Source organism: Manacus candei, unplaced genomic scaffold, assembly GCF_025592945.1.
Source record: "Manacus candei isolate 608988 ecotype Guabito, Panama unplaced genomic scaffold, ASM2559294v1 h1tg000049l, whole genome shotgun sequence".
Classification (NCBI taxonomy): domain Eukaryota; kingdom Metazoa; phylum Chordata; class Aves; order Passeriformes; family Pipridae; genus Manacus; species Manacus candei.
The window spans coordinates 13,486,963-13,697,394 of NW_026138097.1; the positions used below are offsets into that span (position 1 = coordinate 13,486,963).

Consider the following 210,432-nt stretch of genomic DNA (forward strand, 5'->3'; position numbering starts at 1 on the left):
CCTGTGCTTGGTTAAACTTTCAGGGACCGGTCATTACTCTTAGCAATAGAGCTGCTTAAATCATGTTGATTCATAATCCTTAGCAAGAGAAAAATCAATGCTGGAGTGCTTTGCTTGTGTAACAACATATATTAGTGAACCTGGAGTGCCTCTTCAATGAGATAATACCAAGCCGTTAAAGTATGTAGAGAAAGCCTCCTGAATTCATTATGAATCGATTTTTATCCTTTTAATATTCTTGCTTACAAAGGAGTTCCTGTGTAACACACTGGCCTATTTCTCTGGCAGTTCATCTCCTTCAGACTTGTTCCTTGGTGTTCTCCCAGTACAGGCTGGAGAAGGGAATTATAGCAGGAACAGCCTGTTGATGAGCTCCGCATAAACTGAGTCATATAAACTCAACACTAAGATAGCCACAGTTAGAGAAGAAGAAGAAAGCAGAAGGAAATGGCTAGTAGCCCTTGCAATGGTGAAAATAAGAACTTCTTTATCAGTCTACCCCTTCCTTCTCCACGGCTTCAGGTGGCCTGGCCTGCGTGAACAGTAGTTGGCTTCTCCCCAGCCTGTGGACATGCTTATTACAGGTCCTCTGCGGTTTCCCAGATAGTTTTCTGGGGATGAAGTAATTTGATAGGATTTGGTGAAACAAATAATTTCCCTTGCTACCTTGCAAGACATAAGGAGTTAAGGAATGAGTGCTGATGAGTCATGGTCTCTCTTCAAAGGGTTAACCACATAATTTGGGCCATAGCAGAATGTGTTAGGTCTCCTCAGTCTGTACTATCTTTAGAAAAGGCTTTTAGCAGGGCACAATTATTTTCTTTCGCCTTATCTCAGCAGATAAACCTATACCTGTAGGCTGAGTCCATGCTCTACAGCTATATCCACTCCAGGTAATTTTTCTAGTGTAGATGCATCGTTCGCCAGCAATATCTCCTTGCAAACTCTGTCTTTCACAATTCCATCAGGAAAAATAAGCAACATGGGCCTAATTTCCTGTTCTGCTTTTCATAGGCCACTGTAACTGTACTCTGCCTCAGCCCAATTTCCTACTAACCAGGCTTAGGAAGCATTCTGCTCAATTTTTTTTGACAAATTGAGTGTGTGCTGAAAATTAGTATCTGGTGTACACATGGCTTGCATGTGTACTCTCTGACTATGTGTAAGTTTGCTTATTTATAGATGATTAAATACAAAAATAGATTAAAGCATTTGTGTGCAACAAAATATGTTTGTATGGGGTGATAAGCATATTTTCATATGTTACTTTAATAGCAGTAAAATATCTAGAGATATGCAAAAACCAAGGTTTCCAGTGGAAAATGTTTCAACAACAGATGATGAATAAAGCAGGTTTATGCTTAAAATCATAATTAAAATTATTTTAAGAAAAGCTGTGAATATACTGGCAAAGCCACTATCCTTCCCTGAGACTTCCAGATGTTTTAGTGCCACTTGAACTGCAATAGTGTCTCTTATTTTGATAAATACTTTGTTGTATTTTCTCCTATTCTCCGACTCCCCTCTTTACATCCAGCCATATCCTCTCTTTCCTTGACCTGGGCTATCAGCTTGAAGCTTTGCATTTGCATTTGCACAGAAACACCCCTCACTCCGAGTGGAATTGCTGAGAGTCCTACCAAAGGCTCTGCTTCTTCTCAGATGGAAACTGCTGCAGAGACAGGCATCCATCAATGTGCTGTCATAAGCAATGGTGTTAGATAAAGTTTCCAGCTGGAGAGGGAGGAATGCTTCTTTTCCCATCAGAAAATGCCTACCCACTCCAGGGGCTAAATTGTATCTAAGGCCCATTTCTGCTGATGTTTTCTACCATATCAGTGCTCTCTCAGGATGCAGGCGGAGGAAGCCTGTTGAGGTTTGGGGCTGTCCTACACTCACAGACAATTTTTGGAAAAGAATCCAATTGGAAATTATACATGTGCTCCTCAAAGCATGAGGTTTGATCCAGCATCAGTTCTTTGCACGGGAACTCTCCTTTTCTCACTTAATTTAATGCAGCAGAAGTGATGACAACTTCTGCAAGCAATCTTCCTGGCACATGGGATTTTTTTCTAAATAAGATATAGAGATGCATCTTTTGGGCCTCTGTTTTTTGGAAACTGCTCATGTACTCCATCCTTAATGAGCAGGCTAGGGAGGTTGTCCTCACCTATATCTCGACATAAAGAAAATGTTTAAAACAGCCTTTTTGTTCCCAGCAATCCATAAAGAAACATATTTGCAAATTCATGCCCTTGTCAGATTATTTTTATCATTACAATTGTTCTCCCCATGGAATTCGTTAACATGTTGTTGGCTATTTTCGTCCTCCACATGAAAACGTAGCTATCAGGTATCACAGAGCTTAGTTATTATGAGGGTTTTTTGATGAAAGACTTAAATTGCTTCTGAGAAATATGAATTACATGGCCTAATGTCCCCCCAGAGATTTTAATTTAATACACAAAAGAAGCCTATCACTCCGTATTGAGGTTATTACACAGAAATATTTTTTCTAGCGAACAGAGTAATAGGGACCACTGGAGCTTGTCTCCTCCTCCCCCCTCAAGAAAAGGGATGAGTCAATTTTAGTTGCCTCTGAAGGTTCATAAATTTTGTGAGTGATCATGCCTAAGATGAATTTTGTCGTTGTTTCTATAAGGACCAAGAAACTTGTGAGAGCCCCTACTCATACACAGGCATTGTTTGAGATAGTGGCCTGTCCTCTCACCATTACATGGCACTGCAGTACCCAAACCATGGTGCCAACCCCCTCTCCCTTCACCATGAAACCCCTTTGGAATGCAAAATAACCCTCAGAAAATGTAGTGGGTCAGTGAGAAGGAGAGAGTATCCCAAGAGGTTGGCCATGTCCTAGGTGCCTGAAATGGTTCGTGGCCAAGGTAGCCTCTGGGCAACATTATGGAGCCAATCCTGCCCATCTGCTTTTCCATTGGGACTGCTCTGTAGGAATCTGAGCTTTAGGGCTAGGCAGTCTAAGGCAGATTCAGCAAAGTCCCCATATACTCATTTAATTCCAGGATAAACAAACGTGCTGAGGTCACCCCAAGTTATGGTAGCGTGGGAGTCAGAGGGATGTTGGCAGGTCAGGCTGTGGGGTCAGGGAAGATGATCCCACTGCAGTCCCCAGTACAGTCCCATTACAGTCCCATTAACCTCAGCAACTCATGGGTGGTTAAAATTTAAACCCTTGCATAAGTGGTTTGCTGAACTGGTGCCAGAGAGATCAGTGTCTTTCAGGACTGAACCCATTAATTCTCACTCTCTGAGAAGTAGCGGGGGGAACAGATGAGCCAGAAAACTAAACAGCTTTGGACTGTTTGATCCAACAAGAAGGGCAAATTCCAAAGTCGAGGAAACCTCACATGCTTTGTAAGGAAAAAAAAGACAAAGGGAGTTCAGGGTTTCCATGCCACAACCATGCTCGGGGCTGTGGTAACCATGACTTTGCAAGGATGGAGGATATTTTTGCACAGCGAAAAAAGCCAAGACGTTATTCATCATGCCTATTTGTAGGCACAAATTACATGTATTACTAGTGTGAAATTCAGCCTCTTATTTCTAACTTGGGAAAAACTTCCCTAACACTCATTTTTTTCTTAATCTCCTATTGCAGAACAAAGCACTCAGGAGAACAGGCAGCCAGGAGACACACTCAATCCCTGAATGCCACTAAACTTCTTTAACACATACAGATGATAACAAGTATACTAAAAACAAGAGTAAAAATATGACTCAAACAAAAGCAATATACTTCCAAAACAAGGCTCTCAACCACACAGGTTTCTCCCAGTGGGGAGAGGCTGAGAGAACAAACAGGCGACACTTTTTTAGTCACGTCACTTAAACACACTCCTGGAAAGCACTCAGATCTGCTGATGATGGGGATGACACCATAAGACCCTATGCAGAACATAAACACTGTGCTTCAGTAAAGGCTTTCACAATGGTGTAGATGGAACCATTATTTTCCCCCAGGGTTTTAGGCACTGAATTCTTTCAGAAGCCATTTAATTATTTCATTTTATCCAATCTATATAGGAAAGCATAGTAAAAGGACTGTTCATTTTGACATGGTTCCTCAGGGAAACCTCAAGACAAAATAGCAGTAATTTCTTCCCCATATAACTCACCAAGAAAAATAGCAGTGGAAATAAAGGGGTAATAACAGAAAATGGAGGATTATCTTTTAAAAGCAATTGCTTGATACCAATACACAGCGAATGTATTTAATATCATAAACATAGGTTTACTTAGGGAAGATATGAGGACATGTCAGGAGCAAAGAGACTTACAGTTAAAATGAAATTAAGACTCGCAAGTGTAAAAGGAGAGTGGAGGGAGGAGGAAAGAGAATCCCATTAGTGAGGTTCCCATGGTCCTGATGAAGTCTTGATAGCTGTATCCCAGCTGTGTGTTTCTTGCTGGCTGGGCTGTCAAAGCACCTGCTAAACTGGTAGCCTTACTGGCTTTCTTTTTCCTTGTAGGAAGACAGATGAGGCAGAGATCTGTACAGATAAATACACATATGTCTCTGGTGTGAACTTGCTTACAGGACAAGTTATAAAGTCCTGCTTCCCTGAACATGTGAGGGCTTTATTTCCTCTGCTCTAAAACTTGCAAGGTTGCTGACCCCCAAGCCCTTGACCCAATCAGCCCTACCTTTCTTCCATCCTCTGGCTATGCTCTGATGACACCTGCTTTCTTCCAGGCACAAGGACACAGGCATTTCATGGTTCTACCTGCCACCAGTGCTCCCCTTCTCACAAGACTGTCCCCATGCCCCAGCTGAGAGCTTGGTGTTGCTGCCTGGGGGACCTCAGCTGGGGCTTCTGCCAAGCCTGGGAGATGCTACTTTACACTGGTGAACAGGAAACCCCATCCAGCAGTTATCAGTATCTTTTCTGACAGTAGATCTTTCCTTACACCTCCAGCACAAAGGTATAATCTGTGTTTTTAAACTGATTAAGAGACCACAGTTCCCATGACTGCAAAAAAAGGCTCAGTGGTATTTTCTTGTCTGTACTTGTTCTGAGCCTTTTGGGCCCTGGAACTTCAAAGACTCACTCATGTTGCTGAATTTTAGTCTTAGAAGCAATGAGTTACCCCTTTGACTGGATATACACCTGATTTTATGGTTTGCGATTGATGCGGTGACCATTCCCCCAGTGTCTCTAAGGCACTGCTTACAACGTGGCAGTACATAAATCATGGCACAATTCAGGCTTGGACTTTTCTCCCCTAGAAAATGTGTTGAAAATACTCAGTCAGGTCCAGCTCTCAGCTGAGGATACTGGTGACATTGAGTGCCTTGAGAGCAGTCATGGCTCAGTGTCCAGCACATATCCCTGAAGGTGATATGTCCTTCCCCCACACCGGGCAACCAGCCAGGCAATGGGACCTTAAAAGCAAACTCCATCCCCATAAATTCTTATGCTCATAAATTTTACAGCCATGGGGAGCACTAGGGCTCTCTATGCTATCTTTTGTTTAATATGAGCCAAAGAGACTCATTCAACAAATTCTGTGTCAAGCTCAGATGTTCTGATTGAGCCATGCAGAAAGTTATCCAAATATTGACGAAAGGCTGAAAGGAATGGGGAACATCCCATATTAAACTGTTCTCATTTTGGATATATCCTCATTTGTCTTCTCTCTTTGTAACAACTCACATGTCTCACTTAAGCTTCCAGTTTTAGGTCTTTGCTGCTTCTTTATTTGCCAACTTGAACAGCCCTTTCCTTCTTCCCACCCTAAAAAAAAAAATAATTATTAAATCACAGAGTTGGAATTACTTAGAGTAAATGCTGATCCCAGAGTTATACTGTACTGGACTACAGGAGCTGTGTTTGGGCATTCAGGCATTAGATCTTCCTTATTTGATATTAATTCTCTTCATAGGGTTGTTCTTTCTAATATTTTTCAAGGTAGAACTCTTGGGGAAGGAGAAAGAGAAAGTAATTATGAGAGAGCTATATACTATACAAAAAGGCAGAGAATAAAAGCCTGGAGCATGATTACTTTTACAACAGGCAGATGCAGGATCCCATACATAGGCAATAGCAATACGAAGCTCCCTTTCTTGTGATGCAGCAGGTGTGGTTAGCAAAGAGTTTTAGGAAGACTCAGAAACTTGGGGGTATAAAACAGCCCTGGGGATGTTTTTTATAGTTGTTGTGGCCATCTCCCTCAGGCTCAGGCTCATGCTGGGTCAAGTACACACAAATTTCTGCTGGATGGAAGAGAGACAAGCAGGAGGAAAGAGAGAAACCAGGAGGAGCTTGCCTTCCCCACCTCAATACAAACACTGCATGAGAGAGGCCCATTTTAGAAGTATAGGAAAAGGGATACTGATAGTAAATGGGAACAAGAAGTTAGGAGATAGTGCTCTCTTAGCAGGAGAGAGTCCTTGACAAAGTAAATTCAAATCAGGCAACTGTCACCTCCCAAAGCACCCATAATCCTGGACCTGCCTGTCATCACTTTGCTCAAGTGGTGTCCAGGCATGGACAACTCTCTGTGAACCCAAACTGAATCAGATTGATAGTACCACTTCTAGTGCTCAAATCACTAGCACAAGAATTAGAGATCTGACTTGATAATTATCACAAATAGCTATTAAATGGAAAATGAGTGTAAATCAAGCAGCTAAAATCAGACTGAGCACAAGAAGAATTCTCGCTATACATTGTGGCAAAAAATCTGCTCACTTACGTAAGCCTCTGTCCTTCTCCTTCCTCTGAGAGAGCACTGTGCTACTGAAAGGTTCCTCCATCCAGAGCAGGCTGCATTCTTGCTCCCCTCTCTCCCTTCCATACTCTGCCTCCCTGCTTAATAGCTCATCTCACAACCCACATAGTTCCTGGTCTCTAAGTCCAGTTTATATCTGATTTCCAGTCTATAAGCGTTTTCACACTGACAGGCATCTTCTCCAGGCTTCTTGCCCCTCCCAGGCCCTCAACCCATCAACACTCGGGCAATTCCTCACCATGCTCTTCACACCTCCCATATGAGTAACTGCAAGCTCTTCTCAGGGATCAGGTGACAACTGTGTCCTCCTTCCCTTATTCTTTATCCTCCCCCTCCTCTTGCCTCTTTCCTGACATAACTGGCTCCTGTGGTGCTTCTCAGACTGGAAAGCTGATTTCTTCAGTGTCTGAGATTATCCCTAAAATGACTGGAGACAAAGAGGTTGTACAGACTCTTTTTGGCTTCCATAAACCAAAAAGACAGCCTTCTCCTTTTCCTCCTGCTGATTTTTAAAATAGAGCTATCCGTTTTCCATATCGTTATCCTGCCTGACTTAATGAGACATTCTCCTCAAACATTTCACATTAGCATGTTTATGTATCTGCTTGCCTGGCTGGGTTCTTTAATAGTGTGCCTTTGGTTCAGGTGATCCCAGCAGACGGCTGCTCTGCTGGGCTGCAGGAAGCCCTCCATTTGCCGCAGCTGTGTTCCCAAATGATGCTCTGTGACTGACTGCTTTTGGGGCAATTGCTCAATGGTAATAAGAAGGACTTGGACAAACTGGATATTTTTCCACAGAATCCATTAGCACTGTGCCTTGGAGAGACTGGATTCAGTCTCAGTGGGGTTTTTTTCATGGTATTAGCTGAACATCCCAGCAGGAGGATTATTTAAGAGTAGAGTCTAGATTAATATCGCCTGCTAACCTAGAATGTGGCTAGTAAGGCTGATGCAGGGGGTACTGGGATACAGGTTTGGGGGACAACCCTAAAAGTAGTACCATTTTCATTTTAAACAAGGTTGGCAAGCCAACCTCACCCTTGCCAGAAAAGGGATGTCTGACTTGGCTTATTGACTCTTCCATGAAGCCTGTTTCCAACATCAGGCTCATTTCTCTGACTGCTACAAGATCTACACCTGCAGGGTTTTTCTTCTCTCTTTTGCCCCTGTGCTGGGTAAACTTGAGTTATGACTGAGACAGCAGCCACAAGAAGGCAGGCAGTGAAAGCAGCCTTTCTACCATACCTACACTCTTGAAAGTTTCCTGTGAAATTGGATTAGCACTTACATGGTCTGTGACGGAGCTTTATGTTCCAGGTTTTGTAAATGTTCCCAAGGAAAAAGAAAAAAAATCATTTCTCAAACTCTGTATCATTTGGGGACAATTATAGTATTGGCAGATTAATTACAGTGTTTCTACATCACTCTCCTCTGATTCTACTATTAGAACACAGCAGAAATCAGAGTCTGTTTTGACCTTTATTCAGAGCCTCCTGTTAAAGTGACTTTCACAACAGAACTCAATTTGTCACATTTTATTTGTACTTTAATTTTATTATTAACAGATTAATGAAGCTGGAAATGGGTTTCCCGATGCTCCCTTTGGAAACTTGAACTGTGTCCCTTCCTTACATCAATCTGCTGTCAGCAGATGAAGTGCCTTTGCAAAATGCTATTAACTGTTACCAGAAGCAATTAGTCAAAATAGCAAGTCAGCTTCAAAAGGAAAGGCTCCAGATTCCCTCAGTGCGTTAGGAAAAGCACATTAGTAGGATTTAGTCTTTCCAGCAGACACAAGCTTTAGGCACTGCAGTAGGTGGCCGGTTTAATGACATGTAGAAATGCAAATGTATCGGATTTTAATTTGCTTGAAGGAGCAATGCTGGGTTAAAAAAAAAAAAAAAATCACTTTCTGGTGTCATTAAAAGCAATCCCCATTGTGCCAGAAATACCCATGCTCTGTTGTAACATATTCTTTCTGCACCAGCCTTAAGAATCCATGAGTGAAATCCTGGCTCTCCTGAAGGCAGCAGGAGACTGCTCATGATAACGACAACGCAGAGGCCAGGCTTTGTCTTCTTTGTCTTAATTTTCTGACCCAAACAAATATTTTAGAAGTATTTGCTATCACCCTCCAAAGCATCAAAGTCCACCCCTTTCTCAGACAGTTCTCTCTTTTATGCCTGTGCCAGAAACTCACAAGACAATTGCTAGTGAGACACACGCAAACCTAGCCCAGCTCCACTTCTCCCCTGGGCATTGATGGTTTGGCACCATCATTATTCAGATAGCTTTATTGTCTGGTCAGTACTCCACATGGGGTGGCAACCCTGCCCATGGCAGGGGTGGTTGGAACTGGATGATCTTTAAGGTCCCTTCCAGCCCAAGTCACAAAATTGCATTATCGTGCACATACAGAACAAAACTTGTGCTCAATAAATGGTCCCTAGTAGGATGAAGTGGAAGTCTGAACCATTTTGAGGCATCAGCTGGCACCTGGGTAACAAGTCAGCAGTGTCCAGCTCCCTCATCACTGACCTGGATGAACAGACAGAGAGGAATCTGGGGGAGGTAAAGCATCTGGTATAATGTTCTACATGTCCAGTGAAGTTTCAAGACTATGCTGTGGTATTCCCACCTGGCATCTACAGATTGCTTTCTAGATTGGACAGACCAACAATTGCCCCCCTTTCTCTTAAAAAAGTTGGAAAATGATGTTATCATTATTTCCAGTGCATTGCTAAGCACATGTGTATTGTATACATGGGTCCAATTAAAGGGGGAAGGTCATGAAAACAACAGAAATTCCACTTATTATGAAAACAAAAAGGATTATCTCTTTGTTCTCAGGAGTGGGCAATGAGGTTTCTGTTTCTATGTAGAGGGTTATCTTTTTCATGTTATTTGGCCCTTATTCCTTCAAACCCACTCCCAACTCCTTTGGATGGTTGCAGTGGCTCTGATGGCTGCCCCAGACAGGGAAGCTGCAGCAAGGGGCAAACTTTGGGCTCAGTTCACATGCCTCTCAAACCCTGCCATATGCTGCTACTCCCACACTGGGGTTTTTCTTGGAGGCAAAGAACAACTCAGCACCAGACCTTGAGGACATTTTTCCTCAAAGAAAACAGAAACAGCTGAACCCCACCCAGGGACTTGGACAAACTATCGTCTGGATAAAAAACGCCCCCCTTTATTTTGCCAAAACCTCATTGATTAAGAATATGCAGATCTAATGATTTTGATGAGTGTTTGCAGAGTGTATTCCTGCTGAGTGTTCTTCCCTCCACAGCCTTTAAGTGAGTGTTCAAAGTGTGTAAGGTTAAAAGTGTTTCTTTTCCCCTTCAAGTGTAGAAGGTTAATAGAAGACTTAGAATTCTAGGACTAAAAGCCTGACACAGTGCACTCTAAGATGTAAGAGCAGCACATTTTATCTTCCTTTGATATGACCTTAATGACAGCAAAAGGACTGTCCTTTAGTCCTTCATTCAGTACTTTTCACTGACTGGAGGAACAGCTTCTTGAAAAAACACAATATATTGTTCAAACACTCCCATAAAAATGGTCTCTCTTACTATCCAAACACATTGTATGTCATCTTAGATCAAACATGGCTCTTATTCTTAAACATGAGGATTAAAAGGCATCCATTAAAAGGAGAGTTTAAAATTCTATTTTAAAAGAAGTTCAGAATCTTAAAAGACTAATTATTTGTGCAATCTTCAAGATCAAACGTTGCTGAAATAAAGACTTTAACTCCCTTATCAGATAAAACCTGTGTTCAAAGATTGCAAGAGGAGAAGAGACTATTAAGATAATCTAGTTTGACCTCACGACCTTAGGTTTTGGCATTTCACTGCTACAGGATCTTTTCAGCTGTTCATATAGCTAAATGAAAAATTGAATAAAACCAAAGAGGACACAACAGACTACATAAACTTGAAAAAAACAGACAACAGGTTTTCATGTTCCTTTAATTTGTGTTTTTGTAGGCAAGGCTCAATACTTAAATGGAAAGTACCAAGTCCTCTGCTGATGCAGTTAGTGCAGTTCTTGCTGAAGCTCACGGATCTCAGTTTCCATCAGATGAGGATCTAGCCTGAGGAGTTTCCAACTGCAAGGGAAAACTAGATAAGTACAAAAGTGCAAATACCTAGAAAGGGCAATTTGTAGAAGTCTCTGGGTAAACTACATTTCCAAAGTCTCTCTCTTTTTTTCTTCCTTTTGTCTTTATCCTTTTGTATCAAGTGCATAGAATTGTGTTCACTGTACCAGTTTTCAGCAGGACAGGAGGGACAACTGGGATGCATTTCTTTGTGTGTGTCTTTTCTAATTTGTTTGAGCTGTCTGATGTCTTCATATCTAATACATTCTGGATCTTTGATCTGAGTTGGAGGATGTCTCAAGAAGGAATGATGATTCACAGGAAAACAGGATATCCACAGGGGAGCCAGTTATCCAGTCCAGCAGAATTAATCAGCATTAGCTGTGTGAGCTCTTGCTCTGAACACTGTAAATAAGAAAGAGTCATGGATGATTATAGGTATGCGAATAAACAAAGAGAGAAACAAAATTTAAACCTCTAAGTGTCAAAAATGGTTTCTGAACCACCCACTTGATATTTTGGTGGAGCAAAACTGTCTGGTGTCCAGATGAAAACATGACTTCTGTTTTGCAAAGAGGCACTGTTTCAACATTTGCCTCTGTTCTGGCACCTAAACTGTTTTTGCAAACGAGGGACACACCTAACACTGGGTAACAGGTCTGAAATACAAGAGCTGCCTTCCTGTGCCCAAACAACCTAACAGCCTGGCTACAACACAATGCTCTCCCTGGCTTGCTCTGTCTTGCAGCTTCGTTTTTCTTTCTTCTCTCATGGCCTCGTTTCTGCCAGCAAGTGCCTGCAGCTGGTCTGGCTAGAGCACAGGAGCTTGGAGCAGCCTCCTGGGAAAGAGGTGTAACCAATGAAGGTGCCCACCCCCCCTTGCTATATAGTCCCTGGATGACGAGGAGAGAGCTGGTGCAGCACTAGTGTCCTTCAGCCTCCCGTGAGAGGATGGTGACTCTACTTTTCCTCACACCTCACAGATGGAGTGGCAAAGGGTGCCACCACTGCAGTATTGGTGGCAGAGCGTGTAAGAAGTGGACATCACCAACTCCTTCTCCTCACACTCATGTGTTCAGAATGAAGACCTCGTGATTGCATTGTATAAAGGGTATGACCTCTCTGGACACAGTGTTCCTGAAGCAAACTGCCTTGTTGCTTAATCATGTGGAGAAGAGCTGGGTGCCAGACAGGCAGCAGCTCAGGCTGGTGAGTTTTTGAGCATTAGCAGGAACAGGAACTATAGTAATTTTCTGTTCAAACAGGGAATTTTGGCTTCATGTCAAAATTCCTCCTGATTTGTCAAAAATTTCTGTCAAAAGGTGCCTTTTAATACTTCATTTTGACTTGATGTACCTTGATCATAAGGAATGGAAAGGGTTAAGTCTCAAGATGATGGCTTTCCACTTAGCTGCTTTGGATCTGGGTAGGTCCTGTTCATAGAAATCATGTTTGAGTTAACCTTTTAAAGGTTATCTATTCCAATGCCCCTGCAATGATGCCTAACTCCTTTTTCAAAATCTACACCTGCACGAGGCCTGGCACTGAGTAAAATCTTTAGAGGTTCTCTGTGGCCCTCTGCTCCTGGGAGGTGAGTGGATGTTCACAATGATGGTCCCTCCATGCTGGGTCCCTCCCTGCACATTCTCATCCAAGGATGACTCCTGCCTTACACAGGCACCCCGGGGAAACCCCCTCATGAAGGTGGGGGTGCTGTTGCTGCGATGGGGACAAGTCCTGTGCAAGCAAGGGCTGTGAACTCACTTGCATGTCTGCATCTGGAGCAGGGATCTGATGGGGTGGGGACCAACTCTCTCAGCAGTCAGTGATTGTTTTTAGAGAGCTGTTGTATAAGAGATGTAGCTGTCACCTATGTCAAATGCTTTGCTTCTCAGGAGGAATCCAACGGCAAGGTATTTAGGTACCAACACCAAAGCAGCTTAGACCTGAATGACCTGCAAATGGAACTTCTGAAGCCCAAAGGGATGTTGTAACTGCCTTAACTTAACAAAAAGAGGAAATGCTGGGGGCATTCTGCTTTACAAACAGCCTTTGGTTGGCCTGTTTCCAGCACAAATGCCTTACCCGTGGTAATGGATTTCAAATACACTAAAGAGTACAGCCACAAAACCAAACAAGCCTTAACATTTGACCTTATTGGGAAAAACAAGCCTACTATTACCAAAGAAAACTAAGCATGCCTAGCTAATTGACTCATCTTAGAACTCTAAGTTTTGTTTCCATGACTGAACTGTAGGAATGCAAAGCCTTGCCATCTTTCAGCTAGTGTGGCTTCCTTACATCTCATGGAATATCTGAAAATCACCAGCCATCTCCTAACATTTTGAGTAGTCAGGCCAGTATAGAGAGGAGAAGTGGATGGACGAACATGATGGCAATAGCACCTTTGCCATAAAGATTTTTTTTTTTGATTCAGCATTTCTGGAACAAAACATGAACATCCATTCAATTAATTGCATGCTGTTACATCCTTGCTGCGGTTTGGTCATCCACACACGGTCATTTCATATAAAATTACCTAATAATCAATTTGAAGTACTTTAAAGTAGTTTATTCTCATCCTAAATCAGAATTAGCAATCCAGAGTCTAGACCTAAGACAGTGGCCTCATCTTCAAAGATATAAGCCATAAATGGTTTCTATCAGGTGTAAATCTTTGGTATTTTCTGTATCATTAAAAAAAGGCCATCTGTGTGTGCTGAGCCTCCTTACAAGGAAAGGAAATTTCCCTAAGACATGGGAAGACAATTCTAAGTTGTTATTTTAAGTAATTCATAATTTAACATCCACAACTAGACACTGACCACAAGTCACCTAAGTTGGTGACACCTATTATTCATATTATTAACCATGAAAGCAAGGAAAGGATTCCCTGCTATGAGATGGTCATATTGGTCTCAGAGGATCTTTCAAAAGCAACAGAAGCAGTGGCCCATCAGCTAAATCAGTTGAAGAGTATCTTGAGGGAGCAATCTTACTTGTGGATTGTTTGGTTTCCACGGCTTTTGGCAAGTCACTCATGCTAAAACTGAGGGATTTTTTTCTGTTTTGATGAAACTGTCCCCATGTTAAACACATGACTGAAGGGCAGTTTACACGTTTAAACTACAGTGTTTATAAAGCCTTAGTGGGGATTATTTTGCAAAAAAATAAAGACTTCTGGAATAAAATGTATAGTGACAAATTAATTTTATGTTCTGTTTAACATATATGTCAGTAAACTCAAGGCAAGATAAATCTGTTTAAGAAACCACACAAAACATTTCGTGAAGTGTAAAGCATGGTAGTCTTTGTTTTATGATATATCTTTGAGGTGGGCCACATTGTGTTCACCCTAACTAGGTTGTCTGAGATGAAACGCATGTGATGGGCACTTGAATTTGTTTGTATGCAAAACACTGCTGTCAGACTTTCTGGCAGGGGACTGGTGATATGGACCAACTGTGGGCTGCTCTAGCCTCAGGGCATAATTTACAGCAACCTGAAGCTCAGCAAATTACTTGAGAAAGAAAAGGAGCAAAGGTGTGAACAGCAGCAGTAATCAATGCAGGGCAGGGCATCCCTGAACCTAGTAGAGTTTGCTTTATTCCAGCCACGGTCCAGGAGTTTGGAGTTGTGTCTGGGGATGTAATGCTACAGGTCAAAAGATCTGATGCCGCTTACATGAAAAGCGTCCGTCTCTGGTTTAGTTTTTGTCCTAAGGAGTGACAAGTAGGTCATGCTGTAGCTTATTAAAGCCCAAATGGGAAACATAGACACTTCTAATAGAGTTCATGTTCCAAACCTGTTGTTATTATTATATGGACATGCTGCCTTCAAAATCAGGTACCCACATCACCAGCAAGCACCATGTATTGCAATGAGAAATCAAGTGAGGTCTGAATCAAAAGAGAAGAGCTACTGGCCACTGGTTGGTTCTTTTTCTAGTGAGAGCTTCTGGCAAATCACAGGGAAGCATCTGCATGGGTCTCATAGAAGCTGACTGCGCCATGTACTGTAGCTGTATTTGTACCTAGCCTTTAGCTAGCACCTGCTTGCACTCTCTTGATGGGAACAGGTTGTGTAAAGATGCCAGACTGTGCCTGGGTACACTGAGGAGCAACACTTGTTTTGGCCTTCTAATGTTTAAACAGCTGTGCTGGATTTGCCAGAGGATATGTGATAGAGCTGTTAAAAATTGATGGCTGAGTAAACAGCCCCGGTGATATTTACTCCAATTCAGCTGTGATAATTCACACCATCTGAAGAGCAGCCTAATCCTGCACTGGCAGATATCTCAGATGTTTGCTACTGCTTTGAACAGAAGAATCCTTGCGGCAAGGCGAATGCTCTATCACTAATGACTCCGGACAAGAGAATAAAGATAGAACAAAATTTAAAATAAAAGGAATTAATTCAGAATGAAAACATAATTGCTAATGCAGCAGTCACAGGCTTGTGCTGATGCAGGACACCCACGTGTATAGTATATATACATACTATATGTATGCTGACATATAGTATAGATGTTGGTTACATGCATGATTAAAATGAACTGCTAAACACTAACAGAGGAGAGGAACGGAGTTTAATCTCCCAGGTCTGGTCACACTCCTACTTTGTTGTTTTTTTTTCCTTTTGCACAAGTTGTAGAGGCATCTTAAGGAATATACATTTGGAAACATGCTAGAAGGTAGTGAAATAGTATAACATTTGGGACCACAAACATCTGTCTTCTAGAAAAGTGATCTCCTTCAACTTCTATTTGAACAACATTACATACATCCGCAACTACCTCCTAATCTTTGTTAGTGGAGTTACTGCTTCAAATATGGCTTGTCTGCTCTGCCTGGGTAAGTGTGATGATTCAGTATCTGTCCCCAGACCTCTCAATCTGCACCTTGACATCCTCAGATGCAACTCACAACTTCTGGGCCTTAGCTGAATCAGTACCCATTCTCTTGGTCCTTTTTCTCTATTGTCCTGCTATTAACTTACCAAATGACACGTCTTAACATTCCTCTTTATGACATATCTCTTGTCATGTCATTTTTACTCTTCAAGATACTGCTTTCATCTCTTGACCTTGATGTCTTCAAAACACCTAGAACAGAAAATACAGATGCAGATCACCTGGTTCACCAGGTTAAATTTTCTGTTAAATTAGTGACTTCCTGGAATTAATCCTGAGCAGAAAATGAGCACACCACAAATTGCTAGTCAAGTAAATATTTAAGATGTGTACACAGTAAATCTCTTGAGTTTAATAAAATCATACTTCAGGGCATGTGGAACAGCAATTTCTTACCTACTGCTGCCTTAAAAAACTCAGAGAAATGGTAATAACTTGTGATGGCATTCAAAATTTTGGAGATACTTTTACTTTGGTGTAAATCTGATTCAGTCATCTTTTTTTAGTCATGCTGTAGACAAATATGCTCAAATTAATCAGCATAGTTCTAGTTTACTGCTAAGTGTAAGTGTCCATTTCAAAGATGCTAAAACTAATGCAAAATTTCCTGATTTCATTAGCTACAAACCATCACTTGATTCTGCTAGAAAAAGCTTCAGGCTCTCAAAGCACATGTAAGACAGCAGTGTTTTGTTTTCAACTTTGGCTGGTTCAGGTAATTTCACATAGGTATAAATGATAATGATTTAAGACACATTGACATCACTACTACATGTTTATAAAAAGAACATACAAATGCACAGTGACATTTTACACAGTGGCTGCACATAAGACACTCAAAAATTTGAAGTCCAGCGCTGCAGGGTGCCGAGTACTCTTAACTCTCATTAAGTTCAATGTGAGTTCAGAGTACTTTGTCGTTCAGGTGCTTGGGCCCTCAGCGAGGCTCTGAACGGTAAGAAATTTTACCTACATTATGTCAGAAACGAGAGTAATTTCTCCTTTCTAATATGCGTGTTTCTAATTGCTAGATTAGTACAACTGGCTGATAATCACAAGTAGTAAAAATGATTTCTTGGCACTGAAGCACTCTTTCTGAAAGTTAATAAAGCTCATTCAACATCGCCTACAGTTTTACAACACACCGTAATGGAATAATGTAACGAGTACAATGTGAGTACAGTACAAAAGCTGGTGTAAAGTTAAAAATGGATCTAGGATAGTGCTGTTCTTGAATACGAGCAGTATGAATTACTTCTCTGAGCTGGGTATAGGAGTTAATCTGTGCACAATGAAGCCCAGCTCACTTTCAGGTTCACTCCCAATATTTTTTCCAGATTTGCTTCCTACCCTGTTCTTCCAGTTGTTTTATACGCACTCATCCTTGTTATTTCCATAAAGGTGATCATGCTTTTAATTTACATCTTCCAGTTTTCTACTGGAATTTGTTGTTAAAGTTCTTATATAAACTTATGTAAGAATGTGATATGAGGACACAGCAGGAAACCAAATCCATTTAAAAATTACAGCACAAATCCAATGTCAATTTGAAACTTCTAGGAATGTTTAGCCTTGTAACTTGTGACAGTGTCTCCTGCAGTAGTTGAACGCCTCAAAAATGTAGTGGTATACATGGTATACTTTACATTGTTTTCACTATGTGCAAAAATAGTGAAGAATTTTGTTAAATTTCATTATTCTGGGATCCATCCATGGTTTTTTGTATGCCCATGACAGGTTTGTTGATGTAATGGCACATTATTTGTATGTGTAAGACCTCTCGTCCCTTTTTTTTGCCCTGCATGAATAAGACAAAGCCAAATTGAGGGAGAAAATGGCTTTGTCTACCTGTAAATGAAGATCACCTGAAAAGCAGTCTTGCAATATGTTGATGGTAATGCCAAATCCTCATTACGGCAGTGGCATTTTCACCAACTGTATGGTGGATTTTGCAATTAACACACAAAGAATTATTCCTTTCTTGTGTAACAACATTTTAATATCAATAAAAAGTGGGTTTATAGTTCAAGGTTACATATAAAAAAATATTTCATCTTGACCCTTTTGCTGTTTTCCTTCAGGTAAGTCTTCAAATTTTAATTAGGCAAAAAACTGGGGTGGATGGATGCTCGCTCTACAAAAAGCTGAAGGACTCCCTCCCCATTCCGCCATCACCGGATGTTTTGAAACAGAAGATTGCTCTCCAAGCAAGCCTGATGAGCATACTCTCTCTCTCTCTCTGCCACGGCAGGTGGAACCACAGGGGAATACACCACCACCAGATCCTTTCAAGCTGAATGCAGCTTGAAGGGTACTGAAAGGAACAAGTCAGGCGCCTCTCCAACTACCGGGCTGCATCAAGAAGGCACAACATAAGCAATGGTAAAGTCAGTAAACAAAATTTTACTGTAATATTTTGTAACACAGATACTGTATTTCTCTTTGAAGTGTAAAGCTACCGTCTTACACAAGAAAGATGGACAGACCCTTTTCCAAGACTAATATGGATACAATAAATATGGAGTTTTACATACTAGATCTGTACACAGAAACTTTGTCCCACAGCCATAAAAATTTACATTTAACAGTGCAACATATAATTTAATTCTTTATTTATCTGACATAGGATGTTTACTTACTAAACACAAGCAACTACCCGGGTTTAATATACATATTTTATATATATATATATTATATATATATATTCAACAATCTGTACAGGTTTCTAAACATAAAACTCCAAAAAGGCACAATCGTCTATACAACATGTACAAAAATGGCTGGAGCTGACAAGGAACAACAATTATTGGTCAAGAGTTCATGATTGCACGAAGATTAGTAATGGGTTTGTGTCAGAAAAATGTGCTTTAAGGAAAAGAAGGTTTGCAAAGAAACCTGTAAGTGTTATTAAAAAAACCCAAAAAATCCCTAAAAATAAAAACACAATGCAAAACAAAAACTAGGTTGCTATTACAAGTCTATCCTCATCGTCACTGCTGCCATCGCTAAACTGCACCGTGTTTTGCTGCCGGGGCGGGGCAGCTGGCCTGTGTACCTGTCTGTCCGGGGTGACAGTTCGGTGGACCGGGGACTTGGTTAATGTGTTGGGATTCACCTTGGAGTGGGGCTCTGCTGGGGTAGCCCTCTTCACCTGGTGGGAAGGGAGGTCACGCTTTGGCTTGGTAGGGTTCACGAGGTCAGTCTTTTCAGGATCCACTTTCCCTGGACCAATGGGTTGCTCGAGGTTGGTCAGTGGGGTGGGCTCAGGATGGCTCTTCCCACCATACTGCTGGCCGCCAGCCACCACCTGAGGAGAAGCATCCCGGCTGGGCTGGCCGACCTCGGCCGCAGGGAAGCCAACAGGAGCTGGCTCCAGCTGGACCTCGCAGGCTTTGCTGCCTGTAGTAGGTGCCTCAGAGGCTCCATGTCCCTCAGCGCTGGCGGGGCTGACGGAGGGAATGAGGGTCGGCAGGGCGATGTTCAGTATCTGCAGGCCAGGAATGTGTGCCTGTGGGCTGGGGGTGCCCTGTGGGGCCGTGCCAGCGGTCAGCACCTGGAGGCCCACAGCGTTGAGGGTAATTCCTGAAGGGCGCATCTGTGGGGCGATGTTGGTGTTTGCCAGGCCCACTATGTTCACTGTCTCCATGCCCAGAGGTGGCAGAGGCTGTAGGTTGGGCGTGCTGAGACCCTGAATGCCTGGAACGCTCACCTGGCCAATGGGAATGCATGGCACCATGCTGTTCACCTCGGCAACCCCCATGGGATTTGTGGTGGTGCCAGCGGCCGCGCCACCTGCCTCACCAAGGGCGCTGGTAGTTCTGTGAATCACACTAACGGCTGGGATAGTGAGCTGCACCGGCCCGGCCTGGATGGGAACGAAGGTGGAGTAGGTGGCCAGGCCGGCGGGGACCACCTGGATGCCTCCGACGGGTACCATGCCGTAGGGTGCCTTGGCTTGCCGCTGTGAGTGCAGAGGGAGGTGGCTGAAGAGGTGAGTCTGGGGAGCCCTCAGCTCGGCAGCCTGCTGCAGGGACCTGGCCAGGTTCTCCTCAGAGATTTCGGTGTAGAGTGACGGCGCTGTTGTCTGCATGCTGTGGTCTGCCAGCGAGGAGGAGGAACTGATGGAGGGCATGCTCTGGGAGAGAACAACACAGGTGTGTTAATGCAGCAGCCACCACTACCCCCCAGTGCAATGAAAACACAAGGTAGCTGGAATGCTTCATACCCCCTTTTAACTAAAAACAACAAACTGGTTCATAGTATATGCTGCTCAACTTGAACAATGAACTGATATCCTTCCTTTCTTTTTCTGACTTCTTCCTCACCCACTAATTGAATTTTCCTCTCCTAATTAGCCTGCTTAATTTCTCTCAAACACTAATACTCAAAAACATTGCTGAATATCTTTTCTATGAGTTTTTTTAAGAAGTGAGAAGGCTTTGGAGAACTGTTTTATGTGGAAATCACCTGATGCAAGAAGGTTAAATAAGCATAAGCTGGCATTTTTGATGCACTGGGTTCCTCTCCTGAAGGCATTACAGCCTCTGGCAGGCAGAGGCAGCATCATGGCACATTTGTCTGTAGGTGCTTCTAAAGTAGCAAGACAGGAGATATGCAATTACAAGAGATGGATGACAACTACAGCTCCTGCACCGGTGGAGGTAATAGTTGGATGCTGGACTGAGATGTGGGACTCACATCCCATTGCTGCCTCTGCTTACCGTGATTTATTTGGTGCGCACACCTGGTCTGATAATCCCTTTTCTCCTCATATAGTCTTTTACTGACCAAGGCTGGCAATGCCTTTCCTAAAAGCTCCTAAAATGAGTGGTCTTGAAGTGCAACTGCAATGTCACAGTTAGCTTTTAGTTTTAGGCATATTCATAACACACAAAGAGTGGTGCAACCTTACTTAGTTTATATAGTCCTAAACAGTAATTCTGTAGTTTTGACCGAACTCTCAAGAGATCTCTAGAGCAGGCACAAAATGGACAAACAAACAGAAATGCTTCTGAAAACTGCTGTAGGAAATGTTGGTTAAGGGAGAATATGATTAACTGACTATGCAGTGACAACCAGTCTAAACGGGAAGATGGGTGTCAGAATGTAGACAGCATCTTTCTCAGAACTGACATCTCTCAATAAATCTTGATAAACTGGTAGGGATACTTTCAAAGGAACATACAACAGCCTTCCGGAGCTGTGTTGGCTCCTTGTCTTGATCACAAGAACTGGGATCCACACCCATTCACAACAGGAACAGACTGCAGATGAACCATCAGAGACACAAGGCTGCCACTTCTTTTGGTCTGGGAAAGGAGCAGGTAGTCTGGAAAGGAACTGCTGCCTTGTATTACTTACATGCCTTCTGGGTTTTTTGGTAAATTTTAATATATTAATGTAGACAATTATTAGAGCTATATAAATGAAGACCTTTTTTAATTGTATGAATATTTACTTGAGGTTTCTGTGGTTCTACTTAATGAGAGAGTAAACTCAGTTAAATGTCTTTCTTGTATCCATTGGCAACAACTGGAACTCAAAATCCAAATTAAAGACCCTACCCCTTTTCTGGAAGGTATATACGATGACCAAAGACGACTTTGTTTTATTCTCTGTCACACCAGAAACTTGCTCCAATTTACATTTGCCACATGAACTCACAGTTCTTACAAGCAGAAATGAACCTCTGTCAAACAATGCAATGCAGCAATAATTTTTACTGTTTCTTCTTGCCAATAGTTAGCTATCTTAAACTTCGTAAAAAGTAAATCTAGTAGTACGGATTTCCAAAGAAAAAACAAGTCAATAAGTACTTAAAGCAGAATTAAGTTTTTACTTACTGTTTATGTTTTTGAAAATTTCCTGATACTGGTTTTTCTATAACTGCATGCAAAGTTAGGTTTATGGTTGGACTCAATGATCTTAAGGGTCTTTCCCAACCCAGATGATATGATTCTATATAATGTTTCATTTATCATGGAGAAGGCAGTACTTTAATTATCCCTTTAATTAAACTACATTTTGCATCACATTTTTCTGAGTAGTATTCTGAAAAGCTCAAATGCCTTCATGGTTTGCAATAAGAATTCAAATTTCAAGAGATAACTTTAGGGTCAGTTGGGTATGTGACTTGTACCATCTCCAACAGAGTGCATTAAAACTACTACTGAATAGTAAAAAGGCTTAACACCTGCCAGTTCCCTTCTGTGATTTCCTAGGCAGAGTTTTAAAGACAACAGCGGCCAAAATTACTGAACGGTCCTGCAGCCTTGCACACAGACTGACCTCATCTTTCTGCACACTCTTTGAAAAGCTGTGTGTCTAGCACATGCATAGGCAAAACTTATCCTTTTCTGATTAAAATATTCAGTTTGGAGAAAAACTGAGAGCACTGAGAGGTCTCAGTTCTGTGTTCATCTCTCCTTTTGCTATTGTGCAAAGGCAATCTCCTAGTTTCCTTGAACATCTGGTACTCTTTCTAATTCTACTATTAAGCATATTTGGAGGAGATATAAGCAATTGCATAATTTTTTTATAGTGATAAGGCAAAAACCTTTGAGACTAGATTAATTTCCCTTGGGAATCACCAATTATTATATCATCATATTTCAGAGTGAAAAGACTTCGGAATTCTATCACTTTTCTCCGAAAACTTCATAACCACCAGCATATCTTTATTCCCATAATTGTCCATATTGTCCATTCCCATATGTTTATTCCCATTGTCCATATTGTGGACACATGTGGAATAACAAACATATTGTTTATGCCATATCTGTTATTTCCTTCTTATTTGTAATACAATCTACCAGCTCCAAACATCAGCTGAAATGACCATATTACAATTAATCTTTTCAGGAAGAATACAATCAAATCAAAGCATTTGAAAAGCAGTGCTCCTACAACATCCTTGTTTCTAGAGTCCTACACATTTGTGCTTTGATTACTTTCAACTCTTCTGAAAGACTCAACATCCAACAACTTTAAGAATAAAAGGAAAGGCAAACATTTTGATCTTTCAAAAATCTCTAAGAAGATCTTCAGAAAGAGGGTTTAAAATCCTGTTCTCCTCCCTGGAGTCAGGCACTCCTACCTTTGTAAGAGTTGCAGTTGATATTAAGGAATGGCCCAAGGATGTTTCTGGATCGGGGTAATCCACAGACATATGTCGACCTGGGGACGTAGGAACGATGTCCGTCAGTGCCACACTAGCACTGTGTGGATCTGCTCCTCTCTCTTGGGCTTTATCCTCGTGTGCTTCCTGATGGGTGAATTCTGCTGGTGAACTGGAGGTCCTGCTAACTGACTGCACTGTGCTAAGGACGGTCATTTTCGTCAGCAGCGCCTTTGGCAGACCATCCATGGAGTCCGTGTGAACCCCCGCAAAACAGTCTGGAAGTCTGATGTCTTCATCGGTGCTGGCGGCATCCTGCAGGCTGTTTCGAGAGGGGTGATGCTGGGGGCTGGCCGTCACTGAGGGGGTTGTGGATAGCACTGACTCAGCCTGGCTGTCTTCATCATCATCTTCATTGTCATTTTCATCTTCATCTCCACCATCAGACTCCTCCACATCATATCCTGACCGGTCATACCCAATTCTTTGCTTCTCACCTGCAAAAGTGGGAATTAGAAGGTAAGACAATGAAGGTCCTGGACTGACTGGGAAGGAAGAGGGAGAGAGCAACTAGAAACAGTAAAAAAGCAAATGGCATATGTATTTTTCAGTCACATCCCATTGTATCAAAAAACCAGGGAAGACTTTAATTTTTATTTTTATTTTCCACTGTACATATTTAACTATACAGTACATAATCTTTCATCTTCTGCTTCTGTATTGTTTTTAAGCTTCTGGATTTGGCTGTTTTCTTTTAAGCCATTTATAACCATTTGATCAAAGTCACCCTTCGCTCTTTCGCTTGGGGAGAAGTGAGCAGATTCCTGGTTCATTAGGTTCCCAGTGACGATATATGAAGCTGGTCTGTCAACCTTAGCAGTGGGATATTCTCTAGCTGGTTCTGACTCATAAGTGGGTGGTGGGTGTCCTTGTACCTAATATGAATCACTACTGCAAAGGTTTTTGAAGGACGCAAACAGAAAGACTGGAGGCTGTTAGTCAGGAATCTGTCTCGTTAACAGGCAAAAGAGAGCAAAATTAGACTTTACCAGATTTCTTCACTTTGCTAATGTTTTGCAAGGTTTATGAACAAATCACCCAAGATGTACTAGGAGGCAAGAAAGCCCTAATCTGATCAAAATTTACCTATGCATGAATCTTTGTTCACATGAAGAAGCCCTCCTGACTTCAAGTCTTAAAGCTAAACTGCTGTCTAGTGGTAAATTTCTCTACTAAATACAGTTCTACTGCAGCTTTTCACCTTCTTTTGTATCATGACTTGGAAAGAAAAAATTGTCTTTAGTAAAGTGACAGAAAATCCCATCTGCTGTACTGATTCCAAGCCAGACTGTTTGGGATCATATTTTACAAAAGACAAAATGCTTTGAATGAACTAATATTTTGTATTTGATTAAAGGTCTGTCTGTTGAGCTGTCCAAAAAAAAATATCAGCATAAAAATCATTTGGCTCTGTAAAAGCCATGAGGGCTGGTTAGTTAAAATCTCAGAGATCCTGTTCTAGGGAAATCTACACAGCAACTTAACATCAAAATGAACAATTCTGAAAAAAATCAGACCCTTAAAAGAAGTCAAACCTACTACCTATACTTTAGGCTGCTGTTACCAAAACCAAAATAAGTACCTTGAACTCCAGGTAAAATAAATGGGTTTAATTGAGCTACCTTTAAATAAGTTACACAGCATTACAAGCCTTTATGGTTTCAAATGAGCAATGCAATTAGGAATGAAACTAATAGCTTCTTTGAAAAAATCCCTCTATAATGACTTTGCCCCTCTTTGCCTACACAGTAATTTGTACATTAACTAAATATGGAAACTGTAGATTTTCTCCACTCACTATGGCAGATACTAACATGTCAGACGTTATTAAAAATACCCCAAATCCTCCAGGTCATTGGAATGATCCTAATAGAAATATTTTTTTAGAATTTTAAATAGTCTTCATTTATAATTCTCATTCACAGACAAAGCTGTTCGAAATAAAAAATACATTTTAGTAGAAACATTGCTTCAGTGAGGTCCATTCCAAAACTATGGCAAGTAGGAGTGTTAAAAATACTATTAACAATAACACATGGACTTATTAGACTTTTTTTTCTATATATACACTTCTGTCATTTCTATTCTTCACACAAACAGTGTTTCTTCACCATTAATTTGCAAAAATGTTAGAACCTCTACATATGTTTGATTTCTGAAAGGAAACAATTACCTCTGTCTTCAACGCTGATGATGGGCTAGGTGGGGTTCCAGTGCCCTGAGCTGGAAGACCATGGCTGTGAGAATGAAAAACTCCCAGTTGACCCTGAAGTTGTGAGGGATCTGCTGCTCCAGCTGGATCCCTATAAGTCTATGGGGCCTGATGGGATTTATCTGAGAATACTTAAAGAGCTGGCTGATGTCATCGTGAGGCCTCTCTTGATGATTTTTTAATGGTCTTGGGAATCTGGAGAAGTCTCAGTTGACCAGAAGCTGGCTAATGTTTTCCCAATTTTCAAGAAGGGCAAGAAGGATGACTCTGGAAACTACTGGCCTGTTAGTCTCACTTCAGTGCCTGGTAAGGTTATGGAGAAGATTATTCTGGCTTCATGAGGGGAAAGTCCTGCTCACCAAACCTGATTTCCTTTTATGACAAGGTAACCCACCTAGTTGATCAAGGGAAGCCAGCAGATGTAATCTTTTTGGATGTCAGTAAAGCTTTTGATACTGTCTCTCCCAGGATCCTTCTGGACAAAATGTCCAGCACACAGCTGGATAAACACATCATGTGGTGGGTGAGCAATTGGCTCACGGATTGAGCACAGAGGGTAACAGTGAATGGGGTGACATCAGACTGGCGAACTGTCACTAGTGGGGTTCCACAGGGCTTCACCTTAGGCCCCATGCTCTTCAATATCTTCATAAACGACTTAGACACAGGACTGGAAAAGACACTAAGCAAGTTTGCAGATGACACAAGACTGGGAGGAGCTGTTGACTCCCTGGAAGGTAGGGAGGGCCTACAGAGACCTTGACAAATTAGAGGACTGGACAATCACCAACCATATGAAGGTCAACAAGGACAAATGCTGGATTCTGCACCTGGCATGGGGCAACCCTGGATATACGGACAGACTGGAGAATGAGAAGCCGGAAAGCAGTGCCGTGGAAAGGACGTGGGAGTCCTGGTCAATGGCAAGTGTAATACGAGTTAGCAGTGCCCTGGCAGCCAGGAAGGCCAACTGTGTCCTGGGGACATCAGGTAAAGCATCAGGCATCAGGCACAACCCGTCGAGGGAGGGGATTGTCCCACTCTGCTCTGCACTGCTGCGGCCTCACCTTGAATATTGTGTGCAGTTTTGGGCACCACAATATAAGAAAGACATTAAGCCATTAGAGAGTGTCCAAAGGAGGGCAATGAAGATGGTGAAGGGCCTTTTGAGGGAAAACCGTATGAGGAGTGGCCTAACACTTGGTGTGTTCAGCCTGAAGAAGAGGAGACTGAGGAGAGACCTCATTGCAGTCTACAACTTTCTCATGAGGGGAAGAGGAGGGGCAGGCACTGATCTCTTCTCTGTGATGAACAGTGACAGGACCCAAGGGAATAGCATGAAACTGTGTCAGGGGAGGTTTAGGTTGGAAACTAGAAACAGGTTCTTTACCAGAAGGTGGTTGGGCACTGAACAGTCTCCCCAGGGAAGCGGTCACAGCATCAAGCCTGCCAGACTTCAAGAAGTATTTGGACAATGTTCTCAGGCACATGGTGTGATTCCTCGGGCTGTACTGTGGGGGGCGAGGAGTTGGACTCAATGATCCTTATGGGTCCCTTCCAGCTCAGAATATTCTGTGATTTGTGATTCCCTCAATGCATCTGTAACAGATCCCAAAGACTTTTCTGTGCGTTACATCTAAAGGGTGATCCACACGATCCTACAACTCCTTAAATAATGCAGGGAGCATTGCAAAGTCTTATAATTCACTCTGGACTCTCTCTTAACTTCAATCTTTTTACCAACATCACATAACTATTCTCTGGGAAATCCTACTGATTCCATTCTTTTTTCTCCCTCTCTCCACATGAATCACATTTTCTATGAAAGCTCCTGTCAATCACAAATGACTGTTTTTACTGGCAAGCGGAACTACCTGAAGTGATTAGACTGACTTGTCACATTTGCAAAGCAAGGAAAACATATGTGCAAACAATGCCCCGATTTACAAGAAGAAACAATCTTTTTTCAAATCAACACTTAAAAATGCTTTGGGATTTACTAGCAATTGCTGCTTATGTAGGAATTTTCTGCATACATCTCGGCTTTCTAGAATAAAACCATGGAAAGTAAAAGGGGAACTGTGTGTGCAACACAGATTCCTTACATGCAGAACTCCATGGGATATCATTTCCCTCTATTGTTTCCCTGTTTACCTCCACCCTTTGTGCATTTGCCAGCTTCTATTTGAGTGTGGTTACCTGGAGCCAGAGCCTGCAGTGTAGGCGAGGTGACAGCAATGAATGTAGTTCCCTTACTCCCACACCGCTTTGCAACATCAGATGAGAAAAAAAATTCCTGACTTGCTTGTTCTGGCAATGCACAAAGGAACACACTGCTCTGGCTTTTATACCTGCATGTATGGTTGCTGAAACAAGAGGTGCCCCAGCTTTTGCAATCAGTGATCCCGTTAAGTATCAGTGTGGAGCTGTGAGAGGACATGATGATGCAGTTTCATCAGGCTGGAAGACCCAGGCAGGTAATGGATCTTCTCTGAAGGAGGCATCGGGCTGAGGCTGTGACCACTCCTTGTGCTGAAAGACTCTTTTCCAAGCACACTGCCTACTAAAGTTCCCTTGCAGTTTTAATTGCGGAAAAATTAATTCTTTGCTTCCTATCTTGAACTATGCACAATTATTACCATATGCTTATGTAGCCTATATATATACATATGTATATATATATACACACACATGTATGTATATATATAAAACTAGAACTGACTCAATTTCCAAAGGGAACAAAATTACTTCTGTGTTTAACTTTGTATGAAGTTGTAAAACAGTGTGCGATATTTTAGAATGAAGGATGTGTCATAAATTTAAAGGCCACTAACATATGGAGAAATGGCTTTTGGCATGAAAGTTCACAGTTTCTTTTTTAAAAAAAGAAAACAGGAAAAATGTTTCACACTATTAAGTAAAGGCTTATGAAAGCTACTTCTCTTTTGAATTTGTAACTCAACTCTCACCATTTTAACAGAAAGACTGTTCAAGACAGCCTCAATTTTTTATGAATAGTCTTTTTGGAAGAATAGGGAATGCCTCTCATTCTCTGTCAACTGCTGCAACCTTGTCTTTTAAACCCCTAGAAAGACTCTTTCTTCTTCCTGGACTTCACAGGAGAAAGTGCACTTTGTCTACAGACCTGAACTCTGCAAAAATTAGGAACAGATGGAAAGAAAGGCATAACAGAAACATGGACTAAACTTTTGACTGGGTATTTTGCCTGCACACGAGCTACAACTATTTTTAAGAAAACTGAGTTTTTAATCCTATGTATTGACATATAGAAATCATCGTCAAAAAATCATCTTAGTCCTTCATTTATTTTGCTTTTGGTCCTCAGTTAGTGAGCTCCGTACTGTGTTTGTGGTGATGATGAGCTTGTTGGCTAAGGCTCTGTGATTACCGGCATTTTACCCCGAAGTGGAACAGAAAAAGCTGTAAGTTCTTTAGCACAATAGCATTAGTTGGAATTATCAGCATCCTAGTATGTCCATTAGTGAAGTGCCTGGAGCTGATAAATCCACATACTACTTTTTCCAGTTGGGATGCTATGAATTAGGTAACTGAAATAGGTCTCCCTATGTACTTTTAACTATCACCATACTGCAAAGCACTAAAACAAAGGTTCTTCAGAGTCTCAGCTTTTAATTTTAGTTGCAATATTATTGCCACACAACCTGACTTATCGAGGACCTGCTACAGACTTAGCAATTTCTCTACCAAATCCAGTGATAAAGTTCAACAGCTTATAACTTAGTCATATTTGGTTATAACTTAATCATATTTAAGTAGATTTTCACATAAAGAGCAAAATATTCATTGTCATTCTTTCACTCGCAGAAAGACAAGAAAGACCTGAAAATACAAGTCCAGACTGTTCAGTTTTACACATTCCTAAGAAAATGTACAGTTACGTAGACAATGACAGCATTCCTATTAGCTCTACTTATGCAGATTAAAGACGTAGCTTACTAAGTATCTACTCACTATCTATTAACATCTAAATTTAAATTTACTGCATTTATTGGTTTATAGCATCTGATTAATACAAAGCCTCAGAGTAATCCAAATCACCTCAAATTCTGGAATTATCTTCAGTTAGGAATTAATAGCTATGTAAAAGCATTTAAAAATAATCTGATTTATATATTCTCCATCAAACTCAAGAAAAAATGTAGACTACAGTAAGAAAGGCAGAAGTATTTCTCAGTATGACATTATATGACCACAAATTGAAAGTAAGGTCTCTATGTCATCAAGTCTCTCTACTCTTCTAAATAATTACAGCTTAGACCTGCTTTTCACCCGTTGTGTTAGTCTTGTAATAGACTGATCCACAACCATTCAAACAAATTCTTATGAAGGTGAAAAAAAAGTACAGCAAACAGTGCTAGCATCTATACCTGACCTTGCTGTTTTTCTGTCATTCTAAATCTGTTCATAGGCTTTAATTAACTGATTTCAGCCTTGCTTCATCTCCTGTCCACTGCTCACCACCTTCAAACAGGACTCATAGTGACATCTACTGGGTTAAATTCAGACTGGTAATTGCCAGGGCTCCTCAGAAATGAGAAAAAAAAAATCTGAGGGTGTTTGACTTTCACTCCTAAAAGCATGAGAAGTAATGAAGTAAATCAAACCAAAAGAACAGCAGCCACTGCTTAAACAGATTATTTACACCAAAACCTTCCTAAGTGACCTGTATATTGTAAATCAAGCCTAGCACTAGGTAGTCTATTGTCAGGCTGTAGGTGTAAGGGTTCAGCACACCTAACACATCTAGTTGAAGGCTAGACACTGATACTGACAACAAAAAAAAAATCTTATTGTAATCTATACAGAATCAGCCTTCCATTCTCTTCGTAAAAGGAGGATATTATTGCAAGGATTTTCATTTATTTTCACTCCTTAAATGTAGGTGCAGTGAAAACACAGTCATGATTAAGCTAATGAAGAGCCATTGAAACTTACTTAATATCTACTGTAAGTAACATATAGCTAATTAACTTAGAACTATTGTATCTTCAGAAGAGCCTTTTTAATACTGCAAAAAATGAAAGTATTTTTTTAATGTGTGCATATATATATACACATATATAAAAATACGTATCTGAAACTTACAATTAGGTCTTTTTACTGGTAAAATAATAGACATTTTGGTATAAAATTTCTGCACAGAGACCACTTTAATAAGTTCTGCCCATCTACTGATTTCATTATTAAATAACTATCTTGTGCAAGTTTACTCAGGCATACTATAGTACTCATATTTTAGCCTACATATGAAATATTACAAGTTTAAAGTTTGTAAGTATTTTAATTTGAACACAAATTATTGCTGTTTTTAAGACTGCATGGCAAAATGTTGGGTAAGCACAGCCAAAGAGGACATCCCCAGTTGTGGTCTGTCACACTAAACAGTTCACCTCCTCTGACAGTTTAATTCAGATATTAACATTCCTCACATTGTAACCCTGTATTTTGGTGACAAGAACATTCCACAGAGCAGAAGATGAAAGATAAATGGATGAGGGAATGGTTTTGCGTACAAAAACCCAGGCCAGAAAGTATTTACTAATATCCAAATGATGACAAGTCCAAATACAAAGAATGCTATGTTAAAAGCTCTGATCATATACAGTCTCAGACAGCTAGAGAGCATTTTTCTTTTTTTCCTAAACTCTACAGCACAACAAAATTTCAGCTTCTCAGATTACTGAAAAAACCAGGCTCTCTGAGTGTGTATGTGTGTGCATGTGTTCAGAATTGTGCACAATTTTGCACTGCTTCTTCAATCTGCATGCACTTCATCTCTACTGCTGTCGGTCAAAGCTGGCTTCCCCTATGAATCTAAAGAATTATGTATTTAAATAATTGTGATTGCCTACCCTTTAAAAAAGACTACATAAAAACAGAATCAGCAAATTCCTTCACAAAAAAAAGGATTGGTGTTTTTGTTAAATTTCTGTGTAAATTCTCTAACTCAAAGTCAGAAACATACAGCTTAGTTATTTTAAGCAAAGGTGCTTAAACAATCAGTATTCCAAATGTTAGGATAATGAATTAGGTGGAGACAGACAGACAGACATTCTACAGGTCAGGAAACAAGCCAATCTCACACAGTTTACAGGAAGAAATTTTTTTTCTGAGGTCATAATTATTTCTTATCAGATTTTCTGCACCTTACTCTACTGCATCTCACATTGCCTTCCACATCTCACATTGCCTTCCAAGTGAGGAAAGGGATGGGATTAAGCAGAACACTTTGTAAGAGACAGAACTTCTTTATCAACCACACAACAAAAATGTATGCTTTTAAAGAGGTTTTTTAAAACACTGAAGGATATATGGCCCAAACCTACCAGCAACGCACGTCAGAGGGAGAGGGTGAAAGGGCCAAAGAGATAACACCACAAGTGCAGCTCAATACCCACGGCCCATCATGTTTTCCTTTGTGGGTTACATGCTCCTGCACTGGTGTGGGGAAAGGGCAGCCAAAGAGCCGTTAACTGCGATGGACTAGACACTTCAAAAAAATATTCAATCACTTTCAAATATAGCCCAAATTAGCCCAAATTAGCACATAAAGGATTTCAGATAGGGCAACAGAACCACTTACACTTAAAAAAGTATGTATGCAAATATATCACACTTTTTTTCCCTCCTGATTCTGCCTTAAAAATAGGCTGACAACCAAGATTCTGAATTATCGTGAAAAATACCTTCATGGGTGGCTAGGTGAGCTGACAGATTAAATAACATTTTTGAAGTGTACAGTTACTCAAGGAATTTACATGGATAATTGTAAATGCCCTGTGCATTGCAGCAACTGGAGAGGCTGGACTGGTTTGGCTGCAGCAAATGAATGTTTATCATAGGTTTAACTACCCTGCCTCTTGGATAGGGCTCTACTGCTGAGCTTTGTGCTGCACAGCTGGTTTTACTATGGGTACTTGAGCCAGATTCTTTGGAGAAGGTAGGGATTTTATCACCAAGTTGTTTTTTGTTTGGGGTTCCAGTTAAAGAAAGGTTACCTTCTCTACTCTAGGGGGGGGAAAAAAAGGCATTGCAGTCATAAAATTAAATTCCATGAATAATTTCAAGGATTATGAAGCAAATTCTGTTGAACGTCTGGCTTTCTTTTTTTCCAAATTGGAATATTTAATTTATTAAGTAATTACTGTGCTGAAGCAAAGAACATATTTCAGGAAATGTATAATATATTTATACTATGGTTAAACATGCCTGTACATGTTATGTAAAAAGAGAGAGCCTCTCTCTTTCTCAGTTAAACAGTCATGAAGTCAAAGGAAAATGTTCTTTCAACAAATGCTTGAAATGGCTTCCTTCTACCCAGAGTTACTGAAAATTCAGTCAAGATTTGAAACATTTCCCATCACATTATAAAGACAAATGCAATTTTTAATGTATGCAGTTGGGAATATCAATTTATCAATCAATGAAATGTTTTTAGTTCCTAGTAAACGAAAATATCTGTTCAGCTGTAGTTTCTAAAACTAACAAAAATGTCAAAAGCTACAGAACATCACTTTAAAAAGTGATGCATTTTCTGTCATTTGAAGGCTGAAAATGTTAATAAAAACTTCCTCTGTAAGAAAAGGACAGTAATTCGCCCTGACACTTATCTTTCGTGTTATTTATTTGGTACCTCAAATTGCGAAGGGAGACGTTTTTTGCTTACGAAAAAGGAGTGTATCAAAGAATACCAAAAAAGGGAAAATGCAGGTTTCTCTCTACCTAGCACGCTACTGAATCATACTGAGTCATATTGCCATCATTTTTCAGAATTAGATTCAAGCTGATTCGCTTATTCTGCTAGTAGTTGTCATACCAGAGTAAGTGCATTCATCTTTCTTTACTATTTAAATAAAGACCCCCACTGCTTTCGTTTCTCAAAACCTCATCCACAATCTAATAAACTATTCCACTGGAGGAAGAAAAATACACCAAGGCAAGGCAATACAACTCATCTCACCACCGAGAAATGTGAGGAAGGAAAAAATGCCACCACTGCACTGAGACATGCCGAGATCCAAAACAGTCCTAATGCACAATCCTGTTTTCCGTCTCACTGCGTCTGGTGCAGGCACACCTTTCTTATCACTCTGAGCAAATCCCTCATGAACCTGGTTTGGCTCTCTTTGATCTCATCTCCTCTCCAGTGGAAATCTCTTCGGATGCAGGAAGTGCAGAATTCCAGTTATTAGCAAATGCATTCATTCTGATAACATTCTCATCAGTAATGAAGAAGTAGAACAGGTCAAGATGAATAATGTTTTTTAATTTCTAAGTGATCTCTATCTGCGGATTTATCCCTATTATTTGTGAAGGAGGACAGAACGCTACATTGGAAGATGACTAGCCTTCTTGCAAAGCACTCAGCAACATAGTTGTGATTTGTGTTGCATGTTAGTGACATCATTTTAATGAAATATGCATCTCAAAACTTGGACCATTTCATGCACAATTATTTTCAAAGAAGCACTACATTTGACTACATTTTTTTCTAGGCAAACAGCTGTTTTTTTGATATTTTCAGTCTTGTCAAATTTATCTGTGAAAGTGATAAACTGCATAACACTTTGTGAAAAATTCAGCAGCAATTTATCCTTAGCATATGCTTGTCATTTCTTTTGCTGAAAGTTCTTCCAGTGTTTCTTGCTCCCTTGGACTAGCTCTTAAAATTTTTATCTCTGTATCTTTTCCCTGTACAAGAATTGAAAAGCTTTGGAAAAGAAAGGGTAAAAAATTGGGATGACAAAATAACCACAATAATTCAGTAAAGAAAGAAGACTTATTTCTTACCAAATTCTTCTTCCCCATCCTGGTCATCTATTAAGCCTACTGAGACTCCCAAATCCATGCATTTCTTGCTATGTGCCTTTGACTTCATATGTTTTGTTAAATTTCCTTAAGAAAAAAAAAAATAAAACAGTAACTACTCTGTTACTATAAATGTCTACAAATATAAACTCAGTGTGTTTATCTCTTCTTCAGGTACATTTATAACAACCTGTATGATTTGATTTCACAATTGCTAGAACCTTGTCCCTCAGTGCAAGCTGTCAAGGGCTGAGGTAGATTCACCATCCTGAATGCTACTAGCTCTCTGGCTACATTTCCAGAAGTTTTTTATTGAGATACAATAGAATAGGATGGAAATCCTAGATGATGATGTATTTTGCACTGTGTAAGACATCCCTCCTTTGTTTATGGCAAAGTATAAAAAAGGCTGATTCAGTCTTCAAAGTCATGTTGACAAAACTGTTACATGAAACTAAAGTTCATATCTTGCCGTTCTTTTAGTATTTGATGAATCCTATTTTTAGTGTAAACATTTTCACTGCCGACTTAAGCAAACACATCAATTTTATTCAAAATCAGAACATGAACATATTTGATCTGAATCTCAAAAGTGAATGCGTAGCTGAGAGGCTCAACAGGCTGCTCCCCCTTGTCCTTTGAAAAGAAAATATGGCAAATACCATCAAGAAAAAGTTAAGAGTGGCTCAGATCTGTAAATGACAAGATTTATAAAATGCATGTTACTAGAAGTAACTGCTTACTTTATACTGAAACTTCCTATTGTCTCTCAAAAAAGTTTCTTTGAGGTGTTTAAATGGGAGAAATTACAGTGTAATGGCGACTTTTCTACGGTTATGGAGTACTTTATTTCTTTGTTATGAACATATTGACTCACAAATAGCAAATTTTCCAGTTTTACATACTGCATGAAGTTGCTGACTACACTGTCTTGTTATGAAGGGTGGTTTAACAAACATCGAACACCCAACTGTGTGACTGACTCTGCCAGCAGTAACGGCAGCAGCTGGGCATACCAGCTGCAGAAGAGGACAAGAATACAAGTATCTGCTACAACTGAAACCACGGAGAACTTCACATGGGCAGAACTTAACTACTTGAACTTGGCCAGCACCCCTCCTCTGCAAAAACCATAATGAGAATTTATTGGGTTTGCACTCCAGCATTTCATCGTACTGGCAATATGATGGCCCAGTCTGCCAGTTTGCAGTGATAAGTTTTGACACATCTAAAGCCTATTCATCCCACTTTGTGCAGCACCGGGTTATTTCTTGGAAGTTTTCCACCCAACCACTGAATAGCATTGAACCCACTAAAAATACAAATGTTTCTGAGGTTACAGCTGGGGGGATTATTGCTAAATTATGTTCAAGGCCAAGAAAAATTTTACGGCTTAGAATTCTTTTGCTGAAAGTATTTTGGCTGTAAATTTCTCTTGCCTGGATCTACCACTGTTTATTATACTGCTTGCTTAAACTAGGATGCAGTTAAGTCTCTATTGTAAACAGGCTTTAGAAAGTAGGGGTCCAACTCTGGGTCTTAAAGGTCAAGTGGAAAGTGAATCTTGTTCTTCAAGGGTAAAAAAAATAATTTCAATATAGCAATTTAATAAAGGCTAATTTCTTTCCTAGAGCATCAGTATGAGTACAATATATGTCCACCTTATACCTCCAAAAGAGCAGTGCTTCAGACATAAAATTCTGTGTCCCATCCCTATCTAGGATGAGCAGCTAACCATCTCACTTGTCTTCACCTAATTTTCATCATACTCCCAGGATTTCCCTCTCCCACTCCAATTTCTCACCCACTGTGGCATGCCACACAGTTAATTCATATGTAGATGTGATTATCTGAATAAACATACAGAAGATAAAGGAAAAGCAGGAACTTGGAAATTACAAATATTTTGAAGCATTAGACAATAAAACTCCCCAGAGAGGCAACCTCTTTAGTTCATGAACAGCCAATTATGAGAAGAAAAGAATTCTACTTTAAAGTAGAAAGAAAAAAGGGGAAAAATGTACACAGTAAAGTGCACTTGCCTTTAGTTTTGAAGGAAAAGTTGCAGTAATTGCAGTGGTAAGGACGGACATCTGTATGTGTGCGAATATGCTTCTTCAGCATGCTGGGCTTCTTGCAACGTATTCCACATTCTTCACAGATGTACTTCCCTCTCCCTCTTCCTCGAACATACACATAGTCTTCATTTGACTTGTACCTAGTAACAGTACCATAAGAGTAAGGCAATCAGTTGTAATGGGAAAATTATTCCAGTTAGAAACACCAATCTACTAGAAATTCTAAAATAACACAGTAGATGAAAATGAATGACTGAGAAAACCAATCATGCTCTTTTTCTGCTCAGCTTCTGCATTTATTTGTTAAATTCATGTCAATATTTTTCTCTAGGTAATCAGATTTGTTTAGGAATAACAGCTTATCTTTTTTAATAAAGGTACCATTGATAGTTAGCATTTAAAGATTTCAAATTTCCTCTTTGCAACACAGGAACATACTTTTTAAAGGTGTCAGTTCTTGGAAGCAGGTTTGGGCACCATGCAGAAGCTTTAAAAGAGCATCTTTAAGGCTCTGTGTTGGATGCAGAAAAGGAACAACATTAGTTACGACAATGGGAAAGTCTTTAAAATTCCCTATCAATGTCTTCTGGACTCAGACTATGGGGACTGTCTCTAGACGAAAAAAAGTCATTCAGATTCAATTACACCCTTCATATTTCCACTCAAGGATGCCAAAGGTTGCGCTTAGCTTTTGTGACCTGGTCCCTGCAACGTTTGGATCTGTGCAGAGACACAGCAATGCTGGTAATAGCTTAACTGCTTGCCTAGACTAGATTCCAACTGGGAACCAATAAATGGAAAGCCCTAGAGCGGACCACCAATTATGAGAACAATAAAATATGCACCACTTGTGCTCCAAAATTGTAGAGGTGTCACTGGCATTTTTCTATTTAAAAAATCTGTTTTCTACCACTTTGTACATAGCGCAACACTGTGGCTAAAGCAACTGTTACTCGTATCAGACAACAGATTTAAAGAATTATGGTGCAGGGACTAGGGCTCTCAGTAAATATTTCCATGGCACTTTTCAAATCAGGAGTTCTCCAGGCTACGTACGCCACAGCAAACTGCCAGACAGCCTATATCACAGGCTGCTGCTTAGCCCCTGGACTATATCCTCTCTAGTTACAGTTATACAGCCCTACTGCAGAATAGCTGTTATTTATCATGTAAGAGAAATATAGGAAAAGAATTTACATCTCTGGCTGTATTTAGCTGCCTTTACTGCTGATTAATGCTTGCTCCTTGGAAAAAAATTGAATTGCACTGCCTACTGTTCTTTATTTTATTACCCCTTCTCGTAACTCTCATGGCTCCATGATTCTGATGACTTTCCATTTTTCTTGGAAACATAACCAACATCCACAGACCACAATATGGGAACTGTTGCTTAAAATAAATCAATCAGGAAGCAATATCTCTGCAAAGTCTAGAATCAAGGAAAAATATCTTTCAGATGATACGTAGTATACAAAGTACAATACTTGCCCTCCATCAAATATTTTAACTCTTCTTGGTACAGTTTTGACAAAGGAGTTTTCTTTATCGTGCTCAGTGCTTGATTCAGAGTTTTCCTTATTGCTGAATTCAGTTGCAGTCATTTTTTTTCTATTTAATGCTCGCTGAAAGAAAACGAGATATGCTTATCATTAAAATTAGTGTCTTTCATATGCTTTTCAAACATTCAAGTTATGCTGAATAAAAGCATCATAAAAGCCACAATTCTAATAACTGGTTTTTGAAACTGTTAAGATACATGAAACAAAATACATCTTTTGCCAAACTTCTTCTCTAATATGCATTGTCTATTTGTGGACGGCTAAATCTACATGGAGATTATGGCTCTGTAGGAAATCAGGGATGCTTTGAATCTGCAGTAGGAGATGCCTCTTTTTTCTTTTGGGAAGGTGAAGGTGATGCTTTTTAGCTACAGATAGCCTTCTACAGAGAAAGAAGTGTACATTCAAATCCAAGTGCTTCCTAAACAGTTACAGCATTGCTCCCCTGCACTTGATGTGGCAGTGGGACCAACTTGCCTGCCAGGCAAGGAGCCGCCTTCCCATGGCAGAGCAAAGAGAAGAGTGGGAAGGAGAGGTGTACCAAGGGAAGATACTAATAAGTAACATTTCTGAGTACTAATATTTTCTAAAAAATATACCTGTTTTGGCGTCAAAAATGACTTCACAATTTGGCGAGGTTACCCTTCCAAAGCAAGGTTCCACAGTTCATTACTACTAACAGACCAAATTACAAGAAAAAGCATACCAGTTGCCCTGCAGAACAAAATTACATTTCTCCATTTTCCCAAATTACTAATAAAGGGAACTTTTTTTTTTTAAAGGAGGATGAGTTCCCCGAACATTTCCCAATTGAAATCTACTCCTTCCAAGTCTAGGGTATTTATAAAATGGGCAACAATGAAGGAACGATCCAATTAGCCAGCAATTATTACTGTTATATTTATAAACTGTTCTACCCACGTAGCTGGCACATTTACCACATTTGCTCATATTGATAAGTGAATAAAATTATGAGAGGAAAAAAAAAAGTCTGGCCTTATGTTCTTCACTCATTATAAAATTTAATGCTGTAAGCTTGCAAATTCTTGGCAAGAGGAATGACTTCACTGGCTGACTTAAAACGACTGATCAATTATGCTGTTCATTACATATATTGAAAGGTGACATCATTCTGGCACCCGGTCCTTGCCCATTGTCCTTCACACAGCCTCAGAGACTACCTTTACTTCTACTTCCCATCTGATAAGGAATTAACACAGATCAGAGGAAAAGCATCTTCCTATCAATTCAAAGTCCTAGAAATATGCACATACACAAGCACTACTCCAATCCATATGCCTTCATACAGACCTCTGGATTGATTTGGGCTGCATTTTCAAATATCCGAGCAGTTCTACCAAAGCACACATGACAACTCTGCCTGTGTGTAGGAAGAAAGAAATTTCACCCTGCATGTTTTAACAGCACCCATACAAGGTGGATGAGAAATATCAGAAGTGAAGCTTATTCCTGGCAACTCAGCCATGCTGTAGTTCCTATACACTACCTGGTACATGAATTGCTTTTGTTTCCACTGCAAACAAAGAATAACAAGGTGACATTTGTAGTTAAACAGGAAAAGCCATGGAAAATACAGAATACACACAATAAACCCAATACCACATAAATATTCACAGCAGCTGGAATAATGCAATCTCTAAGTTCCTGATCATTCAATCCTAAATACTAAGTATTTTTTCCAGATTTAATTTTTAGGAATGAAAACACAAAGGAAAAAGAAAGATTCCAGCAGTATTTGGCCCATGTTGTTATCCAAACTATGATGAAACAGTGTTATAATAAATTGTATATTCACAAAAGCATCCGGAGTGCAAAAACTAACACAATATAGTATAGCCAAATACTTCTGATTCTCTCACCATCCCTTCTTTTTTTTAAACACATGTATTTATGTACAGGCATAAGATAGCCTAACACAGGTATTCAAATTACTATTTACCTCTGCTGATGTACTTTAGTTTACTGGTTATATGCTATTTTAGAAATTGCTTCAGTGTCTTAAACATGCAAAATGCTGCTATCAAAGATGCTCTAGCAGAAACACTGAGTTTCTGTCACAGAAATCTACAGAAATGCTCACTGACCATGAAAAAAACCAGTCTGTTTAGTTTTTCATGAAAAATTTCAGCTGGATGATGACGACAATTTGGGCCCTCTGTACCTTTTAAAGAGCAGCCATCTCTAAGGAGCACAGGTTTCTTGTGTGGAAATCCTTTAATGTACCTCACCTAAAATCCACCAAACCCCCACACATACTGGTGGAAAGGGCAGAAAAACAGCAGCACTGTAAAATATTCCTCTCTATCATTGTTTATGCCCTCCGTTTCTAACACAGTCTTGTCTCTCTTCTCCCATAGAGACAAGGACCATGATTCATTTCTACTTCACTCATTTTGCTCTGATTTAACTCCATTGTCCTCAATTACTGGTATAAAACTGAAAAAAAATTGCTCTTAGGGCTGCCCAGAGACCAGAGTTCAATAGATACTTCTGGTACTTTACAACATCCTTTGGAAAAAAAACATGCTCACAGCCTGAATCATCAACATTATAAATTTCAGATTAGAATATTCATTAAACATTTTTCCCATTGGCACACAGCCACTTGGGGAAAATGTTTTTAATGTCTTTAAACTTTTATTAGTTTACACATAAAAATCTTCTGCATTTAACTACTTTCTAGTAGTGAGCTGGACTGTTGTGGAACATCATCCAAGAAGGGAAAGCTTTCCACAGTTAAGAGAAACTTTCCATTCTTCAGCCTATTCTTGCTCAAAAATCATCACCCTGGAATACTGCACACATTACTGATTCACTTCAGGAAGCAGAGCCAAGATCAATATGGGGGCTTGAAGAAGACATGATACAACACTAATGACTTCAGGTGAGAAAAACTGGTGAAAAATAATAATAAATGGAACAACAAAATAAAAAGAGCAGGGAGATTATATAAGCCTCTGTGCAGGTGAAACCGCCTGTTACATTTTCACGTGCTGCACTCATTCCAGGAGCTTCTTTTATAATAACATTTTGTGGTTTGTTTTCTGAATCACTGGAACGTGGCAACTTTACCTATTGCCTCTGAGCAGTGAACTGTGAAGAGCAAATAGAACCCAGGGTTCTTTATTGTTTGCATTTTGTTCATGTGTATCTTCGTTTCCCATGGTACCTATTTTTGAAAGAACTGCTTTTTTTGTGACACTGATGAGTAGTGGTTATGCAGTAGCATGAAATCTCTGTAAACATGACTTAGTTCTGGGGGTAAACTCAGGAACAGTTCAGCAAGTCGCTTTATCTCGATGAGAAGATCAGCAGTTAAAGCCCTATGAGCAGAATATGCCAAATCAGTCTGTGAGAGAGGAGGTGCTGCATTTTTATTATTTATAAATTGGATTATAGCAGCACTTAAAGCTCTTCATCAGGTCAGGGTTAAAATGTGCAAACCACTTGAAAAAACACAACTCCCAGAGATCTGCAATCTAAACTGTGGTTCCTGAAGGAACTCAGAACCCCATCAACCTTTTAAGCAGAAAATCAATCACATTTTTTTTAGAATTACTTGATAATTTGTTTTTTGTCTTTGTGCTTTTTTTTTAATGGAATGTTAATTTCCAAAAGGACCTCCAACATTTTCCATCCTCAGTCTCAAATAAAAAAACCAAAACAGTAGAGTTACTGGGCCTGAACTGAATGAGGAATTTCAGTTTCTACTTTTTTCAAACACGGTTTCTGTGAGGAAGTTTTCAAGATGGCATGAGCTATTCCATTACCAGGTCTGACTGGAGATTGGTAACACAGAAGTATATTCTAGCAACAGCAGCAGCATCATTTTGGAAAGCAGCTGAAATCCTGCTGCCTGAGTCATTAGAAAGGAAAGCAGACAAGCTCTGGAGGTGTTAGGTCAAAGCACCTATCAAGTCTTAGAAATTTTTAATTTCTGCCTTCCTATACCTCGCTCACACCATCTGGAGTGCCAATTAAACTTTTATTGGTGCTTTCTCACTGCGCTTTCTTCCTTCACAATGGCTCTGAGCAAACCCTGTAAATCAGCCACAAGCAGAGCTTAAGAACTCTTCATTTTCACAATGCTCATGCGCTTCATTCAAAACGTCAGCAAGCAAGATTGAAGAAAGATTAGTAACTGTGGTTCTTTGTGGCAGAAGCACTGTAAATGTACCTGACAGCTGCCTATTACAGCATTTAAGCACTCCTGGAGCGTTTAAAAGGGTGTTGTCAAAATATTTTTTAAAAAAATTATTATCCATTATTTATAATCTAAACAGAGTTTGTTTGTAGACAAAATCTTTTCTTCAAGAGGCATGCTGCAGCTTCGCTATCAGTGAGTTTCTTCTGATAGACTGTTCTTTAAAAATAAAACAAACATGAGTCAATGACACAACTGATGTGAGACTTGCCTAAGAAGGACTTGTTCAACTACGTACAATGAAAAAGGCTAAACGTTTGATTCCTTTTTAACCTTTTTTTTTTTTTTTTAATTTGGTACTATTAAGTACAACACCTCATGAAAAAATGTATGAAGAAGTAGACCTAAAAAAAAGGTAGTAAGAGTTTAAACCAAGGCAGCACACTAACCTGGAACCAACAATTCAATTCAATTAAAGCACCATAACAAAGCCGGCAGCCTGTATGTATTTTCTGCATGTGACATTATGGATAAAGTTTTGAACTCCAATATAAATATTAGCAAAATCCCCCACTGATTTCAGAAGGACCAGGTTTAACTCTACGGCTCTTTTGGCCTTAAGGGTTTCAGTGCATCTTCTCGACTCGCCCTGTAATTCTGAAACTATTTCTTCCTCTCATACAGTTGCTTCCTCTCATCCTATTGCTTTTTTCCCCACACTGACAATTCTGTATCTTAGCAAAACATTTAGCAAACACAGAAGCATTCCAGGGTGACCTCTGACAGCAAATCTCTGTCACTCAACACCCACAGAGATATGGGTCTTTTCCCGAGGCTGTGGCAATGTCTCCTCTAGAGGGACCGCTGGCAGTACAGACCCCGAGTCCCATCCCAATGACCAGGGATTTTGATGATGGTAGCCTGCAGGAGTAGGACAAGTTACAATTGCTTTTATGCCCCCACCAAAACACTTCCATGCCCTGAAGGATTCTGGAGAAAGGGAGGTCTGTGACTGATGCTGCGTTTTTGCCAGCTCCAAAGAAGAGTTTGGCACCAAAGACACGGCGTACACAGCAAAGAGGAAAGAAAAGTGTGAAATCAAGCACAGTTCAGAAGGCTTTACGATTTCACTAGATGAGACAATAAAATATGATACTGGGTCCATTAAAGAGACACAGACAGCTGCTGCCATACTATCGGGCAAGGAGTCACCTTTACCCATTCACAGAAGTGGTTCAATCACTAAGAAACACCAAAACCAGTCCAAACCAGCACAGTTTTCATCCTGTCTATAATAAAACTGCCCAGTAAGTAAAATCCTGATCACAACTGTGCAGCCCCGAGACGGCTAAGGAAATAAAAAGTGGGTACTTTGCTCTGACATTTCGGACTCTGGAATGATAGAGTGTTTTATGTGGGTCACAACCTTTGCCTGGATTATATTCCTCAGCGCAAGATTTAACATCACCTTTTGAGCCATATTTATCCAAGAAGTTGTTGGTGGTTTTATGGCAGTGTAAATTTTGGTATAAACTTTGCTATTTCTGTCATTATTTCACACCACCGATTAACCTAGATGGGAGAAAGGGAAATGGTATACTCCTCCTTGCACAGTTAGATGATCAGCAATTGTGAAAACTGTTTTCACAATGTTTCCACAGACATGTTCATGCCGAGCACTGTTTTGTAACAGAAAATACCAACTGACCTTTAAGGCAAAATATGCAATTATGATCTTAAATTAACGTGTTTTAAGTTAAAAGTGTTTAAAAATATTTCTATCAGTTATTTTTGTTCTACCTTTGCCTGACAAAAAAATAGTCAAACATATTCCTGCCACAATAAACACTCCATATACGGATTTAAACCCAGGAACTAATTTCCATGAAAAGCGATAAATCCTTATGAACAGGTTTCTTAATCGAATTACTTAAGATCTTTTTAGCAGTTTGATCCAGCATAACTAAAATAAATAAGCACATATACTGTATGTGTCAGGCATATTACATTCTCTAAAATATGAGGAAGCACAATTTCCAAAGCAAATCCTCTGTAAATGATCAGTATACATCAAGCATTGTTTAAGTACCTTGGTTAAGCTGTTCTTCCACTTGCTTGAATAGACCAGTACATCAGATCTGGGATGAGTAGTTCTTGCTAGAGTGTACAGTGGTTTTTCAACTTTTTGTTTGGAATTGAGGAGGGAGAGAGCTACCTTTGTCGACAAACCAAGTGGATTGGGATTGTTAGGATTAATGGTCCATGTAGAATAGGCAGAGATTTTCTGATCGTTTTGCAGCAGATGCAACGGTTTTCTCTTCATGAGATAACACCAGGTAAAATTTGTTGTGGTCTTGAGGCTTGGAAATGACAACCTCTGCATTTCTCCTGCATTCATGGCAGCCAGTGTTGTTACAGACTTTGCTTGGCCAGGGCTGTTGATGTGCTTGCTCTCATTATTGTTACTTGGGGACCTTCTTTCTTGACTGCTACTTACAGCCTTGAGAAGAGAACTCTGGTTATTCACTGGAGACAATTCAGATGGTTTTTTAACTGCAAACACTGGCGATGTTGAAGACTTAAGGTCTTCAGATTCTGGTGACTTCTTTAGGGTTTCTGAAACCCCAGTGTCAGATGAATGATGGTCAGGCAAAGGCAGGTCTGAAGTACTGGCCTTGCTGCTTTTTTCATCCTGTGTAACACCGTCAGGATCCAAGAGGTGATTTTCAAGAGGCTCCGTGGTGCAAACTTGTCTTACCAAAACTGGTTTCTTTTGCTTACTAGTAGGGTCATTAGATCTAACATTCACTGAATGCAATGGTCTAGCATCTGTCATACAAGCAGCTCCACTCTCATCTTTAACACGTTTCTGCTGCTTTTCCATGGCAATATCTAAACTGTTGGCTGGGGAAAGCATTCGTTTACTTGAAGCTGTAGCTTCTGGTTGAGGGAAGAGTCCACTAACTGGCACTTTCTGAATGATATTTGAAGAGCTTGACAAAGGTGAGTTTCTGGTTCCATTTTCTGGTTGTGAATTTTCAAATTCAAATGAATTTGGCAAAGTCCTCTGATAATCTTTGTGAGATTTTGGCAGCTGAGTTTTGCCTTCAAGCGTTGGCACTGTCACAACATTTGTATTGCAGATGGACTGATTTACCTGATCCTGGGTCACTAAAATGTGAGGAAGGGGTGTAACAGTTGCGAAGCCATAGGATGGCATACTGCTGTGAATACGGACAGGAACCACAAAAGGAGGAATCTGACTGCTGCAGTTATTAGGGACAATTTGCTTTAAAGGAGGCACAGAGTATGGATTAGACATGTCAGACAGTTTAGTCTGCATTTCAAAGGAGGATGAATTCTGATCCACCCCAACTTGACTTGGACCAGTCTGAGTTGATAAAGTACTTTTTAGCAATTTAGAAGAGCATGGCTGACCTATATGTAATGTTTTAACTTGAAGTTGATACTTTGGAGCAAAACAATCCTTTTTTTCATCAGGATGACAAGAAACCGAGTCTGTGCTTGCTTGCTCCCCTTGGGCTGATGTTTTAGTAGATGGCTGAGAAGGCTGATGAGTCAAGGATGGCTGTCCTTGATTATTCAGCACATGATCTAGAGGCTGCTGAACCGAAGACAGGTTAACAGAATTACAACTTTGAATTGCTGAGTGAGGCCTGGAGTTAGTCTGTGAATACTGTGTACTTGAAGGAAAGTCCACTGAAGATTTGCCAGAGGTCTGCAGCTTGTGTAATGGTATCGTGGGCACATCTGTAGCATGAGCTGTCTGCAATGAAGCGGTTGATTTCACTTGAGGCTGTTGATTTTCTGGAGCAATATTTAAAGATATTTGTCTTACGAATGGTCCCCTCCTCCTTTCTAGAAGAGGCACGTGTCCAGCAGCTCCATTTGCAGATGAAACTTTCGGAGTGGCTATCTCTACAAGCGGGACAGGTTTTGACGGAGACATACTTCCACAGTCAAAAGACTTACTTCTGTAGTCCACAACCTCCATTGAGGGCTGTGTGCAGCTGATTTGCTCTGAGGCAGCACGTCTCATTTCCCGGTAATGAGGTCCAGGCACAGACAGTGCGTGTGAACCAGCAGGAATCATGAGGAACTCTGACGACTTACTAGAAGGCTCTGCTTTGGAAGGGTTCTCAGCCTTCAAAGTTTCATCTTTATCAAGTGAAGTTGAGAAACTGGAGGCATGAGACAAGCTGCTCTCCCGACTTAGGCTTCTAGAAAGTGTGGAGTCAACACTTGATTCAGCAGATGAATGCTCCATTTCAGCCAAGCGAATTCTTTTCTTCTTCGGTGGAAGCTTTTCTGTTGGTAATTTTGACAGTGTTTCGCTGCGCTGTGGCCAGTTAAACCTTTCTGTCTTTTCCTGGTCACTGCACTGGTTTTCTTGGTCTCTGTCTGGTTCTTCTGTGACCAGTATTTCAGGAACCTGGATGTTATGCTGTCGAACAAGTCTAGACGGCTGAAGTGGCGTGCTTCTCTCGTTAGAAACCAACTGGTTTCCCTGAACTTCCCCTCTAGGTGATTCTGACGACAAGGGTTGATGATGCTGGGGATTGTTCAGATAAGACTGTCTGTCTTCTTGGATTACAACTGTATTCAAAGAGCGATGCTTTGCAACCTTGTTGGGCTCTTGAGAAGAAACTGGTGATAGTCTTTCAAACGACTCTGATTTCTCAAATGAGCTATTTCTGCTCAGTGAATTGGTGTGCTGTATTACTGAAATGCCAGTCCCTTGTCTTTTCAACTCCATCTTTTCTTGCACAGCTGAACTTGCCTGCTTTTCAATGAGTGGAGCCACCTTTGGCTCAATAGTTTGATCTGTGCCTCGAGCCACAAGGTGAACTTGGGAACTCTGAAGCAGAAGTTTGCTTGGTTGTTGTGATCCTACCACTGTTGTCGCATTGTATTTTGACAGACTGGAAGAATTTGCTGGCTTGCTTTGGCCTTCTGTGTTCTTCGATGGTACGCTCGTATCATTTTGCTGTGGGTCATCATCATCGCCAACACTTTTCATTTTCCTTCTTTTCCTTATCTGGGGTGTCTGCTCCCAGACGCCAGTTGAAGTAGTGACCCTGTAGTGTAGAATTTGAGGCTGTGTACTGTTTGTAACAGCTTTATGCTCTGGCTCCCGGATTGCTGCTTTAGTTTTAGGTCCATGCAACTCTGAACAATAAAATTTCTTGTGGTTTTCAAAATTTTCCAGTTTTCTATATCTGTTTCTGCAGGTTTCACATTCAAACATTGTTCCTCGCACCTGAGGGGACTTCTTTGTTTTTTCTATATTTGATCCCTGTGCCAAGGATTTGCTCCTTTGTAATAAGGATTCACTTGATAAATTACACCCCAGATAACTTTCTTCTACAGATCGCACCAGTCCAAGACCTTGGCTTTCACCAGTGGAAGAATCTTCTATTGCTGCCTGTCTAACAAGGGTCCGAGGGTGTCCGCCTTGGTTCAGTGGAGTAGCAGGTCCTGATACAAAAACATCATCATATAAAGAGCCAATCTTATCATCAAATGACTGGCTTCCTCGAAGGGGATGAGAGGGAGGTATTACATTCGGAGGTACTGCTGAGTAACTGGTGGTAGGCATGGAATTACTTCGTGTTATAGGTAAACAGTCAAGGGATGGTACAGAAAGAAGAAAAACTTGCTTTGATTTCTCAGTGGGTGTAAAAGGAGACTTTGGTATATCAGAGCTGGAGCTAGTTCTTCTTCCCATGGGCTTTAAATCAAACTGGAAAGAATCTTTAAATATGTAGGATTTTGGTGAATCTATGCTTCCTCTTCTCGAAAGAGATGTTCTTCTTGGTTTCACGCTATCTAACTGTTTGTCATCTACAACAGCTTCATTATCAGAAATTAACTTTGAGATACGCTCCTCAAGAGTTTTTGTTGCCAAGGGAGGTCGCATTTGGCCAGAGAGAATCAGATTTTTTTCGGCACAAACAGTTTGTACCACTGATGCCACCACACCACTTGTTCGTGGCACACAGGGCAGGTTTTTATTTGGATCTTTCTCAGAGGTCAACAATCCCCTTACAAAAGGAGCTGGAGGGCTCATTGTTTGATCGGCACTTTCAGAACGAGAGAAATAACCAGAATCAGTACTACCTAAACTTCTGGGGCTCAAAAGACATTTTCCTTGCTGATCTTGAGAACCATCAGTTGCCTGTTGTCTCTGGAGCTGGGCATGCACTGATCCTACTGCAGATCCCAGCTGTTCCTCTAATAGGCCCACTTCTACTTTCTGATGCTGCTTTATGTCATTCTCCTTGAATGAGGCTGTATGTGTTACATTTGACTGAAGAGCTGTCACTTTAGAATCTCCTTTTCTCTGTGCTGCAGCAAGCTCGGGTGCGGGTTCTGTTACTTTTGGGCTATCAGCCCTTAATGGAGAAACATTTACAGGATGAACTACTACTTTAGGTAAAGCTGCCCTTACTTGAGGTTCTGCATCATGCAATGAAGAGTCACCTGGTATACAATCTGGGTTGCTTACTGGAATAGGACTTCCTTTCTGCAATGTTTCTGCACTTGAAATGACTTTCATTAATTGTGCAGGTTCCAGTTCTTGATCATCTTGTCTTTCATCGGCAGTGCCTTCATCTTCACTTTCACCGCTTTCTTCCACATCTGAATGAATGCTGAGTGCTTTGTCCGAGTCATGCGATAAGAAGAGGCCACCTGAATCTGGTTGTAGAACAAGTCCAAGTTTGATAGCGTGTGCATGAGATTTTTTGTGCTTGTACAGATTGCTTTTGGTTTTAAATGAAAACCCACATGTCACACAAGGATATGGTCGCTCTCCAGTATGGGATCGGATGTGCTTTTGGAGAACACTGGGCTTGGCACAGGCCCGATTGCAATACTCACACACGTATTTCCCTAGCTTTTTAGGCTTCTGGTCTTTTAAGAGGTTACATATTTGTTCTACACCATGGTTTACAACTGATGCTATCTGGGCTGAATTATACACCGGACCTATAGGCAAGTGTGTTGAACTCGATGTGCTAATTGACAAAGGTGAAGACGAACTAGCTACTAACTGGTTTTGAGAAAAAACCTGAGTTACAGTGGAAGATGAGGTGTGAACGACAGAAGTTGTTACTGCTATGCTGTATATCTGCTGGAGCTTGGGGTTTTCTTGACTCTGCTGTTGCACCAGCGACCTAGTTAAACTTGGACACATAACAACCTGGTGATTTTGTTGACTGGTCTTAGTAATAAGGTCTTGTGAATGAGAAACTGATTGGCCTTGTGCTTGTCCAGTCTTGGCTGTTGTTGCTACATGCACATTGTTCAACGTACACGGGTAATAGTGAGGTCCAGCTGCAAACTCATGCTGTGACAAAGCAGACTGATTTTGGACGCTTATTGTATTGGACGTGAGACTAGAAGAGGTGCTTACAGTTTTATTTGGTCTCAGTTTCTCTATTTGCATCCCATAAGGGGGGCACTCTTGTGCTAAGGTGTTCAGTTCAGGCTCCATAGCTTTTAATAAGACATCGAATGCAGTACGCGTACACGGGGATGACGTACTGCAATCAACAAAATTAATACATTCATTACTGTCAGTCTTTGTTTTACTTGATGAGGAGTTTGAGGGAGGCTTCCTCTCTGCCGAGTTCAGTTGGTTTGCATCAGTATCCCCCGCTGCCTGCTTACACAAATCTAAGGACGGATGCGTCAGCGAAAGCTTTGTCTGCATTGATGCCTCAGATTTGTTTGTTTCAACACTTATCTCACTACTAAGTGCTCCCCCATTTTGTTTGGTACATTGATTTCCATTTTGCACGGGCAGGTGATCCTGTGCCATGGCGTGTTCAGAGGCATCTGGAAGAGCTTTTAGTGGTGAAGGCTCTATATTTTGCTTAACCTTGGCTTCAGTGGGGCTTCTCAAAGGCGATTTTGGTATTTTTTTAAGATGGTTTTCAGACACAATCTTTTTTCTTTTCACACCCTTAATTGTATCTTGGGTTCCTCTAGTACCAGCATCGGTGATTTCTGTTAAAACACAAAGAGAATAAAAAAGAATATTCAAACTGGATAATGCAGTATTTTTTTTTATTTATACCACTTTAGCATCTCTAGGTTTCAACAGTAAGCCCTGGGGCAACAGGACTGACGTCCGTCTCTCCAGCCTCCAATACTTTCTTTTAACAGTAAATGTATCTTAGTGAAGATCTATTTTGTTTTCATCAAAAATGAGCAATGCTTTCTAACTGATGCTCAAAGACATTACAAAAGTAATTCACTATAGGAAAGGCTTCAAAGAAAACATAAGAAAAGAAAGGCTACTGAAGGAATATTTTAGCAACTCCTTTTCAGATAAGTAAAAGAAGCCTCTCTCTTGCACTAGTTTAAAAATCCAAGTTGTTATAGGAGGAAAATGAAGAACCAAGACACATATGTCATGTTTGTCACTTTTTCCATCTGTATGTCCCCGTAGTCAAGGAATGAACACAACTTCCTCACGGTTATATTTGTAAGTAGATTTATCATGGAAATGGCACAACCACCCACACCATCTGTCAAATACTGTATTTCAGAGCTCCAATTACTGAACTTCAATAGCATTTCAGATGAGCAACTACTGCGGATGAATAAAATCAGTCACACTTAAATGACTTTCTATTTGTGCATCATGAAACAAAATAAACTAAATTTGAATTATTTTAAAACTAGCTACACTTGTTGCTGATTTTAAGCAGATATGCACACAGAGTTTCAGGGGGGTAGTGAAGAGTAAACGAACTGGAGTATTATTCAGCAGAATAATTTTGCAGCAAGTACTTATATTTGTAGATAGTCCAATTTTCTCTATAATAAAAATACCTATAGACTGAATTTCAGTGTTGATACTTAGAAGCTTTTCTTTTTTATAGATACCTGAGTTACACACCTTTGTCTACCTCAAATGAGTGATATTTAATCTATCAGTTAATTCTTATTTTTGCTTCACTTCTTTCCTAACATACACGCAGTCAGAGCCATTGCCTCAGCTAGCATCACTGGTAGTGCAGAAGAATATTAAATGGATGTAAATTCATTTTCTTAAGCTTTAACATACTCCTTCATCAGGCTGTTAGCCAAAACCCTATTCATCTGATTGCCAATATTAAAAGCAAAGGAAGAATCTGATGTGACTAGAGGGCTGATGGCTCTGAGAATGTTCAGTTGCACACACATTTTGGGAAGCAGCACTGAGTAACCCCATGCAGTATGTTTAGCTGCACACTCAGTAACAGAGGTTTATGTGCACTTCTAGGTAAAGAACAGCCTTAAGACAACATATAAAGGGACAAAATTCTCAGTCAACTTCACAAGGAGGCAAGTGGAGAAAGCTTTGACATACCAGTACCCACCAACCCTATGGTGCCCTTGGAGAGGCACAATTATCCCCTTGCAGAAACACCACCTGGCTTCCGTGCTGCAGTGGGAGGAAAGCCAAAGCATCGTGTGCATCTAACAAGAGATACTGCAGTTGATGAATCCAGGGTGGAATTCCTGCTCCACGGAGAGGAAATCCAGGCAATGCTTAAAGCTTGTCTAGCAGAACAGAATGCAAAGTGACCAGCAGGAGAAAAAAAGGCAAAAAGATATTATGCTTTATCCATGCCAGAGCACAACCCAACTAGGATATGTGCTACTGCCAGACACTTGGAAACTCAAAATCCAATTTCCAACTCCATGCCAACTTAATTGTACGCATATATTCACTTAGGGTGAATGGATATTCAGGAGATTACCTTGCAAACTGAAAGATTAGAGACTACACAACACACAATGTGCTGGTTTTGGCTGGGGTACAGTTAACTATCTTCACAGTGGCTGGGAATTATGGAATCTTTCTTGGCTGCGTGGTGCTTGGTTGCCAGCCGGGGTGAAACCGCAACACACATAATCTATAGCAAATGTGGAAGCCCTGCAGAACCCAATCTATTCCTCTCCCAGTCCTACTATGGAAAGCATAACTATGAAGAGTAAGAGCCTGTTTTGTCACATTCAGCAGTCCTATGCAAAAGATGTTTGAATCACTGGCTCCAAATCCTAGTTACGGGGACTGTGCGCTCCTCTTGTGAATCCAGAAAGAAGTTTCTGCAGTGATTCTTCACTTACATGAACTTTAGATTTATTGCTTTATCACCAAAACCTATTCCTATTAGATTGAATTTAATACATTCAAAGCCAAGCCGTCTTCCATCACAGTGCTTTTTACTTTTCATTGCTTCACAATTAAACAGTGGCTTACAGTAACAAGTTATCACTGATATTATTAATGGTGAATTCCTTAAAATTCATAGTCTACTGCAACAGTTTTTTCTTCAATAACAATAAAAAACAGTTTTACGCGAATCAAAGAGAAAATAACAAGGTAATTATATAAAAGGGTGCTTTTAGCCACGGTTTGGTGATCTCTCTGAAACATGGCCATGTTAATTGAGTGTAAGTAATTTGGTTCCTTTTATGCACACACTGTAGCTTTTATCCTGTCACAATCACGCCCCCACACCGATCATACTGCCAGTGTTTGTACCCGAGCACTACGGGAAGAGCTGGGCAGATTACACATAACTAGGAAGGTAAGAGTGTCAGGAATTGCAAACATTCAAGCAAATGTACGCAAAAAAGTCTAAGGTGTTTCATACTGCAGCAATTGAACAATCAAATGATGTGCTGCTTCCTGATGCCTCAGAATATTCAATAACTACTGTTTCTGGGTTCCAACCATGTAGTGCAAAACAAAAAGCATACTCAATCTGCACTGGTGAAATGGAAACCACCACAGCTAAAAGATGTAATGTGGCTCACAAAAGCCTTAAAGAAAGTAAAAATGTATTTCTAATCTACCAATCAAGCAATTAAAAAGATTAATTCATTATGACTACAAGATCAGAATTTTCCATAATCTCTTTTCTGCTTTACTTTTTAAAAATAGTGTTCAACATATGCCAGAGCATAAGAATAGTTTGGGAAATGGAAAAGGAAAGAAAAAAGAATAAACAAAGGCGATTTATGGACTGCATTATGTAGAGAAATAGTAATTTCTTTTCAGTCTTCATAACCACTAATTCGGTTGCTTCTATACCAATAAAATTCCAGTTTACAGAAATCATGATAATTAGTTTCTTGTTTGTATATTTCTGACTCTACATCTTCTGTGATCCCAGAGGTAGAGTAACAGATTTGCTTCAGTGCACCTGTCTATAAAATCTTGTACTTTCTTGACAACGGCTTAACAAAGCTTAACAATAGTTTAAGTCCTGTGCCCTACTCCTGGGTAATTTACAAATCCTTATTATTATCAATGGAAATATTCACCTCATGTTTGCTAACAACCAAATTTCTATCATATTCTGGGGAAAAAAGGAACTCCTGACAACTTTGTTTCACTTACTTTTAGCTTGTCATTCTTCTTGTATAAATCTTTGCTTTGTATTTCCAGTTTATGTTGAAGATATTCCACCACACGTTTCTTAACCTACAGCTACATGCTTGCACAAAGGTCAACTGCATCAGTATTTCCAGAGGCATCAACAACACTGGTGGAAAGCGCCAGTCCTGAAATGCTACACACTCCTCTGCCTTCCAGAGCTACCAACTTTCAGGAGCGTGATGACTTGTCAGGGCCATGTACCCACATCAACAAACTGACACTGAACAAAGAGAATGTAAAAACATCCTCATATGGAAAAAGACAGAAAAAAGAAGTTGTTCTGCCTTTCTTTCTCTCCCTGATGCTCTGTGTGCTCTGCTCACCTCCCTCTGCAATCACCAAGCCCTTCTCATCAGTGGTAATTCCCCTTTTTCCCTGGTGGTATAGTGGTGCTGTTGAGAAGTGCTGTTATCTCAATCAGATGTCTAAAAAAAAATCTTTCTCATAAGTTGTATTACATCAAATAGGATTAAGTTACCTAGCCCAGGAGAAGAGGGGACAATGCCACTGTTCTCAGCACCTTGTCTTTCATATCCCAGGGACATCAGAGCATCTCTTTTGCACTTTGCCTGCTTTGGCTTTGTTCTGTTTGCTCTCTTTTGCTTTGGTATGAATTCTGCACTCAAAACATGACAAGAAAAAACTGATATTTCCAAACATGATTTTTTTCACCTACAATTTCTCTGATGCATGTCACTCTATGCACAGGAGATAGAGCAAAAGAATACAGGTGTGACGGTGTAGATAGCAATTTGGCAAAGTAACTCACGCAGCAAATAAAAAGAGGTTATAAGCGATCTGATTTTTTTCTTCCAAAGCATTTACTAGTGAACTAGACAGTGTCTTGACAAAATTATCTCAATGGTTTTGTTTAAGTAACTTCCAGAACTGCCTGTCTAAAAGCCTACATGTTATTATAACACCCACTCTCTTTCTTTCCCTTCTAATAGAGCTACGTGCTTGCACTTAAAAAAAAGGAAGAGAGTAAGAGGGAACCGAAGCAGGGCACCAAGCTCCCTTCTCTCTCAGTGCCTCCCTGCGAGCACGGAGCAAGCAACCACTATCTGTCCCTGCAGCCCAATGAACGTCACAATCTTCATCTCATGCACGCACTTTATGCTGCAGAATTTAAAAGAATCATTGCAGGCTTCCATACAAGAGACCAGATTTTCAAATCCAAGTGTCTGATCTTTAGCTCCTAATGTGTACTTCAGCTGCCAAGGTACTGCAAGTAAGATCAAATCTCTTCTGAAAGTGTTCAGCTACTAACTGAAGCCTTAAACTTATGGCTAACAGGTTCCTCTGACACCTGACAACGCTAGCAATCAAAGATGGAAAGGTTTCCAAAAGAGAAAGACCATTACTAAGGATCTTATTCTGATTAAAGCTAAGATTTCCAGTGTCTTTACATACTTCAAATATTCTTATTCTTGACATTTATACTTATTTAATTCTGATTTCACTGAAACTATCAAAAGCAGTCATGAATCACCCCACTGAGTCTGTTTGAATAAAGAACATCATTACGAGATAAAGAAATAAGTCTTGTCGGCAAATATAAGGCCACCAGAACTTAGATTAAATGCAGCAAGGAATAACTAAACTTTCATTTTTTATTAAATGTCCTCTTTAGCTTCATACTGCCTTCTTGTGTTAAGGACAGCCATAAATATTTTTCCTGAAATTATAGTCTTTCTGAAGCGTAAAACAAATCCCAAACAACAAAATCTTAATTACATAACCACATATACAACTATGAAAATGTTCACAGACAACAAGTCAACAGAAAGATTTGAACAAGATTAACACAAGCACCATGCTTAATTTTAAGTACAAATAGAATAGGATTTTAAAGTCAATCAGCAACAATTTTAGAAGTCTTATTTCAGGCGCATAATTTCAGACTTATTGAGATTGCCAGAGGGTGGTCACTCCCTGTTTCAGAAGTAAGGAGGCAAATCAAAGAACCTGGGTCACTCCAAGATAGTGGTATTTAAGAACCTATGTCAGCAAGGTTAATGTATGCTTAAGTACTTTTATTACTGAGAACACCAGTCCTAACACATATAGACCAGACTCTTAAAAAAACTTGATCATCAAATGTAAAGCACATCTGGACATGAATTAATTGCAAAGAAAAGTAGGAAGGAGTTCAAAGGCCAAAGCCTTTGACAGGGATTGGATCAAGTGTTCATCTGTGCCAGTGTTTGTCCCTTTGTTCATATCAGCAAATAGCAGACAATTAGATAAGGCAGGGATAAGGTGAATATGGTTTCCTTTATTTCACACTGCCTGTGAACACATGATTATTTTCTTGGTGTTTTTAATAGACAGCAGTAAGATCTGGGTTGATATGTGACCCATCAAAGGTATTACACTGGCTGTCAGGCAGAGAGGGGTTCCCCAAGCCTCTTTAAAGGGTCATTTCACACTAGATTTTTGTACTGGAATGACTGTTTTATTAGCATAATTTCTCATTATTAAACAAACTAGCAAACATCCTACTAACACAAGCTCCAGGAAAGGTGCACCTCTGTTAATATGTGGTACCAGCACCCATCTGAGTAGTGCCATTAACCTCAATAACAGCACACATTTTTGTAAAGTCAAATCAAATTTTATTGCTCCCTACTATCACATCCTGGCAAGCCCATAAAATCAGTGCATGTCAAGCTTATATATTAAAAGTAAATGTAGAGAAAATGTATACTGATATATACACCAAGAAATCATACCCTGTACCTCTATGACTAAATAAATTTTCCAAATTTAAAAATCAGTATTTCGTACCATCACAAGACAATTCAGACGAGAAGCGACCTCAGCAAATCTTTAGTCAACCTCCTGCTCAAATCAGGGCCAGCTATGGGATCAGACTAGGGTCTTTAGGGCTTTGTCCTATAAGATCTTGGAAACCTCCATGGAGAGAGTCTAAACAGCCTCTGTGAACAGCATCTTCAGCTGCCTGACTGTCCTTATTGGGAACAAGCCAGTCCACGCCACTCTTGTTTGCACTTGTTACTACTGCCTTTCATCCTCTCAACATGCTACACTATGAAGAATATGACTCCATCTTCATGAAAACCCCCTCCAAAACCACCTCTTCTCAATCCTGAATGAGCCCTGGTCCCTCAGCTTCTCCTCAGAGGACAAGTCCTCCAGGCCCTGAATGGTTGTGGTCCCTCAACACTAAACTCACTCCAGGTTTCTGATGTTCAGCCTGCACTGGGAGGGGGGCCAAAACTGGAGTATCTAAAGGTGGTCTAAGGATTGATGAGCAGGGAAGATAATTCCTTCCCTTGATCTTCTGGTTGTGCTTTCATTCACACAGCTCACAATGGTGTGGCCTCCCCTGCTGCCAGGCATGCTGCTGGCTGGTGTCCAGCTTGCTGCCCACCACACTCTCAGGGCCTTTCCATGAAGTTGCTTCTGGACTGCCAGTCCCCAGCCTGGGGCTCCTCCTGCCTGGGTGCAGGGCTTTGTATTTGTACCTGTTGAACTCCTCCCCTGGTTGTCCACCTATCCAGACCTTACCACCTCAACCTGGATACAATAATATTGTGGGAGACAGTGTCAAAAACATCCTTAAAGTCAAGGTAAAAAATGACATCCAGTGTCCCCTTGTCCCCAAAATTTGTAACTTTATCATAGCAGTCTATTGACTATTTTATGATAATCATCACAGCTTTCATTGATTTCCATTGTTATATAAAGTTGAATGTCTAAAAGTACTTTTGCTCATGTTTATATTCAATACACTGCTGGCATGCTTCCATAGGTCTTCATCTTATTAAGTCATCAGGATCAGAATACACACCAATGACACATTCTCTGGTTGCACCAGGAACGGCATCCCCAGGAAGCCTGCTTTTCTGTTTTTCTTGTTGCTTAATTCCTTTTCCCACTTGCAACTTCCACCAAACAAATCACATCACTAAATTCTGCTCACATTTCATCTTAGTAATGGCAAAAGTAACAGGCACCTCAACAAAACCAATGCAAAGTAAAAACATTCTGTTCATATGTAATTTTTGGGTTTTCAACTAAACACGTTGCAAGAAATACCCATATTACTGGCTATCAAAAAGTAAGCGATAGTTAAGAACTGGCAAATATTTAACAATGTTTAGTACATATGGTAAAGTTTAAACTATACAATCTATTGTTTCCACTAATTCTATATTAAGAGAAGTGAACTGACACTTTGAAGGTAACATCGAGAAAAGGAAGAAATATTTATTGCCTTAGAGTAATGTTTCCCTGAAATAATAGGCCTGCCTGTATTTCAAACTAGTGTGAGGGAGACAGGAGTTGGTGGTGGAGTGAGCAAGGGGTTCCTCAGTCCTCAGGTCTCAGCATCTCTCTCACCAGTGTCTGAACTGCAAAGTTACACTACAGCTGAAAAGGGAGGATAATGTTCTGGACTGACTGAAGGTATAGTGAAGAGATACAGATATGATCCAGTCATTAATTCAAAACATAAAAGGTTCATCCCCAAGAAACAAGAACACATATAACCTTGTAAGTGCAGCCACAAAGGCATCCTCTGGGCTAATCCTCACACACTAGGTGAAATACTTTGGCACCATAGCAAGGGCAGGGCAGATAAGCTTTATAAATTGCACAATAACATTTTAGCATACAGAAAGGGAGACACCTTTGCCCAGAGGCACACAGCTTCAACTTATCAGGAAGCTCCCAGTGATACAGTTTCATCCCAGGTGTGAGAGCCTGTCAACTCTTGTTTGGCCTTGGGACAGGTAAAGAGTAAATGATAAGCTGTAGACTGGGGTTGTCTTCCTGGCAGCATCTTTTCAAGTCATGGATACTCACATCAAGACAACATTGACTTCTGATGAGGTGCAAGGACATAATTGCCCTGTGCTAAGAAGACCAAGAAATATCTCCTTTACAAGAGTTTGGTCTCATTTTGTGCATTTAGCATTTTGACTTGAGTGAAGAAAGAAACAATCAGCAGATTTTTACCCATAAAATCAGCATGCTTGATGAGGAAGACCATGAAGATCAAACAGCAATAAACATCTGACAAGTGAGGTTAACATGAGAGCCTCAGCTGAGAAATGCCAACATCCATATGTGAACAGGAATCAAATGCAACATTTCAGCACATTTGAAAATCTCTGACCAAAGTGAAAAAGGATTATTTTTTTCCCCCAAAAGAATTAATTTCCTGCCCAGTATGAAATGCATTAAATGAAACATGCCATTTGATACTGATCAAGATTTCCCACCATCATGTGTGTAAAGAAACCAGCAGAGGCTGAACCACTGTAAAGTTTCACAGGACTTAACATTGAAAGACAGAGGAAAGGCAATGCAAGAACAGCAGACACTGACCACACAGCCTATGGTTAATGCCTAACTACGCACACAAAATGGCAATATATGAACATTCAGCAAGGGCGTAAACTACAGTATTTTAAACATGCAGAAAAAATTAAGAATATTTACTATATTAAGTAGCCCTATGGCATTTACAGAATAACTGTGCATTACAGGCCTTTAACATCTCCATATTCCTAATCTATACAGAACCCTTCATACTAATCTAAGAAAAATAATCACATCTTAAATGCTGTTAAGATAAAGGACATTGGCTAGGAGCAGGTGGAGAAATGACATTATGATAGCTAACATCGGCAGCAATCCCAGTCTGAGAAGTTCTTCCTTGCTGGGCACTCCAAAGACAAGCAAAAAGACAGGATGTCTCCCTAAAGGCAAATTAATGAGCTCCCAGTCAAAGCCTAAGCAGAAACCAGTTCCACCTAGTTATCCACCTAGTTATCCATGTAAGAATAAAGCTGTTTAAATTCACTAAAATGCCTCAGGGACATTTGGAAATTTTCTTTGAATGTCAGGGAATGCTGTCAACAGTTTCACGACTAAAGTACCTATTTGTAATTTAAGGATGTCCCGTTGTTACTGGAAAGTTAGGATTTGGCTACCAAATCATTAGAACAACTTCTACCTCTAACACACTGAAGAAGAAAGGCCATGAAAACAGAATGACAGACAGACTCATGAAACAGCAGCCAGTTTAAGAGTTATCAGCACAGACCAACTGCTACATGGTCAGATGAGATACTGAATATAAAATGCCCAAACATGGGTCTGAGGGGAAAAAAACAGAAATGAAAGGAACAAGATGTTAACTAAATCACCCTTGCACATAATGATGTTCAAACAGAACTAGGTCCTTAGTCACATTCTCTGCATTTCTTTAACATAATCTTCCATTTGAAAAGTAGGGATCAAATGGAGCAATTTCCATACTGCCTGTTGCAACTGAGGAGGAAAGAAAAGGAGGAAAGAGATCACACCTAACAACCATACTACTTAAAAATAGAGAGGAACAGGAGGTTTGGCAAAGACAGTAGGAAAACTCTTACACTGCAGGTCTTTCTTTTGGGACTAAATGGCACTGTGAACATGACATAAGTAGGAGAAGCTGATTCGATGGAAATCTAGACACAAAGAATATCCTAACCATGGAAGCTGGGTTTCTAGAGGCATTCTAGAGTGTTTCTGGCATTCTAGAGGTGGGAAGGATGATCTCCCCCAGGGTAGGACACATCCACACATGCACCGTTTTGGGAGATTCCTAAGAAAGACTCCACCCAGGTCAACTTATAAGCTACCAGAGGGCTGTACACAATATCCAACTCACCATCCATTTATATATTATATTTTCCCTTCAGAAGGAGACCAAAGAAGATCAGCAACTCCCTGAGCTAAAGGAGTATCAGGAAAGTATGAAAAAAACATTCATTACTCATACGCAAGGCAGACTACAAGGAAGCTAACAAGTAAAAAATCTTGCATTTCCACAACTGGCTTGCTCCCAGCTCGCATCAGCTAAAATTAGCACCCTATTGCATTTACTACACATGCGTAGGTATGTCTCTCTAATTAGCCAGTTTGTTAGCTCAGCATCCTCCCACTACAAAAATGAGCTTGTTCTGGCCTCAGATTCTATAAAGTTGCAAGAAAGCCTTCTATTCATTAAAGTAGGACCAAGCTCAAAATGTTACTGTGTCTGAAAACATAGCCACTGATTTAACAACATACTGTACTGCGGATTTGGAATTGACACTTTCCATTTACTATCAAGAAAATGCTTTTTCAACAATTGTTTTATAATGTTAATTTTCAAAATGTCCCTTAGAAAATTACACTTGCAGGTTGGAATCTCTTTTGCTGAACTGTCACTCAAGAAATTTGCTATACTTGTCAGGAAAAGTCAAAATACTATTACTTTAACATCCCATTAATGTTTTAACCAAGTTCTCATAATAGCTGCAAAGAATGAAATGTTCAATTTAAAACTGTAAATCTGTTTGTCTGCCTGTCAAAACACCACCAGCTCTTGCTACGTCTAGCACCAGCAGTGGATTTACTGAGCAGATTTCAGCTGCTAGTAGTCTAAACTAAATGTACTAACCAAAAAAATTAAAATAGAAATAACAGATACAGACATTGATTCACAACCCAGGAGGTTTACAGGAGCTAGAAATCTTCCCTGGGTTAAGCCCTTATTCTAAAGTTGTCTCTCAAAGCAAAGAACATGTCAACATCCCCATTTTTATCAGTTTGCCCTCACTGGTAAAGGGAGGACATTAAAATGTACCTAACTATTGAAGACAGGTGCAAAAAAAATATGAGGTTAAATCATATCAGAGACTATTTCTGCATCTAGGGAAGTTGGGAGAGTTTTCTCACTGTCCATCATGGGCACAAAACCCTGCATTGAATGTGCCTGAAGACAGAAATGACCTTTTAAGTCGTCACTGTTGTTATTAGCAGCATGCAATGTTCCTTCAGTGAGAAAACACTAGAGATTTTAAGAATAGATGTGACTTTATGAAAATGTGAGATCTTGTACAACACAAATAGTTCCTGCATTAAGCCAATCATGGCTGTCTGAGCTGATGTAAATATTTTAGGAAGATAGTTCAGTCTTGAATTAAAGCCTTATAGTTTCACACACACAGAACAGTTTTAATAAACTCCCTTTCAGACAGATATATTGACATATTTAAATGCAGATACAAATACTTGTTTTCAATACTCAGGGATGCAAGGAGGGCCATCAATAAAACCTCTACGCTGGACTTCTAGAGGGCAGATTTTGGCCTATCCAGAAGACTAGTTCAGAGTGTACCCTGGGAAACAGCCCTTGGAAACAAAGGGGTCCAGGAGGGATGGACATGCTTCAAGAAGGAAGTCTTGAAGCAACAGGAACAGGTTGTCCCAGTGTGCCCAAAGGTAAGCTGGCAGGGAAGATGACCGGCCTGGCTGAACAGGGAGATTTTGAAGGAAATTAGGGTAAAGAAGAGAGCCTACCGATTATGGAAAAAAGGGCTGGCTACTCAGGAAGAGTTTAGGAATATACTTAGGTCATGTAGAAAGAAAATTAGAGAGATGAAGGCACAACTTGAACTTAATCTTGCCAATTCTGTGAAGGATAACAAAAAGTCCTTCTACAGCTACATCAATAGCAAAAGGAGGGGCAAAGAAAACCTCCACTCTTTCCTGGACATGGGCAGGAACATAGTTATCAAAGATGAGGAAAAGGCTGAGGTATTTAACACCTTCTTTACCTCAGTTTTCAAAAGGAAGACAGGTTGTCCTGAGGACAGCTGGCTTCTGGAGCTTGTAGAAAGAGATAAGAATCTGAATGGGCCCCCTGTAATCCAGGACGAAACAGCTGTCGACCTGCTGAGCTATTTGGATCCCCACAAGTCTATGGGACCAGATGGGATCCATCCTAGGGTGATGAGGGAGCTGGCGGAAGAGCTCACCAAGCCTCTCTCCATCACCTACCAAGAGTCCTGGCTCACTGGGGAGGTCCCAGATGATTGGAAGTTGGCAAATGTCATGCCCATCCACAAAAAGGGTCAGAAGGAGGATCTGGGAAACTACAGGCCCGTCAGCCTGACCTCAGTGCCTGGCAAGGTTATGGAGCAGATCATCCTGAGTGCAATCACACAGCACCTACAGGATGGACAAGGGATCAGACCCAGCCAGCACGGGTTTAGGAAGGGCAGGTCCTGTCTGACCAACCTGATCTCCTTTTATGATCAGGTGACCCACCTGGTGGATGAGGGGAAGGCTGTGGATGTGTCTACCTGGACTTCAGCAAAGCCTTTGACACTGTCTCCCACAGCATACTCCTGGAAAAGCTGGCAGCCCATGGCTTGGACAGGGGCACTGTGCTGGGTTAGGAACTGGCTGGAGGGCCGGGCCCAGAGAGTGGTGGGGAACAGGGCTGCATCCAGTTGGCATCTGGTCACTAGTGGTGTCCCCCAGGGATCAGTGTTGGGTCCAGTTCTGTTTAATATCTTTATCGATGATTTAGATGAGGGGATTGAGTCCATCATCAGTAAATTTGCACATGACACTAAGTTGGGGGGGAGTGTTGATCAGCTGGAAGGCAGGAGGGCTCTGCAGAGGGACCTGGACAGTCTGGATAGATGGGCTCATTCCAACAGGATGAGGTTCAACAAGGCCAAGTGCCGGGTCCTCCACTTTGGCCACAACAACCCCCTGCAGCGCTACAGGCTGGGGACAGAGGGGCTGGAGAGCAGCCAGACAGAGAGGGACCTGGGAGTTTGGACTGACAGGAAGCTGAACATGAGCCAGCAGTGTGCCCAGGTGGCCAAGAAGGCCAATGGCATCCTGGCCTGGATCAGGAACAGTGTGGCCAACAGGTCCAAGGAAGTGATTCTTCCCCTGTACTCAGCACTGGTGAGGCCACACCTGGAGTGCTGGGTCCAGTTCTGGGCCCCTCAGTTCAGGAAGGATATTGAGGTCCTGGAGCAGGTCCAGAGAAGAGTAACAAGGTTGGTGAAGGGACTTGAGCATAAATCCTATGAGGAAAGGCTAAGGGAGCTGGGGCTGTTCAGCCTGGAGAAGAGGAGGCTCAGGGGAGACCTCCACACTCTCTACAACTCCCTGAAAGGAGGTTGTAGCCAGGTGGGGGTTGGTCTCTTCTCCCAGGCAACCATCAGTAAGACAAGAGGGCATGGTCTTAAGCTCTGCCAGGGGAGGTTTAGGTTGGATATTAGGAAGAAATTCTTTACAGAGAGAGTAATCAGGCACTGGAATGGGCTGCCCAGGGAAGTGGTGGATTCTCCGTCCCTGGAGGTTCTTAAGATGAGACTGGATGTGGCACTTAGTGCCATGGTCTAGTAACCACAGCGGTAGTGGATCCAGGGTTGGACTTGATGATCTCAGAGGTCCCTTCCAACCCGGTTGATTCTATGAAATCAGATATCGGGAAAATGTACAACTAAATTGCATGAAATACCATTGCTAAGTAGTTTTGAACATTTGGAAAGTAAAAGCTCTGGTGTATTTCAACAAAAAAATAAAAAGGTAAGCTAATCCTCTTGCCAGTGTTTAGTAACATATAGGACACCACTGTAACTTGCAATTTCTGAAGATGATATACTTCCATTTACAAGACTGTATTTCTAGCCCATACAGTTGCAGAAGATAAGGATGAAAAGATGAAAAGAATCAAATGAAAGATCTTGGTTACGTATCTTGCCCAGAAAGTAAGGCAGTTTCCTGCAAATACAAAATGGAAAGAAAATGTTTTGGACTAATGATAGTACATGGGTACCACAGCAGCAAAGAATCCAGAGAGTTCATGTGCACACCTACTGAAAAAATTCAGGGAAACAATCTGTGGAGGATGAGGTCACACTAAACTGGTTAATCAAAATTCATAAATTGTTTGGCATCATATTTCCAGATTTTTGTTTGATCTCTCCCCTTCTCATTCAATTTCTCTCAAATGATAAAATATGGTATTGACTGCAGATGACTGATAGTGTTCAAGGACAGGTTGGATGGGGCTCTGAACAACCTGGTCTAGAGGAAGGTGTCACTGACCATGGTAGGAGGGTTGGAAGGGCTTGGATGATCTTTAAGATCCCTCCCAGCCCAAGCCATTCTATGATTCTATGATGACCTAGGGAGCAGGGCATGTCACCCGCATGCAGTGCTCCCACGCGCTTTTTGGGAGGCAGAGGTGCAGTAGCAGGAAGCAGGATTGGAAGTGCCTGTGAGGAGCAGAGACGAAGGAAGTGACCTGGTTGCTCCTTTGGGGCCAAATGGTGGGCCGGTGAGAGTCATCTGTAAGATGGGACATGACAACATGAAAACAGCATCAATCTTTAAGGCAAGACATATGCAACACTTTGTTTATCCAAGTAGAATGCTGGTATATTTATAATAATTTATTTCAAACTCGCTCTATAATTTTGGCAACAATATGCATCCATTTAACAAGATGGATGAAAAAGCAGGAAGGGTTTGGAAGGACTCTGAGGACACAAAATATGTCTACCATGAATCTGCAGCAGAACCTTCATTTCTGAACTAAAGTCTCATGCTTTCATTTATAGAGACAAACTTCCTCACTCAAATCTCACTGTTGTTCAATTTACTAGAAAAATAATATTCCAGTTAAAAAAACAGCAGATGGGCAAACAAGGTAAAGAGCATTTAATTTCGGTTGCCTCTCCTCCATGCCAACATACTGCTTTGAAGGGACTGCGAGTGTGGGAGGGGAACATATGTGCATGTGGATTGTGCATCTCAAAGAATATTTGCTGCTGGAACGCAATCTCTCCCTTCTTTTCTCTTTCTGTGCACAATAGCTCAAAAATCTGTTCACTCTATGAGTGGTTCCACACACCTATATGGGGACCTAAGAAAGCAAATGGAGAGTCTTACCATTCTGTGTGCAAACTATGACTATAGAGCCACTCCAACAAATACTTTGCCAACCCTTAGGCTTCAGAGACAGATCAGCACCCACTGAGAGTGCTGATGGAGGCTTTAGGTAGCTCCGTAACAGAGGCTGGAAATTTGAGGTATATTTCAACAGCACTCCAGAAGTTGCTTTGACCTTGCTGGAGTCCTTGCTTTGAATGGTTCTGTCTAGGTGGTTTTTCAGTAAACACTGACAGAACCTGCTGCCATTTGAACAATCACTGATCAAGTCAGGCAAAACACTTGAACCTGCCAACAATGTTTCTGTATGTCAGGATGAAAGTGAAGAGGCAGTACTAATATCAAAGCATGAGACCCTAAAAAGAGAACTGATCTATGTGGAATTCTGATACTGTCTTAGGGACATATCCATGGTACCTGTGGAAAGGAACTCAATCATCAAGACAGATCTGTCACAACTGCTTGGACCTCTGAAATAAGTGAGAGCTACTTAGAAAACCATCCTCACACACTAAGAAGTGAACAGCTATGCTGAGGATCTGAAAGTGATGACACAGGAGAATAAACAGCTTCATCCTCAAATTCCACATGCTGCATCTCCAGCTGCAGGCAAGAAACTGGAAAACCTCTTTAAGGAATGTGAAAGTGATGGAGTGAGAAAGTATAGTAACTTGGCAAATGACAGACTCAACTAGGCGCTAAATAGATTTTAACATAGACCTTTCAATTCAAGCGGCTACTCCAAATAGAGGACTCACTATCAGAATGGTAAACTGCAAGCGACTAACACAGTGCAGTGATCTGAAGCTTAACTAACTTAATATTCCTTTCTGCTATTTACATCACCTTTTCTGCAGGTGAGACTAGGAGTGCTTCAACAAAAAGAGCCACCAGAACACAGATCCTCCTGGTCCATGCTATGGAGCACAGACCTTGAAGGAAAGGTGGTGTTCAAGACATAAATCTCATGATTTTTCTGAGTAAAGTCAGCTGCAATTATTGAGGTAGCAGGTACAAAGCCTCGAATCCCTAATAAGAGAGGTTGAAAACAGACTTCTCCTTGAAGTTGAGATAGAGAGAGATGATGCCATGTCTGGGAAGAGATCAGGAGAAGACACTGGCAGATTCCTGCATGCCCTTAGAGGGACTGGAAGTCCAACTTCAGAACATATTTGTTACACTGTATATGGCTCACAGAGACAATCAGTAACCTGTTTAAAATTTTACCTATTGAAAAAATAGATCCAGTCAGTCTACCCACCTCCCCACCTCCTGAATGTGCTCCTGCATTTTGGCTAGGATAGTTTATTTTCTTCACAGGGGCTAGTATGGGGCTGTGCTCTGTATTTGTGCTGAAAACAGGGTTGATAACACAGGGATGTTTTCATTACTGCTGAGCAGGGCTTACACAGCATCAAGGCCTTTTCTGCTCCTCACATCAACCCAGCAGCAAGAGGGTTGGGGATTCACAAGGAGCTGGGAGGTGACACAGCCAGGACAGCTGACCCCAGCTGACTCTAGAGATATTCCAGATGATATCATGCTCAGCAATAAAACTGGGGGAAGAAGAAAGAAAGAGAGGGACATTTGGAGTGATGGCATTTGTCACTGTCACACATGATGGACTCCGGCTTTCCTGGAGATGGACAAACATCTGCCTGCTGATAGGAAGTGGTCAATGAATTCCTTGTTTGTTTTGCTTGTGTGAGTAGCTTTTGCTTTACCTATTAAGCTGTCTTTATCTCAATCCATGAGTTTTCTCACTTTTATAGTCTTCCAGTTCCCTTCCTTATCCCACCAGAGGGGAGAGTAAGCGAACAAGTTGCATGGTGCTTAGTTGCTAGTTGGGGTTAAACCATGACATGGCAGAAAGTCAAAAACTTGATCAAGTAAGTGCAGCAGCTTATTCAGGGGGATGAATTCACACCTGACAAACAAAACAAAAAAACCAGGACAGCCTGCAAGTCTAAACTCCAACAATGGTGAGAAACGTGTGCATGCCTCCAGTTCATCCCAGACCACCATATACTCTGTGGACACAGCAATAGTCATGAATGATAAGGAAAAGGAGGAAACCCATCTTCCATCTGATCTAGAAACTTATCACTGACCCTTTTGGCTGTAACAAGGCAAGAAGCAGTTAACTGAAATGATGTACTTGAGTCCTACCAGCCTGAAAGACCTCAGGATTGGTGGGCAATATGGAATATACATCAGGTCATGTGGCAGTCCTTTTGGAGTTCTGTCATACATTTTCCAGCAAATCTTGGTGCTGCTGGAGTTTCTCACCAGTTTTAGTTCCCTAAACAGCTCCAGAAGCAGAGAGAGAGATTTAGGTGACAGTTTTAGCATTGCTGACACCAGGTATGGGGATAACCAAGTTAGTTCTACTAGTCCTAGAGAATGCAATGACAGGAGTGGTGGAGTTGATGTACTCAGGACCCACATTGCTGTGACAGGCAGAGAACTGCTGCAGTGGATAAAGAAGGAAACAAATGCTTACAACACTTCAGTGGCTGGACTGTTTCTGGGGATGACCAAATCAGAAGCCTCTGTGGCAATTAATCACAAGGATCTGAGAGTACTCAACTTTACCATTCTGGAAGGGAGAGACAGAGAGACTTCCTTGGGATGGCTTTCTTAGGAGGATGGCCAGTAGAAGATCAAAGATAAAGCAGGCAGAGTCATCTGACTGTTTTCCACTTCACAATACCCACTGGGTCCCACACCAGTGAAAACTTTCATGGCCTTCTCAAGCAGAAATTTTCTGTAGTTCAAGCTCACCATCCCTTCCAAGTTTTAAAGGATACCATGTGGAGCAAGACCTTCTCTATCACACTAATGAAACCCTGTACATGTGTCAGAAGACGAAATTCAGCCTCAAAGTAGGGGCACACCCAGGTGTAAAACAGCCTTGGGAGATAGCACCAAAGATAAGCAAAGCACAGCTTCTACTGAAAACTCAGAGTAGCAATTGGGCAGCAGAGAGAAAATGAAATGAATGACCTGAGAACTAGCGACCTTGCACACACTGAGCAAGAAGCTGAACACAGTCCCTAAAGTAACATGTTTCTGGTTTCAAGTGGCCATTTGAATCGAGGCCATTTGAATATCCATAATCTGAATGTATTTGCAGACTACCACTCAAAAAAAATAAAAAAACCCAGGACTTTCAGTTGCAGCTTCATATTAAATAACAAAAATCTGCAAACTTGAAAACTATGCCTCCTCATTTACTGTGTCCTTTGCAACTAATTGAGTCCTATTCCAATTTGCACTTAATTTGATTACGATAGCTAACAGCAAAATGAGGTGTTACACATCTTTTTGTAGTCTATTAAATTTAACTTAAATCCCACACATGTATAAAGTTATGACTGATCAGTGCACAATGCTACTCAGCAGAAACTCAGCATGATTAAACGTGTGAAAAATTTCTCCCTGCAAATATGTTGTGCCACTGACAACTCTGAGAGAGCAGTAGTTAACTTATGATAAAGTCCACAAAATTACATTTCTTAATCATTTCAGATAGGGAATAAACAAATCCAAAGTGATCTAGATGAACTGAAAACCACAATAAATTAACAAAAAGGAAAAATATACAATCATACTTCATATGAATCTGTACACATTGGACTGTGATTTAAAATAATTTATGTGGATAAGTGCACATTTTTATTTACTTGTTTAGCATAAAACATAGATTTTCTTTTTTCAGTGGCCTTCAGACTCTAAAGCTTCAAATAAAAAATTTGTTTACTTCATGTTACTAAGAAATTGATCTATAAAGACATATAAGAAACTAAAAAAAAACACCAAAATAGTAGAGTAACCTTATTATCTCAGTTATTTCTATATCAGTTTTCACCATAAACATTTATTTTTCTATTGCCAGCCATAAGAATTTAGGTTAGAAGCCAAAAATTAAGCCAAATCTCTGATTCTGAGATGCTGAGTACTACCACCACATAAATCATTGTAACCTCATCCCTTTCAGAGTATATAATTAAATTTACACTAGAGAATTTATCTTCCTTTATGCAAAGATATTACTGGGCCACACATCAGAACAAATGCCTGAAAGCAGAGGTTAGCTCATATTTAGCTTGAACATGTCCATCAAAAAAATTATCCAGAGCAATATTACTTTTGCAAGGCCAACAGCAACAACAGACAGCTATAATTTACACGCCAAGTTTTTTACATTTGGATGACAATACCACTTATCCATGAACCACTAAACAGAAATATGTAAGAACTATTTAGCAGAATGTCTAGTTTGTAAAAAGTCTCTGTAAACACTCGGAGAACTGCTACTACTACCTAGCCACTCATGTTTTTTCTCTTCCACCTTTTACAAATACGTAGAGTAACATCACAGTCCTGGTGCCCAGACGAGACAGTCTGTATTAAACCAGGTATGAGCTTGGTGAAAAGAAAGCTGAGCTAGGTATGTACAAGATTTATAAAATCATGAAGGCAGTAGATAAGGTGAGTGTAGAACTGCTATTTAACAAATTGCACAGTGCTTGAACCAGTGGACATCTGCTGAAAACTGAAGAAAAATCTGAAACTGAGGAGAAAAGATAAAATCGTGCACTTTTAAATGTGATTGCTAATGAACTACTGCAGTTTGCTGCCAGAAAATGCTGGATGCAAACAGCATTTAATCAAATGTATTCTGGAATAACAACTCCATAAATGTCTATATACTAAAAGGATGAGGCAGACATCCCTAAATCTTGCATCTCTGGACATTATAAGGGGAACAGACTAAAGAAGTGGCCAGGCTTATGCGCTGTCCTTAAACAGTATGTCCCATTGCCATTTGGAGGCCAAATGCTGGGCTGGGGAGACCCTGTTGAGACCCTCTTGGGTATTTCTTCTGCTCTCCAATCTTCAAAAAGTTTTGAAGTTCATTGTTGCAAAAGATAGTAAACCTTCAAGGATAAAACACCAAGGATAAAGCACACTGTTCACAGATGTGCCACAGGCCAGATGGGCAGCTCGCTACCACAAAAGGTGACTACCTACCCAGAACAAGCCAAAGCACTGACACAAGGTACTGCTAGAGGAAAACATGCCAAATCTGGCAGCCCAAGAGAAGTGGGGCTGCTGCCGCTCTATGCCCCCAGGTCCAATCAGTAGCAAGGTTGAAAATGGCTTCCCAACAGGGACACATACACAGAGTAAACATATACATATGGCTATATACATATGTACACTATGTACAGATATATGGCTGGACATACAGATCACAGACAGACACTCTGAGCACTCCTACCTCATGTTGCTCCCTGATCTGGCTAAGCAGGACTAAGGTCCATTAATGGGAATTTATCTGTGTGTCCAAGGTGGATCTCACCAGCAGCTAGGCTCAGAAACTCAGTCTGCCCAGTAGTCAGCCCTGGATCCCAGTCTCCCCAGTTGCTGTATCTGGACATATCAGCCCTCAAGGATGCAGCCCCATTTGCTTGTACAGACCACTGCACACACAGCCAAACCTGTTCAGGACTCCCTGATCCCTACAGACCCTCTCTTGTGCTCTTGTCCCTATAGACCAGCATCCACTCTCAACCCAGAGATGGCCCTCAGAGACCTCCAAACCCACTCCGTCCCCCAGCCCACTTTACCTACTCACTGACTCACTCATCTTTGCCAGCAATCACACCCATACTCACCCCAGTTGCTGCACCACAGACAACCCCCTCTACACCCATACACCCAGGGAGTAAAAGAGCCCCTTACTGGAGAAAGTTGAAGGTGGAGTTATTGAGGAGACAGAACAGACTGTGCAGGTCAGGAGCAGATTGTGGCCAGACAAGTGTCCTGGCCAGCCCCTGCTGGCATGCAAACCAACCTTTTATTCAGTTATCTACTCCCCACATTTGTTCCTTCCCATATCACCCAAATCCCTCACTCTCTCCACCTTTGGTTCATCTCTTAGACATTCCATAGTATGTTCTGTGCAATTCCCTAAAGCTTTTCCCCTGCATCCCCCAATGTGTCCCACACCCCCAGCTAGTAACGCTCTTAGCCCAAAAAGTGAACTGGGGTGCTGCTCCCTTATTGTTCATGGTGATAGGTTTCACTCCTGGATGCTGGGCTGAGGCTCTGCAGGGACAGGCCTGGGAGGAGACTAACAGGATGTCCCTTTCTCTGAGTCCTTAATCTGGGTTTCTGCCTGCCCCTGTGCTACTCCGGGTTGTGGAGATGGACCTCTCATGGTTCACCTGTGATGGGCCCAGTAGTAGCTTGGCAAAGTTCTGTTTGGGCTCCCCACTCTGTATCTGGGCATCTCTGTGGGTGTGCAGATGAGCTTTATCACACAACCAAAGAGGTACCACCGCAGTCAGCAAGCCTTGAAATGCAACGACTTTCTGCCAGCTTTCAGAGTTCTAACACACAGATTAAATCTGCCACAGGTCACCTGTTTTTTAAAATGAACTGTGATGATCAGTTCCCTTTCAGCATCTCTTAGAAATCATCACATATTGCTCGCCATGAACCAAATATGGTTATTAATGATCAGGTAAATCATATAATGAAGCAGGAGTCAGCACAGGTTGTGGTTAGTAAGTGCACGTCCCTAACGCTACAGCTTCAGCAATCTCATCAAGGTCAAGGCAGCTACTTGAGTGGTTAAAACAAAGCCTTTCTGTCTCAGCAGAATTGGGGCCTCACACATAGAGCTCCTGATCTGCAGACACATATGCCTTGGGCCTCATCCAGTACCCAGCCCAGTGCAGTCTTTTCACTGACACAGGCATGCTTTGGATCAGCCTCTAGGATCACAATACATTCATTTTTTTCAATTTCATTTTTTTGGGTTTATTACCTCTCTGTTGCTCTTCTGTTCCATTAAGTTGCTTTTGTGCTTCTTCAATTTTGTCTGCAAGAAAGAGAAGTCGTTATTAAAATGCATATATAAAACGCACAAGATTTTAGTAAGTCATTTACTGCAATCCATCTTGAAATATCTGCTTATATTTAGGAGTGATACCATTCATGTGTAAATATGTGGTACATTATGAGTAATACAGCCATATAAAATTTTATCATGTTTTACCAGGGAGGCTATTGACGTGTTAAATTACACGGAACTGCCGAAAGAGAAGCACTGGCATCGGATCTGCAGTCAACAGCTAATCCCACTGTGGCTCTGTACCATCTATAATAATGTATGCAGTCAGAGGACTCTCTGGAATAGGTATTATGGTGCATTACAGAGTATTTTAATACATTTCTGAAAAATGCTGTTAGAACAAGACAATGTGGCATTAAACACACTGATAGAAACAGCAAACAGGATTTGCTAAGTGAAGCAGTGAAGCCAATACTGTCACACAGGGGTAGGAGGGAGCAAGCAGCAGCCCCCACCTTACTCCTCTGTGAAATTACAGGAAATTTCCATATACACAGTGGGAGCAACGAGAGGCCTTGAGTCTTTACTCTCTCCCTGTCTTCACAGTTCACTTGCTGCCCCCCAGACACATTGGTGTTGGAATGAGAATTGTGCTTCTCCCGCTGTTGCACAGAAGGCACAGAAGGTTCTGCGGGAAGGGGAGACCTCGTTCTGCACGTGCATATGCTTGCATGTGCAGAACAAGAAGCAAGGGGCAACTGCAATAAATAAAAATTTGACACCCATTTCTTTTTGGTAGCAAACAGTCCCAAGTGGTTTCAGGATTAGAAGCTGTGTTGATAAGAAGCAGCGGCGGTGGGAGAGGCTGAGCTCTACATCAAACTATGGCCTGACCAGTCTAGATCTGAGCTTGAAAGATGGCTTTCAGATATAGCCGATCATTTTCCAAAATACCTGGGAAAACCTTTTTTTCTTCTATTATCTTTTTTCTTTTCCCTTGGTGGGGGCAGTTTTTATTAACAGAATGTATCTGGATTCATCCAAAACCTCTCAAACTCTACTGGTACAACTCAAGAAACACCAGACTTTATGGCTGCCATGCACAGAAGGAGGACGATAGCTCTGTAAAGTCCTCAACCTCTTTCTTCACGAACGTTGAGGCTTTACTCAGTCTGACTTTTACTAACCCTTCCTATACAACACAAGGTTTCTAGAAAATGGTCCTTTCTTCAGCAAACTGCTAAATCGATGGGTTTAAATGACTTCTCTATTATTTATCAGCTGAACCACTCAAGCACGTTGGAACCATTTGTTCACAGCTAAAGTTTGAATTTATTTCCCAATTATTTTCTCAGTAGACCCAAATAATTATAACTGATTCAAACCCTTCTTGCAGGTGTTGAGTTTTGTTGAGCAGTTCTGCATTTCTGTTTTTCAGAACAAGTACCAGGTTTCCTTCCTCACTAAAGCTCAGTAATTTCTCTGCTGTACATTGTCCCAGAGAATGAACCAAAACATCTCACAAGGAGGTTAACACGGCAGACTCCCAGAGGTTCTAATGAGAAAGACTACCACCGCAATTTTAAAAGCCAAACTTCTTCCTGCTTCTCAGGCTAGTGAGACATACATACATATTTAAAGGGAAGTTTTATCACAATTTCTTTTGTACTGACTTACTGGCTGCTGAAGACAAAAACAAACAACTCCAAAAGAGAACAACCCTTCACCAGTTCTTTCCCAAGCCAGTTATGCAGGCTTACTTATGCAGGTTTACTTTAAACACTGAAGACATGATATTTAACACCTTCCTGTATTTTAGTTACTGCTGAAATATTAGATGCATCAATGCATTTTTGTATAGAAAGGGCCAAATAAGTCGTAAATAACAATTTCTAACAAAATAAGAGGAAAAGTAAACAACGCATCCTTTATACACATGTGCCACTAAAGCTATCAGAGAAAAATGTATCTAACAATGCTATCCTGTTTTCCCACAGATTATTCCTTTACAGAAGGGTTATGGAAGAAACAACTCACAAAGTTGCACAACACTTGATGAAATACATGAATACACAGGAAAAAAAAATCAACAAACTAACCTGTAAATGAAGCATTAATATTTACCAAAAAGCAACAAGAAATCAAAACCATAGTTTGGCTGTCATACTCACTTCCCCTCTGTTTAGAGATAAATCTAACATGCAATATACAGTGTTTCTGCCTTCAGAGGATGTAAAAGATTAGTCATCAAAACTTAAGTACACAGGCAACTGGAGTTTCATTATTAAAACAATTATCTGCATATTTCACATAAATGCTACAAGAAATATATGCATTTAAACTCACAATCATCCTATTTTATAGAGAAAAATTTTGGAACCACACTACATTAGACTGCCAGAAAGATTAAATGCTTTGATCTCCTTAGCTGAATTCTCTTTCTCTTAGTGGAAAAAAATCAGTTCCTATCAGTAATTCCCAGCCACTTCTTTGTCAGACTGTAATCCCAAACAAAGAACCACAGATAGCAGAAATAATAGCTAGGTAAACATGTGCTTGGTACACCGCCAGAAAGTCTCCTACACTTCCTGCATCTCCTGATACATTTTCCCCAATGAATTATATTTGCTGCATTTATGTCTCCATACCTATGGAAGTATCCCTGTGCAGAACAGTTTTGAGCACTGTGAACACTGAAAAAACTCAAATGGTGCCAGAAGCCGAGAGCAATGACTTGGACTGTAAATGAGGCATGGGTATTAACATCAGTCTAAGGCTAAATGTTTTACTGAAGGTCTACATCCTCATAATGGCCAATATCACACAGATACTTGCTCTGGTTATTACACCAAGGCATGTTTAAACCATTGTACAAAATCCACGGCAGCTGCTTCCCAGCCTGCTGCATTTCACAGCTATGGATCCTATATAGGCAACTGCCTTACAAACTGCTGTGTTTCAGCCTGGAGGGAAGAGCTGGGTTATCTCCAGGGGCCATGGAGCAGGTGGTGAGAGCAGGCTTGGAGCCAAGTACCCCATCAACACCAAAAGGCAGCCTCCCCAGGTCTTCTGCCAGCTCGCAGGTATGCCAGCAATAACTTGGTAACTACATCAAATTTATATTATCCAGTCATCTCCTTCTCTTGTGTCTCATTAAATTAGCTGTACGTCAAACATCTTAACGAAGATTATTTCAGACAACATACCATATTCTTTCATAATTATATTATAGGTGCTCTAATGGTACATACCTTTGAAAACTCTTTATAAGCAAAAAATACATCACACAAAAATCATCTGCAAAGCCCCAGAGGAACTGAAAACTGACAGGTCCTCTATTATTTGGAACTAACATTATCCAATCCAATACTTGCTTGGTTTTGTATTATTTCAGAATTAAACCTGTGATACTGTCTAACCTGACAATTTTACAAAGGTAGCATTTCTTTATCACTGGAACATTATTTACTTCTATTAGGATAAGAGAAAGCAATTTAACTAATGGAAATTTCTAATATATGGTAGGTAGGGCGCCCTCTTTATTTCCTATAAATGTCAGAATAGTACATATCTTGACTACTTTACTCTAAGAGCTGTCCTAACGTCCCCCACCTTCAGCAGACAGCCTTCTGGAGTAGTACACATCTAGAAGAAAATGACAGTGACAGATACACTCTCATTTAAGATGGGACACTTCTCACCAAGTGCTTAGTAGAGGGGAAAAATGAAGCCACAATGAAAGAGAAAATCATCATATGCATCACTGTATAGAAAGGAGATTCCACATAACAGCAGTGTAACAAGTCAGCTCTTGTGGTTATCCCAGGCAGGTGCATGCCACAAAAATGCAAATCACATGTAACATCATGTTTTATTTATATCTATGTAGTACATACACACATGTACCTGCATGCACATAAAAGAAAATGAACAACATGTGTGCAACGGTTTTTCTTACTCCAGCATTAAACCTTTTCATGTTGTTCTCTCTCAGCAGGTATCTGCTGTGTGGAAACATCATCAAATTCTTTGAGGTTTTAAATATATAATGCAACTGTGCTTTTTAGGAATGCAAGGAAGGAGACTGGTACACAGTAAAATATGTGTCTTGTTTTACACACCTCCCACTGTGATAGATTGTTAAATGGATACCAGCAGTCTGAGTTAGATATGATGGTGCTGTGGTGGGTTTTTAAATGAAAAAATAAACCAGACTTTTCAACAGCTTTACATTCTCTGTTTTTGATCTTCACTGAAAGATATAACCTCACAGATTTTAATTAATTCACAAATCAAATACAGTTTATAGAGGTGGGTTTTTTTTAAAATATATCAATGTATACCAACTTGAACATGTCTACATGTATTAGAAATACATAAGAATTTTTAGAAAGATTTTAAAGGCCTTATTTTTTTGGTGAGTTCAGGAAGGAAAATAAAGGTTAGGAATTTCAGCAAGGAAAGCAGAAATACTGAAAAGTGTGAGGTTTGTAAAATATGAAACCAGTAACTTCTGACAGCAATTTAAGCTGGAGTAAAATAAATTGTCCAGTTGTGGGTTTGTTTGTGGGTTTTTCATCTCTTTTTTTTTTTTGCTCACAAGAGTCCCCATGTCAGCATAATGAGATGACTTGGTCTTGTTGAACAAGTTGCCCCATACAATGACGACACACAGAGGAATGAAGAAGTAGTCACTGAGGAAGGCCTACTTATAAGGCACCAGGAAAGCTTACATGGGAGTGGTGGGTGAGAAAAGTTCATTAAGCTTTTGCAAACTGCCCAAACATGAGTATTTTTCATTGCACATATTTGCATGTGTCTGCATCACTGTAAAAAGGGGGTTTTTTTTTACTTCTTGTTGAAGACGTACAACTAGTGCTCTAGAACAATAAAGAGGGCTCTGGTTTTGGTTTGTTTGTTTGTTTGTTTTTTGTAAATCACATATATTCAGTTTATGTATAAGTGGAAAATTAGCAGATTTAAACCATATTGGATACTGAGAACAGGTTACTTCATCAAAACTTAAAAATACAAGCTTATATCTTGCCTGAAAGGCTAGGGTTATATGTTCAAATACTTAACCAAAACAGCTGGAAGGAAAATGCCAACATATTTTTTACCTTCAGTTAGAGACAAGATCAACTCTCAGGCCTTAGGCCTGAGTCATCGCAAAAATACCTCCCTTTGCAAAACAGCTTCAGATGGCAACAGTTTTTCTTCTTGCAAGAAGAGAGCAAGTGATAAGAGGCCAAGACCTTGTGTGGAAATCTCCATCTTCAGACTATTGAAACCTGCCAGGCTAAAGTGTCAGTAAAGTGCTTCACTTTTCACTGGATGAGAAGTGTGCCTGAAAGCACTTAATATTAAATAAATTAAACAAACAAACAAATAATAAAAAAAATACCCTGAGCACCAGACAGGCGGTGCAGAGTGGTCCAGCTTATAAAACATAAAATCATAGAATGGCTTGGCTTGGAAGGGACCCTAGAGATTGTATAGTTCTAACCACCCCAGCCATGGCCAGGGACACCTTCCACTAGACCAGGTTGCTCAAAGCCCCATCCCACCTTGGCCTAGAACACCTCCAGGACTCAGATTTGACATGGAGGGACCTGAGCCCACCGCCACTTCCCATCTGAGCCATTACACACCTCCCCCAGGGGTAAGACCTGTGCTCCGAGCACCAGTGCCCATGCAGTGCAGGCAGAGGCAGGGCAGGAAGGAAGGGCAGCCCTGTGAAGCCGATGAATGACATAGGAAGCTGATGCAAGCCTGGAGCATTTCCCAGATGGCAGGTTTCCGTGGCAGTGTTTAATCCCAAGGCACCCTGCCTGCAGCTGGGGGGTACCCACCTGGAACTAGAGGGGATGCAGAAGCGCCCACGCCCCACAGCAAGGGGGCTGTGATGCTTGTCTTTTCCCTTTTGCTAGGAGGAGGAAAGGCTCTTTGCAACCTGCTAAAACAAGAACACCTTAGTCCCAGTGTATTTTGGTTAACTGAGATGAATCCCAAAACTTCCTTTAACCAGCTAATTAAGAAAAACAATAAAGGAAAAAAACCCCAAACCAAACCCCAAGAGTCTTGTCTGTACAAGGTGCCCATTAGGTTAATTGAGGGGTGGTGCAGCCAGTGTTTCTCAGTAGGAGCAGAGGCTTGGCAGGCCCCTGCATGCAGGCGGCCCTGCACAGCGGGACAGCCTCCAAACTGGAAACCCAGGCAGCACAGCCGGGGTCCCAACTGCACTCTGGGGACGGCAGCACTGTCATTCGCTGCTGAAGGTGGAGACACTGCAGCCAGGAGGTGCAAGGGGAGGTGGATCCGAGCATCTGAGGATGCCTTTGATGGCCCCAAGTTCACACTGCTGCCTATGAACACCTACAAAGCTGGCACACAGCAGGAAGAAGGCATTTCACAAAACGCAGTGGATGAAGCACTCTTTTCACTCAGATTTAAATCTGCTTTTAATTAGAAACCACTTTTCTGTCCCCATACATTTCCCTTTTCCAATTTAATGAGGAACTCTCAAGATTAAAAGAGATCAGATGAGGAAACACAGTCCCTTCATCTTTTCTGTAATTTTATAGTGTGGAAATTTGACATTTTTTGGCATATGGTTTATTTTGTTGTTTCTCCTTTCCTGTTTGGGGCTTAGAGAATCATAGCACCACAGCTTAATGGGTTGCCAAATGCTGAGCCTCATCACTGGCAGCATGGATGTCTGCAGCCTACCAAAATGCAAGTGAAACAGATTAAATCTTATGTTTGTTAGAAGCTACTGGGTTTGAAGACTGTATAGCTGAAAGAGAGAGCGGGAAAAAAGACCTCTTAAAAATTATATAAATTCTAAACTCTTAGCAACTAGCAGGGTGATGCAGGAACAGTTGTCATATTAAAAATTATCAACTACCTTTTTAAACATCTAAAATGAGATTTTAAACATCTTAAAATGTTCAGCTAGTCATTATAACCTTGCCTAATGACCTGTTTGATGAGTTTTTCAGAAAAAAATGATGCATTTTCATTTTAATGTCAACTTTGAATGCTCATCATACTCCCTGCCATATATAATTATTTGCATTTAAAAATGAAGAACCCATGACAGATACTTTACATAACCCTGTTGAAAACAGAAGATAAAATTCCTCCTCTTATTACTATCCATTTTAAGAAAAAAAGAGGGTTGCGAAAATACAATCTAAAATCTCCAGCTTAAACTTGTTTCAACAATGATCTGCTATACAGTATATACAATGAAAACAGTCAATGGAGAGGTTGTATATAAATTAAATATATAACGGCTTTATTCTTGCCATCACATATACCACTCACGAATGATAAGGGCTCCTAATGAGGTTGACAAGGTGTATGTACATAAGTTACATAAGCACCTTACTCTATCCCTGTGTCATTAATTTATGACTGGGGAGCTTTCAAGCTTTTTCTTGTTTGTTTGTTTACATGATTTGAATTTTTACTGTGAGGCTTTTAAATTCATTAAACACTGAGCACAGGAGGGGGTGGGGGGGAAGAAGTCTTCTGGATGGCTGTCGCCTTACAGAAGGATATAACAACAAGCAAGGCACCTGTGGGGACAGGCACAGTAGCTGCCAAGCATAAAATTTCAGAAATGTATCTTCAGAAATACCTCCTGCCTGGCACCTTCTCACGCTGCACAGTGCAAGGGTAGCACTTTCCACAGCTAGCTCCTTTTTCACCTGCCCCACAAAGCCAGGTGATCTGGCATCCTGTGTGTGCTTCTGAGAGCACCAGCTGAGTCGCCAGAGATAATTCATTTACACATTGTCTCCCTCCGGTACCGAATTACAAACACAGGTACTGATTGCATTCCATTTGCGTGCAATTATCCATCTAGCCATCTAGCACAATAATTACCCCATCGCTATGTTGATCCTGGAGCATTGTTTTGCCCCACTGCCAGATTCCAGCTGCCTACTTAGGACAGGGTGATGATTATTATCACTAAAATCTGTGTAATAATTATTTAACAGCCTCTAGGGTATTCTCTGTTCGAGGCTTAATTTTGGCTTTCTGTTTTGGTTTTTTTTTTCCTATACCTAACCCAATATAGGTGCTAGAAGTTAAAATATTAAAGCTCTAGTACAACACCTTCTCCAAGCTGCTGCTATGAGCACCTTCATACGTTCTGCACTGAGACAGGTTACCTCCTCCAGCAGGTTTACTGGCCTATGATCTGTTGTCCCAAAACTGGAAAAAGGTGTGGTTTTCACTGATTTTTTTTTTAAGTCTGACATAGAGATTAAATAAATGCCAGTGAAATATCTGCAACCATTAAAAAAACCCAACCAACCAACCAACTAACAACGTTTCCACTCACTGGAAACATATGTCAAAATAGTACATGGAGCCCAAAAGATTTCTTTTAATTCTCTGTTTTCTCAAATACAGAGCCTAAACCAAACAGTGGAGCCAGCCGCTTTCCAGCCAAATTGGGAAAAATGTTTCCATCCATCTTTCTGGTACTCTAAAAGCATTTGTTCTCAACTGCAAGGCTGCTGAGGGAGGGTTTTCCCAAGACAAAAAGGCACAAAACTGGTTCAACTGGTAGAACAACACTGAGAGTTGGTGTTTCATCACCTGAGACAACAGCATAAAGGCTTTCTGCAAGTTCTTTGAGGGGTCAAACTTCTATGTAATTTCTTCTTCTATTTATGGATTTTCTCAAACAGCACCAAGTCTACAAGGCAGACATAAGGTAAGTAGATACATTCAGCACTAGGAACCTATAGCATCAACAACCCTGTTTAAGCACAGATTAATTTTCTTAAGCTTAGCATATAACTCAAAAATCCTCTCTTTGCTGAGATCCCAAAATCTTGATAGAAATGGTTTAAATTATTAGATCTTTAATAGGACTTTGAATACTGAAATTCTTATAATTACCTGGTATTAAGATGGACAATAAATAGTACTGCTGGCTAAGGAAAAAGAAAATTATTGATGACTAACAAAAAATGAAACAAATCAAAAGCCTACAAGTCAAGCCAAAAGTCCAGCCCAACATCTTGGCTCCAGCAGCAGCCGATAGCAGAAGTCAAGGGAAAAGCAAGTCCTGGATTCTGAAGCCATGCCACTCTGAAGTGAGCCCCAAGAGCTGTACTTAAACCTCATGAGTCCCACAGATTATTCATACATTAGTTTCTCCAAGTGGGTTTTGAATTCATGGCAGCTTTTCACATCTCTCTTCTTCAAACTGCAGGGCCTCATCTACTTAAATCATTCTTTACACAAAAGCTGTTCAATAGACTTATGACCTCTGCGGCTTTTGCAGTGCCATTTTATCCTCTTTGGAGATGGAAGTGAAGAAGGGAAAGGCAATCAGGAGGAAGACATCAGAATTGATCCCACTGTTCGTGATGAAGGCACACCACAGATGCTACTGTAACAGATAAGTTTTTCTGTACTACTGCCATCAACATTCCTAATGTTTGTTTTTTGACAGCTAGCAAGTACACAGTTGACTTCTCCCCACAAATATATGACCCCCAGATCTCATGCCCAAGTGTTAACAACTCAAGTTAAATGAAAAGTCTGAATATTTTTCCTGTGGACATCACTTTGCATTTATCTGCACTGAATTTCACTTGTCATTTTGCAATACGGTTGCACAGCAACCTAATGTCATTTAGAAATCCTTTGCATTTTCATTTGCATTTTCATCTTTACCTCCCTGGATAACTCCATCAAATCGGCAACACTGCCATTCACTATGCCTGCTCTTTTCCCAGATCACTCAAGCAAACGGGAATCGACAGAGGCACATTTCTATTAACTGTAAAACAGCAGGCAGTGTTTGTCTGCTAAGGAGCAGATATCGACTGCAAAATGTGTAAATATCAGCTTCTCAATAAATTTACACACAAGAGATTTTTCTCTTGGGGTATGTTGGGAGAGTTGACTCGATACTCTGTCATTCTTCTTTTAAACCTTCTCCTTACTTCCAACCTATCTTTAAAATCCAGCCCGTCCCAACAACATCATCCCTACGCCATGCAGATCAAAGTACAAAGTGCCTCTGGGTCATCACCTCCAGTCACCCTGCCCACTCCTTCCTCACCAGCTCCTGCCAGTGCTGGAGCATCTTCATGTAGCATCCTTATAATTGGACTGACTCTAACACACAGTTTAGAGCTTCTTCCAGCCTGAAGGGCAGCTGCCATTTCACACTACTCGGTAAATCCCCTTTGAACAGGGTTGCAAAATCACACCTTCAAATTCAAAATTCCTCTTTAGTATAACTAAACACTAAATGCGAAGTCAAAAATTTTCATCAATTTAACTATGGTATCTCATTTTTTGCTCGCTTGTTTTTCCGAGAACTTAATAAGTTTTAAGTGTTACATGCTGTGTGAATGAAGTCCAGCTGTCATAACGGCATCGGTGGGTCTTAGCACTAAAGAAACAAAAACCTAAAAGTCCACCACTAACTTGTTATGCTAAACCTTGCTCTATGGACTTTGCAAGCTTACTTTTCCACAGTAATTTTCTATTTTTGCCCTGACTTTTTTCCATGTTGAATGAAATGTTACTAGCTGCAGCTTTAAAGTGAAAAATATCAACAGAAACTGGATTAACAAAATGAAAAATGCCTTTGAAAAACTAGTCAATACAAGCTGATGTAGAACTTAAGCAAGTCACAAAACTTAAGCAAGTCACTAAGATATATGTTTCTTGTTAACGGCATGCTGCAGCCATGAACAGAGGCTTAACCACTCTAAGAGGCTTACAAACAAAACAGCCCTAGGCAGTTCATGTTCCTTTCTCAGGGCAAACACAAACTGCGGATGGAAAATCTACGTATTAAGTGAATAACTCACTTCAGTGACTTATTTTACTGTTTTCCTTTACCTGCTCCCATTCTCCTTCAAGACCTGAGTCAAAAACTAGGTCTGAGTTTCGGCACCACTGAGCACTTGGGTGTTCTGCAGCCCATGTGCCATTCCTGTCAAAGACAGTGAAAATGGGGATAAACCATCTCTCCAGAAACTGATCATGCCCTAGTTATAGGCAGACCCTAAGCAGAGCAAGGAAGTTGTGGGACAATTACCCTACATCATCCAAATTTTCCCAGACATTCCAGAAGGTATGACTTGGGGAAGGAGGGGGCCAATCAGCAGGCACGCTGGGAGGAAATCAGGCACGTCAGGGAAATGTTTGGTATCGAAAGGATTTAGTTCACATTATTATGAAGAGATAATTTCTGGTCACAAGCACACACCAGCCTGCTAAGGCTATGCTCGGCTTTAAGCACTCACCTAGCTACCCTGCAAACTGCATGAGCCATTTTCAAGCTCCCTTCTGTTTCTCTTCTCCAAGAAGATTTCTGCTTGGAGCAGGATTGTGCTGGTCCCAAGACACTTGTTAAAACCTGTCTCCACCACCGTTGGCTCTCATCTCTCTCCTCCTCCGTGCCTGCTCCAGCTGGTCCTGGAAGCCAAGAAGGGAGGCTGGCCCTAGGACCACTGCTGCTGCAGGCTCCCCACTCCTGGTCCCACCTGAAGGCATGCTGCCCACCCTGGCTCACCTGTAAGGACAGCAATGTCCTCATTCCTGACCACTGCAAAAAGTCAAAATTGCTCAGATCATACAAACCCACTAAAAGGAAGCAGAGACAAAGAACTAAATTTATAGAGAAAGCTGTGAAAGTACAATAGTGAAATCTTTAATGACGACTCCAAAGTAAACTCCTGATCAAAATTTGCTTCCTTCTCTTTCTTGGAGGAGTAATGAGGGTTCTTAAATTATTTGCCCTGGATGTTAATCAGCATCAAACCTAAAGGAAAAAACCCCGAAATGCTCTCTCCCCTCCTCTCCAAGAAATACAATAAATTCCTCCCCAACAAATAAAAGAAAATAGGCTGTCATTCCCTTTTTTTTATTACCTCCAAGATACCCTTGGATAACAAATCAGCTCTTAAAAAAAAGTATTCCATAAAGTTGACACTGCAAATTTAGCTCATTGATTTTTATACAGAAGAAAGCTAGTTAGTACGAGAAGCTGAGAAGGTTTTGTTTAGTAAATAAAGAATAGGAAGCAAATATAGTAGTATGCAGATAGTTAAGTGTATTATTAATATTCTATAAAGCATTTTGAAAAATGAAGCAAAAATTGTATAGATTATCTCACATTCACTTCATCCCACAAGAAGTACAATTCCTATTGCTATGGAACAGCAAACTCATATGAATTCTTGAAAAAAAACCCCAGCAAGTAAAAACTAAGCCAGTCCAATACCTAGTCCCCTTCCTCTCTTTTTCTAGGCTCAGCGGTGATATCTTCTTTTTGTACATGCAAGCTTAGGAAGATAATTAACGAGCTGTTTCTTATACACCTACAAAATGATGGCACTCTGCAATCTGAACATCACCCAGGTGCTTTTTCCTTTTTTATTTAGAATTCCTGCTCAATTTTGTGCTGTCTGATGGAAGATGAGGGGGTGGTGAGGAACATGGAGGAGAAAGCCACAGCAAGCTGCCGCACACACCATCCCATCCTGTGTTTGGAAGTGAACAACTCAGCCTGGAGGGAGTTCATTCCAACAGGGATGTGCTGAAGTGAGCATCCGGGGACTGCGAATCTTTAAACAAATAATGCTTTTTTGGCCTTTAACAAAAAGATTTCACACACATCAACTTGGTGCCACAACAGAGTAGAAAGACTTATATCCAACTTTACTCACTAATTTACAGTAAGATATTTTTTAGTTTGTTTTGTTGGAACAATGACTTCTGGAAAATATAGTGGGTAGGAGAAGAAATAATTAGAATGTGCTACTTGACTAAAATAATGAAAACGCATTTCATTATATAATGTTCTGAAACCGCTTTTTGTGTTTGTTTTTAATGGGTTTGTTCGGACATTTTCTTGGTAGCATTTAAATTAATGACTTAAGAAACAGCCAAAAATTTCCCAAACTACTCAGATTTTAAAGGGCATTTCCACACACCCCCCCCGTATATACTGTTTAAAATGTCTTACCTATTTACTGAAGTATTTTTCTCTTTTTTTTTTTCAACAGCTCAGCTAAAATAAACTTCTGTTTGAACTTTCCAAATTTCCTGCCCAAGCAAGGGTAACTGAGGCAAAAATTGTGCATGGTTAATAAGAAGAAAAATAACATTGGAATCTTCACATGCACAAAGAAGGGAAGGAGGAGAGAGAACAAGGCCAACTAGATGACCTCTCTTGCTCTTTGATTTCTCTTCTTTGAGGAGGTTCATGGTGACTAGCAAATCACTGAGCCTCTCTGACCTAGGCACCTGGAGTTGTGTTGAAGGAAAAGGTTTGGCCAGTTTCTCACTAATGCTTGTAAGAGCCCCACTAAACGCCAGGAACATTTCAACCAAACCAACAAATCAGTGATTGTCTGCCAAGGAACAAGTGTGGCTTCCCTAAGACTTTTCTCCACTTTTATCTTTTTACAGACCATCACACAAAACTGCTGGAATGACTGGATTTTCCAGCACAGAAAAGCCAGAAGCAAGGCTGGGCTTGGTGCTCCTCAACTTCTCTCCAGTTTCCTCTCTCACTAACCCCTTCTACGCCAAAAATCACATCAGCAAGACTATCCTCACCCCATCTCCTGCCATCAGATTCACCTGGTGCTGATATTTAAGGCTGTGAGTGTTGGGCATCCACCAAATGCACGTATCTGTTATTCCCCATGTGAACTGCAGTAGGTCAAAGTCTTCCTCCAACCTGGGGGAGACCTCAGGGTGTGCACAGAGCTCAGAGACCATTTTTCTCTCTTTCTTTGTGGTTCTTAAAAGTAGAGGCAAATAGTTTGCTGTGTGTGGAAGAGGATGAAGGAAAAGGAAAGGAGACAGGAGAACAAAGGCAGAATAAAAGACAGTACATGGGAAAAAAAAGAAGAAAATTATGAAGTACAATACAAGGCCAATAAACAGTGTCTACACTGTAGAAATGATGCACTTAAATGATTTGCTTCTTTTGATTCCTCTTTCCTCGGAAAATGATAGATCAGTTCATACTTTGAGGAATCTACTTAAGAGAAATCACAGCAAGTAGGAAAACACTAAACACATAATTTTCTATTTCTTTTCCCTTTTAACAAAACATTGGACAATATTTTATCAGTGACTAAATTTAATTAAAATAAATACTCTTACAGCAGATGACCTGATGCTTTCATATCTTTGGCAGTCTTTCTGTATAGCTTCTCATCTTCTGTAGCTACAATTCATAATTACAAACTAAATAATCTCAGGTTAATTCTGATACAAGATTAACTAATGTTGTATAGATTGTCACGTACTTGGCTTTCATGCTGTAGAATAAATTTTAAGCATATAATACTTTCAAAGAGAAAAAGAATAAAAACAATCAGTCACATCCAAAAGTCAACAACACACCCTACACCTCCAACATTCATGTGAAGTTTATGGTTTAGGTGTTTAAATATCTTAGTTTCCATTTAACCAATTTAGTAACTACTTCCAACCATATTAAACTCTGACAGTTTTATTTTTAAGAACTTTCAGAAATCAAGTTTTGTTCAAATTGAATACTTAACCAGTATTCATTAACAACTCAAGATAGGATTCAGTAACAGAATCTGACCTTAATTACCAATTATATACCGGATAAAATTTACGCTTTTGCACTCGTAGTACACGATCTTGAAAATGTTAGTGGCTGCAATTTTATTACCTCATGTGCTACAGTAAACAAAAGATTTGGAAATCGTTACTCCAAATTTAGCACAAAAGCAGGGACAAACCCAGAGGTGCTCATGAAAAAAACCTTGAAAAATTGAGATTGAAATCTGGAAAAACAGATACTGTTTTAAAATTATTATAAGGATATAGTTCTGAGCATGCAAATAGTTTAATTTCCTAGCTTAATTCCCAGTTGAACTACAGTCTATCATATGGCACCTTAGGAGTTGCCTCCTCATAAGATCGCCGGAGCAATGCAACCCAACCAGCACATTAGCAGCCTCAATTGTGGGCTATGGAGAAGTGTTTGTACCTGGAATGCTATTACAAGAATGCTAAGGCAAAAAGCCATAATCAAAGCACTGAAATACAGAAAGAAGGAAATAGGTCAAATCCCCATATCTATTTAAACTACTCGTAACATTGAATTTATGATGTTTTGGTTTATGGCACTGAGGAGGTGACCTGCAGGTCTTGATGACTCTCTGAGAACAACCACATAGCACACCAGGTTTATTCCTGAGCACTTTGCTGATTTATTTTTTTAATTCCTTGTGGGACACGACAGTATTTGTAGATAAAATACTGGGCTGCTTAAGGGAAAGTATAGACAATAATTATATAACTAGTTCAGAAATAGAAAAAGTTCAAAAAGCAATACAAATACCTAGGAGCCTGTAGATGATTCCCAATGAGGAGAGTCTAAAAGTTTACAGCAGTTTAATTTACAGAGAGGTGAGGAATATTTTACATAATCAGGGTATATTAAACAATAAATGTAATAGGGAAGGTCAAATTGAGCATTACTGGAAAAAAAAGACCAAACTGGAACTTAGGAGCTGAACATCTCACCAATTTTGTGTTACCAATTTATGTCAGCTCTCATTTCCTCCCCGCTTTCAGGCAGATATTTAAAATACATGTGTTTAAGATTTAGCTTTCCTACTGCAAATGAATTAATTGATCTATTCTGTTTGAGAAACACTTTTAAACACAATGAGACAGGAGCTCTTCAGTTTTTGTCATGAAGCACTAAAGCTGCATACTGGGGAATCTCAGCACACACTTTATGAAGAAGAACACATCCTGATAAGGGTAAACAGATAACGTTCTGGAGGAAGATCAGATGCGATTTTCAGAATACCACCCACCTGCTAATTGCACTGCTTTAAAGGTTAACCCCCCCCCCCAAAACACCTTAGTCCACAGATGGTTCTTGCAAAATTGCCCACTGAACCACTTGTTACTCTCCCTTGAAAACACTTTGCAGGGGCCACTTCAAGACAGGATCCTGATGAATCACTCTGAGTTTGTTTTAAAGAAATAAGGAAAGAGTTAAAAATAATTCTGGTTGCTTTAGAAACTGACATCCTTTGTTTTGCTTGAGATGAAATACCATTACATGCATGCAATACCCTTTAAACTTGCCTCTGTTCCAACAATAACTAAAGCTATTCTAAGAAACTTACCACCCAAAAGGAGATCACCATAGAATTACAGTAAGTTTGCCGCTGCGAAGCTGGAGTTTATTTGCAATATTACCAAAAATGCTCAGCCAAGCCTAGTTCAGAGTGACCTGACTGTAACCTTCAAAACATGATGGTGACTCGCTACTAACCAACTCCATCAAAACCACAGCAATCAAACAGCAAAAGGGCCTTTGCTATTTTCAACAGCAGCTTGCAGCTAACCGTATTTTCAGCAAATGTGATACTCAATCCAAACAACTAAGATGACATTTCTAACACAAGAAAAATTAAAATACTGCTAAAATTTATTGATCAAGCTAACGCCATGTGGTTTTATCATGCATTTTAGCCTTCCTGTTGCATTTCACCCAAATCGCAACCTTTTAGACTGCCTAACTCACATTCTCGTTTGCCGATACAGGCACTTCAGTTCTAGTCAGAAGCACGCCTGACCCTGACCACTGACCCTTCAGTATTTCTTTTAAACAACACCAACTTTTAAACTTGTAAGCTGTTTGAAGTTGGCACCACTTTATTTAAAATCATCTCAATTTAATTCAAGCACAGAAAGGAATTTTGGTTTTGCAATTTTTTAGCTTCCACAAACCCGTTCCCAAGCCTGTCCATGCTAAGTCATCTTCTGCACTCTCCCCTCCACCTGCCCTAACTCCCAACAGCTATGCTAATGGCCTACAAGAAAACAAACCTCCTGTTTTAACATCTGTCCCTGCCGAAATGAACCTCAAAGGACCACTTTGAACCAAGCCAGTAAAAAGTTTTCAAGTAATATATTGAAACATACTGATGTTACAGTAATAGGTACCTATATACAGTATATGATGCTACATGTGACAATATATGTGACCTGACTCTTAACTCTTGTGACCTGAGTCTATCTTAACATTTTGGAGATTGTTTTGACTCAAACTAAAATTAAAAACATTGATAGGAAAAACGAAGCTTAATAGTTTGCAAACTAAGCTGCCATCTCTCCCTCTACATATGCGTATGAATGTACACATTCTTAAGGATGCATAATTAACTGTAAGAAAACAGTTCTCAGAAACCAGAAAGCTAAAGTATTTATATCAAAAGCTGAATCTTTCTCACTCTATCTGCACAAATAAACCCACTGAAGTTGCCAGCTTTGTCAAAGTGAGCAAGATTAGGTTCTAAACATAAATCAATTTAAGCAGTCAGAAACCTACAAGAAGTACTAAAGTGGCTTTCAAATTCCTTGCAGATTTTTACAAATTAAAAGTCATTGACTTAATCTGTGGGAACAAATCTCATTTTTCCTAATGCAAATACCATTGCTATCACATTTCTACTAGGGACATTTAAAAGCTGAATAAAATTATGGTATTTCTAGATAGTATTGCAAGGGTGGTGTAGGGATGGGGAGTGGGTGGTGGTGAAAGGGGGTACTGATCTTACAATGCCATATTGTTTAAAATCCCAGGTATCCATCCCCACTGATCAGTCAGATCTGCGTTGTTCTGAATTGGTTTAATTTTGCTGGGGTTTTTTGGGTTGGTTTTTTTGGTTGGTTTTTTTAGTTGGGTTTTTTTTGCTTCCAAATTTTGCTATTTATTTATAGCTTTAAAAGTCAGTAAAGTGACTTGATTTGCGAGAAGCACTACAATCAGACAGATCTAAGATAAAAATAAAACTCATTATCTATAAGGTTGCTCTCAAAAGTCAACTATTACACTGGCATCACAAGAAATTAATTCATCAGTATATTTTTGACAAGCACAGTTTTTTTCTCTGAAAGGTCATTTTTCTAAATTAAGCAAAGTATTAAATATCTTTGCTGTTCTGTCACACATCTCAAACTTAACTCATGAAATGTTTTCACAGTAAAATCCAATTACATTTGAAATAAACATATGAAATAAAGTTTCACATGCATTTAGATTTGACATTTGTACCGTAAGCAATGTAAGCAAACAGTAAGACCTGTTTGTACATTTTATAAACTATATTAATGGAAAATGTGCCTATTTAGTAAGTACAGTATAGCCTAGTTTTGCTCAGAAAGTGTCCTTCTTTTAGAACTCTCCTAAATGCACACTGTTAAGCATGAGAGGTAGATCTGGACATCACTGCCCACTGTTTAGGATTTGGAATCATAGAATAGTTTGGGTTGGAAAGGACCTTCAAAGGTCATCTAGTCCAATCCCCTGCAAAGAGCAGGGACATCTTCAACTAGATCAGCTTACTCAGAGCCCTGTCCAACCTGACCTTGGCTGTTCCCTGGGATGGGGCATCTACCACCTCTCTGGGCAACCTTTTCCAGTGTCTCACCACCCTCACAGTAAAGAATTTCTTCTTTATATCTAATTTACCACCCACTCTTTTTCAGTTTAAAGGCATTATCCTCTGTCCTGTCGCTACATGCCCTTGTAAAAAGTCCCTCACAATCTGCGTGGGTCTTCTTTACTGAACTAGGAAACCCAGACCGATATCCTACACACCGTGCTCTGCTGCATGCTGCCTCTACCTCCCTCCACATTTGTTTCTGACTCCTATCCTCCCTCCAGAAGGTGCTTTGCTGGGCTGTTTCAACCAGCGGTGGCGAAGCCTTGTGAAAAACTATGGAAAATACCCACCTCTCCCACGTTAGAAAAGGAAACTTACCCGCAACACCAACAAGAAAAAGCAGCTCCACAGGATAAAAACCAGGGATCCATTGGTGCCAAGCAGCCATGCCAAAGACAACTTCTGTTTGTGAATAAATACAGTGCAAAGGATAAAGGTTCTTCCCCGTTTTTGCACCTACTGGAGTTCCTTTGAGATGAGGAAGATTTTCTGCAGCGCCTGCCTTCCTGGCAGGCGAGGGTTACAGGAGTGTCTTCACTTATGTAAGTGCGTTTCTTGAGTACACAATTACCCAACACACCCAAGGCACTCCAAGGTGTTTTTTTTTTTTAAAGAAAAATCAGTTCCTTTCCAGTTGGAACATATTTGTTTATTCAGACTTAAGTCTGGAAGTGAAACCACAGAAGCACTCTGAATGTGGTGCACCAAGACCTTCAGTTTCCAAATAAAGGAGACATTAATTTCTTGTTAGTGCAACTCTCTCCCTATATACTGGAACGTAGGCTGATATCCAGACTTGCAAGAGACCTCGACATTCACAAGAACCTCCTCCATTGTCACCTGTGCACCTTTTTCCTCCTACAGAAGGTCATGAAGTATCTGCTGAACATTCCTCCCAAAGCCACAGAAGACAGCTACCTACGCCAGCAAGCCCCACCACCATTTTGCAGCAGCATGCAATATGTGACCCTGTTCTTCCTAAATTAAACACTTCAACTCATTTTGCAAGAGAAAGACCACAGCAAAGCACAGGATATGAACAATCAAGAGAGTATGTGCCCATGAAAAGGCAAAGAGACTTTGTGTGGGGAGATAACTGGGATTGCTTACCTGCAGTGACATCTAAGAAATCTAACCCTGCATTTGAAAGGCCACCAGTGAAACCAAATGCAGGTCTGTCAGGCAGCACATGCACAGACCACAGGAGCCTTATTATAAGGATTTGTACCTGCCAGTTTCTTTAAAATACTTTCTCCCTCCTGAACAAGTCTTCAGCTAAAGGACATTCAACACTGTGGAAAGCTTCCCTTTGGGAACACATTCTGTGTAGGTACCAGTCACATCCATCATCAGTAGGTCTGTGCCAGGCAGAGTGCAACAGAGATCTCTGATCATGTAAGCAGGAATAAGTCTTTTTAACTGGCAACCTTGGTAGCTAAAAGCATGAAGGAATCCAAATCACTTTGATGCTGATGCAGGATTTTAGTCACATAGGTAGGTTTTTAATCATACAGGTCTGAAGGAGACAAGGAGAAATCACTGGTATTCATACCACCATCTGCCAGTGAAGGATTAGGACTCCATATAATGAGCAGTGTGCTAGACACATATAAAAGGGAGAAAAAAAACCAGTTAGTCCCCTTCTCCCAAGAAGTTTAACTTATATATACACTCTTAAAAAATACTGATTCTATTTCACAAGCATTACAGGTTCTGAATACTGATTCTATTTCACAAGCATTACAGGTTCCCAAAATCCATACCTCTGCTCAAGGTCCTAAACATCCTGACAAAGTCACTGAGTCTGTTCAGGTATCATTCATTCACCCTAAACACCATTTTTAATCATTTAATACAAAGCAAAATAGAGGAACTTCACAGATATACTGGGTTTGGAGGTACTCTAAAATTTCCTTGATTTGTCACTACCTTACACCTGAATACAGCTAAGAGGTCTGGAATAACGCAGTGTCATGCCAGGAGAAAGGAAGATAACTGACCTGCAGCCTGCTCTTCATGTCCTTCCCCAGCCACCCAGGGCTTTGGAAGGGTGGGTGGGTAAGCCAAGCTCTCTAGGTGGCCCTTGGGGCTGGTGGTGATACCCTGGCAGCTGCACATCACCACTAGGACTGCTGCAGAGATGGAGGCAGAGAGGGGCATTCCCACCACTGGCCACCACCTCAGCTGCAGATACCTCCAAGATACCGACATCAAGTTGAAAGGATGTTGACAAATATTTGCCCTTGTCATTATTTCAAGTGGAAGGAAAAGGTCAAGCTGTCTCAGGGAAATTAAACATTTTAATAGGAACAAGGACAAATAAGAAGTTGCCAGGATATAAAAACGCAACTTCTGTAAAACTGTTTGCGTTTTGATCTATGCAACCAACAAAGATACAGTGAAAATAACCATGCTACACTCTGCTTGAATGCTGTTGACATAAGATCTATGGGAGAGAAAATAAAAAGTAAATAACCAATCAGCCCGTTGTTACACTGCTGATTGCTGAAGATACGCAGCGGGAAATGATACACCCCATCTCACACAATTCAACAAGACTTAGCCAGAGCAACCCAAACTTTTATTTGTAATATTTCAATTCTAGCTCAGATTTGAGATGGCTGGCCATATTAATGTACAAATTTTTGCTCTATACTACATCTAATTTATATTTAAGAAGTAAAACTTGAAAACAAACAGTGGAACAGTAAAGCTTCCTCAAGGCATAATGCCAAGGAAAACCTGAAGGCTTCAGTAAACTGCACTAGCAAACACATTTTGGAAATATCTTGTACAGGCCAGTAAAAATCTCTGCACTGTATTATCAAAGGGGCTTTAAGTATTATACTGCAAATCCTGTGTAACAAGAAGCAGATCAAGCATATCAATCCATATGCTCTCCTGTAAAATTCCCCCTATAAAAACCAGGTTTTAAGAAAACAGGTTGACATTAAATGTCAACTGGAGATTAAAATGCATTATATGGCACATTATCCTCACATTTATCTCCAAAACAAGTAATACATATCCATGAAATCAGGGCAAAACAACCTGAAACACATCATGATTGAGGAACGCACTGTTAAGGTACACAGAGACTTCCTAATACCAGTCAATAATGAGATTCGCATTAGGACATTCCACTGTTTTGAAATTCTAAATGCAATGGCCATTTCTCCCATTCTAATACTACCTAAGGACACAGCTATCATTATTTGGCTACAGCAGTTTGACTAATTTGCTATAGCTTGGAGTGGCCTACATTGAGCTGACATATATCTTCCCCAGAAAAATTGTAGGCTCCCTTGCGGATGACAAGAAGATGTTGTCAGAGGAAACGTGCCGAAAACAACTTTTCTGCCAGAAATTCAGCAAATTTACATTATAAAATATTTTCTAGAATGGCAAGTTTCATATTTTCTTAAAAAATAAAACAACAACAACAACAAAAATTTATCCAAATCTTTCTTTCAAGTTTATTATTAATTTAAATTAGAAGCCATGCAGAACTTGAAAAGCCAAATTCAATACATTTGCACATGACACTAAGTTGGGGGGGAGTGTTGATCAGCTGGAAGGCAGGAGGGCTCTGCAGAGGGACGTGGATAGGCTGGAGAGTTGGGCTCATTCCAACAGGATGAGGTTCAACAAGTGCCGGGTCCTGCACTTTGGCCACAACAACCCCCTGCAGCGCTACAGGCTGGGGACAGAGTGGCTGGAGAGCAGCCAGGCAGAAAGGGACCTGGGAGTTTGGATTGACAGGAAGCTGAACATGAGCCAGCAGTGTGCCCAGGTGGCCAAGAAGGCCAATGGCATCCTGGTCTGGATCAGGAACAGTGTGGCCAGTAGGTCCAAGGAAGTGATTCTTCCCCTGTACTCAGCACTGGTGAGGCCACACCTTGACTACTGTGTCCAGTTCTGGGCCCCTCAGTTCAGGAAGGATGCTGAGGTCCTGGAGCAGGTCCAGAGGAGGGCAACAAGGCTGGTGAAGGGACTCAAGCACAAGCCCTATGAGGAGAGGCTGAGGGAGCTGGGGTTGTTCAGCCTGGAGAAGAGGAGGCTCAGGGGAGACCTCCTCACTCTCTACAACTACCTGTAGCCAGGTGGGGGTTGGCCTCTTTGAGTTTTCTGACATTTTAGTTTTTGTTGTTTTTTCCCATTAAATACAAGTTATAAAGGAAAACAAAGTCATACTTCTAAAAATAATGTCAACAATGACCTATGAATCTAATTTCAATGAGCTTTAATTGCAGATGTTTGAGTAGAGTGTAAATCTGAAGGTCATCTGACATACCCACAAGGAATGGTTTGGCACACATTTTTAAGTGTGGATTTAATATCTATTGCTTGTTCCAATCTATAAACAAAATTTACTACCTCATTATAGGGATTCATTCTGAAAATACTCCTGTTTTAAGTAATTTCAATAGGGATATGTTTTGCTTTTTGCACTAACAACACTGTAGCCATTGTAAAGCTACAAACAAGTATGGATCTCAAAATGCTTGTCTTTTCCATGTGTCCCCTACAATGGTAGGCAGGAACAGCTGAATATCTCACAGGGAATAAATTAGGTGCAGCTGATATGCCTTCCCCAATCCCATGTTCCAAACTCAGGTGAGTATTTGACTGCCCCACCAAAACACTTCCAACAGAGGACATCGGATAAAGAGACCAAGCTCTGAACTTAAACGCCTTAAGAGCAATGAAAAGCATTCAGACCATGCTCAGGCTGACTATAAAGCTCCAAAGGACTTTAGGAGAACCAGAATTTCATCTTTCAATTTTCTTAGGAAACCAAAACTTCCTGGCACAACCCCACAACATCCCACCTATCCGTGGGAACTCCCTTGTTATGACTTCCAATTCCCCGTGGCAAGCACCTCTGCAAACCAGCCAAATCTCACACAAAGGTTCACTTCTCTGTCACACCTGTGGAATCCCAGGGCGTAGATGAAAGTAAGGACTGACTGCCTTGGAAAGCATCCAGGCACAGAGCAATAAAAAAAACCAGGCAGCAAGACGCCTACCAGCAGCATAAAATTCCCTCTCCTATGGCAAGCGAGAAAAGGGAAGGGGATTCTTGCTTTTGACCACATGGCTCATTGATGGGGAGGCAGAGAATATGTGGGATGATGATGAAGAGGCGAGGGTGAAACACCATAGGGAATTACTTACCATGAGGGAGTCTGGTCTCAGGGTTAAGGAACTTGTCATGGGATATGTGAGTTTGGTACTGGCGCCCACTACAACCTTGCTTTGTGCCTTATAGCTCCAGACCACAAAACATTTCCATGCTCCAAGGATGGAACGTGACAAGAAGATGATGCCAGAGGGAAAAATATATTTTATTGGAAAGATTATATTTCTAAGGAGCACAGTGGCTGCATACATGAAGTCTTACAGTGATACATAGATATCTTATTGTCAACTACTTACACACAACATACTCTAGAATTAGCCCCTTAGATGTCCCCCTGAGCATATCTTCTCATTTATTGGTGTCTGTTCCAATGACACACAAAAATTTAAAGGCAGCTTGATTTGCTGCTGTTTCATAGAATCATAGGATGGTCTGGGTTGGAAGAGGCTTTAAAGATCATTTAGTTCCACCCCCCTGCCGTGGCCTGGGACAACTTTCACTAGACCAGGGTGTTCAAAGTCCCATCCAACCTGGTCTTGAACACTTTCAGGGATGGGGCATCCACAGCTTCCCTGGGCAACCTGTGTCAGTGCCTCATTACATATGGCTATTGCAGACATGGGTGGCCATAAACCTCTCTTGCACATTCTGACAGGTAGTACTAAATAGTGAGACTGAAGACTTCAAAAACAGCCAGTGAGTCAAAGCACCCAAACACAATTCTCTTAAACTAGCCCAATTTTCAGCAAGGGGCTTTCTGAAAATCAGACCCTATAGGATTCTCTCAGAGTGGGCCCACACAAAGCTACAGCTAAAATCCTTCTCCAAAAACACAACTGAATTCTGTATGAATCTCTGAAATACAATGTAAACCAATTATTGTATGGCCAATGCAAAATTAGTTAGAAAGTAGCCTCTTCTTCCAACTTGTAGCAATTAATTTTAAAACCAAGAATCTTCATAATATAGTTGAAAATTTTCTAATTACATTGGTGATGAGTTTTAACTAATTAATTTTCCCACAGAAACTGAAGGTAGAACTCCTGCCAATTAAAACAGCATTCATCTAACTCAACTTCCAGCTGCTCCCAACAATCACACTCATAACTCCTAGGTGAGGTAATACCCGTTTCAATCTTTTAGAAAATGATCTTTAAAGATAAAACTTATTATTAAGTAATAAACCCACGATGATAAAGACGTATAATAAAGCACAGATGTTCAACCAGAATAAAATCTTCCTGTGCTCAGCTTGAACTGGTTTATGACCATATACTTTATAGCATACAAAACCCAAACAGAAAAGACTGAAACAGTATGGTACACCTGTACAGTGTCTCAAATGGGCACTTAGACCCCATCAAGAGAAACCCATGTGGGTTTTGAAACCATCTCCACCTCCCACCTGACATTTCACCTCTGGCTGGGCCAGCAGAATGATCTTTGATAAGATCCAAAAGTCTTATTCCTGCTCCTTCATCTCCCTGTACTACCCACTTTCTAGATGAAAGGCAACCTGGGGACAGTTTAGCATCACTTTTGGTAAAATACCCTACAAAAACTTGTACTGTTAGACTTATTATCACAAAAAGACTTCCAAATATATTAACGGAAAGTTTTGTGCTTGGATGTTCTTCTGGAGTCTCCCTCTAAATAAACTTCATGGTTGAGTTATAGGCACCTTCTCAATGTCTTTTCACAATAAAAACAGGACTGGATGAAGCAACATTAATAGCTGATACTCCAGTACGTACCGTGTCCTGTCATCTATCAACTCCAGGGCCATCAGCACTGCTGGGGTTTATAATCAAATCATAGTGAATAACAGACAAAGGAGCAAAAATTCTTCTTAATTTAAAATGTCATTAATTCCATTATAATTGTATTGACTGTAGTAAAGGTCTGCCACTTTTAAATGGTGCCCAAACACGTAATTCCCTGTGACAAGCATACATATACCGAAATAAAGATACGGAAGTAAACTGACACTAGTTCCATGTCAGGGAAGTGAAAATATCTGAAAGGCATTTCTACACAACATCTATTAAGATGACTCATAAATCCAGGGAACTTCAGGAAGGCTCCAGAAGTGAAGCAGATGACATGGCATGTCTCACTTCCTTCAAGGAGGAAACATTTACTGAAACCCTACACTGTCAAAGGTAGCTGCGAAAACAGCAATTAATGTTTTCAGCTGCATATGCCCAGCCAAAATAATTTTAAGGTCAAGCTTCATCCATCTTCATTTGTTTATAATTTTGCCAAGGTAACTGTGATTAATTTATCAAGTTTCAGGCTGAACTACTTTGGGGTCAGGGGAGATGGGAGGAAAAGAAAGGCTAATGCCAAGTCATGTGTCTCCCTTAGAAGCCTAAATAAATAACTGCTGGTGATGCAGAACAATACTGCATTTTAAAATAAACAAGAGACAAATCCCTGTAGCTGAAACAACCAAAACATAAGCTACTTCATCTCTTGGAAAGGAGCTGTCAATATGAACAATCACATGCAAAACCAGCTGAATTATACAAAAAAAACCCCTCACTGTACTCTTTACTTCTAGAAATACAGCAGAAGCAATACTTCCAGTTCCTGAAAAGAACAGCTGTAAGTTAGTCCAGGGGCAACCAAGGATGTCTAAAAATAAGCAAAGTTCTCATATCCAAAGACTTCCAGTTCTCTGAGCAAACAACAATTGCTCATACCCAAAGACAACATTGATAGTTCTGCAGGCTGCTTCAACAGGTACCAGGCCTGCTTTGCTAAATAAACACTTCAACAACAGAAGTATCTAGCAAATTCCCCATGGGAAGTTTCAAAACCAGAAGCCACCAGAAATGGTTGCAGGCATATCTGCTGCCCTCCAGGCACCCCTGTTTCCCAGCCAAAGGACTCGGGCACTCAGAAGCTGGTTCTCAGCTCCTTCCTGCACCACCTGGAGTGAGCTGAACTGCAGTATAACCTTGCTGCAATAAACCCCAGCTCCTGGCTCCCCGTACTGCCCCTGCACTCCCACGGTTCAGTACAACTGTACTGTTCACCTTCATGTGATGCCAGCTCTGACTTCTGCATCTTTAGAATATCAGCGTGCATGCAACATAAGGTAGCAGGTAAGCTTTGCTAACTAAAGCAACAATCCCCTTCTCAAATGTCTTCATACTTGGCTTCTGGGAAACTGGTTTGGTTATGAATTTGTTGGGTTCTAAGTACAACTGGGAAATACAGATCTCATCACAGCTGTAAAACCCACTGGTAAAGCTACACTACAGCTTTGCCTATGTATACAACAGTGTCCTCAATTCAATGCTTTAAAGTTCTTATAGTCCATTTCTGTCTTTTTCATACAAATAATATTTGCAAAACATTATTATAGCCTTGAAGCTAATAACTATTTTAGAGCAATTCCAGTACAATCAAAAGCTGTTACTGGCTGTTTATGGAACAGTGAATTAACCCCCACCAATACCTTTCAGGAATTCATAACCATAGTGCACAAAATGCACTTTGCAAGAGCTTGTTAATACGGTAAGTGTAAAAGCCGTCTTGATTCAGAAGACTGGCTTTCAAAGCAAACATGCTTAACCTGCAGTTTCAGTCATGGAAGAAATTACTCAATTAATTGCAGGCAACAAAAACAACAGGGTTATAACTAATGTACAGTAAATGCTCTGTGGGTGTAATGCAAGCTCATTTCCCAGTAGTGTACTCTCTTACATTCTAACACATTTCTTATCCCACTGCTGTAAAACTGTTTAAGAATGTTAAATTCACTTAAGATTTTTTTTTTCCCCACACACATCTGTTTTCTGGCAACGGATATTATTATTAACCCAGGCAGAGTTTTTCTCTTAAGAAGCATGTTTACAACACAGTAATTTGCAGCCCAGTATTTTTCATACTCTCTTCTAGACCAGACATCATCTTTTCCAAACTTAAAATCGAATATCAGAATTTATAAAGTTTTTGCCTGCACTAATGACATCCTTGCAATGACAAGAGAACACAGTGACAGGGCTCAGTGAATTCTCATCTGCTTCCAGGAATTCCAGCAGGCAAAGAGTAGCAAGAAGATCAAAAGCACAAGAAGACCCCACCAGTGTTGACTGCTCCCGTTCTGGCACTAAGGAAGAGACAGTGTAAAACACTAATAATAATTAAAGATAACGGAAAGAAAACTTACCCAAGCAGACAGTGATGCCTTCTTCTGTCATTCCTTCCATTCACGTAAAAGACATCTGTCAGTGATTTGATCTAGGCTCAATATCAGCATAGGGGTGATATTTGGAGTCGCTGCTTAGAGATTCTCAGGATGTGTTTATTGTGCACAGCTTACAAATAAAACACGGACAACTAACCGTGATAATAAAATATGCAGATGAAGATAAAAAGAATCCCCTTCTAGCACTTGCCAGGCAGTTCTCAGCAGGCACTAGGAATGTTCATAAACACGGATGCCTCCCATTTCCATTGAGGCCAATTCCTCAAACCCACTTCCCTCAAGCCTTGCGATATTTTCCTCATCCTAGCCCCCATGCGAGCGCATCTAATCCTCTTACCCCAAGAGCCACCCCCGACTCCCTCCCCAGCTTTATTTTATTTAAAACGATGCCTGCAACAGTGCGGGGCCGCCCGCCAGGTCACCCTCCCCCGGGACACCTGGGCGACCCTGACACATCACGTTAGGCGCAGCGGAGTGCCGGGTTAAGACGTAATCTCTCTCTCTCCCCCGGTTAAAGGATCCCAGGAATCCTCCCCCGCTATCTCGCCATGGCAACGGCAGCCAGCGGGAAGGCGGCGGGGCCGCCGCTTACGCAAGAGGAGCGCGCCCGGCCCTGCCGGCAGGCCGGGACCCCGCGGGAGAGCCCCGAGCAGCCTGCGGGCCCCGGGGCTCCCCGGGGCTCTTCAGTTTGGGGGTTTTGTTCGCCTTGGGGTGTGTAGCTTGGTTGGTTTGAGGGTTTTTATATTTTTTTTTTTTTTCGTTTTTCCTTCCCCTCTCCTTTTTTCCTTTCTTTTTTTTTTCCCTTTGCCTTTTTTTCTCTCCTTTCCCCCCCCCACCTATTTTACCTTTTTCTCTTTTCCTTTAATATTTTTTCTTTTCCCCTTTTTACTCCTTCCCCCCTTTTTCATTTTTGTCTTTTTTTAAAAAAAACTTTTTTCTTTTTTCATTTTTTTTCCATTTTTGTTTCTTTCCTTTTCCCCCTTTTTCATTTTGTTTTCCCTTTATTCTTGTTTCCCTTTTTTCTTTTTTCCCTTTGTACTCCTATTTTCTCCTTTTTCCTTCCCCCTTTTTCTCCCCAATTTTCTACTATTTTATTTCGTTTTCCTTCCCCCTCTTTTTTCTTGTTTCTCCCATTTTTATTCTTCCCCCCCTTTTTTTTCCTTCCTTTTTTTTCCCCTTCCCCCCGTTTTTATGGGATTGGTTTGTTGGTTTTTTCTTCCTTTCTTTTTTTTGCATTTCCGACAGCTAACCAAGAACCAGCTGGTGCAGATTTAACCCGCTCCAATCCCATCTCCCACCATGGAAAACTGACCACAGCAAAGCCGTTGGAGAACACGCAATTCTCATTCCTACTCATTCCGGGAACGGGCGCAGCAGAAAAAGGTTGCGTCTTTAAGTTCTTCAAATTAATAACCCTGGGAAGGGCAGAGAGCCGGCAGATGAAAGGCAAAGTGCAGACTTTGATCGGGCAATCGGAGCCACGGGGGCAGGCTCCCCAGCCCATGTGGAGCACCCCTGAAGGTCAGCCTGGACTGATCAGGTTGCAGCAAGAGAGCCATAGAAAGCAGGCCAAACGGAGGTGGAAAAATCTATACACCCCAATATCTGCCAAGAGATGAAAGAAAAGTTTGCCTCTGATGCTGGGATTTATGATTAAGGTAAATGAAGCCGTAATGTAACACTTGCCAAGATGCTTAGGTCTTCCTTCAGGAAAACACTTAAGCATGTGCTTAAACCCGTTACTATTCAGGGCAGCCCATAAGCATTTGCTGAAGGTTAAGCACAATGTTCTTACAGGGAGCCCTTAAGTACTGTGCTGATTAAGGTGGTTTTTTTTTTCTTCTAAATCCGAGCCACTGTGAACCACAAAATGAATTGCCCTCATTATATTTTAATATCATCTCTGTTTTCTTTCAAATTAAACCAGAAAATGCAAACAAAAAGTAAGTCTTATTTTACATTAAGAGGATAAAACCCAACATTACATTCTGTTGTGTTTTGTTTAATTTCTTCTCTTTAAGATAACAGGCTCCACAACACCATGCATCCCTGTGAATGAGCACCTTTCATGAGGAAGAAAGAGAGTACATGGAAAAGTGATTGCTTTGCTACTCCTAAACTCTTGAATTCCTTGATGTGCTGTTACAAGCCAGAAAGGATCACACAGCAATGCATACATACATATATATACTTTATCCACTAATCTCTTTCGAACCAAACCATAAAAAGGCTGTAAATGGTGAATACATTTCAGTTATTAAAGGTCGTGGATAAGACAGCTATTTATCAGTTCAAGTAAGGTCACTGTAACATCCACAGGCAGAGAGCTTTGCCTATTGCACAAATGACACTGCCTGCCCTTAATGCCACGAGAAACTTTTGACAAGCTAAGCATATGTAACAAGCCACGAACCTTACATATAGCCGCTACAGTTCATTAATGTTCAACAGGGAGGTATCATAGCTGAAAGGGGCTCAGTTTCTGTTTCACAGCACACTGCCTCTCCTCCGAGCTCTCCGCTGGTGATTTCTGACAAAGAAATTGTATCGCCGGTTGAAGAGGGGGAGCTCGCTAACTAGTGAATCGGATGTTGTGGCTCTTCCTGAAAACCTTTCTCCTTGCTGTCATTTAGGAATATTCTGCCCCGCATACTAAACTATTGGTTCCTTAAGTTTCTTTATACACATATAAAAAGAACCTTGGAAAATGTTTTTGCCAGTTTTAGACTTCCACTGGAGCTAAAAGCAGGGTCTTGGTTGAATTCTATAACATACAGTTTTGAAAGAAAACACTGTTACATAACTCTTCTTTTTCCCTTTCTGGGAGACAACCTTGGTAGGAGAGTTTGTGAGAAGCAGGCAAATCTCCTCTTGTACTTCTGGAGACAGATGGCAAAGTACCGGGGCAGAAGGTTACATTAAGGTCAAGGTGTTTCCCATTCTTATTAGCTATATCCAAATGCTATGGGGCAGGCAGGACAACCTTTACTGCATTCATCTCCAAGAAACTTTGCCTCTTCTCACTTGCAGTAATTTGCCCTGCTAAATGCTGAGCTAAAGGCAGTACCTTCTTGCTGGAAACCTTGTTATAAACAGGTAAGGACAAAGAAATAAAAAGTTATCTCAGATGTCTGTCCCTGTATGACCAATCTACCTTTCAGGAAATAAAGGTCTCACCATGCTCATATACTTTGTCATGGGAGTTGGACAAAAGAGATGAAGTTTGAAACCTTGATGCCACAACTGTTCTTACGTGCCTCACTCAGCTCTTCAAACAGGAAAGCAAACCCAAGAAGTAGTAGATCTTAGAGTAATTTAATAATTTAGGTTAGAAAATACCTCTAGGATCATTGAGTCCAACCACTAAGACAGTGCTACCACTGAACCATGTCCCCAACTGCCACATGTACATGTCTTTTTAATACCTCCAGGGATGGAGACTCAACCACTTCCCTAGGCTGCCTGTTGAAATGCTCAAGAACTCTTTCACTCTTTCATTAAAAAACAAACAAAAATCATCATAGAAACAATTAAGAGAAGGCCAGAATCATGCTGCAAAAAACCCCCGAAAGTGCATCCAGCTGCCCATGGATACTAAAATTACCCATAAAAAGTGCCTCCTTGGGAGAATGCTATAGGACTTCTGTTTAATCACATGAACAAAACCGGAGAAAAATTAGGTGTTCAAAGTCTTTCCCACTGTTCTCACAGCTTAAATACCTACGAGGACTAAATCAACAAAAGTACCATAAAGAAATTAGTAAGTAAACAGCTACAGTCTTCACTGCTGCACAGAGAAGCTCTTGAAACCAAAGAAAAAGAAAGATCAATATGAATGATCCTAACTCCAAATTTGTAAAACAAACCTAGAAGAAAACATCTCCTTACGTGAGATCATAGCAGAGCCCAAATGGCTTCAGGACAAAGCATATGTGAACCACTCTCTTCTGTGAAGGCTCAAAATTGGATGCTCAAGTGAACTACCAGTGAGTTTTCCCACAGAAGCAGGACCTTGAAGAGAGCATTTCTGCTGCCACCAGATTCCTTGCAATGACCTGGCAGCATGTGATTACCACGTGAGCTTATCTCTCCTCCCCCCAAAATAAGCACAAAATGAAGGTTTCTAACTGTTTTCAGTCATTATGGACTGGAGATCACTGCACCTGCATCTCCCTATTTTTACTGCCTTCTTGGAGGATTATTTTAACAGTCTATTAAGAAATTAACTAGTAATGAAAAAAAACCAGATAACAAACTGAAGATCTCCATTTTCTAAAGCTGAAATCCCAATCTCTTCCACTGGAGTGAAAGTCCAAGTGACGAAATAAACCTTGAACTTTGTTGCTTTACTCTTCATTTTTGGAACCGAAAGAGCACCTTGTCCCAGACACCACAATTTAGCAACTTCATCTGTATACATGTCCTCATGCCAGATGTCAAAAAGAGGGAGCAGAAAGCTTTAGCTAGCCGGTATCCAAACAAGAGCGTTCGTTTCCCCCGATCAACGTCACTGACTGGAATCGCACTTGTAAGGGACGCACGCCAGTGCAGTTACTGTCACACCACCGTGACCCAATTCCAGGCAGGCAGCTGTGCTCCCAACCCAGTGGTCTCCAAAAGTGGGTGTCGTGAGCAACAACCAGTCATCTAGATAAAAAATGAGGGGGAGAGTAAAAAGGAGGAGCTATTTAACACCAACACATTCAGCAGAACTCAGCCTGCACTATCCTGTTAGGTCTCCCAGTGGCCTCCAGAAGCAAGTCAGCAGGAGAGATGACAGAACAGCTTTGAACTGGAACTCCCTGGCAGAGGAAAGGGGGGTCATAAGGGCCACAGCCTTCTCAACTCCCAATTCTCCAAAGGAATAATGGGTACATTGTACATGTGTATTGGTTTTCTCTCTTAATCCAGCCATTTCAACTGTTCCTGAATGCTAAACTTCGTTTTATTGAAAAAAAAAAGGATAATAAAATCTGAGTATTCCCAATATACAGCTGTTACAAGACATCATGGCAGATATAGGTAAAGAGAATTATTTAAGTACTTTTTCCATTTTTAGCCAAGGTAATTCCAAATAATGAACAGGGGGAGGGGAGTTCACTATGCTATCTAGTGTTTATCCTAAGTCAGATTGCAAGATATGTTAGAAAAACATAGCACTTTGGAACCACTTTAAATATGATTGAATAGAAAGTCCTACCTGAGTTTGAAACAATCTTAACTAGTCTTTCCAGTGGTTTTGTCCTGTTACACTATGATTTAAACTAGGTATAATGCAATTTTGAATCATATTCAAACAAGGTACCTCAACCAATTTAAACTATATTTAGACCACAGTATTTTTATTACTAAAGAAACCTAACTGAGGAACAACATGCTTGGAACATCTGTCGCAGTGATTGAAAGAAGTCTACAATAGGAATAGCAAACAGTTATTTTCTTTTCTGAGATGCTGTCAATCTGTTGAAGAAAAGTATCAGTGAAGTAGATTGTTTCTAAGAGGTACCTCACTCTGGCCTGTCTTTTCCAAAACAAAGATGATTAAAATATCCCCTTGTTGCATAACCTTGTCTGCTTATTATTATCTGCTATCTCTGTATCAAGGGAAAAAACTCTTTGTCAAAGCTAGTAAGCATGTTACAGTGTTTTATGAAAAAAATAATTCATTTGCTTAAGTCTAAAAGCCTCCACCTAATGAAATTCAAATTTTAACATGTCTCAATTATTATTTACATTTAGATAATCAACCATATGACTCAGTGCAATCTCTAAGATACAGACCTCTAAGCAAGGCCGTCTGTCACACAGCGTGTTCTGCAGTGACGATCAGAGACGCAAGTATTTATGACACAACTTTGCAGTTACTTCTTGGAAGATGACAACAGAATGGCTGTTCACTCTCTGCTAATGCTGGTTCTCCAGGATGGATTTCTGTGTGGTGTTCCAAATCAGGGTTCTTCTCTACAACAAGTGCCTTGCCTGCCCAGAACACACAGAGGTGTGTTCCTCATGAAAGTGAAGAAGGAAGGAGTCTCTGGGCTCCCTCTGAGCCCTAAGTTAAAGGAAACAGAGATGTCAAACAGCAATGGAATGACTCATAAGATTCATTACAAGTTCTTGGTGTATCATTGTCACGGCTCCAACTGTGGGTAACTCGCAAACAGCACTCTTCTCACTGTCCTCAGGGTGCGGTTTCAATCGCGTTGCCCAGTGGCAGCCACACGCATCAATCTTCTGAACTAGGATCTATCGGGGCCCTTAAATCAGGCACACAGTACATGATCAAGAGTGGCCTGTTACTCCATATCACCCCATCTGACTGACAGCATCAGCACACAGCTAAGGCAGGCACATCTCTCTTGAGCTCTGATGGAATAAGCCTTGAGGCTCAGCTGGAAGAAGATAGTCTAGTAGGCTGCCAACATGAGGGCATAGATGCCTTTAATAACCAACAACAGCACTGCATGACACGAGGCAATGCAGCCTGAGATGGGCCAGAGGTGGCTGCGTTTACAGCGCCTGGGTGGTTCCTTTGTGCTCGGTGATAAACTGGGTTCAGGAGAGGCAACCATCACCATTACTGATGTTCTCAGACCAGCCTGGGGAAGAGCTTCTCATCAGGTCACAGCCCTGCCATGGAGCTGCTGGATATCACACTGGGGCTTTCAACCACAGCTGAGAACACCACTGGTTTTCTATCCAAAACAAGAAATTAATATGTGAAATGGTTTAGGAAATGTTGTCATAGAAATTAAGATGGGGACCTCAAAAAAGCAGAGAGGCAGTTTCTGAGCAGTGAATATGGATATGAAAGCTTTCTGAGAAACTTTAGTCTCAAATAGCTACGACAGAACCAAGTATCAGCACTCAAGAAGAAATTACTGAAAACTAGTGTAAGATGGGAGTGAAATGCCAAAAGCTTAAAGTTCTCTGCTGATTATTTGAAGAAAAAAACATCAAACAAGGACAGGCATACTTACATATTCAATGAAATAGTTTAAAATCCTATTTCCTTTTCATATGTAAATATTCATGTTAGCATACATTGTGTAAAAAAGATGCATAAGACATATATATATATAAAATACAGACTTGAAAGCAGAATTTATTTCTCTGCATACTGTTTTCTTGTAGATACAGGACACTACTTCAAAAGGGACTGCTACACAAAGGAATCATTGTTAACGTCCAACTTAAATTCCAGCATCAAAAGTATTTTGTGTACCAATCAAAAAAAAAAATCACAATTCAGCCACAATCAGGAGCACAATATGGGTTCTTTTCCAAAAAATTCAGGAAAAGCTGGTGGCTGTGTAACTCACCAGGGTGACCCCAAAATTTGTTTTATTGCACTTGGATCCACCCATGGCTCAAACCCTACTGTACCTTTACAAAAACCAAGAGATACAGATCCTGCCTTCCTGAAAGAAAAATTCATTTCCCCTTGCATCCACTCTCCAGGGGCATATTGGCTCTTTGCTCTTGCTCTTTTTACCCTTCCTTAAATTTCAACTGAGGGACTTTAGCAAAAGCTATCTATTTTTAACTGTTGGTGGAGAGGCCTGGATCTACATTTCCAGAGCAATAAAAAGGTAGGACAGAATTTTGTCTGTATGTAGCAGACAGGCAGTGCTCCTTTTTAACTATATATTTTAATGCTTTATATTAACACTATTTATTTAAATGCCATGGTTTTATTGTAGTATTAGTTATGCAGTAGAGCACCCATAGCTTTGTATAAGCATCTTTTTGAATTATTTAGAACAAAATAACACAGAAACAGCAGTTTCTCGTCATTTCTGTAAACTGTGCAACTAAAATTTTATCACAGATCACAGAACATCCTAAACAACAAATAAGGGAGTCACCAACGTGTGAGCCTTGAAAGATGAAACACAGGTCAATTCTACAGGTAGTTGTCCCTTTGTAGCAGTGCATATGCTCAAGGACAGAAGCATAGTAGTGTTACTAAGTGCACTCTTTTGTGGATTCAGCTGGTTAGTTTAAAAATAAATAAATAAATAAAAAACAAACAAAAACAAAAAAGCAAGCACAAACCCCTAACACAGACTGTAGCATAGATGGAAAAAATATGTTACATTAAACAATATATTTCAATTCAGTTTTTGCTCTTCTGGTTCAAAATAACCTAAGGTGAGAGACCTAAGGAGAAATAAAGCTCCCACATTCCCATATGATTGCAATCCAGTCCTTGGCCAAGTCGGTAATAGTTAGATCAGAAATTATAAAAGAATATAGCCAATATTTAACGACATGGTTTTGCAGCCACCATGGAGCACCCTTCTCTCCTGCTCCCAAATTCATCCCAGCCCATGGTTCATGCACAGCTCTGTGAGACCCTCCCCTTTCATGCTGAGGATGGAAGCAGCATGGGGTAGCAGGTTTTAGAGAGCTCCCTTCAGGCTAATGAGGAAATGTTGAAACGAACCAGGGTGCAGTCATAGCTGTGTGACTCTCCGAAAGAACGCATTTAGAAACAGATCCATAAACAAGGGGATTGCGCCTGTCAGTAGGGGCTTAAGACCCATAATCGGGATCAGACAACATAACGCAAAGCACGGCATTCGCCACAGCAGTTACTACACCTCTGTCCTTTTTCCAGCAACTTCTGCTGACTCAGGAGTACAGTACAAACTGCTGACATCCCTCCTGAGAGTGCTCAAGCATACTCCTTTGCACGCACACAAAATCAACAATGTGAATGTGGAAAGGGGTTTGAAGCAACAAGTATATGTCAAAGAACTTAAGAAAAAGAAAGTTCCACGCTCTAACCACCTCTCTTTTTTATAAATACTCATATTAAGTGCTACACTGAATAAAAGCAGCTGAACAAACAATCTTAGGATTACTGGAAAAAATAGTGCTGAAATTCTGCAGGATTTTAGCCCACTACAAAGACCCATGGTTTTTTGTCCAATCTGGAAGACAAATTGTTTCAATGAGTGAGGATTTCCCCTCTTTTCAGAAATCAAAACCTTGCTGTGCATGTGTAGCACATTCTAAATAACCAAAAGCATCACAGAACTTGCTCTGCATAGGTACCCACTCCCAACATCAGACAAGGAACTGTACCATTCAATACGTGGGATAAAAAGCCCCCACAAAAGTCTAAAGTACCATTTCTTGAAATGTACAAAATTACTATTGTTACAAGAACATGCATACACAAAAACCCAACTGAATTTATCTAACTGTTTATACAAAGATCACTTGAACTGAAATTTTTTCCACATGGAATATGAAAAGGTAACACCGAAAAGCAACTTGGGCTGCAAAGTGACAGACTTCAGCACGCACCAGGGCAAGCAGGCAAATGTTGGCAGTAATACTATTAAGAATACTGTCTTGCATATACAAGCAAAACATTTCTTTGGCAATCTCCTAGCCTCAAACACTTTATAACCTTGATACCCAAACTGAACTTCAGCACATTTTATGCCAAAATCCTTTTGGCATCTGTTTTAGTGACTGTGGAAAAAATATTCCACGTTTTGTCCTTTTTTTCCAGCGAAATATTTTTACAGTTTCCTTAATCAAGTAGTTTTCCTCTAAGCCATTGTCATTCCTGTTTTTATTTCATTATCCCATGCTAGCCTTACAAGCAGGTTTCTATCTTTCATCAACCGCCCAAATTGCACTCTCCCAGTTAAGCAGAAGTTCTGTGGAAGAGAGCTAGAGGTTACAGCACACAATAAGCTAGATAAGCATCAACAATATCACACTCTTGCAAAAAAAAGCAAATGTGCTGGAACAGCCAGCCAGCAAGGGAGGTCTGTGAGGAAAGCCTTCTGCTATACTCACCATTACTGGGATGTCAGCAGGAACATTTTGGTCAAATTTCACTACTGCATGAGATACGTAGACAAGTCAGAAGATATTCAGAGAAGAATAGAAAGATGATGAATTAAGTACCTAATATAAACAAAAGGAAACTGAAGGGAGACAAGGTAACAGTCTTCAATTCTTCAGAAGGAAGATGCAATGAGAAAATGAATGTATTCCCAAACTGCAAGAAGAAAGACTTTACCAAGACAGTGAGAAAACCTTTCTGAAAAGCACATGAATAGAATATATTTATATATATATATATATACAATATATATGTATACATCATATATGATATATATTGTATCTTTTTATTAGAATGAGAACATGTATCTATATGTACTATATAAAGAGATGCTAGCTGCTCTCAGAAATGACAAAGACTTGGCTGACCCTATCTTAGGGTAAGCAGGTTAGATCATTCCTTGCGGTCACACAGCCCTGTGATTCTGCCTGCAGACAAACCATCTTGCCCTTTTCCCAGCACCAAGTGCCCAATGAGGCCTGTGAGAGGACCACCCCCTTTATTTCAAAATACAGAAAGAGGAGAGACTTTAGTCTTGCTGTCCCTGGTAATCCTGGGTGAGGGCCGGCATAGGCTGCCCATCAACAGCAAGGCAGAATGATAAAAGATGATGTAGCCACGTAGAGTATTGCAAGTCACCTAAACTTCAATAAAAACCCAAAGTCCATGTAATCAGCTTCAGAGAGAATAAAAGCAGGGGTTTGCAGTTAGCTGCTAAGAGGCCTACAAATAAGAGAGGGCAAAAATCTACTGGAATGCTACCTTTCACTCCTTCATACTTTACTGGTACATGATGCATATTATTTGAGGACATCAGCTTCCCTGCACCTTGCTTCTATATAAAGTACATAGCTTTTTCCTCTCCTATGTGTGTATTTTGTCTACACAGGTTACTAGTACTTTGAGGTAAAAACTATTTTACTTATTTATACCATCCCTCAAAAACTAGGCACATCACTCATTTGATTTTAAGCACTGATCAGCCATCAGCTGTCCAAACAAGTTGCATCTGCCATCTCACTGTGATTTAGGTACAGCTACAAATTTGGGTTCAGACAAAGAAGTTATTTTTTCCCTGTTCTCCCAAGTTTCTTTTAGGTTTCCAGGGTAGGTTTTTTTATCTGTTCTTTCCCCCTTTCTTCTTCTCATCCCTCCTTCTCCCTTCCAAACTTTTCAGTTCTCCACTAGCTACTCTTCTCCACTGATGCTCTTAATTTCCTTTTGCCATGCCACAGGGTGGAAGGCAGCGGAAGCAAAGCAATGGGACAAACATATTGAGCTCCACTAAAATGGGAACACTCCTGGTGCCCCCCTCCTCCAAATACTTAAAAGCAAAGGTCTCCAACCATCACTGATCCATCAGAAATAACCGTACAGACTAATACTGAAACACCAAGGGCAACATCAGATTCTGCTCTCATATCAAGGCTGACTAAATCAAGACACATTTCACATACAGAGGGTGGAAAAAAGGAGAGCCTGAAGGACTGACTGAAGATAGAGGTACATATTTTGGCATATTCTTGCAGGTAACACAGAAGCATGCATGGAAATGTGACAGTTATAGTCACTCTATAGAAAAAGTGAAAAATTACTGTGATTTTAATCCAAATCAATTTCAGTCCTTGGGCTGGGAAAAAAAGGGTAAATGAAAACACTTAACAAAACTCTTGAAGAACAATGTCTTAAAAATGAGGGGACAGAAACCACATTGCTTTTACAGGACAAAGCAGAAGTCAGAGAACAACACAGGTGACTTCAAAATGGTTTGTGTTCTCCTGTCTTGGGACTGCTGTTGGGGTTGAAGGGGCCTTGGCCTGATCTGGACAGCTGCAGCCTGTCTGGTTTATGTCAACCATTGGTACGAACTGTTGTGTCCTATAGGCTGGATCCCCAACACACTCATCCTGACTTCCACTGCATGGCTTGAAGGAGGAGTCCAGGGCTGAAGCAAGGAGAAATGGGGCAAGCTAGGAGAAATGTCAGTCATACAATCATAGAATGGCCAGGGCTGTAAGGGACCTTAAAGAACACCTAGTTCCAATTCCCCTGCCATAGGCAGGGATGCCTTTCACTAGACCAGGTTGCTCAAAGCCCGATACAGCCTGGCCTTGAACACTTCCAGGGATGGGGCATCCACAGCTTCTCTGGGAAACCTCTTCCAGTGCCTCACCACCCTCACAGTAAAGAATTTCATCCTAATATCTAACCTAAACCCACCCTCTGTCAGTTTAAAGCCACTCACCCTTGCCAATGATCCCATTAAAAGTGTTCTAGAGTGCTTTTATGGTGAAAAATTGACAGGACTGCAGTCTTGGTGAAGATTTCAGCTACCAGCAACACCGCAAGTGGCAGTGTATTAAGAACTAAAGCTCTCTGAGAAACCAGCTCAGGCAGAACAAAACACCTTAGTAACTACATTACTAACACACACTTTCCTTAGCAAAGTCTTGTCCACAGCACATGAATAACTAAGTTTCAGCAACTTGTTTTGGAGCCATGTCTCATGCAAAGCAACTGTTGAGTTTTTACAGCAGCTTTTAACAAACAGTTTATCAGAACCACTACTAGGACCAAGGGTGCCTATCTGAAAAGTGTATTTCTTTTTGTTGTCTCATGTAGATGCATTAGGACTGGTGGAATACTGGGCTTTGTTTCTATCAGTATACATATCACACACACACGCATGCACCCTGAACTCCAAGGAAAATAAACAGAAAGTTTACTTTATACTTTTATTTATGCTCCTTTTTTTCTGAAGTAGCCAAAATGTCATGCAAGTGCATGGCAGATCTAGCCTCTGGTTGCATTCACAGGGTACCAACAGCTGGACTGACTGAGGTTTGTGTGGGTCACAGGAGATGTCATGCTGCACTCATTTGGAAAGTACCTAGAAGCCACACCTCAACTCATTTTGAAATCAAAGAATGGTTGGGGTTGGAAGGGACTAGTCCAACCTCCCTGCTAAAGCAGGTTCAACTAGAGCAAATGAGGAAGGCCACTTCTTCCTGGTTTGTATAAAGTTCATCAGAAAACCACTGTAAGTTCCCACAGCAGTTAACTAGCAAATATTCGCAGTGGAATAATAATAATAAAAAAAAACTTAAATAGGCATGTATGTACAAAGCTGTTTTCTTAAACACAAAACAGAGAACTTCCCGGGCTAAACCCTGTCAGAAGGGTGGACATTCTGCAACATCCGCTTTACCAAAATCAGCTAACTAATATGTCCTGTTTCCTAAATACCAAGTGCACTAGTATCAGGAAACTATTTGGAAACTAATGACCAAAATTAAGAAAAACAAAACAAAACAAAGGTGTGGTTCAGATCAGAAAAAGTGCTGCCCATCTAACAACTTTCACTGGTATCACCAGAACTAAGTGTATTTACATACGTATCTGAAAGTAATTTGAAAAAATGGGCTTTAAATTCTGTTTTTGAAGACCAGTGTGCTTGGTTACACAACATGTTATAACTGAGTTTTTTCTTCTACTTGGAGTATTAGGCAGTTATAAAAGGTGTAGTAAGCCTCTAATTACATCATAAACCTTGCCAGTGTTTGATAATTTCTTAAGGGATTTGAGAGAGGAAGCAGAAAGTTACAGAAATCTCAGTTTTACTTCTTAGGTTCCTAACCTTCTCAGCAGTGTAGTCATGTGGAAGAAGCCAATGTGAGTTACTAGATGAAAGAAGGCAAGTAAATACATTTCAAGTTCCTTTTTAATTAAAAAAAAAATATCTAATAGTATAAGCAAGCTTCAGGAAGCTCTGGCTCAAGACCGAGCACCCCAGGTTAAGAACACTACTAAGCTTTAGAGTTTTGTAATAAAACCTCTAATCTCCTGATGTGTTCAAGCTACTGAATTAGGTCCCAAATTCAGTGCTACTCAAGTTAAGTAGCAAGGGCTGCATGCACCCATGGCAATCAGCCCTTGAAAACTGCAGAAAAATTTGCTCTATCCCAACACAGTCCTTCCCACCTGTGGTCTGTTCCCCACCTGTACGCAAGATGGATCATCCATCAGCTGGGGGTGATGCACTGCTTGTGAGGCATCGGTTTTCCCCAAACACTGCAGTCCTTCACCAGCTTCCCTGCATGGCCTCTTTTAGGAAGAACAGAGACACTGCTAACTACAGAATGACTTCACAGTGCTGCTTTAGGGAGACACTGCTAGCTTTACTTCCTTAGGATGTAAAGGATGATTCCTTCCTTAGGAACTATGAAGGATGAAACTGTTACTCAAGTAACATCAGTAACTGGCTGTTTCTGCCATATAGCATGTCCTACCTGACCAGGAAAAACATAAATATGTACTAAAGAACCAGGTTCTGCCCCCAGAGTTACAGTAACTTGAATCCAGTAGGAAGAAGTGTGCCCAAGAAAAACTCAGAAGGTGATTTTTTCCTTCAACTTTTCTCATACATGAAATATATGCATGTACAGCAATATTCCTGGTTTAGTCGCTTTGGTATTTGTTTTCCATTAAGCAGTATGAAACTTGCTTTAGCAAATATGTTTTGTGGGTTGTCATCCATAGCTTGTTAACCACTATATTCATTTAGGGACTACACATATGCTTTTTCAAATATAGACATAAGGGGAAGTGAAAATCATGCCAGAGAGCATTGCTTAGTTCCCAGGAAAGACAGCATCTAGAATTTGGCAGCCTTTAGATATGAGAAGAGTACAAACAGTCAGACTCAAAATTTTAAGTCATTTGTGTGGGCCATTTCTTTTATCTTGGTGATCCCAACTTCTACAGTTATTTGTAGCTTAAATTGCTGTTATTTTTTAATACAAAATACATAGCATGGTTTCCTCTAGTTATTTGTACTAGAAAATGATGTTTGCATAACACCTTCCCACAATTCTGAGTCCTTTCAGAAACTTATTTTGCTAGACATTTGATGAAAATACTGTTGTAATCCACTATATTGCTACCGAACCTCTTACAGAAGGACAGTAGGACTTGTAAACAGAAAATAATAAATGAATTATCACTGGCTTACCAATAAAGTAGAGAGGGAAAGTGGTCACACCAAATCACTAGAACACACTGAGACCTGGTCACTACCACCCAATAGGAAATGGGGCAGTGATCCCCAAGGGCATGCTGAAATTATTTAAATTACCTTCACACATCAGAGCAGGCAAAGGTATTGGATCCTCCCAAAAGCCACAGTTAGCAAAGCCTTCTGCACTTCATGAAGCCTTGCTCCATGCTTGGACAAGTATCAGCTTTCCAACAGGGTACCTGGCTTGTGTGCAAGCCCAGCTGTCCCCAGGGAAGCCCCCTGCTCCCCAGCACTGACGTCCTTGGGCAGCAGCTGCCACCACTGAAGCAAGGAAACTGTACCTCACATTCATGTACAGCAAATTATAAGCTCTACACAACTATTATGCTAGTGATGAGGCTTCTTAATTGGGAAAAACACAACCCCTCCAAGCTAGCTGACTGGCTTACTGTTTTTCCCATAGCCAAGATGAAAGAATCTTATCTTAAGCTTACACTGTTTTTCTTTTAAACAAAAAAATACTGTTGGTTCTGTTAAAAAACCCAAAACAAAAGAAACAAAACAAACAAACAAAACCAAAAAAACCCCCAACAATCAAAGAACATCCCTCAAAAATCCCCAAAATCCCCACCATCAGCAGAAGTATCTATCTCTAAATGTGGATAACAAGAGGAAGCTCTTATCAAACATCCCCTGCAAGCATTCCCTCCAGAGGACTGTTTTCCCCCAGTACTAAATTCCAGCCTGTCCTAGGAGCTGTCTGGTTTGCTTCCTCACCAGCACTTCACTCCCAAAGCACAGAGTTAGTCACAAGCAGACCCATGTTGAAGAACATCATGGGGTTGGGGAAACAAGCATCGGACCGAGGCCAGCAGCATAGCTTTCCCTCAACCACAATTGTTCCTGTGCTGCTGCTCCTCTTACAACTGCTGCACCTCTTGCTGTGAGAAAGGGATGGCCATCGCTTGTTGGTCATGCATGCACTGTCTTCTCTCTGTTGTTCTGGGAATGGCCCTGTGCCCACTTTGGCTTGTTTTTCAGTCCAGTTCCTCAGAAATGATGTCTAAAGATAAGTCTGGATGCTGGAACATAACACTGTTGAGGGCACAGGTTTAGTAGCCATGACCAAAGATAAATTTATTTTCTGCTGATGCATTTACTTCTTAACACACAAGTTCTGGGACAGCTCTAAGCAGTGAACTCTAAATTTTAACAGGGCTTCTGCATGCATGGTTGAGCCTAAAGTATTTTATATATTGCAATCACAACAGATATCTGTGGAAAGAACATATTTTTATCACCACTTTAGGAGAAAAAGATATTTATATTGACATTATAGGAGACCTTTTGGGGTTAAAAACCAAACCAAACCAAACCAAAATCTTCAAATATGTTCAATGTTTCAAAATCAAAATTAAGAATTCATTCTGCAAACTGTGATTGCACTGTGAAAGGGGAATACAACCATTTGGTGTGATTCCTTGAGGTTTAAGAGAGTAATTAAATACTGCACAGTTAATAATATTTTATTAGCCCCAGCTTCTGGAAAATAATTAGACACCTAGGGTTACATATTCAAAATTCTGATCTCGTTTACTTGAAAACTATTTAAAGAAAATATAATAACCGATATATACATTGCTGAATCCCTCTTGCCAATACTTGCTGATTATCCCAGCAGTTTTCCCTGCTATTGCTGTATGAAAGAAACAGCCAACTAATTCATTAACCAGGAGGTGCTGATTACATACATATTGTTATCAAAAGCACAAACTACACTCTTTCCTGTTCTCTCAGTTACAGTAATTTTAGGTGCTTGCAAAACAAGCAGACAGAAAACATTCAGCCTGAAACTGATACTTAAATAATACTTGGGCAATGCCTCCTTAGGAACCCAAATAAGACACATAGAAGTTTCGTACACTCAAAGCCTAGCTATGCACAGCTAGTAGCTATTCTTGATTAAGTATTCTGTTTTAAAAATGGGTAAATTTGAACACAAAGCACTTGGTTTAGTTCCAGAACTGGAACATTCCCTAATTTTACATTTATACCTCTTTTAAATTCAATTTAGTTTCAAATGCAAAAATAAAAAAAAGGCCCATTTTCTCTTTTTGCATGGCCTAGCTACAGAAGACTTGGTTATATATATAAGGAATGGATGCTGTCCTCTAATAAAATGATTCAACTGTGTATTTTCAATTTTACAATCAACTGAAATAAGGCCCCAAACCCATGAAAAATGACCTAAACTTTTTATCAGCACTTCCCACCCATGTATATTTATGAATTCATAGTTACAATAGACTCTCAAATTATTTTCAATAATTTACCACTGTGATGGCCAGAACCCCAAAACATGACCAACTCTAGAACAGGTTAGTAGCTGAAGACAATTTAGAAATATCATCCCCCAAGGCCAAGTCTGTTATTGATTTAATATGTCAGGTTTGATCCCTAAGTAAAACTAACAGTGCATGTTAATGTCATACATAATCACAATAAAGTGTTATTACTCTAGAAGACAAAATGCTACATGATTCAATAAAACACTTCTAGTGCATGATGTAACTAAATTCAGAGCTAAAACACAGGAATTTTAAGGATACTCCTCAGCAGAAAGAGCTGTTCCCAGATAAGATTAAAGGATACGATACAACCAGCATCTTGGTTGCCACATAATTGAAGAGAAGAAAACAAGAAAAGAGGACCTTAAAAAAAAAAATCAACAGAAACATGATTGGAAATTTTCTTTCTTTAGCCTTAGGAAGGACTTCCCCTTAGAAAGGGATCGTTATAAATGCAAAAAGCACCCATGCAGAGCTGGATCCTCAGATTTTTGTAGCTGTAAAACACCTTGGACAAAATCATAGAGAAAAAGGCTGAATAGAATATATAGCAACAGTCTCTGTGTCTGGAATTTAGTTTATGCTTTACATTTTCTGTTTGTGCTAACTTGGTAATCAAGGACTTAACCCACCACCTGGCTGAAACAAAACTAGTTTTTCTCGAAGTTTCTCCAGCATTTCTAGTCGCTTTGCAAGGTCACACTGAGACTAGTGATATCAAATGCAAGGGAAAAGCAAGAAGTTTTGCCAAGCAGGCAATGTCCAGTGCCTCCTGGCACAGGGCAGACAAAACAAAGGCAAAGGCAATCCATGACTCTGGGAAATACTTGCTTTCATTTACTTAGTCCTCCAACACAAACCACTGAGAACCATCACTTTAATTGATGAGAGTTTTATACAGCATTTTATTTCATCAGATAACATTTAGGATGGCAAGACAGTATTTTCAGTATCGTCAACTTCTGATGTATTTCAGCTGCTCTTTTTTCTTCTTTTCATGATAATCCAAAACATTCTACTTAATATTATTATTTTGCATACTCTTGGGTGGAATGTTAACTACAAAAGGCAGGTGGATTTACCTTCAGGAAGTCCAACATTTAACGGCAGTAACTTTTCAGAGTTCAATGAGAAAAATGTTATCTGTTTTATAGTTCCTGTGGCCCTTCATCACCCTTGCACCATGAGGTTGGGAACTTATGCAATTTTCAGAAAAAGCTTTCTCTTACCACTCCAGTCACAAAACTCACATTGGCAAGCTGGCATTAGGTTCATAAAGGGTAAAACTGAATATTTTTGTGCACGTAGGACATCTACTGCAGTTGCCCAATACTGCTTCTAGCACTTGTCATAGGATGGTCACAAAGGGAATGGGTTGCAATACTTCAATTCAACAAGCTTTTGAAGGCCTGTTCCAGCAACCGCCTGCAATAAGGTATCTTTTTCCCTTCTCAATATCTAGCACAACAGCTGGATATCCATGCCCAATATTATTCTGTGCAATGTCCTGAGTTATACCACAAATGGCTTACGTAACACAGCTAAAACAAACTGCTCTGCAGCAATGAATGGGGACTCTGTGTTGGAGCCCTTGCCAACTGCACGCATCATTCTTGGTTCCGCTAACGCCGAGTGGGGACAAAGGCTATATTCTGTCCTCTATGGCAGCACAGCACAGTGAGGATGCTGTAAATTAAAGAAAGCACAGCACGCCGACAACAGACTCATTACTACTTTCTTACTCTCAGTTCCATGATATACAAATATGGCAGAGTTCCTTCCATTGTGCTGAAAATAATGGGAAACAGGGATAAACGTGGGAGAGCCTTTCTACAGCTCAAGAACATAGATCCCACTTCCTCCATCTGGATCTAATTTTGTTGGGTGTTTTTTGCATCGACCGTCTATCCTCATTCTTACCTTTTCTTCTATACATTTTTCAGAGCTGCTCTTCAAGTATATCAGTAATTTAAAAAACAATCTCCTCCAGAACAGCAAAATCTATACTCCTATGAGAATCTGCTCCACAGTCTCTTGTAATGTCATATCTCTCTCCAATATCTTTACTTCAGGCAAATAGGAAAAAATCAAGTTTGAGGAAAGATCTAAGAAAGTTTCTTTTATAACCAGATGCAGACATTTCCCATAAAGGTAAGTAAATTATACAGTTCTAATTCCTCCATAACCCCTTGTTCCACCCCCGTTCCCTTTCTGCCTCTCCTTTTCCTCACACACACACACACACACACACACACATATATATACATGTGACCTGGGCTGTCTGACTGCTAGGTGCGACCTCAATATCATGATATTGAAGATAACCTAAATGGAGACTTCAGAAAGCACACATCTAATAATAAAACTGTTTGCAGAAAACTATGGGAATTCCAGAGAATATTACAAGCCTAGAAGGACAGACATGCATAGAGAAATAACATAAACCAGACTCAATTCTCATGTCCCCAGAGAAATCACTTCTTTATCAATACTATGCTTGCCTTAGGAACAAAGAATTGCCCATCAGCATGCTTATTATCTCTAGAAAAAAAATACATGCACAAACATCTGACTATTTTCAGTAAGTTTTATCAGGATTAAACAGAATACTATTGACTACTAAAGTGATCAAAGGCTAAAGGGTACCTGACCATCTCCAACAGTGCCACAGTGCCTCTGGCTCAACAGCCCCACTCATACTCAGCCTAAATGAGCCACTGGTTAAAAAAGCAACCCAAAAAACCCTGGAAGTGTCTCTTATGAGTTGCAATCTGACATTTCATGGAGACGATTACATTACAATTCCCATAACTTTTAAAAATTAGATTCGAAATTGAAGAAACGGTGACTGTAATTCTACTGCCAGGAATAAAATTAAAAAAAAACACATAAATTCTCAGATTAACAGGACCCTGAAACAAGTCACTCTCTGTAATATATTCTCATGCAAGCAGAAATACAAATTAAAACAGTCACTAACAGGAAATATGTTTTCCTTTTTCTGTGTTTCCAAAGGAAGCAGAGAATTTGGTGCAAACACCACCCTCTTCTCAGAAGTGGATTTCTACAGAAATTAAGGTAAATAAAAGGTCACCATGTGAAAGAGGAAACCATCCCAGTCTATGACAATAATCTAAATAGTCCACCAAAAAATAAATGAAAATGAGCTAAGAAAGAGTTCAAGCATTATTAACAGCTACTCATGGGCACATGTTGGGCTACAACAGCTGCTGGTGTAAGTAGTTCCTGATGCTAGTTTTAAACTGGATTGCTAGAGTGCAAATTACAGTCCTGAGTGGACTCAAGAGACACAGTGACTGACTGACCCGAGTGCCATGGGGCAGTGCTGACAGGTATTTTGGGGGTCATTTGGTCACTTTCAGGTGTGGTCTCAACTGTGGTGAAAATCAACAACACAACTCCACAAGGGCTGCTGGGCTCTCCCACATTACTTCCAATTACATACTGCACTTGAAACCATTCTAAGAGAGATACTGGTGATACCAATACGGTGGCAGCATCACTCTAATCAACTTCTTCGCCAAACAAATGAGTAAATGGTCCCCAGAAGTAAAAAGACCTGATTCTACCACTCTGGGCAACAAAGAAAACTTGTACCTGCCGAATGTGGCCACAAGAACAGGTTCCCTGTGCCAGTAACCTTCTTCTGCAGGGATTTAATTTGGAGAGAGCACACTCTGACATGAAACTCCACAGTAACTGAACCAGGATGTTTCCCAAGGAAAGTACAGTACAGCAGCAGCAGGAAGAAGAAAAATCTAGGTTTTCAATGCTGCATAAACATGCCTATACACCTACTGGACACGAGCACTGAGAAATATCTGAATCCACAAGCTTACTGACTTTCATGCAGAACTTAACATTTCAAATTAGCAGCCACTCAAAAATTTGCTACATTTAAAACATTTCAAAACCAAAGTACTTCAGGTTCCCTTACACAAAATTTTCTACTATTTCAGAAGGACTGTTGCCTGCTCTGTAAAGTTCCTCTACTCTCTTTGGCTTTTCACATTTGAATTTCCCTTCTATTTACTGAGAAATGTTTTGAGGTGAATTTTTGTTTTAGTTTTTTTGGGACTTTTTAAATATTTATTTATTGAAACACTGCATTGGAAAAGGGCAGATTTCTTTAAATCAAATCACACATTTCAATAGCATGTAATCGAAATGCTTACCTTGATAAGAAGGTTACATGCCTTAACTCGCTCTATTTGCATTCTATAAAGTATTTTAAAGTCATTAGCTGAAAGTTATCCTCTCTGGCACACAAAAGAAGCCTTCATCCTGTAGCCACAGTCATTTTGTGTCATTAATCAGCTGCATGATTCAAGCACATCTGGATTTCTGGTAAGAGCTTATGACCAGTAATAAAAACTATATATAAACTAGCTCAGTTTGGACTCCCGCATCCATTTGGGAAACTGTCAGCAGAAGCTCTCCCCTTGGTTGTAACTGTATTACTCAACATGCAGTGTGCAGGAATTGTTTGCAGAAACATTTGGTATTTTTAGGCCTGGCCTCTCAATGGGAATTCCACAATGAAAAAAAAAGGTATCACTTATACACTCAAACCCCTCATTGAGTCCTCTGTTAAAAAATTTACATACAGGGTGTAGAGGGTGAATTGCTCAGCTATAAGCTGGAATTTACAAATGTGTTTAAGCACCTGCTGAAAATAACTAGGAATTATGCTCTTGACATGAGTACATGCTTCTCTTTTTCTGCAAAGAAAAAGACTCGGCTCAATACAGGACAGAAGTACATGTAAAATGAATCAATATTGAATGAAAGCACACAAATCTGCTTTTCTAATTTTTAGTTCTTGTCTAAGTTGCACAAACATGTTCTCTTAATCTAACTTTTAAGTAAGATACTCTGTATATGATTTTTCTTGATTAAAAAAAAAAAGCAAATAAAATAATGTTTAAGGAAAAATATTTCCATGGGCATTAATCATGAATAGAAAGGGATAATCAGGAAGAAGCAAAGATGACTCAGCTGGAATATTGGAATATTTATTCCCATCTTCCTCTCATCTGCAAGTTCCAACATTAGTGTCAGATAAATACAGGTATGGACAAAGTTTTCCTCTGAAAATATATTTATCCACTTTAATTTAAACTACTTTTTTTGTGACTGTATGGAGGATTTTGTACACACTGAGTCTGAGAGCATTGCTGTACTTCCTCACCACCGTAGGAGTGCAGTTATTAGGAAGGGAAGAAGCAACCACCGTGACTTGGAAGAGCATTCCTGTAGCAATTCCTCAGCTCCGGTTTCTGAAGAAAGAAAATGGGTGGGGTGATTGGATTTGTTTCTGGAAAAAGCTCATCTTTTTTTCCAATGAGCTCTTTACTTAGAAGTCTGCATTGTTATTATAATGAATATTAGTGTAGCTTGCAAGAGCACCAAAAGAAGCCAAGCAATGTGTGGATCCAGCAGAGCTTTACCAAGGGAGCAAAGAAACAACATTTCAGGAGACAGCCCCTTCTCCACATGTTGGCAGACTCCTGGATGGTTTGCACACATCTGGCCATTGATACAACACAAAAAGCAGCAGCGTGGCTTCACACACCCATGCTGCAGCATCATTAGCCCTCGACAACTTTTAAACACTAAGTAAGCATATCTGCAGTTCCCACGTTGGGATTTACATATGAAGAAGGAACAAACCAGGCATTTTAAAATTCATTTACCAAACACATTTTTCTCATATGGGCACACATAAAGGATAAACCCATGTCAACTTCCACCACGCAGCATCCCACCAGGTTCCTCAGCCTTACTGGGCATGCAGATGGCAACAGTGATGGAGAGTAACTTTTCCAACCTTTGGGCAGCCAGATTCCTCTATCTTCCCGTGTGGCTCTCATCCCCATAATTCATGTTTTACAGTTCCTAGGCTAGTGCAGTTCTACAGGCATGAAGTCAGCTGCTTCATGGAATTGCATACAGATCAGAATTCCACAGCCTGTACACAACTGGGGTCAGGCTCTGCTGAACCTTCTAAAGATTAAAAAATCAAGAGTATGTGCTGTAGACCATTGCACAGGCTCGCCCTACACACGGATGTGCACGTTCAGCAACATATCTGCCATATTCACTGCAACAGCCCAGTTGAACTGAAGAAACACATTGTTACAGGGACACAGAGAAGGACTTGGCCACTACTGAAATTAATTCTCAGTGGCAATGTTATCCAGATGTTAATTACTTCTCAGGATGAATGAAAGACTAACTGTATCTTCAGGCATTTCATTTCAGTAATTCATTCACCACAGAGAGCTTCCCTCAGATGAAACTCTTAAGAGGGAAGAGTAGACCAGGCAGCTGGTGATGCTGTTCAGAGTCATGTCCTGCTGGCACAGTAAGTCATGGACCCCTGGACAAACACATCTACATCTCATTAATTGACACCCCACAGCACTAGGCACCAATACATAATGAGGGGGTGGGTCTTGTAAAAAGAGTCACAGAACACAAAAATTTTAGGGAAGGGTCCTGTTGGAAAACACTGGGTCAGGGGTGATGACTGCTACCCTGGGCAATCAGGAAAGACCCTGCTTCATCTCCCAGCATGACCCTAACTGACCGTTCCAAGGCCTAATTGAGCAAGGGCTTTGGGCACAATAGCTCCTCAGGCTTATTAGGCAGTGGGTGCCTACACACCTTGGTTAAGATGTCTCCTAATCCTCCTGTGCCTTTGCTTCTTAATTTTGTGATAGTTGTAACAGCAATCTTATTTTCAAAGGTTTGTTGAAAGAAGCATAGCAAAAAATATGGAAGTCCAACGACAGCTGGTGAAAAATGTGCAAAGTAGGAGGGGAGGAAAAAAAAAGGCTAAAGAAAATAAGCCAGTAATATCAGTTATAGACTTGTTCGCTATGAGAGAAGGGTGATTGTTCTATTTGTTGCTTGCCTATGTTTACTTTCTATCCCTTCACAGTCCTCAAAACCTCTGCCAGCTCAACAAAACCAGAAGCCTTTCTATGTAAACTCAAGTCTTTGCTCTATAAGCCCAGGTAGAAGACTAATACAAAACCTTGCAGCAGACATCAAACCTAACGGAACAGAAGCATAGCAGGTGGAGGGGAGAAAAGGTTTGTGTTATCAGAAGGCATGTTTGTTCACCAGAAGGACACTGAGTTTGCATTGGAAGAGAGTCAAGTTATCATGGGCAGGAATTCCCTGTCCAACTCATGAGCACAGTACGTTGTCTCTCCTTTCAGGCAGTCATGTTAAGGGGAAGAGGAGCCATGACTTTTCAAAAGTGTCCCACCTTCCTGATGTTATCCCTGTGTGAATATTCCTCTTCAAAGTTAAATCACTCTACTTAAAAACTCTTTGAGAAATGCTTAACCCTTGTGTAAGATATCAAGTTTTAAAGAGACATCATTTAAAAGGCAAACAACATAAAAACAGAGTCACGAGAAAGCAAAGGAGGGAGGAAGGGAGGGAAAGGATTCCATTTTGCCTCTCTAAAAAAATTGTTTTGATACAGTATCCCTGTTGCATGAATTTTCCATATGCCTCTGTCAGATTCACTATTTCAAGCCACAGAGCTGTCAGATGCTCAGTTTTTTATGGTGTGCTTACATGGCAGGTCAACCTTTCTGTTGAATCAGTCAGTTTTTCACAAAGCCAGGATCTGCAACCCTGAAAGATGTGCATGCTCTTTTGGCCAAAAAGTCTCAACTTTGCAGCAGAAGTGAGTCGTCAAAGCAAACCACTATATCTGGTACCTAACAACTGCTACCAGAATCAGTGCTTTTGCATGAAAAAAATAAAACATTATGTGCAACTTAAGGAACAGTGACTATACTGCACACATACATGAAGCAAGTATCACAATGGAAATGTAGATTTAAATGATCAGATGCTATCATAGATGGGCAATTCTTAAAATAATCAAGAAAAATCTCGCAAACTTTAGTACCTGCTTAACTTTCTTTGCCTTTTAATAAAATGAAGAGACATTTAGTTCATGAACAAAAGCCTTAATAATTCAGTTAAAACTTAATTTTGTGACTAAAGCCTGTTGTAGACTAAGGAGGATTTGCAAAAAAAAACAAAACAAAATAAAACCAACCCCCACACTTTTTCCTTTAGCCCTATCTGATTAAGAAACTCCATAATCCCACAACTAAAGTGAAAATATCAGTCACATCAGTATCACTTTACAGCACTGAGGGAGGTGGGTGCACATTCTTTACCTCACATCCCCAGCATTTAGCATTTGAAAGATTATCTCCATTCTCCATGTCTCATTTTTTGCTAAAATAAAATTGCATATTTAAATGCAGCCTAAATGCTAATCAGGATGTAAACATTTAAATAACAGAATGCAGATCCGTTAATCAAAACTGATTACCAGTTTGCTTTCCATTTACTGGGGGTTCTTCTGTAAAATACCGCCTTAGTTACTGTTGCCAATATTTTGTTTTTTAAAGCCTCTTGGAGAAAAAGCTGATTACTTACTCTTATTGGCTCAAGAGACACATTTTAGGACAATGTTTCCTAGAAATGTGAGACTGCAATTTACTTGCAGGTAACCAGTACATAACTGTACATCTATATGAACTCTTTCTATTATCTTAACACCAGGCTTTGTCTCCTCTGTCCCTTTCCCTCACATCAGTACATTTTAGAGCATTTTAAATTTCTGAATGCCCTTGCAGAAATATGTGGTTAACCAGAAACTTTCAGCTCTGGAAAACACTGACCACTACATCCTTTTCAGGCTATTATTTTCCACCAGAAAGAAATTAATGTTCAGAATCCTCCCAAACATTTAATAATGTTTCCAAGCATTATTAAACAATTTTTATAAATTAACACATACAACTACAGAAGGACAACATTGGTAAGCTAGGACTGTCACTGGCCATGGTGTGCAAATTGTGATTTACCAGTCAAACTGAAAATTAGAAATTCACAAGCAGCATTTATAAGATTTAACCACTTGACCACAGGCAACACAGAAAGGTCCACAAGAAAATACCTTTTAATGGCTTCAATCTGTCACCCTTGATGCTCAAAGAGACACAAGAAAGGAAGCTGTGAGGCACATGGGGCACATCAGCCTGCTTATCACACGTAAGTTTCCTTTGACTACAGAGATCTACTGTGAAAATCTGGTCAGCATTTTACTAAAGCATGGAAGTCAAACATTCCAAAGAAAAACTGCTAGAACGTGAATCTCCTACAAATGGGAAAATCAAGAATGTCTATGCCCCCCCCAAAAAAAGGGAAAAAAGGTGCAAAAATTATTGTAAAAGTTGGGGACAATATTTCAATATTAACTTCTTTTGTACTTCCAAACAGTTTTAAATGTGTTTATACAGATCTATGAGAAATGCAACCACTTGCACACTTCCTCCTTCATCCTGGAAAGCCCGTTTCTAGAAATATTGACTAAAATAATGGAGTCAGTTTTTGGATATATTGAAAATCCATTACTTGTCCTTGCTTCCCAAACATGTTACACACATATCACATTCTTAAAACCTCTGAATCTTAATATTTTAATACACTATGGTTCTCTTGTTCTGCTTTCTCAAAGCACTGTACAGATGTTATTCCTGAAGAACATACTTCCATTGTATTCTTTAAGGTCTCATCATGTAAACTTCAGGTCGCTTTAGTAGAAATGTCTTCATACTTACAACTTTGTTCAGGGAGCAAACTGAAGCATGGGAGATGTTTACAGTATCAAAGGTTTGTGAGGCTTAAGAATAGGAGGAAAAATCAGGGAGAAATAAGATGACAGTATGAATTCGTTTTCTAGATGCTCGCTAGACTGTTGGTGATATGCGCACTAACAGGTAGAATGGTAGAAAAAAAGCACAGAAGAAGAAGGAAAAAAAAGCTGTGAAGAAAAACACAGTCTTAAAGAGAAGCGTGCAATTCATTTATTTTTGAAAAGGCATGATAGAAGTCAGCCATAAGATACTGGAAAAACATTAATAATTAAAACCTGGTTTGTGCTGAGACCATATCCCACCTGGGTACCTATGAAAACTTCCCACAAGCTCTGGGGTGTGCCCCCCTCTGCCCGTGATGGCCACTCACTCTAGGATATGGGATCCTCTGGCAAAGGCCTCAACTGGGAGATTGCAGCCTGCTCCATTGGGGAATTTCAGAGTTAGCCCTGTGTTGATGACATATCAAGACAACTGAAAGCTTCAGGAAACCTGTTAAGAATGCAGGGTTTCTGAGCAAGCCTAACAACTAGCCTAATTAATTAGCCTAAGAGAGAGAAGATTGACCCTTTCAACAGGGAAGCAGACCCACATTTTAGCAGCCAAACAACAGAAACTGGCTTTCTTTCTACCACCGCAGCAATGGATTTCATGTACGTGAGCAGGCATGGCAGCCAGATTCTGCGGCAATCCTGGGACCAAATCCTGCTGAAGGGGTACTGAAAACATACTACATTTCACAAGTCTGACAAAAGTAAAACCATCTTGTACCAGAACAGCAATTCCTCTTGGTATCTCCAAAAGTTACATCACCATTTCAGAATTTTACGAAAAGAAAGGACAAACACGTAAAGAAAACTATTCTGAAGCATGCTACTGGACACATATATCTGGATATAGCATACATAGAGTGTTCTAAAATAACTGTAACATTTTATTGTCACAGAAATATACTTTGTGTAAAAGAGAAGAAAAAAACACCAGAGGAAAACAAAATTAAATGTTCCATAAACTTATCACAAAATAGAGTACTCTCCCACCTCTAACAAATGCATGCAATACTTGAGATAAATGCAGCAAGTGCCCTGTGTAAACTAAATAAAGATTTGTTTGAAAATTACTAAATCATCCCTGTAACACAGTATTTTCACAGTTCCCAATCTGCCTCTCAGCCACAAAAGCACTGCCTCTAACACTGAAGCAGGCAATTCTCATTTACGATTCAAGGTATTAGACTATGCAATATACACACTTAGCTCTGCCTCTTGACAAGAGAGAATTAAAGGAACATTTGGGCAGAGTAGGTATTTTGCTAATAAAAAAACCAGAATACAGTATTTTAAACACTATTAATACATACACCATAGTGTTTCCCTCAAAGACTTGTGACAGAAATAGTTCTTTCTGTAAGAAATCCGGCAGCTGGGAAGAAGAGTGAAATCCATACATCTACTGAATATGAGACATGCACTTCTCTTCAAAAAGCACAGTGGCTAGAGATTCGTTACAGGTAATGGAACAGCAAAATCACAGCATATATTGCATATACTTTTTTCTGTTTCCTGGCTCTGTATTGTGTCTGCATTGCAACCTTTAGGATAAGAACAAGTGTGTGCAATCTCCCATCTGACTTAACAGAGTTTAGTACTTAAAAACAATGCCATTCAATATTAACTTATCCTACTTCCCAGCCCTAAAAATTATGCCAAAAATCAGAGGAAATCATGCGGTGTGCTCTGGATATTCCATGACTACCATTGCTGGCCGGGAGTAGGCCACATATTTCATAGGTAACTAGGAACACACACACAGTTGTTTTGTAGCGACGCTACACCATGGGCTCCTGCTGAACTGCTGCTTTTCCTCCTGCAGCTCATTCCAAACCTTTCCCAATTTCAGCTCAGGAGGTTTACCCCAGGATTTACAAAGGGGACTTGCTGGGAACTTATCTTTTAAACACACGGGAATTCAAGGGGAAGAAAGTTCATAGGGCATTTAACATATGAACAAGTATTCTCTACTCAATGTTTCTGTTGGTAATCAAAGATGTTAAATCCAGTTTACTGCATTAGCCAGATACAATTGTATGAGTATCAGCAAAGTCCTAGACAAAGATTAAATTTTCAAATACACAGACTATTTCAACTTTGACTTAACAAAAATCCTCCTTCTACTTTTCACAATCTGTGGATCCTTACAAAGATATTTCTTCCTCAGCCTGTCACCAAAGGTCACACAGGAATTGCTAAGTCAGCATATTCTCTGAGCAGCCTCATTCTGAGAGAAGCTTTAAAGGCATTTAAAAAGCTCTTGTATAAAAACAAATAGTACTGCCTCTCTCACTGAACTAGAGCTTCCCCATTTCCTCCCTAAATGCATTACTGAAGCTCCAAACATCTGCTGTGGGGTTTTATTTTCCCCCTCCTTCTTCTTAATGTAAATATTCTAAGTTATGATACATTTAAACAAGTGGAGGGAAAGACTGCACTTTGCCCAACTCATGTAATTTGGAAATTTAAAGTCCAGTTTATTCATCTGTTTTAACATAGCAAGGAAAATCTTACTTTTCCAACTGAGTAAGAGCCTGAGTTACTCTCTCCATAAGCTAATAAGCAATTTCTGAACTGAAATGCTTACCACAGAAGTCCAACACACCAGAGAATGAACCAGCCTAGGAAATTTCTACTAGTGTAACCAGCTCTTTGAAAATGTGTGACTCTAGGAAGTCTCCTTTATGTTTTACATCATAAATATTTACAGCCATTTGCAATCTGAAATTAAACCGTCTGATTGTAAGAAGAAACTCAGATAACATACCATGAAAAGGAACAATTTCTGGATTAAAAATCAAACCAAAACAACGTAACCCTCAAAACAGTCTTTTTCAAAGTTTACTGAATACATTAAGCTGGGCTACCAGTGGCTGTTTTGAAGGTAACAACTGACTGTGGTTAGAAAAAGATAGTTCTCATCTCTTCAGCGACTTTGCAAGGGGCTAGGTCAAACAGATGTTACCACCTAACATACAGACAACTGTAACTGAGTGTTGTTACTGAGCTCCCTGCCCAGGGTCCTGCATGTCTGTCCACCTTGCCAAGGGCCGGGAATTCTTCCCACAGTCCAAAAATCCTCACCTGGAGCAGCAGGTAAGTATTTATCACACAAATCCTTTCAAGTATCATAACACAGGCGAAAGCAAGTTCGAAGAAAACAGTACTATGTTTGCAAATTCCTTTGGTACCTTTTTTATTAACGAGAATTAATTGAAACAAGGTATTTTTAAATGGTAACAATGGTCTTGGAGAGTTTATTGGGCTGGATATAAGACTGTGCAGTAACACTACCACAACTGCAAAGCCCAGTGGACTAATGCCTTCAGAGTTTGAAAATACCAACAGGAGTGTCAACAGAGAAACTTGCACAATTTTGAAGCCATAAAAAAGCCAATTGAGAAAAACAGAAGACCATAAGCCTTCGCCTTTTTTAAAGCAGACATTTAAAATGCAGCCGACCATAAATTTGCAAAAAGGCTCTCTTAACCAAGCTTCTCTGCCCTATCCAGGATTTTGCAATTTACATGTTAATTGCTAATGGTTACATATTAGTAGTGGCTGTTGGGTTTTTCTCTTGTTGCTTTGGTTTATTACACACAAACACTTGCACATGCACACAACTCCATTTGAACAGTTACCTTACAGGCACACTTAGCAACCCAAAATCTATTCTGAGATGCAAGGATTTAAAAAAAAAAACAACAACAAAAAAAACCCAAATAAAAACAAAAAACCAAAAAACCAATCAACTAAACAGAAAGCCATATTCTTCTAAATGCTCATAAGAAAGCTTGATTCTTACAAAATGTAATTGTTCCTGGCCTCGAAAGACTGGTCTTAGTTTCATCCCAAAGCCAACTGCCTGCTGTAATAGAAATGTTTGAAAGAACAACTGCTGAAATCTTACTTTTGTTTCTCTTGTCACAACTACCATTTTTTTCATGACCTTCCTAACGCACTGGAGTTCATGCTTCAGCAAATGTCAAATTCTGTAGCATTTCTTACTCCATGCTCAATTAGCAATAAAGAAGATACAGGACATAAAGGTGAGGCAGAATTACAGATCTGCACTGTTTCCACTTCATTGTATTCTGAAAGAAATCTAACAGGCTTATAAATAGCTTTCAAGCCCCAGTTCACAGCTGCTTTTTTGTTTCTGTAGGAATTCAATTTTTTGACATTACCCTTCACCATTTCTTTCCAGCTTGAGCCTGATCTAACTGCAATTATGACGATTTTATATTCCATAAAAAACACAGTTTGTTGTTTCCTGTGATCAAAAGAACAGAACTAAGCTCCTTCCTCCATTCTTTTACTTTTATCAACATTCCTGCATGTATTTCTGTGCAATCCTGTTAGCTGGAATACCATTCTTATATCTCCTTCCTTCATGTTATTTTAACTCCCTCTGAAAGCCCCCGTTTTCACCACTGTCTGTATCCAGCAGATTCTCTTTGTATTATTTTTCTTTTCCTATTTGCAGAAATCTATAAATACATATTAAAAGTTGTCAGTGCCAGCTACAATCGAGTTTAGTTTTCTGGACATCTTTTTTAATTGCTTAAATCTCAGCCAAATTTTGTTTATTCTGCAGGGGCTTGCTCAGCAACAGCGTGAAACTCGGACACATGATGACGAACACACACTGACCAGAGCGATTCCTTTCTCCACGGCCCCATGCCAGGTCCATGCAGGGTACACCAGCATACTGCATGGCTCACATAGCAGAAGCTGCACTGCAGTTTGAGGTCCCAACACATCAATGACTCATATGAGAAGGTTTGTGGTTCAATACGGTGGAATTTCTTGGGTTTTTTAGTTTGGTATTTTAAAAGCTAGGAAGTAAGCTTTAAGATTGTGAGGTGAAGCAGCAAGAAGTCAGAGGATGCCAAAAGTAAGGGTGTTTACACAAACTAAACCAGTGCGCAAAATGGGCTATGCTCACTGCTTGGCTCTGTTTACTACCAGTTTCTTCATCATCTTTTCCGTTATTTAGACACCAAGTGCCTGCTTCACAACACTAACAACTTGGTCTTCTGAGTCATTAAAAGCTGATGTGGTACCAGTATCTCCAGTTTACAGCAGAAAACAGACACATAGAGAGATTAAGAGACAAAGAGAGATTAAAAAGTGTACCAAAAGTATTGGCTAATTTTGGATTACATCACCTAGACCTTGATTTTTTTTGTTTTAATGTACTTAGCACTTTTGGAGTATTTTGCACCAAACTGTTGCCACAGTGGACCAACTGCAGTTGCAAAAGCTCAGAACTTGTGCCCGAGTATCTCAATTCAGGCGCAGCACTCACCATTAGTGGGTGGCTGCAAAAGTTTGGTATAACAGAACTGCTCAGTCTCACACAAGAAACTCAGTGCTAGAGGCAGAAATTAAATATGGTTGCCTCAAAGTAACAGCGTCCAGCGTTATCCACCCTACTGTTCTTTCCCCTCTTGCAATTCATTCCCAACAGGCTTTTGTCCATCACCTATGGCTACCGACATAAGACCCCAACCATCCTGTGCAGTGAATAGAACTAGACTGTGATGAAAACACATGATCAAATTTTGGAACATGGCACAATGAGACAGAAACAACACAGGTGATGGGAAAAGGTAGCAAATTGCAGCTTTAAAAACCCAGCCTTTCTTACACTGGAGAGTACTTTAGACAGTTTTTCACAAGTAAACATAGACATTATTCACATTACAATAAAATTTAAGGGCTGTAGCCAAGATAATACACAATGTGCAAGATGTTGGACCATACACACCATAAGATACAGTCAAAAGATCTTACACTACAAACAAGTAAAACAAAAAAAGGCAAAAAGGCAAAAACATTATCCTTCTGCATCTCAAATGAGAAACACAAGACACACAGAAAGAGAGTACTTCTGTGGTCTACAGGTTTATTCATTTCATTACAGGTGGATCTGCTGGTACTTCAGCTGGTGATACACCAACAGAGCCATGCATTCTCTCTCCCTTCATGAGGGAGGTTTGGGGTACAAATTTTTAGAAGAAATTATATATAGAAGAAATGATACAACACAATCCGATATAAAGAAACAAGAACTGCTGCCAAATCAAGGGATATTTCTGTAGCAAACTCAACAAGTCAAATCTCTGACTCCATTTGTGTCTTGCACTTGCTCCAGAAACTTAAGCAAGACACATATGCAACATCTTTACAGATGTCCACAGGTAAGCCACAGAGCACAGACTGCCAGTACTTCTGATGTACCAATACTGCACCAGCAGCCCCTCAGGAACACCCTAAATTAGAGCACTATTTTTGTCTCAGAAACAGTACCAAGACCCAAAAGTCAAATGTTGTGCTTGTACCTTTCTTCTGAATCAACAAGTACAAGTTACAGAAACAAGCCTTGAGAAAGCTCAACAGTTTTATTAAGTCATTTGATGCAAATCATGAATTAAAGCACAGCACACGAATCGATTCCCAACTTTTATAGACTACATGACCAAACACTAAAAAGAAATATCAACCTGTCAGCTTTCAGCATAGACAGACCTATTTCAGCACTGAAAGCACATTACAATTTTAAAACAACTCAAAGAGCCTTTGCCAGCTCACACTTGAGATGCAGTAGATGCCTAGCTCTTCAGACATCATAAGGCCCAGAACATACCCAGCTTTCCAGTAAATTTAGGCATGCTTTCCAGATTACTGCAGACCTATCAACCTATTCAGCAAAGTTACTCATATTACAGTTGCATTTCCTTATCAAATGCAAAGCGTTAAAAGATTGGGAGATGGCTCTTGAACATTATGGGCCTGTCTGTTCATTTGTTTCAAATAGAAATATTTGACTGAGGGGGAAAAACAGCAGTAACACATCTTCCTAAAAATAACAGAAAGCTTATCTAGAAAGAGACGAAATTCAAAATATTTCTGTTACAGTTTTGTATTAGTGAATCACAGCACTGTGCTAAGCAATGTACACATAATAAAAGTTTTCATTTTAAACTCTGCAACTGGATACTTCTAAGTAAACAAAAACATTAGTTGTTTTTCCTTCTATATCCTCACACAACCAGCTGACAACAAACCAAGCCCACTCGGCCCTGCTAAAAGCATGATTCTCTAATGTAACTGTAATTCTGGGAATACATTACAGATTCTAAGAAATGTTTTGTTACACACGTGTATCAATTGGCCATGTAAATACAGGGTACAACCGCATGCAAAGTAGTCTTTTTGTTAGTTTTAGTGAGCTAAAACAAATAGAGTAAAATAAGAAAATGCGACCTCTGGGTGCCTAAGTAAGACAGGTATTTTCCTCTTTTGCACATATTTTCCTCTTTGTTTTCTGGAGGAGGAATGATGATGCTTTTGATTAACAACATGATATGCACCCTTAATATTTAAGAGACTGAGACAACATCAGGAGCACCTCCTTATGAACTCACTTCAAGTCACACCGCTGAAGGCAACCCATGCCAGGATTTTCCTAGGCATACCTTTGGCTTCCACCTTTAAAAATACTAAGCATTTTCCAGAAGTTGCATGCATCCAATCCATGTCCTTTTGAGACCTGTAAAACTGCAATTTCTCAAATTTTAGCCACTAATCCCTACCGCTGGAGACGACTGCAACCATTAAGCAAGTCAGTCAAGCCTGACACTGTGCACAATGTCTCTCACCAAAGCAGTCCACTGGTGATAGTAATATTTTTCACATTAAGGACTGATTTGCAGTGAGAAGGAGGGAAGTCTGATGTGACAAAACAACATAATGAAACAAGTGCAGCACAGCACACACCTTATTGGTACCTTCAGATTCAACATGCTCATTCAGATGCAGACGGGCACCAAAACCATGTCACTAAAACATTCATGAAAACAAATGGTCAACTAATTAATTTTTTTTTATTTGCAAGATAATGCTTCCCATATACCGTCTTCTTGATAGAGATATTTTTTCCGTCTGTAAAATCAGGCTAGTATAGTGCTATATTGACTCATCTCTAAGCAGACAGTGAAAGGCCACAAATAATAAATTTTATCTTCACTGATCCTAATACTTTAGGGCCACTGCTATTCTGCCAAAGGCTGTCAGCTCTCCCAGAAGCACACAAAACGAGAAAAGCAAGCCACACCACAAAAAGAAGAGCCTTAAGGTTTCCTGCCAAAATCTTAAATTTAGCCTTCTATATTAAACAATGTTACTTTATTTTCCCCAGACAATAAGGTTGCTTATGGTAAACACGGGCAACATTAAAACCTTCAAAACTTTGCTACACTGTAGCAAACCTCAAATTAACTAATGGGAGTGTGGGGGGGATCTTTATGGTGGTTTTTTTCCTGTGTGTTTTCTTGGCAGGAAGGGAGAGAGGGATTGCATTGGGGTTTTTTTAAGCAAAAATACTTTAGGTTCTTGGACATAGTTGTTTATTTTCCAGGCTGATTTGGACTGTGAGTTTAACCCAAGTAACTCATCTGATGCACAACAGGACAGAGGGTGTCACGGGTTGTTCAACAGTGATCTCTCGAAAAAAGTTAAATATTGATGGGCTCTGGGCAAGTCTAGTTAAAGCTGTTGGCAATTTGATTGCTATGGGGCAACGAGAGGAGTTAGGACCAGAGAGGGAGAAGCCAGGTAAGGCCATAGAGTGTTCTTTGTACATAGTACAAAAGGTGACAATCAGGTTTAGAGAACTTAAAAATAGCTTGTATCTAAAACTACAATTTGCTTAATCTTACACCTTTGTCTTTCAAAAGTTATGGAGCATATTTTTTCTCGTTGCCAAGTTTTTTGAACTTCACCTTTGACCACACACATTTATGCTTGTTGCAGATTTACTTATCATCAATTCTAATTACCATGGATTAAATCAGTGTTAAAACAGAGATTTTTTTAAAGTTTTAAAGGTTAATTAAGAGTATCAACAACTTTGCAAACATCAAAATAAGCTGTCAGAAAACAGACCTGTGAAATCTTTCAGGCTCCCCAAGTTCCAGCAAAAACTGAGGGTTTAAGCAAATATTTTCTGCAATACTCTGAGGGACTGATAAATGACTAACGAAAGTAAAATCCAGTTTTCCTAATTATCTAGACTAAAAATGGAAACTGTATAACTAATGAGAAGTAAACTGATTTTTCAAATCACTTCACCTCTAATAACCCATGATAGTAGCAATATATGCTCACAAGGTGTTGAAGTTTGCACTAACCTGTGTCGTTTAGCTGTTCCAAGATAATTTCAAACTATGGGCTTGCTTTATACCTCTATTTCCCTTCTCAGCGTTTAACCCATTTTAATTCATTCAAGAACTCCATTAGTTGTGGAGAAAATAGGAACTGATGAAAACTGCTATTACAGGGGTTGATAAAAGCTAAATGATTGGAGAAATTACGCAAGGAAAAAAAGGCAACTAAATTCTTACACAATTAAGAGTTTAATTAGATTATTTATTTTAAATGCATTTATTTAAGTGAAAAGAAAGCTTTACAATAGATTTAACTCCTATTAAGTTTCAAGCAATACAAGAGTAGATATCAGTCAGAGTACTAAAATTAGATCACTCTCATATATGATCAGAAAACATAAGCTCAGTTATGTCAGCAACTTGGTAACCACAATATTAAAAACTGAGCTCTAATTTATTGCTTCACATTCAGTAAGAGGGGGAAACATGGAATTCCTCATTTGTCATAGAGGTTTATCCATCATACCAAAACGCTACTCAGCACTTCCTGAATAAAGACATTGCAAAAACGTCTTCTCCAGCAGAGATTGTTAATGGTAGCAATGACAACAGTATGCAAACATAAGGTCCCGGATACAGCTGTAGGCACAAGCTCTTGAGAGACTCTCAGCTGTAAACTAACTGCAACACCCATGAATGTTTGCTGGGTTTTGGCATAAAAAAGTTAAAACCCGAATCAAATGCTGTTCCTGCCCCTAAAGCTTTATATTGATGTTTGTGGGTTTGTAATGGCTTTTATTCTCTGAAGGGATGCTTCCATACTGCAATAGTAAAATTAATTTAGAAAAGCTGATGACAGCTACATGTGAGGGTGCAGGTGGAAGCATGTTCTCCTGAAAGCTGTGTGAAAGGGTGGGGATGGAAGAGTGTCCTCCCCCAAAATATGTCTGCTTGTTAATTGACCCGTATTTTTTCTCCTCATTTAATTCCTCTAGCACCACTTCTACCAACATAGTAACAAATAACCATAGGATCAGATTCCTCACATTCGTCTGCCAGTCCTGGGCTTGGTAAAAGTGCACTGGGATTTTGTTCAAGGAAAACACCAGGACATGTAAGCTTGCCAGTTTGTAGAGCAGGTTGCTTGCCTGCTTGCCCCTTTCCATAGCCAACAAGGTACCATTTAGCTGTGCAAAGGCAAGGGAGGAAGGACATCAAGCTCAAATCTAGCAATGCCCCAGGTAGCGTGGGTGACAGGTAATATATAAATAGTGAGGAGTCATGCATGGGAGAAGATTTTGATCCCCTCAAGAGCAAGCCAAACTGACTACTATTAAGAAAAACAACTACCAGCTGTCAGATGTCATGTTGCTTCTATGTTACACCCATTTCCCACCTCCCCTATATTTCAACTGTAAATTCTCTGATAAGGAAACTGCTTCTTCCTTTGCATTTTCAAAGTTCTTGCTTGTTATTGCTGTAAGCTGGAGAATATCAAGAATGCTGTCAAGCACATGGACTGCAGGAATAAGAATATATTCCAGTTATTTCTCTCAAAATTAGAACAGTCTCACAGACTTGCTTGCAAACTGTTTTTGGATCAAAACCAACTTCTTAAATACATATTCCTTTAACCTCGTAATTGAAACTGCAACCAAGAATCCCAAAAAGCTTTTCTTTCTCAACTGAGAGCTACATACCTCTCAGATTTCTGGGATGTATCTGCTTTGTCCGAGGCATTTTCCTCTAATCTCATGCACAACTTTCTCCTCTCAGAAACGAAAAGTACAGCAAGCAGAGAGATGGCAGCTCCATAAACTTGTCAAAGGGCTCAGTTAATCCGTATGCTAAAAAAACAGAGAAAGAAAGTTATGAGATGTAGGCATCAGTAAGGAAAATAAAGATACCTATCTGATCCTTTTCATCCTCAAAACACCTGTGGAAATTAGCAACGAGTATTTCTGTACCTATCATTTGCTAAGGAAACTTTCCTGTCTGACCATTCAGGAGCCACCCTGTCAGTCAAACTCCCACCACCAGACAATTACACTGCTGGGATCGAAGCCCCTTCGCAGCAGGCAACTCCACTGTGCAGATGTGAGCCCACTTGACTCCCTACATACCCCACGCTCACACAGTCAGACAAGATTTCCTTATGGACTCAACCCCAGGTTTCCCATAGCAGAGTCTCAGACCTCTGGTTCCTTTAATTTTTTCCTGGTGCAACAACAGAATAACAGCCTGAGCTAGTGCCTCCGAGGAAGGATCCCAAAGGACCCCCTGGGCTTTTATACCCTCACAGTCTTACAAACATCATAGTCTGGGGTCTTCCAGCTGAGTCCTTGTCTCCTGCCGTGTCTCTGGTCATCTGGCCAGGGCCACAGACCCCTGCGCCCTTTGTTGTACAAAGGGTCAGCACCAGTTCCCAGTCTCTTGCCCGGGGCTCCCGCCAGCCAGAGTTCAACCTGCAGCTTGCACTGCAGCTGCACACCCAGCTACCTGCACTGAATGTATTCCTCAACAGGTTTCATGGAGTGAAGTGTTCCAGTATCTTAAGAAAATCACGTGAAGATGAAACTCCTCTTAGAATTACTCAGGAAGCATGAGAAAACTAAGACACTTTTCCACATTTGTCAGCTGTTTTCTAGCCAGAAAACATTTTCCAACAACCCTTGTCCCATGCAAATAAATCCAGAAAATGAAACAAAATTTGACATTAGGCTTTCAGATACAGATCTTCATCTTGGGGTGGGGGAGTGCAGAGGGGAGGGCAAGCACACAAAGCATCACCTTATTTGTAATATTAGCTACCTACAGAATCCTTACATGGAGCATGTAAGTCTCGAATAACTCCCCACGCGATATTTCTGCTGAAATATCAGTGTATAGGAGAGGATCACAGTCACTTTTAACCCACCTGCACTTTCTTATGAATTGCTTACTGTTTAAGGAGCATTTTGTTCAGTTTCTTAAATCATACAGGATGTGAAATCTCCCACAGATCTATTGCAAACTATTTACACAAAAAAACTTAAAAAGTGTCTGGTGTAATTACACTCTTCTATCTAAACAAAATAAAAAATTAACCACTTTCCACTTCTTTTTATAGTAATACTACTTCATGTTAACAGATTATTTTTTTTAGCAAACACTAGGAAGAAATTTTTTAAAAACTAAATGAACTTCAGAATGGCCCCTAATATGGGTAAATTGATTAAGGACAGCTACTCAAAGGAGGAATTATGTAGAATTTTTACCATTTGTTTTAAGTATTAATTTAGGGATGCTTTTTTTGTTTTGTTTTGGTTGCTTGTTTTTTTTAAGACAACCATGTTTTCGTAAAAATTGAATTTAAACCCAATTAAAATACACTACTTGCAACCACCCCTTCAGTCTACATACTGTTGAGAAATATAATCATTAATTTTTAATGTTTCTTTTGTCTGTTGCTGCATAAAAAGACCCAAACAGAAGAAAAAAAAATTACTGCAACTGACACAAAGGAAAGCTGGAAAATGTTATTCTGACTAAATGGTTCTTCACTAGGGTATTATCGCACCTTGAAGGAAAAACATGGAAAAATACGAAACAGAGCACACTGCCTGTCAAGTTGTTCACGCTTACCAATTTATCTGCGGGCATAACAGAAATATCTGGAAATAAAATAAAACCTTATGCTAACAGGTCCATTTTCCAGGTCTCAGACACAAATTGGAAATGGAGATAAGTGGCTGGATGGCTTGAAGCGACCAGCACCCCCTTAAACCCCAGTCACCCTTTCCTCTAGGTGAACTGGGAAAGTCCCAGGGGCTGGGCTGAGGTTTTTAAAGATTCTAATAAAAACCGTCACTTCTTTACACAAATTATTTGTACAGAGAGTTTGAAATCCCCCGGGGACTCCGTAAATCAGGAACCCTTCCCGACGCTTCCCTGCAGCACAAATGACATCTTCCTGACGCTTTAAGGCCACCACTGTCCCCGTTCGCCAGCGGGACCCTCTCCTTCGGAGAAGAGATGGCCGTATGAGAGCCACGGCGGAAACACCGGGCAGGACCCACGCCAAAAGTCATTCCCTCTTTCGGTTTAACAAAAAAAAAAAAAAAAAAAAAAAAAAGGGAGAAACGGGCCTCCGCGATCGCACTGGTCACATCCCATCCCCCCACACACAAAATGGGGGAGCGGGGCGGGAGGCAGCGCGCCCCTGGGGCCCGGGGCGCCGCCGGTATGTGCGAGCGGGACTGCGAAGGGAAGGGGAAGGGAGGGAGGCAAAAAATCCATGAATGAATAAAGAGGGAGGAGCCTGGGAAAACCCCTCTGCAACGCCGCACCGAACAAAGCGCTGCACACATGCTGCGGGGGGGGTGGGAAAGGGGGGCAGAGGGACGGGGGGGGGCGGCCGCGGCCCGGCACCCGGCGGGGACGGCGGCGGGGCCGGGAGGAGCCGGGCCGGGGCTCCGCGCCTCCCAGCGCCCCCGAAACCCCTGCGGATGAGCCGGGGGGCACAGCGCACGGACAAACCCGCCTGGGGCACCCCCGGGGCAGCGCGGGCGAGCGCAGGCGGAGCGCGGAGTCCCCGCGCGTCCCGGAGGGGCCGCGGCGGAGCGGGGTGGGTTTGAGGGAGGGGGGGGGCGATCGGGGCCTGCGGTCCTCCCTGTACCCGCCTGCCCGCCCGTCCCCCCCCCGCGCCGCCGGCGGAGGACACATTGTGTTGTGGCTGCCGCAGCTCCACGCCGAGGGGGGCGGCGGGGGGCGGCCGTCCCGCCCCGCGCCCCTGTCCCCGCAGCGCCCCCCGAGCCCCCTCCCGCCCCCCGCGGGGCCCGCTGCAAACCTGGCGGAGGGGCCGGCGCGGCGGCGGCGGCTGATGGCGGCGGCGGCAGCGGCGGGGAGCGCGGCGACCCCTGCGCGGCGGCGGCGGCGGCGGCGGCGGCGGGAGGGAGGGAGGGAGGAGGAAAGGAGAGAGGGAGGGGGAGCGGGGGGGCCGGGAGCCTCCTTCACTTGACAACCTCAAACACAAACATGACCCAGCGCCGCCGCCGCTGCCGCCGCGCCCGCACACACGCACACACAGAGCCGGGCACCGGCACCCACCCCTCCTCCATGCACCGTCCCCCCTGGCCGGCCAAGGCACCGCCCCCCGGCACGGCCCCCCTCCGCAGCCCCCGGGCCCCCGGCCGCGCCCGCCCCCCGCGGCAGCAGACCCCTCCTCCGGGCGCCCCATCCCCCATGTCCCATCCGGGAGCCCCCACCGCAGCCCTGCCCCTCGGCCGTGGGGCGGTGGAAGGGGGGGACACACAATGCGGGGGAACGCGGGGGGGGAAAGTGGGAGCCTCCCCTGGCAGGCGGGAGAGGCGGGGCGGGCCCGGCGGGGGAGGGAGGGAGGAGGGAGGACGGGCTCGGCGCATCCGCCGGGGTCCCCTCGGGGAGAGCCGCGCTCCCCGCCGGGCCCGCCCCGCCCCTCCCCCCGGCGCCCCGGTCACCGCCGGGGGGAGCGCGGGGGGGCGGGGGGTGTTTTACCTTCCCTCACTTTCTATTGCAGGAAGCGGGGCCGGAGCAGTGACGTCACCGGGTCTCCCGGTCCCGCCCCCTCCCCGGGTCGGGGGAGGGGTCACCGAGGGGGTTTCCTCGCGGCCCGGTGGGGGAGGCACGGCCGGCGCGCCGGGGGGGCAGCTCCCCGCCGCCGCCTCCTCCTTCTTCTTCTTCTTTTCCTCCTCACCGGCGGGACCCTCGGCCCGCCGCCGCCCCAAAGCCCTGCTGCTGCCCCGAGGGAGGGGGGCCCCTTCGCCGCCGCGGCCCCCAGGGGTCTCCTCAAGGGGGGGTCCCGTCCCCGGCACGGCACGAGGCAGCCGCCGCTCGGGGCGCTGCGCCGGGTGCGCGTCGCGCTCCCCCCTGGCACGGCCCGGCCCCCGGGGCAGCGGCACGGCCGGGCGCGCACACACACACACACACACACACACACACTCACACACGGACGGACACGCAGCGAGCCGCGGCTGACGCGGAGATCCCGGAGGTTGCTCCCCGCCCGCCCGCCTGGACGGGCTTCCCCGCGCCCCCGCCCGCCCGCCCGCCCGGCCTGCCGCGCCCCGGCGCCGCCGCCGGGCACACTCACCGCCGCGCCGCGCATCCCGCCGCGGCTACAACTTTCCATCCCGGCCGGCAGCCGGCGGCGGCAGCAAGCCCCTCCGCCGCTGGAAGTGGGCGGGGGAGGAAATACGAGAAGGAGGCGCGTCGTGCTCTCCGCCGCGGCGCCCCTTTTTTGGCCCGGGACGCGGGTTTTGCCCGGTGGGGCTGTGCCGCCGCGGTTGGTTTCTTCCATCAGCTGTGGGGGGGTGTGTGCGTACAGCCCACATGTGAGTGCGCTCTGCGCGGAGTCACCCTGTCCGGCCAAGGGCTGCCCCCCCTTCCTCCTCTGCCGCGGGGCAGGGAGCGCCCAGCCTTCTCCCAGAAGGCGAGGGGGCCCGGGCCGGGCTTTTGTTGCTGAAAAGGGGGCTTTGGCTTATTAAATTTCTTGCCCAAACTCTCCGACAAAGCGGTGTTGGCAGCTTTTCATTGCTGCTCGGATTTTCCATCGGGTTTTGCATTTGGAGCCTGCACGTGATGTCTTTAGCAAATAAACCCAATTAAATATTTCTTGCATCACCTCCCTGTTCTCCCTCCTCCCGTGCCTGCTCTCCCCTGACAGCTTGTATGCTCAGCTGTAAGCACCTTGGCCTTCCTACAATCCTTCCCTTTGAAGTTCTGTGTCCAGCCTTAAGAGAACAGAACCACCATTCCCAGAGTTTTCAATATTTTTGTAGGATCTTCTTTCAACCCGCATTTGATCGTTTTTGTAAGATGGATGAGTACTTTTGTCCCTATTTCACAGGGCAGAAACCAAGGCAGGAAGATGCAGAGTAGCTCGCTGCAGAGCTATGGACTGACACAACACCACTTCTGCCTGAACTTCTGGCCACAGGCACTGTCTCTGGGCTATTTTTCCTTTTGAGTTCACTTAAATTATACCTTGAGAGCATTTACAGCTCTGAAGCACATTCTCTGCTGTGGGTAACCTGTCCTATGTCCTGCCCAGAAGCAACACAGGAGAGATTAGTAAGTGAAATCCCTGGCTAGTCTGTAACCTGGTGGTTAGCGCAAGAGATGGTATTTATTGCTGAATTGGAGATTTATGGAAAAATCAGACCCTCAAAGAGTATCTTCGGGAGAAACATTGTGTTCTACTACTCCACTCAGACAAGAAAATTATGATTTCTTATTGTTAGAGACTGTACTTGTCTTCTCCCTCTGGCTTTTAGACTTGGGGCTCTGATTTGCCAAAGATAGGAATTGCTATTAGCCTAAACACAGCAGTGTGAATACGATCCTGCAGGTGCCTTAAACTTAAATTAGTGTACCAGGTCTGACCAGTCACAAACCTGAGATCGAGTGACCCCTGAAGCTAGGTCTGAACCTCCACTTGTTCTGTTCAGCTGTCCCTGAAAGTCTGTCCTGCTGGCCTTTGTGACATGTAGCATCTGGCTCCTTTTTCTGCTACTCATTGTCTGAAAGCTTCAGGTTGCGGCCACCAGAATCATCAGGGAGGAAGCATCAGAAGCTGGCCCTCCCTCACAATACAAGGAATTCTGAATTCCTTTGAATCCCTTTTATTCAAAGAGCCCATCATCACAGCTGCTGCTGGTGCCGGATGAAGTTCTAGGACATCCACCTCTTCTCAAAGACCTGTGTAAGTTCAAAATAGATGCTCCAGCATGCAAGTTGAAACAAGACAGTAGCAAATCCCCTGGAGCCAGTGGGGAAAAGGTTCTTCTACTAAAAGTAGTCCAACTGCATCCCACCCATCAGTGTGAAAATCCAGCCCTCTCACCACATGTATTGCACAGGAATATAGTAGATGCCCTTCCTCTGCAAACAAGCACAAGTGTCTTTACAAGAATGACTCAATGAGGTGTCAAAGAGGAGACAGGTCCCCAGGGATGCATATCAGATGGTGGCAGCTAATCCACCCTTGAACATAAAACCAGTCATCTCAAAGTCGATTTGGGTCAGAGGACAAAACCAAGAACTGAAAGTCTACCCCCTTGGAGTTATTCCCATGGCCATCTGAAAAAGTGGCCAAAGAGGCAGCTGTGACCTGGGGACACTCCTCAGCCTGCTCCCATCGAGTGAACAGAACTAAGGGCCAAAGAGCTGCCTCCAGCCCAGCTCAATGTGGTTCCAGAAAGCTTCTCCCTGGGCAGGTAAAAAGCACAGTCCCAAGGGCTTTGAAAAGGCAGCGTACCAGGCTGTTTATCCTGGGCAGACCATTTCATCTTTTTCTGTCTGTTTTTCCATCAGTAAAAAGGAAGTGTATACCCACTCAGTAAAGTACTTTGGGAAAAGTACTGTGGATGATTGCTAGTAGGAGGCACATAGTAATCTTCTCAAACCTGCAAATGATGGAAATTCTTTAAGAGTTTTCAGCAAGATCTAAAATGCCACATCAATATGCACATAATTAAAAAAACCCACCTCCATGGCAGAATTTAGATACTTTTAAAATTTCACCTAAAAGGAGCCCTACAGGATACAGATCCCCTTTAAATGACTGGATGTATATATGAACAGAGAAAATTATTAAGGTTTTCTTCTTTTGAAAACTCCATTGCATTTTCAGGACACCTATTTTAAACCTCTTCTAGTTTTACGCTAGAAACCTCCTCTCTCAGAAACTGTTCTTCTGTAGTGGCTCACAGGTATTGTATGTATAAATATATACACATACACACAGTAGGCTCTTAAGAAACCGTGATACGTTAAGTAGTTTTAAATGATTCATTGTTAAGCACCCCATGATAAATCTCTAGATGAGCAGTGTGTGATTTTGCTGGAATTCTTGGTATATATTGAATGTGAAGCACTGTGGTAAATTTAACTGTGCTGAGCATCAAATGTGAAAACTTTACATTGTACATTACATCCTGACATGCAACTGAGAATCTTTATTATTAAGGCTTCAGGGAATTTTTGAGGGAACTTCTGAAGTTCTGAAAAGAAAATGAACAAGACTGAGCACTGTTTCTCTATAGAAGTCGAGATTTTCTCAGAGAAGGGAAATTCCATAAGTAGTCTGTATTGAATTAACATAAAGGTTTCACTAAAAGAACTGCTGTCTATTAGCTTGTGCTCTGAGGCTCTTCATTAGGTGCTACTCAGATGAAAGTCAAAGGATCTTGGCTTACTGGTACAAGCTGGTGCTCAGAGTGTTTCCAGGGCTTTTCACTCTTGCAGCAGGGCTGGAGAGATAGGACAGCAACTGCTGCTGCGAGGTGAGGCCATTTTTCTCCTTTCCTCTAGCAGTGGCTGTCACCCCAGATACTCACAACTCTCTCTTTGTCAGCAACAGCCAGACGCTTTCCTGGGGGTAGGCAAAGGTGACAGCAGGGACCTGGCTGTGCACTGCTCCCCACAGCTTGCTGCTCCTAGCAAGGTGCTGATCTTAGTTAGGATATTTTGCATGTCAGTGTCCTGCATCTCCAGCCTTCACAGGATGTCTTGAAGGCGTGTTGCTTTTGTGTTGTCCCATAAGTTGAGTCAGTTCTTTCTGATTTGGAGAAACTGGCATTAAATAATGCAAACTGTTCCATTGAATAATTTTGGCACAACTTTCCTTCTTACTTACATGTATACACTGCAGCTCTGTGTGGTGGTACCTGGTATGGATTCCTGTGGCCAAGAAAAAGTACCAATCTGCCAGCTTCATGTTAATCAAGCGATATAGGGCACAATTCACTGACAGAGCTTCACCTTTTTTCCAGGTTCCAATTATTAACCAGGCATTTCAATGAACTTTACTATCGCTGATTCCATATCTAGTTGTTTACATCATGTTCATCTTAATGACATCAGAGCATCTCAGACAAGAATACTTGTGTTTAAGATGCTATGCTAAAATCTCTTTTGCTGACTATTTGTCCTTCTCCCTCCTTGGAAGAGCCCCAACTGCTGAGGTGCTTCCCCAGGGTAATCACAAGACAGCTCCTCCAGGAAGGGGAAGAAATTCTCACCCTACTTTAATCACCACCACAGCCCAACATCAGCAGTCTTTCCTCCCAGCTCATGAGGCCTCATGTGTCTAGTCACAGGACAAGAAATCAGACAAGAGGCCAGCCACAGAGCAAAGCACCCTCTGAGGGGAATATCTTCTAGCATTTGAGGTCTCCTTCAGTACTGCAAATTCTAGTGAGACTAGTGCTATGCCCACACCTTGTGCAGCATCCTTCCTACACTCATCCTCAGCACTTTGGAGGCTGGCCTCCCTGTCTGGCCAAACCCTCCATGATAGCACGTCAAAGTCTAAGGAGACAAACAAAAAATAATTAAAATGAGACTGGTTAAACCACTTTTTAAACTACCTTCTTCTCCAAAAGGCAGTCCCAGTGGTGGGCATATGGTGTGCCCCTGCTGCTGCTGGCCTGCACTTCGCAGGATAAGTAGCAGGCTGGACCACCAACAAGCAATGAATTCCTCACACGTGTAGCAGGGCTTTCTGGGATGTGACATTAAGCCCTTCTGGGAGGAAGATAATTGCCACACAGAATTATGAGATTGGGAGTGGAGGATTTGGAATTAGGTAAAGGTTCATCTGCAGTGCATGATATGATACCATTGGGGTTATATTAAAGGACTGAGACAGTACAGACTCCCTTCCTCCTCCCTGAGATGGAGCTCACCCAAGGCCCTGAGCAGAGTCTTGTGTCCAAACACGAGGCAAGTTTGAGCTTGGGCCATTGCTCTGAAGTTAGCATAGAGGTAGCCGTGAAAAGCAAGTCCCAGAGCCTTTGGCTTTTCACTGAAAATTGCTTCTGTCTTTTCAGAAAGAACTGTTTCTCTGTAGGTCAGCAGGCTCTATATTTTCACAGCCCTTTTACTCCCTTCCACCCAGGTATTTTTACTTCTGAGTTAGACAGGTTTCTGAACTTTTTCATGAAGTTGCTCATATTTTCCACTGCATCTCCTCTTTACCTCATCCCACCAGTTCACTCTGATCTTTCTTTCTCAGTAGCTCTAGGTTCTGAACTGTTCATTTAAATATGGTGTGGTTTGCCAGCATTTTTTTTGCTAAGCCTTTTATTTTATCTCTTACAGAAACATAAGACATATTAGGCACTTAACACAAGTGCACCTTGCCAAGATGCTTTCAGTGCTGTTCTTTTTCTTTACGTTCAACCATAAACATTTTAACATATCTGAATGTTACCCCCCCCATGCCTTCTTTACAAGTATTTTTGCCATTCAATTGCTCTCTAGTATTATGTTTGCCACAGGCATGTATGGGAGAACTCTTTTAAATATCACATTTTGACCACATTAAGTTAGCTTAGCAGTTCAAAGGTTGCAGGGTTAAAAGGAAATAACCAAAACATCATTACTTTCTATGGAAATGTTTTTCCTTGCCTCCATCCCATTACAGATGTGAATAGGAGAAATCCACAAAGAGGAAAATTATCTCCATTCTATTGAAAATTCCCAAACAAGTTAAAATATATTTGATTACCAGGATGTTTACTTTGTAGGCACACTGCAGATCATTAGGCACAGATCAACAGCAAAGCTTCGATTTCCTCTAGCTTTGTTTCTCTGACTATGAAGTGGCATTCAAATAGTATACAGACTATTTGCAGTGGTGCATCACAAACCAGACAGCTTCCCTTCTGTTAGCTGTGCTCTTGCTGTCGTTTAAAGATGTTCAGTCCTCCTTAAATCCAAATGGCTACAACAATAATTAAATGTATGGCTTTGATTTGAATTACCTTGGTGCCTTTCTGTTAATAATCCTGCTGTATAATTTAACTGTTTATGGGGTCTCCTGAAAAATCATTTTCTCTAGATGTAGTCAGTGATTTTATAAATCTTTTTAAACTGAAGCTAACAAGGTCATGTTCCAGTGCTGAGGAGTGTAGAATATTTTCAAAACACACTTTAGGAAAGAAATGCAAGTTCAAAACAAAGCACTTACAGTTTTGCAGCTGTCCCAAAATCTCACAAGGCTGACACTGTAAAAACCATGGATCTCCTTTTCCAAAAATCCTATCACAGCAGCACAACTGCATCCTATATGCATTTTCACACCTCAATAAACAATTACCCTTGTAGCGTACAAGACAGAGAAAAGCCAGGCAAAGGAGATTTGCAGTGATATAAATAAAATACATGGTTCAAGGCTGGCTTCTCACTGCAGTAAGGAGAGAAATACTTTGGATTTGCTTTTTCACAGATCAGCCAATGGCTGCTGCAACATCCAGCCCTGTTTCCCCCCCTTGGCCGAGCTGTTGCTCCAGTCTGGGTTGGCAGTCTCCACACAGACTTCTTCAGGTCTAGCTTCACATTGCACCTCTTCCAGAAAGTTATGCCACAGCTTCATCACGTTCCAGTTGAAGCCCCTTTTCACCAAAAAGGAATAAGACATTTCACAACTGACTATATCTTCTGTTTAAACACTTGAAAGACAACGTCAAAACATGTTCTAAGGTGCAGCAGCAGGCCTCAAAGCTGTTTGTCTGTTGGCTTAAGAAGTGGTACAACAGAAATAGCACACTATTTCCTTCAGAGGTGAATCATTCCCCAGCCCTGTCGTTATAGCAAGCATTAAGGCTTTTTTTAAGTCACAAAAATATAGCTTCTATCTTATTTTGACCAAACTGTGTAACAGCCATTCTGATGAATTAAATGTACGTACATTTGTGGAAAGGAGAATCTGACACTGTCGCACAGTTAAGCTTGCAGATAAGCTCATGGCAACACAAGGAAAAGCAAAAGTTAAGGCAATGGATCCTCAACTGTATTAAATTGGTATGGTTCCTTCAGGATCTATAGATTATATTATTGCCATAGAAATCCTATAGGAGGAGTGGCTGGTCAGCCCATAAAACCCACACACCGTGTGCACTTACTTCTTAGAAGTACTGAGTTTGTCACTACTTGACCAGAAGAAATCCAGCATGAAGGCCAGGCCAGCTGAGATAAAGAAAACCAGCCACGTGAAGCAGATGCTGGGCACAGATAGGAGATGAGCTTGCAAAGAACAGCTCAGCTCCCTAAAGGCTTCAGGCACCTGAGTGCAGAGAGGGGGAAGAGTACATAGCACAGCTGCAAATCCCTTTATAGAGAGGTATTTCCTTTGTGGAGTAATTTTTCCTGTGCCTATCTTCAGGAAAAAATTTGTATCTCTGTTAAGTCTCACTAATGCACTCTCAGAAAGCTGGAACATGTTCTCAAGGGCTTCCTGTATCCAGTTTTACAGGCATCATTTGAGCAAGTGAGTTATCCCCTTGGCTTAGTGGGACCATGCATGCCTAGAATCCCTGATGATCTTGCTGTTGGCTCCACAGTAAACTTCAAACAGAAAAGGAAAGTGAATGTTGCTGAATCTAAAGAGTTCATAGAGAATTGAAACATAACTGAACCTCTCCTCCCATCTAAGGCTCCATTTTGGGTATCTGATCCTGTGAACAGCTTGCACAATGAGGCATTGAGATCAACAGGGCTACCAAATCACAGGTTGTTTTGTTTTTTCTTTTGAGTCAGAGTCATTGTCAGCAAATATTCAGAGCCAATTCTGCAATGCTCCACCATGCATGTTCTTATTATCAAGACTGTAATGCCATTCTGATGTAATATTTTAGAGATCCTTGTCTGGTAAAAAACCACAACTGTGCATTACTTTTTGTTGTCTCTTAAATAGAAATACACAAAGCTGTAAAAACACTTGTAATTATGTTTAAAACCCAATCATATTAAAACCAAAGCTGATGCCAAGAACATTTTATTCACACAAACGAAGAGATGCAGAAACACTTTACTGTTTTGGACTGTAGGATGAAGTAAGCATGATAATTCAGTGTGGTTTACGGAGGCCAAACTCATGGTACCCACCCTTTTTACCTCCCCTTTTTCTATCACAAGCTACCTATAATTTTTTTTTTAAATACCCTTTCCACTTACACATTCCTTTTACTTACTGCTTCATTTCCTACTCCTGTTCCCAGGACCTGTCTTCCTATTGTGTATTTTGTCTAGTTGCTCTCCATACTACTTCTCTCCCAACTTCAAAGCACCTTTTCCCTACCCAGGTTGCATTAGAGACACTATGTGTTCCACCTTATTTTTCCTGATCTGATGCAATTTTCGAGAATTTTCAGGTTAGGAGAGGAAGGACTTCTCTCGTTTCTCTATCATCCTCCCTCTTGGCTGACCATTTGGTGTATGCCTCTTAAGCAGCTCCTAGTGGGAGCACAGAGAGGACATGGAAGTGCAAATGGCCGCTCCTCGTTTTCAAGTTTGGGACATGCTGCCCAGTCCTGTTACTACTGAGACCAAAAACATTCCTTGATGTTGTGGAGTTGGTTGGATGCAGGGACAAAAAGTGATCAAAAGCTGATTCTGGAAGTCTAGTGCAGAAATACCATCAACTGCAGAGTCCAAGCCCTCTTGACCTATAAAACACAAGTGCATTGGTCTGACTGATAAGAAAAATTGAGTACTACCTAAACACCGAGCTCTAGAAACACATGAGCCTCATCAGTGCACGTTTCTTACCTAGGCTAGGAAGGCTTTGCAGGCTCAATTCAGTGAAGTGAAACATTGAATAGAGGATTATCTATATTTGTGGGCAAAGTCCTCTCGCCAAATCTAAACCACAGATCTTCACATCTGAAAATAAAAGCCTTATCTAGATTTTCCTCCCATGTTAGAGATAATATAGCAAAGCTGCCAGAGACTTCTATTCCTTATCTCTATCTTCTGCAGCTACTTTCCTGCTTTCAGGTGAAGAATAGCCAGTGAGAAACAGCTCTTTCTTCCTTAGCCAAAAAGGTAACTTCAGTTAGAGGGCTTCTGTGGAGTAGGTAGGAGTCACCATCTTCTGTCATTTTGGGAACACTGACCACAGTAGCTCACCTCTATGCACTCACATACATACTTGAAGAAAGCATCAGAGAGCCGCAAAAGCAGATCTTTTCCCCAAGAGATGGCAAGCCAGGAACTGTGGTGGTCCCATAGCCTACCCCACAGCCTCAGCTGAGCCAAGCAGGACAGGCTCTGGGATGGTGACCAGGTCCAACCAGGAGTCCAGATCGTAAGGCAAAAGCATGGTGACAGATCAAGTCAAAGATCCAAGATCAAAACCAGGAAGCCAGTTCATAGGTCAGGTCCAGCAATGTCCAAGTAGGGACATGTTGACAAGACAGTGCCAAATTCAGGCTGGGAAACCAGTCCACACATCGAGCTCCAGAGAAAAGGTCTCCATAGCCAGTCCCAGCCAGGCTGAGCTGGAAACCAAAACACTTCCAAATAGCTCAGACAGAGGCTGATGGTCTCCAACTAAGCTTAAAGGGTTTCTGGGCCCTTTCAAGGAGTTTGGGTGGAGGTCCCAGCTGGCATTGGCCAGGTTCATTAAGAACTGTTAGTGTTCTCAAGAGCCTGACAGAGAGAATAAGCAAAAAACCTGCAAAATATACTTGTATGTATATAACACGTGTATGGCACTACATCAATTCTCTGTTTCTTAAGCCCCCCTTTTAATTTCATCTGGCTTATGATTTTAGAACCTTTAAGGCTTGGAATAGACCTTAAATCTAAAAATGTATCTGATGTCACACAATAAGCAAAAGATTAGGAAGTTAAAGAAAGACACAGCTGCAATAAAGGGATCGCAAGTACTTTTAAACAAAAGCTCCAAGCTGCAAATAATATAGCCTGTATTTGAATTTACATTATTCAAAATTACATTAGAGCTACTTTAAAAGTTTAGTTTGCTTGTATATAAATCATTATAAATGTGGAAAGAATTTGTCTGCACTTCCTACACCTTTTTTTTATAATTATTATTATTGTTTATTTTTTTTATTTGTTACTGCTTTCTACTGTCACTGGTACCTGTTATATTCACTCTTAGACTGTTTCCCCCAAATTGATTCTCCCTTTGGTCTTTCCATTCTGCAAGAGTAACCTTTCTAAGCTTCTCTCTATTATTTGTGGTCTTTGGTGGCACCTGTAGTCCTTCTTAAGTTAGAAATCAACTGAAAAATTAGTTCACATGCTGTTTGCCTCCTCTCTGCTCTAGCTAGTGAGTATCTGACACATCGGTCCGGTTGTTCCAAGCAGTGTACAGACAGACTCCCATGCACACAAACACACAGAATTAGGCTTGCAAGTGCTGGGTTTCCTGGAGCAAGGTTATATTCTAATTATCCTCCAGCAAGACATTTTATGGTTGCTGAAAAAAAGTATACGAAGCACAAAACAATGATTCTTATGAATAACTTACTTTACCTCATGTCCCAGATTAATTTAGTTTTCTCTGTATTTACAGTCTGATTTTATATGATTATTCCTGGAAAAATAATCTGAAACAGTTTTTGAAACATTTAATTTTGCAAATGTTCCCATACAAATGCAAATCCTTTAATAGTGTTCAGATATTATGTTTATTCTTCGCTCTTCAGTGCAAATTTGTGTAATTAGATTTTAATTTAGTTTATGTTGGAATCTTTTAATATTTAAAATCCTGTCCCTGTGCTAGCATTACCTCCAATGGACCAGGTTGAAGTCAGATGGATTTCAAGGCTGTAAATAAATGTCTTCTACTCGCTTTACTTTTTCAACTGTGATTGTGTGTGTAGAGTCCCACATGGAGTTCAGAGTTTCTGCTTTGCCAGCAGAAGGGATTGCGTGGACACTCCTTGAGCTGCTCCACTGCATGTGGGTTAGTTCAGACTAGCCTTCTTCAGCAGTTTGAGATAACTGAGCTCATTCTGTAAAGAAGCAAGTGGTGTACGTAAACATATTTCCACCTGCTGGTAGATTGGCGGGAATGGAGACCTCTGGCACTTGGACAGTAACTAACACCTCAGGGCGGCATTATCTTCAACCAGTAGAGACAGTCACATAGTAAACATGTGTTTATGACCTGGCTTAACTAAGACCTGGAAAGCAAGAATGTTGCAAAAGCTGCATTAAGCTTTGAGAAGAGATGAGGGTAACCAAAAGGAGTGGTGCATGGTACCGCATGTGAGCATGCAGGACACCGTGAGCAATTGCACAAGGCATTTCCCACTGAGTTATTCTGGAAAATGCAGGTGTGGAGCCAGCATACAGCAAACCCTCCCAGATTGCACAGATGACTCAACAGAACTTCAAAACTATCTCTATGGAAGAGTTATTCAAGGATGATTCATGACCACTGGCAGAAGAGGGTTATCCAGGGTGAGGACAAGGACAGTTTCAGCTTCTGAAACTGCTTTAGAGAAAAAGCATCTGATTCACACTCAACTCCGGCCAGCACGAGTGGCCATCATGCTCTGATCTGTAGAGGCTGGCAGCTGCATAGCATGTCAGTGGAGGAGGTCTGAAATATTTTAGAAACTACAGAACAGCCCATAACTTTTCCACCAACAGGGACTTCAGCTAACTGCATCCAGGAGCTCTCTCAGATGCCAGAGAGATGCAGCGAGTGCTTCTCTTCATACTGCCTGAGCATGGTCATATCAGGAGAGAAGCCTCACATCTTAGAAGCCAAAGCTGAGGACGTGGAAAAAGAAATTCAAACATGATGGAAAGAGCACCATAGGTGAACATTTGTGTCCAGGCAGTTTCTTGCACCCTTTTCCACCTTTGTAATTATGGGGGGGCTGCCAAGATCCAGCCTTCAATAAAAGGCATCTGTTTCTGAAGTGAAAACCAGCACTTAGTTGCTAACAGCACATAGTAACTCTACACACCAGTGCAGAGCAGGAAATGAAAAACGCCTTTTCTAACTATGTTATAATGGCAATTTTAGGTAGATGGAACATTAGCAGCAGATACCAAGCTGGAAGCTGGCCACACTGTTGGTTTTTCAACAGCAGCTTTGGTCTTTGAAAGCTTTTCACAGGCTGACAGTGCTTCAGAAGAGTCTACTTTTGTCTGGGATTACAAAAATCAATCACACCACTTGTACATAGCATGAATGGTTACCACGTGGACAGCCCCTTCAACCAACTGACATTTACTCCAAGTTATCTCATCCAGTGTGCCACAGGAAGGGTTCTCCACCTTTATGGTACAGTTTATCAGAAGACCATTTCCATTTTTAAACTCAGTTTTTCTCTTTCATAGAATAATAGATTATTCTTCTCCCAACAGGCAAAATTTGCTCCCTCAGGGAAGGTTTATGTGCTGGTGAAGTGTCTTGTAATCCATTTCGAGGCCTGCATATAACACTCATGTCACTGCAGTGGTGCACCTCCTGTCTTTTAAACTTCCATAAAATGGATTTTGAGCTGTAGCTACCCTTCAATCTTTCTTTCAGTGCAGATAAGCCATACCAGGTGGTGGAAATTATGCCAATGTTAAGTCTCCTTTCCGTTGGTAAATCCTTCACAATCCTTCACGTTTTATACCTGAATATCACTCAAGGTACACCACAGCAGAAGGGCAGGTTTCCGGGCTCAGCCCACTGCAGCCTTTTAGAATAGCAGAGACAAACAAAAATGTCCTCAAAGTCATCTTGCTTCACTCTGGGGGGAGTTGCTTAACTTGCTAATATGAAGTTAGCAGACCACCTTATGTATTCTTATATCTTCTCTGAGGATGGCATAAGGATTAAGAATAGGACATCCTCACCACTAGTTGATGCTTGGTTGCTGCACTCAGCCTATTTGCTTCTCCTTTCAAACTGCTCTTGGGACCACCAGCAGTTGGCACGAGTCAAAGAAGACTCCAGTTTCAGTTAGGAAACTAGTTTTGTTCACTGCTGGCCTAAGATTCAGAGTATGGGCGTGGTTTAAAAAAACATATTTCCCTTTTCCACTCCCTCCTCCCCCCAACATGCCCCATTATCCCTTATATCTGCTGCAGAGACTTGGGACACACTATTTAGCAACTCCATGGTGAATCAGACATGTTGCACAATGATTTGATTAAAGGAAACATTCTTCTTCAGCTGAGGCACCGTTATGTCATGGATCTGCACAAAAAACTTTCCAAACTATCATTCATCCAACAGTCCAGAGCAGATGTTAATATTTAGGGAGCACCAGAAAGTTACTAAGTGTCTCTAAAATACCTATGGGATTTAAATGTTCCCTGTGAGGTCCACTTGTCACTGTAATTTTGGCTGTGCCATTGGACTGATTCATCTTCCCCTTGAGTATTTCCTTTAGCAAAGAAAAGGTAGCAAAAATATATTTCCTGGGGAAAGTCATACATATGCATGGCACACATATACTTTATGTAACATGCATTTCCATGTGTGCTGACATACAAAAATGTGCTCAGAATACACTTCAGGCTGTAAGGTTCACCATTTAGTAGTTGAGAAACACTACTAGAAATGTTACCCATGCAGCATTAGTTTAGTCCTGTGTAGTGAGCACTGGACCAACGTCATGTTGTACTCCTTTGCTCTGGGTGAAGGCCACTCCATGCACTGCGTGTTGCTGAGGGTGGGATCCCAGCAGAACAGGGTCAGATGTGTTTTGATCACAGCTCATCACAAGAAATAGTCTATGCCCTGGCCCTACTACCAGCTACTCATCACCCCTTCTCTACTCGGAATATGATCACACTTTCTTATCTGCCAGCACAGTTCCATCTGTAGTCATTTGCTAACTCAAATTCTGTCAAATGATTCAGGGTTTTTTGGGGGGTCAGGATGCTTTTAAATAGCAGTCAAAGTAGTGCCCACGCTAAGGCAGATAATTTTTGCAAAACTGAGGAACAGTGAAATGTGCTCTTCTACCAGCAGATCTGAGAGGTCATCAACCCATGAGACAGGATCTGCTGCAGCCAGAACATTATGTATGATTGCACCATTAATGAGCTCCTGTTCAATATTTCTTTTCACCATATTGCTCAAGGCACGGCACCAAAGCCTTAGTAATGGTGCCATTCAAACCCGGTGGTGGAGACAGAATTACTAATATCTATAACACCCGTCACTCTGGTATCACAAATACCCATTTGTTCATTAATTTTAAATGCCCAGTTTGATTTTTTTTCAGAAGCTTTAGCATCATACAGCACTTTGCTTGACAAGGGAACAACTTACACTGACTTTTGCTGCAAACATAAGCATCAGCACCTCAAATCTGGAATACAGTATATTTGAAACATACTTGCTTAAATAAGCTGTCAAACTGTCAAAGCTTGATTAACATCATATAGGAATTAGAGCAGAACCAAGGATAGATTTTATTTTCCAGGGCAACATACAGCTCTGGCAATCTTTACTCTCCATCCTCAGTTCTTTACCTCACGCAATACACATTTAGCAATTCCTATATTGAACAAAGCAGGGGACTCTATAAACCCTGGATCTGTCCCAGAGCAGATTCATCCTGTGCCTTCAGCAAAGAAATGTCCTGAGGAAAAAAGTATGTATGATGATGCAGCTAAAGCTATATTTTGCAACCTTAATTCTAACATTGCCCAAAGAGTAAGGACTTGATATTTTAAAATATTAATAAAGAAAAATAAGCAAAATTACATGACCATTATTTCCAAAGTTTATAAAATCACACTGAAAGCCAGAAATGTGTTTGTGTTGTCTCTCAGTACCCCAACATACAGAATGCATAATGTTCTTGAAGACATTACCCACTTGAGCTAAAGGACAACTTGCACTACTGTTTGACCATTGCCCAATATATCTGACAAGCTCTCTCCCACTATGCATGTTCGTGTGCATGTGCGTATATATCACACACACACACACACACACACACTTTGCAAGTGGTTTTCAGTGTTATTTGCTGCACTGTATGCACCAAAAAAATACATGCTGCAAGAGGCACATAGAGTCAAAGAATCCTAGGATGGTTTGGTTTGGACAGGACCTTATAGACTATCTAGTTTCAACCCTCCTCCCGTGAGCAGGGACACCTTTCACTAGACCAGAATGCTCAGAGCTCCATCCAGCCTGGCCTTGAACACTTCCAGGAATGAGACATCCACAGCTTCTCTGCTTCTCTGCTTCTTCTCCAGCACCTCACAGTAAAGAATTTTTTCCTAGTATCTAATCTAAACCTACCCTCTTTCAGTTTGAATACATTCCCCCTTGTCCTGTCACTACAGGCTCCTGTAGAAAGTTCCTTCTCCATCTTTCTTATAGACTCCTTTCAGGTACTGGAAAGCCACAATTAGGTCACCCCAAAGCCTTCTCATTCCCAGGCTGAATAAACCTAATTCTTTCAACCTTTCTTTGTAGAAGAGGTGCTCCATCCCTCTGATCATCTTGGTGGCCCTTCTCTGGACTTACTCTGACAGGCCAATGTCCTTCCTGTGTTGAAGACTCCAGAGTTGGATGCAGTACTCTAGGTGGGGTCTCACCAGAACACAGGGGCAGAATCACCTCCTTTGACCTACTGGCCACACTGCTTCTAATGCAGCTAAGAATACAATTGGCTTTCTGGGCTGTGAGCTCACATTCCAATGGGCCTACTTTCTTGAGCCTGTCTAGATCCCTCTGGATGGAATCCCATTCATGTGTGTCAACAGCAACACTCATCTTGGTGTCATCTGCAAATCTGATGAAGGTGCACTTGACCTCTTTGCCTATGTCATTAATGAAGATATTAAACAACAGCATGGACCTCTGGGGGACACCATTTGTCACTGATGTTGATTGGGATACATGCTCCTTCTGCTTTTCCTTCCCAAGCTTGATTGACTCTGTCTCACCCCACTGCAATGTTCTTACTTTGATTCTTCTCCATTGGTCCACTTTTCAACCCTATCCATTTCTCCTTCTCAGCTGAATCCCTTCCTTCCTCACTTCCTTCCTCCCTTGTTTGGGCTGTGAATTGACCCTCGAGGCTCTTTGCCAGCTACACTTCCCCCTTGCTGAGTCTCTTCCTCCCCCTTTGGCTTCACGAGCATCCCCTTACTGCATAGCCTCCCTACCTTGGATGAATTCTCTGCCTTCTCCCTCCTTGTCCAGACAGTTGCAGCTCTACCCCGAAGCTTTGTCCCGAAAAATCTCTCAGCCCACCAGGGTCTCTCTCTGTAGACCCTTCATCTAGCTTCAATCTTCTGCCTAGTCTTATCCTATCTGCTTTCCCCTGTCCCACTGTACGACTGATTTTCCAGTCTCACATTGTTGAACAAGTTCTGACTCCACTCTCCCAGTTCACACACTTGTCCTCCTTCTCCATTAGGTTTCATTTCCTTATCAAGCTTGTCATCTTCCCTTTAGCTTCCCTAAAGGGAAGCTCAGTCTCAGTCCTCCCTTAAAACCTGGTTCCCAGACTCCTCTTTGAAAACCTCTCTCCAAACCACTTGACTGGTAGCAAGTGAATGGGTTACCAATCATGGAAAGAAGCATCTCTGAAGAGTTTTGTAATTGGTTCTGTCAAAAAAAAGCCTGTAGCAGGAACTACAGTTAGCAGTCTGGTTTTGTCCTAGGCCTGAGTGGGAGCTGCTGCTGGCTCTGTCCATACAGACATCTTAATCTGATTTCAGACACCTTAAGTATTTTAGCATGTCAGCTGCACAAATAAAACCTCTTGATTGCTTACAACATGAAACACAGAGCTTGAGCTCCAGTCCACAGGGAATGATAGGCCAGATCTTGGGGTCAGAGACCTGGCACTTACACCACTATAAAAATAGCCAGGACTATCTTTATCCTTCTAATACATTACTATAAAACCTGCATTGAGTATCAGTATCATTTATCTGCCTGTACTTACATTAGACACAGAAGAATCTGCTCCAAAGGATGTATGATCTAATTAGACCAAAAAAACCTGTCCAAACAAACTAACCAGAAAAAAACCCAAACCAAACACAAATGGAAATGCTATTACATTAGCATAAGTTACTAGTTTTAGACATTCACAGTGAATGCTAATAGCTTGCTCTGCAAGGGCATTTACACAATGCTCTGAAAATCCCCTGAGGTCCCCCCATGAGCAAATGCCAAGAACCTGGAAGAAAGCAATAATGAGTTCCTATGAAAGAGCTCTCACACACTTGTTTAATTTGGGTTGGAAAACATGCCACATGGATCCTCTTCATTCACATTCCCCTTCAGCACTGCTGCTGAGCTAGGAGAACAATTCAGGAAACGTAGAACTTCCCAACCTGCAAGGTATGTCTGTGTTGAAGGTGAGGCTCAGCAGAATGCAAAGTTCTGCTGCAATCTATGGTCTTGTTCTTGGTGCTGGCAGCAAGGAAAAGCATCAGGAGCGTGTAGAGGTGGGACACAGGAGAGCAGCAAAGTCTCTGGCTGGAAAGCTGAAATGGGAAGTTTCAACTGATATGAGCAAAGGTGGAAGTTATCTGCTGGGGACAAGGGCTGGGAGGAAAAGAGCTAAGAGACTGGCTCCAAAAATGTTGGTAACCACTGGCCTAGAGACACTGGCAGTTTGCAGCAACTAATGTATTCCATTACCTCATGGTTCTATGCTTCAGATGCAGATTAATAGCATTCATTCAAAGAAAGAATGACATCCTCTGCATAAAATCCTTTCCAGTGTCATACAGAAATCTTTGGCTTTCTGATTATTGTTGGTCTACTGGGTTAGTGATGGTGTTTCAAATATTGTTTTACAATTTAAAAAACATAAGTCCTTCAATCCTCCATTCAAGCCTGTTTTGTAAGAATCCTCTTAATGAAGAAAGGGACTTTGCATCTAAATACTTCTTTCTGTCACCTCCACCTTCTCATTCCTAACTGCAGACTTTCTGCAGAGGTCCTGTGTGTCTTCACAATCTGAAAGGAGGTTGCAGTGAGGTGAGAGGAAGTCTCTTATCCCAAGTACCAAGCAACAGGACAATAGGAAATGGCTCAAGTTGCATCAGGGGAGGTTTAGATTGGACATTAGGAGGATACCCAGGGAAGTGGTTGAGTCACTATCCCTGGAGGTATTTAAAAGAAGTGTAGATGTGGCACCTAGAGACATGGTTTAATGCTGGGCTCAGTAGTGCTGGGTAAACAGTTGGACTCAATGGTCTTATAGGTCTTTTTCGACTTAAATGATTCTATGATTCAGCCTTCATCCTAGCAAGGGTCATCTAGGGGCAGTTTGCATACTTGTGGGACCTTTTTTTGAGGAAAAACAGTCATTAGACTCCTACACACCTCTCTACATAGGCAGCACAATCTAGCCCTGCCTTTTTTTTTATGTCATTGCCTTATTAAAAATAAATAGTGTCCAAAGATAATAGGGCAAAGGAAATAAGACAGAGAATAATCCTTTGGGTAGAAAGTCTCTCATATGCTCATGTACAACCTGATATCAAAGTACTGCCTGAATTTCAGAGAGGTATGGTCTTTTCTCAGAATTTCCACAAATCTTCCATTAAACAACAGTTGAGTTCACATGCATGTGACAGAAGGAGAATATGCCCAAGAGTACATATAAAAGTGAACGAGTGAAACAAATTCTACATACTTTATCGCTTTATTTGTCTATTCATTTTTCAATCCATTTCTACTCTGAAACATTCAATTAAGAACATGTTGTACTATGTGAAACAATCGGCAGGGTTTACATATAGCTGTCAATTATCACAGAAGGTGCTGGGAAACATTCTGTAAAGCTGGATCTACACTATGCAAAAAGGAAATCACAGCTGCAGCTAAGCAAGCAACATAATAATAATTACCCTGAAATCATCTGCTTGAATTTGCAAATGAATTCACCACGAGCAGGCTTAAGTTCAAATAGCATTCCTTTCCTGGCAGCTTTCTGCCAGTTCAATAGCCCAGGCTCTTGTAGAAAGGATACTTATAGGACCTTAGATGGGAAGATTTTCTGTGTGTCTGATTATTGTTCCCTGCTGTGGCTTGCTGACATACTGCATCTGAATTTAAATAAATGATTAAGGTCTGTCTTTAAAAAGAAGGAAGTAGGCAACTCTTTCTATTATTTTCCCTGAAAAGATAATGTCTGTTGAGAAACACCTCACTTCCAGCCTGAGCTTTTCTTAACTAATCTAGTCCTTTAGCCTCAATGATCTTTCCACTGTTTACCCAGTATTTATACACCACTCCCATAATCTCTTGCAGCATTGGTTTTGACAAGGCAAACAAGCTAAATTCTTCTGGTATTCTCCCATAGAGTGTTTCTAGATGGTCAAAACAACAAAAAACCCCACAACCCAAATGAAACCCCACCAAAACAAGCCCTAAACAAAAACAAACCTAACCAATCAACCAAAAAAATCACAAAAGCAGACCTATATCCAGACCTACGTATGGAGGTTTCCATATGAAAAGTCTGTCACCATGAAAAAACATATCTTAGTAGTGTTCTTTGTTGTTGTAAGAAAACAGACTGGCCCAATGCTCCAGAGGGAGAGAAAACACTTTGTTGTTTAAGTCCCTGGCTAAACATCAACACAACTCAGTGCATGTTAGGCCTGTTTTTCAGAAGTGTTAAACACCATAACCTTCCTTGACTTCAAGGGAGCTGAAGATGCTAAAACAAGGCCCTTAAAAGCACGATTTGGCTCTTGAGGTAGGAGTAGAGTGAGTCTATGTTCACATGTTAGTCTAATGCAGCACCTCATGTCTTCAGGCACATTTATAATTGAGAATGGTGGCAACAGTTCACATCCTTAGAAACCTTTTTCCCTCTTCCAGTCACTTTGACTTGGCACGCTCTTTCTCAGAGTGAATCACAAGTACAGCACTTAATAGTTCTCTGTGGTCAGAAACCGTCTAAAGGAAGTATTTTCTGCCCATTGGAGAAAGTTGACTCATCTGCACTGAATCCTCCAAAGAGACTGATTACAGAAAATGTCCAGTTGTTGATTCTACATGACCTCGTGTTTTCACAGACCTTTCCCAGCACTAGTGCTTGGGTAATAGATGGATGGATGGATGAAGTCTGCATGTGTATATGTGAAAGACATGTAAAGGCCAGTCTTTCGTAAGGGGCTAGATGGGTCAATGATATTTTCAGTGCAATAGATACGATAAAGAAAACAGTGACAAATGGCATAATTTTGACTGTCTGATGTTAATGTTGGAAGAAAAAAGGGGTTAGGGCTCAGAAGAAGGAGAGAAAAACTGTTGTGGTCCATGTTGTAGGGTCAGGTCCAGAGATAAGAGGGTCTGCACTTCTGAGAGCAAGACCACAGGAAGTACTCAAAAATGTTCAGTATGATTAGAAAACTGAGGCATGATACGGCACACAGATATGTTATTGCTTTGCCTAGATCTGTATTTCTCTTGTGCTGCTAAAATAAATAGTGTTGAGGGGGCTGGAAAGGGGAGGACCGGGATGTGGCTGGAAACCTCATGCAAAGGCTGCAGCTATCATGTGTCCCCAAGGAAGTGACCTCCCAGAATACCCACAGAACTGGTGCTCTGGAAAAGAGTTTGATTAAACTATCAGGGAGTATCTGAGACCTGAGACCAGTCTCAGGATCTGCATCAGTGACAGAAAATGATTACATGGGGGTCAAGGTCAGCCCTGACAAAAGATTTGAGCTGACACCAAAGACAAATCAACTACAAAGTTTTTGTAGATAAAATTGGCACTCAGCTCCAAAACTCCTGTGGATATCAGCTGGATATCAGGGCCCCAGTTTCCAGAAGGGGATGCTCAGAGAGGCTCTGCACTTTGGGAATGCATCTAGAAATCGAAAGACATGAAGCAAACAGATGCAGCAGACTGGACCAACTCACACAAGGAGGAGAGAGAGAAGAGCTGGGGCTACCAATCTCCTCAGAGCTTGGTATTTCAGAATTCCGAGCTTGGAATTCAGAACAATGAACAATCTCTTCAGAGCTTGGTATTTCAGAATTCCGAGCTTGGAATTCAGAATTCAGAATTCAGAGCTTGGAATTCAGAACAATGAATTGAATCACCAGCTTGAAGCCTTATGGCTCCCCAGGAAAGTGGGAGACCCTGTAGTTTTCAGGTTCACTGATCCCAGTCCTACCGGTCATGTGGAAAGCCATGGGATGAGGGACTGAGGGTTTCCAGCACCCTCCCTTCTTCAGCAGCTTGCCAGAAATGCAGTGACCCTAAGGGTTTTCTCTTTCATGGAAAAATGTTGAAATTTAGGTTTCATTCCAAATTGAAATGAAACCAGATTTTGCAATATTGAAATCCTCTGCGAAATGAAATGACTTTTCATAGCGCAGCTTTACTGATTGATGCAGACTGCATGTAACTGCTAAGCAGGTGTTTCAATCAGAATTTCCTGGTCTGTCACTTCCAAGAAGACAATTAACTGCAAAACTGATGGCTGTAGTTTTGCAGGAATGCAGTGAGAAAACGAAATCGGACAGAGCATCAGCAAAATGCCGTATGATGTCTGGGTGCTGCTGCTGATCGGACAGTTTCTCTGGGGGAGGTCCGTTCGCAGGCTGCACCTTCCCTTTTTGGTGCATCTGACATGACTCTCTTTCCCATGAACACAGGCACGGATATCTGGCTCTCTCAGCCCCGAGGTATTTGCAGTGCAGGTAGCAATGCCACGATGATTGGGGTTAGCATGTGGTGCCGCTGAGCTCGGGGCAGCCGATTGCTTCCTACTCCATTTGCAGGAAGTTCGCAGCACGTACCCTTGCATTGTCAGCAGGCAGGCAGGCAAGGTGACTGCGAGGCGGTGAGCAGGCTTGCTTCTAGTCCACTTGTTTGTTTTAATCACCGTATTTTCACCAGTAAAAGTATCTGATTTAAGGTGGACAGGAGATATAGGCTGAGACTGGAGGAATTCTGTGGATGAAGGAACGTTGCATCAAATGTTTTTGCCCCCAAATTACTTCTGTTTATCACCATTCAACATATGCACATGGCTTCAGTTTTTACAGCAATTGCCCAACTTACCTACTGCGTATGGATGATAAGATACTCGACTGTGAGGAAGATTCAATTAATTCTGCTCTGCAGTGAGTTTGGTAAATTCGTTTGATAGTCTGGTCTGAGTGACATGGTGTTATTAATATCTGCAGGAGGCACAGGAGAATGCTGCAGAGTAATATATCTGAAACAAAGGTTCTAAGACATGACTGAGACAATAGAACTTCTCCCTTGTTGTACAAGATGATTATTTTAAACTCACTTCCCTTTGAATATCAAAAGCAGTAGGCATAAGGAAAGGTTAAAAATACTTATTTTTATTTCTTATTTCACTGGAAGAAGATTAGAAGAGATTAAGCATAGACTTTAAACTATGCTTTTCAAAAAATATAGCTTACAAAGCAAAGAAAGAGGCTTGTATGGCTTTTTTCATATTTTCAGCTCTGGAAAAAATCCTGAGTTTAACTGCATGTGTATGCTGTCCTTTCTGTTGTAGGTGGTGCCAGCTGGGTATGATTTTCCTTATTTTTTTCATTTTATTAATTTACCTCCAGCAGTTACAACAAAGAGGACAACGTTCCCCCCAAAAGAAGAGCAGAAATAGGTCCCCCTTGAAGGAACACCCCATCTTAGGAAACTGAGGTACAACCTGTTCCTCTGAGCTACCCAAACACAGGGAGCACAGATTTCTCACAGGTTTTATTAAAACCATTAAAATTATTTAAATAATAAAATATTATATTAATAAAAAATAAGCCACTACAACTTAGATTCTTCTTGAGACACCAAATGACAAAATGTTCCAGATTGTTTAAAATCTGTCAACCTGTAGGCGTTTATTGTTACGACAGCCCCCTTATTCTTTCCTCTCCAAATGCTCATTTTCTGGATGCAGTTTTACAATGAGAGCCCCAGTCTTGCAGCCCATCCTTAAACCAAGCATTTGCATTAGGCATAGACCTCTCCTACTGTGGCACCCAACTTGCATCAGTATGGCCAAGGCAAGTGAAATACGCTTCCAGAGAGGTTTTCTGCACTCGGAAAAGAAGAAATCTGCATTGAACAAGGTAAGCAAGAAAACACATTCACTACTTAAAAATCAATATTCTCTGGGAACTTCACCTTGTCTTTAAGGTATCTAATTACATGTGAACTTTCATTCACAATTGCACGTACGAGTTGAAGGGAGGAAAGCTAATGGGGACTGTTTGTCTTCCTTTATTCCCCCAGAAATGTCAGGTTTTAAGGGTCAAATTTGTTACAAGCATACTCCTTTCTTTGGGAAACATTATATATTTAATCCACAGGTACTGTTTGGAGCAATACATATCTCTTCAATGCAATCTGGGATCTCAGTTAACCCCTAAATAACCTACAAAAAGTTCGGGAGGGGGTTTCTCTTTGACTGAGGTTGTAAGGCACACAAACCCCAAGTGCCTGGCTGTAGCACACTCTCTTCTACTCTACCAGCATACACAGCCATTAAAAAAATAAAAAGAAAAATAAAAAGCACAGCAATTAGCACAGTGAGCTCATTTTAAAAACATCTGAAAAGTTCTAGGACTATTTCCATTGACTTGCTCTTTCATACCAGACATCTTTTGTTCCCTTCCTCTTTAGGCTGCAAGCTGTCTATGACTACTTACATGTGAGTAGGAGTTTACACTGGAACAAAAAGATTTCTCCAGAGATTTTATGTGTCTGCAAAGGGATGTGGAGGGTGTGAAGGTCTTTGGTTTGTGCAAAGACGAATTCTTCCAGGACAGACCAATTAGTTGCTTCAATTAAGGAGCAGGAAGTAGATATACAAATTCTCTTTTCTTAATTTTTCTTTTTTATTACTTCATTTTAATTTAACTTTACACTAAATGCTAAGTAAAATAAACACCTCCCGTGGAGTTTTAATGAGTGAGTAAACTCCAGAACTTTAAAAATAGGTAAATGAACCTATAATTCTCTCAGGTATGCTGGTGAAGACACTGGAGTAGCCCACGTGGAATTATTGAAGTAATTCTACACAAAGGAGTAAATGTGAATTAGGTTCCACAGGGTTGGGAAGGATCAAAGAGAAATGTTCAGGTAGGAGTAAGGAGGATGGTGTACAGGCCTCATCACAGTTGCATAAGAATAACACACGGACCAAAGGAACCAGTCACCCTCACACACAGGGCTGTTACAATACTGGAGAGTGGGCCCTCTTTATGTTATTTCTTGGATGAAATACTCAGCATTGCCTTATGGAGTGTGCATGCCTGCAAAGTTCAAATATTTTGTGTGAGACTTATCTGGCCTGGAGGGAAATTCCTGGTGCCCCTATGTTTAACTTGTATCACAGCAGGCCAACAGAATTCCCTGCGGATTTAACTGTCTCAGTAAAGACTGCCCAAAACTAGCTGACAGCCTTTTTTTTTTTTCCTAAGAGTCTAGAGCAATCTGAAGGAATTTTACCAGATTAAATAACATTTATCCTGTTCTAAAGTGGGACGCCTCTAGAGAGGAGCCTGGCGTGTGGCTGGGAAGGGAGTATGAAGGGCAGATGGACTCTCACAACTGATCTCCCCCTCTGGAGCAACCAGCCTGACCAGGCAAGGGCAGCTGCCATACTGGCAGCGGTCTGGGAAACACTCACAGCTGCATCCCTTTCTGCAAAGTGGGGAAACTGCTTCTGCCTATGTCTTATTTCTGTTGCAGCACCCCTGGACACCCTAACCCATCCAAGGCCAGGCTGAATGGGGCTCTGAGAAACCTGGTCTAGTGGAAGGTGTCCCTGCCCATGGGAGGGGGGGTTGGAACCAGATGATCTTTAAGGTCCCCTTCAGCCCAAACCGTTCTGTGATTCTATGAAGAGGTTTCACACAAGGTGCACGCCAAGAGGCAGGTGCACCTTGCTGGGGCAGGGCGAGGGGTAGGGATGTGCAGCAGTGGGAAGGTGACCACCAGCAGCACTTGCAGGAGAGCACCAGCACTGGGAGCATAACTGAAGCTTCCCCACTGCCACTTTTGGGCTGGGGCAGGGGAGTGGTTTGTGGCTCTTCCTTATTATCTCTTCCACTCCTTCCTTCAGAAGCCGGCAATGTGCTCACCAATCCCTTCAGGAGTTGTAGAGCTGTTGGACGTGGCAGTACAGGAGAGGATGTTTTGCATTCCCAGCTTGTGCTGCGCTGCACCCCAGTTACACTGATATCACCAAATTACAAAACTGTTTAAGTGGGCAGGGACTTCTGGAAATCATCCAGTCCAACCTCCCTGCTCAAAGTAGGGACAGCTAAGGGCAGTTTTTGAGAGCCATGTTTAGATGGGTTTTGAAGGACGAAGACTTCAAAACCTCCCTGGGCACCCTTAACCAGATTCAGCTCCACGTGGGCTTTGACTTTTCTTACCACATCCTTGCACTCTCATTCTCACAGTGTCGCTATATTCCTCTTGGGTCTCCTGCACTTCCTTTCACCTCTTGTGTACTTCCTTTTTACATTTTTACATTTTAATTTTGTAAGTAGCTCCTTGTTAATCTCCTACCATCTTTGCTTGATTTCTTGCTCATTGAGATGGACCATGCTGGCTCTGGGATCCTTGCAAATCAATCAGCTCTCCTGGACCCTCTTCTCTCCAAGGATATTTCCTGTGGGATTCTTCCAAGCATATCCAAGTCCAGACTTCACTCTACCGAAGCCCAGGGTTGTAATCTTGCTCTGAGCCTTGTTCTCACCCCTCAGGATCCTCAATTCCAGCATATCAAATGCCAAAGAGCAGACAAGCATCTTGTTCCCAGCATGGATTCTGGCACAAGATGCATATGAAAAGTCAATTCCTCATGTGATTGAAAGAGGAAAAAGACTGAGTCTAAAAATAACAATAATAAAAATGATAGATCTTCTTTTGGAAATGTTGGCCGAAACATTTGTTTTTGTCTCTTTTTTGTTCCCAAATGGCTTTTGTGAGAATATTTCTTAGTGCTTTTACATAAAATTTTATATTGTGTTAAATCGCTGATCAGATTTCTTTGAAGAGAATCCTTGCGGGGCTTTTGCAATGTTAGGAAGAGAAGAAAAAAGGGAAAGCATATTCTTTTCTTTCTTTCCAATCGGCAAAAAGTCAACCCAAGTCAACAGGGAAATGGTTTAATTTCAGACTCCTAAAGAGATATTAGAAACACTTGCAATGAAGAGAAAAAACATTTTAAAAGGTACAACTGATAATTCACTTTCATTCTGAATGTTTTGCATTGTTTTCCTTGTCTACTGAAATGGTGACAACATTTTTTTTTTAAAGATGCAGTTTTAAAATATCCAGCTCCATCAGATCCATAGTCTTTGTTTGCAACGAAGAAAAGGCCTATATTCCTGAGAGGTGACACAGCATGATGAATTCAGATTGCCGCCACTGCCCTGCTTTTTGATAGACATAGCTGAACCAGGGAATTTTTTATTTCTTTTGATGAGTGCTAAGAATAAGTCTTAATAATGTTCAGGTAACTGTTCATTGCTTAGGGTTTTTAAACTATATATATCTAATTGCAACTTAGTTAAACCGGACTTCAAACAAAATTCATGCAAAATAATCTAATATTAGATGAAGAGTCTACACCATAACTAATGCCACAAAAGCCTGTAAAAGTATGCAAAGCAGTGAGTGTGGCTAAAAGGCTTACAGAAGTTTCTGGAAAATGTGGCAAATTTTGTAAACATTGAATGAAGGAAACAATGGTAGAACTTGCAAGTTAAATATCACCAGATGGATTTTCCTTTCTGTCTTGTAGCCTTTGGGAAAAACAATGTAGAAACATGAAGGATACTATTGCCCTTTCCATGGGCATGGGCATGGTGGATATCACCTTAAATTGCCACTTGTGTGTGGTATTGATTTTGGTACCTCCTGTAATACCATCTCTGCCGACTCTGGCCCCTGACTGAATGTTGCCCATTTTTATTTCCTGCTTTCCAAGACTTCTGTGCAAACTATTTGCATGCTGGGGCCAGGTTGAAAATATTTTAAGAAACATTTAGTACCCAACATCTTTCCTGAAATAAATGGCTTTTTTTCTCAAGAAAGCTCAATAGCTTCTCTATGGGGGAATTACTGAGTGACAAACTTTTTTCCCACCACTGCCTTAGCTTGGCAGCTTCACTTATATATCTGATAAACTGGGTACCGATCCCTAACAAGCACTACTGACTGGATTACTAGTTAAAATTCTTAAAATTTTTTGAATTCTGCAATAAAAAATACATATAATCTAAATCAGGTTGCCTTTTTTTTTTTTTTTTTTTTTTTAATATCTAAAAGTAACTCCAAACTTGAGAGAAAGAGTTGTTGTTATTCACAGTATAAGTCACTGGAGTTGTACATTTCAGCACAGATAAATGAAATCTCTGCTGCATTAAACAGAGATAGCAAAACACGAAGAAGTCTGCTTACAAATCCAGGGAGAATTTTATACATAAAAGCAAAGATACTGAAGTTTTAACAGGATTAAAAATTGCAAAAATATGCAATTATAACCATATATTTCATAAAATAAAATTTTAAGCTATTCCACCTTTTTAAAACACTGGTGCCTATTAAAACACAGACACAGTCTTGTGGCATTCAAATGCATCCCAGTAGAGTGTAAACTGAAAAGTCATTGCATTTCATCACACAATAGTCAGAAGCAAAAAAAATGATATCGTGTTCTAAGCATTCATTAAATGTAGAAATATGCACTAAGGATGTAAATGTTGTATAGACTCTCTGGGAAGTTTATAATTTATATTCAAGACTAAGATCCATTTTAAATACCCAGCTTCAAATCTCTTTGGACAGTGTCTCTCCATAGATTTCTAAAAGTGTACATTTATGGAGTAAACAGAATATTTAATGGCTGCTAGCAGTATATCAGATTTGTTTTTCTTATGGCAGCTGTGGTCATCAAATATTCATGCTGACGTTTCTTATGCAATGCTGACAGCTTTCTAACTTGTGAAATAAATAATGGGTGAGTGGGAATTGATGAGATAAGTAGTCTACTTTATCTGAGAAGGGTGACCAAGCTTTTCTGTGGCAGCAAGAGGATTAAGAGTTCCCTTCTCAGAGCAAGAGGGAAAATCTGAAGGTGTATTTCTTCAGATTACAAACCAGACATATCTCTTAATCTTGCCATATGTTTTCTTATTCTTCTCACCCTAACTGTCCCTTTCAGCCCCTGGGATTTATTTGTTGGTGTCAGGGTCAAGTAGTGGAAAGATGACTCACAGGTTTCTGCTACAAGACAGGCTAGGCTGAGATACTGGGTCGTTTCAGTCAAGCTGGGGAAGGTTGATAATATATATATAAACCAGTCCCATATTTTGTACTTAGGCAATTTGACTTACACCAGTGAGGTGTAAAGGATTTTACTTCTTTAAGGAACACAGGGGATGGTACATGAGAAGTTTTGTTGGGGTTTCTTTTTTGTTTTAACAGATTATCTACCTCACACCTGGTACATCTTTGGTACAATGTCTCAATACTACTGCCAAACAATATACTTTAGTTTGATAATTTGACATAATGGCATTGGAAAAAAGCTGCAGGTTATGCTATACCATATCAGATCAGATCACAGGACATTTCCATCACAGATGTTCTTCACTCTCTTAATATGTCTTTATTTTATATGAAAGCCATTATTGTGCAGTAGTTACACATCCTTCATATTATCTGATCTCAGCATCTGGCCTTCAGCCCTCCAATTCCTGGAATATCTCTATTACAAGTCAAGGTAAGAAGAAGTATCTCCACAACAGTCTGGAGAAATACTGCATGTCCAGCACATTGTAAGATCAATGCCAGTGACTTAGTTGCCAGTTACATTTTTCTAGAATTAAACCACTCATAGTACCTTTGATTCTTTCAGTATGAGTTTCCTTATCTATGAGACAACACTTAAAATAATTTTGGATCTCATGAATTTACCTTTTTAGTTGTTTCAAGTGGCAAATTACTGAGTCACCATAAAAATATTTCAGAAAGTCCATTTACAGTGTGATATGAGTTTAAGCAAAACTATATATACAACTCCAAAGTCCAATTTTCAACCACAAGATAAAATGTTTCAGAACATAAGCTGATTCCAATGCTCTTTCCAATAAAAACAAGAAGCAAACTCATATCAAAATCAAGTGAAATTATATCCACACTCCCAACAACAACTCAAACATAGATAGTGATGCAAGGGACCCTGGGTAAGTCTAACTTTTTATCACAGACTTTGAAAGATAAGAACATTTGAAAGGATAAAAACCCTAAACCTCAGTTCTAGTCTCAGATTTATCATAAAATGTGAGTAATTCAGAGCCTAATCTTGCAAATTTTAGTTGGGCAGTGCTGTAGAACAGACTGAGCAATAAAAGTAAAGAATCTCTACTTTTTGTCTCATGAAACATTCTTTGCATCATAAACTATGGTTCAGTGAGAATGTGCAGTATTTAAAGTTTCCATCAAAATTCCTCTGCTGAAAGTTGTATTGCCATGATACAAGTTACATCACAGGACACATAAGAATTTTTGTGGTGGACAACTAAGGGAGGCCTGTCTGAGAGAGGAATTTCTTTCTAATGCTCCAGCAATTTGATGTTCCCTCAAGTCTTGAAGAAGGAGAATCTATGTTCTTGCCCAAACTAAGCTGTTTTTTTCTTCTCTCCTTGAAATTTATGTGATGTAACTTTTTATACAAGGGATAGTTCAAATTCAATGTTATGTTCCAGGTGAAGGCATATTCATCCACTCACATTGTTCTAACATCAATTTAATATTTAAAATTGTTCTCTAATTACAGAAGCCTATTACGAACATGTAAGACATAGGGAAAATGAAAACTGCAGTCATCTACTATTCTGTGCTGTCTTCCAAGTACAGATTTGTTTTAAAAAAAAGATATTTCATCTATCTTTTAATGCACTCTAGGTTGTCTTGAGCTTCCTTTCACCAAATGCCAAACCCCGAGGAAGTCACCAGCACCATTTCACCACCTGTGAATGCCGCTTCAACTCTGTTCTGATTTTCTGCAGCCTTTCTGCAAATACTCTTTTGCTATGGTTCCATATTCCTTTTTTGCCTTCTCTGCCCCAGACCAGTTGAGGCTGGCCAGTGTGGATCAGTAAAGGTTTAAACATGGCGAGGCAGAAAAACGCCTTGAAAAGCCTAGCTTCTAGACCCTAATATTGATAACTGTTTTGCAAAGGTCTTCTTGAAAGACAAATCCATCCATTTTGTCCACTTATTCACCACTGTTTTGCTTATCTACCTTTTACTCCCAGTTATGATTTGCCTGTTGAACATCTCTTACAATACCATCTCATTACCTGGTATCTGATTACCATGTGTCCCAATTGCTCTGTGATCTGTTGTGGTTTCACTTACCAAGTTCACAGAAAAGACTTTGTGGCTTGCAGTCATCTTACTCCCTAGAAGACACTTTCAAACTTTAGGGATACTTGACACCTTTTAGTGTACAATTAGTATAATGCCTGTTTGGATGACAGATTAATGCTTTTACAATTAACTCAACTCCTTTCTCATTTTTGTGTTTCACCAGGTTTCAGAGTCCTAGAGATTTTCTACTCTTCAGTTTCTCTGGTTCTTTCAACAGCTTTTGTTCTCCATATTTTTGAATAGTACCTCTAGCCAACATCAATAAAAACAAAAAATAAATCAGTCTTGATGATGCTTCTGAATGGTTTGGTGACATCCATGTTTCTTTTAACAATCTGTAATCTCACTGTTTTCCAAGTTCTATCCCTCTGATACACTTCAAGGATTTCTTGCTACTGTTTTTCAGTTTTGTGCTTCTTCCCTCTGCCCCCAAATATTTTGCCTCTTCATTTTAGCTCTTCTGATTTCCTCCTTATGTATTTCCCACTGTAAATCAATTTCTTTTTATTGAGTTTATACAGTAGAATTTTCACTTTCTGATGGTTTGATTGAAATAACCTGATGACCCTCGAAAACCAGATGTTCAATGATAGTCCTAAGGCAGGGTTTTTCTGTGTGTCCCCCTCTGCTGTAGGATCTAAGAATTCTTTTTAATTTCTTTGCTTTTCAACTAATTTTTTTAAATCGTCCTTTTAAACTACTGTGTTACTGGACTAAGCCAGGACAAATTTCCTTGCCCAAAGATGAGAAACACAATTAGTTTGATGGCCAGCAGTTTCTGTGAAAAGCCATATAAAGTCCTAGCAAACAATGTTAAGGTGGGTACTGAAAATTTGCTGGCTCAGACCCTTAGCAAAAGCAGCAGGCAGCCTTCAAGACCTGCAGGAAAGAAGTACAGCCAAACTAAAATAGTTTGACTACTCAGTGATATGCTGTAATGCTTCCCAAGAAACAATCCCATTTGGCTAAAAGGAAAATGAATACAAATAAACCAGCTGAAGCATAACAGTATAAATTATTTCTAAGATGATGAGGAAAATCTAAAAGTTTTACTGTGGGAGAGAGAGATAGAACATGTGGAAGGAAGGACTGTGTTACATGCAGTGGCTTTACTCTCCTGATGGTGAATTACATCTACCCCATCCTTTCCTTTTCTTCCTCTCTGTCTAAATGCATTAGGACAATGATACTTCAACACAAGGAAATAAACCTTTAATTAATAGTCTATGGAAGAATTAACTTATGTGTAGCACACTCAATCTCAATATGATTTCTCAGTGTGATCATTCCCTATTCATCTGCCTTCTACCTCTGTATTCCTATCTTCACTATTCTTAATTTCTCACTTTTGTGACTCAACTAATTTTTAAATATGACATGAAATAAATACTATTTTAATATATCTGAGTGACAATTACACTACTTACTAGGTCAAGCGTATATAAGCTATGGTGGATGCTGAATGCCTTCTCTGTGTGAACACACCACACTTGTATTTCAGATGCACTGATGATATTTAACCTTTTTTCCTTCCCTCCTCTCCCATGGTTTACCGTGTAATTATTTTTCCTCCTTTCTGCTGTTTTATATCCTGACTGAGTATCATTTCTAGAAATTTTCTCTAGACAATAATCACTGGAAAGCCAGTTCCATACATGTCACTTTCTAGCCAAGGAATACAAGATGGATAACAACTGTTATATCACACATAGAACCTGTGTTTTCAAATGAATTTTAACAGCTTAAGAAAATAAAATGCATACCTTAGATTTTCACTTATAACAGCTCTCTTTGGTAGAAATAGATCAAAATTGAGAAAATAAATTATTGCAATCTATGGAGGTAAAATGTGTAGCCACATAAATTAAAAGAAATATTTCTTATTTCTACGGATTGGTTCTGCAAAGTGCTGAGCATAAGGCCTCTGAAATCCCAAAGCAAGTTATGCAGGGAATCAAACATGAACCTAGAGCTGCTCCCATGGAGATTAGAGACAGAAATAGCCGGGGGGAGGGACTGGGGATGCAACCTGGGTCTTCCAGTTCCTTCCCAGGATTGGGCAGAGGGAGAGACATCACTGGACACACATTGCAGTGACCAGTTTCCTTCCTGCTCTTCAAATGGGGAACAAATCCTCTTCTTGATAACAGCAGGGAAGGTGGCCACTTCTCCAACCCTTCCCATCAAACTGTCTCCCTGAACCAAGTGACAACCTGCCATCTCAGGGAGATGAGCGAGACATCTGCCTGTAGTAATATCATCTTGAGTTGTGAATTAATCAAACCTCAGAAGTTGAGCTTAGGTGTTACAGGCTTCTCTGGGGAGCTCAAATTTACCTGTAAGAATTCAGAGAGTTTTAAACAAAATTATAGCTACAATTTAGCTAAGGAAATGCGTATAGTTATGTTTCCTATCACTGGAGTGCTGTAAAATTGAAGGGAATTTTCAATGTAATTCATTCAGAATGATTCCTGTTGAGTAATTATCTTCAATAAAGGTCTGTCAATACAGTTTCAAGCTATTGTCACTTTATATCAAATATAAATTAGACAGTATAATGAATTCAGGTACACCTAAACTAAATGACAGATGAAATTCTTGTGTGATAATCAAATGAAATAATCGCTCTAAGAAGACAAAACCAAAAGAATTGAATACAATAACAGTAAAACTTCTTCCTCTTTCTGCATTAAGATCACATAGATGATTTTGCAAAATCGTCTGGGTTGTACATCCCAGGTAAATTCAATCTAATAAAGCTTTCGGGATTGCCTCCTGGAAAGAAAGAGCCATTATTTTGGCTGGTGTAAAATAGCATAGCTTTAAAATAGATAAAACCATATCTATTTACACTATGTGGTTTGTCATAGAAAACTGATTTAAGCCCCTGCTTGCCAAAGTATTTAGATAAAGTCTGTGTAGCCAGAAACACTGACGTGATGTACTGCCCAAGGGGCTGATTTAAATATATTAATATTTTCTGAGACAGGGACAGAATTGTTTAAACACGATTTGGTCAGGGCATCACCATCTGATGCATGGCCTGATACATCTGAGCAAGAAAGAGCGTTAGTTCAGCAGCTATTATGTCTAGACCTGGAAAACAGTACTGTGCTGAATCAGAGATTAGGTCACAGCTCTCATCAAGTATAAAGGCAACTGAGTATCTTTTTCCGAGAAGAACATTTTTCTGACCTAATCAATAGTTTATAGCGAACTGACACAAAGCAGCAAAAACTCACTGTCCTCCATACTGTCCTCTGAGGCCAGAGGTGGCACTGTCATTGGATTGTTATTTTAACACTCTTTAAAGTGCTAAAAGTAGAGAACATTTTTTAAGAAGATAGAGCCTGTGCTTTTAAGTCCGTCCATTGTAATTCTGCTGTCTTTATTCTTTTTATATCTCTTTGTCTGAATGTTTCTCCAAGCCAGGCTGCCACAAACATTGTTTAAATTTACCTTAATCTGTAGTAGTCAGATTGCCCCCCATAACCACAACAATTCAACATCTTTTGTTTCTCAATAGAAAATTAAGCTAAAAAACATTACTTTTATACATGTACAGCTGATAAACAGAGAAAACCCAAAGACAATTGGAGAAAAGGGGACACTTTTAAAGGCTCTTTCTTTACAAGCACAGCAGCAAATCGAAACATGCATGATCCAAAGCAGAAAAGCTGGCAGTCTCAAGCAGTGCAGTACCAGAGATCTGAAATGGGCATTCAGCTCTCATAAAACAGAATAAAAATTACCAAGAGAGTCCTCTCCTGACTCTAAGTAACAGGGAGTGGTGACAATGGGTACTGAAAGACAAATGGCTGTTGAAACAGCTTTTATTATTTTCAAGTTACTAATAACTGTTCTAAAATCCTCCACAAAGTGTGGTCTTCTCCACTGTCAGTACAGCTTACATGCGTAAAATAAGACAATGCATATGACAGGAAGAGAGCCTGTCTAGTAAATAAAGCTCTTCTAACCCAAATGGATCTAGTAACAAAGCATTTTTAACAGAAGTTTGAGTAATCAAATCAATCCTAAATGGGAGATTGGTGCTACAGGATGCTGAGAGCTCTATACTTCCAGGTATGTCCCTGGGGATGTCCAGGGCCCTGCTGGGTTAGGTCTCTGCTCAGTCTGCATTTGGGGATCATTGAGGTGGATGCCAACAAAACCCTTAAGAAACAGGCAAGCATTTTGTGAGTCTGCATGGGCACATGCTGTTAGGTTAGCTCCTTAATGCTTTGCACCTGACATTAAGACTAAATTATGCTGCAATTTGCAATTATTTCTCTTCCAGGCTGCTTTAAATCCGTGCTTTCTGGTTGTTGTAAATCCCTTCTGTACTTTGCAATGCTCCTTGGCTTTAGTTGCTCTATTATTAGTGATAAACTTACTTGTCTGGTAAATCAGCTCAGACAGGAGGACTAAAGTGTTATTTTTACACTTACCCTCTGCCTGACCAGGGACCAGCAGAAGTCACATATGTCTAGGTACCCAGAAAAGCTGGCTACCCACAGTTCAAAGTAAGATATGACCTGTAGTGCATTATTTACTTGCACTTGCACCATGATAAACTGTGTCCCAACAGAGAAAAAAGCAATTGTATTTTGAGGGACACTGAAGCAAATACTGATTAAACCATATTTTCTTGCCCACATTTGATATTTTACAGTAGGCTAAATAGGATTGCTATTTTGCTGCTTCTCTTACTTGCATTACTCATTACATTTTTGCCTGTACCCAGACAGAGCAATTTGAAGAGATTCTCTCCTCTGAAAGAGTTATGTGACCATATCTGTATACAAAAACACATATTTATTTATGCTTTTGCAGACTGCAATATGAGGCAGCACTTTTATAATCATGGGAGAGTGAAACAATGAAATTTCATTAACTTTTACCTAGGTACAAAGGAGGTTACACCCTACCTTGCCTTTAATATGTTTTTATGATACAGAAATCTACAGTTGTATTGGCATTCAATAGTTCAAAGGTAAGGAGAAAAAAGGTTTGAATTATTTTCCCTGATGTAAATTTTGGAGCTGGTTGAACAGCATGAAAAAAAAGCTAAAAAAAATATGTACCAAACTCAAGATTAATGTATAATCTGGTTAAGATGCTCTTGCCTTTTGTGAAAGCAGAAGTGAACTAGTGAAAGAAATTACTTCAGTAAACAGAACTAGAAGATTTTGATGTAAACTGGGAACAGTAAGAAATTTGGTTGAAATCATTACCACGACCTGGGAGCAGTATGTATATTCATAAAAAGCACATGTTGTAGAAGCTGGGCTCACAAGTGAGCATCAGGCACTCCTGATGCCCAGCCATAGTGCTGGGCTCTGAGATAAGCTTGGCCACACTGGCACTGTGGTCCCTTATGACATTTGTTCATCAGCAGACATCATCCCCTTTCAGCAGACACCATCTTCTCTCCCACTCCTTCCCATCCCTCAAACACAACACAGAGGCAAGGAGCATTGTTACTCCCTGTTTCATGGGGTCTTAGAGCATTTGGCCACTGTCTAGGCCACCTATGCTGTCCTTGGGGACCTGAGTAAGCATCAAGAAACTACAGCCACCAGCCTAGAGGTGACCACGTGACCACTGAGGTCTTTCTGCCTTCCCTTCTGAAGCTTGGTTACTGGGACATTAACTGAAATATTGACCACAAGCCCATTTTTCTCCAGGAAAATTGAATATACTTGCATAGCTATTTCTAGGCCAGCAAATAACAATCCCATGCAGCTTGGTGACTGCTTTGGCAGCTTGATAGGCAGAATACATTCCCTTTCTGTTTATAGTTCACCTCTGTTTTTCCTGCCAAGAGGGAGAACAGGGAAGGCATGCAAGCAGCTCAGATTTGGGTTGGCTTTTGATTGCTGAGAGGTTACTTAAGGGTTACACAGCCCTCCTTGGGCAGAGCTGGTGTCAGTGGCAGGCAGAAATCACAGTCTAGAACTGCAGTGCTTGGCTGTCTGTGGAGTGCTACTCTGACCCAAGAATAACTTATCTGAAAAGTAGAGAGAAGAAGGCAAATTTTATTGCCATTTGCAACAGCTTCTCTGGAAAGAAACAGCTTTGGAGGTGACAACAAAGTTGTCTTCTGAAGTTTGAGCAAAACTATCACATTCAGAAGATGAGCACATGAGGCTTTTACAACACCATCTGGCAATCCCCAAGCAATGATTTCACCAATTTTGCATCAGGAGGGCAAATATCTTTTGCTTTCAACCTCAGGGTCAGACACGTGGGTTGAACTGGAGAGGCTGGAATACTGTGATCAATAACTTCAAAAGACTCCCCATGTCCTTCAGGACCCTTCAGAACATTTAAGGACCCAAGGACTGCAGGAACCACTGGGTACATATCTGAAATCTCCCATCACTGGGGTCTGCCCCCAAAATTACTGTCACTATCTCATCTCCCTGTAGCTTGTGCTTTAAGCTGGCAGAGAAGCCAAGAGTTTTAAATGACAGCTGTTTTTCTCCACTGAGCCTCCCCCTGTGGGACATCCTGCTGTCTCAGGAGTGGTCAGCTCAGGTGTACCTTGCTGGGAGACTCCCATGTGATGGCAGAGAACCCCAGGACCGAACTACAGTAAGGGCACAATTAAGCATGCTGATTTTTCACCAGAGAGTAGCTTCCTTTGGTGAACTTCACTTTCCTGGCCCTACAACTTCATTTCATTTCTCTTCTCTGTAGCAAGCTCTATTCTGTCATGCTTTACAAGCCCTTGACTTGCACTTGTCTGAAGAGTGAGCACAGCCACTGGATCATGGTCTCTGCAGGAGGAAATAAAATATGCTACAGCTGGGCAAAGACTGCTCGCTGAGAAGATGTGCTGAGCAGGTAAGAGCTCACACACGTGCACAAACCTGCCAACACGCTTTAAAATAAGACAAACACAACAGGAAGCCTCTGTGCCACATTCACCAGGTAGTCTCACACCTGCCAGTAGCTTCTGCTGGTTTCACTGGGGTAACCACAGAGCTTTCCTTTCCTCCCCCACCCCAGTGTGTCTGTGGAAAAACAGCTACTACCTTACAAGGCATCCCCAGAGCTCGGCATCCTACAAGGCTGTGGGCCATAGTGTAAGCTGGTGACAGACCCTCATGACAGAGGCACAGCTCTGGGGAGGGGCATGATGTCTCAACAGCCACGGCAGTGTGTGTTTACACAGATGTTCCCGTGCAGGGTATGTTCCTCCACTGTTTGCTGCTGGAGGAGTGCAACAGGCTGGATTCGGCTGCTCCGACTTCTCACGCTGATATAAGTGTTAAGTTCATTACCATATTTGCAGTACTTTTTCAGGATAAGTGAGATGTGAGTGTTTGAGCTGTGTCAACAGCACACGCTGTTAGACCTCCTGTGAGATTAAGGCCCCAAAACTCTTGCAAATGAAAAGCTTTTTTTTTTGCCTTTTTAATTAGGAAGCCAACCAACCATTTAATAGAGAGCAAAATAATCACAGAGGGGTGAAGGCAAGGTATGTAAACTAGATTTCTGCTTGGCTGGACATGCTCTCTAGAGTTGCAATTGGTAACACTCATATGCATTAATAAAACTGTGAGGAAAGCTGGGGCAAAATCTCAGTGTTGGCTTCTACAAAGATAGATAATAGTCTTATTTGTTTCCAGTTGTTCCTCAAAGGCAAGGATCCCACTAAGAATATAGGATTTCTATGTTAGAAAGAAATTTGAAAGAATTAAGAATATGTTTTCTAATGGATATTCTCCCATTACTGAGGTTTGAGATCTTCCTTAAAAGACATTAAATCTTACAGAATCATTAGACTATTCCTCGTTAGATGAGGTCTGTGCCAGGAGGGCTTCTCAGTGCCATGTATTTAGAAAAAATAAATAAGTTTTTACGAAATGTCCAGTTCTGAAAGATACTCTTACATCTGCATATCTTTCTGAGTTATATTCCATGTTATATTTTAGTCCATACATAGCACTCTAGAGCCCTCCTTACTTTAAGAAAGAGGCTTTTCAAATTCATGTATCCATATCTAAAAATCTGCACTCTTCCTGTACACTGATTTTTTGTTCCTTTTTTTCCCCCAAGCTAACCCAGCAGGAGGTATTCTTGCTGAATATTTTACCTAATGCTGAGGTCTAATCTGCATCAGCTCCTCTGCATTGGGTTTTTTGGTTTTTTTTTCCAAATTTTGCTTGTCAAGAGAGCTCATTGTTAGAAGAGATATCTTTGGCATTAGCTGTATGTGATGGGAGAGAGCTGGCATGTCTCGGTGCTTTACCTCTTCAACATGAGCTATGTGCTGGTGTTACCTGCTGCCAGATCCCAGCCTCCCCTGACATACTAGGCTGTGCTGGAGAAATCCTGGATTTCAGTTTGTTATCCTCTGCTGCCTCTCATACAGCAGCCATACACACCGCTGCAGGGAGGTCTCCCACCTATGGGCAATGGCATCTGTGACTGCACCCTGCCAGCTGTGGAAACACAAGGCAGCTTCACTACATCCTATCCTGAGTTCAGACCTTCCCATGCTCGAGTGTGACCTGCCACACGTAGCAGATCAGACACTGTCTGCTTTAACTTTAGCTATTCCTACAGCCTCTGGCAGAGGCTTTCTTCCCTTTCTCTTCCCTCTTCCCCAGCCCTTGGGAAGGGGGAGGCTCTATACACTGTCAGAGATGACATGTAGGAGGGTGAGATTCAGAGATAGTTGACAGGGAATTAGCACTCAGGCTAGTCTGGTGAAAGGCATATTTTAAAGCAACCAAGAAAAAAGGAAGAAGATAAAGTACATTGCTTCATACTGTGGGGGGCATTTGGACAGAGATCTGTAACAGGCCCAGTGAACCAGGATTGTTCCAGTTCAAGAAATGGGAAAGCAAAACTTCCCCTTCCAGATGCATCATGAACTCCAGGAAGGGAAGACTATAAATTATAAATCCTGGACATATGCTGGAAATAAAAACGTAAGTCTAGTGCAGAGAGTGCACTGTTCAAATGGAGTGTCAGTCACAGCCCTACACGCTTTAATAGCCCCACCGCTGCTATTTATAACACCACAAGCACTCTTGGAGCTACACAAAGTCCAAACACCACTGGGACAAGTATTTTCCCACCCATGAGAGGAGAGAACCTGTTTGTGCAATGGCAGTGACTCAGCAGTGGCTGGGGCTGTTCCATTGCCTGTTCGCAGAGTGATGGCAGGAGAGAGACCTTGTGTGCACCAACCTGCAGTTCCACAAAGTACAACATCTTGTATATAGACTTATAGAGCAGTTTTATTCTAAGCACTAGAAAGTAATCAATTTTTTTTCAGGGGATTTTCAATTTAAAAAAATGATCGTGGGAGAATTTCTGAATAGAAACCTGTCCAGAAAACTATTTCTGCTGTTTGATGATCAGTCATCTACTGTCTGTATTTGTGACAGGAGCTTTTAGAGGTTTGTCCCTTTCTTTAGGAAAAATTCTGTCTCCTTGCACCCTGAGGTTGCGTGCCCTTGAATATTCCCAAACAAAATACTATCTTGTGGCTTTGCCGAGAATTTTGTTTGGCCACTTCGAATTTACCATTTCATGTGCTCCAGTCAAGGGGTTTATATGCAAATTCTCCTGTAAGTTTCAACCTTTAGGAGTAGCAGTAACACTCTTGGCACTGGAAGTATTCAGTAAGCAAGCCTACTTCTTTGGTGTGAAGGGGTGCACAACCATGTATGAAGTTGAGCCCTTCTGAGAAAGTCTTCTAATTCTCTTCCTCTAAACTCTAGAATGTGTGGTTCATCTGAACATGTCTAGAAGATATCTAATGCTTGAGGACGAGAGGATTTATGTGGCTGAGCTTTGTGCCTTTTGGAAAGTTTCAGCTGTTGCAGAAAACAGAGTGAGTGGTGGTGTGCAACTATGACTTTTTTTTTCCTGCTGGGACCAAAAGTCAGGATTTTGTTTGGTATACGGAGATTTTGTTTTAAACAGGGATAGCACCTAAGAGGAAATAAAATTCCTGCTCCAATCTTAATGTCAAATTAAAACATGTAATCTCTACTTCTTGAGAGCACCTTGACAAGGTAGAGCCACCACCACATTTCGGAGTAAGTGTGTAGGTACACCTACCTGCCAGGGACAGTGACTTAGGAAACTAATCTTCAACTGCAGAAACCACAGCCTCCAGCTCTTGCCCCTTGGGGTCAAATTGTGTAAAGAGAAAAAGGCAAATGTCACATTTCCCTGCCAACAAAGCTCCCAACCACCCAGAAGGCTATTCAGCTCAGAGAGAGGCAAGCAGTTTTTTACGCAGTTTCTGTAATATCTCCTCCCAACCCCATTTATACACCCACCGGGCCTCTACAGGCGACTAACGGACTTTGGGGGGGTCTCACAACATTGCCCATGGTGACAGGCCTTACAGAAACCCATAACAAGAGGTAATACTTCTCCTGAGGAGCACCAGAGCCTAAACAGAGAGAGGAAAAGAGAAGCCCATCTCAGTGTGCCCAGGATGACTCAGTCCAGCAGTTAAAGAGAGGACAGATCAGACATAGAATCATAGAATCGTTTAGTTTGGAAAACACCTTTAAGATCATCAAGTCCAATAGTAAACCTAACACTGACAAGTCCATTGTTAAACTATCTCTCGTTTCAGTGATCCTCGTGTGTTTTTATATTTTTTCCTGGATCCATTTGTCTCTGACTGTCTACAAACCACACTGAGGTGGACAGGACAGGGGCAAGGTAAAATGAAGCTGTGTTTTCTGTGGCTTTTTTGGCATGGCCTCTTCCTCTATGCATTATATGGGCATTTACCTGCTTTTCTGGTCTTGACCCAAGCCTGATCTGAAGCTTATCATCCTCAACACAAAGGAAAGCAGCTCTCATTCTGGCAGAAAGGCACATTCCAGTAGACAGGCTCACTTCAACTTCCCTCTCCAAATCAGGCAGATTGGGGATTTCAACATGGGCCTTCCCTAGTGATGCCTGAACCACAGGGCTGACAGCTGTTCTGACTTAAGGTTCAGTGTTTCCAGTTTGAGCTGTTCCACTCTGTGACAAACAATTAAGTGTGAACAAACCTGATTCAGTCATTCTCATGAAGCTTAAGGAAGAATAGGACAAGAGAAGAGTTTTCATGAAGACAGTCATGAACCACATCACGTCATGTCACTAGGAGAAGCTGCAAATTTCCTCCACATTAAAAAAAGGAACTGAAGTGGAAAGCACAAACCCTGGACAACCTGTCTTGGTCCAACCGCAGAGTGAAACAGAAACAAACACAATTTAAGGAGGAAGTGATGTGGCGAGCATAATGTCGCGTCAGCACTTCTGGTCTGGAAACCTCCTAACCCAGGTCTGCCTGCCTGTGGAAGGAAGAAAGCTGAATGAGGCAGTGGAGAAAGACAGAAAATTTCTGCTTGCTCTGCTTGACCTCAGCTCAGAAAGGTTTCTGAAAAATTCCTGGTACAGTCTGGATGTGCACATCTATTGGCATCCATGGCCTTGCTCAGGGAAAACTCTCTCAGATGTTTAAGATCTGAGCAAATTTCTCAGGGATGCAGAGAAATCAAATGATATGGGGATGGCCCTGGCAAGGGGAAAATGTAGTAGTTTGAAAACTACTCCCTCACACAACTCAGTTTAACGTAATCTGTCTCCTTGAAGATCTGTGTCTTGTGGTTGATTTCAAGCTCCTGGGGGAGCTTTTCCTGTGGTTGGGAAATTTATAAAGTCTCTCTTTCATGTGGGTATTCCAGCAGTTAACAGCATCTGTGATCATGTTGCAGACATTGCCTGAACTGAGGCACAAATTTTGCCTTTTGTTTTTTTATTTTTATTTTATGGGGCTCTAATTTTCACATGACTGATGGAATTTATTAATGCCTCAGACTTTTCCACCTCTGAAAAATGTGCTTAAAAATGACCAAGAGTTTCAAACACTGAGAGGTTCAAGCCAGGCAGCCAACATGATTGCATAAGACTTGATTCCTAAGGAAAACCACTCCAGAAAATAATGAAATTCCAAGTAGCTGCTTTTCTGTTCTCTCAATTCTCTAATTCTAACGAACTAGTCTGCCAATAGGATTGGAAAATTTTTCATTCACAGAAGTCATACAGTCTTTATTTGTAAGATCCTAGGGATTCAAGGCCTTTGCCTCAATTTATGGGTGCCCTGTGTTCTACAGAGATATGGAAATCAATCCTTTGTTTAGCAAAACCTTCCCTTGTTTGTCTCTTTCTTCTGATGAGGATTATTTATGTAAAGTCTGTTGACTATTTTCACACACCAGTTGAAAACCATATACAAATCTGTACAAAACTGAGCAGGCTTCTCTTCAAAATATTCTCTTCTCAAGAAAAAAAATATTAAAAAGCAAAAAAAATGTTGGTTGGTGGTGTTCAACAGTCTATATAGCTGAGGTGAGAAAAACAGATCGCTTACAGACTGGCACTGTTTTGAAAAAGTGGAAGATGACAAGGCAAGGGAAAGGACCATGTTCCATACCTACCATATAATACTCAGAGAAGGTGGACCTGCTTCCTCTGAAGAATCTCAGACAAATGCCACAGAAGCACCTGGGGGAGTGGGACTGTGTTGATTTTTCAGGGGACCATCCCTACAGTGTTTGACAGCCTAGCTGGTATTTCCCACACCACTTACAGCCTCATCACCGCTCAGAGGCGTTCCTCTGAGCGAGGCATGATGCACATGTGTTGCTGGCATAACAAGAGACATGGCTGCAGGTCCAGCACAGCCCAGGCTGGCAGATAATGCCAGCCTCCCTCCCTGGGGGCTGGGAGCACAGACATTTGGGAGGAGGAGGAGAAAGAGGAAGGTGGTGTCAGTGACATCTCACACCAGGTGTGGCAGCAACCGCAGCAGTTGAGAAGGTTCCTATGCCAGGAAAGTGGATTGCAGATAATTGTGAGAGGTTTCTCCTAGGTATTGTGGGTCTATAAAACTCCATGTGGGTGGGTTATCTGCCTGGGAACATGCCCTGTCCCTTGACTGAACTGGGCCAGTAGCCCATCATATCCACTCGTACCCATCTTTACATTAAGAAGCAACTTGTGGTTTGAAAAGTGACTCTGTCATCCTATATATAAATAACAGACACAGCACAAGATGTATCACGTCTAACTGGAGGACAATAATAGCTTCTATAGATTTATTGTTGAATGTGTACACACTAGTATGAAAATACTTTTTTAGAAGTCTGAATGCAGTACATGTTTTCTCAGTTTGTGTTCTTAAATTGATAAAATACATCTGCTCTGAAGAGCTATTACAGCTTATCACAGAAATTTGGATCTAATTTATTGCCAGCGAAAAGCTTTCTTAAAGCCTCTCTTTCTTTTTCAGATGCTCTACCATAAAACATGATAATTCACATTAAGAATGCATTTAAACACTGCTGAAAAGACAACTTGTCCTGAATAAAAGGCAGCATTCAGGGTGATGGTTAGGATAAAACATAGCCAAGATTGGAAATGCAGGCTTTAGTGATTTGGAATACTTCGAGTCTTGCCTAATGACCCTTATATAGCCGAAGTGGTCTAGAGCCTGCTGGAAACCATTGGTCCTTAACTCAGCTCCCTTTTGAGTCCTCAGAATCACCCACCAAACTTTTGAGAAAACCAGACCCATTGCTTTCACCCAGAATACTCTCTTTATCCTCTTTAGTGGCTTTGGGAATGCACCCACCAGGGACAGGCAAAACTTGTTGCTCCTCAGAGGTTTTAAAATCAAATCAAATCAGAGGGGGCACAATACCAAGTATGTGCTAACTGACTGTGGCCATAAACTGAGGATAGGTGCACTGATGGGTAATCTGAGCCCTCCTCTGCCCCAGGGTTGAGCAGATACCACTGTGCTTCCAGGGAAGATTAGGAGGAAGAGCTTACAGAAAGAGCCTGAGGAGTCAGTAGGGTATACATGAAGCAGTCCTGATGGTCCCTAGACCAGTCTTACCTGGCCCTGTGAGAGGTCCCTACCCAACAGGGGATGCTGCCATAGCTCATAGGTGTTCCACGATGTTCACCCAAGATCCTCTTTATTCTTCACAGATTTTTTTACCCTCATCACGCATTCTCCACCCATCCCTTGGCTCTTTCAGTTTCCTTCCCTCTGTGGATAGTGGGGTGAGCACAGAGCAGTTGCTGTGGAAAGGTGATGTAAAAACACCCCTGGCATTCCTGAGCAGCATATAATTCCCTAAGCAAATTGTGTTACAGCAGCCATTCTCCTTTTGCTCCTGCATCAGGGATGTCCTCCAGCTCGAGCACCTTTCTGCAATGGCTTTGCTGAATTTGGACAGGGAGGGCTGAACTTGCCTGCTCCAGCTGGTGCTTGTTCATCTGTCCAGGTCTTCTCCTCAGGTCCTTTCTCAGTGCTTGTGCCATGAGTGCCATACCCTAGAGCTATGGGGTAGAAACTCTCTCTTTCCCAAAGAGAGAGGCTGAGAGTGAATGGTTAATGGCCAGTCTCTATCCTATGGTGTCAGGACAGATCCAACTTTCTTGATGATCTCAGGGATTTCCAGGCAGCTGGCAGCTTTTTTGCATCCCTGTCTTAGACAGCGGTACCTGCTTGCATACAGAAATGAACCACTCACCCCAGGAAACACGCAGTGCTGAGGTGTTGTCCTTGCACCATGTACACTTTGATGAGTGGATCCCTTTTCCTGTCCAATGCTCCCCTCTCGAAGGTGCTGGGGCAGGACAACCCAATGTGCGTGAGACCACTGGGACTCACCTGATGGATGGCTAAGGAGATGCTGAGCAGTGTCATCCTCTTACTCCAAACCTACTTTCAGAGCATTCGACAATCTCCCTCCCTATCAACCATCGGCAGAGCAAAACAACCACCCTGCTGTGGCCTCTTGAAGACCTGGTAAGACCGGAGTATTGGGCTTGGCCACACTTGTAAGTTTGTTTCTGCTTCTGTGTTAGCTCCGTTAGCCCAACAGCTGCTGTTCAGACAGACATAGCTTTGCTTTTTTATCTCACTGACAGCATCAAATAGCTCCAACGCCTCTGCTCGGTGCCACTGGCAGATGCACTTTTGTGCAAGACATCAGTGCTTCTCTGAGCACCACCAGCAAACCACAGCTGCACACAAGCAAGGAGGTTGCAGGAGACAAGTAGATGTTTCACGTTAGAAGTGCAACTCCATGAATCAGCAAAAAGAAGGGGGAAAAAAACCCCAAACCACCACATAGGTAACTTTGTTCCCTCAAAAGGAACGAATTCACTGCAGATTCAGAAGTTTTAAAGCGACCAATGCCCTTGCATTATTGCTTGAACAACTTGGCCCAATCTTCCTCCCTCTGAGCACAGCTCAGACTTTCCTGGAGATGTCTCTGCAGCCATAGGTGAATCCTAGTTTTTCGTCATTACTTAACCATCACTGGGGATCTCTTTTCATGCATTCAGCTATCATGCAAGAACACCATCAAAGTCTCCAGTGCTAAGCACATAGCAAAAACTGTGGACATCTATGTTATATGCTTTGGAAATGCCACTGTGGAGCATGCTCCTCCAGACACCGACTGCCTGCCATTAGAAAAGGGTCTGCTCAGCCCAACACCCGCAAATCCAGAGTGTTGTGCAATAATGCAGCATTGTTCACTTTCTTTTTGTAATTAAAAAAAAAAAAAATCAGATTTCATTGCTTCTTTGTGTGTTACAGTTGTTTAAATGAAAGACTTTGCTTCAAATTTTCCTGCAGTCATTTTCTGTCTTATTTCTGTTATGCTTCCAAATAACAGGCATTCACTTGGGAAACACAAGAAAAAGGAAAATGTTGAAAAGCTATTGATCTGCCAGGTGGAAAACTCTACATTTCATTTCCAGGGCTTTTTTTTTTTTTTCAGCTTGGGAAACAACACATTATCCCTTTGGTAAAATTCTGGAATCAAAAAATTGTTTTATAACAAGAACAATCACATAGACAGTTGTTCTTTGAATTTTGCTTTCAAAGATCCTGCACATTTATTGTATGCCATGCTTATGTGTATAAGTCAGTTGTGAATACAGTTTTTTGGGACTTGTTCACAGTGCTGATTACAACCAGAAAAGAAAAACTGCTAGCAAAGCTGACATTCATTTTTATGGAAAAAGCATCTCCCTAAAATAACTACTCATGTGCCATGGAAGATGCCAAACTAGAGTACCTCCCTTTCCATTAGTCATTCCACAACACTGTTCCCTGTTGCCACATCTCATACTTCCCCCAGCAAGAAAGCAAAGGCACCACCAGACTCTCCACTATCCTTAACTGACAGATTAAAAATATTTCCTTTTTTTTGGTCTTTTAGGAAAAGGAGGAAATGGGCCATTCATAAGGTTAGAAAAGAGTTTGAGGTGCTGCAGTTCTAGACTTCTACAAAACATTTATTTACAGAACTGTGAGAACCAAGAATTCTTTGCTTTTAGGGGGGTTTCAAATTTTTGCCCATGCTTCAGATATTTTCTCCAACTATATCTCAACTTATTGTGTCACTTCTCTCCAAAAAAAAGTACCTGCCCTGCACTGTCTTTGGCAAAGCCTACTCTAATGTCTCCCAGGCCTTCAACAAACACAGAAGCAGCAGCAGGTTCCCGGTGATTACCTACCTAAGCCATTGTTCTTGTCAGACCTAAGGGGGCTGACATGACGTCTTTCTCTAACTTAATGAACCGTGTGTGCACTGCAAAGGTCAGAGGAACCCTAAACAGACAGCATCTGATGTTGTAAAAAAGCTTTAAAAAAAAAAAAAAAAGTCAAAATCTTGCTTTTCTGTATTTGCTCCAGAGTGGGTAAAGTTGCAGACAAACAGCTTTTTAAGGAACGAAGTGGATTCTGGCATGTGTCTCCCTTTTGTGTTCCAAGCTTTGGGTTGGAAAAGACTGCACTGAGGGTGGAATTGTTTGTTAGTTTAGTTGTGCTGCTAGACATATATTTAATCTTTTTCCCTGATATTCCTGTTATGAGAAGTCTCAGCCAGAGTTAGGGAGACATTTATCAATAGAGAAAGCACACACACAATTACTACAGCATGGTCTAAAACAAAGAGAATTCACTTTTCATTACTCTAAGGCATTGAAAAGACTCTGCTGTTCTTCACTTATTATTCTCCCTCTGTCTTTCCAATATTAAGTTTTTGGAAACTGGCACCCACCATTTTCCAATGAAGACATGGACTCCTCACAAGCTTTAAGTGAAAACTCTGGAGGTGGACCACATCAGCCTGGTTGAGGTGAGAAGGGACCTGTGGAGATCATCTGGTCAAGCTCCTCTGACCAAGCAGGGTCACCCAGAGGTAGTTGCCCTGGACCATGTCCGGAAGACTTCTGAGTATCTCTAAAAATGGATACCTGTGCACTTAGAAGCCTTCATTTTCCTCATGTAAATGCACAAAAGTGTTTTATTTTCCCCAAACCATCCTTCCACAAAAAAAAAAAAAAAAAATCCTGTAGATGATGGATAGGTCCCCATGTAAGGGAAGATCAAGCAAGCCTGAAGATACTGCATGGTCCCATGACACCAATCAATCCTTTCACTTCTTATGACAGAAACAAATAATTCCACTTTCTCTTTCCTCGACCCTTTATCTTTTTGCCTCTCCACACACCCACACTTTGCCTGTGGCACTGGGCCTTCAAAGGGGATTACCAAGACGGAGGGATCCCTTTTCTAGGATGCCCAATAACAGCACAGACAACTTTCTAAATATCCCATCATGAGGATTGTAAGGATGACAGACCTGGAAATTTTACATGGGTCAGATGGGTGGTTTTGTGGACAAAGGAGTGACTAAGCAAGTTTCACTTCAGCCAGTTTGCTGCTCTTCCCCTGGGGAAATACAATCCCATGTATGAATGAAGAACTGGTTAAGTATGGGATTACCTGACCAGATCTCTCACCAGTCTTCAACACATAGGAGTTCTTTCAGTTACCCTAACACACATTTCTGAAGTTTGATAACATACAATAGCGCATTTCTGCATATTCTTGTTAATCAAGTAACTATTCTGTGACTGGTTTTTTTTTGGGGGGGGGGGGGGTTGGTGTGGAACTTTTTGTAGTTGGGTTTTTTGGTTTGTTTGGGGTTTTGTTTGCTCGAGGTTTTGTGGTGTGTTTTTTTGTCTTGTTTTGTTTTGTTTTTAATTGAAGCTTACTATCTTTTGGACTTTACTGGCTTGTGGTGGTTACAAGCTTTGTAAAAAATTGCCTCATATTTAGGAAACCTTTTTCAGCATATGTACAACAAAGTACTCTTTGGAAGCTAGTACAGATTCCCCAGAACTTTCCAATTTTCCTTTTAGGTGTAATAACATCCCTGTTCCAGGATCAGTGGAAATAATTAAGAGCCATCCCTCTGGGCTTCAGCAGGCTGAGAATGAAGTCTCCAATTTTGTCTCTGAGACTTTTGGTAAAAGCATACCATAATGAGCTAACCTGAGGTGTGAGTGAGTCTTCCTCAAGAAAGTGGCTGAGGCAGCAGGGGACTGAAATTATGAGTTTCTCATGAAGGACTGGGGGCTCCTGGTCTTATTGCTAGCAGTGAGATCTACAGTGCTGTGTCACTCTGGTGATTGCACCTTTTAAACAATCTTGTCTTGTATTACAGGTTTGCTTATCCTGATTGCTACCATATATAATTCGTCATCAGAAGGATGGTGTGACTTTAAGAGCCCAAACAAATGAGCTAATAATAAATGTACTGGCTGATGTTAATGATTGAAAATCCTATTAATGAAAAAAAACCCAGCATCATCCTTTAGGTTTGTGTCAGCTTATACTTTTCATTTGCTTTGTATCTCAGATTGGATAATCAAGTTTATTTCATTTTTATGCATAGTTAAGTTTCACTGGTGGAATCAATTGCAAAGGCTGAAGCAGGGAGGGGACAGAGCCCTGTATGAAAACCAGCTGCTGACATTGGAATTTAAAAAGAAAAAAAGAGAGAGAGAAACCTCTTTTTCATTTCTTTGCCTATCATTGCCTAATTTGTGGCAAATCACAGACACATTCCTACGGATGCAGATGATGACAGTGTAAGAAGACTCATTGTTCTGGAGGTCACAGGAAGTCAATGGCAATTGGAGAACCCAGGATTTCCCTACAAAGATATTTCTAGTGTTTTTAGGATTTTTCCATAACAGAAAGCTAGGGTGAAATTTAATTTGACAAAACTACTTCAAAATTAATGCTTTGGCAAAGATATTGTGTATGCTTTCATTCCTACCATATACATTTGATTGCTATGTCAGGTTGTTTTCAGACTTTTTCCACAAATTGCGCCAAAGCATGAAATTCTCAATTAACTGTGCAGTCAATGCTGTAAGCAATCCAAGTCCAAATCACAGCATTACTCTTGTCCTTAAACCTTTAAAATACATTAGAAAGTCTGAATTAAGGTTTTTCAAACTAGCTCATACCTTAGAGATGGGCTTGGGCTGCGATACATTAATATCATACATAAAATATCCCTGCTTCATGACACTAACCAGCCGAGGGGCACGAGTGAGCAACACAACAGTGATGCACACATATGCAATGAGCCAGAGGGGAATTGCAGTAAGGCATAGACACAGAATTTGTCTGCCTCTACTGGGAAGAAATACAACCTACAGCCAAATCTCAGGGGTGCTAAAATGCTTCACTGCAAGGAAAGGCCATCCCAGGAAAGAAGTCAGGCAGACACTGGTAAAGCACCCCACTAACAACCCAGTGAGAGTACCTCAGCCATACTTTAAATAACACACCTTTTAACCCACCTCACCCAGCTCTGAGTGTAGCACCATAATGTTTGCATCTTTGTCCTGAGGTCAGCAAAGAAGCTGTGGATGCCCCATCCACACATGCATCCATTACTTGCCTCCAGGTATTCAAGGCCAAGTTGGATGGGGTTTTGAGCAACCTGGTCTACTGAAAGGTGTCCCTGATTGTGACAGGGGGTTGAAACCAGGTTATCTTTACAGTCTCTGTCCAACACAAACCATTCTGTGATTCCATGACTTAGTGCTTTCATATTCACTCTTGGTCTATCATTGATTTAGTTTCACATTCTGATGAAGTCCTGCATTTTACTGGCTCTCACCTACCAACTCAGTTTTGTTTCTTTAATCAGGCCATTGCTTCTCTCTGATTCAGCAAGCCAGTTTCTAATTCCTAGTTCCACTTGATTAACCATCAGCTTTATATACTTAAGGCTGTTTGTTTTACTCCTGTAATTTCAAGATGCCAGTGACATTTTCACTAGCTCTGCCTGCCTCTCTGGGCTGCATTTGGCAGCAACATGAGGAGATACAAGACACAAGCAGACCAAATAGGCTGTAGCTACACAGCTACTGGGAGGCAGTTCTGCAGTGTAGAAGCAGATACCAGGTTCTGACACCTTAACTTTGAAGGGAAATGGCTCCCCCTTAAATGTTACCCAGCAAAAACTCAATGGCTATTGCTGAAAAATTAAGACCTGAACATCTTGGAATCAAATTCAGAAAAGAATAAATTATCCATAGGAAATTATGGCAAGTATTCCTTCACACCCATCACTTTCTCTGTTTGCAGATTGTCCACCAACATGTCCCAACTTTTAGACATGTGTTGTCTGACATAATTCATCAAATAACTTAATCTACATGATAAAAATTATGCACATAATTTGTTAGCAGACTCCACAAACATTTAATATTCAAAATCCAAGCTGTGGTGATTAGTCATGATTGAACACACGAATCAGCCAGTGTCTTACTGCATTTGAATGAATAACTTGTTTTTTTTGGAAAAACACCCACACTTATGCTTATGATGAATTCAGAATGTGCTTTTTTGGGACTATTCTGATATTTGCTTGTGATTTTATGCTCCCTCCCCTTTTTTTGGTTTTAATTCTATAGTTCTCCCACCAGCCAACCCATTTGCAGACAGTAAACAGAAAATGGGGATGTATTCCTGGAGATTTTGGTAGAAATCTGGAAATTACTTTTACAAAAGCTTTCTGCAACACTTGCTCTGACCTCTGATTTTTCAGGCAACTAATGAGTTCATGCTGATGAACAGTGGACATTCTGCTGTCACCAGGTCAAAAGTGCTTTAGAATTATTTTTCTTCCTCCAGTCTGTCTTTCTTTCCTAGGATCAGATCAGTACATGTGAAAGACCATAATCTGTGTGTCTTCATTTCACTATTTTCAGTGGAACATCTTGAAAGTTTCCTTTCTCCTTCTTAAGATGAAAAGTTCTTTTGAACTCCTTGGAACTTCAGTGCTAGTAATGAGATCAAAATGAAAGGTTTCTTACTTCTCCCTCTCAGTGAACACCTGAGAGGTGTTCTGGAAGAACACCAGAGGTTATCTGATATTCTGAATATCTGCCAGATTTCTTCTGGTGGCAGATGTTCTCTTCGTCCTCAGACACTGCTGTCCTTTACTACACTTAGAAGCCCACAGACAAGGAAGAATGCTCTAGAACAAAAAAAATCAATTACTGGAATGCAAACATCAGTATAATTACCCTACTACCAGCCTTATTTTAATCGGCTTTATTGTATTGTTCCAGCAAAATACACAATTCACCTCCATGTGGGAGATGACTGAAGCAGTAAGTATCCAGTAAAAGAAAACCACCATGGGAAGAGCACAAGTTCCCCTGGAAAACAGCCTTCCAGCAAAATCAGAGAAGCACAAAATCATGCCAAGACATCAAGTTTTGATGACATTTTGTTTTGGAAATAACATCAAAAAGTAATTGTTGTCAATACCAAAAAGGAATCTGATAGCAGTATTTACAGTTTCAGTGTACTAAAATAAAGTTGTTTAACTTCATTTCAAAGCCACCTTTGCTTCAAATTTCAGTCAATCAGGTATCATGACTCAATAGATACAATCCCTACCTATACTGTCAAGAAAAAGAGTGGGATGGAAATGCTTCAGTTACTCTGAAGCATGCCAGGAGGAGGATTTGGGATAAGTTTTATTATTGCAATTATTTTGGGCAAGAATACTGCAATTTGGGGATCTTATTTCGAATTAACATGAAATCATACCCAGAAAAAGAATTCAGAAGTGATGGTGAAAGAGCACTTCAATCTGGCACTCAGCTCCTCCTGCGACAGCAGGGGGAAAGTTGTTCAGATGCTGCACATATTCAACATCTTTCCTTTGCCTTGCATGGAAGATCTAAGGATCTTTTGGATTTTGAAGTTTTTACCCAAGGGGGAAGGAGATGCTCAGCCTCCTACTGCCAATGACAGAGCAACCATGAGGCAGGGACCTCTGCGACAGAAACCTCAAAAGGGCAGAAAGGGTAGCAAGAAAGTTGGTGGGTGTGTGGGAAAGGGAAGGGCAAAGAGGGCAGCTGCTTCTGGGTATAAAGATGTTTCACCAAGATTTCTGCAGGAGGGAGTTCCCCAGCAGCTATTTATTGACATTTCTGACTTAAGAAGACAGGACTTGGGGAAATACAGCACATGGGTAAATGACACTGAGAAATACGTAACTCTCCATCTCCCATTTCTCCTTCAGATGAGGAAACTAACCGGAGCCTGCTTCTGTTCTTCCAAGCAGCTGCATCAAACACATACACAGGCTTTATATACATCTTTTATGCATCTTTTCTCATGCCCAGGAGGAGGACAGGGAAAGGGGAATGATTTCATTTACAGAGATTTGCCTAGATTTGTTTCCTGGGAAGAGCAAGGTGAAGTCAGACAAGGTGCAAATTGGCAGAACTATGCCTGTTTATGCTACAGAAAATTTTTTGCAGATCTGAAGGGGAATCCCAGTTTCAAAGTGAGTTTTATCCTACAAACAGGAGCTATCTTATGATGAGGAGCTCATCTCATGAGTGCTTGTAGGTAAGTAAGAGTCACAACACTCCCCAGGAAAGAGATGCCTCCAAAACTCAGGGAGCTGCAAGGAGAAGAAGGGGTTCCACTCCATCCTGAGGGTTCCTAACAAACACTACAAGATCGGGCATGGATGGGACCCTGTGCTGCCACCATCATGCTCAGTTAAAGGATGGTACCCAGCAGTGTTACTACAGCATCCTTTTAGGATGTTAAATCCCAAACCAGCCACTTTTCACCTCCCTTGGAGAGATAGGGCTATACTGTAGCCAGGGATGGGGGTGCTCTTTCCCACGGCAAAGGCAGAGCCTTTCTCCCAGAACAGTCATTTCATACACTGAGCAACCAGATGGCAAAGCTCAAATGTCATGTTAGCCTGTTTCAGAAAAAAAAAAAACACAACCCAGGACAAAACTGGCAGACCAGAGGGAGCATACCACGTGAGCACACACACCCACTCACCAAAACACAGCTGGCTGGGATTATTTTTAGAGCTGATTTGACAGGGTCCCTTTAAATTTCACTGGCTTTTTTTCAGTTTGTATCACAGAGCTAACGTTGTTTAAACAGAACACATTATTTTTGGCCCATGAATCACAGGACCCGCTCAGCAGCCTTTTCATGCAAACCACCAAGAGGCCTCTGTTTTCGCTGCACCAGATTATTGCAAAAAAACCCCTTAATCACCAGGTACAGTGATTGGCTTCAAAGATTTGCAAATGAGGAGTAAGCTATCAAATAGCTTCCTAGGGGCTGTGTGCCACACAAATCCCATTGCCATTAATGAGGGCTTATGCCACTAAATAATATCTTTCTATGTATGCACACACACACACATATATATATATATATACACACATACACAGTGTACAGCTGTAGAGGAGACACGTGGGATTTCCCCAATGTAGAATTCTTGCTAAACCTAACTGGCAGACAAGCGGGGAGATCTCCCTGGGACCCTTCACAGATCCCTCCGGGAGCCAGCACCCTGGGAGCAGCAGTGGTAATTGCTTAGCTGCAGTTTTAAGGGAGATGCTGGCAGAGGAGCTGTGGGAGTGTTATGAAGGAGGGGGAAGCACCAGGGGACTTTTAAGTATTGCAGGAGGAAAAAAAAAAAAAGGAAAATCAAGGGAAAGCAGTTTGTTTTTCAACTGTATTCCCAAAGACCTTTACAAATACGTGTGCCTTGTGCCTAACCACTGTCAGTGGTGATGGGGATCTTCCTGGCTCCTCTGTGGTGGGAAGAGAAACATCCCCATCCCTGAGCTCGGCGCCTATGTAGGATCATGGTGACTGTAGGATCATGGTTCCCCAGTCACACCGGGCTGTGGGCAGCCCTCCTTCTGCCATGGAGCACCACCAGCACACTGACTCACAAGCTGCTGGAGCTAGATGCCTCGGCCAACAGACTGCAGCCTGCACAATGCTTGGGGAAAGCAAAACAAAAACAAGCCAGATGCTCCCCTCCCCTCCGACCCAAAGATGGGTTTGAGATTATTTGCAGCTGTTGCAGAAAACCATCAACTTTCAGATGCATCAGCCCCTTCACAGTGCCCAAGGGACAGGAGGGCAAATGGAAAGCAAAGCCCCGAGGACAACATAGCTCTGGGAAACTCATTCCTCCTGCTGAGCCATCCCAGTTTTACTGGCTTTCCCCAGCTTGTGCACATTAAAACTCACTATTTTAGAATGGCAGGATAATCCAAATCATGACATATGTGTGAAAATGAAAGGAATGCAAGTGTTTGGGTGGGTTGTTGGTTTTTTTGTTGTTGGTGGTGGTGGGTTTTTTTGTTTGGTTGGTTTTGGTTTTTTGTTATTTTTACTTGGATCTGGAGATTCGCTTCTATTGTAAATGAAAAGTGGAGAAGGAAAAGAAAAAACATGTAGCTTGCATGTCCCAGGTTGAAATAAAATAATGAGTTTGCTCTTTTCCACTGGGAATTTCCAGGCTCTTTATTCCTCCACGAGGACCAGCCCCATCAACACTGCTGGTCTCCCTGGCACAGCTGGGGCCTGTGTCAGGGCCCGGGCAAAGGGCAGGGGACCAGTGGGCTGTCTCCAAAATAAACTCAACTATGACCACATTTACTCCTCACTGCCCTTTCTGTGACAAGTCAGAAGCCCTGCCCAACCCTGTCTAGCCCAATTTTTCTTAACCAAGGCAAGCTCTACCACAGTTTGTCCAAAAGGGGTAAAGGGAAGTTGGTGGGGAGGGATGTAGCAGAGCCCATAAAACAACGGAGGCTGGGAGGGACAAGAAGCAGAATTAAAACAGCAACAATCATTCCCAGAATAAAACTGGTAGTTCCTGAGAAATGCTGGCTTGGAGAGATGCCAGACAGATGCAGACCCTCAGAACTTCCTATTTCTTTATTAAAAAAAAAAAAGGAAAAAAAGAAAACAGAAGGAGAAGCCCTGCCTAGCCCTCTTCATTTTAAAGACCACTTTCCCAGTGTGGCAGCAGCAGTCATTATCTTCACTGGCTGAACAGCCCTGCAGAGGAGGCACTTAATACCGTACCCCAGCAACATGTCCAAGCACAGCTCCTCTCCTCATCCATTTCAATTTACACAATCATTCAAGCATCCAAAATTCAACCATTCCAGAAGAGCCCAACACATAGGGCAGCACCTCCACAATACCTGTTGTGGGAAGATCAGGACAGGGTGGCCTGAGGTTGGAGGTGAGGCACTGGCCCTACCACACACAGGTCACATCACATCACCTTTTCTCACTCTCCCCACCACAAATGGTGAACTAAATAAATGCGTTCAAGTCTCAGAGGAAATTCTGTAACAAGTACTTGTCAAGGGCTCAAAGCGACAGTAAGAAGAGGTGCATGAAAACAAGTTCAGAGTTCAGATGGTTGGTTCTTTCCCCAGAGCAAACATTCTATTTTGTTCACCCTCTGATGATGCTTTCTTACTTTGTACAGTAATCTTGGAATCTTGGCCCTCTTCAGCATCTTCCTTGCAAGACATATCATCATCTGGGACTTGCGGATAACTTATCCACTTACCAAAATACATATTACATAAAATTACCACTGTAGCTTAATAGGGATTGTATTCTCTCCAAAATAAACATGTTGGGCCACTGAGCTTCAAGTGACTTTCAAACAAGGTTTACCAAAACAGAAACAAAAGAGGAAAAACCACACTTACTTTCTGTATCCCAACCCTTCAAATAAAACAGATTTTTCCCCAATGAAATATTCTACCAGAAGCAAGGAAAGATAGGATTACATGGAGAGAACAAAGCCTCCTTCACTGGAGAAGGTGGTGGTGGGGTCTATTTAGAGGGAGGAAAAGACTGATTACTATCTGCTATTTCATATCAACAGTTGAGAAACAAGAAAGGAAATGAGTTAGTTTTGCCATTGAGGACACATAGAGTTTAGCAGGTTCCAGGGAGTAACAACAAGAGAACTTCCCATGAGGTCCTTGGGGAAACAACAGAGCAAGTGAGGGCAAAGGAATTAACACTAACACAGAGCAAGCATCCACACATGCAGCTGCTAGGATCATCTAATTTTGGGGGCAGGTCAGGTCATGGGTTTGGGGATAAGGCTGATAAATGTATGCTTTATCATTTTCATTAAAATCTAAGAGCTCCCAGTTACAGCTACAGATCCCAATCAGCACATTGGAAATATACTGGATTTACTCAAGCTTTCAATTCATCCTGCTTTGGGTAGGGGCTTAAGCACAGTATAAGCAACCTACAGGCTAAATGTGGGTTCTGACTGAAGAGTGGTTATCACTACGGTCTCATACAGAAGTCCAATACAGACTCTTCCTTCCATCATAGCACTCTTCCAACAGAGATGAAGCAATCCATGTAAGGCCATTCATCATATTTTCACCAACATTTTGTATATATATGTATATATATGCACATGCACAGACATTATATGTTAAAATAAATAAATTTTAACATATGCCCCTCGGTGCTTCACTAAGCCTTAGCAGTATATCCTCCTTTAAGGAATCAATGTCCAAATGTAACAAGGCCACTCTGAACCGATGTAGATACCTACGTGCACAGGTGATCTACTACATTTGAAAAGCAAAACAGATTGAAAAAGTTATGCTCCAGCTTCCTGGAAACTGTTTACTGTTTCTTCTTTCTATTCCTTCAGTCTACTTTCCCCCTTGCCCTCCTACTTTCTTCCCATAGTTCGTATGATATTTTTCATTCCTTGACTTCACCTTTTTTTACCAGCCAAACTTCTCTGAGTGACCTAAATGCGAAGCTGACCATTGAGGTTCATTGAAAGAGAAGGTACACTCAATGAAACCAACTACACAGAACAGATGGTTTATCTCTCCACTGCAGAAATACCCTTCAAGTAACTTTTTAAGGGTCCATACATGTCCCACAGAATTACGTGGCTAGCTTCAGATTTGCAACAGCAATCCTCAAACTCATCATTTAAAGATGCCCAGACCACTGCACTAGTGAGTCAGTTCAGAGCTCACTTAAATCTATGTCCTCCTAATTGTTTCCATATGAATTTCTGGCATTTTTTTCATAATTTCTACAATATATCTAGAACAAAAAGCCAAAGAGTAAACAAGATATCCTATTTACTGCTAACTGTATGTATTTAAAGTCACAACATTGAAGTACAAGGCTCCTGTTGTAGACTGAAAGGAGGAATTCTGTTCTTGTATCTTGTTTTCTCCCCACTGTACGAGGCTTTTTTGGCAAAATCTGTTATCTTCTCTCTCCTGTAAGGTGGAGTCGGTATTGGAGTGGCTTCTGCAAGTCTAGCATAGCCATGAATTTTGTGGAGTCACTTGGAAGCCACAAAAACTAGTTTTGTTGAAGAAACAGTTTTGGGGCACTTAGCTTTTTTTTTTTTTTTTTTTTAAATTATCTGATTATTCCGCATAGATGACATTTTCAATAATCTATAGCAAAGTCCTCACATGCCCTGACTTTTGTGTTGTTGGGAAACAAGCTCCTATTCCATGAAGGTGCAAGACATCTTTGTTGCAGATCAGATCTGCTCAGTATTCTACACTTTAATTTCACCCTGCTCAAGATCTGCTCTGCAACAGGCTTCCACCAGAACTAGGCAAAGCTGCACTAGTCAATCCCTCTGCCACCTTCGGGTCCTAAACCTTCAAGCTATCCTGGGTAGGAGCCCTTCTGGACCTTTGAAGGACTTTTCATAATTGACTTTTGCTATGCTCATGGAAACTGCCTCCTGTATGATCCAGCCTTTGCCATTTCCACTCTGTTTTGCCTGTGTGCACACATACCATCACAGTGTATTTCATGGCTCCACTGGAATGAGACTCAGGCACGTGACAGGAGGGAAGTTCAATAGCAAGCCTCATCTAGATAGCCAAGAGAGCAGGGCTGTGGAGTGCACCACAGTTACTACCTCCCACATAGTACAGATGCAGCCCAGATGCAGGTGGCTCAGTCTTTATTACTGCACTGATGGAGAAGCTTTAAGGAATGCAGCTTTGGACAGCCTGAAAGTCATTATCCCAGTCCGCTGTCTTTAGAATAGCTACTTTGCCTTGAAGAAGACTCTCTGAAAATGTAAACAGCCTAACTCTTATGCTTTAATAAGTGAAATACAAATTTGCCAAAAAATAGCAGTTGCCAGGGTATATAGATTACTCTTTGAGGGGAATACACATCTGCTGAACTACAAGAACTTGTGGAAAGTCAAATGCTCTGCTCGAGGTTGTTACTTAATATCTGCAAAGAACCACAGAGGCCTAACCTCATTCAGCACAGACCTTCGTTGTGCTGTGCAGACAGCAATATTCACGTGATACTTGGCCTTCCTGAATTGCATGTTTTACAGCTCATGTTTGTTGTTTTTGTTTTTAAGAAAAAATAAAAGCAGAAAAGGCACTTCAAAGCATCCTTGGCATGTGCTGCAGTCATGTGCAACATCCTAGCTACAGCTATGGGGATTGAACTAGACATTTTCAGCAGACAGTAGTTTGATCCAGTCACCGGCATTCTCAGCAAAGCCTTTTATTCTAGCAGAGCATCAGCTTGCTTCAGCACCAAGCTAGCTAGCAGATTACAAAACTTACAGCCCTTTATACATTAAGAGTATATTTTTCCATTTTCCAGTCACATACAGAGCAAAACTTCTTTCCCCTTTGAGTGTCTTAAAATAATATTAGCTTTTAAATTTGGGAATTTACATACCAATGGAGAGGAGTGCAAGACAGAGAAAAGGGTAAGAGAGGAAAATATGTGAAAATGGAAAGGCAGTCTCTGTCCCTGCCATTCTGATGTGAGCCGTAAGTCCCTTCCTTTAACCAGTTACATTTGCTATTTGGTTATTCCTCAGTTTTCATTCACTACTACAGCCTGTGTGGATTCTCCACTGTTTTGTTCCTGGTTTAGTCATGAAGAAGTACTGTCCAGTTTCCTAACACCAAGCCCACTTAGCTGACAACATTACCTTTCATTGCAGCCAGGGTAGACTGAAGTAGGCTGTTCTATTCCATAATGACTACAACGCATAATTAGAAGAGCATTGGCATCTGGATTCATGCTTATTGTACGACTGCACCAGCAGACATGAGGAAAGAAACACAGACTATGCTTACTTACACTGATGTAAATGAAAGCTTCTGCCACCAAAGTCAGTTAAAGCTAAAACCAAGGGCACAGGCAAGCTCCAGGCTCTCAGTAGCTGTGCAGCATCACCTACTTTTTCCCCTGTGCTTTCTGCTTTCTGCATACATGCTGGGCTGAACTCCAGGGATTAATTTACCACCCACTGTGCAGTTTTGCAGAGGAGGAAGGGATCAAAGACTAGTTCAACAACATGAAGTTGTCACTAGTGACGCAGAGGCCCTTATTTCCTCTTGGCAGCCCCAAATGCAGAGAAAGGTGGCGCTGGCACTTCATTAGGTGACACCAGCACCGCTTCCATGCCAGCATGGCACCACTGGAAGGCAGCAGTACCCAGCCTCAGATACATTTGGCTGCAAAAAAGGCTCCAGGCTTGGCACGCTGGAAAATCACCACCTCGGCTTGCATGGCTGGTGCTGATGGTTCCCAGGGAAAGCCTTATCCAGGTCTGGATGAGGTGAGGCTTTTTCACTCTCGTCCTTTTTTCCCCCCATGTATTTTCCTGCCTTGATCACCAACACTGAAAGGAGTCATCACAAGTAGACTCCCACTGTCAGACATCTGCAGCAGCACCACTCAGCATCAATGCATGTTAGTGTGGGGCAACATTTGGGAAGAAACAGAACTCTCTGAACTCCAGACTGTTCTTTGTCTTTTTACCAGCTTCCGTCTAACGTATTGGAACCAGCACCCCTGCACTGCTTGTCTAGAAACTCAGGTTTCCTTCTTCAAAGCAAGGGCAATGATACCCTCCCTCTTTAAAAGGTCTCGAAACATGAAAGTAGAAAGCAGTATGGCACATCGCCACTGAGTGTTACGATTAAACACCAGCCGAAAACTTCTGAAGAAAACAAGGCAGCTCTGTCCTGCACTCTGCAGATGAACTCAAACTCACTGCCAAACACAGGCAGTTCTTTTGCTGTGTGAATTGTAAACAGTAGGATTAGCTGATAACCAGCATCTTGAATTTGGCTAGGGCCCATTTTTTTCCCACCCCCACTTTTAGGAAGCAAGAATGCATGAAAACTCCAAGCCTTTGAGATGGGAAGCTAACAGCAAACACTGCCTCCCCCTACCAGTTGATCCCAGAAACATAAAGGTGTACAAACCGCCTATGTTTTCACTAAGCAGCTAAAGCATATGACTGAGAAAGTTCAGATCCTGCAAACACATTTAGTGTTAATGAAGCACAACATGCTTTCAGAGGGCAGGGAGAAGGAGACAGCAAAAGAGTTTCATGGCAAATGGCCTTATTCCAACCTCAAATTCCTCACAAATACATCTGATTATCTGACCAGTAACCAAATGAAGTGTTGCAAAAGCTGGAGGCACTTTTCCTGAGCACTGAAAATAGCTGTAAGTAAAGGAAATGTGCCAATGAGCATCATGTAATGGAATTGACAGTGGCAGAAGGAAAGTTTAGGTGGATGAAAAAGTGTTGAGGATTTGTGGGGAATTTTTTTTCTTTTTTTTTTCCTTCCTCTCCCCCTCACTCAAGTTCATTTCTACATAGGGTAAGTTTTTGCTATAGGAGACAGCCATTCTTGTAAACTGCTATGGGAAAATGCCCTGTCAGAAGCCACCACTAAATCAATCTAGTCCAGGAAATTGTGACATGCTACATCAAATAAAGAGGTCCTGGCTGCAGATGCAAAATTAAGTCACAGATGCTACAGGAAGCACAGGGCTCCCAGTAGCATCTCACTCCCTTGCAGAGGGCAAGCTAAAGGTGTGTCCCAAGGACAGCCTGCAAACAGAGAGAGATGGTCTCAGAACCAGAAAGGAAGTGCTTTTACTGCCACCTCCATCACCTGCAGCACTGCTAGAGCACCAGCATACTGCAGAGAGGTGCTGTGTCAGAACTGGGTAATGCCTGGCACAGCTCTTTGAGCCACACTCATTTCACCACAGCACTTTGAGGAGGTAGGAAAAGCCACCCAGGGAGGAAGGTCTGTGCAAATTAGGAACTACAGTGAGCAGGTATACAAGTGACAGCTAAGAGAAAGCTGGGGGAAGTGGACTGACCTCCTTGCAAAAGTGATAGTGTTGGGAAACATCTTTATCCAGGGGTTGGTCCTGGTGATCAGGACAAAAAGAAACGGGAAAGGGGGAGCAGGCCACTTCAGCTTGAGGAATCAGAGCAGGGCTTGCCCCTTCCCCATCCCGTCTTCACCACAGAGACAAGAAAATTCAGACAGAACTTCCCAGGGTAAAGGGTAATAGGGGGCAATCTGCCAGCTCTTCACAGTCACAGAAGTGTGGTGAAGAACAGCAGCCAAGACACTGAGATACCATTGGTTTCACACACAGCTTCTGTTGAGGGATTTGGTCTTTTGTTTGAGAAGGAGGAGATGAAGAGCAGCATTCACTTGGTAAACTAGACACTTGCCTGCTGACATTGCCCCGTGAGAGTCTAATTGCCACAGCAATGCCTCACAGCAGAGCTGAGCAGGGGATTTAGGCTGTGGCTGAGCCTGAACAGTCCTTTGAGTAAACCCTGTTCCAGCAAGGACCAACTAGCAGCTGACTGCTCAGTACACAAGCAGGGTTCAGATCCATAAGCTGTGTCAGACACTGCCGATATCTTTTGTGAAGACTCCAGCAATGGTATGTCTGCTCTTAGGTAGGAAACCCGCTCTCTGCCCCCATTGCTAGACCAACAATCTAACCAACCCACTACTTTGAACTTTCTTATTCTGTTAACATGTTGTCAGTGTCACTAAAACATTGCAACCTCTGCTTTTACCCCGCCTTTGACAGACTGAAAAATTTACTTTGTTCTTCAGTGTCTGGTAGGGAGCAGGAACTGGGCAGGGGTTTGATGCACAAAGGATATTAGTGTACCCACAGAGAGGAGATGTTTGTACTTGCTACTCTGGCCAACTTGCAAGGTCCCTAGCACCTAGCAGAGTTTAGGAAGCTCTTGGGATTCTGACATGTTTTATAACCCATTGAGTTACCTATCAAGATGACACCAGTGGTGGGAAGCAAACCAGCACCTCTTCGATATCTCTTGCAGAATTACATCCTTCCTTCCAATGTGCTTTACATGTCACCAGGACTTCAGGAGAATAATCATTAATTTATGTTTCAGCAGAGGCTTTCAATGTGACTGGGACACCATTTCACTGTTTTGGGTTGTACTTCTCCATGCACATGACAGGGATAAGCAGTTATATCCTCTGCCCAGCATTTGTTGCAATCTAAGTATCAAAGATTATGACAACAGATTTAGGTACTATACTAATACAGACTATAGATAGGGCTTTATCTTATTATCTAATACCTAATCTAATATTACCTAAGGTAGATTTGCACATAAACTATTATCTAAGTTAGAATTTGCACATAAACTACACCTTTTCAGCAAGCACTGATTAGTGGGGTCAGTGCTGGATCTCTTTTGCCTTGTATTTGGAATAGTTATTTATGATTTTAAATAGACTATGTTAAGAATAAGCTATGCTAGATCTGCTATCTTCTGAACAGCAAGTGGAAAAAAAGCTGCCAGTAATGTCTCCTTAGACTCACGAAAATGTGACTTCTGCGGTTTTCCTACTCTGCCTCTTCCAGTTCTTATCCCATGAGTCCAGCAAGGTGCTTTCTGTGTCACAATTCTTTATGAAACTCTTCTGTCATAGAGTTATTGTGTGTTGCCCTAGAAGTTCCTGAGTTTCAGTGGTAGATGAGGAAACCTCACACAAAATCAAAACATTTTGATATTCAGTATGTTATCAAACATGCATCTCTTTACAAGACTAGTTTCTTGGCTCCCTCTAGAAAGGGTAAAGCAAAAAAAAATAATGTAAATACATATTTAACTTGTCCAACACGATTATCTAGCAGGAAGGAGTCTAATGAGAACCAGTCATACTTTGTGTATCTGGATTTAAAAAATACCCTAGCATTTCTTCCCTAATACACTGTGGTATAACTGCTTTTTTCACTCTGAACTTCAGGTTGTTTGTGGACAATCTGTCTAAAAAGTTAAATATTAATTTTACCTCTCTGACAGAAAAGGTAAAAGGGAAAATTAGGAAGCAACTTACAGATCTCTTCAAAAAGTATGTAAGTTCTTGGAAGCTGTTGAAAATAAGTGAAAACCATGCCTTTTATTTCTAAGCAATATTCAGCTTGCCAAGAGAAAACACACTTTTAGGGTTTGGTGATAAGGTAAACAGTTACTAATTTCTCCTATGAGTAGGAGATAATGAGATAGGCAAGCACTTTTCTGATCAAATGTTTTTTAATTTCAGCATATCTACTTTTAGAATCCAAGTCGTTAGATGAAAAGGTTTTGTTTTGAATAATGTCATAATTTTCATTCATTTTAAAGAGTCAGAAATGTCAAATCATTGTTACACAGGAAGTTTTGGTTTCGGATCAAAGTGACATTTCATTTAGCAGTCTGAATAAACATACAGTTTAAAAGCCAATGAAACTCAATGAGAAGGAAAAACTCCGAAATTGAGCAAGTACTTTAAACTACTGAATCCGGATTCTTCTTGTACCCAAGTCATCCCTTTGGGACTGAAAAATCCCTCTGAATTTTGGCATTTTGAAACAACCATTTAAATTCAATTCAGAACAAAAATACCAAGATGATGTAAGCCACTTCCTGCCTTCTCCTTAAAAATATGTAATAAAAAAATTATCTCACACAAGATAAGGAGGAGAGGCCTATGCAAGAGGATGCATAAGCTTACAATTGTATAACTTTCCTGCTTGCCACACACATCAGGTAGATGTTACAGCATTGCCACTTCTCAGATTTGTAGTGAAATCTCTCAGGATATTTTTATCGATCTTCATTACCTAGTGCTGTCCCTGCTGCATTGCTGGGCTTTTAGCAGCAGTTAAAGCGTTTTTACATTTGTCACTCACACAGCTGCAAAGAAAAGTTCCAAAAATCAGATAGAAGCTACTAAAGCCCAAGATAAATAAAGCCAAGGAGAATTAAGTCTCATGAATTACACTAACCACATGATTTGGGGGAGTTTGTCTCAGGATTTGAGGATGCCTGGAGCAGACTATGCCAAGCTTGTAATTTTGCCAATTATGTTTCATTTTATACATCAAGACTGTCATAGAACACATTGCTATTATAGATATCCCTAGGGACATAGAACTCAGGCAGCCTCACACTGTGTGCTAAAAAGCTTTCTCAGATAATGCTTATCAGAAAATGCATCTTCCACACAGACCCCTGCACTACCTGCAACTAATCCAGATTGCAGCAGAGGCAGAGTCTCTGGACACACTCATGTAGTGTACAGAAGATGCTGTACAAGAGCAGCCCTGGACCCCTCTTTCAAGGGATGGTACTTTTAATGTAAGCCAGCTTACAATAGCAGTAAATTAAAAATAACTAAATTAGGACATCCACATGTGAGATATCAGAACTGCATCAAGGACACAAGCATCAGAAAACTGGAAGAAAAACATACTGGGCTACTTTTAGTTTTTTCACCCTATAAAATTTTTCTGAGGGAGGTAAGATCCTATTCTGTATCACTCCCTTATTCTCAGATGGTGCCTAGGAAAGACAGCCAAGCACAAAAACCCAGTTGTTTTTTTTTTTGGTTTTTTTTTTTTTTTTTTTAGGTCCCCACACCTTTCCCAAGCTTTTGCTTGGCTTTAAATCCCTTCCTTCCACCTGGCCTTAACTGCTATCACCTGCCAATAATTTCCTGCCTTGCTCTTGCTTATTTTGCCATCACTGGATGCTACTCTGGTAGAGAGGAAATCTTGCCAGGCCAAAAATACTGGACAATATTTGAAAGGCACCTAACTAGTGCCTTTCTCTAAATGAATTGTCAGCTTCGAGGAGACAAGAATATTTATTTCTACAAGCTTCTTCAGTAGTGACAGACTGAGGTGGTTTATTAAACGCTACATGGTAATGATGGATTTTACTGGGGACTTCTTGATAGCCTGGAAATACCATGCCCACTAGTGAAGACATGCAATCACCTAAGATATTACCATTTTACACTGCTTGCTGTCATGTCTGTACCTGAACCATACTAATAATATGAGTGAGTCAAACCCATTTTGGTGCAAAGTCAAGCAAGATGGCCTAAGTCAGTCCCATAGAACAGGGCATAAGCAGAGGAGCTTTAGTGGAAGCAAGGTGATTTAAAGCCCCAGTTACTTGTTACTATCCTTCAGCTGAACCATAGTTAATGGATTAACGGGGAGCTCCCACTTTACTTCATCACAAAGTCAGCTATCGCTGCTCAAATCCGATGCGACCCTGAAGCAGATTAGGAGCATTGGCAGAGTGTGTGAATGTGGCTCATCTCCAGGGGAGAAGCAGATGTGAGCTGGGCTGTGGTACCAAGAAGATAGAAAATAGTGTTTCCCTAAACCATACCACTAGACCTGCAGCAGCACATCTGCCTGTGCCCCAGTGTGCTCCTTCTTCCTTTTCTCCTCTCACTGCACAAAGATTTGGGCTGAATTTTCTATTTCATTGAACCTTCATACCCATGGAGACATGGCATAAAATACGACCTGTACAGTGTATTTGCTTGCTACATCACACTGGCTGTGAAATAAGAAAGACTCCATGAAGTGTGGAGTGTTAGATTTCGGATCCTATTTGCGATGTTTCTGCATCCAAACTTCATCCCGTATCTAGGCTGAAGGGTATGTATCTTCCTTCCTGCATATGGGAAAAGAAAGCAGATGGTCTCAGTCTGAGGGACAGATGTCCACATCAGAAAACTGTCACCGCACTTGACACCTTCCCAGCCACACTGGCCAAGATGCTCCAGAAAAGAAAAAACATACCTTGCCATTTTGCATACATTTACATTCATTTGCATGCATCCAAGCACCTACTGAACAGAATGCTCAGCCTTCCATTTTTAAAGTTGTACTACAGCAAAACCTCAGAAAGACTGGTGTGAAGATGACTTGTTAAAGGTGCTGACTGCCTGGTGCCTTTGGTATGCAAACTACTAATAAAAAGGGCCCTTCGATGCCGCAGTCCTGTTCTCTTCCTGCCTTTTGTCAAGCCGTGAGTCTTGACAAGGCGGAGCAGCTCATAAAGCGCTGCCCCTCCCCAGAAATATTTCTGCTAGATTTTCTAGGACATGAGCAAAGCATTTGACACTGTCCCACATGATATCCTCGTCTCTAAACCAGAGAGATATGGATTTGACAGATGTACCACTCAGTGGATAAGGAATTGGCTGGATGGTTGCACTGAAAGAGTTGTGGTTAGCAGCTCAATGTCCGAGTGGAATGCAGTGACAAGGAGTGCTCCTCAGGGGTCTGTACTGGGACCAGTGCTGTTTAACATCTTTGTTGGTGACGTGGACAGTGGCACTGAGTGCACCCTCAGCAAGTCTGCTGATCAGACTGAGCTGTGTGGTGGAGTCAATGTGCTGGAGGGAAGGGATGCCATCCAGAAGGACCTGGACAGGCTTGAGAGATAGGCCTGGGCAAATCTCATGCAGTTCAACAAGGCAAACATAAGGTCCTGCACCTGGGTCAGGGCAATCCCAAGCACAGATACAGGCTGGGGGAGAATGGATGGAGAGCAGCCCTTAGGAGAAGGACCTGGGGGGTCTTGATGAGAAGCTCAGCATGGCCCAGCAATCTGCATTTACAGCCCAGAAAGCAAGTCGTTTCTGGGGCTGCATCAAAAGCAGAGTGGCCAGCAGTCTGAGGGAGGTAATTCTGCCCCTCTGTTCTGCTCTTGTGAGACACCACCTGGAGTGCTGCCTCCAGCTCTGGGGCCACCAACATAAGAAGGACATGGACTTGTTGTAGCAAGTCCAGAGAAAGTCCATGAAGATAATCAGAGGGCTGCAGCACCTCTCTTATAAGACTGGCTGAGAGAGTTGAGGTTGTTCAGCCTGGAGAAGAGAGCGCTCTGGGGACACCTTAGAGCAGCCTTCCAGTACCTAAAGAGGGCCTGCAAGAAAGCTGGAGAGGGTCTTTTTACAAAGGCATGTAGTGACAGGATAGGGGGTAATGGCTTTAAACTGACAGAGGGTGAGTTTAGATTAGATATTAGGAAGAAATTCTTCACTGTGAGGGTGATGAGACACTAGAACAGGTTGATCAGACAAGCTGTGGGTCACTCATCCCTAGAAGTGTTCAAGGCCAGGTTGGATGGGGCTTGGAGCAGCCTGGTCTGGTGGAAAGTGACCCTGCCCATGACAGGGGGGTTGCAACCAGATGATCTGTAAGGTCCTGTCCAACCCAAACCATTCTAGGATTCTAGGATTCTATGAAAAGACTGCTGACACTGTCCAAGTACAAAAAACATAATCCCATCTTTTTTCCCTTTTTTTTTTTTTTCTGGCAAGGGGTTTTCTCCTCTAGTCTCAAATAACCACAAAAGACTCTACATCTATTTTTCCTAAGTGGGGCAGCAATATTTCATGGGGATTGTGATGGCTGGAATGCCTGGGGAATCTGGATGCAGGCAATCTGAATTAGGGGAGAAGTCAATGAAACACGGGAGAATATTGAAGTGTCTTAGTGCGAGGTCTGTTTCCCAACATTCATGCACATTGCTTTCTGAGTTTATAGGAAATTATCCCATGTGGAGCATTACGTCCAGTACAAGGGGAAAAAAAAACAGAGAAAAAACAAACCAAACCAAAACATAGCAGATTGCTCAATGCTGCCTGTAGGCCAGTTAGAAGAGGAAAAAACGAGATCCTTTAATGTTTGGCTGAAGCCCCGCTCTTCCCCTTGGGCAACCTCTGCAGGGATGGGAAGAGCATCCCATCTTCCCATCCTGCATGGAGAAGGGCCAGCTGTGGACTGGGACATGATACCCACTCCCTGTCAAGGCCCACATGAAACACTCAGGTGGCAATTACTGCTGACAACACAGC

General features: G+C 41.2%; 1 protein-coding gene across 15 annotated transcripts; it reads right to left on the bottom strand.

Annotated features, from left to right (window-relative positions):
- Nucleotides 1–10,726: 10,726 nt before the first annotated feature.
- Nucleotides 10,727–142,585, bottom strand: HIVEP1 (HIVEP zinc finger 1). 15 transcript variants are annotated; one of them, XR_007906566.1, is made up of 10 exons: nt 77,780–79,569; nt 71,901–71,954; nt 43,916–49,860; nt 37,591–37,724; nt 36,067–36,242; nt 34,007–34,111; nt 22,882–23,399; nt 18,901–19,920; nt 15,872–16,006; nt 10,727–11,278 (listed from the first exon to the last, which is right to left on the bottom strand). XR_007906566.1 is itself a non-coding variant. In XM_051799125.1 (9 exons), the coding sequence occupies exons 1-9, from the start codon at nt 78,027–78,029 to the stop codon at nt 15,969–15,971; spliced, it is 8,211 nt and encodes a 2,736-aa protein (XP_051655085.1). In that variant the 5' UTR covers nt 78,030–79,569; the 3' UTR covers nt 15,879–15,968. The 15 variants fall into 15 exon arrangements, 13 of the variants coding, with proteins under 13 accessions (XP_051655085.1, XP_051655083.1, XP_051655090.1 ...); XR_007906565.1 differs by having other exon boundaries at nt 15,872–15,977; nt 18,841–19,920; XM_051799125.1 differs by lacking the exon at nt 10,727–11,278 and having other exon boundaries at nt 15,879–15,977.
- Nucleotides 142,586–210,432: the final 67,847 nt, after the last annotated feature.

What these genes read in the sequence shown, in the direction of transcription:
- HIVEP1 (XM_051799121.1), bottom strand. Translation starts at nt 78,029, where the DNA reads ATGGGCACCTTGTACAGACAAGACTCTTGGGGTTTGGTTTGGGGTTTT. An exon ending in GGAAGAACAGCTTAACCAAG is followed by an intron (nt 37,725 to 43,915) that starts GTACTTAAACAA and finishes GTTTTCTTTCAG; the next exon opens with CGAGCATTAAATAGAAAAAA. An exon ending in GGATGGGGAAGAAGAATTTG is followed by an intron (nt 23,400 to 34,006) that starts GTAAGAAATAAG and finishes CCACTTTTGCAG; the next exon opens with GTGAGAAGCAAAGAATTGGG.